We start from the raw sequence: 288358 nt of genomic DNA, 5'->3' as shown, positions 1-288358 counted from the left end.
AAAAATACTTAATATAACATCTTTAAACAGGCTGTAGGGCCAGGTATCTTACAGACCTTCAGCACTTGCGCTGTAACGCCTAATTTTAACAGTTAGCTGTATGTACCTCTTCTTTATGCTAGACAAGACATGGAGAGGAGAGCCCTAGCTTCAAATGTGGTGTACTACTCTATGAAATCACTTTTAGTGGTTGAAAAAGGTGTTTGTGGTTGAAAAAGGTGTTTGTGGTTGAAAAAATCTGTTTAAGGTGAATCCAGTAGTCCAGTCCTGTAATCCAGTCCAGTAGTCCAGTCCAATGAATGGATACATCCTGGTTTAAGTGCTGTATTGGTGTGTTTTGTATCAATATTTCCTTATTTGGCTCTTTGTTCCATTGGTAAACGATACCATTCGCGGTCATTATGATGTCATGGACGAGACTGAGTGGCTCTGCATCAGGGTGATAAGTTAGTTATCACTGGGTGATAACTAATATATCGTACAGTAGCAGCGCTGCTCTGTCTAGCTGTATGGTAGTTATGGCATATAACCCAGCGCAGCACTTTGATACTCCCACGCACTGGGATTTAATAATTATAATAGGTAAGCAATAGAATTGCACACTGCATGTTGAGACTGCTGAAAATCGAAGCTGTGTCCACTTTCGCTATTGTCATTTTCTTCTTGGCTGGTGGTTTGTGTAGCAAGTCTAGATTTCTTTTCAATGGCTCCGTCTGTTAGGCCTCTATGGAAGGGCCAGTCTTTACTAGCTGTTTAATATTGTATGTACCACTCTGCGTGGGCAGTTCAAAGGCACCGCCAGTACCATAATTTGTATATTGCACTGCTGCAGACCGCAGCGAGTGCATTATAACTTATAACGCACTGGTTGTGGTTTTGTAGACCACAACGAGTGCATTATAAGTTATAATGCACCGACCGCAGTGCAATATACAGATATTGCACTGGCTGCGGTTTTGTGCAGCATAGCACAAGTGCCGGTGGTGAAGACCACTACGACACCTCACCTAATAGGTGGAAGGACACTTCACAGATCACTCGAATTCTTTTATAGCCTGACATGTAAAGGTCGATTGTGGGCCATAACGTCACCAATACGTATAATGTTTACAAGCAGCCAATGGCGATCGAAAAAGCCAACACGAGTGGTCACAACTCTAGTCTACATATATATAAACGTACTTATACACCTTACTAGTCTGGTGCCATCTTAGCCCAGATTAAACTGTAGTCCACTTCGACAATGACTCAATAAAACAAATTATATTCTAAATAATACTAACCTTTACGCTCGATTGTGGTAACCAGTTTTGTCATGCCACCAGATTCGAGTTTAGCCAGTGTGAATAGTAAGAATTAGACTAGTATCGTTTAGTAGTTGGGTTTTGTTTACTTAAAACATCTATTTAGCTACTTTTTTTTGCTCGAGAGAATCACTATGGCGATTAGTCTGGCGCTTAGTCTATACGGCGATTGAGTGATCACGCTGGCATGTTGAGCACTACATAATGAGAGTCGAACAGTGAATGCAGGTTAGTGATATAACCCATAGCGTACTAGCTTTCAATATCTCAGGTGGCTGCAGTACTGCAGGGGGGACGTCATCGCAACGTCCGGCTTGGTTACCCACAATCGATATTAGAAACCTGGCCTTTATAAGTGTTACAGCTGTCTTGTGAGACTCTCCCCACCTATTAGGTGAGTGGTACATAACAGTTATATAACGTGCACTCGTGCTCTGCCTGTATAAACGCACTTGCCTTCGGGCCTAACGGCCCTCAGGCTCGTGCGTTTATATCAGGCAGAGCACTCGTGGCCGTTGTATAACTATATAACATGTCACGACTCTTATAAATGTAAGTAATTGCAATCCAACTTGTGAAATGGAGGATGAAAATTTATTCAATTCATATGCAGTAGCCATTACTGAGGAAGGCAGCAACGTGATTGGGCATAATATTCCATGCAAGATCTCTGCTGCATGCTCCCTATTTCTGGAAAGATGAATGGCCCTCGAAATTATCGACTCCATTTCGCCTGATTTTACAACAGCCAGTAGCCACATACACAGTTTTTCACCACGTGCAACTCCAGCTGGAATTCCATGTCGCTGAAAGGCTTGCTGACACCCACATTTACACTTAATACATTTTGCCTAATTAATTTTTTGCCAAATGCAATTTATCGAAATATTCAACTCGCCAAAATTTCTGCTTGTACGGTATGTATGTACATACCACTTTATCAGGGGCATTCAAAGGTGCCACTCAAGGTTTAATGTGCATATTTCCCCAGGTAATCATGGGAGTTTGGTTTGCCCATGGCAACCATATGATATGCTTTACTTGTTATATTGAGTGACATTAGCTTCAGAGCATCCTTTAAAATTAATTTGCATCTGAATGCATGCCCCAACAATTAATTAAATGAAAGGTGAAGTGGTGATTTCACTTTGTTTTCAGTAATGTTTCACCTGTTAACACAGTGTTACACATGAAGTACTATACAATACAAGAAGCATCTCTGCAATCAATGCAGTCGCTATGGAAAATATGGGCAATAAGCATGATAGGCAGCCACAGGAAAAGTTGTATCATCACACTACCGCAAATTAACATCTTTGTGTTGTCAGTGAAAAGAACTGGGACACAATGGGGGATAAAGGTAAGTCCATGATACATGCATTGTAGCTGTTGCAGTTGGGGAAAAGGCACGCCTGGGCCGAAATGATGTCAAATACCGTACGGAGGGAAACTTGGGAGGGGGGAAAATTTGGCGAATCAAGCAAAATATTACTGTTGGCGAAATAAAATTTGGCGAATTGTTAGCAAAGCACATGCCGTATTGAATTAATTAGATCACTAATCGCTGTGCCTGAAGCGAGAACTGGAGTGCCATGCCTCTCACGATTCGGCGCCTGGAGTCAGCTACCAACAAAAAGATAATACTATATAGACAGTAGATCTACACCCTCTGGAATAGTGAATATCGTACTTAACATGGTAGGACTCGCTATACTTGTCATGCCCATTTCGAGGTGAAGTTTGAGGATACCACGTGTACAGTAACTAGCTACCTAGTGAGGTAGTTGAGGCAGGCTTGGCTCTAGCGTAATGTCTGGCCCACTATCCCTTGGTTGAGTAGAAAATTGATTAGTTCGAGGCTTGGTTTACTATTTTCTTTGCCACCAAAGTATTTGGATGGGGAAAATTTGGCGAATTCATGGTCAATCGCCAAATTTTAACGGCGCCAAAGTTTCCCTCCATACGGTACCGTAGTGAAGAAATCATCATGCCTGTAGCCTTATCAAAAATTAAATTACAGTTGGCTAAAGGCATCAGTTAGTCAGCAGAAATTCTATTAAATAAAAACTTTTAACCCTTAAACCTGCAGCTGTTTTATAAAATGCAAGCACTGAAAATGCATAATCCGGTAAACTGAATCGCATGGATTCCTTGTAAAACAAAATTCCATAACACAAAATGGTATCTAAAAATGACAAACACCATCTTACTCGCCATTAAATTTTGGTTTGAAATGGTCCCATACTTTGTTGCATCCACCCAACCCAGAGCTTCCCACAGCAAAAGAACTATCCTTCCGTCTTCCTTCTTCACATAATGATGTACAAAAGACAATAACTCGGCTGTACTTCGTCATATTGACTTACTCTTGATGTCATGTTGCTCCTCACGCAATGGTGATTCAGTTGATATATAGATATCACGTGATTATGCAAATGTTGGATGAGCACAAATGCACAATGACATTATGAAGGCAAAATGACACAATAATTCAGCATGTTGTAGTGGGTGAGTTTCTTCAGATCAACCTGAAACACTTTCAACAAGTTGCCACGGAATTTAAAAAAACAAAAATTGTTAAACGGAATTTTCTACTGACTGCCTGATGCCTTCAAACAAGTGTAACTCAATAACGGCTAAGACTGTGGGGTTGATTTTTTCACTGTTCGATGTTGCTTCAGCCCAAGTGCTGCCTTTTGGCATACCACAGTACATGTACAATGCATTCTTCATGGACTTACAGTACCAGTGTCCTCTTTTGTGTCCCATTTATATTTTCATATTGCATTTTCCATAGTGCTTTAACTAGTATATCATGAATTTGTTTCATTATATGTTATTATGAATGTTTTCTGTAGCCTTCTGTGAAAGCAGAAAAATTATTATATGTACAAGCAATGGACTTGGTAAGGCTGCATAAGTGTGTACGATGTGCACACAGACCCACCATGTACAATGTAACACACACATCACATTTTTCATTATAATTAGCAGATGCTACAGTTTTGTGTCATGTTTTCTAGTGTCAAGCAGTTGCACTAGATGAAAGTTTTGGCTCTCAAGAACATTCCGAGGTAGTTAGTACATCATACACATGTCTTGTGTTTTAGTATTCTGAATTATTTAGTGTGTCAAGAGATACAAGATTGCAAACTGTATACTGAAGCATTTGGAAAATGTTGTGAAGTCACAAAGGGATAAAATCATTTTACAAAAATGTATCCTTGATAATCTGTGTATCCTACACTTTTCTTTAACCAAGTCTTCTTTAGATATTGAAATGCTGGAACAAAGAATTACTCATGTCAGCAGCCATTATATATAGTAATCTATTGCAATTGATATAAATTTTTAAACTATATATGAAAAAGCATATAATTATGTATAAATATATACGCCCTGTATTATCATTTAAATTTCTCATTGTATTGCATGTTGTGCTGTGTATATCTATGAACAAATACATTCTGATGTATAACTGACAATGTAAGTACAGTAGATCTACAGTTATTTTGTTCCACAAAAGTGTTCAAACAAGTGAAGTAGTTTGACTATATATTTACATACAGAATAAAATTAATAATGATGTCACTTGGTGTTTGTGACAATCATTTTGAATCAAAATGATTGGCATTTAGTGAAGGCAGCCACCTTGACTTTTGAGGTGGAGGTGCTTATAGTCATATAGCTGGATTATATTTTTTACTTCCAAAATAATTATGAAGAAAATAAAACCAATTTTTGAGGGTACTTCCTGGTTTGCTTGGGGCAATTTTCTTGGGTACCTGACTCACTTCAATTTTTGTTGACCACACCATCAATAAGTTGTCATATTCTATTCGTAGTCATAGAGTGAACTGGTAGGATTAGTTTCAGTGCCATACATGTGATCCATCTGTGTAGCTATAGGGTTGTTGCTTCAATTTTTGGGCGATCAGATTGTCAGCAAGTATTCGTGTAATCTATTAAATTTTATAGTTGTAGAGCAGACTAGTAGGATCAGTTTGACTAGTTTAGTGATTTACAATACCACACAGATGGTCAATCGTGAGTGGGGTTGCTTTTGTAACATAGGTTTTCTCCATACTGTACTGTACTTACTCAATTGCATTTGTCCAATGTACTGCATAACTGTACTGTATGTATAGTTCAGCACAGTTATGCAGCTAATTGATACTGTATGAAAAATACAGTATGTGGTGGCACTGTGATCCTCCCACAGTGTAAAATATTGATATATTGATTTTGGTAGACTGAGATGCACTTCAAGTGAGCAGGTGCTCACCATCAACCACTCTAAAGTGATTGACAAAGCTACAATAGTTATGTCAAACAGTTACTACAAGCAAATGCAATGTATACAATTAGTCTGGTCTGTTTCAATACTATCACTTGTGCGAACTGCAAGAATAGATGCAGTACCAATCAGATTGCAACATTTTTAAAATTGATGAGGTTTCTCTGTTGGCTATCAGTATCTGCTAGACAGTGTAGGCATGTTTTGAACATCAAGAAACAAACAGCACCCACTGGTTAACAACTACCAGATATAAGTGTTCCAAGTAAATATAAATCAAACCTTGATGTGAATTGCATACATAAGGCACAGTATGACTAATAAACATCAACTCTTGGTACATGTTGTGAACTTTGTCTAAACTTATAATCTTCAGTCACAGTGACAACAGCTTCATTTGGCTTATATGACTCCCCCCTCCCGAAAAAGGTTGCAAACAACCACTCAAAATTAAGGCCAGGCAAACTTGATTGTTTCTCATCCCCACCTGTGAAGGCTATCTATCATTCTATGGCACAGCAAGCCACTTGCACCTCAATACTAGTTCTTAAAAGGCTTTATTTAGTTAACCTTTATAGCAAGACAGCTTGATTTGGAGTCATTTTCTGCAATAATGACCTCCCACCTACATGGAAATCCAAACTTTTGTGGCTAAGAAACAAGCAATCAAGTTTGCCTGGCCTAATGTTAATTGATAGCTAAAACAAATCAGCACAAAAGAATAAAGTATTTTCAAGCATTTCTGCAATTGTGAAATGTTATAGAAAGCAGTCAAGTCTTCATATGATGCCAATCTACACAAACAGTGGAAATATATACAGTGCACTTTAAATAGAATAATACCTTATTTGCTACATCTAGTGCATCATAATCCGATGCCAACCTGACGTATGCCTTCTTCTGACCATCCGGCCTGCAACGAAACAACGTATTTATTGTATTCAAACAGTTTTGCTAACGCACCTAACCAATGTGTTAACCCGTGCCACGTCAATATCATACAGCCTCTTCACGGCAAGTTTTATCTTCGGCTTACTCGCTCTGATATCTGCTATGAACACAAGCGTGTTGTTGTCCTCTATTTTCTTCATGGCCGCTTCAGTAGTTAGAGGATGTTTAATAATCGCATACTGGTCCAGTTTGTTTTGCCTTGGTGCAGATCTTCTTGGGTATTTCGGATTTCTTTTCTTTTTAAGCGTTTTTGGCCGTCTGAATATTACCGAAGTGCGCACTTTTTTCTTCGTTGTTGTATGCGTCCCTTTTTGTACAGCTTTTTTGGCTTTAACTGCCGTGGCTTTCGCCTTGGTGCTCACCGCTATACACAACTTAGATCAGTTTCACATTTATGAACAACATAATAACTTACAAGTAGTTGTCTTCGACGTTTTATCTTTTGACGGCATGTCCTCGTGGCCACAATGAAAATTACGCAGGAGCAACACACGTGTTGACTAGCCGATAAATTTTTAACGGGCTACCCGGATATTATTATTCCGCCTACACAAAAACGTTTGTCACGCGAGACCAACGACTGTACATGTACGTGTAAAGTAGCTATGAAGCAGATACGGCAGAGACATTCACTTCCGTGGATTCGTTTCACTACATTGGCATGTTTCGCTGTCGCTTTGGATGCCATATCATGCGTATCACTTTGGATAGCTGGAGGAACTTCCAAATACCTTGAAAGGAGCGTGGAAGATTTCTCATTGATTACTTCAACATTTGACTTGGCTTGTTTGGCAGCTATTCGAGGAGTCATTCTAATTGCACTTTTTTTCTTACTGGAACGTGTTGTACTGAAGGAGGCATCAGCCATTGCTATCCGTGTTAATCGTGGCAAGGCAACTTACAGGGTCTTATTCCATGTATTAATAATGTTAACTGCGTTTGTTTGTCTGTGCTATGCAGCAGCTAAGGGAGGATTGGTGATTCACAGATGGACAAAAGCCAGGCATATGCATCCCACATACAAGACATTGTGCATAGTTGCAACTGTTTTTCCACTTTTGGAGCTGTTGATTGGCATAGGAAGCATTTACTTCATGAGGAAGCTGCATTCTTTGATGAGAGTTATTCTGATTGTCAATGAGATAGAAGATGGAAGAGTAACAGAAGAAAAAAAAGAGTCAACATTTCGTGCAGCCAACTTGAAAAGATTATTGCTAATGGCACAACCTGTAAGTGGTAACTGGAAACCTGTTTATCATACAGTATGGTAGTACAGCAGGGGTGGATCCAGACTCTTAAAAAGGGGGGTTCCCACTCTGGAATTGCAACTTCAGCCTAGCTGTAAGTTGAAGACTAAAAAAAAAAAAGGTCATCACCTGCTCACAATAGCTGCCCCTCACCATAGATTCAACTATATTTCCTTATTTATAACTAGATACATAGCTTGCTACACTGCTCCTCAAAAGACTACTATTAGAGTATCTTGAGTAAGAAAGGCTCTTTCAAAAGGGGGTTCTATGGATTCCTTTGAACCCCCCCCCCCAGATCCACCCCTGTACAGTGTATAGGGATGTCTGCATTTTCCTGTGAATTAGGCAATAAGATTTCAACCAGAAACCCAGCCTCACAATACCTTCAGGGCACTTTGGCATATTAGTTAGGATATAAAATGTGCCTTCAGAATTGTTCCAATAAGTTGCTGTCTTTTTTATCAGTAGAATTTCACATACTAGTATAGATACAGGTGTAGATGGCCTTGATTGTTTCATTATCTGCCTACATCAAAATGCTGCTATTTGGCAATTTTAGTATGATAATTGTATCAGTATCTGCCTAGTAAACTAGTGATTTGACTATCATGTGTGTCAATTTCCTTTTAGGAATATACCATTATGGCTGCAGGTATTGTGTTCTTGGTTATCTCCATTGCATCAACCTCAGCTGCACCATATCTCTTTGGGAAGGTGATAGACTATGCTATTCCAAAAACAAATTGGTGAGTTGTTTTGTCATTCTAAAGTGCACCCTTTTGTTTAAAGAGCATACAGAGTATGTACCATGAAGCCACATAATTTCAAAGGAAAATTTCAGGGACATACCTTATGACTGGTACATTTAAGTTAAACCATGGTACATTTAGTAGCGCCAGTTCTTCTATAAACTCAAGCTGGTTGTGGAAGTTGATTGTTGCTCATATGCTATAGCGTATTCACAAGTGGTTTGCTGCATTTTTGAATACGGACCACAACCACTTTTCGATTAATTAATACAAGATAACCACTCTACAGCAAAGCTTGTACTTCTAGAAATTCAGTAAATGTTGTGAATAATAGTATTTGAATGATCCAGCAGCTTTAAAATACATGTAAGATCACTTAATTGAACTTTTCTGTGATATCCATACAATTTACCTGTTCATGAAATCAAACATTGTGACAACATTAGTTGCTACTGACCCATAATCAAATTTTACAAGGTAGTCAGTCAGTAAATCCAGTGGTTGGTGTGCTACCTGCTGTGGGCTGTTATAGCCTGCAATTGCCATGGTACATATCAATTGTATGTATCACATGCCCTTGTGATATATACACCCAAGTCTGAGGGCACGGGTGTACAAGGCTAATCATGATGGCCCATGGTACAACTATTACATACCAATAAAGATAACTGTTCTTGTTTGTACTGTATTTAGCTCATCGGGCATACCTGTTAATTACACTGGACATTGTGTGAAGCGTGGCATGGGTAAGAGCACTAAATGCTTTATGTATTGTTTAATGTGTGTTTGTGTATAGTTTTGTGTTTATTGTTGACTCACATGTGTGACTAGGCCTTCAAAAACTGGGCTTGTGGACATACACCCTTCACAGTGTAGCTGTATATAACAGCGTAATAGAATACACTTTCTGCATTCAAATTTAATAGGAGTTGATAATTGCACAGCTATAGCCTAATTGCAGAAAAAGTTATGAGTTGAAAATTTTCTGTGCCTACCTGTCCGGTTTTTGGAGAACCATTCACATATTGATTTATGCATGCCTCTTTTGTCAAAATTTTAAGGGAGGATGAACCATGCCGTGCTATTGCTGGTTGGCCTCTTTGTTATTGGATCTATTACAACTCTGTTCAGATCATGGCTGTTCACATTGGCTGGAGAGCGATTTGTAGCTCGTCTAAGGAACATGGTAAGTTGAAAAGTACAGTAGGACTTCCATTATCCAAACACCTACTGTACATGCTGTGTACCAGTTCAATCTCAGATAAGTGAATTGGTTCAAATATATGAAGCCCATTCATTTATACATGTTCAAATACTCTAATAAAACATACACTACTCTAATAGAACATACACCTGTTGACAAAATACTCTAATAGAACAGCCACCACTACTGTTCAGATAATCAAGGGTTCAGATAATTGAAGTTCGGATCCTACTGTAACGAAACAGAATAATTGGGTTATGTAAGAAAATTCATTGCTGGCATGTGAATAATACAAGCAAACGGAACATGCTAGAAGTATCTATTAATAAACTCCTTGGTACCAGCTTGATGGTGATTAATATGCAGCAAATCCGAGTTCAATCGCTGCTACTGTTTGGGAGTTAGCTGGACCATGGACAGACAGACATACAGCATTTCAGCTTTACATAGTAGATATCACTATTAAACCAAATGCACACTTTGCAGAGTGTAACACTTGTAAAACCGAACTTTTGCAAGAAAGAAATTGAGCAGTATAACTTTTAACATGGCAAACATTATGTATCACACCAACGAATGCAAAATGTACAAAACAGAAAGTTGCCGAAGTACAGTAGATGAGTGTTGAATCAAAGGAACTGAACAAGAAACAACAATTATGGAGGATTGACCTGGAAATTTAATGTAAATAGCTAGTCCATGTGCACAAAAGTGTTGAATGGTCCATGTGCACAAAAAAATAATGGTGAGGTGATTAATTTAATTGCGTTAGGAGATTGACGGTTTTTTGAGAACCAGACTTCCAACTTGCCTCATAGCACCACAAGTTTGCCATCTTGACTTTATACATGTGCAAACCAAAAACCTAAATGCCCCCAAAATATCCTGAATAATTGTAGATAGATGTACAATTATTTAATAATATCTAATTCTCAACATCCTCCTTAATCTAGTTGTCCATTCTAACAGACGAGTTCTTTCCCTCTTTGCTGCTGCCTTCTGTGGACGATCCCTTCTGTGGACGATCCCTTCCCTGTACTTCTGGTTGTTATCTCTGTTGCATCTGACTGATCATCAGGTGCCTCCAGAGGATACAGTCTACTGATTGGCCTGGATGTATCACAATAGTTAGTTGTTAGTCCATACATTCATTGCTCGTAATTCCTTGGATGAGGCTATGTAATCTAGGTCCATCATTGTAAATTAGAACTATGTTTCCAACTGTCACAATCTGTAGATTCATGCCAGATGCCTTGTCTTATACTAGTAAGGTACTCTTATCTTCATCTCATCTGAAAGTGTTGCAGCAATCTAGCATGGTTAGTAAGTCACTTTCTTGTTTGTGAATCTTATAGGACATAATCTGGGTCCTCTGGGTTGTCATCATAGGAATGGGGTAGAGATATCAACCACTTGTCATACAGAAAGTGTTACAGAATGAACATCAGTAACATCGGAAGACAGGGATGATCATTAAGGGTGGCCTTGAGTTCCACAACAATGGTTTCAAGAACCTGCAGGGTAACACTTCTGCCTTCTAACATACTGTATTGATATACTGTATGTAGCTAATTTTATGAACTGATTATGATCCTGAACTAACTGTATCTTGTATCCCCTGATCTCTCTACAGGATGATTATGTAGCTGATCTCTCTACAGGATGACTTCAAATGTAACCTAATTTTAGAAAACCGTTGATATACGCACATTTAGTTTTATTGGTTCTTTGTTGTCTACAGAGGAATGTACTGGCCAAGTTTCAACTTCATAAGATAAGCAGTGTGGGAAATAGAGCAGTTGACACCCAGATGAGCGAATAAATCAATATGTACAGAAGACATCGAGAAAATAATCTACATAAACCATACTGATACAACAGCATATGGAGTTGAATCTTTGCTCATTGTATTTGTCATGAATTTGTGATTCCACCAAGGTATAGTTTTTTCCAAAGGTATTCTTCTGTGATCCGGAAGGAAGGCGAATTCATTGAAGAAAAATCATTGTAAATTCTTTCATCACCACAATGTAAACAATCGTCTGTAGCTCAGAAACCAACCTGTGTATGAAGATGAACCAAGGATTTTTGAACTCCCGATGAATAAGGGAACATGGTGATGCCAAGGATCTATCCACTGGAGTGTCAATTCACCGATCAGCAAGGCGATAAAAACTTGTGTAGATTTTTTCTCAAACGTGCATTTTTTACCCATTGTTTTTGAATGTGTTTTATTACAAAAGTACTATTATGCGTAGATTGACAGTTTTCTAAAATCAGTTCACAAATGTAGTTTAACACTTTGCAGTGTGACTTGTTTCTAGCTAATCTCTCTACAGGATGACTTTTTTGTAGTTGAGCTTTATACAGAGTGGCTTATAACAGAATTAAATTCTCTACAAGACATAGTTGAACATTTCAATAAAGTAATTTACTTTCTTAGCTTAGGGTGACTGCTCTATTAGAGTATCTCGATCTCGCACATGCTACACCAAGTTGGATTTTGTGTTATACAATGTACGGTACCGCTCAAACATAATATTGTGCTCGCTTGAACTGCTCGATTGCGAGTGAATAAAAAACTTTCTAATTAAAGGGCGTGGCACCTGTTTCCTTCGCAAGTATTCATCCCGTTTCGTATGGGATGAATACTCCTGGAAGAAACGGATGCCACACCCTTTAATTAACAAGTTTTTTAATCACTTGCCGCGAACAAGTGCAACGTTACGTTTGAGCGGTACCGTATCTCTGTGGCTTTAAGTCTGATTCCTCTAAACCATTGAAGGACCTTTCTAAGATGACTAATCCATCTGTACACCGATTTTCAAATCATTTCCCTGAGCGGTTTTTGTCGTATCTGTGTGGTCTTTAGTGTTTTTCTAGTACAGGTAAAATTTTCTAGTACAGTTCTAGTTCTAGTTCAGTTGCCAAAAATATTTTGAGTTAGTATTAGTTCTAGTATTCATTATTTAAAACAGTTTTAGTTAGTATTAGTTCTAGTATACCTTGTTAGAAACAATAATAGTTTGTATTAGTTCTAGTATCCATGGCTGAAACAATTTTAGTTAGTATAATAGTACCTACAATTTAGTAAGTATTAGTTATAGTACAGTACTGATGCTAAGATGTCATACTTATTCATTGCTTTCACAAAAATATTGATCACTAACTAGAATTATCCTCCTATACCACTTTGAGTAGTAGAACCTAATCAAAGATTTAAACAACATCCTACCTAAACAATAATATACTTCTTTCCACCTGAGCGGTGGTTGCTGAAATGTCACAAGCCACTTGAGATAGTAATAGAAAGTTGCCTTTGTTCTTACAAAGGTTATATTATCATCTTATAATTATGTTAATATGTACTTCAAAGTCAGGCTTTAATGTGCCAGATAGTCAGTTCACCATCAGGTTCCTGATAAATCCCAAACAACAGTTGCAGTAGTAGCTGTAGTACTAAAAGTTTTAGTTTAGTTCTAGTATTAGTACAATAAAGCTATTAATTTTAGTTTAGTTCTTGTTCAAAAACTTAAAAACAACACTTTTTTAGTATAGCTCCAGTTTTTTAAATAGATTGTGATGGAATTGTAGTTTAGTTCTAGTTCCTAGAACTAAAAAGAAAAGACTGTACTAAAACTAATTTTAGTTCTAGTTCTAGTATACTAGAAAAACACTAGTGGTCTTTAGCTTGATTTCTTTCAAATCACAAGTTTGAGGTTCAATAGTTAACCTATCCGCAAACTGATTTTCAGCTTCTTCCCATAAGCAGTTTACCCTGTAGGTATGGCAATATATTGGTGTTATTTTTTGTGAATAACCACTAGTAACTCATTGACTGTTTATTGTATTCCAGCCAAACTTGGTACCATTTATACCCCTCTTCTGTGTGCCAAATTTCAAGGCAATCAGATATTGTGTTCACGGTTTATAACAGCTTTTGTAAATGTACAATAAGAAGGAAAAAAAGAAAATTTCTGAAGTCTCATATCTTGGGAATGCTTGAAACGATATTTCTCAAATTTGGTATGTGGACTACTGACGTTGGAGGGTGTGTTCACAGTAAAAATTGTCTCATTTTATAAAGGCAACACAGAACTACGAATGCATGAAAATCATGTTTTCTTTCTTCCTGTCAATATACTCACCTTGTTACGTGTGTGCTGGCTTCTTGGGGTACATGTTGCTACCATGATACTTAATGATAAAAAATATATTTATTGAGCATAAGTCAGTGTCACTTAATTATAATACAGCTGTACTTAGTGATGCTAATTCTCTCAAAATTTCCATATTCCCAACCTACTTCAGTTACAGTGTTATTATCAGTAACACATTGGATTAGGTTTTTTTTATATTTAGCTTTTTGCTGCTGTAATTAAGCAAGACATTGGATTCTTTGATGCAACCAGGTGTGTATATGTTTGTAGTAAAGTGAAAGTGTAGTGTAATATATTGGACTATGCTAATATTTCCTTTAAATTGTTTTCCTCATTGTTAACTCATAGTTTGCTATTGTTTTTTTAGGACTGGAGAGCTGACAAATCGACTGTCTTCTGACACCCAAGTTATCCAGAATGCTGTCACTGTTAGTAGTATGTGTAGGTTAGAGACCTAGTGCAAGGATCTTTGTTAATTTTAAAAGCCAAGGTTAAAGATCCATGGTCTCTAGCCGACTTAGATATTGGGGGCATTTTGTAATAGCTATACCATGGCTAAGAGGGATTGTACTGCCTGAGGGCCATAGGCCTAAGGGCTAAGGGTGTACTGTATAATTATATCTGCAAAACCCAACAGAGTCATGCTTTAAGTGATATCACTTTAGGTGCACTCACTTTATTGGAGAAAAAATAATGAGCACTCATCCTGTTTGGTTTATACATCAGTATCTGATGGTTTTAATAGTACTCAATAGTCAAAGCGTTATTCACTAGTATATTAAAAATTATAAATTTAAAAATGAAGTAGGGATCCAAGCGGTAAAAAGTAATGAAACAAGAGGTGAACAATAGTAGCTATTACAGCATAGCTTGGTGGGAAATCCCTACTTTGGCAGGTATAGCAATTATTTTGTGTCCGATGCCAAAGTAAGGATTTCCCACCAAGCTATGCTGTAATAGCTACTATTGTTCACCTCTGTTTCACTACTTTTTACCGCTTGGATCTCTACTTCATTTTCAAATTTATAATTTTTAATATCCTAGTTTGTTTAATTTTTGTTAAAGCATACAGCTAGCTATAAACATGTGACTGTTCTATTAGGGTGACTGCTGTATTAGAGTATGAGTCAGTCTGCAAAGTTGTGTGCTTGTCCAAACGGGGCGTGGTCATCGTGATTTCGATCGATTATTAGAGTCAGCCTTCCAACTTTGAAGGTGTATGGTCACTGACTAGCTATTCCGTCACCTAGCGTAAAAGGGGTGTGTCATCATGGTTTCAATCGATAGATTGACAATGCGTAGAATAAAGAATGGGCGTGATTATTATTATTTGATCTTGTGACCTATCGTGAAGATACAGGTAGCTATCTAGTAACAGTACCTCCGTACAGTAGCATAGTCTAAGCACCTTAAATAATCTTGTGGCGTCTATTATGCTGCTTAAAGAAAGTGTTGATACGGAAAATTAACGCCTCGATATGGTTTCGTTGTATGAAGAAGAAGACAAGCAGCCTGATTGAAGATGAAAGAAGAGACAAGGAGCAGAGGACCTACACTCGTCAGAACCCCAAAAGGCACATCCCACTGGTGAGTTTGTTATTGTGACGAAAATGGTGGCCGTGTGCTGCTTCGTTTGGCCTCTAGCCTTGCGACTGTGGTGAGTGTGGTCAGTGAGGCAGTGAGTCTAAAATTCGAGTTTTGGCGATTTTTTAAAATTGTACATCCGGCCACCTGTAAGTGTTTTGTTGCATTTGATGCTGTTTTATGCATTATATGGACTAGTACTATTCCGTAAAGGTGATTTTGGTCACGTAAAATGTCTCTAGGGTGATTTTTAAGGGCAGAATTTTGAGCGGCGCGCGAAAGTTTCACTGCAATCCCTACTTAAATGGTTAAGTCTGTCAGCTAACCTAATATTGGCCACAAAATTAGCTAGGTGAAGGGGCCACAGAAAGACAGCAGACAAAAGTGCAGGCTGTCTTTTCACCCAAGCACGAAGGAATAACATTAAACTATAACATTATTAGGCATATGCAATGTGACTAGGTAAAGTATCATAACGTAATTCTGATGGTTCTTAATCAGCATGTGAAATGAGTTGCTTGGTCATGTTGGCCAATTGCTTTGGAGACAGTCTGATATATATCTCTGGTAGGCTTCACTTCGCCATCTACCCAATGTCTTGATCTGATGGGGTGACAAACTGGCTTGATTGGCTGAAGTAGTGGCTACAATGTGAATCATAGAATCGTGGGTTTATGTTGAGTTTGCACAGAATGTTGGCTAAGGCTGATGCAAAGAGAGGTCTGGTAAGTTTTGTACCATCTGGCCAGAGGAACAGAGACCTGTTTTGTTTACCTTGTACAATGAGGTGTTTCACAATAGCATAAACTGGGCATTTGCTCTTGTTGGTTTTGGAGAGAAGGCTTCTCTATAAAGGTCAGTTTTGGACTGTTTGATGCATAGCTGCACTACTGTTGGTGAGTATTAGTTGTTCAAAGTTAGGTCAGCAAGAGAGAAATGATAGGCTTGGTCATAGCTGAGTTGGGGTGGAAAAGTGAACTCGCTTACTCGAAGGAAGCCAAAGAGGGCTATACAACAGGCTGCCCATAGCATCTTGGACTTATAAGTTGCAGGCTGCTTGGTAAGGAGATGCTTGATTTTTTGGTATTATTTCCATGGTGATAGGAAGACGTTTTCTGGGTGATTTGGTTATGGCAGACTCCTTGCGAATACCTTTTAGGAATTGCTGGACCCTAGAGTAAATTGAGAATCAAAAATACTGCAGTATCCTTCTGTAACTTGTGCATGTCTAACAGCTGACAGGCATACTTTGATGGTACAGTAGCATAACTTAAACCATGTGTTTCCAGGTGAGTAGAGAACAATAGTAGTGTCTTTTCGAAAGTGAGAATACTGTGGAGGGAGGATTGCTGACAGAATTTGATGTACTGTCTGATACCAGTTTTGTAGAATCTTTGGGTAGCTGGGGATGTCCCTTGGGAGTAGTACCTCCTCATTGCTATGTACAATCTAGAGAGTCCTGAAGTGGTAATATCTATAACACCGGAAAGCAGAGTTCACGTGCACCATCTACAGTATATACCTATGTGTTGACATGATGAATGCAATAAAGGTTATTTGCTTTATTGGAATTACAGAATGGAAATGTTTGTGCAATTAATAACAATAACCAAACAGTTGTACATGTGCAGTTGGTAAACACTGAAATTTGTGCAAATGACTAAAGACTGTTTTGAACAATATTTAGCAAGGTGTCCTTGAAAGACTTTCTGAACTTTGGCGAAGTTCAGTCTGGTCCACGTGGGGAAACAATTTTTTGTAGTGATGCTGGGATGACTTTTGGTAGTGTGGCTGCTCTGGTGTTTGTTAGGTGAAATAGAGATAGTTGATTCCGTAAGAGTTGATCAGCTGCAATATTTGTGACTCCCAAAATATGTGTAGCTGTCAAGGCAGTGTCATAGTGGGCAGTAAAGAACTAAAGACTGTGGAGTAGGTGCATTACAAGAGGTGGCTTGGCTGTGCCTTTGTTAATGGAGGTCACAAGGCTGAGGTTATCACTTTGTACTGTTTGTAGCAGGACATTCTGTCTGGCTAGCAATGGACCCCACACAGCCATCATTAAAACAACAGGAACAAGCTCTTTTGCCATGATGTCTTGGCTTGCCCATTCATCTGGCCACCTTAGTTGAAGCCAACAGCAACCATGGACTGCACCACATCCCCGTGATCCTGAAGGGTCTGTCTGGATAGTAATTTGTGTGGATGGTGCAATGTTGGGGTCCCGTAGAATACTTAAGCCATTCCAATGGCACAAAGCAGTGTACCACCAGGCTAAGTCTGAGCAAAACTGTCTATTTAACCTGGTGTTGTAATGCAGTTTCTTGAGTTTTGCTGCAGTAGCGTACATTCTGGCTGTGAAGGTATGGCCACATCTTACCACTTTTGTGGCATGCTGAAGTTGACCAATTAGTGAGAGAATCCTACTGTACATTTAGTAACCTTCTTCTTGGTAAGCCACTGCCCTAGTGTTTCCTGTATTTTGGCAAGTTTTTCATCTGGAAGCCTAATTTCAATATGGCGTGTGTCAATGGTGATTCCCAAGGAGAGGGAAGTGGTAGGACCTTCAATTTTTTCAGAAGCTAGGCGGTTATCAAGATTGGAATATAACTGGATGAGGTTTCCAGATTCTGCTGGCAAACAGATGATTGTGGTGGGCCCAGAAGTAGGAAATCATCAAGGTAGTGAAGGATGCATAGCATCCCTTGCTGAATTGCAATCCAGGAGACTAAATCAGCTAAGATGTTGAATAATTTGGGGGCTGAGAGTAATCATGACAATGAGCAGTAGTGAGATTGACTATGTTTGATTGGTTAGAAGAATGGATGAGAGTTTAAGATGTCTGTAACCTTGTAACCTTTGTTACTGGTTAAAGGGAGAAAGTAAGACAAAATATACCTCATATTGAACCACATATGGCCAACTGTCAGTGTATATCTGCTTGTGCCATACCTGCTTGTGCCATACCTGCTTGCGCCATACCTGCTTGCGCCATACCTGCTTGTGCCATACCTGCTTGCGCCATACCTGCTTGCGCCATACCTGCTTGCGCCATACCTGCTTGCGCCATACCTGCTTGTGCCATACCTGCTTGCGCCATACCTGCTTGCGCCATACCTGCTTGCGCCATACCTGCTTGTGCCACAGCATGCCCAGCAAGTGTCTGTCAGCCGGATGCACCGAAATTAGCCTAAAGAAACTTTTGATGTTAACCTTGACCTAGTAGGTACATGTATGTGGCCCATACTTTGGATTGTATCATCCACTGTAATATATGAGAGACTGCAAAGTGACTTTGGGATATGATCATTGACGCTGCACCCAGGTGGGTGTGATACTTGGTGATGACTCTGAATCTAGTAATGTGTTGAGCAGAGGAGGGAAGTATATTGGGATTCCGGGGGTATCAACCACATGCTCCTTCCAGAGAGTGAGCCATTCGATGATAAGGGGGAGGATTCCCTCAATGTCCTTTGCAAGAGATCTACAGGAGGTGTAGAGAATTGTATAAAGCCAAATAACCAACACAGTTCTTGTATTATTAGTTGTAATGTAGCATACAGTAATAGGGTATTTGCAGACATTATCTACTAAATGCTACAAACATACTGTGTAAGTATAAATGGTATACAGTGAAAAGGAGAGTTCAGTATCTAAGCTAAGAATCAACATGTGTTCAAAGTTTTTTTTTTTTTTGTCTTGTGTATTCACATCAACTAATGCCGTTGTGAAGTGTTTCCTGGCTGTATCGTCCCTTGAGGTAATGTGGGGTGCTGTGAACAGTTGATGGCTTTGTGGGCAACATTGGAATTTGTTGGATCTGGAGGGCATATGTAACAGACATGTTCATATTTGTAGTTTGGAAAGGTACAAGTGGATTCATTCCAGCAAAAGCAGAACGTTTGGCTGTGGTTCTGAGCACTTGCTCCTGTCGTTTTGCCATCTGTGAATACCCATGTGTTTGGGTAACAGGTCTGACATTTCTGTGAAGGCTCCCGATTCAATCTTCTTTGCTAACCTCATCAGGACTGGCGGGAATCCTACACCAATGCTGATATCGGACAAAACATCCTTTCTTTTTTGGTTGTGGGAGGTGTGACTGCTTGCCATTATTCCAACATGGCTGAGCTGGTCTGCAATGTCCCCCTCCTTCTGCTGAATGAAACATAATGTAATTTTTTGTTCTAATAGTAAAATGCTCTGAGTATCATACACTACAATAGTAGTGTATAGTAGGGACCACAAAGGAGTAGGCAAGGCCCACGAAATAATATCATCCAAAGAACAGCCTCAATTTCCCCTAATGACGATGAGGCAGTATTGGTTAGGTGAAACTAAGCCCAAACAAGCTTTCAGATCGACCCGAAACGCTTTCAACAAGTTGCTACGGAATTTTAAAAATAATTTATTTAATGGAATTTTCTACTGACTGAGTAAGTAAGTAACTGACTGACTGACTGATGCCTTCAGACAAGCGTAACTCAATAACGGCTAAGGCTACGGGCTTGATTTTTTCACTGTTTGACGTTGCTTTGGCCCGACAGGTGCCTTTTGGCATACCGCAGTACATACAATGCATTCTTCATGGACTTACCAGTGTCCTCCTTTGTGTCCCATTCATCTTTGCTGACAGCGAAAAGTGTCGATTTGGCGATAGCACGTGATGGCTTCCTTTTGTAACGGAAATCGTCCGTATTTGTCATAGTGGCTATTTTGATATCAGAGGTACTTTTCAAACAGTTCTTGATTCATACTGCTGTGTAATGGGTTGAACATAGCCGACAACGAAGCGTAATGGATACTTCAGTTTTCAGACAATAATTAATATAACTGGGGCGCGGCACCATTTTTTGCTTTCAGTATGCGTGGATTGCAGAGGTGCCTTTCAAACAGTTCTTGATTCGAAATGCTGCGTAACAGGTTGAACATAGCTGACAACGAAACATAATGGATACTTCACTTTTCAGATGAAAATTGGGGCGCACGGTACCATTTCAGATGCGGTACACATGGGTTCACCAGTCATAATTATTATTTACAAAAAAAAGTTAACAAACAAGTACACAGAAAAATTTGGAATTTTCAACTAGAGTAGGGACCATAGCACATCGATGAAAAGTACTGAAACAAGCTGGAGTAGTGCACGATATTAATTCACAGTAAAACAATAAGAAGTGTTATATCCCTACTGTGCTCAAGATATCATAATGGAAATGCACAGTAGGGATATAACACTTCTTCATGTGTATAGACTTCTTCATTGGGTTCTGGGGTGGTCTGGTGGCACTGAACCTTAACAAAGACATTGACAAGACATGGTATGTCTGCTTCTGTCAAGTTGCATCCCTGTCCTTGCGTCTTCACTTGAATGAAGGTACATAAGGCGTTTCTTGCTGCCTGGTGGTGAGTTGGCTGCTGGTACTTTTTGTCATCTTGCTGTGGTGGCTTGCAATCAGCCGCTGGTCATTGGACTGGTGTTGTTCCTGCACTGCTCCGCTGGTTGGTCACACTTCTCCTCTACTCCACTTACGGCTGTTGACGGGAGGATGCTGTGTTTGGCAGGTGGTCACTTTATCGCTGCATGTTCCTTCGCTGTGGCTACGAGACTTCTCACATGTGCCCTTCTCATGCATGGCGATCTTGGCCTTCGTCTTTGGCATCTTGGAGACTTAATAACCTTTGTTTATCCAAGAAATGGGACCTCTATGGGCACGTCCACTTTAGTACTAGTGCATCTTGTTATGAAATGCATTTTGCAAGTTATAACGAGGCTACAGTGTGTGTATTCTATGAGTGAGTTACATGTATGATGCCATGCCATCACATGACGGCAGTGGCCAAATACATCTGGCAATGTGCAACTGCCTCTTTGGTTTGTTATCATCAGTATTTCTTCTTCGCTGCCTCTTTTCAGGCTTCTCTGCTTCTTTTGCAACCAACTTAGCATTCTTATGTACAGCACTTAAATGTTTCATGAAATTAGAAGTTGTGTGTTCTTTTAGATGAAAGTGTTTTTCTACCACAACAATGTGACCACATAAGACGCAACGCACTCTTACATTCTTTGAATCATTGCTAACAACATGAAAATATTGTTTGTACATCCACCCATGAAATGTATTTACTTCTGGTCTACTTCAGTGGAACTAGCATTGTCAGAATCTTGTAATACGTAGCTGCATGTGTAGAATTATCTTCCAATACTATCCCAGAGTTGCTAGAGTCTCTATCATCCTCCATCACTGCCACAAACTCTCACTCACATTAAAATTAACCAGCAAGTATACACCACAAGGTGGATCACGAGACAATAAGATGTGTGCTAATAAGAATTGTTTTTTGTTGTTTTTTTATAGCTGATGGCTCAGCAGGAAATCCACTTATTTTGTATAAATTGCTGAATTTTTTGCTACTAACTATCTTATACGGTATTGTAATGTGCTACAATAATGCATTCATTACTATCACTTGAAAGCTTTGTCTCTAGAGCATAAATCACTTGACACTTGTCTTTTTTTTTAGTGTTGAGTGCAAGTATCTGTAGGAAGGTATCTGTTTACTCAGTGTATGTGTGGCATTGTAATTATGTTTAGCCACTGTGTACATCACTAGTTGCACCTATAGACTGTTTTGTACCACACTTGTGTAATGCTTTAGGATTACCACTTATTTAATCTATGTCTGTAGTTAGCTCACTGATTATGCTCTCTCTATTTTTGTATAACATAACTCTTACACATACATGACTATAAATAGCTATAACTTTGTACCATTTGCATAATAAGTTGGTATAGTACGTAGTTGTTGAGTTGCATTAACTATTGAAGTCTACTTAATGGAGTGCTGACAAGTGGCCTTGGCTACATATCCAAGAGTTAAGTGGCAAGCAAGTGCAACGTGCATTTGAACAGTACTACAAACTGAATTTTTAAAGTGGAAAACTTTTTATTTGATATATCCTAACGTATCGTTGTAATCCTCATTGCATCACAAGTACAATAAATAATTAGACAACACTTTGAAAATTACAGCACCTAGTTATAATCATTTATGATGGCTGATTTATCACCCTATGCGGCTATACAGTATAGATTGGTAAGAAATCATATGGCTTCATGACTTTTTGCACTTTAAAAAACACCCTTGCAATACGTTTTACCCGAAAAAACACCTAGAATGCATTAGTACTGCTGTAATGATGCTGTACCTTGATTAAATGAAGCGAAAAGTCGAATGTTTCGGTGTATAGTGAGTTTTTAAAATTTTGAAATTCACCTTATCATGTGATGGCCATGCTAGTAGAGACAACACCATAACAAGGTTGCAAGTTATGTTTTACATTCAGCACAACATAAAGAACACTTAATATTTCACCATAATAGCTGCCTACTGACAAGTGGCGCAGCAATCATAATTTAGTAACTACTGTTTGACATGCAAGTCACTCTTCAACCAACAAAATTAGAATATTTTTTATGGTACTGACTCTCTACTTATTTTGACCCAAGAAAGTTAAAGTGGCCTTACTGGTAACATAATGCTAGTGTTTTAATTTTTTAAATATTAAATGATTTTTCTTCTTTCTGTTAGGTAAACATTTCGATGCTAGTCAGATATTTGCTGCAAATTATTCTTGCATTGATAATGATGTTTTGGCAGAGTCCCCGACTTACTGCTGTGTTGTTGTCAGTGGTGCCAATTATTGCAATTGGTGCTGTGCAGTATGGTGAGTGTGCATGGCCACAGTATATAAAATTTATCAAACAGTATGGTAGTACTGTTTAGTCTGGATCACCCCAATAATGAACGCTGTCCTCTAGCTTATCTAAACGACAGCAACAATAAATAAGAAATGTGTGTCAATATTGTAAAAAATGCCAAAACCATTTTTTGCCTGTACAGGGTGTATGTCTCCCTACCTGCCTGGCCTGCCTGCCTGCATGCCTGATGCACTCAGACAGGCGTAACTCAATAACAGTTAAGGCTACAGGCTTGATTTTTTCACTGTTCAATGTCAGTTCAGCCCAACGGCATACCGCAGTGCATACAATGCACACATCATGGACTTACCTTTGTCCGCCTTTATGTCCCATTTCTTTTTTTCTGACAGCCCAAGGTGTCGATTCCAATTAACAAGATAGTTACTCAGCTAAGTTTGTAACAGGAATCATCCATAGAGACTGGATTGATTGCAGAGGTACTTCTCCTATTGTTCTTCGCTTGCAATGCTGTGTGACAGGCTGAGCATAGCTGAAAGCAAAGCATAATGGCCACCTCACTTTCGATTCAATAATTGATAATTGGGCTGAGCATAGCTGAAAATGAACGGTATTGGCCACTTACAGTCAGTAATTGATAGTTGGGACGTGCGTTCAGACAAAAACATTAACTCAGGCACCGTTCTTTCTTATGATGCAGTATGCGTGGGTTCATCAGTCATAATAATGTCCACTAGTATATCTGCAGGTGTAGGAGAACTCCCTTGTTTCCCTACCTTTTTTCCTAATTGAACTTGAAATTCCTATTTTTCCTTGTACTTGTAGTATATAAAAAATATTAATTTAAAAATGAAGTAGGGATATAAATGATAAAACCTAGTGAGACAAGAGATGAATGATGCCATTACAATATAGCTCCGTGGAAAATTCCTACACAATGCCAATGTAGGGATTTTCCCACAGAGCTATGTTGTAAATCCATCATTCATCCCTTGTCTCACTAGATTTTATCATGCGGTACGATATTACTGTATAGCAGGGACCACAAAGGAGTAGGTGTAGCCACAAAATAACTTCACCCAAAAACCAGCCTCATTTTTCCCTGATGACAATGAAGCAGCATTGGTTAAGTAAAACTAAGCCCAAACAAGCTTTCAGATCGACCTGAATCACTTTCAACAAGTTGCTACGGAATTTTAAAATAGTTATTTAATGGAATCTTCTGCTGACTGACTGAGTAACTGGCTGACAAATATAACTCGATAACAGCTAAGGCTATAGGCTTGATTTTTTCACTGTTCAACGTCGCTTCTGCCCAAGAGGTGCCTTTTGGCATACCGCAGTATGTACAATGCATTCTTCATGGACTTACCAGTGTCCTCCTTTGTGTCCCATTCATCTTTGCTGACAGTGAAAAGTGTCGATTTGGCAGTAGCACATGATGGCTTCCCTTCGTAACAGAAATCGGCTGTATTTTTCATAGTGGCTATTTTGATTGCAGAGGTGCTTTTCAGACAGTACTTGATTCGTACTGCTGTGTAATGGGTTGAACATAGCTGACAACGAAGCGTAATGGATACTTTACTTTTCAGATGATAGTTGATATAACTGGGGCATGCGGCACCATTCCAGATGCAGTATGCATGGTTTCTCCAGTCATAATAATTATTTACAAAAATATTAATAAACAAGTACTAGGGCTGAGCAATACCGCCATTTTAGTATCACGATCAATACTAAAGCCACTATTCACAATAATGAATAGTTCACGATACTTACAAATAAGTCAATCATAGCTGGTGCTGCATAGTGTATTGCTCAGCATTCCTGCAGGAAGTCTTTAAAGGTAGCATCAAACTAGCCACTATCATCCTTGTTTGCAGTAACAGTTATTGTAAAACATTCTTTGAGGTTATGTTATGGTGTTCACACCTCTCTGCAGGGGTAACCAGGTTATTACTTACAAGGATTTTTTAATGACAATAATGTACAGACATGGTATCACGATAGTTAATAACAAAATATCTCGATATCGATACTTTCAAAATATCGCGATATATCGTTAAAATCGCTCAGCCCTAACAAGTACACAAAAAATTGGAATTTTCAACTAGAGTAGGGACCATAGCACATCAATAAGTACTGAAACAATTAGGAGTAGTCCATGATATTAAATCACAGTAAAACAGTAAGGAGTGTTACATCCCTACTGTGCATTTCCGTTATGAAATCTGAAATAAGTTGTTTTACTGAATCATGGACTAAAAAGTACTGAAACAAGTTGGAGTAGTGTACGATATTAAATCACAGTAAAACAATAAGAAGTGTCATATCCCTACTGTGCTCAAGATTCCATAATGGAGATGCACAGTAGGGATATAACACTCCTTATTGTTTTACTGTGATTTAATATCATGGACTACTCCGACTTGTTTCAATACTTTTTATCGATGTGCTATGGTCCCTACTCTAGTTGAAAATTTCAATTTTTTGGTGTATTTGTCATTTATGTCTCTACTTCATTTTAAATCAAAAATATACTAGTTTGTTAGTTTTATGCTATAGCTATACAGTTATGATATTCACACGTGACTGTTTTATTAGAATATTAAACATGGCTGTTGTATTAGGATGACTGCTTTATTACAGTATCTTGGGCTATACGCAATATATGTGACCGAATTTTGGAAAACCACCCTTATGGTCATGCCTGAACCAGTTAGGTCTGGGCGATAGTGCATACATATTGATATTGCTATGATAGTGATTCTTCAATCTTTCGCAATATTTTAAAGGCACACCTATCAATACTATAAATATCGATACTCAAACGATAGAAGTGATAGCGATATATGTCTGTCAAATGTGTAATGCTTTCTTTTGCTGATGCACAAGAGCAATATTATCACTTAAGCTAATGCTCTCCTGGTCATCGACAGCAGAGGTGTGATGCCACGAGAGGTGTGATGCCATGAGTTTCTATAAGCATGCAGATTATAAATAGAATATTGCAGATGAACATGGGAAACCAGATGATGCTGTTGAACTCAATTCTGACGATTTTAGTAGCTGACAAAAAGGAAATGGAGAGCAGTGACTTGTAAAACAACGTAGAAAGAAGTTGAAATACATTGGTGGCACTAGCAACTTACATTTTCATCTGAGAGAACATCGCAAAAGTGAATATGAAGGGAACAACGTAGAAAGAAGTTGAAATACACTGGTGGCACTAGCAACTTACATTTTCATCTGAGAGAATATCGCAAAAGTGAATATGAAGGTGTAGTACAGGCGAGTACAGAGGAAACGCCTCATTGTAGCACGAAGCAGGTTGTATCATCATCACAAAGTACTATCCAAGATAGCCTTGCTAAAGCGATTCCTTTACCACATAATTCAGAAAGGTGCAAAAAGCTTACAAAGGCTGTTCGTTATTTTACTTGCAAGGACCAACAACCTTTTTGACACCATTAATGACAGTGGATTTAGACACATACTGCGTGTATTTTGAGCCTTGTTATACTCCTCTGGACTGGAAGACTATTGCATTGAACCATATTCTTACCATGTATGATACTGTCAAAGCAGATATTACAAAACAAGTTGCTGATGATCTCCAGTACTTCAGACACAGCTACGTAGCTGTTATTTGACAGCATCATTTGAAAAGAGGTTACATTTGGTTGTTTGCAGCAGCCCATACTGGTGAATTGATATCTGAAGCATTGGAAGAAGTGCTGTCTGAATGGAATTTAAGGTGTGAAAAATTAGTGACTGCAACCACAGATAATGGGTCCAATGTTGTTTGTGCCATGGATTTGTTAGGTTGAACATGTATCAGTTGTTTCAGCCATACAATTCAGCTTGTTATTGAAAAGGTTATGGATATTCCATGAATAAGTAGAGCTGTTGCTTCAGTTAGTGGGACATTTCAGTCATTCTTCAAAGTCATCATACCTATGTATTAAAACAAAAACAGTATGACTTGAAACATTATCAACTTTGTTTGATTCAGTCTGTGGCCACCAGATGGAAATTCTTCTTGCTATATGATGGAGTGCATCTTTGCTCTCTCAGCCACCCTATCACAGCTGCGAAAAAGTGATCTTATGCCTACAGATTCAGAAATTAGCACAATGTACAATTTATGAAAGCCTTTGTAGAAATGACCAAGCCATTGGGAGTGAGAAATGTACCTCACTTATTCATCAAATAACAAACAAATATTTACTTCTCTGATGATGACAGTCCTTTGGTGAAACAAATGGTAACTAAGGTGAATGAGTATTATGGAGTGGCTGTGACTTGGAAGTTTTAAATAAATGTATGCTACTACACCTGTAGATCCTTGATTCAAAAATGTTTCATTTGCATTTAGTGACAATCTACTTGATGAACTAATAGAAGTAGCCAGAAATAGATTGAGACCCTGCTTCTAGCTCACATGTACCCTCCTCAAGTGTCACCACTTCTAGTACTCTTGTGTCAAGGCATAAAGAAGGAAAGCTAAAGAAATTATTACCTGACATCACATTATGGTGACTCATACACCACACCATCTTCCTTTAATTTCATACACAGTATAACCTTACCAACAAGTGTCATGTGGGATTAGAAATGTGGCATTGTTCATAGGCGGCTTAAACATTTACACACTGAATTTCCACAGGCACGCAACTGCACTTGAACATTCACAGACTTGTTACCAGTTTACAGCTGTCCAAAACATGTAAATCAGGCCTGTTACACATATTAAAGCAAGTTACAGGCCTGCTAACATACAAAACAGCTATTTCTGTGGACTAAATTTTTAAAAAGAAAGTCTGTGGCATTGGTATAATCTCAGATACAGGTCTGTGGCATTTATGAGAGTCACAAAATGCAACAGGATTGTGCAATTATTGTACGGGCTTGTAACATATTTGAGAGTGTTCAGGTTTATGACATATTTAGGTGGCCTGTAGCCATCTTTGAATAACAGGCCAGTAACCATCTTGCTGCTGCCTTCACAGGCCATAAAACAATACATGCATTCGTGTATTAGGCTTGTAACAAAATAAACCTTTTGTAAGGGTAGTATATAAAATGAAGTAGGGATCTACTGTAAATGATAAAAACGGGTGAGAAGATTGTATGAATGATGGTATTACAATGTAGCTATTTGTAAAAATCCTTATTTCGGCAGTGAACAAAGTAACTACGTATGACATGCCATTGTAGAGATTTCTCGCAGAGCTATAGTATTTTGTAATGCCCCACCATTCATAAAATCTTGTCTCACTAGTTTTTACTGCTTAGATCCCATTTGTAAATAATTTTAACTAGGCGTGTGCCCGGTTGTGAATGCATGCTTGGTTTACTGAAATTGTTTTCCAAAAAATGTTTGTATGCATATTTGTTTGTCTTTCCACGCCCACATGAGCAAAATGGTATATGCTAAAAGCAGCCTGTATGCAAGAATTGAAGAACCTGTATAAACCAGCTTTCACTTTGAAGCGGTATATGGGCGTAAAACAACCAAACGCAGTGTGTCTGGCTTCATATGCTACCAGAAATAATGAGGAGAAAGGGCTGTGTCCCATACTGATGAGAAAGAAAATGAAGGGCAGTCTAAACAGTTCGCATAAGAAAACCGATAGACACACTGTAAAACAGTTGAGAAGATAGTTCTGTACATAATTTGTAGTTTGTTGGAGTTATTCTTCCTTAGCAATGCATACAGTAGCACCATAATTACTAAATTACAAAATAATTCATGAATTACAAAATACACTAAGTTACAGTTTTTACTAATCTAATTATCTAGCTGAATTACAGTATTACAATAATAGCATAGCATTAATATTAACTAAATTGTATACACAGTTGATTAATTCCCTATTTAGCTAGAATGGGGTAGTACTATATAACTGCATGGACATCTGGTTTTTAAAAGTAGTATAACTTAAACGCTTAAACCCGCATATCCAGAAACTGGATTTAAACTTAATTAGTACGCATGCCTTGCACAAAGCACTGTAACTTTTGAAGATTTTGTCTTATGGTTACACAATTACTTTATTTTACTCTGGTAACAAGGATTAAAACTTTTCGGTAAGGAAACAACATGCAAATCCTTTAGTACCTTTACAAAACAATTCATAACTGAATGGTGGTTGCTACTATCACCTTGCAACAGGTTTCGTTCTATTCGCCGTTAAAGTTTCCATCAGGCCATATATGACGCACGTGAGTAAACCCAAAATTGAAATTCAACTCATCACTAGAATTCTGAAACACAGAGATGTAATTTGCTGTTGTTTGTCACTCATGACAAGTAAGCTGCTGTAGTTACAGTGTTCATTTAACCTTCTCCGAGTAGTCCAGTAAACAGACGTTTAATCAATGTGTAGGCTATAAGAATTAAGTTACCTCTAGTATCGTCATGCGTGCCCATATTGTGTAAACACGCATTTCCCAAAAGTTATTTGCAGGTTTAAGGGTTAATATACTATAGTGAGTATAGCCCCAACGGGTATCAGATTGTGAGGAATTGTGAAATGGCAACCAAGAAATGCTGTAATGATGTTAATGTCAATTAATTTTTATAGTGATAGCAGGGTCAGCACTCTTCTTTCACTGCTTGGCTGTTTTGGCATAGATGCCACAGGATCTGGTGTTTGTAGTGGAAAATGATAATATAGCATGTATGTACATGTGAGTGATGGCAGCCTTTTCTTCCTGGCAAAGAGCAGTTAAGCTTTACCTGGTAGGCCTGTAGAAAAAAAGAAATTTATAAAATTGTTTACCATTTACTAACCTGGTTTGTGAAGTCTTGTTAGTGTGACTTGCTTAGCATATCAATTGGAAGTGAGTAACAAAGGCTTATTATTGTCCTGTTGTCATGTAACACACAACAACTTGAAAATCATGATGATGATCATAGTCGTGATGGGTATATTAAACATGCCTTTGAGGACTTTGACGAAATTTGTACTGTTTATGTATTGAAGACCCATTATATCTGTTCTAGACTACTTCCTTAAGGTAACATCTAGCCAGTTGCCTAGTATTTATTATTTATCAAACCAGACTAACCTGTTAACTTGCTATAATTATTATAAATTAGAACTAAAACGGGTAGCAATTTTTACTATCTGGATATCCTGAACTATGATGTCACTATCCATAGGATTTCCAGAAAGGCTTATCAATAATAAGCCTTTCTGGAAATCCTATGGATAGTGACATCATCATTTGTGACCCAGTCTGGGAAAACCGGTCTTATTGTCTATTTAAAAGTATCAAGAAACACTGGTTTTAAGTATTTAGTGTGTTGTAGCTCACCAATAGTTGAAGCTATGTGTACCAAATTTCACATGTTTTACACCAATTCCTTACCTTCCAGAACATCCACTGTGCAAGTAGCCAACAACTAAGTTTCCCACCATTTTAGATAGTTTTTAAACCGAGGTTGACTGTATCAGGCGAGCTGCAAAAAAGGTGGGAGGCGGGAAGGCGGGCAAGATTGTGTTCAAAATTTGAAAAGGAAGGCGTAGGGATGAATTAGGCCAAGTTTTGAGCCATTCAGATCTCAAAATTGGCTAAAATGAAAGGAAACCGACAGCAGAGGTACTTATTCAACACCACAGAGCTGTACAGCCACATACAGTCATCCCCAGGCTGACCAGAGCTCCATTAAGGCCCCACACCACACATACAGGTTGCCACTTGCTTGGGAAAAGCAGCCAGCAAAACCAGACCACTCAAGTCTAGCTGATTTTGATTGTGAAATTAGATAGTTTATTCATGTAGCTTTGTGTCCTGGGTGAAAAATTGACTCTGCTGACATGGGTGATAAGACCGGTTTTCTCAGACTGGGTCACATTTACTGTATATAAAAACATGACATATGAACCCACTTGCTATACCCATAATTTACACCTGTAGATCAGAAGCAAACATTGCATTTGTGCAATGATTGGGCCAGGTTGTAGTCAAATTATTAGTGCAAAAGCTTTGTATTAAAAATGAAATTGTTAGCAACTATCCTGATAGCTTCAGGATATTAAATTATTATCTGGATATTGAATTAATATCTGGATATCCACTTATCTGTTTCATCCCTGTTATAAACAGCTCCATTTCACCTACTACTAAATGTTAATTTAGAATCTTTGTTGCAAGAAGGTGTCTAATAAAATATTCTGGTCCTTGTTTCCTAATTTACCTGCTGTTATTGTGCATGATGTCTCCTATAGGGCGTATGGTAAAATCACTACAGAAAAATTACCAGGACAAGTTGGCTCTTGCCAGCAGTGTTGCAGAGGAGTCAATCAGTAATATTCGTACCGTGCGTATATTCTCTAATGAGAATAAGATGGTATCTTCCTATGGTAAAGACATTAATCAGAGCTTTTTACTTGGAAGAAAACTTGCTGCTGTAATGGGTGTGTTAATTATTGTGTTGCTTATTTGTGTTTTTGTGATGTGATTATTTTGTGTATGTGTGCGCGTGTGTGTCCATGTGATCACAACTCATGGTAGTGTGTCGAGCAGCCAAGATAGCCGGTGCACCACACTATGAGTCTTTTAAAAGGAATAAAGAAAAAGAGATTTTGCACATACACAGCTTTACTTGAAAGAATATGATTTTTGCAATATTGTTGCCTTCTAGCAACCCACATACCACATGTAAGCAAAATCACTGTACAGTATGAGTTTGTGAAATATATAAACCTTCCTAGTCAGGCTTAATTTCTTTGTTTTTTTCTTTGTGTTTTGTGGGGGCCTTATTTTTCTTCCTCTTTTTGCACACTTACAGAAACCAGTATAATGCATATTTCAAATCATATTAAGTCTGGTGCGAATTTGATAAACATTGGACAATTATTTGCAAAAGATTTTTTGTCACACTTGTAGGGAATATTGGAGTAGTTTGAAAATGGTGTGTGTATAAGTTAATCATCATAGCTCTAATCTTTTTGTGATTTAAGTAGAGGTGTACCGATAATCGGATCGGCTATAATATCGGCCACCAATATGGTAATTTTTACCAATATCGGTATCGGTACAGAACAGCAGGAGGACCGATATCGCTACCGATATTTATACAGTAGCAATAGTTTGTACATAAACGGATTGTGCATTGGTTTTCTACGTTATTCATGTGGCTCTTTAGTGTCAGTGGCTTATTGTTCACTCTGAAACAAGCGCTACGCTACGAGAAGCCATATAAATACACGTGATTCTACTGTCTGTTGCTGGAAAGCTTATCACAGTCTTTATAAATGAAGCAGTTATAGAGTACCTTGTAATAAAAGAAGGGCCACAGGATAGCCAAGGAAACTTGCTGTACCAGCTTTCTCACAAAGCAGAGTAATGCAGAAATATCTGTATAAGGCTTCATGGGAGTATACATAAAAATGTTTGTGGGTGCCTAGTTGTCTGGATTGCACAATAGAAACCCAAGCTGTATACCACCACAGGCAGAGTATAGCAATTAATACATGCACTTGTTGTTGTAGGGTTGGTAAATGTGCACTTTTAACTATAATGCAAATATCGGATTGACTATCGGTTATCGGCTTCTTTTGGTGGCATCGATATCGGATATCGGTACATGCCAAAAACCCATATCGGTACACCTCTAGATTTAAGGTGGGAGCTACCTACATATTGGATCTTGTTTTCACTGGGTAGGAAATTGTTGTTTGCTTCACTGTACCATTGTAAGATAGTGTTATGGCAATTGAAGTTCACAGAGAAAATCCAGGTACGGCTGTGCCAGCTCCCATCCAATCCTGAGATACAAGAGTGTTTAATCAAAATCATTCTACTGCCAACTGCGCTAGTTAGGCCTTTGAAACTTTTACTAGGGCCTAGCTACATTGTTCTTACTAGCTGTATCAAACAGCATGGAAGTACTGTTTAAGCAGGGATCCTCCCAAAAATGATGCACGCCGCCTAAAAATTCTGCCTTTAAAGATCGTCCTAAAAACACCTTATATTATGCAAAAATGCATCTGAATGTTTTTAGCGAATACATGTGTACCTAAAGAAAATTACCTTTACGGAACAATATTAGTCCATCTATCATCAAATACAGCGTTAAAACAAGAAAACACTTATAGGCAACCAGATATAGAATTAAAAAAAAAAAAAAAAAAAAAACTCTTATTGTTGTCCTGCCTGCCTGCCTGCCTGCCTGCCTGCCTGCCTGCCTGCCTGCCTGCCTGCCTGCCTGCCTGCCTGCCTGCCTGCCTGCCTGCCTGCCTGCCTGCCTGCCTGCCTGCCTGCCTGCCTGCCTGCCTGCCTGCCTGCCTGCCTGCCTGCCTGCCTGCCTGCCTGCCTGCCTGCCTGCCTGCCTGCCTGCCTGCCTGCCTGCCTGCCTGCCTGCCTGCCTGCCTGCCTGCCTGCCTGCCTGCCTGCCTGCCTGCCTGCCTGCCTGCCTGCCTGCCTGCCTGCCTGCCTCTCTGCTGACCACAGTCACATAGCTGAAGGCCAAACAGAGCAGTGCATGGCCACTATTTTATGCCACAATAACAAACTCACCAGTGGCATGTGCCTTTTGGGGTTACATGCAGAAACAATGAAACCATTAATTTTCCATATCAACATTATCTTGAGCAGCATATTGAAGTGTTATGCTTGGTAAATACCTGTATCTTCATGATTTGATCGAGGCCACACCCATTATCGTGATCTAGTGTGGAAACTACTCATCTTAATCTATTAACGTAATCATGATGACCACACCCCTTTGTTGATGGTCTAGCTGTATTTATATAAGGCTAGCAAAGTGAAGATGTGAAATAGTGGCATGTCCCTCAGGGGCGGATTAGGGAAGGGGGCCAGGGGGGACTGCCCCCTGGCCCCTTTTAGAATTTTTTATTGTGTTGCTCATTGTTATTGCTATTGTTGTTATTGTTATTAGTGCTTTACAGTGACCAGCACTGAAGGTCTGACAGCAACATGTGCTGCAGCCTTAGGATTACCTAACCTAACTTCAAGGACTTAGAATTAGTGACTTATAGCTAGGCACCTTAGACATAATTCAAACGTTTTTGATGCAGTTTATGACTATGTATAATATAATAAAACTGTCTCTAGCAAATTGTTATCCATATAGGCAAAGCACAAGGGGAACTAGGTGGTTAGAGCCCCCCTACATTTAGAGATTGAGGTACTCTAGTAGAACAGTTATTTACTCTGATAAAACAGCCATTTACTTTGATAAAACAGTCAATAGTAGCATAAGTACAAAACACTGTTTGTCATTTTAAACAACTTAAACAGCTGTTATAAATTGAGTTACTGATTCTATAAACACCCTAGTAACTATAGAAATTCTCTGGAGATGAAAAATCATGCAGCTGCTACACACCATATTCCAGGATTATCTATATGTTTAAATATTTGTGCAGGGGACCTTATGCTAATTCTGTTTTGTAGCTTGGTTATTATGTATTTGAACATTCAATAAAATCTTTCAACTTAATTTAAACCGAAGTTAGCACCAAAATCATTCAATTTTCTTATAGACTCTATAGCTAGTACCAGCTCAGTAGCATGCATTCTTGCTTCTGGCATTGAATTTTCATAAACATTTGTGACCAGATCTGCAAGAACCCCATATGTTAGCGCATTTTTTGAATTCCAGTTTATTAATTTTTTCTTTATCTACGGTGTAGATAGCCAAAGGAATGGCCAACCGAAATTTCAGCTCTAGAAGCCAAGAACTTTAGAAGTTACAGTGCTAAAAAGTGACAACAGCAGAAAAATCAATTGTACAGTGACGATATGGAAAGTAAATTACAGGTGCTTGAATACACGGTCATAACTTTTGAATGCAATTATCTACCTTTCACCATCGGTTTCTGCATTAACAGGCAAATCCATTGCTGGGTAAGTTTTGTCTTTCAGGCCTTCTCTAAAAGCTGGGTGAAAGTGAAAACGTGAGAAAAATACAACGACAAACCGCTCGTCCAATGTAAGGCAAAGTAATGCTTGTATAACGAACTCCTCTTGCTTTAGGGATCACAATGCTATCATAGTTTTTGCTGTTATCACCTTCCTTCATAGTGAAACAAGCGTTAAAAAATTTAAGGAATTTTTTTTTTGATTTTGTAAATATTTCACCCATTACGTTTATCACATTCTACTGTAAAATTAGGATTGTGCTAACATGGGATTCTTGCAGATCCAGTCACATTTACATATTTTAGTGAAAATTGCCACCAAATTCAATATCAGAAGGTTGGTTTTTCAAAATTCCTTGAGGAACCTAACACTATATGTATACTAGTTAATTCTTTCAAGCTCAGTATCATACGGTGCGATAGTACTGTATAGTAGGGACCACAAAGGAGTAGGCGTGGCCCACGAAATAACACCAGCCTCAATTTTCCCTGATGATGATGAGGCAGTATTGGTTAGGTAAAACTAAACCCAAACAAGCTTTCAGATCGACCCGAAACGCTTTCAACAAGTTGCTACGGAATTTTAAAGAAAAATTATTAACGGAGTTTTCTACTATCTGACTGCCTGACTAACTGATGCCTTCAGACAAGCGTAACTTGATAACAGCTATAGTATGTTCGCGTTGAGCTGAATCCTCAAAAACATTTAATAACTCATGGATGCAATTACACACGATCTTGAAATTTGGCTCATTTGCAGTACTGCTTGATCCGCTAAAAATATTTCAAAATCTTGTTGTTCAAATGTTTGACATAATATTTACGGCCAATCACAATTTTCACAATACATTTCCTATGGAGAAGCCATATAAGTACAGTGTCCATTAGAGCCCTTTCCCGAACTTGTAATGGAGCCAAACTGTACATGTCTGTTGTTGACACCTTTGCTGTTACCAATAATCATCTGGTTGGCAGAAATGTTAACTCTGTTGAGAAAAAATCCACTTAATTTTTAGCTGTTTTTCAGGGTTCAGCTCAACATGAACATACTATAAGTCTACGCGGGCTTGATTTTTTCACTGTTTGACATCGCTTCAGTCCGATAGGTGCCTTTTGGCATAACGCAGTACATACAATGCATTCTTCATGGACTTACCAGTGTCCTCCTTTCTGTTCCATTCATCTTTGCTGACAGCGAAAGTGTTGATTTGGTGGTAGCACATGATGGCTTCCCTTCATAATGGAAATTGTCCGTATTTTTCATAGTGACTATTTTGATTGCAGAGGTACTTTTTGAACAGTTCTTGATTTGTACTGCTGTGTAATGGGTTGAACATAGCTGACAACAAAGCATAATGGAGACTTCAATTTTCAGATGATAATTGATATAACTGGGGTGCGTGGCACCATTTCTTTCTTTTGGTATGCAGAGATTGTAGAGGTGCTTTTCGAACAGCTCTTGATTTGAAATACTGTCTAACAGGTTGAACATAGCTGACAACGAACCGTAATGGATACTTCACTTTTCAGACGATAATTGATATAGCTGGGGCGTGCAGTGCCATTTCAGATGCAGTATACATGGGTTCACCAGTCATAATAATTATTTACAAAAAAGTTAACAAATAAGTACACAGAAAATTTTGGAATTTTCAACTAGAGTAGGGACCATAGCACATCGATAAAAAGTACAAATCATTGTTAAAACATGCCAATGTCCCGATTTTCCCACTGAGCTATGCCGTAATACTGTACATATCTTGTTTCACTACGTTTTATCATTTAGATCTAGGGCTCTCACGATTAACCCTATAAGGACCAAAGAAATTTATACAGTGCCTACCCTGAAAACCTGCAAGTTTAATTACGCATTTTATTATTTGACAAGTTTGTAGTGTTACCAAAACTCCAGGAAGTAGTAAACATTATAGTAGACAAATCGCCTATCAATAACAGCACTATCTAACTTAAAAGTGTGTAGAACATACCATTTTCAAATAACAAGTTGATCTGTCATGAACGGTGATGATCTTTCTTCTTTGTAATGCAGTTCTTTTAAAATTGCTCATCCATCTCTATATAAAGTGCCACATCACGTGATCTTGTATACCACAATTTTTCAACTCTAATTAAGGAACACTATGAAAGTTGAATTATTAAAATCGGTTCATCACAGAGGAAGATACAAGGCGATTTCTACAAGGTTAGTTTTGTTGTTGTGTAAATACAATAATTATTGTCTTTATTACAAGGCTGTTTCTAACCAGTTTAGTTTCACGTAACATTTTATAATTGTGTATATATCAACAGAATCGCCTACTAATGGCAAACAAAATAGGCCCGTAGCTTCTACTACTGCGAAGATATAGCTCTTTGTTTACTGCCTATTCACTTGGACGTACATGTACGACGGCAGGCTTTTGTGTGAGGCTATATTTGGATGTACGTGTACGATGCTGGTCCCTAAAGGGTAAATCGATTAAATCAACTAATCGATGAAAAAATATAATCTATTTGTAGTTTGTAGTCGATTAATCGGGTAGTATACACATGTCATCAATAAAAATTCTAGCCTTTTTTGCTCACTACAACAAATAGAAAACCTATTTTCCATAGAGCATTATGTTATGAGAAACCATGCAACTGCACATGTGAGTACTCTTATGGATATATCCACCCTTAAGGATATATCCAGAACTTTGAAGACTGACTCAGCTGCCTTGTAGACTTTTGAGCCCAGTCACAGCCTGTCAGTGAACAAATCGCTTATTAAGCTTTTGATAAATTGCTATGCCATGCAAATTATTTCATGTTTGTGTGTGTGTGTGTGTGTGTGTGTGTGTGTGTGTGTGTGTGTGTGTGTGTGTGTGTGTGTGTGTGTGTGTGTGTGTGTGTGTGTGTGTGTGTGTGTGTGTGTGTGTGTGTGTGTGTGTGGTGTGTGTGTTCTGTGCAGCTCCTCCTCGACATTTGATCACTCAGTAGACTTTCCTGGCTGGTCACCGTAGGCGACCCTTTTGATGACTCTAAATCATAGGAATGCAGATACAAAAAAATAGCTATACTGATTGCTAACCTTGATACATAGACTATCGTGCTGTTGAATCCTGTGTTTCATCCATTTATTACTTAGTGCGCAGCCTTTCTTCAATGCTCCATAAACTGGTAAACCTACAAAATGCACGGAAACTGGAACGCAGATGCAATGCAAACACACCGCTTAGAGAACACAACACAAATACAGAACAACCCAACACAAACACAACAGGAACTTTATTGATCGCTACTGTATAAGCTGGGCATGACTATGAATCACGTCAGCAACACAGTACCAGTGACAATTTGCTGGCCCTGACCCAAAAAATCTTTCCCACCAAAACAGATAGCCCAATAGGAATTTTTACTTTTATTTGTCCTCTGAAAAATTATATTATCATAAATGGCTTTGTACATTTACCAAACCCTATCCAATTGTGTGAGACTCTGGAAGAGAAGTCACAGCCATTATTAAACTTTATTAGCATTAACATCATTGCAGCCATTTGTTGGCTGCCACCTTTGATTTCACAACTTTTCGCCCAGGATTTCTAAGACCGCGCCTTTTTTCACAGCTTGGCTGTTTTTGTGCAGATATTGCTTCTTTTTGTAATTGCAAGTTCCAATGGTTGGCCTTGATAATTTCTTTTAACTTTTTCCCTTTACTATAGGAATTGTCAAAGACTGCGTAGCTACATATATGAAGAACTGAAATAAGACAAATTTTGAAGGCTTGTATTATATATATCCCAATGATAACTTGGCAGATTGAACTCAAATTAGGAATAGGAGAGGCCCTACCCTAAGGAAGCTTCCACAGCAGAAACAATTAATTATACTGTTCAAGCACTATGGAGCTATGGATACATGAAAACTTTAAAAAAAAATTTATTTTATTTTATTCTGGGGTTACCAGCACTCCTTGCCACCACCCCTAACACTAAAGATGTTAAAAGTGCTAGATAAACACTAAAAACAAATTTCAGTCAATGAGCTGGAGCCATCTGACTCTGAGCTAGTGCAAGGTCAAGTGCTCCTAGTTAAAGTGGACAGCCCTGATGTTATCTAGCTCCTCTCAAACACATAACAGCGGAGCGTGACAAAGAATAACTAATCCTGCAATGCAGCCATTACATCACAGAACTATATGATAACTCCTTCTGTAGAGAGACAAGGAAAGCAAGTCTTCTGTAAAATACAGCAGTAGCATGACCCATACCACCCCATAATGTTTAAAATACAAGTTGGGGTAAAAGCATCCATTTCAATTTCCCTAATATGTTGTTCATACTTCTCTTGTTTCTTGTGTTCAAAATGTTGATAAAGTGAGGATACTTGGGTACCACAGTATGAAGGTGCATTAACTGAATAGCATTAAATACTCTAACATCAAAAAATGCCTTCTGATATTTACCTCCCCAGAATCCTGAAGCAGAAACGTCTACACAAGTTCCATCTTTATTATTAGCTGTTGCATATCGAAGGGTCTCACCTGTAAGAAGTTGCAACAGATACATGAAAATGACATTTTCTGGTTCCGTAAAACAAACATGTCACCCACCCACACTGGCTGTACCTAGATGCATGTCACACTTGATATAGGCTATTTTCATAATTTTTGTAGTACTCTAATAGAACACACATTTTTTTCTGAGCACTTCGATACAATGCATATAGAATGTTCTAGAATTTCCACTGATAGATTTACGAGTTATCATTCTAGTGTACTAAACCAGAACTTTCATTTATAAGGTAGAAACTATGTGAGGTGAGCAAATGACAGTAGTAGAGTATTAACGGGCTTCAGTATATTGGTGTGGAGGTCCATGGCTCAAACCCAGGAGAAATTTTTTCCCAACTTTTTTGCACATGTTTTTTACTTTTCAGTGACTGTTCTATTAGAGTATCTCTATTGCAATTTTTTCACGTTTGGTTTTGCTTTATATCTCCTTAGCTACATGTAATACTCTCAGTACTTTCAAACCACAGAAAGTTTGCACTACGTAGTAGTTTCATGTACAGACCGATTTTCAAGTTATTCCATCAAGTGGATTACCCTGTAGGCATGACAACAAATTGCTTTTGTAATTTTCAAAATTGTGCATAACTCCATTTTTCTTAGTTGGATTTATATGAAAATTTGGCTGTAAATGTGCTGCAATATGTTTGAAGTCAATCATATAAAGCATGCACAAGTTTTTGCAATTTTTCTAAAGTGTACGTAAGAAGATTAAGAGAAGAAATACGAAGAAAATATGACGAACTTTAAAGTGATGGCTAGGCAGATTAAGCTCAAATTTGGAATAGGAGGTGCCCTATCCTGAGGGAGTTTCCACAGTGAAACTGGTTAATTTCCATTCATATTGAGCAAGTTTTTGCAATTTTTCTAAAGTGTACGTAAGAAGATTAAGAGAAGAAATACGAAGAAAATATGACGAACTTTAAAGTGATGGCTAGGCAGATTAAGCTCAAATTTGGAATAGGAAGTGCCCTATCCTGAGGGAGTTTCCACAGCGAAACTGGTTAATTTCCATTCATATTGAGCTACAAATACATGAACATTTTGTTGGTGTCTGTAAAATACACACTTGTCTGCCGCGCATCTGTACTAGCTGTACTTGGCAGCTGATACATTGTGCGTAGTGTATGCATGATTAATTATTATCCAATACTATGACTATAGTATTATGTATGTATCTCTCATGTCATGGTCACTTGATGGTTTTTGCAGGCATTTTTTCTGGTGTGGTGAGCCTTTTGATACAGGTGAGATTTGCAGCTTGTGTGTCATCAGTATATGATACAGACAACAATTATATATTGGTTTAACAAATACCTGGACTGTTTAGCATATGTAATACTACCATACACAATAGTGTTATAGACAACACAAATACACGATAAAGTACTTCAAATTTGCACTGTTTGAATTTTAAAGTTCAAATTTTAGCCCTATTACAAAAGTTCTGTATTGAAATTAATAAACAGGACGTTGTGTTAGATACTACAGGAATATGTGCAGGATTACAAAATACTGGAATAATCCTGACCTGCTATATATGTACTGGGGAGAAAACTGACTGTTCTATTAGGGTGACTACTGTATTACAGTATCTTGAGTCAGCCTCCTACATACAAGGGATGTGGTCACTATTCCTAATTTTCACCATGCTGTCATTATAAATACAGCTAGACCATGAGGTCATCATGTTTAAGTTTAAAAAATTATATTGTTTATTAAGGGGTGAGGTCTTTGTGCTCTAGTCAACCAAGATCATTAATGGGCGTGGTCTTGAATCAATCTACCAGGTGTCCACCATACCTTTTACAGCGGCATGGCATAAAATGGTGGCCGTGTGCTGCTTTGTTTGGCCTTCAACCTTGCAACTGTGGTCAGGCGGGCTGGCCGGCATACCAAAATTCAAGTTTTGGTTATTCTTTATTTTTGTTTCTGCTGTACGTATTTGGTGCTAGATAGACCTTTATCCCATAAGATGTTTCTAGGATAATTTTTAAAGGTGGCATTTTAGGTGGCTAACATCATTTTAGGGTAATCCGTACTGTTTAACAGCACACATTGTGTTTATTTGTATTGGTGAATTATTGTACTATGCAGGGTGCAGCTGCATTGGTGTTATGGTATGGAGGTTACTTGGTTTATCACTCTGAACTGACTGCTGGTGCCCTCACCTCTCTCATGTTGTATACACTCAACCTGGCTATGGCTTTTGGCTTCCTGTCCAGCCTGTATGGAGACTTCATGAAGGTACAAAATGAAAATTTATTTTGAGAATTCATCTTAGCTCCTAAAAAACATATTTTGCATTTTTTGGTTTTTAAAATCTAAAAATACCCAGATGGGTTACCTAAATACTTTAATTTCCAACAGGACAACTGGAGTAAGATTTACTATCTAGTAGGTACATAATGCCCTTCGAGGATGACTTCGGTTTGAAAAGAGAAAAGGGTAGATTGTTTTCCTTTCTGCCTCCTTATCTTTTGTGACCCTACATGTATAAGTAAAACTCATTACTGTACTTCATTCATGGTTGTTTTAAGCTGCAACTTGGGGATTAGAAATAATTGGCTGCTTTTATCTATTACATATTAATATCCTTATGTTTCTAAATATATTATTTGGCTGTAGAGATGCATAAGTTTACACCTAAATTTCTCATCTTACAGGCGGTTGGTGCTTCTGTCAGAGTGTTTGAATTATTAGATCGTCAGTCTTCTGTTTATGATGGTAATCTTCAGTTGGATTCGTTCAAAGGAGAAATAAAATTCGACAATGTATCTTTTAGTTATCCTTCACGACCCGACACTGTTGTACTAAAGGTATTGTTTAATTTATACAATTAGATGTGTCCTATTGTTGATACTAGTGTATTAAAAATTAAAGAATCCAAGCAATAAAAAGTAGTGAAACGAGATATTGTATGAATAATGGTATTGTGACATATACTTTGGCATGTTGTTTTCTTCAATGCCAAAGTAGGGATTTCCGACATACATTAGCTATATTGTTCATATAATTAATTTGCTTTGATCCTTATTTCTTTTATAAATAAACAATTTTTTGTGTGTTAATTTGTTTACTTATTTTGTTATAATACAAATTTACCTAGTGAATGTAAGTTAACAGATCAGGTACTTGGAGGTGTATGGTGCTACATACAAGAACAAACAAGCCCAGCCTAACTGGAATGTACTAATGGAGTATTGTACCATTGTCTGTGTGCCATGGGATAGCGGCCCCTACTAAGTGTCCAAGCTGCTGGCAAGTCAACTGCTTCAGTTTGTGACTGCTCTAGTACGCTTAGTCAAATTCTGTAATTTCCCAGTGATTCAACACTACTCACAATGCCAAAGACTTCCTGCTGATTGAGGTATCAACGTAGCGCAGTACTCAATCCAGCAACTAACAAGACTGTCAGCTCTGACTTACCTGTCTGCACTCATCCTTGTCACTACTGGCACCAAGGATATCATGGCTCACCGCGTTTATGACGCTATTCATATTGCTCCAGCAAATTCTTCCTCATTGTCAACTACTGTTATGCCAGAATCAGCCACCTTTACGTTAGCTACCCAGTCATCTGCTCCAGTACTAACTCAAGGCAGCATTCTAATGGTATCATAAGTTACTCCATCAACCTACAATCCAGCCACACCTGCTCCGTCATCATTGACTCTGACTCCCAAACTATAGGCCCAGCTATTGTTCCTAATGGCACTATTCCTCACAATGCCACTTCAGTAAGCAAAAATACTTCTCTACCAAGTGATAATCTATTGCCTGCCTCTGCCATCAATGTTACCATGCAGATGCCAAGTAACTCCCTGCAGCTGGTGACTACAATCGTCAATACTGCCAACCATGACAATGACCTGTTCAGGCATCACAATCAACTAATTAAAGCTACTGAAAACTCAACTACATGAAAATAATGATTACACAATTATTGAGAAGAGGCTCCTGTGGTCTGCTTTAACATTAGCATTCTATGGATTCCTCAGGACAAGCTAATTAACAATTTACAGTAGTCTGACATACAACTTACAACAGTATCAATCTGTACTTTCAAGACAATCCAAGACTGACCATTTCAATATAGACAGTCCATAACTCTTCAAGTAACATCAACATCCACCTGTCCACTGAGAGCAATGAACTTATTTGCTGAATGATGCACAGACTGGAGTGGCCTGTTGAACTGTGGTGGTCATTCAACCCTTTATCTTAAGGCCAACTAATTAACATGTGCATTATGCAGCAAAGCGCTGGTTAGGCTTCCACCGATATAGAAAAATACCTACTGATCCGATACCGATACCTAGAGGTAAATTTTCACCGATACTTGATACCAATACCGATAATTGCCATACAATAATACACATCTCCCAAGTTTACTATGTGTGACTGCTCCATTACATTTTTATTGTGCAGTGACTGTTCTATTAGAGTATTTCGATCTTATTCATGCAAACGTAGTAAGTAGCAGTTGTTCAATGTTTAACAAAACATTTCCTGCACCATTTCTATAATACTCAACACTATTTCCTGCACCATTTCTATAATACTCAACACTATTTCCTGCCTGTTATACCCCACGTTTTGCTAGCATAGCATTTATGATGATAGTTATGATGATGACGATTGGCGCGAGTGGCTATTAATCAGTATCAGAATACCTAAATAACCAATATCAATCGATACCAAAATGCCCAATATCAGCTCCGATTTGATACCAATCCGATTATCAGTGGAACACTAGCGTTGGTTATGAACCACATGTGTATGCCAGCTACAGTTTTAGAATTGGTGTTGCCACTACTGCTGCTGCAGCAGGTCTTTCTGCTTGGCTGATTAAAACAATGGGCAATGGAGTAGTGATGCATGCTAAACTTATATACACTGCCCAACCAACTTGCTTCAGTCAGTTCCTTCACTGCTTGGCTACACTGATGCAGCCCAGCATACACCATGGGACCCCCACAGCATTTAAGTATGCCACATGCTGCTCCCATCAACACAACAAGGTCAGTATGCTATTTCATGTATTGTATGCCATGCTACTTGTGGCACGGAATATATTTTGTTACTACTGCTGCTATTACTTGTATTTTGTTTACTGCTGTAATTGCTTGTGTTAGTTGTTGCTGCTGTCATACCCATGTGTATATATTGCTGCTTTAGTTTGGGTACATGTCACTTTTGTGTACTGTTGTCGTTGCTGCTGCTTGTACTGTAGTGCCACCGTGCATGCCAAACCATGCTGCCATTACTGTTTGTATGCTGCTGTTGTTTTGTGTTGCGTTGTGTACTGTTGCTGTTACCGCTGTTTGTATTGCAGTGCCATTGTGCACATTGTGCATGCCACAGTGTTGTCTCTGTGTATTGCTGCCACTACTGTTTGTATGCTGCTGTCATTTTGTGTTGCATTGTGTACCGTTGCCATTTCCGCTGTTTGTACTGCAGTGCCACTGTGTATGCCACACTGCCACAAGCGAAGCTGTGCATGCCACAGTCTTGTGTCTGTGTATTGCCATCACTACTATTTGTATGCTGCTGTCATTTTGTGTTGCATTGTGTACCGTTGCCATTGCCGCTTCTTGTACTGCAGTGCTACTGTGCATGCCACACCGCCACAAGGGATGCAATGCATGCCACACCGCCACAAGGGATGCAATGCATGCCACAGTGTTGTCTTTGTTGCTGTGTCACTGCCTATGTTCTGTTACTGCCATGTATCAAACAATTTAATCAAGAAATCAAGGCCAGCTTAACTTGGGGCAAATTGGGAGCAGTATAACTACTTTGTAACTGTTTGAAAATATCATAATGCTGAGAAAAAAAACCATTTCTCAGTTGCAACAGATCAGTAATTGATAGTAGAGCTGCAACAGGCTATGTTAACTTAGCAAGCCCAATTTTCACCCACAAGCATAACAGGTTGACTGGTTTGCCCGAGGTGGTTAAGTATAGTTATTACTGTATATACACGTGACTGACTGTTCTATTAAAGTATTGTAATGTATTGAGGTGATTGTTTTACTGTATTAAAGTATCTTGATTTAGCTGCTGATCTCAAGTGAGCCGTGCTGGTAGATTAAGGAGTGTGGTCACCATTCCTTGTTTGTGCAGCAACATGATAGTTATAAGCTGGATCATTAATGGGTGTGTTCACTCTACTCTGTTGTAACTGATCACTACGAGTACAGCTAGATAAGTAAGGAGCATAATTGCCTTGCTCTGTTTTCTGTAGCAACCCCTTTGTTAGAAAGTACAGCTATTGACTACCTCCTACAGTAGTGTAAGAACTTCAAATAATTTTATAGCATCTCCTGTCTCAGTGGTGCCTTGGTATGGTTTCATTGCATGAAGAAGATATGAATTGATGGTATAAGGACAGGCAAGGTACAGACGGAAGACATTTGTTGGAACCCAGGCATGCCACAGGAAACGTTATTATTCTGGCATGAAGTGGGAGTTGAGAACTGCATAGTTCAGCCTCTGGCCTTGCAACTATAGTCGAGCTGGCAGGCTGGCAGACTAAAACTTGGGTTTTGGCAATTTTAATATTTGTTTTTCTGAAAAGGCTTTTTTAAATGATAGGTTTGATTAGTGTTGCACCGATATCCAAATTAGCCGATTATTCCGATAACTGATATTAAGCAACAGAATTAGCCGATACCAATAACCTATCCGATATACACTAACACTCATCCTCATCATTATTAAATGTGACCAGATCTGCGAAAACAGGACATAATCGCACAAGCCTAAATAAGCATTGAATACATTGGGTGAAATACTTGCGTATTATTGAAAACATCTGTAAATTTTTTGAACACCTCTTTCTTAGTAAAGGAAGGCACTAACAATAAAAACCTGGATATCATCTTATTCGCCTGCTCAAGTGGAGTTGGAAAATTTTTGTTTCGTTGCAGCAGACCCAAGGATACGTGAGTTATGAGCGTTTGTTTACGTCATATCAAAGCGATCGTATGCGATCGATTTTTTATCACGAATTTTGCCTTTGTATGCAGTGAGGAAGGGTGAGTAAAGGGAAAACGTACCCAGTAATTGATCCCCCTATTCATGGCGAACTCAATGGTGAAAATGTCAGCTCCATACCTCAATCCGTTGGTAAGTTACAACTGTTTTTGTAAGCGCCTGTAATTTATTTTCCCTATAGTTGCTGTACAAATCGATCTTTCTGTTGTTGCTACTTTGTAGGGCTGTAACTCCCAAAGTTATTGGCGTATGAAGCTGAAGTGGGTACACTTGGATAAGTAGATCATAAACATTTATTAAACAGGAATTCAAAATAATATATGCGATTATGTCCTGTTTTTGCAGATCCGGTCACAAATTACTCATATTAGTGATATACAGCTTATTCTAAGCTAAAATGTAAAATTAGATGTTTACCGCAAGTAAAAGTTACTCATGGTAAACAGGTTTTAAGTACATTTTACTACTGCTATACAGCTGAGACAAGTAGTTGGTACTACATAGAAACCCACAACCTCAGTTTACTGTTGGGCATGGCCTAAAACCTGACAGTTTATTATGGGCATAGCTCAGAGGAAGTTGGATGCACTTTAAGCGCTACTTAAATAAATATATTGCTCTTAATTACATTCTTTTGTTTGGTATTTCACGTGACCCTCAATAGTCGTAATAACTGAAAAATGATGGGATTCACTGGGGTTCGTTAGATATTCAGATCGTCCTTCACATAAACTTCAAGGCAATGTACTTTGTTTTCTAAAAGCACTCTAGATATGGGATAAAATTAATAAATTGCGATTTGATGTATACAACTTCACCAGACTTGTCACATACATTTTCTATAATGAAACAACGACCCTTCACTGCGTTATACTGAGATAGCGGTATTACCCTCCTCAATAAAACAGATTTTGCGTAATTTATTTTATTGGTGCTTTAAACTCTGGCGTTTTTACCAACTTAATCAGCGGGATTGACTGGGGTTTATCATGCTGTTAGAATTAGAAATACATAAGCTTTCAATTGCACTATAGTTTTAATATAATTGTCTTGAAGTGAAGATTTTCCAATGAAAATGTACAGCTCACGTGACCTCCTCTGGGCATGGCTTGTAGTCACTACTAAACCATCAACGCATAACTTAATTAAAATGCCAAATAACATATGTCTAGCTTCCCCCACATCATTTATACTACACAGCGCAGTGGAAATTAACATCGGCTTTGATTTAATCAAAACCGATTAATCGGCTAGTAGCCAATATCAGCCTGATACCGATGATTGAACCAATTATCGGTGCAACACTAGGTTTGATTTTAAGATTTTTCCATAAAGGTACTTTCTTTTGCAAAAAAAAAAAAAAAAAAAAAAAAAAAAAAATTCGTTTCTATGATGGTTTCTAGCAGCAACTTTTGGTGGGTGCCCTTGATTTTAAGGGAATCCTTACTATCAAGGGTTTGAGAGTATGCTAGGGTATTCAAGCACGTATGTAGCAAACAGTTCTGATTTGCTACGTTGTTTTGTGTGTATATTTTACAGTCATCCAGGTGGAACATGACTGAAAACACAAAAATACATAGCCAATATTCATAGCTAAAATAATGGAATCATCTTTATGTTTGAGCTGTGGAGGAGATACAGTAGATACTGTGACTGAATTATTTCTGTTGCCAGATTCAGACAAGGTAGAAGAAGCAGACAATAAAGTGTATGACAAATTTGGTAAAGGGGATCCTTATACATAAACTACTAGACCAACAACGTTTTAACCAGCCATCGTGATTAATCAGGGAAAGGAAATGTTCATGAGGGTTCAATTTAGGTGACATTAGTTATGTAGTATACTTAAAAAGCATGACAGATCTTTCAAAAATGCCTGGAGTACTGTTGTCAACAGTGGGTATTGCTGTATGCTAAAATAATGTTACCCCATAATGTTCATGACTTTATCATACGGTACAGTAGTACTGTATATTAGGGATCATGAAGAACTGGGCTTTTCCAGACAAAAATATCATCCTAAAACCAGCCTCAATTTCCCTTCATGACAACTTGACAGTATTGGTTAGGCACAGCCAAGCCCAAAAATGTCTTTAGACCAAACCCTTCCAAAAAGTTTTTATGGAATTTAAAAAAATTCTATTTAACAGAAATTTGTTCTGACTAACTGACGCCTTCAGCCAAGCATACAACTCGACAGTGGATATGTTGCTACGGGCTTGATTTCTTCACTGTTTGACATCGCTTCATCCTGAGTTGTGCCTTTTTGCCAACCACAGTACATACAATACATACATCATGGACTTGCCTTTGTCCTCCTTTGTGTTCCAGTTCTTTTCGCTGACAATGCAAGGTGTCAATTTGTGGTAGCACTATGTGGCTTCCCTGTGGCTGTGTTAGTATCTCACCTGTATTTTCTGTAGCAACTGGATTGATTGCAAAGATGCTTTTCATACTGTTCTTCATTTGTAATGTTGTGTAATGGACTGAAATAGGAGAAAAAGCAAAGAGTAATAGCCACCATTCAATCTTGAGTATTGGAGCTCATGAATCGTCCATATTTTTGTGATGACTGGATTGATTGCAGAGGTACTTTTCCTACTGTTCTTCATTTATAGTGCTATATAACGGAGCTGATAGTGAAGCGTAATGGCTACTTCACTTTAGAGTCAGTAATTGATACCTGGGGCAGGTGTTCAGACGAAAACATTAACATTGGTGCTATCCTTTCTTTTGATGGGTTCACAGTGTTGGGCAAGTTACTTTATAAAAGTAACTAGTTACATATTACATATTACTTGCAACAGAACTATTTAATTACAGTTACATATTACCCATAAAATAAAGTAACTATAATAATATTACATATTATATTACTTTGTGTCCATAGCCTTAAGCTGTCACATGTGAAACTACCACCTTATCACGTGAGATGATTGCATTGTTGGACAATGTGCAAATCTTGGTTACAAGTAAGAAACTGGTAAATAAGCTTCATTCAGTAGGCCTCGTTACTTCGTTGTGGCTAGGTGTTACTCAGAGGATAACTAACGATATTAGTAACTTCGTTACTTGTAGTAATAATATTATGTAATATTAGACTCGTTACAGTAACTATATTACTTAGGTAACGCATTACATTTGTAAGTAAAGTAACTTGAGTTATATTACCTGTTTTTATGGCGTATTTCGTTATATTACTTTGTTACCACAAAAGTAATAATATTACGTAACGCGTTACTCCCAACACTGTGGGTTCATTAGTCATAATAACGTTACATAAAAAGTAAACAAACAAGTATAAGAAAAAATTAGAAACTTTAAGTTCGATTAGGGATCATAGAAATAAAAAGTATGGAACAAGGGAGGTTGTGTACACCTGCAGATATACTAGTAGACATTTTAATTCCTAATTCAGTTATGGGTATAGGCTGAAGTAGGGATTGATAATGTCCACTAGTATATCTGCAGGTGTAGGCGACCTCCTTTGTTTCCCTACTTTTTATTTTTATGATCCCTAATCAGACTTAAAATTCCTAATTTTTCCTTATACTTATTAGGATCGATAATAATAGGTAGTATTATATAGTAGAAGGTCGGTGCTTCGCATTCTTTATTAGTAGAGAATGTACAGTACTACCCTTGTCAGATAAAACAGCCACTGGCTCTCAGGTGTTAATACAAGCATATACTTGATCTCGATACAAGGAATAGAATTACCCCCTGCACAAGTTACATCTCAGATCAGATCTGTTTTTCAGCATTTTAGTTGTTTTACCCTTCCAGTTGTATTGGGTAATGACCTAGCTGGGAAATAAGTGTTACCCAATTTGCTTGTGATATATGATGTAAACTCCATGGAGAGTAAGAGTGAAGGTAAAAATAGCCCAGAAGTTTTCTCAGCTTGTGCTATTACTAGAACGATGACCAAGCGCTCCAGTGAATTTAAGTGACACATTTTGGGTTCATGATAACCCATCCTTTAACAGTGTAGAGCCAGTTACCAGTGATGATAATGACAATTCTTCCCAGAAAGAAGCAGGCTAATAATGGAGCAGAAGAGTGACCCTGAGCTGGTAAGGCTGGCTGTGAAGACTATGACTGAGGAAGAAATGAAATTACATCCTGAGGGATATTGTAAGCAATCAGGAGGCCTGATGAGGAAGTTAAGGCCTAGAGACACTTCTACCAATAACTACTGGAGAAATTTTTCAGTGTGTCAGCATTGGCATGCTTCAATAAAATGTGCCAAAGAGTATTGTCTTATTTTTCTGGCTAGAAAGAAGTTGTTAACCACTGTAGATCTTGTCATGTGTGTCAGATGGTTGGGAAATCAAATCAGCAGATACTGAAAGCTCCTTAGAGGAACCATTTTCCAGAGTAATTATTGATTGTGTGGTCACTTCCCTGAAACAAAGAGTGATGATAGTCAATACTTGTTGACACTAACGTGTATGTCAACTTGCTTCCCTGAGGCTATTCCACTATGGAATATCAAGGCCCATAATATAATGGAACATTTAGTCAAATTCTTTGCCTTAGTGGATTTGCTAACGTTACTACAGTCTGACCAAAGAATTATGTCAAGCTTTATGCAAGTCACATTTCAGTTATAGTATAGGTCAAAAGCATACCAACTCAAGTCCCAGGGTGTTCTAGAGCAGTTTCACCAGACACTGAGGAATATGCTGCATACGTATTGTGTGGAACACTGGAAAGACTAAGACAAGGGAGGCAAACTTGCCCCAAAAAAACCACATGAATTTGAGGAAGATAGTGATGGATGGCCATCGTTAAAAGGAGGAGGAAGTTGTGAGAAGCCATGTGATAGCTGTAAAGGCTCACGTTAGGATCCCTGGAGTCAGTCAGGCAGATAGTCTGCAGCTTGATTCAACCAAACTTTTTACCTGAACTGTCTACTTATAGGATCGTAGATAAGAACTCAAATGTGTTTGATTTATATTGCTGAATAATGAATCCAGTGTGTTTTCTGGCAGCTCAATGGGACCTAGGCTTTGGGAAGAAGTGCTACTGGGTACCTACATTTTGCCAGCTTATGGTAGCTCTCCATCAGTAAGATATTGTACTATTGCTTCTAGAAATCTTACTGTAGACTCACAATTTGTTCAAGTGCTGTCTTATCTTCCAAGCCTTTGCCTATATAGTGTCATGGGAAGTCTGAGAAACATTATCACCAGTGACCTTGGTAAAGCATCTGCATTAGAATTTACTCAACGTGGTCAATACTGGATGTCAATGCCAAATTCAACAACAACCATTTTCCAGATGAATGCTTTGCAGTAAACATAGCTTTTAGAGGAGAGTGATCACTGTTGGTCACACAGTGATGTCAAGGAGGTAAGGTTTGAAAAGTTTCAATGCTCATACTAAACCTGACATTTCCAAATCTGATATTCCATAATCATTTCTGCTTTTTACAGCGTGCAACTAGCTTAAGCCACTGAGTGAAGGCTCTAATCATCTCATTTTTGCTCCAGAACTGCTCCCAGTCCCTCCTTGCCCACTTGCATCAGTGTGCAACACTAAAAGCTTGTCAAACAAGGGATATAAAAGTACAGGAGGGGAGGTCAGCAGTTCTTAAGTTGGAGTCCATGTGAATTCAGCATTACGGCATACAAGGCTGCGGCTACTTTAGCTAACCTTGGCACGAAACTACAATAATAGCTGGTAAGACCCTAGGAATTTCTACTTTCATCTATGTATACACTTCTACCATGCTATAGTTTTCTGCATTACCCTATGAGGTGTAGTGGGGGCATTATGGAGCCCAAACAGCAACACTTAGAGTCAAACAGTCCATCCATTTGCAACAAATGTAGTCTTCTCACATGAGGGGCTTTGTACTTGAATCTGCTAATAGCTAGGTGAGCATCTTTAGTAGAAAATGCCTTCCTTCCATTTAACTGATCAAAGAGGCCCATCCAGGTAGCAGCTGTACTACTTTCAGGCTTATGAACCAATACTATTTTACTAGCTCAAGAGCTATTTGATTCTTCGATTGCTTCTATAGCCAACATTTCCTACTCCATCTTAGTAACTTCTGGTCTATTAGCAAAGTGATACTACAAGGACATTGTCTCTGCAGCTTTTCTATGAAACTGAATTGTTTCCTCTTTTGCTTCCTTTTCATAAGTTGAGTGGATAACAGTACTTCATTCTGAACTAGACTGGAGGCAATTGTTTCCTCAGAGACTCCACTTGTAAATGTGTTACGAGATTCTGAAGGAATGAGCTCAAAAGATTGTTCTGCAAATCCTACCAAATATAGCTTAAGCTGTAACAACTTCTGTCTATTAGTCCATGACTTCAGTTCCGCACATCTGGCTGACTTGAATCAATAGCATATCCATCTTGTTCATCACTACTAGAGAACTGCAAAAGAGAAAGCAATGTCAATTTCCTTGTCTTGTGCTCTGTACTGGTTCATCAGTATTGTCATCATTATCTTTGTCAGGAGCTGGTAATTGCGATTGAGTTTGGTCTTCTGTTTGCTGCTGTTCCAGATTTAGCTTTCCTCTCTTCCTTCTCCTCTAATAGTTTGATTATATGTGTTATCTCGAATAGCCATTCTACTTGTTGCATTTTCAAGTTGTCTCCATTGCTTGAGCCACTTCCTGCTCCATTTTGTCAATTGATATTCATATTTTATTTGCTTCCTGTAGTTGTTCAGCATTAGCGTTAATATCAGTTCACTATTGGCACTGCTTGAGGTACCACTAATACTATAGCCGTAGCAATCTAAGCCACTCACTTCACATCCTTGTGAGACATGGGGATGCTCTAGTTCAGCTAATAACTTACTGACAGAATTATCACCCTTCCTACAAGCTGTTTCTCTATCTATATTTTCAGCTCTACAGTCTGTTTAAGGAGGTCTGCTTTTGATAGCTCACAGAGCTTAGCTATTCAAAGACATCCTATACTCTTTTTGAGTGTTCCCTGATAGCTGTAATTAACTTCTTCAGAGAAAAGCACACCAACACTAACTCTATAATAAAGGTTAGCTGAATGACTTTTTCTGATGCTGATTCATACCTGGCACCAAGGAATATTGGTACTGTTGAAGTTTCAGCCAAATACTGCATGGCACTTCTCCAGTCACCACCTTCAGACTGTTGAACAAAGACCCAGACACTAACTGTACACCAAAGTCAGCCAAATAGCCTTTCTGGTGCTAATTATTATTTACGAATGAAAATTTCTGGTCAAAATTGAACCCTCTTTCAATCACCAGTCAATGCATTGGTGTGGACCTCCAAATATAACAACTATGCAGCCTGTTCATGTTGTCACCTTGAACAGCTATAAACTCATTGGTATAAACTATAGACTCCTATGACACTAATTATGTATATTCCATTATACTCGTTGGTATTAACTATGAGCTCATGTGACACTATGTATTGTTTACGTACAGTGTACTGGATACTAGGATACTATGCTGACCTATACTCACTATCTACATCATGGATTCAGGACAATTCAATATAGTGTCATGTGGCTTTCCACTAGGTCAGGAAATATAACAGCACCTCCAGTAGCAATTAAAAAAACACTTTTATCATACTCATCAACACACAAAGTGTTTGGAAGTGATGTGGCACCACATTGAACACTAACTCTCTACTCCCATGTTGCGAATGTCTGCAAGGGTATGGCATATTATTTGAACACCATCAATTATCACAGAAAGATTTTGTCATCACAGATATTAAAATGTCCTTTGTTTACTCTCAGCTCAGCTATACTCTACCAGGGGACCTACAGTGGAACCTCAGTTATCCAAGCCCCTTGGGACCAGGGGGTTTGGTCCATAAAAGTCTGAAAAGTCCTTATCTCTGAAACTGTGTTTTAATAACCTTATGTATATGTTAAAGCATAGCCGCGAGTGCTATACGAAAAATAAAGTACGAGGCAAAGCGCCGAGTACTTTATTTTTCATATAGCACGAGTAAGGCTATGCTTTAAATGATTTATGGAACTTTCTAGTCGTGTAGCTTCACCATACAGTAGGACTCGTAATTAACAAGCATTGCACGAACTATTAGCAGCCTGAACGCACACAACAAAGTAACTCACGCGTATTTCACCATAGTTTGGCATAGTAGACGTTCATCGCGTCTTTTGGTAGGTTTCGCTCGCAACCCACAATCGATTCTATTGTGAGTCACATGGTGAAGTATTTCTGTGATATCTCCAGGACTTGTCCGTTTACATTAACAAACGTAACAGCAACGTTACCTTCTCCCACCCATCATCGAAGCATTTAGGTATGTCTATAAAAGCAATCCAGTGGTGGAACTCATATTGGCTGGGGTGATTGATCACTCAGTGCGGCGAGGCTATCAGCCTTCACCGGCGTGGGTGATTAGTCGTACTGGCGCGAGCCCCGTAGGCTATTAGCCTACACTAAAGCACGTGGGTGACTGTGCTTTATTGCCCACAAAGAGTGCTTTATTGAACGAATAAAGCACTCTTTGCGGTGCAATAAAGCACTCTTTGTGGTCGATGAAGCAGTTGGCCGGCTGAGAGTGTACTTTATGAAATTTAAAGTACACTTTTTCCTTTGATCTCGCCCACGCAAAGTTCTATAAAATAACAAAGATTTTTAAAATATCAGTATTTTCAACTACCCTAATAGAACAGTCACTACTCTAATAGAGCAGTCACTTCCGTAGTTTGGTTAACCGAAAATCTGGATAAGTGGGGTACAGATATCTGAGGGTTGTACATAACATCATGATTTCCTGTATAGATTTATATGATTCTGATCAGATCACATATGGTTTCCGATCATATCTCTGGTCCTCCACAAACTGTTGGTTCGCTTTCTCATACACTGCTGGCTGATCCTTATGTGCAATGTTATACCAATATGGTAGTTAAGGTATTTTACTAGACCCTCCGATACTGTTTGGATGCTTATACTCCTATAGCACTAGATGTCCCTCTCATTTTGCCACATATCTCCACAGTAGAATATCCTGATTTTTTAATCAGAAAGCTGCTTCCTGGTGGAACTCCCTTCCACATAAACTCTTCCAAAACTTGCCCTCCTTCCATAATAATGTATATGATTATTTATTGTATGTGTGTAATTATGTTGTGCCTTGTGTAGTTATGTTGTGCTTTTGTTTATACATATATTGTTGTATATACATTGCATTGTTTTTGTATTTGTTTTATACTCGTATGTGTGTCTCGGTATGCAACTGTCTGTGTACTGTGAAATGGAATAATGAGCTTGGTCAAATTCCTGAGTTAAATCAATCAAATCTATTATTTGCTATTGTGTGTGTGTGTGTGTGTATGTACATGTATGTATGTTTCATTCCTGTGTATGTATGTTAATTATACGTTTCTCATCCTTTAGGATGTATCATTCGTAGTGCATCCTGGAGATGTGGTTGCCCTTGTTGGCCCATCTGGAGGAGGCAAGTCTACCATAGTAAATTTGATTGAACACTTCTATAACCTTCAGTCTGGGAATGTTTTCCTTAGTAAGTAATTGATTACTGTGTGTTGAACTTGTATCGTTTAGCCTACTGTGATTTATAATGTAATAACATACAAGCCATTACTGCACTGCCCATGAATCAACGCCTATGTGGTAGTGTAGAAAGAAATTGGACACAAAATAGAGGCCATGATGCATGTATTGTTGCTACAGAGGTAGGCAAAAAGGCACAGACACCAAACAGCGACAAAATCAAGCTTCTAGTGTTTACCATATTCTAAGCTAAAGTCAGTTGGTCAGGTTGAAAAGATTTTAAAATTCTGTAATTATTTGTCACAGGTGTATTATAGGTCACTCTAATGTTTGTACATGGAAAATGAGGTGTTGGGTGCAGACTTATGTATGGCATGTTGTGTTGTGTGCTGTGAATATGAGTATATGTAGCATCAACAAATGATGTTTTATCAAGTAGCACAGCAAAGTCAACATACTCATCCTTAAATATCTGATGTTGCAGCTGAATTGGTACTGGCCCGGGGGGCTATTGAATGACATACTGAGGCATCGGTTGTTGAAGAGGTGGCTGGATTGGCAGCTGGACTTGGTTCAATGACTGGACTTGCTGATATAGTAATAATTGTGCTGGTATAGGGTGGGGCTGTATTGGTGCTGTCTGCTGGGGCAACTGTTGGTTGTAGATAGGTGGAAGTGCTGTAGTAGACTGTTGTAGTAGTGCTGTAGTAGACTGTTGTAGTAGTGCTGTAGTGGACTGCTGAACTGTAGGCTGTACTGATACCGTCTGCTGGGGCAACTGCAGGTTGTGGGCAGGTGGCAGAGCAGTGGTGAGCTGAGTCTGCTGATTGCCATTAATTGAAGCAGGAGACAGGGCCTGAAGTGTTGATTGGCCAGTGGCCTGGTGCAGGAATTGATTGAATAACTGTGCAAGGTCTGTCAAATTGGCAGTTGTTGGCAGCGATGATTCCTGCTGTAACAATACAATCAGTTGTGTCAGCACAGACAAGACGTTCAATGGCAGCGATGATGTTACTGGCAGTGACACGGATGAAATCACCTGTAACAGTTAGTTGCAGCAGCAATGATGATGGCAGCGGAAATAGTGGCAGTTGCTGAGTAGCTGGTAGTGGCTGAGAGGTTGGAGTGTGCTCCTGCTGTGGCATTGCTGGATCGCTCTGTTGTTGCAAGACAGGTGTAGCATGGATGGTGTTGTGCAGCTGTTGAGCCATTATAGCCTTGATGCTAGTCATCACAAGGTGTCTGGAGGCCAGGTGTAGGCGTAGTCAACCACGTTAGCTGAGTGACACTGGCTTGAATCACGTCTGGAATAGCTGGAATGGCGAGATGTTTTTGGCATGCTCCCTGATGGTGAAGGATACTATACCTGTCTCTAACAATTTCACCAGCGCAACTTGTGGTATGCGCATGCATGCTGCTAATACTATTAAAGGATGTATGGTGCATGTGACCCATTGTCCCCCCACTATCCCTAGTCTTATAATATTCTATTAACTTTTATTTACTGAGTAAACAACGTTACTAATGGTAATTGTAAGCAGTGGTTTGCACAGAATATCCATATTGTGTTGGTATATTGTACATAAGTGTATATATAATAGTTATTTAATCCAAAACAGCCAAGCTGTAAAAAAGAGTGCGGCTCCAAAAAGGCTATGATGAAAAAAGATGTGAAATCCAAGGTGGCGACCAAAAAAATGGCTGTGATGGTAGGTTAATGTCAAAAATTTTAATAACGACAATTCAGGTGAATTTGTGTTGCCTCCTCCAAGTTTCACTAGGATTCGGCACCAAATTCACCTGAATTGTCATTATTAAAATTTTTGCCATTAACCTACCATCACAGCCATTTCTTGGCCTCCACCTTGGATTTCACATCTTTTTTCATCATAGCCTTTTTGGGGCCACACTCTTTTTTTACAGCTTGGCTGTTTTGGATTAGATATTACTTCGTTTTGTGTTTGTATACCCCAATCTCTCTACAGAGTGACCTGTTTCTAGCTGATCTCTCTACAAGGCAACTTGTTTCTAGCTGATCTATCTACAGGGTGATTTGTTTGTAGCTGAATATTCTGCAGGGTAATTTGTTTGTAGCTGAACTCTCTACAGGGTGACTTGTTTCTAGCTGACCTTTCTACAGGGTGAATTGTTTTTATCTGATAACACTAGGGTGATTTGTTTGTGGCTGAACTCTTTACAGGGTGACTTGTTTGTAGCTGATCTTTCTACAGGGTGAGTTTTTTCTAGCTGAACTCTCTGCAAGGTGACTTGTTTTTAGCTGAGCTCTCCATAGGGTGACTTAATTGCTTGTAGCTGAACTCTGATTTGTTTGTGGCTGAACTCTCTACAGGGTGAATTGGTTTCAAGCTGATCTCCCTACAGGGTGACTTGTAATGGTCTGAATCGCTAGAGCGATTTATCTGTAGCTGCATGGTGACTGTTTTATTAGAGTATCTTGACAGTTGAATGCTCTATTAGGGTGACTATTCTATTAGAGTATCTCAATCTCGCTTTTGCTACACGTAGTTCGCTTTCAAAAGTGGTTTGTAATCCGATTCTTCTGTACTACTGCAAGGACTTTCTATGAAGATTATTCCAGCTACATACCGATTTTCAGCTCATTGCTCTAAGCGGTTTGCCTGGTAGGCGTGAAAACTAATAGTTTTTTTATGCATATTTGTGACACTGGTTGGGTTTTGTGTCATATCTCCATGGTCTCTTTATCTTGATTCTTTTCAAACCACAAAAAGGCACTCCTATGATGGTTACTCCGTCTACATAGCAATTTTCAGCTCATTCCTTCAAGGGGTTTACCCTGTGAACATGACAGACCTTCAACCTTATTTTACACGAATAATCAGTCATATCTCCATGAATGTTAATTGGATTCCTACCAAAGTTGGTACTAAGATCCACCATAATGAGCCCTTTAAGTGTGCCAAATTTCAGCCCACATTCGTGGATTTTGCAAAATGTGTAAAATGAAGAAGAAAAATGAAGAAATTAAAATGAAATTTTGGTCGCTCATATCTTGGAACTGTCTGGAGTAATTTTCTTCAAATTTGATATGTAGACTCCCCTACCTGGCCGGCACTTCTGTAGCAAATTTGGTTCCAATCGGATAAGGGATCACAGAGCTACACAGGTGTGAAAATCACGTTTTCTTTCTTCCTGTCAATATACTTATGGTGTGGCGTTCCGGCTTCTTTGGCCGCACGAGACACTATCGTGTGTATTGGTACCAAGGCTGCAAGAGATTTTGCTGATATATACAGCTGAGGGGTAAGGTGCAGCAAAATCCTGACGCAGTCATGGTATAAGTGATATTGTATCACTCTGGGAATACTCACCTAAAGAACTACAGAGTGCTCATCCCATTTGCTTTATACACTAGCATCTGATGATCGATTGTGGTTTTAATAGCATGTGGTAACTAGCTGTCAGATCTGAGAACGTTATTCCTACGCCGTTATGTTCCAACACACACCAGGAACTTTTGATTGTGAGATTGTGTTTCAAGGGTGTAAAGGATCTATGGATTCATTAAACCTTCACCATTGTGACAGTAAATAAATGATATATTAATACATTGAGTACTTAAGACTACTATAATCTACTCACCTATTGTCATATTCTTCTTGTTTCATGGTCTGCCCAATGGTTGACATTCTCCCCCCCGTGCAAGTAGGTAGAACTGTGCATCCATGCATTGCACAAGCAATAGTTTTACATATCGTTCATCTTAGAATATAGTTTAGTTACTTTCAAATAATCTAAACTTAGCGACTACACTGAACCTTGCCTAATGTGTAAACCAAACCCACAATAAAATGCTCCATGTCGCTCAATAAAGTTAACCAAAACATTTCATATTGTTAAACTGGTTGGGCATCAAAGCCATGATCAAACTGCGTTCCCAAAATATTACCTGTTGAATATATATGAGTTAAACCCCAAGCGGTGCCGCTGAACACCCATTCTAAAGTGGTATATAACCGTTTACATATAAATAACACATAACCATGGTTAAAGTTGTGTATACATGTGATAATAGGTATTACACGAAGCACATCGCTGAAAGCTGTGAGTAGTAAATATGTTTTACGAGGTTGGCTGGTATATTACTGAAAATCCAAAATTTCAATAGAGTTAACAGTTGGGTTTATCCCGCATACACAATCAGTGAACTCTGATTGTATTTTAAACCAGGTGTGCATCAACAGCCAACTTTCAGCCAGCTGTAGGCACACACCTGTTTTCTTGATGTAATATTGGTTTAGCAAAAAACATGTGTCTGCGTTTCAGTATGAATGTCCAACACCCACAGGAGCAAGCAAGCTTTGAGCTACAGAAAATAAACCTTCATTCAATGGATAGATAAAGGCTATTATATACTGTAAAGCTTAACTTTCTGTTTTGTTGTGTTTACTTGAAGGTGTGTAGCCGGTAACTGGAGTCAGGTGAAACAGTTCAGTAGGGGCTACCGTAAGCATAGAAATTTTCGTGGTGTATAAATTTTCATGGATTTCGTTATTTGAAAATTAATCCACATAAGCTGATCCATGAAAATTAATCCATTTAGAAACTCACGTCTCAGCTCAAGCTAACCTGTTAGCTAACTGTTGCCACCAATACACTTTCTTTGTACTATGAACACGCATAATTCCATGTAATGCGCTATGTACAACGTGACGACAACACGTGTACCTGTTCACCACCTGAATAGATACTGATGGCCTTGTTCAAGTATCTAAGACCCGTTTCCTCTGATTCCAGCAGGCAAGATTCTTTTAAGGTGATCGAGTCAACCCCACAAAATGGTTTGCTTAGTCCCAGATAAGTATGCCAGTGCCCAAAGCTGTTAAGCTGTAAACCTTAAACACACGCAATCTTAAAGGGTATGAATTTTGCTCCCAGCGGCTCCTCAAGAAATAAACTGGCTCGTCGAAATTAGACCACGACACTTATTTATACCCATGAAATTTAATACACTTGCAAACTTGTCTTTTTGGCAAACCACAAAAATTTTACCCTCGAAATTTAATAAGCTTACGGTAGCCTACGTATTGTATTGTATTAATGCTTTACAGTGACCAGCACTGAAGGTCTACAGCAACATGTGCTGCAGCCTTAGGATTACCTAACCTAATTTCAAGGACTTAGACTTAGTGACTTATAGCTGAAAAGGTGTAACAGAAAAGGGGCCAAAGTAAGGAAAAAAATCCCTCCAGCCCCAGGAATCGAACTGCAGGTCACCCAATGTCTAGTCGGGGTCACACTCAGTCTCCTCCAGGAGGGATGGATTTTCTTCCTTAATCCTAAAGTATTTATTGTATTAATGCTTTACAGTGACCAGCACTGAAGGTCTACAGCAACATGTGCTGCAGCCTTAGGATTACCTAACCTAATTTCAAGGACTTAGACTTAGTGACTTAAAACGTGCTGTAACAGGAATATAACGACTCAAAAACAGAGTAACAGGCTTTGTAAGTTACCAGAATGGTGGATCTTCTCAAGTTGAAAGGAGGGATATCCCATTTGTACACGAACTAAAATTAAGAGCAGCCATGAGGCTTGATGTAGAGAATTTGAAAACATGATGGACAAACTATAAAATAGTTAAGAAGATGCTTCTGTGCGTAATTTGTGGTTTAAAGTTTTTTTTTGTTTAAAAAAAATTTAATTTATCTAGGCCCGGGGCAAATACAACCAAGTACAATCACCAACGGGACAACCACTGATGGGGCATGTACAAACAGTGCATGGCCAACACAGTATGTGCAGGTAGAAAAGATGCACAGTAATACAATTCTAGGGTAATTGACTGGCACATACAGTATATATAAGGGATGTATTAGTATGCAATTACAATCAGTGATTATCCGACCATGGAGATGTGAGGATATGAGATTGCACTTTAAATTGTGAGAATCATGGTATTGAATCTGATGCCTACAAGCAGTAAAGCTTAAACATCCAACAAATAGTTATTACATTAATTTTATGCAATTGTACACAATTTGTGTTACATGATATGTTTAAATGAGGATGGATTAGAGCACTGGATTAAGACATGGCTGGAGTTGCCAAGAGCAGACCACAGTAAGATTGGAATAAAAGCACAGTATTTCAACTGTCTGTCACCTACTATTTAACATGAGCTGGGTCATTTGTACTAAAATGATCACATGATGCCGTGGATATGCTGCAAGACCAAAAAAAAATTTAATGTGGCTGAAATGCAATACCAGAATTTCATGGATATGTCAGTGTACACAAGTATGTGGAGCATTGCTGATGGCGGCAGATTGTAGCTACTGTATATATATTATTAGCAGTTAATAGCAAGCACAACCATGCACACAACAATTATCAGCCTAAGGGCACATTTTGTGTATGTTGTGTTTGTTCTCTCCATCAGCGTTCAGTACGTGGGATGCAATTTGGCAGTGAATATTTATGTATTTTTCTCAGGGCCCACATCAGTGATCAGTCTGGGTACTCCTGGCACTAAAAGGCTTCAGATGGAGAGCCACGCATCATCACACAAACTTACCAGCTGGAAACTGCACCTTCTTCGCACAATGGCCTGCCAGGTGAGGCTTTCTCCCATCCCATACACGAGTGAAGTTAGCCTACTTACACGAGACTAAAGAAACAAGACTATCAAAGTGTTTAACCTAACCTCTAGTGATTAGTAGCAACTTCGAATCATGTTGTTTATTAAGCAGGCATAGCAGCCACTCGTCTTCCAATCGAAATAGTCACTGTTGCCCACTTTCAAACACAAATGAACAGTAGTTTGCTTTTCTAGTTGGCGTCACGTACCAATTGTTTTGATTGGCGTTAAATAGAATCGTTGTACGTTTCTATGACCTCCACGAAAACACCCATCCATTATATGATATGATTGTCTCTTCATACAACATGGATTCTATTCCCAGTGAGTGCGAAGCCTTAGTCCTTGTAGTTTTCTCAAACATTATTTATTTATTCATTCATTATTATTTATGACATAATTTTAACCGCATTTCATTAGTACTTAGTTGTATAATAAGGCTTTACAGCACAAGTACTGAAGGTCTGTAGGACACCTGCCTGTTTAAAGTTGTTACATAAAGTGTGTTTGAAAAGGTGGAGAAAGGAGAAAAATCCATGGGCAGCTTCAAACCTGCATATTTACTCGAGTTATGCTTCCTTAACAACGCATATCAATGTAATTGACAAATTACAAAACAATAATTGGGGAATTGCAAATTTCTTTTACTGCGTATATTTATAAAATGAAGCAAGAACCAAAGCTACAATAATTAATAACATGTGTGTTAATTTAATTTACTGAATTAAGTGTTGATTAATTCAAGGGATAGTATTTACTGGGCGCCTGGTTTTTAGAAGTGTAGCACAAAATCAACTTGTTTCTGTTTCCTGTATGCCCCACTCTTTGTATATACCATATGATATACTAACCCCTCCCTCCATCCTTTTAGCTATAGCCACAGTGGTATAATAATGGCAAATACAAAAAACAAAAATGCCCTCTTCCTTATTGTATTATTTATACCTCTCTTATGTGTTAGTAGGAAGGCACAAAGTGACAAAAATTGGTTGGTATGGACCCCTATTTGGTATAGTAGGATGTTTCTTTGGTACATTGTCCTCTATCCTCCTGTACATAGTAGTGGGAAGACATGAAGGTAACTAAATGTGATTTATGTGGAACCTCTACTTGGTATACTATAGTAGTAGGGTGTTTCTGCAGTGACCAGGGTATATTGTCTTGTCCTCTCCTACAGGGTAGTAGGAAGGCTCTACAGTCGGTATATTGTCCGTTCGTAGTACAGCATAAACAAGATACAGATCCCCAAAATAGCCTGTTTTGCACCTAGACATTACCTTTCCTGGTTAATAAGCAGCATGCGCTTACTCACCTGATTCCATAGGCCCCTGTGGCTGGAACCTCCTATGCACCTACATCCTCCAGAATCTACCCGGAGGGTAAAGGCAAGGAGTAATATTACTTATTTTAAGGTAATTCTATGAGGATAATACATTTACATGTACTGCAGATTTTTTTACATTCTAGATAATCAGCTATGAACTATAATCATTCTTTCACATTGAATAAATTATTTTTTTAAATTTCGAGTGAAGCATATAACTATATACGTGACATGACTGTTCTATAAAACCGCCACATGTCTGTTAAGGTATCCCAATCTCATGCAGTAGCTACTCAGAAAAATTGTTTTTACCTGTGTTTTGCAGTTGATTGCCTAGATGGTTACTATGCCTTACTGTGAGGCCTAGGTGATAAAGTGTCTAGAAGGTGAAAGGAGCCCAAGCTATGCCTTGTTACAAGCACAGATAACTTACCAATTATATTCTGGTGATATCTAGCCAGGACCAATATTGGTTGAATGGACCAAGTTTAGTTACTAAAATTGGTCCAGCCTAATCGATTTTTGTCCCAGTACAAATTTTTATTACAGATCCCTACTCAAATGAAAAATCTCTATTTGTCCTTCCACTTGTTTATCTAGTTATCTAAATGCCATTGTCTATATATGTGATATGATATTAATACAACTTACGTATAAGCTTCATTTATTTCTTAAGAATTTATCATATTTTCTCCTAGGTGGTCATAATTTGGCAGAACTAGACCCAGTTTGGTTCAGACAACATATTGGTGTAGTCAATCAGGAGCCAGTCTTGTTTGCCTGTTCCATATCAGATAATATCAGCTTTGGCAAGGAAGATGCCACTAGTGATGAGATCATTGAAGCTGCCAAACAAGCTAATGCTCATGATTTTATAACTTCATTTGAAGTGAGAAGTTATGCAGTAGTCTATTCTGAATGTATTATATGAATTACATGTACAGGGAGTGTGTATTAAAATTTTATTTTCACCAATGTTTGTGTTGCAGTTCTTCGATATCACGATGCATGGTGGTGTTTCATGTGGCCAAGAAATTTGGTATGCCACACCATGAGTGAATTGACAGGATGAAAGAAAATGTATTTTCCTACTCTGTGGTCCCCTTCTCAAAACACATGATTTTTGCATTATAGCTACCTGCTATACATTTAGCACTTCACATCCAAAATTTTAGCAAAAGTACTTTATGTGTTTGGGATATACAAGCCCTCAAACTTTTTTCTCCAATTTTTCCCAGGGCCTAATTATGTATGTATGCTTGTATATGTGTTAATCAAGTTGATCACCCCGTGGAGAATTCAGCACTAAACTAGTCACCCCTGAAAAGATTTCTGCTACAAAAAGTCATACTTTAGCGAGTTCAGCTACAAACCATCACCCGGTAGAGAGTTTGGCTACAAAAAATGTCAGGCTGTAGAGCATTCAGCTACCAACAAGTCACTCTGTAGAAAGTTCAGCAACAAACTGACCACCCTGTGGAGAATTCAGCATTAAACTAGTCACCCTGAAGAGATTTCAGCTACAAAATGTCATACTTTAGCAAGTTCAGCTACAAATAAGTCACCCAGTAGAGAGTTTGGCTACAAAAAAAGTCAGGCTGTAGAGTATTCAGTCACTCTGTAGAAAGTTCAACTACAAACCTGTGGAGAATTCAAGTCATCCTGAAGACAACTATGAACAAGTCACACTGAGAGAGTTCAGCTACAATGAAGTCACTCTGTAGAGAGTTCAGGTGACCCGGTAGAGAGTTCAACTACAATTAAGTCAGAGTTCAGCTATGAACAAGTCACCTGGTGAGAGTTCAGCTGCAATAAAGTCACTCTGTAGAGAGTTCAGCTACAAACAAGTCACCCAGTAGAGTTCAGCTACAATAAAGTCACTCTGTAGAGAATTCAGCTATACCCAAAGAGAGTTCAACTATAAACAAGTCACCCTGAGAGAGTTCAGCTATGAATAAGGTGCTTTATAGAGAGTTTAGCTGCAAACAAATCACCCTGTGGAGAGTTCAGCTAGAAACAAGTCATCATGTAGTTCAAACATATCACTCCATGGAGAATTCAGCTACAAACAAGTCACCTTGCAGATATTACAGTTACAACAAGTTATTCAAAAGAGAGTCCATCTGCATTGGAAGTTAGGGCTCAAACGAATAGTGGCTTACTGTATTCGAATATTCGCTCAGCTCTTGCGAAATAATCAGTGTTAGGTTTCATTGCTATGAATGCAATTCAATGATTAAGGCGGCCACTACCAAGAAGCCTACAAATAACCACAAACAGGTTTGTGGCTTCATATGAATAATTTACTGAGAAGAAACAGATACCATAGTACTCTTTCTGAAAGGATTACCCCAGCAATACTGTGATAGAAAGTGAGTAGAAATACCTGGAGTGAGCCACAAATCTGTACGAAGTTTTATGCTTACGGCGATTTACCATGGAAGTAGTACATCTTCTAGTCTCGCGTAGCCAGACCCTTTTCTTTTTTTTGTGTGGGGGTGGGGAAAGAAAAGGGTCTGGTGAACATAGTATAGCATCGTCGTTAGCCTATCCTGAGATTGTGGGGATTCTACTGTGCAGCTTCCTGATTGTTTGTGGGTGTGAATGACGTATTTTGCTAATCGTTGCATCATTTGCATCCTGTTGCCATAGATATAAAGCGTGATCTGCTGATCTTTGCGTCATTTCTATTACCATAGCTACTGCTTTTATATCTACTAGTTGTACCAGCGCAAAATGCACATTATACTAAGACAATTGTTATGTGCTATTGTGTGAATACACTTAATTTGAGCATTACTAATGATCAAGGAGTAATCACATCATTACATATTAACAAAGACATGATTTGGCATAGCTACTGATGTGCACGCATAAATTCTTCAATGGTGTGTAGCACATCTATAGTATGTTCACGTTGAGTTGAATCCTCAAAAACATTTAATAACTCATGGATGCAATTACACATGATCTTGAAATTTGGCTCATTTGTAGTACTGCTTGATCCGCTAAAAATATTTTGAAATCTTTTTGTTCAAATGTTTGACATAATATTTACGGCCAATCAAAATTTTCACAATACATTTCCTATGTGGAAGCTGTATAAGTACAGTGTCCATTACAGCCCTTTCCCGAACTTGCAATGGAGCCAAACCGTACATGTCTGTTGTTGACACCTTTGCTGTTACCAATAATCATCTGGTTGGCGGAAATGTTAACTCTGTTGAGAAAAAATCCACTTTTAATTTTTAGCTGTTTTTCAAGATTCAGCTCAACGTGAATATACTATAACTATAATGTTGTTGACCTTGCATCAACAAGTGATGTCATAGTTTTTATAATGTAGGTTGGCTTTGTACACTGGAATTTCTGTGCATCTGTGCAGTACTCATGCAGATGGTTTATCAAGATGCATGTGTCCAGTTACTGGCTCTACACATGCAGAGATCTAAACAGTTCTCATGAAGGTGGCGTATAAAGATGTGTCCATGCACATACACAAAAAGAGATTAGTTTTGACCATTGGGATGTACTCTACTTTAATTGGATGATGATGTAACATGAAGTGTCTGAGTGTGGTATGAGGATCAGTTTACCAATAGTTGGTGCATCACCACAATGAGCTAGTCTAATTCAACTTGCGTTTGTCATACAGTGGTATATATTTATGTTGTCATCCTAGTCATGGTATTGTTGTGTTGCTTACTTATTGCATTACAAAGTGTGTATGCAGTACAGTATTGAGTATGGGTATTCAAGTTAGTCGGCTGTACTGAGCAAGAAGGTCAACACCAGCACGTGTACTTGGATAGAGAAGAGTTGTTTTTTTAGAATTAAGGTATCAGCATAGCCCAGGTGAATCCTTCATACGAAGAGTAGTTGCTCTCAAGTAGAGGTGGTAATAGGGTAGACATTGCAATGTATGTTCTATTAGGGTAGTTAAACTAATACAGCTTCTGGAAGTTACAGCTGTCCCTATAGAGTTAACCAAGGAGTACAAATGTGCCTCCCTACACGTTAAAGACTGCAGTAGCAACTTCATCTTGTCCACGATTTGTCGCCTGGTAAGGTAGGTGCATGTTCTATTAGAGTAGTTGAACATAATAATCCGTTCTTCCTCGTTCACAATGGTGTCATCCTCCAGGGTGCAGAGTGTGTCTTTTAGGTGAGTCTTCCTTGTGTAGTCTGTTGGCAGCCTGATTGAAGTGATCATCACTCGTTAACTTGCCACACCCACAACAGTAATCCTCCGTTTTAGGTCTGTCTATAGTACCTGATGTGCTTGTCTTCATATTGCAGTAGCTATACTTCGTCTAGCGCACAGCGGTGTAGGCTTCAGGACATCTATCCTTGTAGTGGACAGCGCAGCAGAGTGTGTGTGTCTGATAGAAATGATCATCCCTCATTAACTTGCCACACTCACTACAAAACTCTTTTTTTGACTGTTTCCTTCTCCCTTGTAGTGGTGTGCTGGTAATCCTCTGTTTTTGGCTTCCCTGACCTGTTTATCTTTGTGTTGCAGTAGCTATACTTCATCTAGTGCACAGCGGTGTAGGCCTCAGGACGTCTATCCTTGTAGTGGACAGTGCAGCAGGGTGCACAGTGTGTATTCTTGGCAAGTCTTTCTTGTGTAGTCTCTGTCAAGTAGTCTGATAGGAATGATCATCGCTCGTAGACTTGCCACACCCACTACGAAACTCTTTTATACTGGTGGCTGTGTTTGCCAGATGATAGCGTACACACCAGATCACATGATCAAATTCGCTGATGTGATTGGTTAAATCATGAAAGTGATTGATCCTATTTCATTGTAAGCTTTTAGGTAGTTAAACCATGACGTAATCTGATTTCCATTGGCAACGCGTGTATACCGGAAAGCCATATATGCATATCGTAAACTTAAAATGGCCATTGACAGTGATAAGTATCTCACAACCAAAGTTAGCACGTAATGATAGACATGAAAACCACCTTATGACACATTGATTTGGACGGGTAGTTGGTGTAGCTAGTTTGAAGCTAATCGGGGGAAAAACCAGGGAGGAGTTTTTGTTAAAAATTTTATGGTCTTGATTTTCGCTTTCTCGTTCTGTCGTCCACAGGGGGAGAGAAACATCTAGTGTAAGCTGGGATGGGGAAAGCTGGTAACATGATAAGGGTCTCCAGAAAGTTTTGGACAGATTTGTGTCTTCCTCCGGTAGCTATGGTGGTTTAAAGGATATTTCCCGTAGCTTAACGAATCGCCACCAATCCCAGACCAAAGATTCGCCTCAAATTTTAGATTTGAATGGTACCGATCCGATTGGAATCCGACCAAGAACGAAGGTGCAGTGCCGGAAAAGAGTTAGAGAATTATTATATAGATGACAACAGAATGCAAATGACACAGTGATTATCAAAAATGCATCATTCACACCCACAAACAATCCGGAAACTGCTCAATAGTATCCCTACAATATTGGGATAGGCCAACGACGATGCTATACTATGTTCACCAGACCCTTTTCTTTCCCGCCCCCACACAAAATAAAGAAAAGGGTTTGGCTACACAAGACTATACATCTTCACCAATGCTACTACTTTTGGCTTTATGGTTGGCTTTATGGCTTTATGGTTTAGCTACTTTTGTATAAAGCATATGGCTTTATGGCTTTATGGTTTGGCTACTTTTGGCTTTATGGTTGGCTTTATGGCTTTATGGTTGCCTAATGCTACTACTTTTGGCTTTATCACCATAGTCTTTCCTTTTTGTTACTTTCATTAGCATCATCTTTCGCTTTGTTAATTGCTGGCAGCTAATCGTGTGTCACCGTATAAATGATCACGTGCGAATAATTATTTGTTAATTTTATTATTTGGCAACAATGCAAACAAATATTAATCCAAATATTCGGCTAATTGTTTGAGCCCTACTCTGTATACAAACACATTACCCTGTAGAGACTGCTACAAGCTAGTCTACCTGTACGATTTCCATTATCATCTTATTACATACAATATGTACCTGGTTTGCTAATAGTACCAGTCTTAGATTCAGGACATGAGTTATGAATTAGACTAATCTTATCACTCTACACACATACACATACGCACACACACACACACACATACACACACAACAACAACTACACACAGAGAAGAGGAAGGCCTTCAGCTGCTGTGGTTTGCTGTGGTTATCAGTGTTAGCACCACCCAGGTCAAACACATAGCCACCTCATACTTGTACTGCAGTGTTAAGGATCAGTATGGAGTATATATTCTCGGGGGGCACAGTTACAACCTCACAAGTGAAGGCGTGAGTACCCACCCAAAGTCCCACTTGGACATGAACAGTGGGAATTTCTTTTTGAGTCTCCAGCTGGATCTATTGGAGCAATGACACACAAATACTCATATAATTCAGGAGCAGATAAGTACTGAGCTTCCTGCTGCTCTGTTTTTTTTGTTGTTTTTTTAAATTTTTTTCAGTGATCTCTCTTTCCCATATTAAAATTTTTAAAATTTATTTTTACACTAGTTTGTTTACTATTTATAAATCCATTTATGGATAGCTAACATGATAAGAAGTACTGGTGGTGCTTTATATTATTACACAATAGTTAATATGTATATCAAGTCGGTCATCATGTAGTGTAGCTGTTACTGTAAGTGTTCAGCTAATATTATTAGAGTTAACAAACACCAATGTATTGCTCTGTGAGTCTACTTTGTACCTACATATATACAGCTCAACATTAGGCAGTGTATAGAATGCTGCGGTCAGCAAGTGTATTGCTCTCTGAGTCTACTTTGTACCTACGTATATATATAGCTCAACATTAGGCAGTGTATAGGATGCTGCGGTCAGCATTGTGGATTTGGTATGGTTTCTGATACATGTGAGCTCTGTGATCACAATAAATGTGACTGGATTTTGGGAAAACTATCCAAATCGCACATTAGAAGTTTTGAGATAAACGGTTTTAAAGAATTCAAGTCAGCATAACTTGCCAAGGATAGCAAGCATGCGTATGAAATTCACACGAAAGATGCATCAATCTATTACCTTTCAGGCTACTTCCAGTACTGGTAGCTGCTTGTAGATTTTCCTGCCAAATAAGAGAAAATCTGAGCAGTTGGACGAGCGAAGTAGTATCACGAGTGCTGGGGGTGGGGGTGGCAGGGTGGGCAAGAGATAGACTTCAAAATGGATGCAGACCACAATTGGAGTCCAGACACAAGATTACAGGGCTGTGCTGGCCCCTTAGTGGCTGATATGTAGCAAAATCAAACAAAAAATATCTGGCCAACATTACGAGACTGTCCACCAGTAAACCAGTGATTCTTGCCAAGCCAGGTCCTTCACAAGACCGGAAACCACCATTCGAGCTCCACACACCACCCAGAAAAGATGTCTGCTGAAACCAGCCTTGAGTAGTTTGAGTAGTAGTGAGGGTCAAAACTATTAGTACGATAGTGTAGCTATCCACTGGAGGTATTAGTTTGATATTTTGCCTGATGTGCAATTTGGATCGGTTTTGTAAAATCTGGTCACAAATTAAGGTTGGCTAAAGTTAACCAAAGTTAATTGAGGAGGGCCAGCTGCAGTGTGCGCCATAAATAGAAATAGGTAGCAAGCGCATGCACAAGAAACCATGTTATTGGCACTTTACCACATGTTGAGGTGCCAGCTCTGAAATGAAATTCAGCAACTCATCTAGCAACATGTTTAGCACATAAAGCAACTCTCATCTTTGCTGCTTATTTCTTGTTGGCTGCCTGTCCAAGAGGTCATCCATCGTTTACCATCTTTTTGCTATCAGGCACACATTCAAGCAGAGCAGAGTGAATCAGTGGATTCTAGGGCTAGGGATTTTCCTCATAGGTCAGGAGGCCAGCAACCATCTCGTGGACAACCACTAAACATTTTGCCACAAGAACATTTGCGAGTCATACCTAGCTCCGTGGGTATATCATCTTGAAACCCGCAGCCTAGTGCCAAGTGATGCCAAAAAGCCTGTACTTTTGGTCTAGAGAACTGTCCTAAATATAGCACACATTACGTCTTGTTGGCCCCATAAAATCAGGGCTTGCTGGCATCATGACACCCCTAGGCCACAGCTGACTAGCAAGAAGCCATGTACTTAAGCATTACTCAGTTGTATCTGCATTTTAAAAGTATAGTTGGATTATGTGAATGGCTTGAGTACTGTCTAGCTGCATTGAGTTTTAAAAGGTCACTGATGTTTAGTTCTAGTAGCCAAGGTCTGGCATGTACCCGTTATGCCGAGTCAACTTCAAATTAATTATGGTGCTCTTCACAGTGGCACCTATTTTACTCAAGGCATACTTTAAAGTCACAAATCAATTGGTTTTGATCAAACAGAAATATAGGATGGGATGGAATATAACAAGTACACAAAAATTCGGAATTTTCAACTGGAGTAGGGACCATAGCACAATGATAAAAAGTACTGAAACAAGCTGGAGTAGTGTGTAATATTAATCACAGTAAAACAATAAGAAGTCTTATGAGCATGGTAGGGATGTAACACTACTTATTGTTTTACTGTGATTTAATATCACGTACTACTCCAGTTTGTTTCAGTACTTTTTATTAATGAGCTATGGTCCCTACTCTAGTTGAAAGTTCCAAATATTTTGTGTACTTGTTTGTTAACTTTTTTTTGTAAATAATAATTAATATGACTGGTGAACCCACACATACCACATCAAAAGAAAGAAATGATGCCAAGTGCCCCAGTTATATTAATTTTTGTCTGAAAAGTGAAGCATCCGTTACACTGTGTTGTCAGCTATGTTCAAATAAGAACTTTTGGCTACACAGCAGTACGAATAAGAACTTTTGGAAAAGCACCTCTGCAATCAAAGTAGCCACTATGAAAAATACGGACGATTTCTGTTACGAAGGGAAGCAATCACGTGCTACCACCAAATCGGCACTTTTCACTCTCAACAAAGATGAATGGGACACAAAGGAGGGGGCACTGGTAAGTCCATGAAGAATGCATTGTACGTACTGCGGTATGGCTGAAACATCGTCCAACAATCATGAACCATAATAATCATGAACCATGATAATGGTTCATAACAGAGATCCTCTGACTAGTAAAGCTCATGCAATATTGTACAGCAGCTAGATCATACACTCTACTAGCTGAGCAAGTACGCATCCCAATTAAGTTTTTTGCTTGCTCAGGCAATTTAGACAAGTTTCTGACCATTTTTGTGTCTGATCATTGTGAGGGTACTGAACAAAAAGAATCCTAATCGTTAGCTTTGTAAGTACTACTATACGTGATGTTGACAAGTTTAGTGTGGTTATATACTGACAATATCTATTATGGCTTAATCCATCTTCATAACTTTGTGATATTTCATTCAAAAATTGTATTGTGCTTCTCCATAGGAAGGCTACAACACCATGGTAGGGGAGAGAGGTGTCCGCTTGTCAGGTGGTCAGAAGCAAAGAGTGGCAATAGCTCGTGCACTCCTGTTCAATCCATCAATGTTGTTATTGGATGAAGTGAGTATATTGTGAATACTGTAATAAACTGTAGGAATAGGGATTGTTATAGTATTAAAGAAATAGCAGTCAAACAATTAATTAATTATTTTTGGTACATAGATCTTGGTACATAGTACCAATGGTTAAGAAGCTGTGATATACACCAACTCTTAATATAAGCCTATTACAGAATGTCAAAATGAAACTGTTGCCAATGAAGTTTTTCTTAACATTGGGAGGCTGTACTACGTCTTTTGCGAGGCTGTTCCAATCATTAACCACTCTGAGAAAAGCTATATTTTCTGGTGTTCAAATAACTATACTGTAAATCCATTGTTTCTTGTAGATATACAGTTACTGATGGCAAAGAAATTCTCTAAGGGACACCCACTTATGCCTCTTATACACCATTATCATGTCCATTCTGTGTCTTCTATATAGTAGAGCGGCTAAGCAACAAATTTTGATGAAATCATTCACTTTGTGATAGAAGCACCAGCGACTGCACATGCTTGGGGTTAATTTTAGTAGCTTTAACTAGATACATTTCTTCTGTACATTGAAAATAATCAACACATGAAGTTATCCATTTACTATCTACTTATTGGTATTTAGCTCAGTACTCCTCTATTCAATCAATAGCTATTTTTCCTTTGTGTCACACTTAAGTGACATGAGCTATCTAGGTCACATGTTACTTCTTGGCTGTACTGTACAATGTTGTGGTTTATTAGGACAGAGACTAAGTAGGTTTACAGTGCACATGCAAGTACATAGCTAACTACAAAAGGCAAGGTGGTTCACATATTTGGTGGTGATTCATAAGTGTAGGGGTCTTGGGGAGGGGTCTTGGGGCATAGCCCCCACCATTGACGCCTTTTAAACATTAAAATACTTCATAATTACATTGATTCATGATTTCTTATTGTATGGTTAGTCCTTTATACAGCTATTTTAGCTTGAATTTTCAGAGGGGAGTTCCAGAACCCCATGCATGCCTGCCCATATTCACTCCTGCACATCAGTGAAAAAGCTAGGACTTTGCAAATATACTCATGCAGATAGTTTTTATTGTGAATTCCTTGCTATACAGTTAGCTGGCCAGCACTATCCCAATAACTAAACATTTAACTGAACATTACATGCACACAAGTATTTCTCAGGTATACTAAGCACTAACTACTATTTGTTTCCTAGCAGCTATATATATAAAACACAGACCTCTTCAGCTACATCAGTACAATTCATTAAGGAGCCACAAATTAATAATTTGGGTTGTCTACACTTTACTAATAATAGTAGCTAATCTGATGATTTTAGCCATGACTACATATCTGAAAAATATGTGTAGCACAGTGCTCAGATAAGCACATTATAGAAGAGGTTCAGCTTGGTCTTAATTGTTTGAAAGCTTTAACCATGAATGATTAGAGTATTTGAGTGACTGTTTTGTTAGAGCATTTGAGTGACTGTTGTATTAGAGTATTTTATTGACTGTTCTATTGGAGTATATCAATCTTTTTAGCGAATTTTCATCCCCACCCAGGTCTTAGCTGTGTAGAGGTGGGGCTTAGCTTCACTTTAGTTAACACCTCAGAGCAGCCTTCAGTGCCCTACATATAGCCCCTCTCTATCTTTTGGGCACCCATGTCTTGTACACCAGCTTAAAACATTATTTTTTAATTGGTAACCCTGGAGGGAGGAGGGTTCGTCCGAACCACTCAACCCCCCCTGGTTGCAGGCCTGGTCACTGGTCAATCCCTAAACAAGAATTAAAAAGCCTAGGTGATCTGATTGGCTCCCTACTCCTTGGAGAGCATACAACCTATGGCCGGCCTACCTTTGTTACAAATTGCAGCAGCCCAGTTAGTAAGGCTTAGCCATACTGCCCAAGCAGATGTCCTGTGGTGGTTCATATTTGTTGACTGAATGGTATCTCATTGTTATGGGACCTTAGCCTAGCATCACAGTCACATTTGGTTGCAAGTGTGGTGGTCACATAGTTCAAATAGTAGAATTCGTGGTGGACAATACGTGGCAGTGCTAAATGCCACCTTCAGTAGTGACCTCCATTTAATGCACCTCATCAGGCTCCTAGTGTTTTTCACTGCTAAATTCAACTTTTGGTTTGTGGTTTCACAGTCAAGAATGTGGTCACAGATGCAGCTGTCTAGGTCTTTGTTTCTCACTCAAGTACCTCAAGCAGACCTCCAAGCCACTCAAGTACCTCCTCTGCTAGTGCCTCAGCTATCACAGGACATCACCTGGACCTGCAAGAGCTGGATCAGACAGTTCAATGCTATTTTATTGCAAGTTTAGCTCCTTCCTCACACATAGCTAATCAAGCAGCTGAACGCCATTACTTAGAGTTCTACAGCAGCTTTGCCCTACTAATTTAAGAAGGGGTGCTTTGCTACTTTGCAGCCTATCTAGGTCAACAGGGCTTGGAACACACTTCCATAAGGACTTACCTGTCAGGAGTGAGACAACTTCAGATAGCACATGGGAGAAGAGATGCTAACGTCAATAAAATGCCCCGTCTGCACCAGATTTTGAGAGGGATTAAGACAGAGCATGGAAAAGAGGTGCTCTCGCCTGCCAATCACCCCAGAAATCTTGAGAAAGTTAAGGATGTCCTGGGTGGACAAGGACTCTTTATTCCAGTCTGTGATTCTATGGGCTGTCTCCCTGACAACATTTTTCTCACTTTGCCACTCTGGAGAAAGCACAGTGGAGTCAGAAGGGTAGTATGATCCTAACACTCACCTTTCCTTCAGCGATATGGCTACTGATAATGCCTCAGCTTCAATAGTGATATCGCTGAATATCAAACTCTTCAATACAGATCAGGGAAGAGTGGACTGTCAAATGGTGCTGGGAAAACTATTGTTCCCAGTTACCATGCTATTAGAATACTTGACAAGGCATGGTGGTCACCCAGGAGCTCTGTTTCAATGGCAAAATGGGACTCCCTTATCAAAATCCAAGTTTGTGGAAGCTGTCCGTTAAGCTTTATCAATAGCCAACCTCACAGCTCAGTAGTGTGCACTATGCAGGCCACAGCTTTAGAACAGAGCTGCGACAGCAGCTGCAATGATGGGATTGCAGGACTCTGCCATTCAGATGTTGCGATGGTTGAGAAGTGACTGCTATCAGTCCTACTCCTCAACACCTGGTTTTGCTCTCGTCGTCCCTGGATCTGACCTCAGTGTCATACATCACTTCTTGTACACACACTTCATGCAACTTTTGTTCATGTTATTCTTTACAGTTAACTTATTGTTATGAAATGCAATGTACTGGTATATGGGCATCAAGTACTGTCCTGAAATTGTTGCCCCATTGTAAATAACAATAAGGCAGCTTTAATGGGATGTAAAGCTATACTGTAAGGCTTAAATATTGTCTTTGCCAAAAATGTAGCGTGGTACAGATGGACATGCTGGAATAATTCTTGTACCAGTCTACAACTAGGCTACAGCACAACTGCTCATACACCCAACTTACTTTTATATCTCCACTATGGTCCCCATTATCCAGTTTATGACCAAACTCTTATGACCACAAGTTAAAGCAACTAAATTCATAACAATGAATATTCTCTGGTATCAGCACAGTCACTTAGCTACCTGAACTCTGTCTCCGTGAGAGAGTGCCTGTATGGTTGCTCATAGCAATCACTACAGGAAAGGACTCACTATGCAGAGACTCTATACATGATCTTCTAAGTGTAAGGAATGCAGCTTCCTCCTTGACAAACCTACAATACAACACCCAAAGAAGCTCACGTAACAGAATCCCGTAATTATATTGCTGCTATATGACATCTTTAGTATATGTAACTGTAGTAATAGCTAAGAGAACTTAGAAATCTATCGAGCCATAGGGTGATTGGCGACCTGTGGAATACAGGATTATTAATAGGTCATGAACACATGGAAGGTCTCAGCAAGCATGGCTGCATAGTTTTTATTGCAAAAAAGTGGATAATTTTTGCTGTATATGAGTGAAACAACACAATGTAGTATGAATATGAACAAGATGGCAAATTTCAGTTACTGTTTCCTTTTCACTTAGTGAACCTGTACTCATCGCAAAGAACCACCAATGGGTTGTTTTGAGTTAAAGAATGCTTTTAAAGGTGGTATTTGGGTGTGTGTTGTATTAGGTTAAAACATGGGCAATCCCTATTATGAACCCACTATGATAACATGTTTCTCATTAAAGGCTACCAGCGCTCTGGATGCAGAAAGTGAACATTTGGTACAAGAAGCCATTGATAGAGCTATGAAGGGCAGGACTGTATTAGTGATAGCACACAGACTCTCCACTGTCAGAACTGCATCACAGGTATGTAAGAACATTATTTGTGATATGTTGTATGCCCTTAACTTTTTAAATTACCTATCTCTTCTTCAAAATTACCAGCTAACTGAAATTTCACATCAGATAAAAACTAACATTCTGTGGTGACTATGCGCTACCCAACTATTGATTTTAGCTTCAAAATTCCGTTCCTCAAAATACACATGGGTGGTTTCTAAAGCTGACCTGTCTGGATGCTGTGATGAAAGTCAAATGGTAATTTTCAGACTTAGAAATAATTTAGTTTGATGGGAAAAAATGGCACATGTTAGGGTATTGTACTGATGACTTTACTGAATTTTACTCATAGCACTTCACTGGACCCTCCTATACTGTTTGGACCACAGCATTCTTACAGAACTCGCTGCCCTTCTCACTTTGCCAATGTACCGAGGTGTGCACTGTCTTTCACACAGAAGTTCTTTCGTTATAGCACATCAGTGTGGTGGAATAACTTACCACTCAACCTACCTTCTGGTCCTATTTCATGACCATCTCCTGAATGATATATAGTTTGTAATTAATGTTTATGTTTGTCCTTTGTAACTTTGTTTTTGTGAATGTGTATGTTTTTTACTGTTCATGTATGCTTATTTGGGTAAATGCCCCCTCCCCCTCCCTCTGTGGAAGAGCCATAATATATACTTCTTTTGATAGAAATACTGTACACCTTGTCAGACCAAAATCAATTTATATAACTCATGAAAACTGCATATTACCACCAATTATTACTGAAACTAAAGTTAAAACAGCTGTCAAACTCACTCAGCACATTTGTACGTACTAAGCACCTCTAAAAATAATTATCGTGTTGGTGTTTGAGACTTTCATAGCCATTTAAACAGCTTACAACCAAAAAGCCATAATGACAAAAAAATCTACCTATTAAGGAGTGATCATTGCTACTCAGCAACTAACGCAAGAATATGCTCTCCCCAACCACCTACCACTTAGCCTGTTTGCACCCCTCCCCTTGCCAGCTCCTGGATCCACTCCTGCTATCAATTTGTATTTTTCATTTATTGTTCCCACCATTTTGAAAATACCTACCCTCTCTCTCCTATTCTTCACCACTGTTTCAGCACTTGTGACTCCTGCACTTTTCCATCTATAAAACTTGATAAATAGCCAACTGTTATGGAATGCTGTAGAATGTGCTAAATGTATCTATACTCATATACATGCTCCTAGGTAGGTTATATCGTGAAATCTTTTACATCCTGCTACTGATGTAAAATTTGGAAGGGTTTTTGTTACAAAAACACGTATGTATATAATGTGTGCAAGTATAATATCCCTGCTAGTAGTGGTTTGGGTGCACAGTCCCAGATGCAGCACGTAGCCCAGTTAACATTAAGGTTACGGGATACTGTAAACCCCACATGTACACTGTCAATCATTTTTCATGATTAGGGGTTTGATTTTTCTTAATGCATTGTTATCATATATTTATGCATTCTTAACTTCTCATTAATCGGCATGAAATTCAAATGTTGTTATGGAAACATGAGTTGTCCCCATGCCAATTAGTGAAAGCTATGAACCAAAAATCAGACCAATGAAGAGCCATGAGAACTTACTAACAATTCTAAGATTTGAAGAAGATCACTTGTGAGGGACTGACTAGATGATTTGTGAATAATGCGTATAGTTGCTGAAATATGACTACAATATGACCTGAAGCAAGACACTGTGGTCACAAAATTAATTTTTAAATTGATATCACAAGCACTAGAAACATTATTTCTAACAATGGCTCCATCAGGAAGTTTGACAGTCCTGATTTTTGGTTCAGGAAAATATCGCCATTAGTCAGCAAAACTATGCATGCGCTTACAGGTGTGCCAGTTTTGCTAAGTGTGTTGTTTCTATGTTATCTTGTACTGTTACGTGTGTTTTCTTGTACCTTGTACCTGTCCAGTCAGCACCTATGATTCTCCCAACAATTTAAGCCTATTACCAGCTGATACACAACACAGCAACACCAAGCCCGCCTTAATTACGTAATAAAATTTTTGTTTGACAGTCGCTCAGTACCCATAACCTTTAGAAGTAATATTTTAATTGCAAAATGAAGCATTTTAATTTTAAACTTAGAATCAGTTCTGTAGCTAACTGCTATATATAATTTAGAATGATATTTCAACAGTAATTGATGTTTGTAAGGTTCAGTAGGTACTAGGGGTGCAACAATATACACTGTATCAATATATCGATATATTTTATCACAGTACAATACAATACAATACGTGTGATGAAACAATTTGATATATTGTGTATTGCATTCAAGTGTTAATCGGATGGCTGCAGGATCGAGGCTGCCCAGGTCCAGTCATGGATTTTTTTCTTCTTTCTCCACCTTTTCAAACATACTTTCTGCAACAACTTTAAACAGGCTGTAGGACCAGGTGTCCTACAGACCTTCAGCACTTGTGTTGTAAAGCCTTAATAAATAAAAATAATAAGAAGTATAGTGGAACATGGACATTTTGGGACCCAGAATTTTTGGCTGCTTTTTGCTGTAATATAGAGGTTTTCCTCCTTCAGAGGTAAAAAATGTATTAACCAGACCTGTTGGGACCAAAATTTTTGTCCTTATTATGGAGGTTTTTTCTATTGTGTCCTTAATTCGGGGAATTTGTTAAGAGAGGTTCCACTATATTGCAATATTATATTGCTGCATTACAATATATTGCATAATATTATTGCAGGGTTATAATTGGCTGTGACTTGTGGATAATTAGCCTATTCAGCTGCCACCCTCCTAGAGGGCAGGCATCAAAGCCACCAGAATGTAATTGTTGATTTTTTTAGTGGTGACTAGACTAGAATCCATATCCTAAACAAACAGTGCTGGTTGTAGTACTGCTTATATCCTTGTATTGTACAGGTTTTTGCAATTGAATTCGTCGCCTTTGCGATTGAATTCGTCCCGTTTGCAATTGAATTCGTCGGTATTGCAATTGAATTCGTCGGTTTTGCAATTGAATTCGTCGGTTTTGCAATTGAATTCGTCGGTTTTGCAGTTGAATTAGTCGGTTTTGCAATAGAATTCGTCGCGTTTGCATTACAATTCGTCATAAACAAAACGGCTCCAAGAAACCAACCCGTTCATTAAGAGATGAACTATTTATGCCTTGGAGAGTTACACTTGAGACACTAGAAAGTAATTGAAGCTGGTAGTACGCGAAGTTGATAGCTGTCTGACAAGTTAATTAACTTGCTCGCGAGTGACCACACCCATCGCGAATGGCGTAGTAGAGTTTGGAATGTTGCTGGATAGGCTGTAGAGGAAGAATTATTGCCTTATAAAGAGTTGTTTACTACTGTTGTACTTGAACAAGTTCTTGTAGCAGCTGCTACATCATGTTTTCGTGTTTCCTCCAGCTGCCATTCTTGTTACGGACGAATTTAACTGCAAAAGCGACGAATTCAATTGCAAAAGCGACGAATTCAATTGCAAACGGGACGAATTCAATTGCAAAACCGACGAATTCAATTGCAAACGGGACGAATTCAATTGCAAAACCAACAAATTCAATTGCAAACGGGACGAATTCAATTGCAAAAGCGACGAACTCAATTGCAAACAGGACGAATTCAATTGCAAAGTCGCTGAATTCAATTGCAAAAACCTGTAATACCTATTTAATAACTGTTGGCCATCAGCAGGTTTTGACTGATGTGTGTACACCACATGACACTAATGCTATCTGCTATATCTTACGTAGCTTATATCCAGCACTTTAATATGGCCAAAGGACCTATTACAATACAACAATATATTGCAATATTTTAAAAGGCATTATGCAATATGGTATTTACCCATATTGTTGCATCCCTAATAAGTACATACAGATATTACAAAATTTCAACAATTTATATGGTTGGATATTTGGCACTATCATGAGATAGCAGTGCACAGAAGAGAATTAGTTCAGCTTACACACTGCTCTTTTTTCTTTTGGTGTAAAAGAACATGGATGTTATTTTAGAGTTATTGATTGTTTCTTTTAAAGTATTTCAATTTTGGCAGCTTTGATTTAAACTTTTTCTTATAATCATACAGTATGATAGTGCTGTATAGTAGGGACCACAAAGGAGTAGGCATGGCCCACGAGATAATATCACCCAAAAACCAGCCTCAATTTTTCCCAGATGACGATGAGGCAGTATTGGTTACGTAAAACTAAGCCCAAACAAGCTTTCAGATCAACTTGAAACACTTTCAATAAGTTGCTACAGAATTTTAAAAAATATTTATTTAACAGAATTTTCCACTCTCTGACTGAGTAACTGACTGATTCCTTCAGACAAGCGTAACTTGATAACGGCTAAGGCTACGGGCTTGACTTTTTCACTGTTCGACGTTGCTCCAGCCCGAGAGGTGCCTTTTGGCATACCGCAGTACATACAATGTATTCTTCGTGGACTTACCAGTGTCCTCCTTTGTGTCCCATTCATCTTTGCTGACAGCGAAAAGTGTCGCCCTTCGAAATGGAAATAGTCCGTATTTTTCATAGTGGCTATTTTGATAGCTGAGGTGCTTTTTGAACAGTTCTTGATTTGTACTGCTGTGTAACGGGTTGAACATAGCCGACAATGAAGCATAATGGATACTTCACTTTTCAGATGATAATTGATATAACTGGGGCACGCGATACCAATTTCTTCCTTTCGGTATGCATGGATTGCATAGGTGCTTTTCGAACAGTTCTTAATCCGAAATACTGTGTAACGGGTTGAACATAGCTGACAACAAAGCGTAATGTATACTTCACTTTTCAGACAATAATTGGGGTGCGCGGCACCATTGTGCGTGGTTTCACCAAGTCATAATAATTATTTACAAAAAAAGTTAACAAATAAGTACACAGGAATTTTCAACTAGAGTAGGGACCATAGCACATCAATAAAAAGTATGGAAACAAGCTGGAGTAGTGCACGATATTAAATTACAGTAAAACAATAGGAAGTGTTATAACCCTACTGTGCATTTCCATTATAGTATCTTGAGCACAGTAGGGATATAACACTTCTTATTGTTTTACTGTGATTTAATATCGTGCACTACTCCAGCTTGTTTCAGTACTTTTTATTGATGTGCTATGGTCCCTACTCTAGTTGAAAATTCCAAAATTTTCTTTGTGCTTGTATAATTTTAATCGCCTTTCATTACTGAGTAGCCATATGCATTGTATATGAGTGGTTGCGGGTTTATATAGAACTTTAAAACATAGTTATACTACATAATTAGAGTTAAATTACAAAACTTGGTAAGACTACATAGCTATAGACTGCATAGCTAAACTACACATTTAGAGTTCTACATAGTTAGACTTCAAACACACATGATTTAGTAATCCAAAGGCCCTGTGTTGTGGCTACTACAACATAGGCGTAGCTAGCACCTTGTGGTTGGGGGGAGGGGGGGCTAGGCAAAGGTAAAGATAAAATGATGGTTGAATATGCAAAGCATGTGAGAAAGCCTGCTAAACTAGGGGGTCTGGAGGCATGCCCCCTAGAAGAAAAAATTTTAATTAATGCTCTGAAATTGAATTTCAGGCAGTAAAAATCATGCCAGTAATGACTCTGAACACGGAAATTAATTTTAGAGACGCTTATCACGATTGTCACTCTAAAGTGTTGCTGAGGAGTTGACTCTGCAGGTAGATAGTTTCATAACTACTTTATGGATTGCTGACTAGTTAGAAAGATGATTATATAGTAATCTGAATTGTTAGTGGTAGGTAGATCATTCAGTACTTATGAGATAACTTGAAATGGCTAGCCAAATTATTTGGGAGAGGGGGGGGGGCGGCTGTAGCCCCCACAGCCTCCCCTGCTTCCTACGCCTATGTACAAGGTCTGAGGGCAGTAGGTGAATCTAGAAATTTTCAGAGGGGGGGGGGGGGGGCAGATCTGGGATATTCTCACTCAACCAGCATACAAAGCATGCTCCAACCAGGGAAGGGGAGGGGGGGGGAGAGAATGTACCCACAAAAAAAATTAGCCTTCTGAGATTCAATTTGGTGGTTGAATAAACACTATATGGAATACTGCATGGTGTTATTTATTATCCAGCTCTAGCAGTGGCAATTCTAAAAGCTGACATACAGAACTAACTGAACTCAACCCCACAATTTTGGCTGAAATTGTTTAGTAAACGTTGTTACTGATTTCATGTTGAAGAAAGCTCTTTATTCAATGCTAGTCTCTAGAAGTAGTAGTTATGAATCTGCATGATACGCAATGCATGGGGTACAACATAATTAATGTAGTAGTATGATTTCATATGTAGTATGATTTCATGCATCCAATAATCTCCCAATTAGTGCCACATAAATCAAAAGAAACAAATACCAATGTTCAGTCCATATTTAGCCTCCTAGGCCTGTAAAATATTGCTCTTTCATAAATGTACATACAACCGCCTTCTTCTTTCAATCAGTTCCACAACCCCTCTCCAGAGCTGACACCAGCCAGCAGACCATTTGGAGCCCAGTTCACCATATAGTTTGAGAAACAATGGACGATATCCACAATGATGTTTTCTGATGTCACAAAACAAAATTGCCGTGCTAGTGTGGGGACTTTGTACAGGGAGGTATTGGGCGAGGCAGTGTTTCCCTATGATAGCATTTATAAATTCGAAAAATGGCGAAGGTGAGGCATATAGTATATAATGCAATACAGATAAGCCTAGTTGTGTCCGAATTTAAACTTTTCGGTCAGCTTTCCTTGTTGGAACGCATTTTGCATCGCCACGGTACATGTACTACTTCTTACCTTTATTATCTCGTGGTTCCAAGTGTAGGGAACTACAGACAACATTCATTTCGAATACTGCGTGCTAAAATCTCTGAAGCCCCCACACTAACATGGCCATTTAGTCAATTATGACATCAAATTTCATCATTGCGGATATCGTCCATTGTATCATAGTATGGTATGTTGTAGTTATGCATTACCATAAAGCAGAAAATTTTGGTGAATTTGCCGAGATTGCATGGAATCACCAAAACTATACTCACCATTTTTTAAATAAAAATACCTGTGGCACTGCTTCATTACTTTAAATTGCACAAAATAGCCTCTACCTAATCCAAACAGTCCATTAAGCTTGAGGGTACCATCTTCGGGGATTTTGTCCGCAAATACTTGCATTAGCAAACTGTTAGAAAGTAGCACTGCTTCAGACACTTGAGGCCCATACACAATACTAGACCCTGCACAGAGGTTTGAAATTGGCAAGAAAGCAGCAGAAAATGGTATAATTGCTGCTATATGTTACTATGCCGATCAATACCGGAATCTCCCCTCTCAAAGGAAACCACAGTTTGATGATGGAAAGAAGACAAAGTCAAAGACCAAGTTAAAGAAGAAGCACGCAGATCACATTCACCTGATAGCGATAGTGAAGAGTCAATAGTGTAGTTCAAGAATTGGTTGAAAGGTAGACCTTTACTGATTGGCAAGAACCTAGACCACCAAGTAAGAGAGTATATCAGGGAACTGAGAAGAGAAGGGGTTGTCATTAATATTGATGTGACCATTGCAGTTGGAACAGGCATTGTAATAAACAGTGATGCTAATCTACTAGTTGAAAATGGTGGCCACATTGACTTAACCAAGCATTGGGCAAAGAATTTGTTGACTCAGATGAATTGATTAAAAGAAGAGATAACACATAAGCAAAAGTTAGCATGGAACATTTTGATGAATTAAAGAAGCTGATTTTACTTGAATTCAGCAATGTTATGGAAATATACGAGGTGCCTGCACAATTAGTTATAAACTGGGACTAGATCAGCATAAATTATGTATTTGTATCTTAATGGACAATGGCAGAGGAAGGATCAAAAAGAGTTGATGTTGCTGGTAAAGATGATAAGTGTCAGGTCACTGCAGTGTTTGCCTATTCTATGTCAGGAGATTTTCTTCCCATTCAGCTAGTTTACCTAAATGTTTACCAAAACATAACTTTCCTCCTGACTGGGAGATAAGTTTTACTGGCAACCACTGGTGCAATAAATGGACAATGCGACAATATGTCAAAAATATAATTTTGCCTTACCTTGGTCAAAAAAGACAGGAGCTGGAGCTTCCCCTGGACAACCCACAGTACTGATCTTTGATAATTTCAAAGCTCAGTGCACTGAAGAGCTGTTAAATTCAAACAAGATAGATGTGGTTCTTGTTCCACCTAATTGTACTGATCACTTGCAGCCCTTGGATGTGAGCATCAGCAAAGCTGCAAAAAGAATTTCTCCACAAGAAGTTTCACGAGTGGTATGCAAAGCAAGTTTGTTCCCAATTGCAGCCAAAAGTCAAGACCCAGCCAGCAGATTTGCACTTGAGTATTGTTAAGCCTATGGATGCCAAATGGATGTGTTATTTGTATGATTATTTATAAAGAGCAAGCCAGACATCATACATACGTAATGGCTTTATAGCGACAGGATTGTAACAGGATTGTTAGAACTGTAACATCATGTATTTTACACTTTATTAAATAAAATAGCTAATTTTCATACATGATTATACCTAAACGAAATTCATAACATTACAGCTTTTTTATGCAAGAAAATGGGGTGAGTTTGTTGTTCTCTAGACACTTAACAAGGTGTGTCCTTATTGGTTGCTGCTGAATTTTTTGCTTGCTTGGATTCAGACCAAATGCAATACATGTAGCAGATACTACAGAAAACAACCCACAATATTTCCTTCCCTCCTGCTGTGATGAATTTATTACTTTGATTATTGTGGTACTAGTGGCTGAACTTCAGAAGATGGTTGTTTTTGTTTCATCATCTAGAGTCTTGAACAGAGTCATGTACATGCAGTTCGCCTTTGCTCACACTTCACAGTTGTTGCTGCAATCCAGTGGTGTCGATCACTGCAGTGAATTATTTGCAGTTTTATCTTCTGTGAATACCTACTCAAAATCTTTACTTTGCAGCTATAATCCTTTCAACTGGGGAAACTGTTCCTTTAACAAATTCTGTGCCCGATTAATATGAATATTAGGCAATTCATTGCCCATAATAATGTCTTCCACTTCATTATTAGGTTATTAGGTAATTTCAATCACTTGCCATGTATCTCCTGGCAACTTCCTGTTTGGCAACAAATGGGAGTTTTCTGGGATGCTGTCTCTTTCGCTGAGCATTACCAGTATCATGTGTTTTGGCTGGAGGCATTAGGGTGTCCTTTTGATTTTCTGCGGTACCTATTTCATCAATGATTATTTGGTGCTGGACTTTGATTATTCATCTGTGCTCCAGCTCCTGAACTCCTTGTTTTATTTGTTCTTTAGTGGAGGCGGCTTGACTGCTGTTTAAACTTTGTAGAGGGATTTCGGTATAGGCGAGTTCAATGTCGTATTCCTTGCTTAAAGCCCCCTTTATTACTCTTTCTGTTTTGTCTAATTCGGCTTTGCCTGATGTTCAGAAAGTCAAAACGCATGATATTTCCAGGCCCCCTTGCCACAAGTCATGGGAGTAGCATCGGCTACCATTCACTTAGCAGGTAATTGACCCTCCATATTGAATAAAACTCAAGCATATATGGAAGAAATCATGCATGGAGAATGGCAGAATGACCTCCAGTATTAAAATCTTGCTTTCGATCATATTATTTGCTATGCACTCCCAGGCATATTGCCTGCAGTGGGTGAAGTCAACACGAGTTTAACCACACCATTCATTTTATAAGCATGCCTAGGTACTGTTTTAATTTTTATTTTTTTATTTAATAATGCTTTACAGTACAAGTGCTGAAGGTCTGTAGGACACCTGGTCCTACAGCCTGCTCAAAGACTTTAGCTACTTAAGATGTGTTTGAAAAGTTGGAGAAAGGAGAAAAAATCCATGACTGGACCTAGGTAGCCTCGAACCTGCAGCCATCCGATTTACGCTCGAGCGCTTACAGGAGTCTACCAGGTGGTCAGGATGTTTTCTCCTTGTTATTTTCATGTAATTATATCCATAGGAATTCTAGAGAGTAACTCATTATCTCTAAGTACCCCAAGTAGAACCAAATGGTTGATGTTGTAGCTACGTTTTTAAGGACGGAGAAGCCACAGATAGTTTTGTTTTGCACCCATCCATTTTCTAGAGTGTTTTAAGCATGTTTCGTCCCCAGTAAACTGTAGGACTTTAGCAAAGACCTAGATGGGTAAATGTCTTTGTAGAATGGTTAATTTGCATTATTCATAATATGGGTTTGGTCCATGTGTGAAACAGTGCCTGGTCCAGTATTGGGGCAATTACTTTTTAAAAGTAACTCGTTATATGTGACCAAATTTTGGAAAACCATCGACATATGCACAATAGTACTTTTGTAATAAAACGCATTTAAAAATTATGGGTAAAATACGCAAGCTCCAGAAAAAAATTATGCAAGTTTTTATTGCCTCACTGGTGGGCGAATTAAGCCTCCAATGGATAAATCCTGGGCATCATCGTGTTCGCCTGTTCATAGGGAGTACAAACATCTTTGTTTCATCTCCATACATGAAAGGATTTCAAAGTTATAGACGTTTGTTTATGTTGCGGTGACAAAAGAATTTACCAACGATCGTTTTTCAGTGAATTTGCCTTCCTTCTCGAACACAGAAGCATGCCTGGGGAAAAAAGTATACCTTGGTGGACGCACAAATTCATGGCAAACACAATGAGCGAAGATTCAATTCCGTACACCGTTGTATCAGTAAGTTATGATGGTTTATGTAAGCACCTGTAGATTTTTTTCTCGATAGCTTCTGTACATATCAATTTATTTGCTCGTCCGGCTGTCTAGTGCTTTATTTCCAACACTGCTTAACTTATGAAGCTGAAACTTAGCTAGTCCATTCCTCTGTCCCTGTAGAAAACAAAACAAATAAAATGTGCTTTGAAAATTGTACGGATATCGACGGTTTTCTAAAATTAGGTCACATATATTACTTGTAACTGAACTATTTAGTTGCATATTACTCATAAAATAAAGTAACTATAATAATGTTACATAATATTACCTTGTGTGTACAGCCTTAAGCTGTCACATGTGCAACTACCTCCTTATGGACAATGTGTAAATTTTGGTTATAATTGTGAGAAGCTGGTGAATAAGCTTCATTCATTAATTTCGTTACTTCATTGTGGCAAGACGTTACTCAGTGGATTACTAACGAGATTATTAACTTTGTTACTTGTAGTAATAAAATTACTTAATATTAGACTTGTTACAGTAACTTCATTACATAGGTATTGCCAAGAGTATATAATGGGGAGGCCCATTATATACTCTTGGTATCGCTTGTTACATTTGTAAGTAAAGTAACTTTAGTTATATTTATAGCATATTTCATTATATTACTTGGTTACAACAAAAGTAATAATTATTACCTAACACGTTACCCCCAACGCTAGCCTGGTCTTTATACTGCTGTTACCATAAATACCTAATAAGCCAACAACTTGTGACAGCTTGTCATCATTGTAATTATTCAAGCCATGTCTTCAAACTTATATTAATGCCCTGTTCTTCACACTGCTGTGACACCATGGTAAAAGGAGTGGCAGAAACTGGAAATGACCACTAGCATCCAACTTCATGATGTGGCAATAAGCTGTGAGCTTTAATTTTTCTTCAGCTCTTTGATAAAAACATGTTACAGACTCATGTTAAAATTGCATAATGATTATGATGCAATGACATCTAATACAATCCCTTCGCCTATCTGTATCCATATAAAGCGTTTCTAATTTCTCCAAAATCCACGAAGATTCTTGTGCTAGGTCTCTAACCTACACTTAAAATTTCAAATTTTTCACGTGGCTCTTACATGTGTTTGGTATATAGCTTATTTTTATTTGATTACTAGGTGATACGCATGTGTATGAACCTTGTGTGTAATCATACAATATGATAGTAACTGTATAGTAGGGACCACAAAGGAGTAAGCATGGCCCATGAAATAATATCACCAAAAAACCAGTCTCAATTTTCCCTTACGACGATGAGGCAGTATTGGTGAGGTAAAACTAAGCCCAAACAAGCTTTCAGATCGACCCGAAACGCTTTCAACAAGTTGCTACAGAATTTTAAAATTTTTTTATTCGACGGAATTTTCTACTGACTGACTGAGTAAGTAAGTAACTGACTGATGCCTTTAGACAAGCGTAACTCGATAACGGCTAAGGCTACGGGCTTGATTTTTTCACTGTTCGACATCGCTTCGGCCCAACAGGTGCCTTTAGGCATACCGCAGTATGTACAATGCATTCTTCATGGACTTACCAGTGTCCTCCTTTGTGTCCCATTCATCTTTGCTGACAGGGAAAGGTGTTGATTTGACGCGAGCATGTGATGGCTTCCCTTCAAAACGGAAATCGTCTGTATTTTTCATAGTGGCTATTTTAATTGCAGAGGTGCTTTTCAAACAGTTCTTGATTCGCTTTGCTGTGTAACGGGTTGAGCATAGCCAACAGCAAAGCGTAATGGATACACTGTACTTCACTTTTCAGATGATAATTGGAGCGCGGCACCATTTCTTTTGGTATGCGTAGATTGTAGAGGTGCTTCTGGGAAAGTTCTTGATTCGAAATGCTGTGTAACAGGTTGAACATAGCTGACAGCGAAGCATAATGGATACTTCACTTTTCAGACGATAATTGATATAGCTCGGGTGAGCAGTGCCATTTCAGATGTGGTATGCGTGGGTTCACCAGCCATAATAAAATTATTTACAAAAAAGTTAACAAACAAGTACACGAAAAAATTTGGAATTTTCAACTAGAGTAGGGACCGGCACATCAATAAAAAGTACTGAAACAAGTTGGAGTAGCCCATGACAGTAAAACAAAAGTGTTATATCCCTACTGTGCATTTCTGTTATGGTATCTTGAGCATGGTAGGGATATAACACTCCTTATTGTTTTACTGTGATTTAATATTGTGCACTACTCCAGCTTGTTTCAGTACTTTGTATTGATGTGCTATGGTCCCTACTCTAGTAGAAAATTTTTTATGTACTTGTGTATTAACATTTTTTTGTGAAATAAAATTATTATGACTGGTGAACCCATGTATACCACATCAAAAGAAAGAAATGGCGCCATCCCCTTAGCTACCAATTATCATCTGAGTGAAGCACCCATTATGCTTTGTTGTCAACCCATTACACAGCATTACAAATCAAGAACTGTTCGAAAAGCACCTCTGCAATCAAAGTAGCCACTACAGACAATTTCCGTTACGAAGGGAAGCTGTCATGTGCTACCGCCAAATCATCACCTTTCACTGTCAGCAAAGATGAATGGGACACAAAGGAGGACACTGGTAAGTCCATGAAGAATGCATTGTATGTACTGTGGTATGCCAAAAGGCATGTCTCTGGCTGAAGCGATGTTCAACAATGAAAAAATCAAGCCCATAGACTTAGCCATAGCCTTTATCAAGTTACACTTGTCTGAAGGCATCAGTCAGTCAGTCAGTTACTAAGTCAGTCAAAATTCCCTTTTACTAAATTTATTCTGTAGCAACTTGTTGAACGTGTTTCAGGTTGATCTAGTTTTACCTAGCCAATACTGCCTCATCATCGTCAGGGAAATGTGAAATGGTTTTTTGGGTGATGTTTTTTTATGCACCACACCCAAACGTATGATATTAAAATTTGTTGAAATTAGCTTGCTGTCTCTTGAATGAACTGACCCATGGCACAGTCCAGTTCCTTTTGAATAGTATCTCCTTGTTTCTGAAAATAATTTTAATTGTACCGCACCTTCGAATGGTACCGCGCTATACTTTCATAATTACTCTTTACTAGTGCTCTCATATCTTTAGTATTAATCTCCATCTCGATTTAAGGAAGGAATTGTCCTGGTAAACTTAAACGGCTGTCACAGAATCGAAATTCCAGAAATTAGTTAGTAAACTGACCACATAGCATGAGGCATGACATGGTTGTGCAGCTTGTGCTACAAGGGCTTGAAAGAAAGGTCTTGAATAGAAGAAGTAAGTAGCAACGTGTTGTAATTGTTTTATAAAACTATAAATAGCTATAGTAGTGGCAGGTTTAAAATATTAGTAGCACACCCTCAAATAATACTGCAGTGCAGCACTATTCGAAGGGTTTTATCCTTATTTTTGGGCAAAAAAATAATAAGGTTCTCTGGGACACAAATCGAGTAAATACGGTAACTTATAATCAGCTCGTGGCAGCTGACACAGAATTAGTCAATAATAGTTACTCCATAAATTTTGCTAAACACATCTCCAGTCAACTCACTGTAATGCAAAACCATGTTCACATCATTATGCATTCAGATACTTTTTTACATTTTTAAAAATGTTTTAATTAACTGGCCCTAATGACACTTTATAACATTTTCACAATTGTGTAATCTTATATTCAACCACCTGACAAGAAATGTTTTCCAGTCTGACCCATACACCAAGGTAATGTGCCAAAAGTAGTGTAACAATGTAATGTATATTCAAGCAACAGTATGTGAAGCCTTGCAAGGCTAATGGAACAGCATGTTTGTGGTCATGCATGAAAAAAAACACAGAAAAGTGCAGAACATAGCAAAGAGATACGAACAGTATGAAATGTTGCAATCACTACAATAACAAAATTGTCAGTCTAGTATTGCTGATACAAGCAAGTAACACTATTCATGTTCTAACACCATTGCAAAACTCTGTTAATTCACAGACAACAACACCAGCTGTCATGGAGTGGTTACTTCCTTACGGAGTACGCTTTGGCCAGCTACACAATCTTCAGTTCTCTAAATAACTTAATTTCTGAACCGTCAGGATTTGGTAGAGGCACCAGGGAGGCACTACTATTAAAACTATGATGCTTTTTGCATCCTACAAATGAAAGTAACACTAGTAAATCATAAATACATTTTACATTTTCATAACTGACAAGCACAAGTAGGCTGGTATTGACACCTCAAAGCCTGAGGTTTACAGTGTTGTGGCACCACAAATCATAAACAAATAACACTGTGCTTGTAAGGCTGCTTTGAGTTATTCTGTCATGTATTCATGGCTCCAAATAGAGGTGTACCAATATGGAATATACCGATAACTGATATGTTGACTACAAAAATTACCAATTCTGATACTGATACCGATATATGAACATAAAAGGTTTTCCGCATGAACGCTACAGCAAATGTTTTTAAATTGTGGCAAAAAGCTTAAAAGGTGGCCACTAAAACCTACGTATGTAAAGAAAAAACAAGAATTGTGTAAAAGCGGTGATAAAAAGGTATGCAAAAAAAGAAAATAAGTGTGACTACCTGATGATTTGAACTCCGGCCATCATGAAACCCTTTGCAACTTGAGACTCACACTTTAACCATTATTGTACTACCAAGTCAACTACAGAATGTTTTAGACAATTATAGTACTTATGTGTAATATCTGCTCATATCTGCTAAAAAGTCATATTTTCACCGATACTGACACCGATATTGATACTGGTGCACCTCTAGCTCCAAAGACCCATCACGTATTTGATTGCACAACAACCTTTACCACGTGCATGCACATTACATCACAAATGCAGCTACAACTACTTCCGTTACAGGCAAACACAGCTACAAAATAAAATAAATAACAAATAAATAAATATACAGAAAGGATTTCTTGCCTTGTACTAAGTATGCACAGTACATCACAAATGCAGCTACACCCATCATCTACTTCCGTTGCAGACAAAACAGTTACTAATAAGAAATAAATATATAAGAAAAAATTTAAGAATTTTTAGGAAAGTAGGGAAACAAGGGAGGTCGCCTACACCTGCAGATACACTAGTGGACATTTGATCCCTAATTCAGTCCACCATATACTAGTGGACATTTGATCCTTATTCAGTCTACCATAACTGAATTAGGGATCAAATGTCCACTAGTATATCTACAGGTGGGCGACCTCCCTTATTTCCCTACCTTTTTTTTCTATGATCCCTAATCAAACTTAAAATTCTTAAATTTTCCTTATACTTGTTTGTTTACTTTTTTTTGTAACATTATTATGATTGGTGAACCTGGCGTGCATACCGCATCAAAAGAAAGGATGGTGCCAGAGGTAATGTTTTCAACTGAACACGCATCCCAAATATGAAATACTGACTCGAAAGTGAAGTGTCCATTACACTTCGCTTTCAGCTATGTTTAGCTCGTTACACAGCACTACGTACGAAGAACAGGTAGGAAATATGCCTCTGCAATCAATCCAGTCAACACGAAAATACGGATGATTCATGCGCCCCAATTACTGAAGGCTCAAAAGTGGAAGTAGCCATTATGCTTCACTTTCAGCTATGTTCAGCCCGTTTCACAGCACTACAAATGAAGAACACTAGGAGAAACGCCTCTGCAATCAATCCAGTGACAATTCCAGTAGGGAAGCCATCACGCTACCACGAATCAGCACCTTTAGCTGTCAGCAAAAAGAAATGGGAAGCAAAGGAGGACAAAGGTAAGTCCATGATGCATGCATTGTACATACTGCGGTATGCCAAAAGACACATCTCGGGCCGAAGCGACATCGAACAGTGAAAAAACCAAGCCACCGTTATCGAGTTACACTTTTCTGAAGGAATCAGGCAGGCAGTTAGTAGAAAATTCCATTGAATAAGTTTTTTTTAAATTTTGCAGCAATCTATTAGAAGCATTTATGAGCTTGGTTATACCAAGAGTTCATTATATATACTGAGGAGAGTATCCTACTCTCATATACCCCTGTAGAAGGGCGTATCGTGAAGACATGACGTAACGACAAGATGTTGTGGTTTGTGACGTACAAGCAGCCGTAAAAGTGCAAGAATCGTTAGCACCATTTCACACTCGCGACGCTCAGGATAGCCGTATGTGCGAATGGCCTAGCAAGAAACGCCTACGAAGCGGTCTTAACCCATGAAGGAACAATTGTAGTTCGGTGAGAAACGCTTAGAGCTGGAGTTAATTTGGTTGCTAGCGACGTTGTTAGGCACGCGTTCAATCGATACCATGTTCAACTAATGACATCATGTTGCTGTTAGACCTTCAGTGCTGGTCACTGTAAAGCACTAATAATAATAATAATAATTAATTATACAAAGAAAAACGGGCGAACTCAAAAGTATTACATCATAACTTCACAATATGCTCTTCTACAGGGGTATATGAGAGTAGGATACTCTCCTCAGTATATATATGATGAACTCTTGGTTATACCTAACCAATACTGCCAAGGCACCAGGATGGTAATGTTAAGCTGTTTTTTTGGGAGATATTTTTTGCCAGAAAAACCCTAACCTCCGTGATCCCTAATATACAGTACGATAACAGTACTATCGTACTGTATGTTATAATGGAAGATACATCAAGTATTGGTTTTTTAAAACGACATTATAAAATGTTATACAATTGTTCCATAATTGTATGAAAATGTGTGTGATTGACTACTAATCACATATTATATTGACAACCTTTCATGCTTTGTAGTGTACATCTATCCACAATTCTGTGTGACTATTAACCTCTAACTGTAATTGCATCCTGCTTTCAGTACGAGTCTTCTTAATCTGATTGGCTACTTATGATTTCATTAGTTGCTGCATGTACTTAAAAGACTTTATAATATGTCAGCAATTCTGATTACAGCTACTCAAAATTTCAATATTAGAAGGCTTTTGGTATCAGCCTATTTCATTGGCTGTCATTAACATATCACTGCACTTGATTAGTTTCTGTGGTTCTCCTAAATTTTCATTATGCAACTACAAAAACAAAATGTTAGTTTGGATTAATTATACTCCTACTATTGAAACAAACATATAGCAACTAAATCACCATGTGATTATGCATGGAATAACCCTAATGCTTTGTGTTCTATGTAGGTCTTGGTAATAAACAAGGGTAAGATTGTTGAAAAGGGATCACACGATGAATTACTAACTAGTGGAGGTGTGTACAAGAAGCTAGTACTACGGCAGCTGAATTTTGGTAGCACCAATGACCAAGATAGTATTTTGGAATGGACAGATACATATAGTTGAAACTATAGACCAGTGTTGATTGTATTGCTTTTACATATGTAAAGCATACAGTGTATTCTGTATGTTGATTTGTTTTGTCAGTGAATTTGCACAGAAAACCCAAATGAATCAATTCAATCTATTAGTCATAAGATGTGTATGTGGTTTAGATGATAGTGAAGTGTTTCATGTTATGTAAAATAGTGTTATATATATATATATATATATATATATATATATATATTTTGTGTATGATAATATGTTCCATACCTTTTTGTACCATTGTTATGCAGGTAGTTGTGTAGTTCTACAAGCAGCTCTAGACAATATAGTATTATGTCATGAGGTGAGGTTTGACTATAGTCATAGGAATGATGATCAAGTCAAGCTACCCATTCTGGGTGATCAGTCAAGGTAGCAGCGGTTCAGTGGTTAAGGGTGTGGGAGTTAGGTATGGAGGTTCTTGCTATTCTTGCTTTGGTAAGTTTTATTTTGACATCATTTTGTGCACCTATTTTTGCCCCACAGTGACTGCTCTAATAGAGTATCTTGATCCAGAGATTTTTGGTTGGGTATTGTAGATAGGTGCATTGGAATAAACAATGAACAGTTATGTCCCACGGTAGAACTTTGCAAAATTGCCAATTGATGGATTTCTCTGCAAATATATACATCACTTCTCATTCATAAAACAGTGGAACCTCTCTTAACAAACTCCCCAAATTAAGGACACAATAGAAAAAACCTCCATAATAAGGACAAAAATTTTGGTCCCAACAGGTCTGGTTAATACATCCTTTACCTCTGAAAGAGGAAAACCTCTATATTACAGCAAAAAGTGACCAAAAATTCTGGGTCCCAAAATGTCCGTAATAGAGAAGTTCCACTGTAACTTTTTATAGCTGAAACTCTTGTACAGACCAATTTTCAATTAATTTCTTCAAATGGTTTACGTATATATACCCTGTGGCTATGACAAAATATTGCTATCACATTTTTTGAAAATTGCATATAACTCCCTTGTCCTATATCCGATGTGTACAAAATTTGGACTGTAAACATGCTGAATAAATATTATGTTTTTACTGCCCTCCAAATTTGAAAAAAATCAAAAGCATGCATGAATCACAGGGGGAAAAAAGTGACATTTCCGGACCAAAAATCAGCATGGAAATGTACAGGACTTGTCACTATTGAATTTACTATATCAAACCTGGAGTAAACCTGTATATCGTAAATGTCACATGTGACATTTCCTAAAACATTGGAAATTTCATGTGTCTGGACATTTCCTCGGCCAAAAAGTTGATATGTTGTTAGATTTCCTACATGTGTTCAGAAATTTGACATTTACATGAGATTTCCTAAGTCACAGACACATGGCATGCAGTGACATTTCCCACACTATTCAGAAATTTGAAATTTACATGAGATATCCTTATTCAAGGACACATGGCATGCAGTGAGATTTCCTATATTATTCAGAAATTTGAAATTTACATGAGATTTCCTAAGTCAAGGACACATGACATGCAGTGAGATTTTCTATACTATTCAGAAATTTGAAATTTACATAAGCCAAGGACACATGGCATGCAGTGAGATTTCCTACACTATTCAGAATTTGAAATTACATGAGATTTCCTTATAGTCAAGGACACATGGCATGCAGTGAGATTTCCTACTAGGCCTGCGCCGATTATGCCAGCATAATTTTGGGCATAATAGGTAGCCAAAAGCATTGGCATAATAGGCACAATTTTTTTTGCATTGGTTATCAGATAGGCTGAAAATCTGCTTATTTTGCATGATTCAGAACGAGATAGTGTGCAAACATAGTAAAAATCAGATGTACAGCTACGTTGTGAAGAAAAGATTAGTTAAAGATCGATATACTCTAATAGAACAGTCACCGAATATTGAAATATCCTAATAGAACAATCACAGATGTATTAAATACTCTAATAGAGTAGTCAAGACACAATTTATGTGAGCATATTTGGAGCATAATGGGACACAACTGGGAATAATTGGAGCATAATAGGGGAAAATTTGGAGCAATGCTCAAAAGCATAATAGGCAATTTTAAAAGCATAATAGGCTCAGGCCTATTTCCTATACCATTCAGAAATTTTACATTTATGAGATTTCCTTATTCAAGGACACATGGCATGCAGTGAGATTTCCTATACTATTCAGAAATTTGAAATTTACATGAGATTTCATAAGTCAAGGACATATGGCATGTAGTGACATTTTAGTCCAAGATTGTCACTCCAACTGCTGTCATACCTGACTATACTGTAACACTTTACAGATTAGGGTAAGGTTTCTGTGTAACCTGTGTATTTGGAAATCCAATATGTGACCATAATATTTGGAAAACCATACATTTGGGCACATGCTAAATCTGTGGGAATCCTCAATTGAAAATTTCAGCGATTTTTTTTTAAATTAACTTTTTTGCATATTCTGATAAAGCAACTATTAAGCCGTCTTGCTGTGAAATTTCACACCCATAGCTTCTTTATTCTAGGAGATATACTAAAGTATATCAGGCCATGTAGTACTTCACAATGCGTGGGACAGCAATTATCTTACAAATTGGGTGATTTGTTCATTCCCAAAACCAAACATTTTCTTGTCTTCAGGCAATAATACAAGTGATTTAATTGAGGAAAAGCACAAAGAACACATAATTAAACTCTCAAGGATCTCTTCATCCATTTTAGATTGTGAGAAAGGAGATCTTTGTCAACAAATTAAAGTAATTTGTCATCAATTTTTGTTACACCTGATCACTATGCACTTCTATAAACTGATAATGAAAAGTTAGTTTGTTATGTATTAGATAGTAAATTAGCCATATCTTTGGAATGCTTCAATGTATCATCACAAAATTTTCTCACAAGATAGATAACCACTCAGTGCTTCATTGTAGCTATAAAAAAGAAAATTGGTCTATGTGCCCAAATGTATGGTTTTCCAAAATAGGGTCACATTATATGCGGTACATTGTAGAGGCCAAGGACACGTCATGTAAATTTCCATATTTACTGGACATTTCCTACATTAACAGGAAATGTGATATCCCAAACCCACAATGAAATAACACCTTGGTAATATAGGTTTCTTATATATTTTGCAAACTCTATTAAAGTAGGTAAGCTAGTTAGTTGTAATGTACTAATGCTGTCTGTTCCTTGCCATTAAGGAAATGTCATGTGTCCTGAACTGGTGGAAAGGATAATGCACACTGGCACCATACTTTTCCCCATCTATACTGTTTAGGAAATGTGTTGACACATGGAGTTAGACAGGAAATTTGCATTTTTGACACCATCTATCCTGAACGCAGGAAATGTCACAAAATTTATGAAAATTTGATCTTTTAATAATGTGTTTCAGAAATGTCAGTAAATTTCATCTATCCTGCATTAGGAAATATCAAGAAATACCATCAATCCTGCTATTAGGAAATGTCATGGAAATTGCACCCTAAGGAAATGTGCAAATTTCATGAACACCAGAAATATGGAATTTCTGTACATTTACTGGGGATTTCCGAATACCTTAAATGCAACTTTTCTTCCTGTGAATTATAGCAATTTTTCTAAGTAAAAATGATAAAGAAAAATGCAATGAATCAAAAGTAAGACAAAATTAATTTTTGAAGGCACAGATCTTAGTGATGGTCAGCTAAAATTTGAAATGGGAGGTGTTCCACAGCAAAAATGGTTAATTTCTTAATCTGGTCAGGCACTATCAAGCTATAGCTACATGACAATGGTGTTTTCTTGGTTCCTGTAAAAATTAATTCACACTTCTATTATACTGGTTGTATATACTTGGTCACAAAGATACACCATCGTGTCTTGATAATGGTTACCTGCAAATACTAGTGAACATTTTAAAACTCCACATAATTGAATTTGATGATCAAATGTATATCTGCAGGTGTAGGCAACCTTCCTTGCTTCATTATATTTTCCGTGATCACTAATATTGAGCTTACACTTTTTCTTTGTACTTGTTTGAAATTTTTTGTTCTTACCATGACCGGTAAACTTTCGAATCCACATAAAAAGAATTGGCTGTTTTCATCTGAACACATGGTCCAACTATCAATACTGAAAAAGTGAAGTCTGTACACGCCATTTTCAGCTATGAGGCGTGTTCACAGCATTCAAATTATGAAGTGGATCATGATCTCTGCAACCAGTCACTGGAAAAGGAAACCATACATGCTACATGAAGACCCTTGAAATGCAGCTAAAAGAAATGGGACACAATGGGAGAAAGGTAAGTCCATGATGCATGCATTGTATGTAGTGTGGTATGCCAAAAGGCACCAGGCAGGCTTCAGCAACATGCAACAGCGAACAGGATGGTCCAGGATTGCCATAGAATGTCTTTTCATCCAACTGTCCTCAACCATATGACAGAAGCTCATATCCTCCCTCAAATCCCAGTCCTAACAGTTTTGAGAGATCTTTAAGATATTCCCAAGTGTCTATTTGTCCCAAGACACTATGAGTAGATCCCAAATGTCTAAGATGTCCTACCTGCCTCCCCCCCAAATCCAGGTCCTAACAAACCTTATAGAATGCTAAGAGACTTTTGGGACATTCACAAGTGTCTATTTGTCCCAAGACACTTCAGGTATATCCCAAATGTCTAAGCTGTCCTACCTCCAGTCCTCCTCCTCCCCCAAATCCCAGTCCTAACAGTCCTTATAGAATGCTAAGAGACCTTTGGGATATTCACAAGTGTCTATTTGTCTCAAGACACTTCAGATATATCTCAAATGTCTAAGCTGTCTTACCTCCCCCCCCCCCCAAATCCCAGTCCTAACAGTCCTTATAGAATGCTAAGAGACCTTTGGGATATTCACAAGCGTCTATTTGTCCCAAGACACTTTGAATATATCCCAAATGTCTAAGCTGTCCTCCCTTACCCCCCTCCTCCTCCCCCAAATCCCAGTCCTAACAGTCCTTATAGAATGCTAAGAGACCTCTGGAACATTCACAAGTGTCTACCCCCCCCCCCCCCCCAAATCCCAGTCCTTATAGAAAGCTAAGAGACCTTTGGGACATTCACAAGTGTCTATTCGTCTCAAGACACTTCAGATATATCTCAAATGTCTAAGCTGTCCTACTTCCCCCCCCCCAAATCCCAGTCCTAACAGAATGTTAAGAGACCTTTGGGATATTCACAAGTGTCTATTTGTCTCAAGACACTTCAGATATATCCCAAATGTCTAAGCTGTCCTACCTCCCCCCCCTCAAATCCCAGTCCTTATAGAATGCTAAGAGACCTTTGGGATATTCACAAGTGTCTATTTGTCCCAAGGCACTTCAGATATATCCCAAATGTCTAAGCTGTCCTACCTCCAGTCCTCCTCCTCCCCCAAATCCCAGTCCTAGTCCTTATGGAATGCTAAGAGACCTTTGGGACATTCACAAGTGTCTATTTGTCCCAAGACACTTTGAATATGCCCCAAATGTCTAAGCTGTCCTCCCCCCCCCCCCCCCCCCCCAAATCCTAGTCCTAACAGTCTTTATAGAATGCTAAGAGACCTTTGGGATATTCACAAGTGTCTATTTGTCTCAAGACACTTCAGATATATCCCAAATGTCTAAGCTGTCCTACCTCCCCCCCCCCTCAAATCCCAGTCCTAACAGTCCTTATAGAATGCTAAGAGACCTTTGGGATATTCACAAGTGTCTATTTGTCCCAAGACACTTCAGACATATCCCAAACGTCTAAGATGTCTTCCCTTACCCCACCCCCCCAACCAAATCCCAGTCCTAATAGAATTCTAACTGACCATTGGGATATTCAAAAGTGTGTATTTGTCCCAAAACACTTCCAAGAATATTGGCACATTCCCAAGTGATGTCCAAGCTCCAGTACCCCTTCCTCATCTAACAGTCAATGCTGAATAGGTATTCTCAACTGCCTATTTGTCCCAACACACTTGGGATGATATTATACAAGTACACAAAAATTTTGGAATTTTCAACTAGAGTATAGGGACCATAGCACATCAAGTTGGAGTAGTTCATGGTATTAAATCACAGTAAAACAATAAGAAATGTTATATCCCTACTGTGCTCAAGATACCATAACGGAAATGCACAGTAAGGATATAACACTTCTTATTGTTTTACTGCGATTTAATGTCATGGACTAGTTTCAGTACTTTTTATTAATGTGCTATGATCCCTACTGTTTCCAAATTTTTTTGTGTACTTGTTTGTTGACTTTTTTTGTAAATAATTATTATGACTGGCAGGTGAACCCATGCATACTGCATCTGAAATGGTGCCACATGCCCCAGCTATGTAAATTATCATCTACAAAGTGAAGTATCCCTTACGCTTCATTGTCAGTTATGTTCAACCCATTACACAGCATTTTGAATCAAGAACTGTTCGAAAGGCACCTCTGTCCCCGCATACTGAAAGAATTTTTTTGTTTCATAAACATCAAGACTTAGCATAAAACAAATGAATTAAATGTACAAAAACAGTAACAGTTACTACATAAGTGAAGGCAGTCTGGTCTCTATCTGGATGAGATCAACCGGTGCTGTTTCTAAGGAGTGACTAAATCTGCCCTTACATCCCCTTAAACATTTTATTGCTGATCTTAGGAGTGAAAAAGACAAGCAGCATCATACCTATCCCATTACAGCTACGTAATTTGAGTCCCATTTATCAGATAGCAGGAAGGAAAAGCGCTTGTAAAGAACTGTTGCTTCATTAGCCATGCCCCCTGTGGCTGAGAAAATTAAAGGAGGAAAAGAACTCTGTTCAACTTCACGTATGCGAGCTTCATACTATCGCCTCTTACATAATTCATGTTTTCTGTAAATAATTTGTGGTACGATTACTTGGTGCATGTAGGTTAAAAACGTTTACATCAATGTAGGTCTTCTCACAAAAATTCATTAGCTGGTAAGTGCCATCTTCAGTGTTTGAAGAAGCAAGGATGAACTGCTAACCTGTGACTGTTTGTAAATGGGGTTCAACTGCAACCTCATGACAGACCTCAATCAGTAAACTAGCTGTCATATCACGGATCTCATTGTGACGAATTGATGGAAGCCACCCTTGGGACATGTAAAGGAATGTTCAACAGTGAACTTAGTTCCACAGACACAACATTGAGGGAGCCTGGCTGGATCCCATCCATATCTGAGAGCAACAGCATCATGCAAAGCAGTTTTGTGAAGGGAGAAATTGTGCTCCTGCAATGGAAAAACAAATTTGAAGCTCCTTTTTTAGAAGCCAACCCAATTGCCCAATTGATGTCTTCAAATTAGTAGTGGTTCCCTCTAATAAAGTGGCTCTGTTGGAAGAAATCATGGAACATTTCACGCATACCAAAAGAAATGATGCCGTGCGCCCCAGTTATATCAATTATCGTCTGGATGAAAAGTGAAGTATCCACTACGTTTTATTGTCGGCTATGTTCAACCCGTTACAGTATGAATCAAGAACCGTTCAAAAAGCACCTCTGCTAACAAAATAGTCACTATGAAAAATACGGATGATTTCCGTTATGAAGGGAAGCCATTGTGTGCTACCATTTTTTTTCCTGGGCTGGATGGATTGCCCTTGCCTACCACCCCCAGCACAAAGATAGCATGTGCTGGACAACTGAATTAGAACCAAATCGACACTTTTCGCTGTCAGCAAAGATGAATGGGACACAAAGGAGGACACTGGTAAGTCCATGAAGAATGCATTGTACCATAGATAATATACAGGATTAGTGACACGGTTAACAACCATTTGACAATCTTCGCTACGATCACATGAAAGTATTACGTAGTGCGCTAAAGTAAAAACATGATGTAACGATAGTAACCATATTAAGAGCTCGAGTACTATGAATGTAGAAGAGACATTGTGAGTACTGTAAGGGAGCTAACCGGTCAGGTACACAGTTCACTCGAGAAGGGTGAATTAGCTGTGGAGACAGCTAGGACTGGCAAAATTAAGGAATACGTCCTGGAGTTATTCACGTCTTAAAGAAAGAAGACATGCAGTCAGGAATGCTTTAAGTCTTTCTCCGAAGCCCTAATATCTACAATGCAGTCATTGCTACACGTAAGTAAGCCAACAACACTAGCACAACATAGAGAAATGATATGGATAGAATTTTCAGATGTAGCTACAGGCCAAAAAATTGCTAAAATATTTGGAAGGAATAGTGCAAGGCATTAAGCTGTCCTGATATCATGACAGAACCGTTAGTGATGCAACTAACGAACCAGCAAATTTTTGAAGAAACACTGACATCAGTGTTCAAGCATAGATCTATAGTTCGAGACACACGTGGAACAACCAGCTGAAACACCAACCGGGTTAACAGTGGGCGAAGAGAATGTATTGAGGTATGCTTGTGGATATGTGGCAAAAAAAAAACTGTACCAAAATTTTTGAAGCACCATGGGGAGGAGTACGCAATGTTTGTGTGTTGCTTGAATAGAATGAAACGAAACAACAAAGACTCTATGTATCCAGTGACATCTTTTATGGATCCCAGTGGGTTAAGATTATTAACAAAGTGGACTATATGAACTTTTTTGCTATTAATTTTAGAGATTAAGAACTCATCTTGAACAGAGAGTAAATGCCACTGTACAGTTATTCGGGAGAGAAATACTGGGAGTTGTAAAGAGTGATGTTAATGTTTTGTTTTACTGGGATGTTGTAAGTAATAGCATACAAAATGATGAGTAGAAGGCCTAGTTATTAACTGCCATCATAGGCATGTGGCTATCTATCCATGGATATACACAAATAGATGAAACAGTACAAACACTTGTCGTGTGTCAATAGTAAGAAGAAGGACTTCGTACAGAATTAAAGAAATTATGAAGCAATATCCTATGTTGTAATATACTTTGTGATATTATATATAATACAGTACGATTGTTATAGCAGTAATAATAATTATTGCTTCTATGGTTTACCACGCTTTCTTCATGGTAGCGGTGTTTCATCGATTTCAGCATCTTGAAGTAATGGTCTCTTTCTGTAGTTTCCATGTGGGTCTGTTGCCACAGTTGCCTGAATTCGTATTGACACCAGTATTCTTTGAAAAACTGATGGCTTGTTGGATTGTCTCCCTGAGCACGCTGTTTACCAAAGAATACCTCTATGAGATCCTGGCAAAACTTCGTCTTTGCATTAAAGCCTGTTGTTTCTTTTCCCGGTTCTTGTGTTGTCTTCCAATTAACACCTTCCTTTATCCCATCAGTGCAGATACTAATAGCTATGCCTATAATTACTGTACCTGCATGTACAGTACAGTAGCCATGCGTATTATCACTATAGTTACCAGGAATATGCCCTATGGCTACCTTTACCGGGTATCCTTAAAAACAACTTCATGAGTACAATTTTAATTAATCATTGTGTGATTTACACTCATTAAACAAAGTTATTCACATGTTCACAAGCATGTTTGATAAATTTCTACTATAGGGGGGAATGAAAACTATGAAACCCATTTTCATTTCAAGGTAGCATCAAACTAGCCACTATCATCCTTGTTTATAGTAACAATTATTGTAACACATGCTTTGAGGTTATGTTATGGTGTTCATACCTCTCTGCAGGGGTAACCAGATTATTACTTACAAGGATTCTTAGCCTAGTATATACTCCATAACAAATGGATTTTTAATGACAATAATGTACAGGCATGGTATCACGATAGTCAATAACAAAATATCGCGATATCAATACTTTCAAAATATTGCGATATATCGATAAAACGATAATATCGCTCAGCCCTACTTCTTGGAGTTATATGCTTGCACTGAAACAATTCTCTTTCTATAATCATCACTTGTTGCTTAGAAAAAAGTGCAAAAGTAATGCTTGTGGGTGGACTCCATGCATTATGTCACAGTTTACGTAATTCGTACAGCTTTCCATGTGAACATAAGTAAGAATACTTATGCGAGAATCTTTTAAGAGTAAGTAGTATATGATATTATGAATGATGAAGTAGCAGCTGCGATGAACGGACTGAACAACACTGTCCTTGCTATAGTAGCAGACAGTTAGCAACCAAAAAGGCGCTTAAATTTGTGGGCGGGTCCGTGTACACCCATAACGAGGATTCGCCATGACGTCAGTACGCGTTGCTAAGTTCATCACTAATCCCCGTTAGGGTATATTGTCTATGATGTAATCATACCATAAACATTATTTATATTTATGCTGCTTTTTTACAAGTACACCCCCCTAGCTGTACAGTACAGAATGCATGTGTTTTTTTTGGTGAGATTTCATACCATTAATGCATTTATACAGTAAAGCTGGAGTGAAGAGAAAGACTAATGAGATGTCATCCCCAACCAGGTGATCTCCTAGAAAACGAGCTCAACAAACTACAGACATATTGCAAAATAGAGTTGCAAAATTTAGAATTTATTAGCATATGTATAAATGAGACAAGTACACAGAAAAATTTGAAATTTCCATCTAGAGTAGGGACCATAGCATATTGATAAAAAGAACTGAAACAAGCTGGAGTAGTGCATGATACTAAATCACAGTAAAACTATATAAGAAGTGTTATATCCCTACTGTGCATATGCTATGGTCCCTACTCTAGTTGAAAATTCCTAATTTTTCTGTTTACTTGTTTGTTAACTAATTTTGTAAATAATTACGGTGAACCCACACATACCACATCTGAAGCCGCGCACCCCAGTTATATCAATTACTGTCTGAAAAGTGAAGTATCCATTACACTTTGTTGTCGGCTATGTTCTTCCCATTACACAGCAGTACGCATCAAGATCTGTTCGAAAAGCACCTCTGCTATCAAAATAGCCACTATGACAAATATGGATGATTTCCGTTACAAAGGGAAACCATCACATGCCATCGCCAAATCAACACTTTTCACTGTCAGCAAAGATGAATGGGACACAAAGGAGGACACTGGTAAGTCCATGAAGAATGCATTGTACATACTGCGGTATGCCAAAAGGCACCTGTCGGGCTGAAGCGACACAAAACAGTGAAAAAATCAAGCCCATTGTCTTAGCTGTTATCGAGTTACGCTTGTCTGAAGGCATCAGTCAGTCAGTCACTAGAAAATCCCGTTAAATAAAATTCTGTAGCAACTTGATGAAAGCGTTTTGGGTCAATCTGAAAGCTTGTGTGGGCTTAGTTTTACCTAACCAGTACTGTCTCATCGTCATCTGGGAAAATCGAGGCTGTTTTTTGGGTGATGTTATTTCGTGGGCCACACCTACTCCTTTGTGGTCCACACTACTATTGTAGTGTATGATTATATGATTAAACGAATTAGAAACTTTAATGATGTGAGAGCAATAGTTAATAGCTAGTGTACAAATAATAGTGTGGGGCAAATTAATATGACTTATACAGGGAGGACATTTATGGCTTAAAAAATAAGCAATGATAATAACTATATTCCATGTGTCTTGGGGAAAAAGATACTTGGGACAAGCTAGAATTAACTAGGACTCAAATGAACATTCTATTATTTGAATATTTGATGACTCTTTGAATATCATTTTGGGTATTTGAATATTCATTTCAAAGGGAATATATAACATCAGGTGTACGGTACATAAAAATTCTTGATCTCACATACAGCTCTCTGTAAGTATAAAGGTTCTGTATTGTATTAAGGAGGCATATTGTATAACAGGATTATTGATATCCCAATCACATGTACTGAAAAAGAATATCCGAATATTTGGTAGTTGTGAATAAAGAATTATAGTTTCTGTGGAAGCCGTTTCGTTGAAGAGTATCAGTCTTTTGTGCAGGTAGTGTTAAACTTGGAAACTTAATGAGACTGTAGTTCACTGCAAAATTCAGCCACAGTGTTTACCTGTACTTTCAGTACAATTATAACTAACATCACTACTGCTCCTTCATATAATTTGCACTTTTAAGCCAGAAGAGCTAGCTGTACTTTACATCATGATCATCTTTAGAATTGAAAACTATCCAATAAATTTCTAAAGCAGCCTCTTTGTAAGAAATAAAACATGTGAATATATGAGGAAAACTGAATTAAACTCGAGGTATAGCATGTTAGTAATATTCAGTGTTGTTAAAGAACAAGATCAAACGAAAAGGGTATATAAAATACAGATGAGGTGTGAATTGCACTTCATAGTCACCAACTATCCTTTATGAACTTCAAAGCATAATAAGGCACGATATTATCAATATAGGTAATTACACACATTTGAGTGCAATTAGGGAATAATTGTATGAGTCACAGTCAAAGAGGCAAAATTGCACAGTGCAATTTTGGCTGTTATGAGTATACAATTACTCCATAATTGTACAAAAATGTGTGTGATTGCCTACTGATCACATAGTATCACCATTCATGGTTTGTAGTACACATCTTTCCAGTTCTGTGCTTCTAGTAAAAACCACTATTCATTTGAGCCCTAGAACTAACCCTTAAGAGACAGCCAGGAGTGGGATTTGAGGGATGGGTGGTTATAGCTAAGAAACTTGAGACATTCTAGGATATTCCATGCGTCTCGGGACAAAAGACAGCAGGGACAATCCTAGATTAACCCTTAAAAGACAGTCAGGACTGGGATTTGAGGGATGGGTGGTTGTAGTTAAGAAATTTGAGACATTCCAAGATATTCCATGTGTCTCGGGACAAAAGACACTTGGGACTATCCTAGAATTAATCCTTAAAAGACAGTCAGGACTGGGATTTGAGGGATGGGTAGTTGTAGTTAAGAAACTTGAGACATTCTAAGATATCCCAAGTGTCTTAGGACAAAAGACACTAGGGACAATCCTAGAATTGACTCTTAAAAGACAGTCAGGACTGGGATTTGAGGGATGGGTGGTTGTAGCTAAGAAACTTGAGACATTCTAAGATATCCCATGTGTCTCGGGACAAAAGGCACTAGGGACAATCCTAGAATTAACCCTTAAAAGACATTCAGGACTGGGATTTGAGGGATGGGTGGTTGTAGCTAAGAAACTTGAGACATTCTAAGATATCCCATGTGTCTCGGGACAAAAGACACTAGGGACAATCATAGAATTAACCCTTAAAAGACATTCAGGACTGGGACTTGAGGGATGGGTGGTTGTAGCTAAGAAACTTGAGACATTCTAAGATATCCCATGTGTCTCGGGACAAAAGATACTAGGGACAATCATAGAATTGACCCTTAAAAGACATTCAGGACTGGGACTTGAGGGATGGGTGGTTGCAGCTAAGAAACTTAAGACATTCTAAGATATCCCATGTGTCTAGAGACAATCCTAGAATTATAGCCATCCAGATCTGTGAGCTAGGACACTTGAGACATTCTACTGTATTCCAAGTGTCTCAAAACAAGACATGCAGTATATGCCAGGTGTCTTTTAGGCCATTTATTAGACACTAAGACATCAAACTGATTCTCTAATACATAAAAAGGATTAAGGAAAGCAAGAAATTCTATGGCAATCCTAGACATTTATGCAGGCAGGCTCCACTTAACAAAAAAGTAAAATTTTGTAGCAACCTAATGGAATCGTTTTGGGCCACATTGAAGGTAGTTTGGACTTGATTATATTACAATGACTCCATGAAGGTATTGTGAGGCTGGTTAATACGGTGATATTTTAGTCAGAAAAGTCCATTCCAATGATATCATACAGTATGATAACTTGAAATCTAATATATATTGTAGCTTCTATACTACCTTTCTAGCTATAGTAAAATTTTGGAGAGGGTGCATCATGTGCCCCACCCTTGTTACAAGGGTGGATTTACGGTACCCCTAAAATTTTCATATAAAATAAAATTATAGTATAGCATGCTCATTCTATACATACTTTTGGTGCAGTTTAATGCATGCAGGCAGGCAGGCAGTCCACTATAAGATCCAAGTCATTTCACAACTGGCATAAAAGCTTGTATCATTGATAGCACATACTAATAACACATGAACAGACACCTTTGCAAGATCATTTTACTGAGCTGGCATAGTATGAAACCAAATGTGCATGGACATTGAACAGGAAACAAAATTTAATGGAGTGGCTTTAGATAACTAAACTTTTGGTACAATTTTATACTGCATGAGCAGTGATGATAAACTGTGCCTGATCCATGTAAGAAATAGTAATTTCATTTTTTTTGTGCCAAAACAACAATAATATTTTAATTATTTACATACAAAGCAGTTAGCGCATTTAAAAAAGTTCCTCTTTCTTCAACTTTCAAAGTCACAACTATAATAGAAGATCATAATACATGCGAAACACAATGAAATACTAACTTGCTGCATTGAAAAAATCAAAACTAGGTTCAGTGTTAAGTCGTAATGCAGCCTGTTGAAATGCTCTGCCAAATTCACTACAGAACAATGATGAACACCATAACAGAAGCTAGCATCTTAAATCACATACTTTTTACATGAGTCATCTGCATAAGGTGGTAGTGCAATAAGGATACAGGTACCTATTGTTTTTGAAGTCATACAATTACGTAATGCCTACAAGTGTATGTTACCATCTTTGCTGCTAAGAGGAGCTGATAGTAGAAATGGTAGTGATCTAGCCTTTTTATTCTGTGTGTTAAAGAACAAGAATGGTTAATGCAAACATGTACATTGATCTAGAAGCACGTATAAAGCAGTTTTTTTTTGTTGTTGTGATGCATTCCAAAACAGATTAATATCATGGTACACACACGCGCGCGCGCACACACACACACCAAAAATCCACCTTGGAGGCATCTTTGACTTAAACATTCTTGCAAGAGTATAGGTCCACTAATGAGTATCAGGTAGAGAGGAAACCTTTGTTCTCCTTTTGGTGTCTCACTGACAGTGCAAGCTGTGATTTGTGGTAGCGTGTAATGGCTTCCGTAACAGGAATCATTCATGTTTTCCATAGTGACTAGATTAATTGCAGAGGTGCTTCTCATACTGATATTTGCTTGTAACATTGTGTAACAAGCTGAACATAGCTGAGATTAAAGTGTAATGGCCACCTCACTTTTCAGTAATTGATAGTTAGGGCAAACATTCAGGTGCAAAATCAAATTTATGATATGTCTGGTGTCATTTTTTTTGATGCGGTCAGCAGTCATTGCATTATGTTATTTAGTTAAACAAACAAGTAGAAGTAAAAATTTAGGAATCTCAAGTTCGACTATTAAATGTCTCCACTAGAGTATCTGCAAATTGATATTAAAATTTATAATTTTCCTTGTACTAGTCTACATGCAATTCTTACTACTTTACATTTACATTGATCACTTATTGGGGAACATTAATACAGTATGAAATGCTCAAAGTTACATATATCAGCAAGTTACATATGTCATTACACAATACAGTATCTCCCTTCTACTAATCGTTTCAGTAAAAGCACACCTGAAAGTATCACAGTACTTTGCCTCATCAAAATGATTGAACCAATAAAATACCCAAAACATTCTTCTCACAAAGATGAAATCTTTTAGCAGTGAAAGATGATACCACACATGTGAGACTATTATGAACTATTCTATACCCCTGCCTACCATTCTATTATTACCAAGTTGATTGCTTACTGTTATTACTGATGTTTCCATGAAGAATCTTGCTAGCTTGGCAAGTGCGATAGGTCTTGAAAACAGCTCTGAATGCAACGTGCCCTAACATAACAGAATATAGGTAAAACACAAATATAGTTCTGAAGAACTTTACCTGCTCCACACAAGCAAATACAAATGGCCCATAACAAACAAATTGTTTCATTTCTGTAAAACTCCTTGCTTGGCTAACTATCGCTGTTTGCTTTTAAGAGATAAAAGGTCATCGTGAATTATAAAGTATATACGTACATGTTGAGCTGAACTATCACAAACATTTAATAACTCATGAATGGAACATTCATGAAAATTGACTCATTAGTACTGTTTGACCCACTACAAAAACATTTCATTCAAACGTCTGACTTGTGACTAATTTAAGTTTTCACTACACATTTCCTATGGGAAAGCAGACTTGTAATGGATCTAACCAACCACACATCTGCTCTTGGCACCTTGCCCTCAACATTAATCATCTGGTTGGCTGAAATGCTATTTCTCTTTATTTAAAAATCCACTTTTCTTTTTGGGTGCTTTTTCAGGACTCAGCTCAACATATAGTGGATACACTTCATTCATTGCATAGAATAGTATCATACATACATACTAACAATTATTTAAAACAACTACCTGTTGCTTTGCTATTTCCAATCCAGAAATTAGCTGCTGGACATTACCCCTGTATGAGCAAACAGTACTAACATGTATTTCCACAAAACAATAGGTGCTGAGTACTACTATTGACCAAAGATGCATGATCCTGAGTAATGACACTACCAACACTTGGTAAACACACTACTAATATTTTTGTTAAGCGAAAATCAGTAAGAAAAACAAATGAAAAGTCTGGACACTACTCTATGTACTAGTACCTTACCAGACGAAGTACTAAGAAATGTTACCACACATACATACCTAGACAAAGCATCAAGTGCCTTCAGAAAATTCAATGAGCATTCCTGGCTCTGCAATGAGGAACACTGAGTATGCATCATAATATTTGTGGCTCACATTTTGTTCCATTAGAGCAGCAACACCAGACACAACATCAACTGCACAAAACTGCAGAAATTATTACAAAATTAATGGCTTCAGAAGCACATGCAATAATGTGTGTGAAATTACCTGTGTATGTGTATACATGTATACAGTGTGTATCAACACACCTTATTTTTGAACCCAAACTGAGCAGTGAAGGAACCGTAGCAGATATCATCCAGACTATACAATCAAAATGTGATATAATTGTTGTTAGTGATCACAAAACTGACCTATATTTTCTGGCATGCTCAATGATCCAATCTCTCAAGTTCTCTTTGAACTGTTTGTCCATTGCACAGAACTTTTGCTTGCATTGCACCAGAGGTAGCCTGTGTATGGTTTACATATTTAATATTGTAGGTAGCCTACAGATGTATGCAGTGATATTTTCAGTCATCCAAAGCAAACACAATGGGCATGCATTCAATAAAACCGTACCATTTCACATTAACTCACAAATCAATATAATAGGTGCACCAACATAATTATTAGAGTTGTACCGATAAGAAAAAAGCCGATGTTCCAATAGTTGATATATCGGCTATTTAAATATAACTAATATCAATAGTTTTAATTTATAGCACTTGTTGAAAAATTTAAATGAACTTAACAGACGATGAGTATGCAGTAAGTTTACTGAAATAAGAGACTAATTACTTTTGTACTTGTAACAAGCTCATGTTGTTTTTTTAAAAAATGAATAACAACATCTCAGCATGTTCTACTGTTAATTTGTTTCTTTGTTCTTCATATAGAATACCAGCCCCGGAGAACAATCTTTCTGATGGAAATCTAGTTGGTGGAGAACATAGATATCACTTTGCTAATTTAGCCAAAAGTATCGATCAATTACAGCCCCCTTTCCTCCATCCATCAGTATCTGTGGTGGCTCCACTGTCCTGCAAAATTCTGTAAAACATTCCCAAACTTTACTTGATGATGTATTGGAATTAATAAAAGACTCAGTGCGGAGTCTCTTACTCTGTGTCTCAACTTCAACATCTGTGTCCACAACATTTTCAATCACACATTTCCTAGCCAACCTGTTAGCTTCCCTAGAAAAAAAATGTCCTTAAATCTAGGGTCCAAACAAGTGGAAATAAATAGTAACTCAGACTTTTCAATATTACCAAACCTGGTTTCTAAAGACTTTAACATTTCTCCTTTCATAGATTGAATGCCAGAGTAATCCTCGTGCTTATTAAAAGTTTTTTCTAAAATTGTAACCATTGGAATTAAGGCATTGGTATAGCACTAACCCACGCATATAATGAAAATTTGTAGGCCTTCAGTTGCATAGCTGCGTGAATCGCTACAACTTTCCTAAAAGCTATGCTTAGTACTAATCTTGGCTACAGTTATCAGTGATTTTCAAGCCACTATGTTACGCGATGGCAGAGGAATGGTAGGTTATCGCCGCTTACTTCTAATCGATGTTTACAATGCGCTACGCATCCCACACCAACAAGACTTCACACACCAGGTCAGTAAAAGGGTAGTAACAATTCTATGGATTTCTTTTCCCTACAGGCCTGACAGATACAGCTGAACCACTCTTCGTCAGGAAGAAAAAACTGCCATCACTTGCTACGATGAAGATAACAAAATGGGAAATACATAGATTTGTAATGCTAGTATTTATCTGTATTGCTATAGAATTTCGCTGTATTTCATCCAACAGGTCAATAAAACATCGATTTGAAGAATTACTTGTTTATCAAAACTGCACAGCGCAACTTGTGCGTGAATGATGTAGCAATATATGGCAGACTACAGTTAGCACTAAAGTTCATTCTACATGAAACTATTATGAGCAAGGTGTGTAATATGATACATAAAGCTGCAGCATGAAGAGACGTGCGAGACTTCTTTCTCGATGGTGCTCAATGTTGTTCAGTAAATCCTCTAATAATATGCTCTTCTTTCCAAGCTTTCTCAACTCAGGCAAAAACTAAAGGATGGGAAGTGCTGACTACTATATGAGGAGGCAGTGCAGACGCTAAGGCTTTAGTTGTTTTCGTATCTGTGACAATGTACATGGCGGAATTGTACCACAACCTAAGCTTCCATTTATGGTCTTCAGTTCAGCTGTAATACACCCTCCTTGCGCTTAAAAAGAGGTAGAGCTTGTCTAGTGTATATATAAAGTATATCATTGATTATTAATAAACTTGACTGCCCTGTTACTATGTGCTGAACTAAAATTCATATTGACAAGAACCAGGAACGTCATTGTAGGGATGGGTTTAATACCAGCCAATCTGGTGATGTCCCTTGCCAGTTATTTCCTGTAAAGATAAACATATAGCTGTTATACAGTACTCAGCCTTGTATATTAGAGACCATCTTATACCGGCTCCCCTAACTTTGTGGTACAAATTAATACTTACACAATTTTGGAAGTGTTTATAATTTATGTATAATAATTTAGGTATACAGTCATCTGTAATGGTACACTTTCCATACAATGGGTTGATCATGACTGTACTTTATGGCAGATGACTAGTACTGTATCATATGTTGGATATGTGGAGTTATGGGAGTTTCTTCAACAGTGATGTATATGAACTTAGCCTCTTCATGAACGAAATAGAGTTGGATGCAACCATACGTACCTGAAGCAGGACAACCCATTCTTCTCAGCCTGGTCAATAGTTATGGTGTTTTCGTTGGCAGTCTCCACAACATTTATCTGCTTTCTTTGCAGGTGTTCACTGCATTCAACCTGGGTGGATGATGCCTGGCTACACAGACAAACTGCTATTAACTCTTCATGTGCACACTTGTCCCAAGATGCCTCAGTGGAAGTATCGTTCATTACTCAGCAGTGTAACATCAATATTCTTGTTGTTATTTCTGAATATATGAGCAATGTTGTTATACCTTGACCTGTAGTACACAAATGGCAAATCTAAATGTGTGACAACTTTTGATTTTTCAACTGTACTTTAGAGATTGTGTCATGCAGTTATGATGTAACCAGCCGCATATGACATGACCAATAATGAGATAAAGCAATTATAAGTAAATCTTTGGTAAGGTTTCTAACTACTATAAAGGTTTCCAGTGTACTTACCGAATCCTTACAGCCTGTTCACATTTAGCATGATAGCACGGTTCAGTTCGACTCAGTTTGGTACAGCCTATAGTATGTTCACGTTGAGCTGAATCCTGAAAAACAGCTAAAAATTAAATGTGGATTTTTTCTCAACAGAGTTAACATTTCAGCCAACCAGATGATTATTGGTAACAGCAAAGGTGTCAACAACAGACACGTACAGTTTGGCTCCATTACAAGTTCGGGAAAGGGCTGTAATGGACACTGTATTTGTATGGCTTCATCATAGGAAATGTATTGCGAAAATTTTGATTGGCCGTAAATATTATGTCAAACATTTGAACATAAAGATTTTGAAATATTTTTAGCGGGTCAAGCAGTACTACAAATGAACCAAATTTCAAGATCGTGAGTAATTGCATCCATGAGTTATTAAACTTTTTTGAGGATTCAGCTCAACGTGAACATACTATAGTATTGCCTCTGTTCACACTATGCAGTCTCGCTCGCTAAGTCATCCGGTTTCCATAAGCGCACAATAAAATATTAATTAATTTGCTTACTAAAATTGGATGCAGTTCTTGCCCTTCAAGTCTCTTGTACTGGAAGTCTTTCATTTCAACAAGACAGCAATAGATAGGCGGCTGTGTAGAGCTGCAGAAATCGCACCACGAATCAAAGTGAGTAAAACAGTAACTGTCACGACGACAAGTAGTTCATAACTGTCATTAGGCTTTCTTTCATGCTGAACCTCACGTCGACCAGTGTTTCTGAGCCCTTCTTCATTGCATATTGAGTTTATAAAATTATTTTGTGCGCCTGGTGAGTAATTATCATACTGTACCACGGTGGCCTGGTTCAATTGGGTGGGCTGGCTTGGTTTGGTTGGGCCCGGTACGGACAGTGTTCACATTGCACTTTTTATCGAGCTGTACCGTTCCGAACCGTGCTACTGGGCTAGTGTGAATGGGATGTTAGAGATCATTTTGGTTCAAGAGCAGCAATTATTTTCTAGTCAAATCAGTTTGATTTGGAGTAAGCATTGTTATGCCACAATGTTCAGTAGTATAAGCTGGCAATGCCACCTTCTGCTCGTAAACTGTTTGCAACATACATAAAGTGGAGTTCCATCGTTGGTTTGTCCTGCTGTAATTTGTGTTTTTTGATATCTAGTCTTTCTCATATTTGACCTAACTTGTGGTAAGCCATAGTAGAGTGTTTAAAATTCCCAACAATGCTACAATAGACTGCAAGGAGATCACATTCTGACAGTACACCATCATTTACCACTAATTGTAATGTGTGTGCAAAACAACCCTGTGCTTCATTCATAGCTCTCTGCATGTTGCTAGCATTATCTGCTACAACCAAATGTACTTTGTCTTTAGAAATTTTCCAGTTTTCATGGACTCTACAGCTCAACCTATTGCCACTCAAGTGTGTGATCGTTCCGTCTTTAGTGCATGGAGAACAGCTGAGGTATGCTTAAATTCATTCTCCAGGTGTCAGTAGTCATACCAAAAACTCCTTTTTAGCAACTCAAATAATTTCGTGTCAATGTTTATCAGTAAAATACTTCCTGCTAGGAATCTTGTACCTAGGCTCAATGGTAGGTAAGACGAGTGAATCCTACATCAGAAACAACTGATAATGGGTGGTAATCTAAAGCCATCATCTCAGTGATCTTGATATGATACTCTGCTGTGGGATCATTTATATCCCACAGCTTTATGCGTGTCTGCGTTTCAGCCAAAGTAAGTTGGTCTGTCACTCTTTTTACTTTACTTCCTTCTTCGCTTCGTAATCACTGTACTTTGTAGGATGTTTCTTTGTAGATGGTCTCTCATGTTTGTCATATTAAAGTTCTTGGGTGTCTTGGAAATTCGGTCGCCACACATCTCACGATGAGCAAATCGCTTGTTACTATCTAAGACTATTACTTTTTCTCACGGCATATTAACACTTCAACCACTTTCACACTTTAGACAATAAACACCATTGCGCATGCATTTAAAAAATCATTAGCCTACCCGATTATTTTATTACCAATAGCCGATATAGCTATATCGGTGTAAAAACCAGTAGTAATATCGGTATCAGTGCAACTCTAATAAATATCGGTATCAGTACCGATTTCACAATACGATATATACATATATAAAATTGCTTGTTAGCAGATATCTTAATTCACTTAAGTACTATAACCGCTCAACTGTTGGTTTGGCTGATCTTGTACCAATTGTGGTTAAAGCGTAAAGAATTCATAGTGGCCAAGGTTTTGATTCCCAAGTTAGGCTGTTTTATTTCTTTGTTCAGACCTTTTCACAAGTCTTTGTTTTCTTTTTACAAAAATGTTTTGGAAACCAGATTTTTGCATTTTTGTCATAATGTTTTAACATTTATTGTATGATTCATACTAAAAACTTTTGTTCAGATGCAACCCAACAATAAAAATATTGGTATCAGGTAATTTTGATTAGTTATCAGTTCATTGCCTAATTTAGCACCTTTGATAGGAACCAAACGTTAAACATCAGTACCATTCATGTCCTACAGCATGCATGGTGATATGCCAAGAGCATTATGCCATCCTGCAAGTATAGGGGAGTATGTAGGTACTACAGTAGTATTTCATATAGTATTGTGCACATCAAACAGTGCAGTAGTAGGGATTCTTTCCCTAGAATGACCGGCATCAGCCAAAACGCTGTTGATAAAAACCATTGTAGAAATATCATATGTACACAAGCCAACCTAAAGCACATTTAAGGAAGTAAAACCTGGAGAGCAATTTTTTTTTAAATTGCCAAAATACATTTTGGTTTGCCTGCCTGCCTGTCAGCCAGTCTAACCAGTCACAAGCAAATGAAGCAGTGCATGACCACCATTTCATACCACAATAACGAATTCATGGGTGGCATGTGCCTTCAACAAGTGTCTGCCTTCTGCACTTTGTCTTTCCTTTTATCTTCAATTACATGGTTGTTGTCTTCATAAAAGGAGTCATAACAAGGAATGAATATTTCATATCAAGACACTCAAATATGTTGGAGTCCCCCAAATAGAGCATTGATTTGCAATCCATGACGTCATGTGGATATTGTGAGGATGGTTTCTGATCAATGTTGCTTTTGTAAGAAAGTGCAAGCCTCCATACTGTATGATATAGATAGAAAACAGTCTGTCATTATAGCCTAATACTTAAAAAGCATTGAGCATGTAAATACCATATTTACCAGTGATGTAACGAGATAGCCTGTTGTTTTAACAGATTATTATACATATCGTAACCATCACAGTGGATGCTACTGACAATATATATACACACACACCCCATTTCTGCTAAAAATTCTTGTAGTTTCTTTTGTCCTTTTGTAGTCCACACTCTAAACCTATACACACAAAATGCAGAACATGAGATATAATCAGTAGCATATACTTTACCTGCATGCTGTGTAGGCTGAATGGCACAAGCTATCATATAATGTCCAGTGTCTGTATAAAAGCAGACGTAGTCTAAGGTATCAATGTTAAGAAATTGCATTTCCAATGCCATGTAAATACAGTACACACAAAAGCTAAGATACTCATTATCAAATGTAATCTTCAATGAGTTGACAGATAAACTTGCAGCATCATCATCACCACTATTACCACCAAGTCAATATAACAATATGTGTAACAGTAATACAACTCACGTCCGATTGTGCCTCAACACTTGTTGTTGTAGCTCACCAATATCATTAATGTACCTCTCCCTGTAAAAATACATGTAAAAATACATGTCTTACTACTCAGTACAACAGGTAACCTCATTTCTTTGATCCCTATCAAACTTAAAATCACAACGGAAAACTTGGACGATTCACATCAAATGTGTATGGAAGCCTCACGCAGCACTAGCGTGAATTGACACCTTGCATTGTCAGCAAAGATAAATGGGACACAAAGGAGGACACAGGTAAGTCCATGATGCATGTACTATGGTAAGCCAAAAGGCACTTGTTGGGATGAAGCAATATCGAACAGTGAAAAATCAAGTGCGTAGCCTTAGCCATTACTAAGTTATCTTGTCTAAGGTATCAGTCAGGCAGGCAGTCAGTAGAAAATTCTAAATAAAATTTCGTAGCAACTTTTTTGAAGTGCTTTGGAGGCACCTTTGGGCTTGAAACCAATACAGTTGACCCTCAGTTGGAAATGACTGTTCTATTAGAGTATTTTTAGTACAAGTTCTATTATAGCATTTCAACAGAGCCCTATGTATAATAAATGTACAGGCTTTATTATCTGAACAATTCTAAAGCCTTGTTGTAGGCTACTAGGACAGAATGCAAAGGCAGTTACCATTATAAGAATGTTTCATTGTGTTCTATTACATCAAAAATCAACACACTATGTGCATAGCTTACTGGTCAATCTTGTGGTGAACATACTGATCTGTAAGGCCAAGAATTGCCCACCTAGTAAAAGGATAAGACCACATAATACAACACAATTAGGGTGACTGCTTTATTAGAGTATCTCAAGACCACTGACTTATGTAATATTTTTTAATGGGTGTGGTCTTTCCATGCCTCCTTTTCAGCATGCTACTAGCTAGTATGAAGCTTGGTCAATATGATCGATCACAATATAAAGATTTTTGCATAAGCATAATAGCCAACACAGCCACAGGGAAGCCGCATCATGCTATCACGAATCAACACCTTGCATTGTCAGTGAAAAGAACTGGTACACAAAGGGGGACAAAGTCAAGTCCACGATACATGTATTGTATGTACTGTGGTTGGCAAAAAGGCACATCTCGGGATGAAGCAACATCGAACAGTGAAGAAATCAAACCCATAGCCTTATCTATTGTCAAGTTATGCTTGGATGGAGGCATCAGTCAGTTAGTCAGTCAACATAACATTCTGGTAAATAGAAATATTTTAAAATTCCACAGAAACTTTGTTTGGGATTGGTCTGAAGACATTTTGGGGCTTGGCTGTGCCTAACCAATGCTGCTAAGCCGTCACGAAAAAAAATTGAGGCTGGTTTTAGGGTGATATTTTTGGCTGAAATTAAGCCCAATTCTTGATGATCCCTAGTATATAGTACAGTAAGGTACCATACTGTACAAGTACACAGAAAAATTGGAATTTTCAACTAGAGTAGGGACCATAGCACATCAATAAAAAGTACTGAAACAAGTTGGAGTAGCACACGATATTAAATCACAGTAAAACAATAAGAAGTGTTATATCCCTACTGTGCTCAAGATACCGAGTAGGGATATAACACTTCTTATTGTTTTACTGTGATTTAATATCGTGCACAACTCCAGCTTATTTCATTACTTTTTATTGATGTGCTATGGTCCCTACTCTAGTTGAAAATTCCAAATTTTTCTGTGTACTTGTTTGTTAACTTTTTTTTGTAAATAATTATTATGACTGTTGAACCCACGCGTTCGCATCTGAAATGGCACCATGTACCCCAATTATCATCTAAAAAGTGAAGTATCTATTGCGCTTCGTTGTCAGCTTTGTTCAACCTGTTACGCAGCATTTCGAATCAAGAACTGTTCGAAAAGCATCTCTGCAATCCACGCATGCCGAAAGAAATGGGGTCACGCGTGCCCCTGTTATATCAATTATCGTCTGAAAAGTGAAGTATCCGATTACGCTTCGTTATTGGCTATGTTCAACCCGTTACACAGTAGTACAAATCAAGAACTGTTATGATGATACATCAGATATATATGTATATATGAATGGGTGGATTGAAGAGTCCTGCTGAGATCACTATGTTGCTATTGGTAGATGAGAAACTAATATGTGACCTTTGGCTTTGCTACCGGATCACACCACTTAACAATTCATTATCTGGGATCACTTCACCAGCGATTTTGCCAAACAGCAAAATCAAGATACATACCTTAATAAAATAGTCACCATGATACAAAAATAGGTAAAATGTTGGTCATATTAAAGCAGACTAAAAAGCAATTTAAGGGACATATAGCTATGTAGGAAAAACATGGTATACCATAGTATATCGTTGTTATCCTTGCTCATCTTCCATGCTAAGTCGTAAACAACCAATGATGCCTGGATAGGTTTATAAATAGACATAACCTCTATACATCAACACTGTATACTTACTGCTGTCTCATGGTAATGAAACTCGTTGTACTTGTACATTACTTCTTGTCTACACAATCACACATATATACAAATATATCATTGGCTTTGAATACAAACATACTTTCGTTTCTTCCATAGCTGTTTTCGCTTTCTTTCTTCAAAAGATCCCTGCATGAATATACAAAAGTAGCTTGTACATAGCTCTAGTTTAAAACTGATTACCGTTTTTCTTCTCTTATGTTGAGGACCAGAATCTTCATCACTAAAGTATTCATCATCATCACTGTCACTCTCATCCTGTGTACAAGGCACCATCATTAAACAACAGAGATGAGTGTTTTAACTTACCAAGTAAGCAAACACTTCCTCAAATTCTGGTATACTGAGTTGAGTGGCATCAGCTGCTCTGATCAATATATTTACCTAACACAATGTATTTCTACATGACTATTTATTGCTTGGACCCCTACTTCATTTTTAAAAAAAAATCATATACTAGTAAAGTGGGAAATTACACAACGTTGATTATTGACAATATAATAATCATCACAGTTAAGGTTACGGGATACTGTAAACCCCACATGTACACTATCAATCATTTTTCATGATTAGGGGTTGATTTTTTTCTTAATGCATTGTTATCAAATATTTATGCATTCTTGACTTCTCATTAATTGACATGGAATTCAAATGTTGTTATGGAAACATGAGTTGTCCCCATGCCAATCAGTGAAAACTATGAACCAAAAATCAGACCAATGAAGAAACATGAGAACTTACTAACAATTCTAAGATTTGAAGAACATCACTTGTGAGGGACTGACAAGAGGATTTGTGAATAATGTGTATAGTTGCTGAAATATGACTACAATATGGCCTAAAGCAAGACACTGTGGTCACAAAATTATTTTTTTAATTGATATCACAAGCACTAGAAACATTATTTCTAACAAATGGCTCCGTCAGGACCTAGACAAGAAGCCAAACTAGTAGTCTGTTTATACAAAATGTTAACAACTAGTTTGACAGTCCTGATTTTTGGTTCAGGAAAATATCGCCATTAGTCAGCAAAACTACGCATGCGCTTACAGGTGCGCCAGTTGCTCAGTGTGTTGTTTCTATGTTATCTTGTACTGTACGTGTGTTTTCTTGTACCTTGTACCTGTCCAGTCAGCACGCTATGATTCTCCCAACAATTTAAGCCTGTTACCAGCTGATACGCAACACAACAACACCAAGCCCGCCTTAATTACGTAATAAAATTTTTGTTTGAAGTTGCTCAGTATCCCGTAACCTTAAGGATAACTAAATAATTGCTCATCCTTCCTTAATCAACTATGTACATGTATTACTAATTTGATATTATCGCTACCCAGTTTATTACACAACATACAAGTGAAACAAGAGATGAATGATGGTTACAGCATAGCTCAGTGGGAAAATCCCTACTTTGGCAAGTTATAACAGTTCATTGCCAAAGAAGGGATTTTCCCATCAAGCTACACTGTAACACTATTATTTATCTCTTGTTTTACTACTTTTAATTCCTACTTCATCGTAGTCTTGAACCTATCGTGAAGTTACAGGTATCTATCGAGCATAAGTGCTTTAAATAAGTTTGTGGCATCTAAATATACTGATCAAGGAAAGTGTTGATGGGGAAAATTAACGCCTCAACATAGTTTCATTCAATGAAGAATATGACAACCAGCCTGACTGAAGATAAAAGAAAAAGGCGAGGCGCAGAAGGCATACACTCATCAAGAACCCCCCAAAAGGCACACGCCACTGGTGAGTTTGGTATCGTGGCATAAAATGGTGGCCATGCACTGCTTCGTTTGGCATTCAGCCTTGCAACTGTGGTCAGGCAGGCAGGCTGGCAGACAAAAATTCAAGTTTTGATGAATATACATTTGTTAAGTTTCTATATCCAGCCACCTATAAGTGTTTTCTTGTTTTTAATGTTGTATTTGATGTTAATACTATTCAGTAAAGTGATTTTCGTTTCAAAAGATGTCTTTAGAACGATTTTTAAAGGCAGAATTTTAGGCGGCACGTATCACTTTTGGGGTTAAACAGTATTACTGTAGACAATTCAAATCAACAATTAACATGTGATAATAGGGTCATTCCATACTAAGTCAACAAAAAAAAATCCGGACCCCTTTCGATTTTCGTGAAATTTGGCACAAACGTGGCCCCTTTCAAGAAACTTTCTCACACCAAAATTTGGCTCATTTCATAAGTCTCCCTTTAAGTTATGACCACTCAAAGTTTCTGCTGAAAATTTTATTTTGCTTACATGTCTTCAATAAAATGGCCATAACTTTGCTTGTGATTGACGTAGAAACATTTGGTTTAGATTTTTGAAATGCGTGTTAAATTTTCTTTCAGGTGATATATGATGTTTTATAATTGCTCAAAGGAAAAGGTCAAACCACAAAAATGTAGCTTTTCCCTTTGATCTTAATTTTCAAAAATATATATTCTTTGATTAAATTTATTTTTGGTTTACATGTTACTCTAATACCCATCATTCATCACTGTGAGTTTAAAGTTGGGACCAATAGTAGATCATGAGTTATAAGTGTTAATGTGTAGCCTTGTAATCACTGCTGTTTGTATGGTATTTTCCAGTGTAATTTCCAATACCAATTGCAAGTTACCTTATATTAGTATGTCAAAAATCATTTTATGCATTAAAATAGTTAGGGTTGTATTGACAAGGGCTCAGTACACTGAAACCATACTAACAGAGCCACTTTTAAAGCTAAGAAAGTTGGAGCAATAATAAGGCTGCCTAATAAAAGAATCACTGATTATGTTTTTGCCGTAAGTTCAGTGTCCTATAATCTTATTATAGAGGTAGCTATATTTATAAGGAATTAACTGTACAACTAATGATATTCCAATGTATTCTTTCAATTTTACTTACTGTACAATAATATTCGGCCACAGATTATGATGATAGTTTCCAATCTTATACGCGTGTATAATGGATGCAAACGACATGCACAGTTATTCATACATATGTACATGTAAAGTGGAATTGAAATGCCATGTCTTAGTGATATCCAAAGCTTCTTGGTCTTAATACCTAGATAGCTGCTTCATATAGTTGCATTAGAGTAGAAATATTCTATTTTAAGTTGGCCCTTATAAAAAGGTGGCCTTTAAGGTAGCTGCTAAGATATGTTACACTGTATATCACTCTGAATCATACTCTGAAAGGGAATGCCTACTACTGCATGGCCACTTAAAGGCCACCTTTATATGTTTGAACCTATAAATAATGCCTTTGCTGGAAAAATGTACACTTCTAAAACCACTATGTATTGTCTTACTCGTCAAATTAAAAATTTGATGGAATAGAGTGGAAAGTGGCCACCTGTATAGAAAGGCCACCACTCCAATAAGGCCAATTTTAAATTGTTGCTGTACACTTATGCAAATGTATTAAGCAGCTACCTACACATTACGGCCCATAAATTTTGGCCCTAAGTTAACTGGCTTAAACCCCATACATCAGCTGTATCATGATAAAAATAGCAATGTAGCTCATAATTTGATTCTATAATTAGAATCATAGAAATTTTCCATAGAAATTACATTGTAGAAAGGTTCACTACAGCAATTGCACACTGATCCATATCTATAGCTTTAAGTGAAAAACATCAACAATCTATTAAAGAAAGGGTCAACGCAACTAACTTCAAAGTTAAATCAGAGCATTATGGTAAAACTTGAGACTGAAACTGGTGCATATTGCATGACAGTCTCTACAATCATTCACATCGAAACTTGATACACTGATATCAGTACACAATTGAATTTTTGAAGGTATAAGTTGAAAAGAATGTTAATACTACATCAGTTGTTCATTACTACTTGTTAGAAAAGCTCTAGTAGATTACAATATTGAAACATTCATGCCTGTGTGAATGCAGCTACATAACATTGTTTTATTTGTAAGTGTTTCAAATTACAGTGGAACTTGTCTTAGCAGCCACCTGTAATGAAAGGCCACCTTTCTATTAAGGGCCAACTTTAAATTGTTCAAGTAAAAGATTTGTACACATCAAACTATATAAATAGCCACCTACATTATTAAGGCCAACAAAAATTGGCCTTACTGGCTTAGACAGTTTCCACTATAGCTACATTTGTGTATCAAAATACGTACTTGCATATCAACAATCAGCATTAAAAGCTAACAGTAGCAGTTACTGTAGCTAGTGAAAATCTCATCAAGTTCAATATTTCACTACTATATGATGAAATATTGAACTTGAATATTCGACTTGGTGTCATAATCAGAAACAATATATACAAGCTTGATAAGGGGTAAATTACTTGAGTATATGTATTTAATTACAAGCTTTTACAGGGTTTTCTTACAAAACATAAACAAATTAACTTTACTTACAAACCAACAATGTATAAAATAATTGTGACGTACTATTATATAAAGTTACTTGCAATTGGTATTGCATCTTAGCGTATTTGAACCATACAAACAACAGTGATTACAAGGCTACACATTAACACTTATAACTCATGATCTACTATTGGTCCCAACTTTAAACTCACAGTGATGAATGGTAGTTATTAGAGCATCATGTAAACCAAAAATATAGTTAATTAAAGAATATATATTTTTGAAAATTAAGATCAAAGGAAAAAGCTACATTTTTGTGGTTTGACCTTTTCCTTTGAACGATTATAAAACATTATATATCACCTGAAAGAGAATTTAATAAGCATTTCAAAAATCTAAACCAGATGTTTCTACGTCAATCACAAGCAAAGTTATGGCCATTTTATTGAAGACATGTAAGCAAAATAAAATTTTCAGCAGAAACTTTGAGTGGTCATAACTTAAAGGGAGACCTATGAAATGAGCCAAATTTTGGTGCGAGAAAGTTTCTTGAAAGGGGCCATGTTTGTACCAAATTTCACGAAAATCGAAAGGGGTCCGGATTTTTTTTTGTTGATTTGGTATGGAATGACCCAATAATCACTTGAATTGTTTCAAATAAAAGTTAGCAGTGAAAAATAATTGTATCAGTATCCTTCGCTTCAACCCTAATCTAGCACATTAAAGATAAATTTCAACCCAAATCATTATTATGAACATTTTACATTTGAGTTCACATTTGAGTAGGGAACATAGAAATAAAAAGCAAACAAGAGAGGCCATCTACACCTGCAGCTATGTATACTAGTGGACTTTAAACTGTAATTCTTACTTCAGTCACACACACAGCCTGTCAACAGTATAGCCGATTAAAATTTAATGTCCACTAGTATAGCTGCAGGTGTAGATGCCCTCCTTTGTTTCATTGCTTTTTATTGCTATAATCCCTGTAAAATTTCTTATTTTTCGTTACACTTATTTTCTACTTTCTTGTCATAATTGACCCAATGCATACTGCATCAAAGGAAAGAATGATGGAAATTAATTGCATAACTGAACATGCACCCCAACTACCAATTACTGAAATGCAAAGTGGCACCATTTTAGTTATTTTCCACCTGTTATAACAGCATTAAACACAAAGAACAGTATGAGAAGCATGTCTGCAATCAATCTAGTCACTACAAAAGTATGACTGAATGCACATCCCGGCTATCAATTACTGAAATAAGAAGAGGTCATTCCGCTTCAGTTTCAGCTATGTTCCACCCATTATAATGAAGAACAGTGTGAGAAGTGCCTCTCATACCAATTATGTGTATTTTCTGTCGGTTGAATGCAATGAATTAGACAGAAAATAAGCTCCCGTACGAATACTATGGGTCACGTGAGCCTTCTCACGAGATAGTATGGTTTATAAGTGAGGTCTGTGGTTTAGTGTTCACTCTACGCCACGTGTTAGTACAAGTGGGCTACCTGTTACTTGCTGCGACTATGGACGACGATCAATTTAAGAAGCTGCTGGACCGCATCGAATCATCGAACGCCAATCTGGAAGCGAAATTCTCGTCCCAGCTTAATCAGCTCCAAGAGGAAGTCGCCGCCAATCAAGCCAGTTGCTCCCAGGAGGTGATGACGAAGCTGGGCAAAAGGCCGTACCAGTTTAAGAAGAAGGGAAACGAGGCCCAGTTCACTTTTAATGAAACGGTAGACGACCGAATCGACGCCGCCAAGCAACACTTGGATCGCATCCCTACTCCGGACGAAGCGACCAAGACAACTGTGAAACGCGCCGTTGCAGAGTTGGACCAGGGTAAGGAGGCCATTCGTGTGAGGCAGAAGCACATCAGGATCGCTGACCGCTCTGATTGGGACGTCGTCGAAGAGTACATTGCTGATGAGCTTGCTTCTGACTCGGACGACGAGAAGAAGTTATACAAAGCTCGCAAGGAGCGAGATGCTAAGAAGAAGAAGGCAGCAACAGCCTTTAAGAGGAAGCCCAGACAAGAAGGGGCCATGGCAGGGCAGACCAGCAGTGGAGGAGCAGGGACGAAGTTGTCTGGCAACAGGACAAGGCCGATTGGACCCTGCTATAATTGTGCAGGATGGGGACACCTGGCGGCCTCTTGCCCTAAGGGTAAACAGCACCTGTATCCTTTGAGCCAGCCTGTAGTAAGTGGGTTAGATCTGGCTGGTTGTAATGTGTATGGTGATGTAAGTGTGCCAGCTGATGGCAGCGTACCAAGGCCAGTACTGTGTACCAACAGTAGTGCATCCAAATGTGTTGATGACCCAGATAAGCAAATTGCTGAGGTAAACCTTTTAACTGAGGGTCACAAGATAGGGTGTGGAGGTCAAAAGTCTCCTCAAAAAGAATATTCTGATAAGCCACCAAACCTGATTGGTGATGTTTCTGACAAAGCTGGCGAAAACAGGCCCTTGTCAGTAAATGACCTTGTTAAGGTAACAACAGATTGTGTAGTGGGGAATAACGTAGATCCAGATACCCTACTCAATCAGGTCGCACTTGAGCTCGGCAAATCTTGGGAACATGAAGAGTATAGTACCCCTGCCCAAATTGTAGATGTCCAGGGTAGGCTAAAAAGAAATCTGGAATTTTGGAGTGGGGTAATTCATGCCCCTAGCCCAGTCATCGACTGGATACAAAGCGGGTATAGGTTACCACTAAAATATATGCCATCCCCTCTGAACAAGTGTAACCACAAATCGGCAATAGATAACCAAACTTTGTTGATGATAGCATCCGAGAGCTGTTAAAATACAGATGCATACGAGAAACTGACCAAAGACCCATAGTGTGTAGTCCCCTGTCTGTGGTGGCCAACCGTGAGGGCAAGCTAAGGCTAGTGCTTAATCTTAGGCACCTAAATCAGTTCTTGCGGAAAGACCACTTTAAATATGAGGACCTACGTATTGCTACGCTTATGTTTGAGAAGGATGATTACTTAATCAAATTCGATCTGAAATCTGGGTACCATCACCTGGACATATTTGAGGCTCATCAGACCTACTTAGGTTTTTCATGGCCGGTTAACCGGATCCCCAGGTATTTCGTTTTTACTGTCCTGCCTTTCGGGTTGGCTACTGCTTGCTATGCCTTCACAAAATTGTTAAGGCCACTGGTCCGGTTTTGGAGGGGGCAAGGTCTGAGGGTGGTCCTGTACCTGGATGATGGAATACTAGCAGTAAATGGTTTAGAGTTGGCCGCCCAAGCAAGCAGGCAAGTACAACAGGACCTGGCTAAAGCTGGCCTTATCGTAAATGAATCCAAATCCCAATGGCAACCAGTTAGAAAGCTTACCTGGCTAGGCTTCGAGATCGACCTTGAGCTAGGACAGCTAACAGTCCCAGATGGTAAATTGGCATGCTTGTGTGAACTACTACAGTCCCTCTTAGGGAAAACGTTTGTCTCAGCTAAAGTACTAGCAGGAGTGGTGGGCAGGATTATCTCAATGTCACTGGCCCTGGGACCAGTTACCCGATTGATAACATGTAGCCTTTACACAATTCTGAACTCTAGAGGTTCATGGTGTATGCAATTACAGCTGTCTGATGAGGCTAAACAGGAGTTAGAATTTTGGCTTGCTCAAGTCAAGCAGCTCAATGGGCAGAATCTTTGGCCTAAGCCATCAGCAGTGAGAGTAGTTTATTCAGATGCCAGTGACACAGGTTATGGTGGGTATGCTGTTGAGCATGGGGGTCAAATTGCCACTGGCCAGTGGGATCTGGAAGAATCTCGTCAGAGCTCTACGTGGCGAGAGCTCAGGGCTGTTAGAATGGTTCTAATGTCCTTCGAGTCACAACTTCAAAATGAAAGAGTTCGCTGGTTCACTGATAACCAAAATGTGGTAAGAATCATCTTGCATGGAAGTAAAAAGCCAATATTACAGAGAGAAGCCCTGGAAATCTTTAATATTTCGGTAAGGAGCAGGGCCCGGATTGAACCAGAATGGATCCCTAGGGAAAGTAACCAAATAGCTGACTACCTCAGTAGGTTGATGGACTTTGATGACTGGATGTTGAACCCGGTAGTTTTCAAGGAATTAGACGCCCTGTGCGGTCCTCATACAATAGATCGATTTGCTGACTGGTGTAATACCCAACTGCCACGTTTTGATCCCCGTTATTGGTCCCCAGGGGTAGAGGCCGTAGATACCTTTACGTCTGATTGGAGCTCTGAAAACAATTGGTGGTGCTCCCCTCTGTACCTGGTCCCCCGATTGCTGCAGCATGCCAGGGCAACTAAGGCACAAGGTACTCTAGTTGTCCCCCAGTGGAAGTCAGCCCCCTTTTGGCCCCTGCTCTTCCCGGACGGTTTACACCCTGCCAAGTTTATAATAGGATTACGCCTGCTCCCCCAATTAGAGACATTGTTTTTGTCGGGCCGCTCTGGGGGCAATTTGTTCAAGGGAACCCCTAATACTCCAGTACTGGCATTGAGAATTATTTTTCACTAAGGGAGCTGTTCCTGGTAAGAGAACCCCTATGCAAGGATACTAAATTAAAATTTAAAAATTAAATTAAATTAAAAAAAAAAAGGTATTAAAAATATATAAAATAACAATAAACGAATAAATAATTAAGCCAGTAGTCACAGTTTGGGGGTCTGGGAGTTCTCACCCAGAATTCTGGTCCCAGTCTTGTGGACTAGTAAAGGAGAGTAAAGGAGTGGTGTAGCCTAAAGGGCTGGTACTTATGACCAGGAGGTTGGTCACAGCTTAAAGGTCTGGTACTTATGACCAGGAGGTTGGTCACAGCCTAAAGGGCTGGTTTTTGTACAACTGGAGGTTGGTCGCAGCCTAAAGGGCTGGTATGTACGACCAGAGGTTGATCACGGCCTAAAGGGCTGGTATGTGCGACCATAGGCTGGTCTTGGCCTAAAGGGCTGGTATGACGACCAGAGATTGGTCATGGCCAAAGGGCTGGTATGTATGACCTGGAGGTTGGTCACAGCCCAGGACTGGTATGTATGACCCAAGTGAGTGGTCACAGTCTACATTGAGGGCTGGTACATATGACCAATGGGAAGCTTTAGTCTAGAGGACGGATGTGTTTGATCCTAAGGTGTATATTCAGGTGGGTATAGCCCCAGGTTGGTCACAGTTGTGGGAGCTGGTATTGTATGGCCTATAGTCACCACAGCTGAGAGCCCAAAAAGGGGCTACTTGTAATGACCTGCTAGGTGTGGTATGGTCTCAGCCAATGAGTAGAGATGAAAAGTCCTGGCCAGTGGGATGGGGCTGCTGTCAACAGCTTAGTAAGTGGTAGCAAGGCATCCAATGGGCTATACTCCAGGGACATTCCCCCTGGGTTGTGAGGTGTTCAGTATTGTCTAGTTAAATTTAATTGGTGCATACTAATTTTCACCGATTCTAGAGGTCCTCACACATGGGTCATGGACAGTACTCAAGGAGATCCAGGATCCCGAGCTGCAAGACCTGGCCAGTAGGCTCCCACAAACAATCTTAGGAAGCCGGGCAGAATCTACGGTGAAAAAATACTTGTCTGCCTTTAGAAGATGGAAGAGCTGGGCGCTGCAGCATAAGATCTCAGTAATCCCAGCAAAAGATCATCATGTCGCTCTCTACTTGCAGCACCTGGCAGACGGGGTGGGTTCCAAATCAGCTGTGGAGGAAGCCTGCAATTCTCTGGCGTGGGTGCATTCGACTGCTGGTTTAGTCTCACCAACAGTTTCCTCGTTTGTAAAAGCGACACTAGAGGGCCTGCAGAGGTCATTGCCGAAGCCAGTTAACAAGAAGGAGCCACTGACAGTAGAGATCCTTGCGAAAATGGTAGAAGACGCACAACAGAGTGGAACTTTATCTGACCTCCGTTTGGCTACAGCATGTTTATTATCATTCGCAGGTTTTCTCCGATTCAGTGAGCTGGTCAACATCAGACCTTGTGACATGGTTTTTGAAGAGGATTATCTGGTGGTTAGAATACCTCATAGCAAGACAGACCAATTGAGGAAGGGCGACGAGATTCTTATCACCAGAACCGGGAGATCTATCTGTCCAGTTGCTAAATTAGAGGAGTATATGGAGAGGACTGGTACTGCGAAGCAAGACAAAAGGTTCTTATTCCGCCCAATCTGCAAGGCTAAGTCTGGTGATAGACTGAGGGAGTCAGGGTGTATTAGTTATTCGTGTTTAAGAGATCTCTTTTAAGGCGAAGCTTAGGCAGTTGGGATACGACCCGGCTAAATTTGGTTTACATAGCTTAAGGGCTGGCGGTGCTACTAGAGCAGCCAATGCAGGTGTGCCAGACAGGCTATTTAAAAGGCATGGCCGATGGAGATCTGAGAATGCCAAGGATGGCTATGTGGAAGATTCCATTGATAAGAGGCTATCTGTCACCAACCAGCTTGGTTTATAAAGAGAAAGTTTTTCTTGCTTCAAAAAATTTGTGAGTTTACTATGCTTTCTTTGTAACCCTAGTGTTGGTTTAAGTTTTCATTAACAGTAGCCCACGCTTGGTGTGGCACAACCCAAGTTGTAGTTGTAAGTGTAATAGTATGGTGAGGGAGGTGTATTTTCTGTCAGTTGAATGCAATGAATTAGACAGAAAATAAGCTCCCGCATGAATACTATGGGTCACGTGAGCCTTCTCACGTGATAGTATGGTTTATAAGTGAGGTCTGTGGTTTAGTGTTCACTCTACGCCACGTGTTAGTACAAGTGGGCTCCCCCCCCCACCCTCTCAGTACTAAGATGTATGTGTTCATGCATTGTTTTTCTCTTTAACTATTTTTGCAGATGAAGTGGCCACCACGAGAAGCTGGAGCATTACATATTTATGTAGTAGTTAATGTAGTTGTTTTGTGCGCACACACGAGAGTGGAGCTCTTTCAAGGTTTTTCCTGGTAGGCAAAAAAAAAAAAAAAAAGCCTATCAGGTTTTTCCCCGAGGTCGTCCTGGGCTGGACGGTCTCAAATTTTTTATTTCTGTTTATTATTACTTGTGGCTAAGCCCCCACTCTCCAGTATGTATCCACATTGGTAATGAAAAGTTCTCTGTATGTACTGTAGTTGTAAGTGTTGGTTTAAGTTTTCATTAACAGTAGCCCACGCTTGGTGTGGCACAACCCAAGTTGTAGTTGTAAGTGTAATAGTATGGTGAGGGAGTGGCTCTGCTGTTCGGGGCCGCTTATATTGGCTTCATTGTCACGGCTGACAGCGTCGGAATTTGTATTAACATGAATCACGTAACCGACCACGTTGCCATTCTCGCTGGCTACTCCGTTGGCTTCCTCGTCTTGAGACATTCTAATCTGTCTTGCAAGAGTCAGCAGTAGTGCTTCTGAAAGTTTCTGTAATGCTTGTAGGCAACTAGCCAGTGTTTCCAACAACTGGTGCGAACCGTCATCTGCCATCTTGAGAGCTGTTGAAAGGACTGTCTAGGTATTCGATTGTGGGTTCATACACATGCGTAGAATTCAATAGCTGGTGGAGAGCATTGAAAGGGCAATGCAAAGAAACATGTTGACTGAACCAGAACTCCTGAAGTACAATCAATCCAGTCACAGGACAGAACTTAAAGCACTGAAGCCATTGACATGTTAACTAGTATTTTTTAAATTGTTAATTTAAAAATGAAGTAGGGATTTATGCAATAAAAAGTAATGAAACAAGAGATGAATGATGGTATTACAGCATAGCTCGGTGGGAAGTCCCTGCTTTGGCATTGAGCAAAATAATTGTTATATATAGCTAATGTGCCAAAGTAGGGACTTTCCCACCAAGCTATGCTGCAATATCATTATTCATCTCTTGTTTCACTGTTGTATTAAGAGTATTGCGAGTCAGCCAAGCTAGACCAATAAGGGTGAGGTCATATTGTTTACTGTTAAGTAAAATAGTAAATTGTTAAGAGGTGTGATCTCCATACTCTATCGCTATTAGTCCACCTAGATTTTTATTTGATGAGTGTGGTCGAGAACCTATCGTGAACAGGATCACAATCACATAGTTGCAGATATCTAGTTAGTATACCTCTTATAGTAGCACCAGGGCTGAAGCGCTTCTGAAATCCAGCTCTGAAATAATCCTGTGGAAAATTAACCCCTCGATTTGGTTTTGTTGGATGAAGAAGACAAGCAGCCTGATTGAAGACAAAAGAAAAGACAAGGAGCAGAGGGCCTACACTCATCGGAACCCCAAAGACACATCCCACTGGTGAGTTTGTTATTGTGGCGTAAAATGGTGACCGTGCGCTGCTTCGTTTGGCCTCTAGTCTTGTGACTGTGGTCAGTCAGTCAGGCTTTATTTGAAGTTTGATTTTTTTTAAATTCTATATCCTGCCACCTGTGTGTTACAATTAATGTTGTATTATATATGTGACCGTCTCAGCGAAAAACCCGTCTAGTTCGCACAATTAAAAAAAAAATTATTCACTCACCATTATTTGCAGTGTCCAAGGAATGGATCACCAAAGTTTCAGCCTTTAGTGGTGTGGAGTTTTGAAATTACAGCGCTAGAAAGTAGGAAGAACAAGGAAATCGATTTGTACAGTGACTATACTAAAAATAAACTACAGGAGCTTGCATTCGCAGCCATAACTTCCATTTGGATTAGTCTACAAAGTTGGAATTTGGCTTACAATGTTCACCATGGATTGGCAGATCAACCAAGGTATAGTTTTAGCCTTGCAGTCACTCGCGCATAGGCGTATGAAGGCAGTTGTAAGAAACGATGACGATCTTGTCTACGTTTACTGCATCATAAACAAACGCACGTGACACCCATACCGTTGAACCTACAAAAACGAAACAAAGATTTTCGAACTCTCCATGAGCAGGTGAATAAGATGGTATATAGTTTTAATCGATTTGAGTCTTCCTTCTTCGAGTACTGGCCCGATAAAAACTTGCATATTTTTTTCTTGTAGCATGTGTAATTTTACTAATTATTTTTAAATTACAATTTTCTCAATACGCATGCTTGTGTGAACTAGACGGTTTTCGCTGAGACAGTCACATATTATATGGACTAGTACAATTTCGTAAAGGTGATTTTTGTCTAGTAAGATGTCTTTAGGATGATTTTCAAAGGTGGAATTTTGGGCAGCACGCTAAAAATTTTCAGGGGATCCCTACTTAAACAGTACGGTATTTGATACTGCAAATCGACACCTACACAGCAGTGGAGAAAGAAAGCCGCACAAAGGAAAAATGCATGCATTGTAGCTGCTGTATTGGGAAAAAGGCACATCTCGGGCTGAAGGAGCAAAGAAAGCAATCCACAGCCTTATCTACAGGCAAGTTATGCTTGGCTGGAGGCATCAGTTAGTCAGTTAGTAGAAAATTCGGTTAAATAATTTATTCTTTAATTTCACAGAAACTTTGTTGAAGGGTCTGGGGTTGCTCTGAAGAATCTATAGGTTTGGCTATTCTCAGCTTATACTGTCAAGCTATTATGAAGGCTGGTGATTGAGCAAGAAAGCCCAAACCCTACTATACAATAGTACCCTTTATAATTATAATAAAATAATCATTCATCTGAGCCCCAAAAGCAAAATGCCATGTGTGAGCTTGGTATTGCAGCATAAAATGGTGGCTATACAATGTGTCGTTTAGCCTCAGTGGAGGTTGGACACACTTTAAGAATTAAAATAAATTATACGAAAGTCTCTTTTTATGGAGCGGAAAAAACAGTTGAGACATTCGTCATTTCTGTGAAATACCAAATAAATAATTTTAGGTGGTGCTTAAAGCGTGTCCAACCCACTCTGGCCTCTAGTGTGACCAGACAAGCAGACCAAAAACTATATGGTACTTTTGTATGGATTTCCATAGGTAGGTGTGGCATTAAGCGATTCTTCTGTGTAGGTATGTATGTTTTGTTGTCCAAAATTTTTGTGTTGATTTTCAACAGCGGTGTTTTGGGGGTACCATAGGATAACCCTACTATTCAGTACCATATGAGTGCATCTCAGTGGTATACATATTGTGTCAGGCAAATTGGTAGCTATGATATAAACTTCATTGGCAATAATTTATTACTCACTTGTCCATGATTATAGATATTTTCAAGCAACAGTGGTCGATAGCTAATACAATAAAAAAATTGTGATAGCTAATATATAATTTGTTTTGTAAAATTATTGACAGGTTACCATACATCATATTTACTAGATTTGTGCCACCATAGGAGTACTATTTTGATAAAATCCTTTGAATAGTGCCACACTGCAGTATTAATTGAGGATGCGCAACTACTGCTTTTAACCCTATCATTACAAGCTATTCCATAACATTATGTAGTTTTATAAACAATCACATGTTGCTACTTACTGTATTTTTTGTATACAAGACCTTTCTTTCATTCAAGTCATTGTAGCAACATCACGCGGTCAGTTTACTAACTAATATCCAGAATTTTGATTATTTGAGACAGCCGTTCAAGCTTACTAGGACAATGCCTTACTTAAATCAATATGGAGATGAATATTATAGGTATGAAAACACTAGCAATGAGCATATATAGTGTGGTAACATTTGAAGGCGTAGCACAAATTGAGTAAACATGGTATGTACAATGAAATTACATATAATTATACTATTACCTGTCAATAATGTAGAATTTCACATCACTTGTTGGTTGTAGTAGCTCCAAAATGTTGAAACACCCACCACAGTTTACCATCACGACGCACTTACTCTAAGTACAATCCGCCCTATGTAATCAGGACGGTTAAGATTTCCGTACCTCTTCAACATGAGCTGCGTAAGCCTCTCGCAATTCTGTTTTTCCAGACACTGGAACCAATGTATACCGGATATCATCGTTCTTAAAGAGCAGTTGCAATATCTTTGCACAGCACAGTGAGTCCACTTCAAGCGATACGAGGAGTAGAACTCTCTAAAGAGTTGCCATGGTGGACGTTAATTGAAAAACACGCTTCTTCATATACTATTTATGAAGCCACAGGTTTAATACAAAGAGAAATTTTTTACCTCATGTTTTATCTTAACGTAAAAATCTTCCTTTAGTCTTTCAATGATCATATCTTACTTGTGTCTTACTCCAAAAAGCCTAACCCGCCAAATATTACTTCACACGTGCGTATGTAGCGCCCGCCCTCAATATCAGTCTCAAGAGCCATGCGCTCCTTTTATTCTTGGATACGTTAGTAAAGAGTTCATCGGAAATGGAAGAAAACAACTTTCTAGATAGCGAAGCAGATGAGTCAGAGGAGGATGGAGGAGGTGATGCTGCCAGTGAATCAGAGGAAGAGGAAGAAGAAGGAGAGCAACAAGCGGAAGGATTGATCAATAACCAAAGTGAGGAGTCGGCGAAAGGTTCTGACGGAGAGAGCGGCGTGGAGGAAAGACGAAAAAGAAAGAGACATGGTAAAGATTTTCATCTTCCTCTCTCCAAGTTTTCTTAAGTGGAAAATCTTTACTATTTATGGTATATAATGTATAATGTAGTTTCTACGTTTATATCTAGAGTACGAAGATTTGTTAGACGATGACTATGACCTGCTTGAAGAAAATCTGGGTCTTAAAATGGACCGAGTAAGCAGATTTTTAAAAATTTTGTATTCTAATAATTTCGTTCATGTAGAAAAAATTTCGTCGTGTACACGTGGAGAGCGATGACGAGGAAACTGAAGTTCGTTCAGTAGACACTTTACAAAGTAGTACTACCAGCAGTGTTAGGAGGGGAAAGAGACTAGATATCCACAGACAACCAATTGAGCAACAAATTAATGATGAAGACTTGTACAGTGATAGTGATCAGGAAGCTGATAACCAGTCTAGAGTTTCAGCTAGTCAGGTAATACGCTGACCTATCAACATAGGACTAACATAAATCTTTAATTTGGCCATTTTAGCTTGTTTAAATCCTTTATAAAAACAGTAATTTTAAGTTTACATCTTTTTACATGCACACAACACTCAATTATGAGGTATGTGCATTAAACAAATTAAATTAAATCAGCCTTGTGTACATTCTTCTTGACAGTATTGGTGAGATATAATCTAACCCCCAAGAAGTTTCCATGTATTAGTATTAATTTAGTGTTGTTCTGGTTCTAAGGTACTAGAACAAGTTTTTTAGTACAGTATTTTTAGTGCTAAACTAAGAGTTCATATTGTACAAAAGCAGCATTGCTGCAAGTTCACTTTTGATCATACGTACACCTTTAGCCTGATTCTACTAATGACAGTAAATTGTTGATAGGTGAAGATTAGCATTTATAAGGTCAAGCATTTCTTCTAAGAGAAGCCTGAGGTGCTACTTGCAGCAGTGCCTTTGCTGAATGTACTCCAGTTAGAGACTCTCCCCCATACAAATATTATGAACTTTTACCAGGAGTTCATAATATTTGTATGGGGACCTAAAACAAAATCAAAAGTATGAGGTGTTTTACTAAACTAAAGCCAACGGAATTTTTGGTTCAAAAACTAAAAGGCACTGCCAATTACCATTAAAGCTGTTGATTCGTGGTAACACATGGTGGCTTCAGTGCAGCTGGCTATCATGAGAATACTTAGTGGATTGATTACAGAGGTGCTTCTCTTACTGTTTGTGTGTAATGCTACATAACAGCAAAAACGATGCAGAATGAGCACGTTGTTTTCCAATAATAGATAGTCAGGGCACATGTAAAGTCACCCAATTAATTTACCTGGCCAGTGCCATTTTTTTCCTTTTGTATAGGTTCACCAGGAACGAATTATGTTTATTACAAAAAAAGTTAACAAAGAAGTGTAAGAAATTTTATATTTGAGTAGGGATCATAGAAATAATTCTATTAAGAAAGACCTATAGCTATACTTAATTGTTAATCCCTACTCCAGTCATTGCTATACTTTGTATGAGAAATAAATGTTCACTAGTATAGTTGCAGGTGTACCTTGTTTCCTTCCTTTTATTTCTCTGATCCCTCTATATACTCTATAAAATTTCTTATTTTTCTTCACACTTCTACTGTATATATGCTTAAGCTTGTTCAGTTCGAAATATTTGCATTTCATGGTCAGTTAAAATGGTCAGTTAAAATATACACTCAAAAACATCTGATGGGTATCTAAACTCCATCAAGGGATACTGCAATCTCCTAGCCAAGAAAAACCTTCAAGCTACTGATGTACACTGTATGCAGCTGACATCTACACAAAGTTTTGGTTGTGTAATTATTTCGTAAGACATGAAAGAGATTACTTGCTTGAACAACATTGACACTTTTAGTAAGTGTTTTGGGGGTGTCATATTGTTTTAGGGGATATATACTGCTTACTCAATGATACAAAAGCCAATTAACTTATCAGTAGCAAACAAAAGCAGGTACTTTGATATTGCAAAGTTGTGTGTGCGGGTAAATAAGTGGTACAGCTTTTAGAACAGTACATTTAAAGCAAACTGGGTTTATCTAGGATCAGGGAACTGCAAATGAGTTGTTTGGTGGAGCCATGTCAGAATCTGAGGAAGAAGGTTTGTACTAATTTAATATGTCATCTATGTGTGGGCTTGTTTTCTGGCAGATGATTTCATTGTAGATGAAATGGGTCGTCCTATTAATCGCAAGAAAGGTGGAGACCAGAACACCGATATGTATGTTGTGCTTAATTGTGATATAGTATCATTGCATTTATTAAGTAGAGCAGAATTATTTGATGTAGCAGAAATTCCGGACTGCATTTTTGTTTGTTGTATGGCTGGGTAGTCTGGGCACACAAGACTAAATGTAGTAGTATGCATGTACATAGGTTGTACCAATAGTAGAGTTATGAGATTAATCACTACCTGCCCTGTTGGTCAAAAAGAAGTCATGTCTTTGTGATTAATTGTTCAGGCCCTCAAAAGAGCCACCACAGGTTTTGTTACTTTGGTAAATGTCCAAGGGGTTTGATACTGTTGCTACAAGTACACGAAAGATTTGGAATTTTCAACTAAAGTAGGGACCATAACATATCGATAAAAAGTACTGAAACAAGCTGGAGTAGTACACAATATTTAATCACAGTAAAATAATAAGAAGTGTTATTGTTATAATCCCTACTGTGCACTTCCATTGTGTTATCTTGAGCACAGTAGGGATATACAGGGCCTGAAATTATGTTTTGGAAATGATCTGACAAATCCTGCTATTTGGTCAGACATACTCAATAGTACTGTACTAAAACTTTCTAAAAGTGTTCAGACATTAGCCAAAAGTGGTCAGAAAATGGCAGATGTCTGACCATAATTCCAGGCTCTGATATAACACTTATTATTTTACTGTGATTTATTATTGTGCACTACTCCAGCTTGTTTCAGTACTTTTTATCAATATGTTATGGTCCCTACTCTAGTTGAAAATTTCAACATTTTTGTGTACTTGTTTGTTAACTTTTGTAAGATAAAACTGGTGAACCCACACATACCATTGTTATGTGACCCATATCAACGACGGCGTGGCACAGCAATCACCAACAATAACCGGTTTCTAATTAAAGCCTACCTACACGTATGTGCAAACACATCTCTTAACACTTCCCCCTATAAAAATGCATTCCCATATGCATACAACTATAGGTGGGGTGTGCTTACAACAACAAATGAGATGAAGTTACAAATAGATAAAGTATGAAAGGACAGTACAATCACTAAAGTATGCCATAATACCTACTACATGACTACACGGTCAATCAGAGCCAGAGGTAAGTTCACATTGCTTGAGACAACGCGTCAGCTGTAACATTGTCCTTTCCTCGGATGTGGCATATCTTCAGGTTATATTCTTGTAGAGCAAGACTCCATCTCAATAGTCGCTGATTCTTGTCCTTCATCCGGTTAATACATACCAGGGGATTGTGATCTGTGTACACCAATATATCCTCCACAGCACCTTCTCAAAGCAAGCAACAACGCTAGAGTCTGTTTTCACATGTCAAATAGTTTTCTTTGGTGGCAATCGGATTTGTGTGAAAAGTAGCAAACAGGGTGATCTATTCTACCCTCTCCTTGTAATAACACAGCACCACCACCCACGTCACTGGCGTCAACCATGAGTTTAAATGGTTGCCAAAATTTGGTTCCATAAGTACCAGTACTGATACAAGAAAGGACTTAATCTTACTAAAGGCCTTCTGACCATCTAAAGTGCTCCCGCTTCTTTAACGGTCTGGTCAATGGTTCAGCAATGACTGAAAAGTTGCGACAAAACTTCCGGTAGTATCTGGACATACCAAGGAACCTCACCAATTCATGTTTGTTGGTTGGGGCTGTGAAGGTAGCAATGGCTTCTACCTTTGCTCTAACAGGTTTGATTTCACCCTGGCCTAAAAATGTCACTCGTGCTTGACAAAACTCACTTTTTACCAGATCGATAGCTTCTTGTAATCTGGCGAGACATGCCTTAAGTTGCTTGATATGCTGGTCCCATGTGTTACTGTATACAACCAAATCATTGATATATGCATCACACCCCTCCAGTCCAGCTACCACACCATTAATCATTCTCTGAAAAGTAACTGGTGTGTTCTTCATTCTGAACGGCATCACAAGGTAATGGTAAAGACCATCAGGCATTACGAAGGCTGACACTTCCTTGGCCCTCTCTGTCAGTGGCACCTGCCAATATCCTTTTAGTATTTTGTGTGCCCTATGTGGTCAATGCAGTCATCTATCCTAGGAATAGGATGGGAGTCTATCTTCGTCATTGCATTCACTCTTCTGAAGTCAGTACAAAACCTATAGCTCCCATCTGGCTTAGGCACCAAAACACATGGTGAGCTCCACTGACTATTACTTGGCTCAATTATACCATTTCTCAACATATATTCAACCTCCTTATGAATAACCTGCAACTTAAGTGGGTTCACCCTGTAGGAGTGTTGTTTGATTAGTTGTGCCTGCCCCACCTCCACATCATGGTAAACAACCTGTGTCCTTCCAGGGATATCAAGAAATAATGAACTGAACTCTCTAATCAAGGATTTGAATTGCTCCTGTGTGGGTGTGCTAACTTCTGGTCTAAATTAGATAGAATATCTGAATTCTGTAGCTTAGGACCTTTGTCCGCTATCTCCACCGAACTCATCCCTCCTGCACAACTATCAAGCCTCTCTGTTGTACCCTGAGTAGCAACAGTGGTTGCCACCACAGCCACTGGTTCCCTTTCATGATATGCCTCCAACATGTTAACATGGAAGAGTCTGTTTGTCTTCCGACGTCCAGGTGTCTTAATCACATAATCTACATCATTCACCTTCCTCTCTATCAAAAAGGGACCAGAATAATGAGCTTGAAGTGGATGACCATGGACAGTCAACAATGCCAACGCCTTATCACCTGGCTTAAAGGTCCTCTGACGGACTTTCTTGTCATATCATGTCTTCATGTGATCTTGGGCTGTCTGCAAATTCCTTTGAGCAAACTCTGTGGCCTTCAGTAATCTGTGACGCACATCAATAACATCCTGTGTTGTTTCTGCAGTCAACCAAGCCTCCTTCAACAACTTGAGAGGTCCACGAGGCACATGTCCAAAAACCAACTCAAAAGGACTAAAACCCAGTCCCTCATGAACAGACTCCCATACAGCAAACAACAAAAGGTATACCCCCTCATCCCAGTCCTTGTTTTGTTCCAAACAATTCATCCTCATCATGTCCTTTAGCATCTGATGGAACCTTTCTAACGTTCCTTGTGTCTGAGGGTGGTACGCTGTTGATTTAAACTGTTGAATACCTAACTGACACATAACCTGCTAAAAAATACCGGACATAAAGTTAGACCCTTAGTCCGATTGTATACTCCGTGGCAGTCCAACCAATGTAAAAAAACTTAAGCAGAGCCTTTACAATATTCGGAGCCTTAGGAGTACTGCTTCCAGAAAACGAGTTGACAAGCACATTATTGTAAGCAAATATTGGTTCCCTGCCTGAGTCTTAGGGAAGGGACCAACCAACACAATCAATTACAACTTGGCTAAACGGCTCTTGTGTTGCAGGAATAGGCTTCAAAGGGGCTGCAGGGGGTTTACGATTTGGTTTTCCCACCATCTGACAGGTACTGCAGGTTCTACAAAAGGATTTGACATTTTTTGTAATGCCAGGCCAATAAAAATGATTTTAACATTTTTCTGTAGGTCTTGTTGACTCCCAAGTAGCCAGCCAGTGGAGTTTCGTGTGCTAAACTCAATATGTCAGGCGATACAGAGGTGGGATAACCACTTGGTGCACTACCCTCCATTCATTAGAGGCTGATACCTTCCTAGGTCTCCACTTCCGCATCAATACATCATTCTTCAAATAATAACAACCAGGTACCTTACTTGCTTCCACTTCACTAATAGCCTGTTCTCTCAACTTCTGTAACCCAGGGTCATTCTGCTGTTCCCTCACCAGAATATGTGCAGATAGTACTGAGTTCTTCGTGGCTTCTAGCCCATTTGTTTGTTGTGTTGGTTCACAGCAGATCTCAGGTTCAGATTCTAGTGAGACACTTGGTGGTACTGATAAAGGGACCTCTATGGGCTGTACTGTGGCGTCCACTACTGACTGTTCATCACTGACTTGATCCAGTGCCCTCCTAGCCATAGCACGTGTGACTGCACAGACTGGAAATAGTCCAGGTATAACTTCCACAAAATCAGAAGCATGGGAGTTTGGAGTGTCGGAAACACAAGGATTAGCTTCCACCTTACCACCTGCTAGATCATTTCCCAGCACAAGATCAATTCCTTTAACAGGTAATGAAGATCTTAGACCAACAATGACAGGACCAGACACTACCTCTGATGACAGCTCAATTTGGTGGAGGGGCACTCGTACAGTTCCCAACTCTATGCCCTGAAGCAATACACTGCTACCACTGAATGACTTGCTCAAAAAGGGAAGGACACTCCAAAATAAGCGACTGAGTTGCACCAGTGTTACGAAGAATCTTGATTGGAGTTCTAATTGACTGGCCAACAAGATACACTGACCCTTCCGATACAAATTGTGCGTAAGATCTCTCCACATCATCTTCCACATTTCGATCACACTGTATAGAGTTATCCAGGGATGATACTGCCTGTCTAAACAACATATCTGGCTTGGATGTCCTGTGATTCTTCCTATCCAGTGCCCTGCACTCTGCCATTACATGCCCCTTCTTCTTGCAATAGAAGCAGGTAGGGCCAGAAGGAAATGTGGCAGTTCTTCTATCACTACCTTGATCAGGGTTAAGGTCAACTGGTTTCTTTGCCTTATCGTCAGATTGTGAAGCTCTCCCAGATGATGACCTATGTCTGAGAGAGTAATCGTCAGAGCGCACTGCTGCTTGATGTAGGGTGGTCATCTTCTGCTCCTCTAAATATGTCTTAATCTCATTAGGCAAACAGTTCTTGAACTCTTCCAAGAACACTAATTCTCTGAACTTCTTGAAGTCATCAACACCCATCGAAGCACACAACCTGTCAAAAAGCCTTTCCTTATCTCTGGCAAATTCTACGTACGTCTGATTACTGCCCTTCCTGCTCTCCCTAAACCTTTGTTGATATGCTTCAGGAACCAGTTCATATGCATTCATTATCGCGGCTTTCACAATTTCATATTCTGAGCTCTGATCCAGAGACAGGGCTGCATATATCTCCTGTGCCTTTCCTACCAGCATACTCTGTAATAGGAAGGTCCAGACCTCTTTCGACCACTCCAAACTAGTAGCAACCTTCTCGAAATGTAAGAAATATTTGTCAACCTCCAGTTCTTGAAAAGCTGAGACAAACCATACATGTCTACTGATATCAAAAGCTGGTTTACTACCAGTCTTCCACCGCTCAGGGGTTGGGTTGGCCTTAGCTTCTAATTCCTTCAGTAGAGGTGTACCGATAATCGGATCGGCTCAATATCGGCCACCGATATGGTATTTTTTACCAATATCGGTATCGGTACACAACAACAGGAGGACCGATATCACTACCGATATTTATACAGTAGCAATAGTTTGTACATAAACGGATTATGCATTAGTTTTCTACGTTATCCATGTGGCTCTGGCTTATTGTTCACTGCATGTGCAGCAAGCGCTACACTACGAGAAGCCATATAAATACATGCGTTCCTAGTGTGGCTACACTACGAGAAGCCATATAAATACATGCGATCCTAGTGTTTGTTCAAAGCTTATCACGGTCTTTACAAATGAAGCAGTTATAGAGTACCGTTGTAATAAAAGAAGGATCACAGGATAACGGAAACTTGCTGTACCAGCTTTCTCACAAGCCATTAGAATGCGAAGTAATGCAGAAATATTTGTTTAAGGCTTCATGGGCGTATGCATAAAAATGTTTGTGGGTGCCTAATTGTCTGGATTTCACAATAGAAACCCAAGCTGTATCCACCACAGGCAGAGTATAGCAATGAATACATGCACATGTTGTAGGGTAGGTAAATTTACACTTTTGTTTGCTTAAAATATTAATGCAAATATCGGATTGACTATCAGTTATCGACTTCTTTTGGTTGCATCAATATCGGATATCGGTACATGCCTAAAACCCATATCGGTACACCTCTATCCTTCAGTCTCACTTGTATTGCTAACTACTTCTCTTTTACTTCTAGCTCCTTCATACGTAATGTATTTTCCCTAACTTTCTCATTCTCTTGAAATTCTAACGTCTTTAGCTCTAGTGTAGTACCATTGGTTTCTAGTTCATTCTCTTCTTCGTCTGAAATAAGTCCTCTTCATGCAAATGCTCTAAAATTACTTGACGAATTTCATCTTTCTTCATAGAACTCTGACAAGTTAATTTGTAGTGACCAGCCACTTCTATTAATTCCGAACGTTTTAGTTTCCTTAAACCACTAACCAATGGTTCGGAAATAAAGGAATCCTTCACCGTAGACATAATTGTGAGTATCACCAGCAATAATAAATATTTCCAATTAGTGCCTGCTACACGTTTCACCAATCTAAAGTACTCTAGAAGAACAAAAAGAGCACGGAGAACACCAAAATCGTCGTAAAGCAAAAGAGTCACCTTAACAGGTACCATTAACCCGGTACCAAGGAATTCAGGTTTAACGGTCTGGGTTACCCAACAACCGTGACGGAAGAATCAGCTGACGAGACAACAGTTCACCAACATACAAAGTTGCCATTCTTCTCCTGGACAAGCCCCCAAGTTTGTTATGTGACCTGTTTCGACGACAGCGTGGCACAGCAATCACCAACAATAACCAGTTTCTAATCTTCTAATTAAAGCCTACACGCATGCGCAAACATCTCATAACAACCATATCAAAGGAAAGAAATGACACCACATGCCCCAGCAACCAATTGTCGTCCAAAAGTGAAGTATCCATTATGCTTTGTTGCCAGCTATGTTCAACCCATTACAAATCAAGAAAGCACCTCTGCAATCAAAGTAGCTACTATGAAAAACATGATGATTTCTGTTACAAAGGGAAGCCATCACGTGCTACCACCAAATTGACAGTTTTCACTGTCAGCAAAGATGAATGGGACACAAAGGAGGACACTGGTAAGTCCATGAAAAATGCATTGTATGTGCTGCGGTATGTCAAAAGGAACCTCTTGGGCCAAAGCGACATCTGAACAGTGAACAAGCCCGTAGCCTTAGACGTTATCGAGTCATGCTTGTCTGAAGGCATCAGTCAGGCAGTCAGTCAGTCAGTCACTAGAAACTTCTGTTTAATATATTTTTTAAATTTCATAGCAACTGCGTATCGGGTCGATCTGAAGGCTTGTTTGGGCTTAGTTTTACGGTTTTACCTAACCATTGTATCTGCTTCATCATCGTTAGGGCTGGTTTTTGGGTGATGTTTTTTCATGGGCCATGCCCACACCTTTGTGGTCCCTACTATACAGTATGATATGATCAGGATGGTGAAGTAGGCGTCTTTCACAATTTAGTCCCTAGCTCACAGGAGGTCTTGTAGGATCAAGATGCCCTCCATCTTGAAATAAGTGGTTTCAACCCATTGGTTGAGTTTGCTTCAGATTGATGACATGCAAGTTTCATCTGCCCATTCTTGCCTCTGAAGGTCTTTTAGCCTGCACTGGCACCTCTTATTCGATAAGGTATTCAGTGCCTAAAAATACCCTGTTAATGTACCTTCCAGACATCTACAAAGGAAGCCAGCCTCCCTATCAGTATCAAAGATTCCATTCACTGACTTTTTGAACTTTCAATACTACGATTCTTATTAAAATGTGGCACAATTAAAATTTCTTTTACAAGCCTTCTGGCTTCTGTCCCTTCTTGGTGTGCTTTCCTCCTCCTTTGGCTAACTGGGAGTATAATTGCTGTCTTGATCACTGGTGACTGATGGAGTGATAGAAAGGGATTCCAATAACTTGACAAGCTACCAGTATTACTGCTTGAAGCCTTCACCTTCCCGTTGGTCCAGAGTTCAGTGGCATGAGTGGCTCAAACAATTCAGGGACAGTTTTGAGAAAATTCATTTCTCTCCCTTGAACTACTGTCAGTAGCTCCTTACTCTTCAAGTAATTCTAGAAATATAAAATTGACTTTGGACAAATGCATTGACCAGAAGGGTAATTGTAGACTCCACTTAGTCATTGGTGATTTCCTCATCTTCACTGTTCAGTGTCTTTAACATTTCTGTCAGGGGCCAGAGGGAATTGGAATTCAGTGGATCCTAGCAAGAGCTTGGTTGTTCCTCTGGTGATCTTCAAGCACTGCTGCCATAATCTGGTCCAGGTATGGAATCTGTCACTGCTACCTTTGGTAGGACAAAGGAATCAGTTAATACCAATCTTCATTTTCCACACAGGAAAGCTACTGTATGTACGTACGTACCAGGTGCCACTCTGAAAGCTGACTTGTGTCAATTTTCATTTCAATTTTCATTTTCATCAACTTTTATTCACATACATTCGTTTCTTCTACCCATATCATTCCAACAATCCTTGAGAGGGCTCCAGGCAGGCTGTTCCCAGGAAGATGAATCCAGTTTGGGAGTTGTTAGTGATCTGGTTGAGGCATAGCACATCGAGGTGTTGTAGCTGTTAACTATGCCACTTTCTTGCTGTGAGGCTTTCCATCAAGATTAACTTAAACCTATACTACCAGCACTGGTATTAAAGCTAAAGAAAATGTCAAAAGGTGTAAAGCAATAGCTCAGTGGGTATTTTACAACAATTTTCCATGCACATACACCAAGCAGCACATGTAGCACACTTAAATATAACAGCAAAAACAGCATAACATTATAAGTATTACATACTGTCTAATGCCTATAATGTCTATGTTTTGTGGTCAGGTTAGCTGCCAAACTGTGAAACACTTGCACATTGTACATTAATTAGGACATTATACTTTTAGAGCTCTGTTGGAGGCACAAAAAGTGTTTGGGTTGGATTTTGACTTGGATGAGTTTGCTGCATTTGGAGATGATAAGACTAACTACCTTGATGAGGAAGATGATGATGATGAAGATGAAGTGAGCTACGTATATTATAATGTTGCATGTTTTTAATGTGGGCAGCTAATCACACTTGTCGAGATGTGGCGCATTTATGTACCATACACCAACACTGCCTGTTAGTGTGTGTGTGCTAGTGATTGACAATGTAATAACAAATAAAAACAGCAGTAACCACGTAGCAATTAACAGCTATGCATGTCACTTGTATCCACTCTGCATGCTAGCTATTGCCTGCATGTACTGTAAGCATTCTTGTTAAATGGAACATGGATGTTAAAATTGTTGCACTGGGTGTGTTTTACTGTAAATGTAGTGAAGTACATGTAAATCACATTTACTACTGTACTTGTACTCTACTAGTTGGGAGGTGATGCAGACCTTGAGTATCGGAGCAAGAAACCTAAAAGGAAGAAACAGAAAGGCTCAATATTTGATGTAAGCCTATGTCTATTTATACACTTTATTTGTAGTGGTGTACTGTATTTATGTCATTTTTGATCTTGCAAACGTGTGATTATTTATCATAGTTTTGTACATGTAACTAAAAATAAATACATTATTTTATTTTTTATTAGGTATATGAGCCTAGTGAGCTAGAGCAAGGTCACTTCACTGATAAAGACCAGGAGATACGTATCACTGATTTGCCTGAGCAGTTCCTCCAGCGTAGTTACCCGGTGGAGGAACGTGATGTCAGTGAACTTGAAAAGGAGGCAAGGTGGATCTACCAACAGGCCTTTGTCACCAGGACAATTTCTAAACAAGTGAGTCAATTTGCTGTTGGCTGGGAACCAATTCAAGCAAGCTAGTTTATGAAAAATTAACTGTAGGAGCATGGATGCAACATATTTTTACAGTGTTATTGTTGTATTTGTGTGTAGCCGAATTATTCTAATACTGATCGATATAGACCTGATTCTACTATCAATAAAATCAAGGATACATTGGATTTTATTTGTAACCAGAAGTTTGTGGTAAGCAGTATGTATGCCTACAATGTGTACGTGTGTGCATGTGTGAGAAGTTTATACTGTACTTGTAGGTAGTATAACATAACAATGGTAGAGAAGTACATAGTTTATGTAGAATGAAATTATAATTTCTTGCCTCCTCTTGCTATTTTAGATTCCTTATATTGCTAATTACAAAAAAGAATATGTAGAGCCAGAACTAGACATGTATGATCTGTGGCGTGTTTGGCAATGGGATGAGAAATGGTGCCAATTGTGTACCCGCAAGAGGAGCCTTAAGAAGTTGTTCATCAAAGTACAGGAACTGCAGTTTGAACAACTCAGGAACCAACCTGATGAGGCCATTAAAGAGGGTACTCGTCCTTTGGAAGAGAAAGACCTTGAACGGTATCAGTTATTTTGTGTCCCAAGTTTTCAAGAGTTCACAATACTATTGTCATATTTTATGATTAACCACATATTCTTTTTCTAGTTTGGAAGCTGTCCAGACAATAGAAGAGCTGAATGATGTGTATAGTCATTTTCTTCTTTACTATGGCAATGACTTGGTGACAATGAGAAACAAACATGTAGGAGGAGGGCTGGATGGTGAAATGGCTCGTCGGAAGCATGCACAACGTAGAGACTTTTATACCATTTGTAAAGAGAGCAAACTTGGAGGACTAGTGGCCAAGTTTGGATTAAAGCCAGAACAGTTTGGTGACAACCTCCGTGATGGATATCAGAAACATGAGACGGAGCAACATCCTGTAGAACCCGAAGAATGTGCAACAGAGTTTATAAAGTCTGCAGGGTAAGCATATAAATACTTTTTTGTGGATCTAATCCCTCGTACTACAGTGGTCATACTATATTCTCATCATACTATTTCTTACCACAGTCTGCAGGAACTGACATGCCCTATGAATCACTGTAGCAAGTAATTTTTAATCAGGCATACACCTATAGCCAGCATTGGTTTTCTGAAATTATTTTCTGAAAAACATGTGAATATATATGTAATACATGACAGTGTCACATAGTTTATAACTGATCATGTATTGTTATTTTTTCCAGACATTTCTGTACAGTAGATGCAGTTCTTCATGGTGCCCGCCACATGGTTGCACTGGAACTAGCAAGTGACCCTACAGTCCGTCAAGTGATCAGGCGAGCCTTTAGGGAGCGAGCAATCTTGTCGGTGAGGCCAACAAAGAAAGGGAAAAAGGTTTGTGTTCTTGTTATATGTGACTGTGAGCAAGTGAAGTCCAATTTTTGCAAGTCAATATTTGCTAGCTTAACAATTGCTGCATGCTATTACAAATTACTAATTTAAAAATGAAGTAGGGATCCAAGCAATAAAAGTATTGAAACAATAGATGAATGATGGTATTACAGCATAGCTCAGTGGGAAAATCCCTACTCTGGCATTAAACAAAATCATTGTTATAACTTTCCAAAGTAGGGATTTTCCCACTGAGCAATGCTATATATAATGCCATCATTTATTTCTTGTTTCACTAGTTTTTATTGCTTGGATTCTTGCTTCATTTTTAAATTAATAATTTTCAATATACTAGTATTAGTACAGATCATGAGGGTTTGTGTTTTCCTGCCAAAAATAAGTCCAGTAGTATATCTTCAGGTGTACTGTAGGTGATCTCTTTTGTTGTTTCACTACTTTCTTTCAAGAGTATCTCTCAGCTTTCCAGAGCTATACACAAGTGGCTGTTTTATTAGGGTGACTGCTCTATTAGAGTATCTCGAGTCAGCCTTTCACTATGTCACTATTTCATTGTACTAGCATAACAATAACGTCATTGTGATAGATTGTTAAGAGGTATGGTCTCAGTGCTCCATGATTATTGATCAATCAAGATCGCATTAATTAATAGGTGTGACTATGAATCTACATTATCCAAATATGCTGCTCAAGGAAAATGTTGATAGGAAAAATTAACACCTCGATATGGTTTCATTGCATGGAGAAGGAAGAAGACTAGTCTCAAGAGTTAATAATAGGGGAGGGCATTATTAACTCTTGCTAGCCTGATTGAGGATAAAAGTAAAGACAAGGCGCAGAGGGCACACACTTGTCAAAACCCCAAAAGGCACATCCCACTGGTGAGTTTGTTATTGTAGCATAAAATGGTGGCAATGCACTGCTTCGTTTGGCCTCCAGCCTTACGACTGTGGTCAGGCTGGCAGTGAAACTAAAATCCGAGTTTTATAAAATTGTACATCCAGCCACCTATTAGTGTTTTCTTGTTTTTAATGCTGTTAGATGGGCTAATAGTAAAGGTGATTTTCATAGTGTAAGATGTCTCTAGGATGATTTTTGAAGGCAGCATTTTAGGTAGTGCGTGTCATTTTTAGGGAAATCCCTACTTAAACAGTACTACTGTACCATTGATGTGTGAGACTGAGCCTTATAAACAAGTACACAATTTTTTTTAGAATTTTCAACTAGAGTAGGGACCATAGCACATCAACTGAAACAAGCTGGAGTAGTGCACGATATTCAATCACAGTAAAACAATAATAAGTGTTGTATCCCTACTGTGCTCAAGATACCATAACCGAAATGCACAGTAGGGATATAACACTTCTTATTGTTTTACTGTGATTTAATATCACGCACTATAGCTTGCTTCAGTATTGTTTATTGATGTGCTATGGTCCCTACTCTAGTTGAAAATTCCAATTTTTTTGTGTACTTGTTTGTTAACTTTTTTTTGTAAATAATGTTTATTATGACTGGTGAACCCACGCATACCGCATCAAAAGAATATCAATTATCGTCTGAAAAGTGAAGTATCCATTACTATTCATTGTCAGCTATGTTCAACTCGTTACACAGCAGTACGAATCAAGAGCTGTTCGAAAAGCACCTCTGCAATCAAAGTAGAAATACGGACAATTTCCATTACAAAGGGAAGCCATCACGTGCTACCACCAAATCGACACTTTTCGCTGTCAGCAAAGATGAATGGGACACAAAGAAGGACACTGGTAAGACCATGAATAATGCATTGTACATACTGTGGTATGCCAAAAGGCACCTCTCGGGCTGAAGCGACATCGAATAGTGAAAAAATCAAGCCCATAGCCTTAGCTGTTATCGAGTTATACTTGTCTGAAGGCATCAGGCAGTCAGTTACTCAGTCAGTCAGTAGAAAATTCCGTTTAATAATTTAAAAAAAAAATTCTGTAGCAACTTGTTAAAAGCATTTCAGGTCGATCTGAAAGCTTGTTTGGGCTTAGTTATACCTAACCAATACTGCCTCATCGTCGCCAGGGAAAATTAAGGCTGGTTTTTGGATGTTTTTTCGTGGGTCACGCCTACACCTTTATGGTCCCTACTATACAGTACTATTGTACTGTAGGATAAAGTTTGTGCATAGTTGTAACTTATGTGTGTTAATTTAATAGGAGATTGATGAAAACAGTGTGTGTTATGGGTTCAAATACCTCAAGAATAAACCTGTTAGGGATCTTAAGGGGGATCAGTTCCTACGGGTAGTACAAGCAGAACAAGATGGCCTCTTGATCACAGCCATCAGGATTGACCTTGATACAAGCAGTGACGGGCGTTCATTCAGTACTTACTTTGATGAAATCAAACAATACTTTTATCGAGTATGTTATTACTTGGCACTGTCAAATAATTGTAAAGTATGTGTAGGTATATGTAGTTGTCATATAAATTGTAGCACATTGGTTATGGAAGTACGTAATTTTGTCACTTTATTTATTAGTTGATTTCCTAATTTCAGGATGAGTTCAGTTTGCTGGTAGAAAAATGGAATGTACAGAGAGCACAAGCATTAGCTCATGCTTTGCTCCGTGTACTGTATCCATTAATGGAACGAGAACTACGCACTAAGCTACTGCAGGAGGCTAAAGAGTTTGTCACTCAGGTAGTGTGTGTATTGTTATAAGAGTAGGTCTAGTTAGCATTCACACATGTTGTGTACATACACAGTAGAGTACTATAGTGTATTTTTCATGTTCTTGTTTTAGTTTTGTGTGGACAAGATGCACCATTGGTTAAATGTTGCCCCATATCGACCTGAGCGAGAACTAGAGGAGGGAGATTACTCTAGAATTATGGGCTGTTCTTTCACTGATGACAAGTAAGCATCTTTAACTACATTGCTATAATGAACAAACTGTTTGACGTCTGCAAAACATTACAAAATTTAACTTCCAAAACTCTCAATATTAGAGTGCAAGAATCAGATGTTTCCCCCATACCCATATCGTTAGGTGCCTGGTTTGTGATCAATCCATTCATTATATATAGAACAGTTCTTATTTGTATAGGGGATCTCCCCATGTTTTTTGTTGTTGCAATAATCCTAATAGAATGCACACCTAAAAACCACCTTGATTCAGCTCAAAACAGCCCTCTGGTGGTTCTTTGCAATGAGTATACAGTAGGTCCACTAGTAAGTATCAAGTGAAAAAGTATATTTTAGACAAAACTGAAATTCGTCATTTTGTTCATATTATCAAAGACTTACTATTGTCATTATTCACAATTTATTAAAAGTTAACAAGGAAAATTCTGGGATAAAAAGTGGCAAGACTTACTTTATGGTCCATGACTGATTTTTAGTGCTGTGAACCTGCAGAGTTTACTAAAACCAGTTATTGGATGGATATTGACCAGTTATTGTCTGATTGTAAATTAGCAGACATTATGGCACTAAACATGCCTTTTGGAAGCCTTAGGGTGGTACCAAAGTGACCATCAACATCCTGCCTTACAATAACAGCTATTACAAGGACATTTTTACACATGTTTTGAGGTTATGTTGTGATGTTAATACTTGTCAGCAGGGGTAATTTATGGTTTACCAAGTGGGTGGACAAAACCAGTAGTGGTGTGCGATATCAGGATTTTTATTTCGATATTATATCGATACGATATTGGGGTAAATATCGAAATTTCGATACGATTTTCGATAATTTTTTATTGTGTGGGTGGTGTAATTGCGTGGGCGGCCGATATTTATAAATATGCTTGAAATACAATTTGCACACAAACCATTGCATAAAACTATTAATAAGCCTAGAAAACTGGTTTTAAAGTGGCTAGATAGTACAGAACCAACCTTCATTTCTAGCGTGATTGCGCAATCACACACTAAATGCTGTAGATTTATCGAAATATTCTCCGCTATTTCGATAATTATCGCAAATTATTACCTTTTCGATAAATATCGAAATCTGCTAAGCAGTATCGAAAATCGATACGATAACGATATCGACAAAATTATCGCAAAATCGATATTTTTTCGATATATCGCACATCACTAGTTAAAAGGCTTCTTAGCCAATAATTGGCTTGACCTAGACAATACCAGACAATACTGGTTAATAACTGGTTTTTCCATACTGGTTCACAACACTACTGATTTTTTATTTCGTTTCCAACCGGGCTGTTTCTTGGCAAGACGTCGTTACGTATCTGAAACCATTCTATATCACACTCAGAGTTGAGTTTGTTGGTGCATGCTGCTTGTTGCTAATAAATCTATATTTGGACTCAGTATAACCAGGAAGCTTAGAAGAGGCAGATTTTGCTCCATGATTATTGTACATGGGCAGGTTATCAAGATACTCTAATAGAGCAGTCACGTAAATGCTCTAACAATGCAGTCAAGTGAATCTTAAAGCTTGCACTGAACTTGGCAGCCATTAAAGGCACTACCAATTCAACTGATATTAGGAGACTCTGTATGCACATTACAATTGCCGTTTCATGTGTGTACTGAAACATTGACTGTGTATGTATATAAGTGCTCTATATACAACAATCTTCAGAATCAATAAAACAAATCCAATACTAGATTAATAAACTAGATAAACAAAAAAAATTGAAAGGGGAATAGGAATTGCTGGAAAATGCAATGAAGCAATAAGGGATCACTGGGGTAGTAGTGTAAACCACAAATTTCTGTTTTGACTTAATCCCAAAATGACGGAGCAAATATGTAACTAAAACTTTGACAGTCAAAATTTTGGGGTTTACAGTGATCCTTCTTTATTCATTACATTTTTAAGTGATCCGGTTCTTTTTAAATTTTTTCCATCTAGTACTGATAATGTGTTTCACTGTCATACAGGAACATGCCAGTGTTTTTTGTGGTGTTGGATGCATGTGGGGAAGTCATAGATTTTTTGAAACTCAACCATTTCCTGAAGAGGAAGAACAGCTACTGGGAGTCAGAAAAAGAGGACAAGGTGTGTACATGTACAGTATCTTCAGGATGGCACTTTGTCACAAAACAATATTTCTAATGGGCTGCTCTACCATTTGTGTATCTACATATTGTTTGTCCCTTTGTTAACTAATGTGATTGATATATGTGTTTTAGGAGGTGGACATTGAGAAGTTGAATTCATTCATGTTAAAGCATCATCCCGATGTTGTGGCTGTACCTGCTTCATGCAGGTGTGTGTGTGTTTTTGCATGTGTGTGTGTAGTATATACAGTATAATATGGGTACAGTTTGAGTCTCTTAGTTGCTGTAAGCTTTTGTACATGTACTTCATTCCATGTAGGGATGCACTGATGGTAGTGACTGACATCAAACAATGTCTTAATGACTTGGAAGTGGAGAATGAGGACATGGCTGGTGTCTTAGTTGAATTGGTCGATCCATCAATGGCTGCAATATATGCAAAGTCCAAGAGAGGAAAGGTGATTTAATAAAATCTATATATAAAGCTGTCTGTCTGTCTATCCGTCTGCTTTCCTTCTTCATCATGTCACTAACTCAGCAGCCAAGACACTTATCGATACGGGACTTTAACAAAACAAGTACATGAAAAATTTGGAATTTTCAACTAGAGTAGGGACCATAGCACATCGATAAAAAGTACTGAAACAAGTTGGAGTAGTCCATGATATTAAATCTAAGTAAAACAATAAGAAGTGTTATATCTCTACCGTGCATTTCTGTTATGGTATCTTAAACACAGTATAACACTTCTTATTGTTTTACTGTGATTTAATATCATGGACTACTCCAACTTGTTTTAGTACTTTTTATCGATGTACTATGGTCCCTATTCTAGTTGAAAATTCCAAATTTTTTCATGTACTTGTTTGTTAACTTTTTTGTAAATAATTTTATTGTGACTGGTGAACCCATGCATACCGCATTTGAAACGGTGCCGCGCGCACCAGCTATATCAATTATCGTCTGAAGAATGAACTATTCATTACGCTTCGTTGTTAGCTACGTATGTTCAACCCGTTACACAGCATTTCAAATCAAGAACTGTTTGAAAAGCACCTCTGCAATCCACGTATACCGAAAGAAATGGTGACGCGCGCCCCAAATTATATTAATTACCATCTGAAAGTGAAGTATCCAATGTGCTTCGCTGTCGGCTATGTTCAACCCGTTACACAGCAATGCGAATCAAGAACTGTTCGAAAAACACCTCTGCAATCAAAATAGCCACTATGAAAAATACAGACGATTTCCATTTTGAAGGGAAGCCATCACGTGCTACCGCCAAATTGACACCTTTCGTTGTCAGCAAAGTTGAATGGGACACACTGGTAAGTCCATGAAGAATCCATTGTATGTACTGCGGTATGCCAAAAGGCACCTGTCAGGCCGAAGCGATGTCAAACTGTGAAAAAATGAAACCTGTAGCCTTAGCTGTTATCGAGTTATGCTTGTCTGAAGGCATCAGTCAGTTACTCAGTCGGTAGAAAATTCCATTGAATATATATATATTTTAAATTCTGTAGCAACTTGTTGAAAGTGTTTCGGGTCGATCTGAAAGCTTGTTTTGGCTTAGTTATTACCTAACCAATACTGCCTTGTCATTGTCTGGGAAAAGTGAGACTGGTTTTTGGGTGATGTTAATTCGTGGGCCACACCTACTCCTGTGTGGTCTCTACTATACAGTAACTATCGTACTGTATGATTAAGAGCTCATCATTTGGCAACTCCCAAGTTTATTTTTAAAAATCGCTATGTGCTTTCGTTCGCTCCCTACAGTGTTGAAGGCGTTGGTGTAGAGGAAAACTTGAGCTACATTCCTGCCAAAACCACCAACGAACAGCCAAAGTGTTAGCACATAAAACTGTTAACCCATAGGTCCAAGGTTTGATTCCTGCCCATGACAACTTTTTTTCCTTCTCAGTGCCACCTTTTCGTGACACACTTTTTCATATGTCAGCTATTGACGACGCTTACTCGGCAATCTGTGCATGTATTTACATGATTCACATGCAAAATGAAATGCTCACCATCTGGCTACATTGCAAAGTTTATTGCAAGCTTCTACATGCATTCCTTCTTCCACTACAGCATGTTGAAAGCCATGATGTAGAGAAAATTTCAGCTGCATTCCATTGCTAACCACACGATAAACAGCTCAGCTGGTAAAGCACCTCCCTGAAGTTGTTGCGGTTACTGCTGTGTAGAGTGACGGTGCGAATCCTGCCTGTGACAACTTTTTTCTTCGTTTTGTATATCTTTTTGTGCATACTCAAACTTTTTTTCTCATAGCAAGTGCTTCCTGGTATTGCTCCACAGCATATAGACTGTTGGAAAAATATATAGTAGCACATTTGATAGACATGGGCAGCCAATTGGGTGTAAGTTTGTTTGTGTGTTTGTCCTGTGTGTTCTATTGCCAAATGGCTCAGATCATACAATGATTGCATGCTATTTGGGATTAGGATTATATGAAGAAGGCGAAGTCAAGCATATCAATGGTGTTCGGCCTAATTCTTAATATTACCTGCTGTTGGTAGTCTCCATTTCATGGGCATGCGCTCCACATGCTGCTCAGTGCATGCACATGGAAGAAAATCTTATAAATACCCACCACACTTCACATCTTCGACCTGTGAATTAGTTAACCCATTTGGTATGGGGAAGGGTGGGTGGGACCATTATTATGCTCGACTTCACCTTCTTCATATAATCCTAAATAGCATGCAATAATTACATGATCTGAGCCATTTGGCAATTATATTTCAGTAGGCTCAGTTTCACATATCAATGGTGTTGTTTGTAGCTATTATGTGTGAAGTCAAGCCATTTCATTGTGGTCACACAAAGCAGGTCAAAAAGAAAATACAAATGGCCAGGTCTCACCAGTAATTGAGGATGATAACACTGTCCTACCATATGATACATCACGAGAGGGTCGGTAGTAGAACCTTTGAAACACTGACTCTGTACTTCAATCTGCAGCCTGCATGGTATCGCTCATGGTAATACTAGCTGCAGCTGAAATTGATGCACCTCTAACTGAGTGACCTGAAAAAATAGACACATCAATACCTGCTAACTTCAACATCTCCTTTAACCAATGTGCAATAGTGCATGAAGCCACTGGCTTATGAGGCTTCTTGATGGCCACAAACAGCTTGCAAGTGTCAACCCGCAAGGTGGCAGTGGCTGCCTCGTATTGTCGTAAAGTCTCCACCGGACATAAGTTGGTGTTGGGTGGAAATGATGGAAAGAAGAACTCCCTGAGAGCTCTTCCTTGTGAGGACCAATGCTGTTGGCAAAAAGGCAACTCCATCTGGCTTGTATCGATGTCTGTCCAGTTGGAGTGCTGCCAGATCAGCTGAGCGAGATGGCCTTGTCAATGAAAACAGCATTACTAGTTTAAATGTAAGCAACTTCAAAGATAATGAGGAGGAAGCTCCCAGCTGATCAATGTATTGTAACAGCACTTGTACATCCCAGGTAGAGCTATACCTTGGTAGCGGGGGTCTAGCATGGTAAAGCTCCTTTCAACAGCCTAGTTATCAAAAGATGTTTTCCTACCTCCACCCCATCCACCGTGTCATGAACTGAGGAAATTGCTGACCTGTAAGCATTTAGTGACCTTGACTGATAACCTTAAATTAGCCACATCTGCTACAGGTCCTGAAATGGGATTGTGACTTCTCAGAACACCAGCTACAGGTAGCCCATCTTCTAAATAGGGAGTCATATGTTTGTGAGGACTTCGTCCTCCAGGAGGCCACCAGGAGCTCTGAAGCTTCTGTTGAAAGGTTATCACCTCGGTACTTTTCCCTGAGACATGCCAGACAGCTAGCTGAGGTGTTATGTCCATCCCCCTGTTATCCTGACCCTTCTACAACAAGGAGGAATGAGGCGAGGGTAGTCTATCAACATCTCCAGGACTACTGGGTACCACGCCTGGTTCTTCCAAACTAGGATCACCTGAGCTTGTTTTGCCTTGATCTTGTTGAGGACATGACCTATCAGACACCATGGGGGATTGGCATTAGAGATTTACCGATTCAACTTTTCTGAGCTTTACCAATACCGATCCGATCTAGGAAGTTTATTACCGATCCTAACGATATTGTACCGATCTGACATCAGTTATCTAATATAATGACTGATCTTGTACAGGTAGTTCTTATAGCATTTTATAATCTCAGACTAAGTCAATGGTTGGGGCGAGCCTGAGCGAGCCCCAGTATTGTCAAGGGGCCATGGTACGTACGTTGCGTGCACAAAATTCCCTAAAGAAACCGGAAAGCCCCACAGTTGGTAGTTGAAATGGTATGTACGTCGTGTACACGAAAATTCTCAAAAGAAACCGGAAAGCCCCACACTTGGTAGTTGAATTGGTACGTACGTCGTGTGCACGAAAATTCTCAAAAGAAACCGGAAAGCCCCACACTTGGTAGTTGAAATGGTACGTACGTCGCGTGCACGAAAATTCCCTAAAGAAACCTAAAGGCCCCACAGTTGGTAGTTGAAATGGTACATACGTCACATGCACAAAAATTCCCTATACAAATTGGAAAGTACCCACACTTGGCAGTGGTCCCAGAGCTACCTCACGTGCACAGTAGCACCCTCACGCACATGGAAAGAGATGAGAGATTAAGGAGAAGAAGAGAACATGATAGAGAAAGAAGAGCCCGAGATGAAAGAGATGCAAGGTTTATCATTAAGGTCATGACAAATTAATCTTATGTTTCACGGATGCGGTGGATCAGTGCTTTGCCAAACTTGGCATAGTAGCTGGTAACGATGAAGAGTTTAAAGAATAAAAGTGAGGAAAACGGAAGTCGGAGACGGAAGTCCCTCTTTGCATTTTTAGCACTGTCATCCGTAAGATCGATATACTCTAATAGAGCAGTCACATTTACTCTAATAAAACAGTCAGTTACAGCATATTATTTATGGTCGCATGTACAATTTTTGTTATTTTTCTGACCTGCCAGGTCAATAACAATCTGTGAAACTTACAATTAATTTGGTATGGCCTAATAAACAATAATGATGTTTGATATAATATCGCCACTGTATGTATATAGATTGGCTAGATGCAGAGAATATGACAGAACTAGGCAAGCAACAATGACTCCAGAACAACGAGAAACCGTACTGCAACAAAGAAGAGACAGACGCGCCATGATGAGAGAAGAGCAAACTGATCGCCAAACAGTACAACCGCACTCCAGACCACAATCCAAGCCACAGTCTAGGAACGTTTCAACACTTAAAATTGATGATCCAAATGTAATACAAAGAATTCAGCATTTTCACAGAACTCTTTCTGACTTACACAATGTATTCTGTGATGTGTGTAAGGAGCGTTTCCCTACAATTAACTCTAATGAATTAGGGATATGTCATCGTTGTCATGCTGATTCACTACTGCCAAAGCTGTTTTCTCACGAACACAACATGGACCCTGATTCAGTCCCTATTGAACTCTGTGTAAGTTGTATATTTGTGATTATTTCATAAATTTATTATTTTAGCATCTCAGACTTATTGCACATTATGATTTTCAGACATGGACTGGCGATATCCTTCATTAACCATCAGTAAGTGCGATATTGCAGGAAATGATGATTTGTGAACTCGTAGTCTGGCGGTGCCCGCCCTTTGCATATTCGAAGGGGCACCGCTGCCAGACTAGAATTTCTGATAGGGCAGTACGCCACTGCTTGACAAAAAATGGATTTTTTATTTGCATCCAGACCAAACGCCACTGTACATGCAGAGTCATAGCATTAGCTACCTACAAACAGTGAGGTGAAGAGGGAACATAGTATATATCACTGAGCTCATCATCTGCATTCACTTACGTGGTAGCTAACTCATAGCTAAAAACATTGTTTTCTTGATGCATACGTGTGTGACAAAAATAGTGAACATGCACTAGCTACATTTAAGTATTGACCACTGCATGCTTAATGGTTGTTTTCTTTCATTTGTATTCAATAATTCCAACACTGAATAAAAAGTGCACTTTGAATGTTGCGAATCCTCTACTATCACAAGTTGATATAGCTACATAGCTACTTGTCTGGCATTGCTTCAGTGACCTTGACATCCTGCAGTTAACTTAAATCAATAAGCATATAATTAAGTACCCGATTTCCAAGTCTTCTCTCTCTCCAGTCTTATCTTGCCCTACAGATAAAAAAGCTTCAGGTAACTAAATTAAATTTAATGTTTCTGTTTGTTTCTACAGGGATGACAGCATCACCCAATCAAGCTGCTTTCACCCATGCCCTGATTACATAGATACATTCATTCAATATGTTCCCAGTTTAACAGCTGAGTGGCTGTGAGCAATGGAAATAAAGTTTCTTGCTCAAGGAAACAACAGTACAAAACCCAGCCTGAGCATCGAACCTTCAACCTTTTGATTAGCACATTCTTAATTTCATATAGCTACATATTAAGCATGCACGCAAAACGCACGGTTTACCTTCGGTTGATAGCTGATATTTTAGGCATATTTGATATATTAACAAAATCACTAATTTCTGTATACCCATTAGCTATTTTCACCAATGTAATTATGAGATCACTAACATGTTGCTAAATTTACTCAACTTAAGCTATATCCAATCAAACATCAAATAAAACATAGTTCAAGCTTGCCCCCACATGCTTTAGCATCTGTCTAGTTAGCTGAATGATGATTACGGCATGGTTAACTGCTGGACTCATGGTGGTGTGGCCTCAATTACACCACCCAGACAATCAGCAGTGACAGCCCCACAATTATTTTAATGCATGCTCCTCCCAAGACTTGCTGGAATGGTTTTGTAGGCTGTTGTAGCAAAGATTCTAATAGTTTAGTTTTTTTATATGGTGTAGCACTATTCATTGCTGACCTCTGGTAAGATCAAGGGTAAGTTTCAGTGATTAAAACAGCCAACTCGCATGTAATTGTATGGTTTCTCGTAGTATTAGTGGGCTATCTAGGCAAAGAAATGTACTTTAGCTTATTTTGTAAATGGGGCAGAGAAATGATAGAGGAAGTCTAGTATGTTTGAAGAAATGGTGATTAGAAAGATCGGTATCATGAATCGGTGGCTTCAACAGAAAATTGGTTCTGCCGATTTTGCTCAAATTGTCAAGATAAATACCAATCCAATACTAGATCGGTAGATTGGTACATCTCTAATTGGCATAACCCCTCACCTCGCTCCAGTCCTGTTGGAACGCATCTACTGCCTCTGCAAGTGGATCTGGTCTCCAGCTGAAGAAGCGTAACAGCTGGTGATCATGAGTCAGCCTGGAGGCAAATAAGGTCACTTCCAATGGACCCAGTAGTTGGTTGATCTTCTAGAATACGCTGTGGGATAGCATCCAGTCGGATCTGTCCCTTTCCAACCTGGACTCGCTGTCTACTATCATGTTGGATACCCCCTGGATGTGTTGGGCTACAATCATTATGTCTCTCTCTAGAGCCCACAGCCACATAGACTTCGCCAGGGCTGTCAGGGATGGTGAGACAGTTTTCCCCAGGTTGTTGATGTATGCTACTGCTGTAGAGTTGTCCAGCTGGAGTAGCACCCTGCTGTGACTTGACTAAGGTCTTCAGTGCCAACTGAGCTGCCAGGAGCTCCAGACAATTTATATGTAACTGACACTCCTGGGGGCTCCATGATCCTCCAGTGCTTGCCTCGTTGCGCCCCATCCTAGCAGAGAGGCATCCGACTGAATCACTGTCTGAGGTTGTCTCCGAATCACTGTCCTCCCATTCCACTGGGATAGGTGGTTCTGCCACCAAGTCAGGGTTTCTGTGGACAATACCAGGACTTGATCATAACTCTGGTCTCCTAGGAGCAGTGCTCTCTGTAGATATCCTTGTAGGTTCCTGTAGAACAGAGGAGCTACCAGTATAGCTTGAGAAGCTGCATTCAATTTTCCAAGGAACTGGGAAAACTGTCGTGCTGACATTGATTCTTTCCATTGAAGCTACTTGCGGATCTGCTTCATTTTCTCGATGAGTAACTTGAGCTGGAGGCTCTGTGAATCCACTAACAACCCTAGGAACTCCAGCTCCTGGGATGGGCACAGAATAGACTTCTCCTTGTTGACTATGAAGCCTAGGGAATCTAGGAGGAATATCAACACTTTCAAGTGTTGTACTGCTGTCTCCCTGGACTCTGACAGTAGCAGCATGTCGTCTATGTAGATCACTATTCTGATGCCCCATGCCCTCAAGAGACCCATCAGAGGCTTCATTACCTTGGTAAATGTCCATGGGGTACAGGACAGGCTGAATTGGAGGCATGAGAATTGGTAATTGACTGCTGGAGTACATTATGCCAACCAAAATACCACAACCTCAATAGGCTCCTATACATTTTAACCCTTTTTAAAAATTCTGTGGTTGTGTAACCATACCATATATCCTAATAAACACTGTACTAGTAAATAGACCAAAGCCTGCTCTACATGCTGGTGGTGGTATTATTATGTCAAGGCAATCCTTAGTAGTGAAGCGATAATGCTGACATGGTTTTGTGGTCAAAAAGCGCTATTGATATTCGTGATTGGTGAAAAGAGATAGGTTTACCAGTACAAGGACTCTTCTTTGTAATGAAAATAAACACTTTAGGTAGTAGCAAACTTACTAATCATGGCTTTTAACAATATCACTAGCATTATTAGCCCAAAAAACCAATTAACTTTATCACTTCACTACACAAGATTGCCTTGACAGATTAATCCCAGACCACCACCAGTGTGTAGGGCAGGCTTTGGTCTATTTAACAGTACACTGTTTATTGGAATATACAGTATGGTTACACAACCACAGAATTTTAAAAAGGTCAAAAATGTATTGAGCCTATTGAGGCTTGAAGTATTGTCACGGAAGAATGTACTCCAGCGCTTACATCATCAGCAATTAGTACCTTAGGCCCAAAAATGAAATGGCTTATTGCCGTCCACTGTGAACCTCAGGTACTGTTGATGTTGAGGATGAACTGGGATCGTGAAGTAAGTGTCTTTCAGATCTACCTTCACCATCCGGTCCCCAGCTCTCAGGAGATCTCATAAGGTTGAGATACCCTCCATCTTGAAGTGAGGCGTCTCCACCCACTGATTGAGCCCCTTTAGGTTGATGACAGGTCTCATCTGACCATTCTTCTTGGGGACTAGAAACAAGCTGGAGTAGAAGCCGTCTGGCTTGTGTACCTGAGGTGAGATTGCACCCTGAAGGGATTCTATCTCTGTTCTCAACAGAGCTTCTTGTTCTTTTGAGAACCTGGCCTCTGGAGGTTTCTGAGCCTGCACTGGCACCCCCTTGAAGGGTATCTGGTAGCCTACTATGGTATCCAGTACCCAAAGATCCCCTGTCAACACCTTCCAGGCGTCTACAAAGGAAGCCAGCCTCTTTGTCACCATCAAAGACTCCATTACCTTTGGTGGACTTTTGACCCCCATGCTTTGTGCTTTTTCAGCAACATAGGATTTACAGGGTAGTTGGAAAAGGCGGGTACGGTCGGACGCGGACATGGACACAGACATTTTCAAAAAGGACTTTTACATTTATATAACAGTTATTTTTCATACCTAATGCTCTGTTTACAGCAGTCTTCGCCTCCAGACCCAGGCGTCGATCTTTTCATAGCGCTTATCCATTTATAAGCGCACGTGCGAAGGATAGACTAGCACTCTAAAGACCATTACAGTGTTGTATACGTGCTCTAGAAATCTAATTCAGAGTCACAGAGATTAATCTAGCACGTCCCAACTTAATCTCGTAGGCCAGGTCCTTGAAATCCTCAACACTCGGTATACGCGCCTGCGCCTTATACTAAAAGGCGTAAGATTGTGGATTTGGCCTGCTAAGCTAGGTTGCATGGGGGATACAAGCTAATCTCTACAACTATATAACTCTGTATTAGACTTTAGAACATGTGTACAACACCATTATGGTCTTTGGCATGCTGTGGAGTGCTGGTCTAGTCCTTCGCACGTGCGCTTATAAATGGATAAGCGCTATGAAAGGATCGACGCCTGGGTCTCGAAGCGAAGACTGCTGTAAAAACAGCATTAGGTATGAAAAATAACTGTTACATAAATGTAAAAGTGCTTTTTGAAAATGTCCGCGTCCGACCGTATCCGCCTTTTCCAACTACCCGGATTTACAGATGTTAAATTGTGATGACAAACAATACAATTGTCTATTGTCATTTGGGCCCCTTTGGCACCTTCTTGATCTGCCCCCCTCCTCTCCTTTACCCTGCCAGGAGTAAGGATGTGGTCATTGCTTTGGACCGTAGTATTATTGGTGGTAACTGGAGTGGTAGGAGGGGGGCTTCCAAAAAACCGACAAGTTGCTGCTGCTGCTGGAAGCCTTTGCCTTCCGCAGTGCCGCCAGTTGTTCCAGGTGTTCAGTGGTATCACATGGAAACTTTGACCCAGGAGCAGCCTTGAACAACTCCACTTCTCTTCCTTGGGAAAATGTCAGCAGCTCTTTATTGTACTCTTCGAACACTCTCTGGTGGCGTAACACGGACATCTGTGCAAAGGCATTGCCCAGGAGGGTGATTGCAGACTCCACTGCGTACCCCACTCGTTCCTGCAGGTCAGGAATGTCTTCCTCATGTTTGTTCAGCATCTCCAACAGTTCTGTCAGAGGGCCCAGGGCATCAGAATTCAGTGCTTGGATCCTGGCGAGAGCCTGGTCGTTACTCCCGCCATAATCTTGTCCAGCTCTGGTGTATTCGGTAGCACGAAGGAGTCGGCCAGACAACAACAGTCATCGTTCCCTAAGCACTCAAAACTACGCACCAGATGCTGTTCTGTGCGCTCACTGACTTCTGCCACTTTCCTCGGGGCACGGGATGTTGTATCCGCGGAGCTGGAAGAGTCTTCTTCTCCAGGAGGGCCGCAACGGTCCATTTTGTCTGCCCACGATGATCCAACAGTTCTCAAAGCGTCGCTGGGATGGCTGTTTCTTGGGGTAGCATCACTGTCATGTGGTGAATTGACGATGACGGGCTGGCTGGAACGAAACGCATCCTGGATCTGTTTCATCTGCCGCTGTAGTTGCTGGAACTGCTAGATAAGCCGCCAGCTTCAGATAACGCCAAGAGATTATTCTCTATAAAAGACACTTTAATGAAACTACCAACAATGGTGAACTAAAAAAAAAGGTCAAAGGTGTGAAGCGTGGTGGGTATTTATAAGGTTTTTCCATGCACATGTGCTGAGCAGCACGTAGAGCACATGCCCATGAAATGGAGACTACTAACAGCTGGTAATATTAAGAATTAAGCCAAACACCATTGATATGAGACTGAGCCTTATGAAATATATTAGAATAAGTGCTTTTTCTTTGTAACTCCAATTCTTTGTGATATTAACTGCTTGCCTAAATTATAAAAACAATTAGCCAGAAAGTGTGCACATGTGCGTTAAGTTAGTTTTGCTCAAACCTTTGCTTGCAGTATAGCTACAACTGCTTTAAATACTCTTTGTTTACCATGTTATTACAGTGCCTACATGATAATTACTCTGTTGACCATGTTATTACAGTGCCTGCATGATAGGACAGCACCACATAATTTACACATGTCTTGATAATTATTGGTTTAGCTTACATGCAATTCTGCTCTTTAGTTAACCCCATGTTCAGATTATTAGGCTTGCATGATGGTGGAATAAGGTTCATGAAAAAGATATCACCATGCATGCTACATGCTACTTTAGGACCTGATTTTTGATGCTTGATTCCTATTGCATAATTGATTCATGTTATTGTGGTTAATGTGAAAATGTTAAATGGTCCTGCATGTAGGGTAGATACCAGACGTGGGGCCAAGTACATGAGTACTTATACTTAAGTACACTTAAGTACAGTTTTGAAAGTACTTGTACTTTACTTAAATACTTTCTTAAATTCCCCAATGTACTTGTACTTATACTCAAGTACTTTGCTAAGTACTTGAGTACTTAAAGTACTTGTAAGTACTTGTAAGTACTGCAAACATTGTACATAGTTTGTACACAGTGGGTGTACAATGAGAATATCAAAATTGTATGAAGGTGCAGTTTACAACTTCTTGCGATTCATCTACTGCCTTCCCCAACCTTACTGTGTATCATGTTGCCACGATTAACGATGTCGCCAATGCTGTTGTTCAAGTCAGTGCATTTTAAGAGTTTAAGAGAGAGAATAGTTGACAAAAACCAACCCCCCTAGGCACACTTACATACTACAATACACTGAATACAGCATATATTTTACTACAGCAAAATGTACTTGTACTTTACTTAAGTACTTCCAGCATGTACTTGTACTTTACTTAAGCACTCTCTTGATTGCTGCTGGAGTACTTGTACTTGTACTTGGAAAATTCAAAAGTACTTGTACTTTACTTAAGTACTTTTAAATGTACTTGGCCCCATGTCTGGTAGATACCAATGCTAGTCATGGAGAAAATATGTTCTTTGGTGCAAGCCATCTTGTAGTAAAGTCTTTCTGATATCTAAATACATTTGACTACGTATTCCGCCTTAGTTTCTTTGTTGTGCTATTCTATCACCTATACTGAATACTTCAAGAGTGTACACATTGCTAGTTTCCACCAACTATCTTGGTGTTTTTGTTTAGTCGCTCAGTGTGTATTTCAATCTGAGATTTTTTGCTTTGTACAGGTTGAGTTTCCTGAGTATCCTGAGTTATTATTGGAAGCTATTTCAATTAGCCGACGTCTACAGGATCCCTTAATGGAGTTTTGTGCTTTGTTTGCCTCCCCAGAAGAAGAGATCTATTCACTAAAAATGCACATTTTACAGGTATGTATACTGTTTTGTGTAGCTAGTATACTGTAACATTGTTACTATAATGTTCTGGGGTGTGACATGATGATCATATTATCCATTCTCAGAATTGGTGTTCTGTTATGTACCACTCATAACAGTTGGTGGACTGGAGTTTGATAAGCTACTTTGTGGATCAGATGCTCTGTTCTACAATGTTAGGCCAAGTTTTTTGACCTATTTAGCTTAGAGCACTCCATTGTCCCTTGTGTCCAATTGTTCATGTTGTGGTACGTACAAGTACTGACACTGTTGACCCAATTCACTGATCACTTACCCCTTCATAGTTTAACAAAGCACCAACACTACACACACACACACACACACACACACACATACACGCTACACACAGTAGACATGTATATACACACATCTTAACAGAGACAATTCCTAATGAAAATTAACACATTATTTATAGTAGCAATGCTAATTGTTTAGAATGCAGTACCAAAGGAGAACCTGTATGTTGCTCTCCAAGCTGAATTCATCACACGTGTTAATGAAGTTGGAGTGGACCTCAACTTGGCCATTGATCATCCTCACCTGCTACCCTGTGTGCAGTTCTTGGCTGGGCTAGGGCCCAGGAAGGCCGCTGGGCTTATAAAGGTCAGACATTGGCTGTTGTGAGTATTTTAACTACACAATGTCAGTAGTCAGCACCATAGTTAGGCCCTAGTGTAAACTTTTTAAACCAGGTGCATGCCAGCTGGCTACAAAGATAGAAAGAGCAGAGTTCGAGTCTGCTCTTTTTATCTTTGTAACCATCTGGCAGTAGATTCAATGCTATCCAAGTTCAACTTTCTGTTTTCATATTTACTTGAAGGATGTAGCCAGTAACTTAAACCAGGTGAAGCGGCTAGCCTACATACTGTAACAGGTGTATAACGACTGAAAATCAACATAACAGGCCTTGTAAGCTATCAGGAATGACATATTTCTCGAGTTAAAAGGGGTGTATCCCCTTTGTACGTAAACAAAAATTAAGACCATCTATAAGGCTTCTTGTAGAGAATTTGTGTATGAAAACATGATAGACAAACTGTATGTAATTTGTGATTTAAGCGGTTTGCTCAAGTTGCACTTTCCTTAGTGATGCATGGCAATATAAATAATTTAATGAATTGTGAAATACATTTATTTTTAATGTACTGCATGTACTGTATAGTTACAAAACTATGCGAGGCAAAAAAAGAAGAGCTATAGCATGCTGTGTGGTTAGTTTAATTTATAAAGAGTTGAGGGGATAGTGTTTACTGAGTGCCTGGTTTTTATAAGTAGCATAGCATCAACTTTGTTTGAGTTACACTTTCTTAGCAACAAAAGATTGGTAATTACGATGAATTGCAATGGAGCAAAATATGATTGATGGTGGCTATACCTACTTGCATTGAACAAGTGGTGCATATACCAATGTAGGGATTTTCCCACATAGATTTTCATTCACTACTTTTTATTGCTGGAACCCTATACTACAGTACTTCATTTTTAAAAATTAGTTTTTAGTTGTACTAGCAAACTTAACTGGGTGCCTGGTTCTAAAAGCATTGTTATGCAATAGCTGGGGAAATGTTCCAACTTCTATTACTAATGATATTGGGGGATAGCATAGTTATATAGTAATGGAATGCAATACAGTACACAGTGTTTAATTAATTTTTCATAATCTTCATGTACAGATATTGAAGCAGGAGACATCTCGTTTGGAGAGTCGGTCTCAACTGGTTACTGTCTGTTCCCTTGGCCCCAAAGTGTTCATGAACTGTGCAGGGTTCATTAAGATCACTAATGCTACTTTAAATGATAGGTAATGTGCATATGTTATGCATCTTTCCTACTTTTTTCTTTGAGCTCCAAGGACAAGGGTGCGTATTAGTGCTGAGCGATAGTAAAAATTTTACTATCACGATAGTTACTCTTTAAATATCGCGATAGTGAATACTATCCCAATAGTTTATGAAACACTTTGCTCTTAACAAAGTCTTAGTTGTATAGCTATGATTTGCAATCATATAGAAAGTTATTTTGCATGCACAGGATATTTGTTAATTAACTGCGTCGGCAGCCAATGAATATGGACTTTTGTTATAGCTTTTACAGGCCACTCCTTTGTAAGAAAGCTGGTAGTACCAACTGTTAAACAGCACAGAAGGGTTGTTAATACCATTTTAATACAGATCTGAGCTTATCATAGCTATCACGATAGTGATATCCCTACTATCGCGATAACGATAGTGATTTACTATCGCGATATATCGCACTATCGATACTATTACTCAGCCCTAGTGTGTATCTTATGATTTGCTCAAATTTTAAATGTGTGCTTCACAACATATACACACAGATCCTTACGCACACACACTCACATACTTTACGTTTTCAATACTACCAATAAAATCACTTTTGTGCTCTACTTTCTGATTGGCTCCAATCACAAAGTGATAACATGCTATTTGGGATTATATTCAGTAGGCTCAGTCTCAGATATCAATGGTGTTTGACCTAGTTTCCTGCATAGAAGGTACTAATACATGGTTGGGATACTGTAGTGTAGGGTGGGTGGGACCATTATTGTGCTCAACTTCACCTTCTTCACATAATCTCAAATACTTTGTGATCTGACCCATTTGAAAATTCTCCATTGCACATATCGATGGCATTATTTGAAGCTTAATACAGACAGCTCATTATTCCAAAATAATTGTCTAGGTTTCACAGAGAGATAAAGTTGAAGACAGTACTGCTGTAGTAGAAGTTACTGAACCTTGACTCTTGAGTTCCAACCTGCATGATATCATTCATAGTAACACCTAATCCAGCTGCTGTGGATGTTGTTACTCCCATTACTGAATGGCCTGCAAGGATATCTATCCTTGCAGGCCATTCAGTAATAGATACAATTATTACTAGCTATCTTAAATGTCTCCTGCAGCCAGTGGGCTATAGCAACCAGCTTATGTGGCTTCACAATGGCCATAAACGGCCTTGTAGTGTCTGTCTCAAATCAGCTGTTGTGGATTCATACTTCTGGAGTGTTTCTGCTGGACACAAGGTGGTATTGTGCAGGAAGAACAGGAAAAAGAGCTCCCTAAGGACCCTACCTTGAGAACAGTACTTAGGATGCTGAATACAGCAGCAGAGTGGGGAGGGACAGGTCAGGTTCATTGCTATCCCCTGTAGTTTTCCAGAAGATTAATGAGGCTGTGGGCTCCTGGTTTGTTTCATTCACCAGCTACTGTATCACGGTTTTTCAACTGGAGACCAAATACTCAGGCAGAAGCAGTAGATGCCTCCCATCCTTGAGGAATGGTTTCATTGCCAGCTCCATGGTGGGAATTGATGTGCATCTTCTACTCCCGTAGAATCCATGAACCTTCAGTTGTCACTCTATGGTGACTGGAGGCATCTGGTTGAATTGGTTTCCACTGAGGCACTGACTCTCCAGGTAGTAGTGATCCATCCATTCTATTGTGTTAGATGAATCTGCCACTACCTCAGCTCCTCCTTGGCTTGTGGAGAGAGGAGTAGTAATCTTGACTCACTTGGCTATTCCTAGCCCTACATAGCTATGGGTCTCCTTAATTACAGAGTCTAATAAAAGACGGAAGCTACCAAAATATTCTGAGAAGCTGCTTTGGAAGAAGTGACAGGCTATCACCCTCTCCTTGTAGTGGAATTTGAATGCCTCCTTGTTAATCTGCCGCAAATTTCTCCCCAGGGAGCTCAAGTTGAGCACTCTGGGAGTCCACTTATAGCTCTAGAAATTCTATTTCTCGGACATAACTGAGGTGTGACTTCTCTGGGTTGATCATGAACCAGCACAGCAGCACTTTCATGGTGCTGTGTTACCTCCTCCTTGAAATTCACCAGGTGTCGTCTATGTATGGCATGCATGCCCATGTATTAGTATCTACTAACAGCTGGTAGTAATAGGAAATGAGGTCACACACCATTGACTGAGCCTTCTGATATAGTAATAATACAATTATATCTGGTAATAGTGTAGGTCATTAGCTTCTATCGTGTATTTTAGTTCATATAATGCATAGTAATAGTAGCTATAACTATGTGCTTTTCTGTAAAATACTACACTGTGTCAGCAGAATTTCTGTTGTATGCAGTGACAGTGCTGGTAGGGACTTGCTGGATTGTACCAGGATACACCCAGAGACCTATGAATGGGCTAGGAAAATGGCTGTGGATGCTCTTGAGTATGATGAGGTATACTTTTATTTACCTTTTGTCAGGCAATATGTAGCTTGTGCGGTGCATGTACGTATTCTCATAAGATTAAGAGTATACAAAATGGACAGTCAACATTCATCTTTTTATCACTATTATTGTTAATTTTATGTACACAGATTGGAGATGACACTAATCCTAACAGTGTTATTGAAGAGATTATGGAGAGCCCTGAGAAGTTGCGAGACCTTGACCTAGATGCATTTGCTGAGGAGCTTGAGCGACAGGTGTGTTTTCCTTTAAATTATATTTTACATTCATTTGGAAATCAATTTACACCATACTGTATATACCTCATAGGGTCTTGGCAAGAAGCGAGCTACCCTTTATGACATAAGGGATGAACTATTTGATCCCTACAAAGATAAGCGTCCACCGTTTGCAAGTATAGAACTTGAGGAGCAGTTTAGTCTACTAACTGGCGAGACTCCAGGTAATTAAACCATTACGCAGTAATCGTAATGAAGTATAAAAATAAAGTGTATGTAAGTTTAAATTTGGATTTGTGGATGCACACAATGTCACATGCACACACACTTTTGTGCGTATTTCCAAGTTAAACAGGAGCTAAATTAATCAACAAATTTTGTAGGAATATCACCACATGTGTTTCTGTATCATAATAGTAGGGACCACAAAGGAATAGGCGTGGCCCACAAAATAACATCACCCAAAATCAGCCTCAATTTTCCTGACCACAATGAGGCAGTATTCATTAGATCAAGCCTTCAGATTGACCCGAAATGCTTTCAACAAGTTGCTACGGAATTTTTTTTTAAAATTATTTAATGTAATTTTCTAGCGACGGTCTAAGTAAATAACTAACTGAGACAAGCGTAACTCAATAACGGCGAAGGCTACAGGCTCGATTTTTTCACTGTTCGATGTTGCTTCTGCCCAAAAGGTGCCTTTTGGCATACCACAGTACGTACAATGCATTCTTCATGAACTTAACACTGTCCTCCTTTGTGTCCCATTCATCTTTGCTGACAGCGAAAAGTGTCGATTTGGTGGTAGCACGTGATGGCTTCCCTTTGTAATGGAAATCATCCATATTTTTCATAGTGGCTATTCTGACTGCAGAGGTGCTTTTCGAACAGTTCTTGGTTCATACTGCTGTGTAACGGGTTGAACATAGATGACAACGAAGCGTAATGGATACTTCACTATTCAGATGATAATTGATATAACTGGGGTGCACAGCACCATTTCTTTCTTTCATTATGCATGGGTTGCAGAGGTGCTTTTCGAACAGTTCTTGGTTCGAAATGCTGTGTAACGAGTTGAACACAGGATACTTCACTTTTCAGACGATAATTGATATAGCTGGGGTGCGCACTGCCATTTCAGATGCGGTATGCTTGGGTTTACCAGTCATAATGATTATTTACAAAAAAGTTAGCAAACAAACACGCAAAAAAATTTGGAATTTTCAATAGAGTAGGGACCATAGCACATCGATAAAAGTACTGAAACAAGTATGTTATTTGTTAGTGAATTGGCTAGACTACCTGTAGCACAGTAAATGATTTTTCCAGCCCATTCATCAAGTTGTGATTGCTCTAAAATAATAGATCTGATCTGTTGTATGATTGCTTTTATTGTCTCTTGCTGTATTTGTTATGTAGAGAGTTTATATGAGGGCAAGCTGATCACGTGTTCAGTAGTGGCTATTGTAAGACGTAAACCAAGCAGAGAACTACTGGACAGAGCACAACCTATTAAAAATGAAATGACCGGTTTCTGGCAGTGTCCATTCTGCCTTCAAGATGACTTCCATGATATTGGTTTGGTTAGTTAATAATATAAACTTAAATAGGGAATTGTAATACACCTGGGCACATGGTCCTTTACATTTTTAAAACACTTTTTCTACTGTGACAACTTTTAGCCTGCCAAAAACCTTTATTCAGTATATTTTTTAAATAATACCTTGGTATTACTAAGTAATAGTTAGAGACCTACCATGAGGATCTTCGTGATTTTAAAAGGAAGCTCACAGATCAGTGATCAATTATGAGATCTGCAATGCTACTTAGCACATCAGTGATCATTAGTGAGGTGTGCTGTGTGTTGACTCCCTCAACTGGAGATAGGAGATTTCATTTTAGATAACCTCTCCAGAGGTCTCTAACCATTTTAGAGAATAGGTATATTACAGAGCCCTACTATCAAGAGTTCATAGTAGTATGAACTCTTGCTACTATTTATTACTACAATATATGTGACCGGATTTGTGAAAAGGTACCTTTTTCACACACAAAATTTGACCCATTTTTTGAACTTTAAAGCCTCATAACATTTTGATCATGGCATATAATTGCATGAAAATTTCAATGAATGTACCTACAGGATCTCGCTACAGATTGATACTAAAAGCAAGTTAATCAGTATAAGGAGTCAAGTGATACATCATTTTGTTTGCTGGTATGTCAAATGTGTGGAAAAGGTACCTTTTCGCAAATCCGGTCACATATAGAACTTTGCATGGGCAAGATCAAAGGGAAAAGTGTACTTTAAATTTCAGAAAGTACACTTTAGAGCAAATAGTGCTTTATTGCACCACAAAAAGTGCTTTATGCAATAGTTGTAACACGGGCATGAGAGCTTTGCCTGATATATATGTCCAACTGCCCGAGGGCATGCATATCAGGCAAAGCCCGATTGCCCCGTGTTATAGCTAATATGTAACTATTATCAGGCTTTATAGCCTGTACAGGGTGATCAATCACCCAAGCCAATATCACTACAGCCACTGGATATATTATTATATATGCATACCTAAAATTTTCAATTATGGGTCAGCAGCTAGTACGTTCTGGTTGCATTCGGTTACAATGAACGGACATATCCTAGAGATATCATGGAGAATTTCGATTACGCGAGTTTAATGTTTTAATCAATGCTGTTGGATCGTTTTATGGAAAAAGTACGGAGTTCACTAAAGGCCTAGATAGGTAAGCTTGCTTGTAGAGTGGTTATTCCATGCAAAGTGGTAGCTTCATGATGGGGGCGTGTCCATATGTGGAAACAATTGGTGAATAAGCTATAGCACTAGTTCTCACCTTAGCCCAACGTTTTTCAACTGGTAGGATGGCGAGGATAACTAAACGCTTTCCATCTGAGTGGTTTTCATGGCAAAATTCCAAGTCATGCATCCTAATCACGTGAGTATTAATTGATCCCCACAATCGATTTTGGCTTCAATGTCTATATAATCACTTCGAATGTAAGCAGACAAGTCCTGGAGGTACCACGGAAATACTTCACCATGTGTCACAATAGAATCGATTGTGGGTTGTAATAAAAACCTGCCAAAATATGCAATGAACGTGTACTATGCCAAGCTATGGTGAACTATGTGTGAGTTACTTTAGTTTGTGTGCATCAGGCTACTAATAATTTGTGCAACGCGTGTTAATTACAAGTCCTAGTGTATGGTGAAGCTACACGACTAGAAAGTTCCATAAATCATTTAAAGCATTGCCTTGCTCGTGCTATATGAAAAATAAAACACTCAGCACTTGGCCTCGATGCTAATAAAGCATTTGGCTTCACCTCGTGCTGTATTAGCATCTCAGCCGTGCGCCTCGTACTTTATTTTTCATGTAGTACTCGCGGCAATGCTTTTAACATATATGTAAAGTACATGTATATATTACTTTAGCTACTGCTTATGACATATATACACAGGTATGGAACCACATTGATGAAGGTAGTTGTCCAGGGCAAGGCATTGGGGTGAGAACAAGACTGGAAAATGGATTGTCTGGCTTTATCCTCACAAAGAACCTCAGTGACAATCCTGTAAACACACCAGAAGAGAGAGTGAATGTGAGTTACTTGTATGAATGTATTTATAGTACCACTAGCATTGGTACCTGCCCTACATGCAGGACCATTTCACATTTTCACATTAACCATAATAACATGAATCAATGCTTTAAGAATGAAGCATTAAAGATCGTGTCCTAAAGTAGCATGCATGGTGATATCATTTGCATGAACCTAATTCCAACATCATGCAAACCTAATAGTTTAAGTGATGTGAACATGGAGTTAACTAAAGAGCAGAATTGCATGTAAGCTAAACCAATAATTACCAAGACATGTGCAAATTATGTGGTGCTATCCTATCATGCAGGAACTGTAATAACAGGGTCAACAGTATTTAAAGCAGTTGTAGCTATACTGCAAGCAAAAGTTTGAACAAAATTAACTTTATACACAGGTACACACTTCCTGGCAAGTAGTTAACATCACATCACAAAGAATTGGAGTTACAAAGAGAAGGCACTTACTCTAATAGAACACACCGGGCAAACACACAGAAAAATAAACATGCACCCTGTTGGCCTGCCCTATACCTATCAAATGTGCTACTGTATACTTTTCCAACAGTTCCATATGCTGTGAAGCAATACCAGGATGCTATGAACTTACTATGAGAAAAAAAGTTGTGTTAGAAAAAGTATGCACCAAAAAGGTGTATAAAACGAAGAAAAAAGTTTTTGTCACTAGCAGGATTCAAACCCACACCCTACACAACAGTAACCACAACAAGGTGCTTTAGCAGCTGAGTTGTTTATCGTGTGGTTAGCAATGGAATACAGCTGAAATTTTCTCTACTTCATGGCCTTCAACGTGTTGTAGTGGACGAAGGAATGCACGTATAAAACTTGCAATAAACTTTGTGACGTAGCCAAATAGTGAGCATTTCATTTTGCGCGTGAATCATGTCGATACGTGCACAGATTGCCGAGTAATTGTCATCAATAGTTGACATAAGAAAAAGTGTGTCACGAAAAGGTGGTACTGAGAAGAAGAAAAAGTTGTCATGGGCAGGAATCAAATCCTGGACCTTTGGGTTAACAGTTCTATGCGCTAACGCTTTGGCTGTTTGTTCGTGGTTTTAACAGGAATGTAGCTCAAGTTTTCCTCTACACCAACGCCTTCAGTAAGCAAACGAAAGCACATAGCGATTTGTAATAACAAACAGTTGCCAGCTGATGAGCGCTTAATTTCGTTAAAGTCCCATGTCAATGCATGCTTTGGTTATCAAGTTAGCAACATCACAAAGCAGAAGGACAGATAGACAGACAGACAGCTTTTCAGCCTTTTATATTATAGATATACTAGTATTTTAAAATTTGTTAATTTAAAAATGAAGTAGGGATCTGTGCATGAATGATGGTTAGCTCGGTGGGAAGTCCCTACTTTGGCATTGAACGAAATAATTGTTATAACTAATGTGCCGGACTTTTCCACTGAGCTAACCATCATTCATCTCTTATTTCACTACTTTTTATTGCATAAATCCCTACTTCATTTTTAAATTAATAAATTTTAAAATACTAGTTTTAGGTTTTTGTTGTAGCACAGCTATATAGCTACGAGTATCATGAGTCAGCCAAGGGGTATGCAGCTAGCTAGACCAATAAGGGGTGAGGTCTTCTTGTTTACTGTTAAGCAAATAGCTGGATTGTTAAGAGGTGTGCATGATCTCCATACTCAATCGCTATTAGTCCACCTAGATCTTTATTATTTGATGGTTGTGGTCGCAAACCTATTGCGAACGGGTTCCCAATCACGAAGTTGCAGATATCTAGCTGGTATACCTCTTATAGTAGCACCAGGACTGAAGCGCTTCTGAAATCCAGCTCTGAAATATTTCTGTGGCATCTAAATATGCTGCTGAAAGAGCATGTTGATATGGAAAATTAACAAATCGATATGGTTTTGTTGGATGAAGAAGACAAGCAGCCTGATTGAAGGTAAAGAAAAGACAATGTGCAGAGGGCCTACACTCATCAGAACCCCAAAAGGCATATCCCACCGGTCAGTTTGTTATTGTGGCATAAAATGGTGGTCATTTGCTGCTTCGTTTGGCCTCTTGGCTTGCGAAAGTGGTGAGGCAGTGAGGCAGACTAAATTTCAAGTTAAAAAAAAATCTTTATCCGGTCACCAGTAAGTGTTTTCAATGCTGTATTTCATCATAGACCACAAAGGAGTAGGCATGGCCCACAAAATAACATCACCCAAAAAACAGCCTCAATTTCCCCTGCCGACAGTGAAGCAGTATTGGTTAGGTAAAACTAAGCCCAAACAAGCTTTCAGATTGACCCGAAACACTTTCAAACGAGTTGCTATGGAATTTTTTTTTATTATTATTTAACGGAAATTTTTTTTATTATTATTATTTAACGGAATTTTCTACTGACTGAGTAACTGACTGACTGAGTAAGTAACTGACTGATGCCTTCAGACAAGCGTAACTCGATAACGGCTAAGGCTACGGGCTTGATTTTTTTACAGTTCGACGTCGCTTCAGCTCGAGAGGTGCCTTTTGGTATACCACAGTACATACAATGCATTCTTCATGGACTTACCAGTGTCCTCCTTTGCGTCCCATTCATCTTTGTTGACAGCGAAAAGTGTCGATTTGGCAATAGCATGTGATGGCTTCCCTTCGTAACGGAAATTGTCCATATTTTTCATAGTAGTAGGGTAGCTTAACAAAAATTTTGTTACGGAGTGGATAAAAGCATCATTTTTGGTATACAAGTTCTTTATGGTGTACTTTCAATATTAGAAGGGTGCCCACCAAACCTAATTATGTGTGGGCTGAAAATAAAGTGGCCATCAGCAGCCCTAATATAGCTAGTACATTCACGATATATATATATATATAGTGAAATACACTTACGTACTTTCCTATTTTATATTTTGCATTCAATATAATTTATACAGACTTGTCAAATGAATTAGCAATTGGCACTGTAATTTTGTATGTGTGCAATTTGAGTAGCCTGTTACAGTTTTCTCTTTTCTTCAAAGTAGTTTTATAGTTATAATCTTGATCATTATTCTAACGATTGATCATTGATTGGCAGCACAACTTAGAAGATCAATGTTATATATTACACTGGTGTAGTTTATGTTGTAGATGTGTTTGTTGTATTGTTAGATTGGGCGTACTATCCACTGTCGGATATTGAGAGTCAACCTTGAGAAGTTTTCAGTTGACCTCACTTGTCGGTCATCTGATCTTGCTGATCGTGACAACAGATTCAGGTGCAGTACACTCATAATATTTACTGATAAACCTCATTTCTTCAACTAGTCTACCAAAAGACACATACTTTGATCATCAACAGGAGGAACATGATAGTAAAACTGATCACAGCTCTAAACAAAAACCCAAACAACGTAAGACATTCATTTTCCATGCTATAATGAGCCTGCCAGAGTCAATCCGTTGTCATATTTAAAATGGGATTCAGGGTCTGACATCTCACTGTAGTCATGCTGTTTGTGCCTCTTATAACATGCACTGTATATTGTAATAGTAGTACAGTTTCATATACCTATGTCATTGTCACACAGAATATATGAAGAGGGTTATAGTTCATCCATCATTCATGAATATCTCCTTCAAAGAGGCTGAGGAATCATTAGCCTCGATGGATCAAGGTGAAGCCATTTTCAGACCTAGTAGTAAGGTGGGTATTTATTGGAGTTAACTATTCAGTGTAACAATTGTTGTTCACAGGGTACTGATCACTTGACAGTCACATGGAAGGTTGACACTAGTATACACCAACACATTGATATCACTGAGAAAGACAAGCCTAATGTGTTCAGCCTTGGAAAGGCACTCTGGATTGGAGATGAGGTATTAATTTCATGCTAGCATACATAGACAAAATGGCTATTACGCTTGCCACTATAGTTAGTATTTATAGGGTGGTGTTTTGTGTCCCATTTACCTTTGCTGACAGCACAACGTGTCAATTCACAGTAGCATCATGTGATGTCTTCCCAACTCCATTGTGACTGAATTGATTGCATTAGTCCAGTGCAATTCTTTCTTGCAATGTGGTATGTGCAGGTTAACCAGTTGTGTATATGTTAAACCATTGCCACGAGTGCTATATGAAAAACAAAGCACGATGCAAAGCCGAGTGCTTAATTACATCGAGGCCGAGTGCTTTATTTTTCATATAGCACAAGTAAGGCAATGCTTTAAATGATTTATGAAACTTTCTAGTCATGTAGCTTCTCCATACACTAGGACTCGTATTTAGCACACGTTTCATGAATTATTAGCGGCCTGAATGCACACAAACTGGTTTAATAAAGTAACTCATGCATAGTTCACCATAGTTTGGCATGGTAGATGTTCATCACGTATTTTGGCAGGTTTTTGTCACAACCCACAATTGATTCTATTGTGACATATGGTGAAATATTTTCATGATATCTCCAGGACTTGTCCATTTACGTTAACAAACGTAACTGCAACGTTACCTTCTCTCACCCATCATCAAAGCATTTAGGTATGTCTATAAAAGCAATCCAGTTGTACCACTCGTATTTGCTGGGGTAATTGACCACTCAGCGCGGCGCAGGCTATCAGCCTTCACTGGCTTGGGTGATTAGTCGTACTGGCATGAGCACCGCGGGCTATTAGCCTGCACTATAACACGTGGGCAACTATGCTTTATTGCCCACAAAGAGTGCTTTGATCGTACAATAAAGCACTGTTTGCCCTAATGTGTACTTTTATGAAATTTAAAGTACACTTTTTCCTTAGATCTCACCCACGCAAAGTTCTATAATGTTACAAAAACAAGTACAAGGAATTTTAAGTTTGATTAGGGATTATAGAAAATAGTGAAAAAATAGGAAGCTTGCCTACACAGTAACTATAATCGCCTACATAGTAACTATAATTGTGTTAGAGTTAATCTGCTTCTACTTACAAATATGCTTAAAATTGCTTTCTTGAAGTTTCTAGTTAATGCCCACCACATAGCATGTGTTCTTAGCAAACCATCAAAATTTGTTTACTCCTGATGTAGAATGACTTCGTTATCATTCTAAAAAAGATAAACTACTGTAGTATTTTCATGTTACAGTTGTGTCTTTTTTAAGTCTGCCAGCATTTGCAATGATTTACAAGAGTTAACGCAGTATATGTTAGTGGCTATGAATTGTATGTTTACAATGCTTACAAAATAATAGTAAATGATCATTTTTCAACATAGGTGATTGTAAAATGACATTCTTGTGATGTGCATTAAATAGAAACTTCGAGCGAGTGATTTCTAGTATGCTTATAAGCAGAAAAAATCTCTAGTTACTGTGTGACAGTTGGAAACGGTGCACAGTCTGCTAAAACGATTTTTCAACTTGACACGTTCCCAGTTCCATTTTGTTCCAGCTTTTATCACTACCCTCCCTATACTTGTAACTTAATATTCCACTTGGGACCAGCAAGAAAGCTGAATCCTGTAAATGCAGGAAATCAGAATCCTGACACTAAAACTACTAATTTACTATAAACATGTGTTTTAATAGGAATTTGAAGATCTGGATGAGATACTGGCACGATTTATCCATCCAATGGCACTATTGTCACGCGAACTTCTTGCTCATAAGTCTTACCACAGTGCTGAAGGTGGTAATGTGAACAAGCTGATTGCTTTGTTAGCTGAAGAGAAGAAACAACACCCTAATAAGATACCTTACTTCTTCAGTGCTTCAAAACAGCTACCTGGAAAATATGTATTAGCATATCAACCAGCTAACAAGCCCAAGATAGAATATTTCACTGTAACCCCTGAGGGATACAGATATAGAGGATTGGTACATAGTGACATTCACTCATTGTTGAAATACTTTAAAGAACACTATCGGGAGCCCCCACCAAGGCCAATGGTACCAGGCTCTGCTCAGCCCACCCCATCAGCATCTATGATAATGACTCCAGGTAGTATGGTAGGCTTGTCTCAGCCATACACTCCCAGCCAGTCAGTACATCATTGGAGTACCACCCCTCAATATGGCTACCAGCAACAGATGTATCGAGGATCTGCTCAAGTAATTATGTAATCTTGTGTACGTAATTTTGTATGTAATAAAGCCCTATGGTTTGCTGGTTTGTGAGAAATTCCTTCAGAAGGTGTATGCGTGCATACATGTGGTTATATACTTAGTGAATAGTTGTTTGTGTTGGTGAATGTTGATACTGAGAATCCAGTGTGTATTGGTTGCCATAATGATTGAATGTGTGACTGGAACTGACTTGTTTGTAAGATTGCTCCATAGCTTGGTAGCCACTTTCATATCCAAGAGTTGTTAAATTTCCCATGTTCCATTTTAGTTATGCCTGCTTTCCAGCATAGCTACAAGTGATCTCAAATGTATCCGGTAACATTTGTCCTGTTACCACCTGAATTCATCACACTGACTGTGCTACGTGATAATAATATGCCTGACAACTTTGTGTCTAACCTGTATACTTCAAAATTGTTTGTGTGTGCATTACTGGCTATGGCAGTATAGTGATTATTTTGTAAACTGATTAGTTTAATCTAGTGACCAGTACCAGCAAATTCATACTGTTGCCCAGGTGTGCAGTTCATTTGTACATAGAATCTCTAAGTAACCTTCATTGTCATACATTTGGCATATATAAAGTGTTATCTGTTTACATGTGTATACTACATAGTAAGGAAATGGCTTTTGTATTCACATATGTATCCCATAATGTTTTAATATTAGTGGTCATTCAAGTCATCTATACTTTTAATATTACATGTTGTTTATTCTCTGCAGGCTAGCTGGCAAACACCTGCATACACACCCACACAACCAGTTGGCACACCCATCCAAACACCAAGTCGCACCCCACACTATATAACAACACCACAAGGACCCCCCCAGGGGTCGTTTGGCAGGGGACGTGGAGGTGGAGGCAAAGGAGGACGAGGGGGAGGTGCTCCATGGAAACAATCCAGCAGACGTAATAGACAGAGACAACAATAGTAGTTTTATAAATGAGGGAGGGACATCATTATTGTAAGTGATGCATTTTACATGAGGTACTACTGGACTGTAGACATATCAATTATTATCATGAAAAATATATAAAATTGTTATTAAAATAACAAAATACAATTAAAATGTGATAAAATAATAAATTCCAGTTGTATATTTATAAGTCTTCATTGGCCAAAAAAGTTTCATAAGATTCTGATGGTATTTTGCTACTCTGTCTGTGGCGTTGTGAGTAACGCTGTGACAATCTTCTAATAATTCGTGGCATCACAGGAGGCTTGGTGCGTGTCTCAGCAAGATTTTGTTCTTGGATATCACGTTTATAGCGTGGTAGTGGTTTGGGGGGTTTAGGTTGACACACAGATGGGCTTCCAGACTCACTGGGTCGTGGTGGTATTGGAGGTGGCTTAGACCTTACAGGTGGTGATCGTGATGGCAGCTCAGGCAAGTCTGATCTTGGTGGAGGAGGTGGTGGAGTATCTGGTAACATAAACTTTTCAAACATTGGTGTGTTGTCTTCAGTCAGGCTAAACCCATCAGCATTGTCATTTTGTGGCATACACACATACACATCAGAGCTTGGTACAACTTTTTTGTTACTATTAACTCTGTTGATCCCAATTAAGGATAACTGTGAGTTACCTCCTGGGCGAGCCAGTTTCTGTTGCATGCGATACTTTCTCTTTTTCCCCTTCCTTCTCACACAGTAGATAGCACATATTGCAACTAAAACTTAAGTGGAGATGATTCAATACAATGTTCATTATAATTGCTTACTAGTGAAGATTACAAATGAGCTGACTCCAGCTGCTACTGGTGTAATACCCATCACAAATGATGACTACACAAAATAATAGGCATAAGTGACTCAACCTACCACACCACTAACCTCATCTGATTCTGTAGAGCAGTAAGGTTCAGGTATATCATTATTACATTCCAGACACTCCCTAGCTCCACTGTTAGGTTGGTATGTTCCTGATGTGCACTCTGTACATGGCTGATGGCCTGTACTAGAGAAGGTTCCAGGGCTACATTGAACTAAATGGGTATAGGTACAATATAAAACTAAATAGTTACGTGTTAGCACTACAGCTTGTATTACAGCTAACATACTTAGACACTGGCCAGATACAAAGTTTTCTGCTGGGCAGGGTAGACATGACGTTTGTCCTTGGTCAGGTTGATGTTGATTGGCACTGCAAGCAGCACACACTGGTATTACTTCTGTAACATTCTCTCCATCAATTAGAGTGACTTGCTCTCCATCAGTCTGGAAGTGTCCAGGAGGACAATTCACTTTTGTAAAGAAAACAGCAGTGAGTAAAACTATATATTGTAGTACAAACTTACCACAAAGAAGATTGTTGGTTGTGTCTAATGCCTGACCCTGTGGACATAAAATAGCTGACTGTTCAATGGCAACAGATGACAGGACTGCAGAGAATACTCCATTAGTTATTTGTGATTCATTTGCTACCAAATTTGTAAGTTGTTCTTCAACAGATAATAAATCTGACCGACTCTGTACTGTCCTACTGGCTAGCTCTTCAAGTGATAGAGAAATGGTGTCTCTAGATGTAGTGTTCCTGGTGACCAGTGAAAATGACACTGTAGTAGTATGGTTTTGATCAGTGCCTTCTGCTGTAAATTGCTGTATTTCCACTTCTCCAAAGGCAATGCTGTCTTGTAGAGCATTCAATAGTCTACCAGTGTTACCATTACTAATTTGTACCCCCAGACTGACTGTGACAGCAAGTTGTGAAACTGATGTATGCAGTACAGTAAGAACTGCTCCTCTTGATATTGTGCTACCTTCTTCATTAAATGCTTCACAGTAGTACATGCCTTCATTAGTACTTTGTGGAGAGAACACTGTGTACTCATTACTGTCTGCACCTTCTAATTTTGTTAGCTGATTGGTGGTTGTAGACCTGAAGTACCAGCGATACCCTGGAGTTGGTGTGCCACTTGCGTTACAAGCAAACACTACACCGTTCTCATTTCCAGCATAACTGGTTGTATCACCTGGTTGGAGGTATATACTGGGTAGTGTTCTTATGATAACACTTGAATTAGCTGATTCAGAAACACCAACATGATTCCTGGCATCACAGGAATAATTCCCACTATGCCTGGTCTGTACATTTACAATACTTAGCACAGCATTTACAGCACCTGGTACAAAAGCACCATTGTGTCTCCACTGGTAGTCTATTCTGAATTCTGAAGTTGCTTGACATGTTAGGTGCAGTGTGGAATTCTGTCCAAGAGATATGTTACTAACTGGATGGACTGTGATATTGGGGGGCTGTGCACACCAATAGTTTATTTCCCTTGTAGCATTTAGTATTGACCTGAATTTGTCTGTTTTCTGTAGTGCACTAAATATACTGAGATTAGAAGATAATGCAAGTTGTAGCAAATCATCAGCTGCTGCTGGAAGTTGTTCAAGAAGCTGTCTTGACTCAGGAATTGGCGATAACTGAAGTAGTTCCCTTGTAATAGAAACTGCAGTTGTAAGGCAGTCAGCAAAACCAAAGCAGAAATACCCACCAGAGCTACCTGTTTGGTTGTGCAACATTTCTATTGTAGCCTGCCAGTCTAAAAAGACACTGTTCTCATTCGCATTAGCCAAATCTTCATCCAGCATTCCAAATGACATAATCATTTCAGTCAGAGCTTTTGATTCATTTCCTTCCTTGAGAGTATTAAATAAAGAAGATTGTGCGGGTAAGTTGAACTGTGTCTGAAGGACACTGAAGTTAACAGAGCGAAACACTTCCTCATCGATAGTAGAAATTTCATAGATTTGTAGTCTGGCCTCAGTAGCATTCAACTTTGAGCTGATAATTTGCTCAACAATTGTCTCAAGTGTATCCTGTAGTTCTTCAATATAATCGTGGGTATTTAGTAGATCAGTACATCGCTGGTTTACTAGTGCAGTGGTGGATTCAGGGTCTTCCATAATCACTGTTTGCCTCTTGCTTCTGCTTCCACCACCAATGTCACCAAATGCCATTCCAGCAAGCACTTCTGATGTTCGTTGCAAGTGTAGACCAATGTTAGTAAAATCAAAGACAACTGTGGTCTCAAATGACTCCATTATTCCTGGAATGCTAAATCTTATCTTGAGGGGAATTATAAATGGAGTTTTATCCACAATTGTGATCTCAAAAGAAACAGAGTCTACTGTAAATAGATTCTCTATGGTTGTGTTCCGAAGTAGCTGGTAAAGGACTGCACCATCTTTAATCTTGTCAACAAGTTCCATTTGTTGTGCAATAGTCAAATTTAAAGCTGCTCTGGTGCTTTCAAGAACAGCTTGAGTTTGACGTACTGCTTCTCTTGTTACTTCCACTCTGACCCTTAGTCTGATTTCCTCACTTATGGAAATTGCTAATCTCATCTGTGCATTAGTCAGCTCCCTCAAAGGTTCTGATAAGTTCTGTTCAGCACTTCTTAAAGTATCAAGTGCCCTTTGTCTAGCTACTCGACAAGCAGCATTTTCCATTAAGCAAGTAGGAGAAGGTACTTGGTCAGCACAAGGATGTGTTTCACAACATTGTTGAGCAATTCGGTCTGTCAGAGTACGTACTGGGCATGGCTTCTCACAGAATCTTGGTTCCTTCTTTATTTCATGATTAAACACAGGCTTGTGACATTTTTCAGGAACATTTCTTAGTACAAATGTGAAGAACACTTGGTATGTACAAAAGTAGCGATGGCATACACATCGACGGACACGAATTCGGACCTGTTTTCTAACCCAACAAGTTGACTCTTCACTGAATGGTGGGACCCTTACTAGTCTCTGATCGTAACAAACATCTGGACACCGGCCAAGAATAGTGCTGTATACATCAGTATAGCATGTCTTGCACTGTAAACCTGAGATGCATTCACTGGGACACACTTGTAGTCGACAGATATTTTCTACGGCATCTCTTAGCTGTTGAATTTGTTGATTAGCATCTGCTAATCTTTCAAAAATTTCAAGAACAGTACCATTTGCTATTGCAATATTTAAAATGGCTTGATTGTGTAATCTGTTAGCAGTTTGGAAGTCTTCTTCTCTCACTTGAAGCAATGTTTCAATATTTCTTACTTGTTCGCTTGCCCTTTCAACAGAATTTTCTGCATTTTGTACTCTTGTGATAGAGTCATTGGCTACTGTAATCAAATAGTTGTGAACTGTTTGTTCCAGGATCGCAGGAAAACTACTACCAGTATGAACAAATGTTCCAAACAACTGAAGTGGAAAATCATCAAACATTTTTCCTTGCTGTACACTTCCAATATAGTCAATTGGGAACACATTGAACAATGGCACATTGTCTGCAGTAAAGAACAGCTGGTCTTGGTTGATGTTGACAACAGTGTTGATGGTAGCATCAAACAGTGTGATGTTAACTGAGTACAACTGGGCCACAAATTCACTGCTGTTTCTACTGAAGGTGGCTGTTAGTGCCAGTGACCCACTAGTGGGCTGCAACAGCAGTAGTGATCCTAGTGGTATAAATTCATTGCTTACAAATCTTGACTGTACCAACACAGAAGTAGAGGCAATGTCAAATTGAGGGACCTCTGCACAGAGCTCTTCAAAGTTGTCATTTCCGCTGAAGTAGATAGTATGTTCTAGGTCATGAAACACAAAGGTTCCCAGCCTGATTCCAAGACACTGAAAATTCACAGCAAACCCATTTGGTCTAAAGTCCTGAGTGAGGAATAGGAAGCCATCAAGGTCACAGAAATCAACAAGGGGCACATAAAGTAGTTGAGTAAAAAAATCTTTAGATCCTGGTTGTGGAGTGAATGTAACTTTAAGAGAAATTCCAGCTGGAGTAGCATCATCATTACACACTGGTGTAGTTTGATTGCCTGTAAATGTTGTCGTGATTACAGTAGATGTGCAATACCAGGAGCCCATAAGTGCTGCAAGGCCTTGCGGCACTTATGGGCTCCTGACAGTACATACATGTATATTCAAGCATAATATTATTGCTTTATTAGAAATCTTTGGTGTACACAGTGATGAGCTCAAGCACCAAAGATTAGATAACTGCATGAATGTATTATGTAATAATGTGTTTTCATGTAGAAAACTGAAAGTTAATAATAACAAGGAAAGGCACAGATGGACAATGTTCACAATAGAATGTTGTATAGATGAATGGGATAATAGTTGTAACATACCACCAAATGAGATCACTCCATAAGTAGATGTTGGTATCAATGACACATTGATAGTTTCACCATATACAGTACTTCTGATGTCTAGCATGTAGCCTCCACTGAAAATACCATACCAATTCTGCTGTAGTCCGATACTGGTCAACTGCAAAAAAAGACAGCAAGTGTAGCGAAAACTGTCACGAATACAGAATCTGTGTGTGTCTGTGTGTGTCTGTGTGTGTGTGTGTCTGTGTGTGTGTGTGTGTGTGTGTGTGTGTGTGTGTGTGTGTGTGTGTGTGTGTGTGTGTGTGTGTGTGTGTGTGTGTGTGTGTGTGTGTGTGTGTGTGTGTGTGTGTGTGTGTGTGTACCTCATCAAAGTTATTTATACTAAATCCAACAATTCCACTGAAGTCCAGGTCAACTGATAGGTCACCTATACTGGAGGGAAAATTAAATCTCCCTGCCAAAGCAATGTCAATGTCAGGTACTTCTGGGGTAAAATAATTTCTGCCATTCCAGTACTGTTGATTGAATACTACTATTTCTGGTGGGAAGAGTGAAAGTGGTCTATGCCGTGACAAAGAGACCCCAGCCAAATTAAAATTTAAACCCATCATATTTAATTTTGAGCTAAGAAATTGTCTAGCAGCTTGTGGCAGTCCAATGTGAAATGCTGACACAGCACCATCACATAAGTTGACTGCAAAACAGAGTGGTGAATTGCTAGTAGTAGGAGTAAACGTGTCAGAGAATACATTACTAATGGTCACATCCAGCAAACCACTGTAGTGGAGCAGAGAATGTAATCCACTTGTAACTGCTGGTATGTTTGAACATGTTTCGATGTTATTAATTGCTGCAGGTTGCCGAAGATCCACTTGGTATGCATTTAATCCAAAGCCTCTTGCTGGATATTCCACTGCAACTATGTCCAACCACTCTGGGACCAGAGAACGTGATTCCAGCAAATATGTGAAAGCAAGTGCTTCAGAAGACAAAAAGTCTTTAATATCACTAACTGAAGGTGCAAATGAATAGCATTGGCTTGGTTGCAACTCTCTAACATCACCTAAATTACCAGCTAAACTGTCACATGTGCTACAGTCAAGTGCATTGCTTCTTTCATTACTAGTTAATTGATCAACAATTATGTTGTTACCAAGAAATCTCACTCTAGCTCCTGCAATGGCCAATGGTAAGTGTAATCCATTTCCAGTAGAAAACAATATTCCTTCTGTTACTAAAGTACCAGTGATATTATTGATGAAGCAACTGGATAAAATAGAAACACTATCACCAGTTGGGCATGTTGTAAAGATTGATGAAGGTGGGCTACAGCAACTTGGAAGTATACGGCCAATCATTGTCCCTCTCTCAATGAAATATGAATAAGCTGGTGGAGGCACCTCAGGACCAATAGCAAGATAAGAATCTAGTGGTATATCAAAGTCAAACCTGTTAGTGCCTAACACTAGGTAAGCCACACGATAGAGTCCAGGTAACAAGGGTGTGATACTAATACTGGCATAAACATTGGGATTCTCAATGGTAGCTGGATTAGGGGAGAACGTCACTGCACTGATGTTGTCTTGTACAAGACCAACTTGTATGTCATCATCTGGTTTAGCGGTGATGTTGAGGATGAATGGTGGTTGTCCAACTTGCAATAACGGAAATGGTGGTACCTCAATAACACCAAACTGACATTGTTGTCCAGTGTAGCCAGTGCCCTCACAGTTACACAGGGATACAACTGGTGTAATAGCAATACACTGTCCACCATGTAAACATGGATTAGGATCACAAGCTACAACAGCTGTGCAATAAAAGACATTATTGATTATTTAGTCATGTAATGATAATACAACCTAATTGATCTGAAATCAATCTATAGCATATTACCATATATAGCTTCTCAAAACTCACTCTGAAACTTATCTTTACCTACTATGATTTCAGTTCAATTACTTCTCTGTACCAATCAGTATCATGCCATGTACACAACCATCCAATAGTTATTGGACTTCAACATTACAAGAAAAAAATCATCACTTACGAAGGCAAATAGGTGGTGGGGACCACTCAACAGTTCCATTTCCTCCTAACACACACTGTTGCCTAGGTGACGACTCGATAGGAAGGAAGTAGCCCTCATTACACTGAATAGTACAGGAAGAAAGGAAAGTATGGAAGCAAGGTAATATTATGACAGCATCGTTGGGTGGTACTAATTCATCACATTCCATTGGTGGACATGATACATCTGTCCCTGACCACGTCCCATTTGGTAAGCATGTTTGAGCTAGAAATATGTGTATAAGTTTTAGTACATAAGGTCAGATTTATCAAATACCTTGAGATCCTTGTAGAGAATATCCTGGCTGACAGGTGAAGGTACATGATTCACCTGTGACCTGTTCTCCAGTACAAGTGATGTTTCCATTGGCTGGTCTATCCAATTTAGCACAGGGATTAGCTGTATTGATTAAAATTTATTGCATGGGTTGGTGTGAACACAAACATATTTCATATAAACTGAACCTATGGCCTGATGGTATGTATAGTACTAAAACAGACAGCCAACACACATTTCCAGAAATGTACATACAACTTAGGAGCATAGACTTAAATGGGTACTGGTACAGATGTGACTGTAAAATCCTATGTAGTAAAACTTTTCAATTCTGTGTGAATAATGCATCATCAAGGTTGTCCAAAAGTAGGTAAAAATGTGCCATATACGTGTTTACAATGCATGCACAGTACCAAAAAATAAGCAATTTGTTTCACTCTTCAATAGATATAACAGCAAAATCATACAAAATGTGTATTGTATTTTTTCATAATTCCTTATGCTTCCAAGTAATACAATGCTTCTACAGAATCCATTTGGGTAATCACTGCTTCAATGTAGGCTCACCTTCACAACTAATGCCATTACTGGTAAGTGAGAAACCCTCCTGACATGCACAGTGAAAATTACCAAGACTGTTGACACATACGTCATCACAATTGCCGTTATCAGTAGCACACTCATTATTGTCTAAATAAAAATACAATGTAACACTGGTGTGTTGTGTGCTCGTGCGTTCACACATATATGCGCGCACATGCACATGTACACATATAGTATGTGTAGCTATGTATAAGTATGCATGTACATGTACATAATTATGTGTATGTATTATGTGAGTAGGATTATATGTATACATGTGTGTACTTAATCAAACACCTTCACAAATCCTTTCATCTGATCCTAGACTGTATCCCTCCATGCAAGAGCATTCAAAGCTTCCATCAATGTTTAAACACACTTGACTACACCCAGAAACACCATCAACACATTCATCAATGTCTAAGGTGGAATATAAAGAACACAACAATGTGATATACACAATGACTCCATATCTAAGAATTGTTTTATCTGATAAGACAGTCACCCACCAACACAAGTTGAATTGTCATCAGTTAATTGATATCCATCAAAACAAGCACACAGAAAACCTGACTGAAAGTTGATACAACGTTGACTGCAGTTGTGACCATTACTAGAACATTCATCATGATCTAGTGATATTATATATCACACTATTACACAACTAACACTTTACACTTACCAGAGCAAGTTCTCCCATTGTCATCTAATATGAACCCTAATGGGCAACTGCATGCAAATGAACCAATCAAATTCAAGCATGTCCATTCACAACCTCCACTGTTCAAGCCACACTCGTCGACATCTTCAACATAGTAATACAATATAAATTCCAGATGTGTAGAAACCAGGTATCACTATGTAATGGGTACCAAAACTCTAACTAAAAGGTCATATGTCATATTTGTTTAACTCCTGCATTTGAGAGCAAACATTGTTACCTTTGAGATAATAATTATTTCCTAAAAACCAGCAATGAGGCAATTTTGATGACACAGTACAAGCAGAGAGTAATACTATTAATCAACAAAAGATGGTCACTAAAATTAATGATCATGAGGATTCACAGTGTTGCAAATCCAATTTAAATGGAGATCTCCATACACAAATGGAGGGTACAATCATGTTATGTAACTATAGCCCTAATGTAACACAGGATAAAATGTGTAGCCATGCTTTGTTGTAACCCAACATGTTCCATTTAAGAGCACAAGAAGCCCTGTATGTTGATGTTACAGAAATCATTTAAACCACATGATGTAAAACATTGTCACATGGAAATCTAATACAGGATAAAATCAATCCCTTTTACCGGGTGTAAGTCTCTTGTGTACTCTTTCTTAGTTTCTTTAGATAAATTAAGACTATGCAACTATACCTATTAATTTGCAATACCAAAGAAGCAGTGCCATCAGACATGCAAGACCATGCGGTTCTATCAACTATGGAATCAAACCATGTAAACATGATACGTATATGTAAACATGATAAAAACAAATTTACTGTACAAACATGTAACCAACCCGTGCACATCCGGAAATCAGAGTCCAGAATGTAACCTGGTTCACATTCACACTGATGTGTCCCATTCTGGTTAACACAGACGTGTTCACATCCTCCATTGTTATTGCTACACTCATTAATGTCTGGGGATTACAAGATGAAAGTTATGAAACCACAGGAGTATAATTATAAAGGCAGGGCTAAAATTAGCCCATTAATGGGCAATACATAACTTTCCATTATTCTGTTAAATTTCATTAAGTTTACATTATGGTGATTTCATCTCCTGTTTTAGTACAACAGAAAACCTCAGTGAAAATGTGATTTATGCTTAACAGGAATTGCTATGCAGAAGATAAGTTTGTTGTCATGCAACCATTGTGTAGTGATGGTGCTACCCAGACAGTCAAAACTTCAACACGCCAATACACAGGAATAAAATCTGATACTCTAGCTGACAGCTGCATAGCCAGGTTTTGTATTACTGATGAATGCATTATTTCAGTACATATATGTGATAGGTATTGCAGAATAAAATGTACCTATGCAGGTCCTCTCATCTTCAGCAAGCCTGTAGCCTCCATCACAGACACACTTGGCCCCTTCATGTACGTTGTCTATACACCGTTGGGAGCATCCTCCATTGTTTACTGAACAAACCATAGTAGCTACAACAACATTTGGTACATAAACACATACCAGAGGTCAGTCTAACTATCTTGCACAGGTAATATCTCTTAATATCAATTTTTGTATAAAAGACAAGCATACAAGTTACAGTACATGGTGTGTAGCTACACATACACAATCACAGAATTTATACAATCCATATATAATACATAGTAGCCAATAAAAAATAATGGTATTACAATTTTAGAGTGACATATTACTTACACTGTGAACATGTTGGACCAGACCATCCTGGTGGACAACTGCAGCTATCTGGTGCAATGCATACACCACCATTCCGACAAGTAGGATCGCACACAGCTACAATGTAAAGTAATATTACCTATGCACTAAAGTACTCAACATTACTAACTCTTACAAAGTGCCTCCCCCAACCTCATTAATAAGATCATCTTTTTATAGTAGCTATATAGCCACATGTTAAGTACGTATGTATAATTAAAGTACCCAATAAAGTCTTCTTTTTTTGAAAATACCTACTAGCAGTTGTTGGTGGACTTACGAACACAGGTGAGTTGTCCAGGTGTAGAACCATTATCTTCAGTCAAGCTCTCCTCTGTGTAGCCAGGACAACAGAATACATAGCGATAGTAGGTGGTGGTAGCCACAGGTATCAACACTTTAGTATAGGTGGTCCTGTAAGAGTGATATATGTTGACATATTGTGTACCCCAAGATGGTACATATTTGGCATGGTCATCAACAGAAAACTGATTAGAAACCTTTAAGTGCTTTTTATTTACGCTACTCCTATTTCTTTACATCAACAATTAAATACTTACCAATACTTGGTGCATGTTGTAGGCCAATTCCAGATGGTTCTACATGAGTAGGTATTTGCATTTTGCCGTTGTGCAGTTCCCCAGTACAGTCTGTAGGATACTCTGGACCGGGCTTGGTAACATACCCTATAATATGTAGGATAAATATAATTATTTGCAACCTTGAGTAGTGGGACTAAAGAGTATATATCTTTCATTACATAACTAGCCTTTAGTGCAAGTACCATGTTGTATAGGATTGTGTATAGTTTGTGTCTTTTGTAACAAAGTTCTTAATAAAAATGTAGACCAGATTAGTAGTGGTTACATATACGTGGAGAGTTTCATGTATGCTACATATTTTGGCACACAAAATCACTGTCATCCCAAATTCCCAATATACTTACTATTTCAAAGCATTTGGATAGATGCATAGCTACTACATGCTAGAATATGCATTTGTACACTAATATCTACTATGCATTATTATATTCACATACCCTATATTATCTTGATCAAAATTCACCTCTTCCCCTTGTACATATGAGCAACAATATAGTAAAGTAACCACCACACTTAACACTACTAACTTAGCATACATATTACCACACTACTGTATGCTTATAAATGACAAGCTGTATGGCCTACACCTTAACTATATACTGTATACATGCATGGCTTCATGGCTTAAAGGAAGCTACATAAAGTATGTAGGCAATCCCATACAAGTTTAGTCTATGGTTCATGCAATTATTGATTGAGCTAGTGCACCTTAATGGAAGGTAATTTGAAATGGAATTATGTATTGACTGTGGGAATACCTTAATGTGTACAGATTAAGGGAGCATGTATACCTAACTGATGCCATGCAGGTAATTACAGCTGCAATGTTGACAGGAGAATAATATGAAATCAGTAACATTATGAGTAGTCAGACTGATACCAGACCTGCTACCTGTGGCAGCACCATTTCCCTGTAGTATGCTCTACTGGTGATGATATAACATGATTAATCACATCACTACTTGATTGTCACCGGTTATTTTGCACATCTGAATTGTTTCGATTGTGTTGTCATTATTATTATTGCTGTTGTTATTGTTGCACTATAATAGTGCATGCCATGATTCATTGGTTATTAGTAAGAGCACAAATTAAAGCATTCTTCAGTTCCCATATAAATCTAGTCAGTTTTAGTTACACAAGAAGTAGTACCAAACATGTTGTGCACATAGACCCCTACGAATATATGCATTTGTATACCATAAAGACAAGCACTAGGTGTCTGTTGAGCAAATTACCAGGCAGGTTTTACTACATTATCATTGCTTTATGCACTGGAGGGTTCACACAAAGGCAACATCATAATGGTCTTACCAAACAGCACACAAGCTCAAGTGATTATTGTGTAAGATCTCAGTGATTAATGGATCATCAGATCCTGAAGCACAAACACTGTCTGAGGAGCTTACACAAAGAAGTGGTCCCACAGATGTTGCAAATGAGTGTTTATAAATCATGACTGTGGTGTCAGTTCAGGATATACGTGTAATTTGGTGGTGGTTAAGGTATAAACATGGTGACAGTGATTAGTAGTACACAAATGACTAACCACATATTATTTAGTATAACTTCAACTTGTTTACCGCAATGATTTTTCAAACTGCACAAACTTTCTACACTCTTCAGCAATCACAGTAGTTAAGCATAGCTGGTATACAATTTGGTTTGGTACCTCAGACCATAGGAACCAAACACGTAGTTGTACTTGTATACTGAATACTTGACAAAGTTAGCTATATGATTCCAATAGAGTAAAAAAAAATGTTTACAACCAATTGCTAATAAATGTTGTTACTGTTGTTATTCTTCTTCATTCATTTATATGTTTAATTTGATTGGTCTTTACTAACCCTCCTAGCTACCTTCACATCTGCTTTCAGTGGTTGTATTTCACAAAGTTCATCACTGTTAACTGATCCATGATCAGAGTCATGGTCTGAATTGTCAGCACCATTGGTTGCTGCTGCTTGTGGCAGGCCATCGTTATCATTAATATTGTCACTGTATTCTTTGAGGTCCAGAAAGCTAAACCTGTTACAATTTATGTATTAGAGGAACTAAACCACAGTTGAAATTGAAACCTTTCATCCATCAGTTGATCAGTGTTTTCAAACAATGGGTTTTCCCATGGGCATTGCATATCTTCAACGTCTTCATCACTAAACTGTAGAATATATAGAGATGTACACAGTATCACATAGAGCTTTTCTTTCAATGCAAAATAATATTTGTATGCAGAAAATTTTTATTCAAAAAAATTTTACACAGCTATACTATGGCTACTAGTCAAATTAAGATTCCAAACAATAACTATGAGATCAAATTTCAGCACATCATGCATCAAACAACATGGCTGACATTAACTGCTGCTAAAATCAATACTCTAATAGAACAGTCATGTAAAATATATTTCATGCTGTATTACATGAGGAGGTTTATCATGATTTTTGTATGGAATTATAGCACAAGGAAACTGGCATGTGTTTGGTAGTTCCATTAGTTACATCATTCGAGTGTAAAAATAACGAGTGATAAGTATTTACTTACCAAGGGGTTGATGGTCTTGTTTGCTCTAAATATATCATCATATGTAAATCTACTTAGAGCACAGCTAAAACAAAAGGGTACATGTTAAAATGTGTATATTAACAAACTTATACCAACCGTTCTCTGTCCCTGGCAAACTGAGCAGCAAAATTATAATTTGATGCTCCAACGTTATGTGCTGGCTGAAAAAGACAAATTAGCCAGTCAATATTAAGTTTTTTAAATAATTTTGGAAACCTGATCAAAGTGGAATGACTGTGTGTGCCAAAAGGCTTCAGGAACAATGCTCTGAAGATCTTTATGTCCATCTATGCAGTCAACCAAAACACCAGAATACTCAGGAAGATAAAGACGCAGGATCAAATCTCCTTTAAAATAGAGTGAAGTAGTGTCCTCCAAAGCATTCTGATGTGTTTGTATAACATTTATCACATGAATGAATCCACCATACTTGTTTGCAGTCAATCACATCATCAAATTCCCATGTTTCTGCTTTGGTAGATTTTTGATCACTTAAAAACAATACCTGTTAATAAAAACCAATATTGGGTATTGCATAGAATAATGTGACTTACTTTGTCTTTTGATATTCCAATTAGCCCCTTTTGATTTGTACTTGCTTCTGTGCAAGATAAAAACTCAAACCCAAACAATTCAAGTGAAGACCACAGTTTGATAAAGCAGCACTTTCCTTCTGCAGCTATAGAGCAATAATATATGTGTAATAATTATATCACATACATGGGTGCTTTACTTGATATATACGCATGGCCACAGGCCTGAGGGCAAGTATGTATATATCAGGCTAAGCATGAGTGTGAAAATGGAACAAGCACGGGGAAAAATTAGGAAGATTAGAGATCACAGAATAAAAAGCAGTGAAACAAGGGAGGTCATCTACAATTGCAGATATACTTTTTGTTCTAACATGATTATTATGACAGGTGAAACCACACATACTACATTAAAAAAAAGAATGGTCTAAACATGTACCTCAACCATCATTGCTGAGAAGTGAAGTGGTCATTATGCTTTAATTTCAGCTATGGTCAGCCAATTACACAGCATTTTAAACAAAGAATGGTATGAGAAATCAATCCAGTTACTGCAAAAATATGGATGATATATGTGATAGCTAGTCAGCACAGCTGTAGGAAAGCCATAATGATCTATCGCAAATCAATACTTCAGAAAAAAGAAACAGGAAACAGAGGAGGGAAAAGGTATGTATGCATTGGTATACCAAAAGACATCTATTGGGCTGAAGAAACTGTGAATAATCAAGCCTGTAGCCTCAAGATACATTTCTAGTCATTTCTAGTAAGTAAGCAGGTTGATTCAGATTCCATTCTAGAACTACCTGATATGGAACTGAGGTAACATAAGCCATTCTATAGCAAATACAGAACTGTATTTTTTATTTGTTCTCTCTCTACGTGTGTGTGTTTATGTATTGTATTGTATTGTATGTATGTATGTATGTATGTATGTATGTATGTATGCATGCATGTATGTATGTATGTATGTATGTATGTATGTATGTATGTATGTATGTATGTATGTATGTATGTATGTATGTATGTATGTATGTATGTATGTATGTATGTATGTATGTATGTATGTATGTATGTATGTATAGTATGTATATAAAAAAATCAAATGGCATTGACTACAGTGATGCTCTTACTGGTCATTCCTTTCAGAGCAGCATAATCTGCTATAATTGTCTTGTAATAGTTCTATAAATGAAGCAACAGATGTATATATAATAAACACATGTTTGCAAATTATATACTTTTATTTTCCATTTTGGGGGTGCTACCAAATGTTGAATTTTCATCAGAGTTTCCAAACAAAACCTTTTCAAGAGAAGCAAGAATAAAATACTGGCTTTGCTGACAACACATGGACCTACTTGTCATCCATGTCTCCCTTACAAATATGACATAGGACTGCTGTGAACTGGATCATGTCTTTCATTGAACACAACAACTCTCCTGCTAGATAAGTTGCCCTAAGAATTTAGAAAATTATGTATACTGTCTACTGTTTTAGTGCAGAATACATGCATTATACCTGGCCTGTTTGAAAAGCATGTCAGTGTTAGTAGATCCACTGTAGATAAGACACACTCATTATTAGCATGCAATTGTTTTAAATACCTCTGTAGTTCCATGTGATAAAAGAATCTGTACATTAAAATCAGTTCATCATTCTCTGTCACTTCCTGCATAACATTTTATACAAATGGCAAGGTATCAGTAACACTGTACCTGTTCTGCCAATGTTTTCCTAGGATCAAGCCAAGGTGTATCAATCCTGATCTGATGTCTTTTGGATAGCTGCCTGTCATGTGGAGCAGATAAATAAAACCAGATAATCTGTGAGTTTACTTTTTCAGAGGTGACACAGTACGACGCCAGCTGCCCAGAGAACCCTTACGCTGGTGCTTGCGGTTTGGCTATATTGCAGTGAAATCAAGGATACATTATACAGATTAAAGAAAAAAAACAAACAATTTTTTAAACCTTAGGACTGCCATCAACAGCTTTTCTTCTTTGCCCAGGAGACATCGGTGGGCTTGGCTTAGCAATTGCCTCTGGCGATAATGTTTCTGGGCTGCTAGGCTATGTTATGCATTTACAAGTACTGAAATGCAGTTATAACTATCACTACTGTCTCTTACTATTAGAGTTTTTCTGCGCAAGCTTGGAGACTGGCCAGAACCTTTAGGGGAGCCAGCAGGATGTAGATGATAACCCCATGATTCAGAACGTGGCCTGAGTGTTAGCTTTCTGAGGGTTTTTGGTGCTATACACATGCATGCACACGCACATATATATATAAAATGGAAAGAATAAAAGTATCCCATTTGGTACTTACAGTGTACTGCTTGTGGCAGATCCAGCATAGCTGGGTGACTAAATATTATGCATATGTACGTTTGCATTACTAATCAATAGTAGAAGGCTTACTGTTGCGATACAGCATAATCTCCAGCTACAACAAGGGACATTTCATCCTTTAGGCAAAAAAGTTATAGAATTTCATATGTGTAGTGGTTCATTACAACACTACATAAGTATACATGATTTTAAATTTACTTACGGAGTTATCAATCTTCAACTGTTCACAGATATCTCTGATTAACTCCCTCACCTGTGCATAGTATCCATAATCAACTATTTGTATTATGTAGTCAGATTAAACTTACACATTTTGTTTCATCAATGTCAATCACCTTGCTAGTACCATCAAGAAACCTTTATGTAAGGAGGTATTTCTGTTAATTGACACAATGGCAATATACGTACCTTATTCTAATCTTCCGCTTCTTTATCCTATACAGTAAGTCTGACCCACTTGGCATTTTTGCTTTCCCAACAAATGTTCTACTTTCCAACCATGTCTGTACACAAATAATGTATTCATTGTATTGCATTTATCATGTATTAAATATCAGTACTCTTTCTGCAACATGGGTTAAAGCAAGTGTGTATTTGTGGCCATGCACACATGTACGCCTGATATTGTAGTGGAAAATCATGCATCTAAAACAAGCCTTCACTCCTGCCATTATAAAGGTAAGTGTCAGATTAACTAAGGCCACACCAGGTGTGGTTTCTGGAACCAGTAAGCTTTTTGAAAATCTAATTACGAGTTTATTGAGTTATTAAGAAGGTCAATATAATCAAATAGGGCAGTCAGAATCATATGATAATATGCACAATCTATGGAGTAATACAGTGAAAATTGCACTTATTGTACAATGAAAGAATCTCTAGTGGCCATATTACTTACTTTAACCACAAAATCATCCAAAATTGCCCCTCAAGCATCTTTAAGTGTGTTAAACACTTCTAAAAATAATTTATCTTAGACAAAATGTTGCAAGGAGAACCAGCCATTTCTTGCAGGAATTTGCAGGAACTCTGCAAGAGGTTTCCATGATCTTGCAAGAATTTCCTGTTGCAAAACTCTGGTTATTTCTTGCAGGACTCCTGCAGGATCTTGAAGGATCATTTTTGCTTTAGAGATTTTAAGTACTATAACTGCAATAACAGCCTTGTTAAGGATTCTAAACTTTCTGTAAGACCTGAGATTCAACTGTGAAACAATGTTGCTGGATGACTTAATTTTACCCATCAAGATCTTCCATTGTGTCAAAGGAATTGACTGACCTTGCATGCTAATTTTAAATGCATGGCATTGCAATAATAAGCGCTGAAACTAATTATCATATAGACACATCATTAGCTTCAGAATCAAGACAAATGGTAGTGCATCTGTCATTCAACCAAGCAAACCAACATGTTACACCATGAACATATTTATGGAAAGTTCACATATGCATAGCTGCATAATTCTTGTGTTTTGCAGTGGAGCTGACTGCCAAATAGGGAAGGCCACACACGAAACAATTGCTTAGCCATTCCTTACTAATTTTATTTATTTATTGAGGCTTTATACAGCACAAGTGCAGAAGGCCTGTAGGACACCTGGTCCACAAGTGCTTTATTCAAAAGTTATGGCCATATTTGCTTTTTGTCTTGGCCTTCCTCACTTCTTGATAAACTCTTGATGTACAAAAGTGATAGCAATAAATTGTTTTTAACCTTAGTAGTGTACTACATCTAGCGATACTCCACTGATTTAGACAAGGGAATGACAACTTGACAAAACCAGGGATGAGATTTCAAAATCTTAAAGATTTCAAGTGAGATTTCAAGATTTCCATAAGATCTTAGTTATCTAGATTTTACCAGCAATCTACAACATTTCAGGCCAGGCTTCTTGTGGGTTCCTCGGATTTAAACTAGAAGCTTTTCGGGTCTTTAAATTAACAAGCCTTCATGCATCGCATGGTTGGTAACCCTATAATAGTGAAAATAGAGTGAGACTCAGTGAGTTGTAAAGGCTAATGCCTAATGGGACCAATGTCACATGTTGTCTGAGGTGTTGTCACACAAAGACTAAGTTACTGCTGCTGCTTGTTTTGTCAGCAGCAAATTGGAGCCAAAGCTACTGTAAGTTGTTCACTAGGTACAGATTGCATTTTTTTATACCTGTATGGCCCGGTTTGTATGCTAATCAAGGTGATATGATTGTAATCCTGCGGGACAAAGCAGCAAAGCCAATTCACATGCTGTCCCTGACACTACATATCTGGAGGTAATACATCCATGTTTGTTTAATTTCCCCAAGGGTTTTGCACAATAGTGCTATATGTTTGAAAATCTGCAGGTGTAGACGACTTCCTTTGTTTCACTACTTCTTATAGCTATGATCCCTAATCGAACTTAAAACTCCTAATTTTCCTTCTACTTGTTTGTTTGCAACATAATGATGACTGGTGAACCAGTGCATTCTGCATCAAAAAAAAGATCAGAATGGCACCATACTTAACATTTTTGTCTGAATGTACACCCTAACTACTGAAAAGTGAAGTAGCCATTATGCTCTATTTTCAGCTCTGTTCAAGCATTACAAATGAAGAACATTATGAGAGGTGTCTCTGCAATCAATCCAGTCACATACAGAAAGTACGGATATTTTCCATTAGAAGCCATCACTCTTTAGCTGCTGCAAATTGACACCTTGTGCTGTCAGCAAGAAGAAGTGGAGGACAAAGTTATCTAAGCAACACTGGTATGCTCAGGAAAAAAAGAAAAGGAAAATCATACATTTACATTGGTAGGGTATAATTTGAAATGTTAATAGAAAACGAGTCAAAGTTGTTAAGATCAATTAGGAATTGTGGTAATGAGTTCCATTATTATACTGGTCTGGAAGCTTTTTTTGGTTGCTGGAAGTATGAAATGATGCCCTATGATGTTGCTAGTCATTGGAAGATAATTGATAGGGATAGATATAGGAATTCTTTGTAAAAATTTTTGTAGTCTAGGCATCTTATGTTGAGTTTGAAGCTCTGGCCTAGGAGAGATGTTGGAGCATTGAAGTGACTAAGTTTCATGCCATGATGATGTGTACACTATATGTACTGTGGTATGCCAAAAGGCACTTGTTGGGATGAAGCGAGATCTAACAGAGCTGTTATTGAGTTACACTTGTCTGAAGCATCAGTTAGTTAGTTAGTTAGTCAGTAGAAAATAATTACAATTCTATAGCAACTTGTTGGAAGCATTTTTGGCCACTCTGAAAACACGTTTTGAGTTTTACTCTAGCTTACTAATACTGCCAAGGCCAGGGCTGGAGGAAGCGGTTCAGCCCACTTTTTCAACATTAATTTTACATATATATCCGAGTCGCTGATAGGCACTGGTGGATTACGCTGGCATGTTTTTGTGAATGATTGATACCTAAAACATCATGCAAGCATTGTGATATAATGCCAGTTAGTATATTTCACTGTATTTACATCTAAATCCTTCCCTGTAACAATCAGTCATGGAAAAGATCGAAACACTCTAATAGAACAGTCACCCTAATAGAGCACTCAGGCACTTTATGCTGATTTATTAGTCAAACGCTTTATGAAGCTAGAAAATACGAAATTTAGATAGCTTTGCATGGAAGTGTACATAATTGGATGAATATTTGAGCACTGCAGCATAGCACGATAGGGTAAGATTAAGCATATAGTTTAGCGCCTAGCTAGCTATTCACTGAGTTGTGACTTCATGACATTAAAATTAGTGATAAGGTATATAGCTACCAGTTTTAAATGTTAGACTCATGCATGCGTATAGCTATAACAAAAGGGAACAATACTGTATTTACATGTGTTACAACTCTATAATGTAAGAAATTAATGTGAACACATGATGTAGCTATATGCAGTGAGTTTAACACGTGTTAGTCAAGCTGAAAATAGTCTCAGATTTATATAATCTCAGAGCATGCAATTTGCTGGGGGAGCATGCCCCCAGGCCCCCTAGCATTCACACAACAAGTGCTCAGTATTTCATAGTGCCTGGCTACCCCTTGGCCTGACCACTTCAGAATTGTTTCCTCTGGCCCTGAACGCATCATGAATATTTTGTGATACTGGTTTCTAATTAATATTGTTTTGTGAGGAAGTGCAAACCTCCATATATACAATTACTACCATACTGTGTGATACCCAACTTCCAGTTGTTTGTATGCTCATCGTGCAGCATGTGTGGCTAACTAATTTTTAGCACGAGTGCTTGTAATTTCTATAGATGATATAGGTTCCATGACAGAGAAAAAGTGGTCTGGCTATGCAAAACCATGACTTGCATAGATAATAGATATATAGTACAAGAGAACGAATAAAGATTGTAGAGTGCATAAAATTCTTCTCACATTGCCATACTGCTTTTTATTTTCTTTGTGTGTGTGTGTGTGTGTGTGTGTGTGTGTGTGTGTGGGGGGGGGGGGGGGGTTGGGTGGGTAGGGAACTTTTAGTACCTGAACCCTCTATTTATATCTATCCTGTAGTCCAAATGCAAGAAAAATAACCAATTTTCAATACTGAATGACTTGACACTGTCATTGTGAACTAACATTGACACTATTGTGGCCAAAACTCAACCCTATTTAAACCTAGGCTTTTCCAAGACACTGTTTTTCAGTTTGGCTGTATTAGCATATGGTTTCATTTATACAAACCCAGATGTTCGAATGGTTTATCTAATAATGAAAACTTAAGTTCTATATAAATTCAATGTTAGAAAACATAAGTAAAATGTAATAAGAAAATGTAGTTAAGTAGTGTTAACAAAAACATTATTAACTACCTTTACTGTATGTTTATCACAATATACTTACCAATGTTTCAAACACAATGATGTGACACGTCTGGCACTATACTATGGCCACTATTTGTTGAATTGATGATTTCATCAGCCACCCACATATAAATATCTTCTGCAAACTAGTGTTAAAATCACTTAAGCCACTAGCTACATACATACACTGGATACTATAACTAACTCCAGAAAGTATTATTGTTATAACTGATCAGTATAGCTAATCAAACTTTTAAAGTAATAGTGAACATGTCTATTTTACAATGAATTCTATACTCACACTATGTTTTGCAATAATCAATGTGGCCATAAGCTATGCCATATCAAAACTTTGCAAAATTAACTGTACATTAATTTTTGCAAATTAAATTTATGAAAAGATAGCACCGTCTTCAAGCAAAGCACCATAACTTTCGCATACTTCAATTTACAGAAATGGCTGGGTTTAGTTTACTAGAATCCTTGACAAAATGCAAGTCACGTGATATACAACTTTTCATGTAGCAACCAAGGGAGAAGAGAGGAAAGACCCTTGTACGGCAAATTTATGTATGCATTCAGGTATGAAACATTAAACCAGCTAGTTAAGCCCTAATAATTATTAGTTCAGGTGGATTCTCAATCAGTACACCCCAACTCATAGTATGAGACCAAGTTCAGCAAATTTGGGTAGGGCAATCCAGCGTATTTTTGAGGTTTGTGTACTAAGGTAACTAATTTCTCCAATACAAAATTGTATGGAGCATGCATCATGGCAAAGTCAACTGTGAATAACTGCCACTATAAAAGCGTACAACAAAAGTTTGGATGCCACTATATAGAGAAATTCAAGGGCTTTGTTTTGTGTATGGTTTGTTGGATTCTAATGAACACACTTGCATATGACTCATTGGACAAGAAACAATGGTTGTTGACAAGATTCTTTTTACTTAAACTGGTTGGTGGGACCAAGCTTAAACTACAAAAAGGACATGAAGTAGTTTTTAATGAATACCGCTTCATAAGAATTGAAGAATTCAGACAATTCAGCTTTGTAATATGGGTATAGCTATGTAGCTAGCTAGTTATAATAGATATAGCCACCATTCAGTCATCAGATACAAATTATGTAGCTATTCACATATATTTCATACAGAATTGTAGAAGCTGGTCATGTACCTTTGAAGAAGGTTGATACAATCCGTACATAGATGATTCTTCTTTTAGCTTGTGACCTATTTTCCCATGAATCTCCTGGCATAGCTCATCTGGGAGTTCCAATCGTGAAGCCTACACAATTTCATAATTTTCATAATAGTAGCAACTTCTCTAGTGTTAGTATTTACATCACGCAAGTAATAAGGTAATATTGTGGAGACTAGATAAAGTGCATGCTATAAAGGTTGTAACCAGCTCTGAATACAAGTCTATAAGAGTTCCCTAACCAACCATAACCAACCATAACCAACCCTAACCAACCATAACTGACATGCAAGCAATTACAACTTAAAATTTGCTACTATCACAACAAAATTGCCCCGCCCTAAACAACACTCACTTGCAGTGTGATGGTTTCTTCTTGTTTTGCTCCATCCAAACTAGGATGGTATCGAACATTGAGCTTGATGCTCATGTTATTTCAACACTGGCGAGTATTCTTTCTACGTAAACAAGTGTTTCTCTGTCACCGACCCCACCCACAGATTACTGCGGAAGCACGTGACTTTCCCCGTGAGCGCCGGTATATGTCACGTGCTTTTCATAGGTTCTCGACGGACTCGCTAACTGCCGTGATAGGAGTGTGAATGACAACAATTTTTCTGTAGTACTAACACTTCACGCGGTATCAATGATACAGTATCCTTCTGATAGAGAACTGGCTCTGATGGGACAGTAAGTACTATAGCTAGGCGGGCTTTTAGCTATACAATGCGCCTACCGCTGTCGTAGCGGTATAGATATTATTGGGTACGTAGTAGCTTAGCGGTAAGAGCTATCATCAGAAAGTTCTTAGTCTTTTTGTAATCTATGATAACTGCCACATTTATTCGATGTGTTGTTAATATAACTACAGTTATTTATATACTGGTAGAATTAACACTGGATGGTCAACACTGGGGTTTAAATTATCAGCCAGACTGAGGGATCAACAGTTCATGCAACCAAGAGTAATTCCGAGACATGAAGCTAGCATGCAGCCTCTTAGTGAAGATGAACAAAGTCATATTGCTGGTGTAGTAAGAAGAGCTGAAGTTGACGAAAAGCTAGATTTCCTTCGGATAAAGTATGCATATCTAACCCTAACAATCCAATAATGTACATGCATGCATGTATCACATTGGATTATTCTTTTAGGGATCTTTACAAACAGCACAACATGTTATGCTCAAATCACATAGAGGATGATGAGATACAGTTGTGCAGTAAATGTGGAAACAAACCTCGCAATGCAGTTACCTGTGCAGTCTGCCAAAAGGTATAGTCATATAGCTAGTGAAAGTACATATTAGGCATTATTATTTTGTTAGTGGTATTGTCGGAAATGCAACACAGGTTATCCGGTTGATGCTTGTCACATCTGTTGTAACAGAAGAAAGGTGATGCTATAGTGTAAAATGTCATATTATGTAATATCAATATGATATTTATGAGTAAAGTACCATGTACATGCTATTCTGCCTGGCCTGATTAATGTGTTCTTTTTTCTTTCTCGGAAGCCACATTTTCACTATAACTCATCATGTTACAGTATAACACGTACCATAGCTGTTTTGGTACTAATATATGATTTTAAACCCCAGTGCGTGGGAGTATCAAAGCACCGCGCTGGATTATAACTACCATACAGCTAGACAGAGTGGCACTGCTACTGTACAATATTTTAGTTATCACCCAGTGATAACTAATTTACCGCCCTGTTGCAGAGCTACTCAGTCTCGTTTGTGACATCATAATAACCGCGAATGGTATTGTTTACCAATGGAACAAGGAGCCAAATAAAGAAATATTGATACAAAACACACCAATACAGCACTTAAACCAGCTACATCTTACAAGAAAACTGTTAATCCTTTACACAGTAACACTACAAGTTACCAATACGATAGTTTAACAAATGTCAAGAACAGTCTGTGACGATTTTCACTCCAGCAATCACTCCCAATGGTCACTGAACTAACTTCCTCTAGCTTCATCTTTCTATCTCAGACTACGGTAGCCACTTGTTGGTCTTTATTTTCTCTTGCACACCACGCGACACCACCTTACCAACTTCTGATGAAGGTGAATCATACCTGGAACCGCTGCTTCGTAACACCACCCTTCGCTACAGTTTGTAGGCAGTATGCAAGGTTCTCTTGTAGCTACGAAGTAGAATCTCCACACAATTCGGATGAAATCTTGAGCACAGTGACAGGAACTCAAACCTGAACTTAATTTGCTATCCGTAAACTTCTGCACACTCCCATGCACTGAGATATCTATAATAGTTATATTCCGTTATGAGGGTGATATCATTGTTATTACACAAGTCCAAGGCAGAGCCGAGGACAAGTGTAATAACAATGATATCATCCGAGTATACGGGATATAACTATAATTTAGAGTCCTTAAACCAATCATTTACTATTTACACTGAAAGTTAGACAGCAACTTGTGTTGCAGCCTTTGAATTACCTATACAAGTACACAAAAAAAATGGAATTTTCGGCTAGAGTAGGGACCATAGCACATCGATAAAAAGTACTGAAACAAGCTGGAGTAGTGAACCATAGTAAAACAGTAAGAAGTGTTATATCCTTACTGTGTTCAAGAAAAATGCACAGAAGGGATTTTATTTTTATTTATTTATTTAAAGCTTTATGGTGTAAACACACCAAGGGTCTGAAAGTAACAGGTGCCAACAGCCACTGTCTACATTACGCTCTATACACTACATATTTACATGCATATACGTACAGTTGAGAATACTTACTACTTAGTTATGTACATTATAAGTGTTTCAAGTTGAGGTGGTAGGTACTGGTGTTGCTGGGGTCATCACATGGGAAGAGCCACTAGATCTGTTGATTCTGCCAAATAGCTTACTATTGATGTAAATGTTGTTTCCTTTCAGTTTGACACATTTCTTATTGGTTCCTTTCTGAGCTAATTCCCATCTAGTTTGTAAATACACTGATTCAATTTCTTTTTCCTCTCTGGACAGGTAGGGTTTGATTATGATGTCTTTAGGTTCCAAGGATCTGTTAGACAAAATTGATGTTATATCAAAGGTATGTAGGAATTTAACTAGTTATGGTCTAGGCTTAGGATCGGTGGCATTAAACTTTCCCAGATGGTGGAGATCTTGGATGGATGATCTAGACAGAGTAGAATCAACATTAGAAAGAACAGTTGACAGGTCATGCTTCTGTCTGGTGACCCTGGGAGTTTTGGGCTGAGATTAATTGATTCCGTAAATAACAATACTTAACATTTTATAAGACATTTCCTGAGAATGCTTGGAAAGACAATGATAATTAGTTTCCTTAGATCTTGGAGTTACAGGAATAGGTAACTAATAAGGTGGAACACAAAATGGACCAAACAAAAGTTATTGGCTCACTTCTTTGTGTTTTGGTGATTTACTAAGATGGCTTGGCACTCTATTGCCATCTTATTGTGTAGCCTGCATGATGATTACCATTTACTCCAATAATATGCATTTGACTATGTAAAGGATGACTGGTAAATGCTGGTGAGATTTGGCTGCATTTACTCATCTATGGGGTTAACAAAACATATTATTTAGTTTTGCCCTTTCAGTGCTTTCACCAGATATGTAGTTCACTGCATGCATGGTGCATCATGCAATTGTGGATTAGACACTGTTGTTGCAGTGTGAAAGGTTCTGCCTTTGATTATGCTGGCCACATGTTATTATTATTATTATTAAAACTTTACAGTGGCCTGCACTGAAGGTCTGACAGCAACATGTGCTGCAGCCTTTGGATTACCTAACCTAACACACTGGAACTGGAGACTTAAAGATTACATGACCTAGCTAACAATAAGGTGAAACAGAAAAGGGTCAAAGAAAGGAAAAAAATCCCTCCTACCCCAGGATTCAAACTGCAGGCCACCCAATGTCTAGTCGAGCGCCACATTCAGTCTCCTCCAGGAGGGATGGATTTTCTTCCTTTCAACCTAAGTATTTATTATTATTAAATGTAAATAACTCCAGATCATTAACTCCATACAGATGGACATTCAGGGAGAGAGTACACTTTATAATCACATATACCAATTTGAAACCTTAGATCAAAGGAAATCACAAGGCTATATTCATGTATTGCCCTAACTTTGATGCTGAGGCAGTTACAAAGCATCGGTCCCTTTGATTATTTATATAAAGTTTGGCATTGTGGGTTTGAATAGAGTATTGCATTGTGTGTTTGAATAGAGCTACTTAAAATTTTGCATTGTGGGTTTGAGTTTAACATGTTGGTTTAGTTAGGCTTGAAGGAAACAGAATTGAGTGAATCAGCATTGCATAGTTCAGTTACTAGGCATCACTAAATAATCATTTTGCAATGTGGGGATTGTTTTTCTACACAGTATGTTTCAACTGCATGAAAAAGATGCCTCAGACATTCTCAACCTATATGCCCAAGTATTTATTTTGCTTTAGGTTACTATAGGCATCCACAAAGTGGTTAAGTGGTTAAAAATGGTATCACTACAACCAGTGAAACCCACAATCATTTCTTTTTGTGCCCACAATCTAAACCCGCAATTGATGTTTACAAACCTCTGTATAAAAATGGTGTGGTGAATGTAGAGGTTTGTCTTCCTTCACATATTAGGTGAGCATACCAGAGTGGTATATATTACTTATACCATGGCCACTTGGGGTTTGCCTGATATATATGCCCACGCCCTTGGGCTTGGGTATATATATACATCAGGCAAATCCCCAGTGGCCATGGTATAACTACCCAGGCAAAATGATCCTGCAAGAACTTTAAGCAAGATCTTGCAAGAGAATCTGGTTTTTGCAGAATTCCTACAAGACTGTTCCAGGATCTTGTAAGAGAATCCGGTCATTTCTTGCAGGAACTTGCAGGATCTTTTTTGCTGGGTATTAAATGCCTGGAGTCACCAGGAAGAATAATAATATTGAAGTTGACCAGTTCACGTAGATCCTCAACCCATGCATGGCTCCAAGTCACTGTATAAATGTAATAACATAGACTCCTTGTTATTAATTTTGAGCTAGTACATCAGCAACAAAACACAACAACAATAATAATCCTCAATACAATCCTTTCAAATAGACGACAGTGACTACATCAATGACATTTCGGGAAATCATATAGCAACAGCTGCCGATCAAATTCTCTATACACTGCTTTTTGTGTGCAGCATTCTATTATAGTGAAGTAGAACTTCACAGCATTATAATTATATAATTCTTTCATACCTGCTGTATACATTATGTTTGACCAGTTGAATAGACTATTAACTTTACTTTGTTGTAATCTCAGGACTTAGCATTCTTATTAAACACAAGTACTATTGTACATACATTCAAAAATGTGCCTGAAAAGCTCATATCTTGCAGTTTATTGCAATGTAGTATTATATACCTATTTCATGGTTACTTTAGAACAATTGCAATGGCTTGTTATTAAACTATAAATTTTACTTATAGCTGTGGATGGCAACTGGAGCTTGGTTTATTCAGCGTTTTGATGTACCAATTGATGTACGCATCAAAGACACTTTAATGGTAAGCATACATTGAACATAGAATTACACTAACAATAATGACCATTAAATTTTCTTACTGAATACATGGATATAATCATGTCTTTATTCACAGCACAAGTTGATGATAAACAAGACCACCCTTTCTCAAGGTACAGTTGTGCTTCTAAATGCAATTAACATTATGCATAAAAACAGCAAAATGTAATGCTAGAAGAAGACAACTTCACAAGATTGTAGCAACAAGCATGGAGGAACGGTCCAAACGACTACAACACTTGTTGAAAAGAAGTGAAGGGTTTGACATGACGGTAATGAAAAAACATTCATTACCTACAGGCTTTGGAAGTACTCAAGAATTAAGTGAATTATTAAGCAGCAATGATCAGGATCAAGCAGATACATTTAAATTAAGCGGATTGAGCTTATACCGTAGAAGATCTTCATCAACAGGAAGATTAATCCATCCACCATCAACAACTGTTACACACTCTGTAATACGTCGATATAGCAGTGCATCAGCTGCAGACTGTGGCAACATACGAGCACACAATCGTTTTCTTTCCACTGAGCTACCAATGAGCAGTTGTAACAGTCTTGCAGTGCACAGATTGTCTCGAAACAGCAGTGATGCTGATATAGAAAGCCTGGGAAGCTTCACAGATGCAAGGCACCTTCAAAGGCTCAATACTGTCAGCATGGAAAGCATTTACACTGACAGTTTTAGAGCTCAGTCAGCAAGCCCTACCAACCAACTGCACCTTCCATTGTCAGATAATGATAAGTACTTGTCAGATGATGGAGCCACACCAAATGCCAAAGAAACACATCAAAAAAGAAGATATAGTTTATCATCATTACGTTACTACAGTGTTACTGAACCAGGTATTCAAACACTTTACAAAACAGGAATTAACAATAGCTTTGCATGTAGATGAAGGACCCACTTTGGAATTTCATATAAAATACATGCCGAATGAGGCAGAGTTACGTGTTCATATTCTGCGATGTACTGTAAGTATTTTAATTGTAGTCTAAATGGCATAACAATTATTACACAGGGTTTACATGAGGTATCTAATGTATATGTAAAGATGTACATCATGTCTGGTCCAGGGAAGGTAAGTAAGTAATCAAATCAATTGAGTCAATGCAATTTTTAGTGCAAGAAGTTAAAAACTTCAATTGTACACAAAAGCTCAAAACCTGAATTTGATGAGTTACACACATTTACAGGACTTTCTCCAGTGGTAATAAACAAGAGAACTTTATTGTAAGATGTTTAGATGTTCTGATAGAGGTGGTTCTGGTGGTTATCAGTAGTTCTTTATTTAGTCTGGTAGTTGTAAACCATAGTCGCCTTGGAGTTAACAAGCAGGTTGGAGCTACTAAAGTTCCACTACGAAAGAGTAGACCCAATGAAGAAATATTCTTTAGGAAGCTATTAGAGTCAAGCTTACCAACTGTAAGTGGTACTCGTTCATAGGGCAACCATTTGGTTAACTGTTGTACATGTAGCCAAAATGGATGTGGTCATCAGAATTAGCCAACAGAGGTAGGATTTACCTAGGGATGGAATACTGCAGCACCAGGAAAGCTCTTGTTGTGGAGATCATTGAAGTTGCTGGATTGCTATCATACAAGTCAGACTCTCCAAATCCATATGTAAAATGGTACACTAATACTTACCTGTGTATATGTATACATGTTCATCACTGTGTGTCAAGCTACCTCATTACTGGTCAACGATCAACAGGCGGACAGTTAAAAAGGAAGACGAGAGTAGTGTACAAGACCACAGACCCTATCTTTAATGAAGTAGGAAATACCTGAGTACAAAGTACATGATTTGATTATATATATAATTATATTGCAAGGAAATTGAACTGCCAGTAAGACACAATGAGCTACATATGAAGAATCTTCATATATCTGTCTGGGACTGGAACCAGACGACAAGAAACATCAATATGGGTATGATTAGGGTCAAGTTTGATATATTGATGTGATCCTTCATATTTATAGGTGAGGTGTGGATCAATGATTGTGATCAAAGCTGGGAACAAATAATAGATACAGCTGATCTTCGAATCAGAACCTGGTACAACCTGACAAGTCCAAGTTCTTAATGCATTAGTGTGCATAGATAATAGGAAAATTATGACTCTTTAGCTAGTTTATTGAATATCATGACAATTACTGAGAAAATCATAACAAGGGTGATATCACAAGAGCCGAGGATGAGTGTATAACAATGATATCATCAAAGCACACGGAATATAAATCCCATTGTGTAGGAGTTTATGGATATTATAGTATAAAGTTTCTGTCGGTGTGCTCAAGATTTTGTCATTGTGTACTATCATAACTACTAGAGAAACACTGTGATACAGGCTATAACACTGCAAAAATGTGTTTCTTGAGATTTTGTGCATAACGAATTGTGAAATTTCCTTGAGTCAGAAATACCCAAACATGCATAATTCCTGTAGTAATGTAGATGTAATTAGGTAAGGAATTGTCAAAATTAATTTATTATTTGTAATTTATGTAAAGGAATGTGCAAAATTCCTTTCAGGAAAGTAGTAATGGACAATTTTACAAAGTAGGTATGATTCGGGGTTGGTGGAGTGGTGTCATGTGGCATGTAAGGGATAAAAAAGACTTGCAAGTGGTGAGTATTAGTCTCAGATGGAGACAGACGTTATCAAAAAAGTTGATTCTTTACCAGTGACTGCTGGGACTGATTGCCAGAGCAAAAATCAACAGACTGTTTCTTGACTTTAAAATTTAAACTATTGTATTGATATAATTATTGTCACTGTGTAAAGGATTAACCATTTTACTGTTAGGTGTTGAGTACTGTACTGGTGTGTTGATTGCAATGACATTTCCATGTTTGGCTATGGCCTTACTGGGCAATTGGAAACAGTGGAAATGGATACCAGAAATGGAAAACCGAAAGTCAAATTAGCATCTAAATGTACCCTAGCTATCCTTGTTTAGTAGCCACCTCTAAGACCACCTTCTTACAAAGACCACATTGTAATTACATCCCAAAGATGGTGTACTCATTGACCCTATAAATAAGACCACTTCATGGTCACCTTTTATAAGATCACCCTCTTTACAAAGTCCACCTCTTCACATTGTAGTTACAAACATCTGTTTCATGACTTCATCAAAACAGCTAGGTCATCTAAAAAGGCTAGACTCTTAAGCTCATCATCTCCTTATGAGACCCCATTTTCTTTTTACAGTGTACTAGCTACACTTCACTTATTTTTGTATGACACATTAATTCTGGTACAAAATTAACTAAGCGATACAGATATAGTAATGACATTGATCCCTTTCTATGAGTCATAAAATACTTGTTTGGAGCTCATCAAATATTACCATGTAAAGAGGTGGTCTTAATGAAAGGTGACCATGACATGGTCTAATCAGATCATTAAGTACACCTTAACTATCTTTAGAACCTAATGTAATTATGGTCTTTGTACAGTGGTGATCTTTCAGGGGTGAACACAAAGTAAGGGTATACAGTATATATTACTAAGACTTTACAGCACAAATGCTGTAGGACTCCTGGTCCTACAGCCTGTTCAAAGTCATTACAGAAAGTATGTTTTGAAAGGGTGGAGAAAACTCCATGATTGGACCTAGGCACCCTTGAACCTGCAGCAATCTGATTAACGCTCGAACGCTTACAGGAGTCTGCTTGTTAATTTCAAGTGTATGTATCCATAGGAACCTTAGAGAGTGACTATTATCCCAAAGTACCCCAAGTTGTTTATTTATCCATTTTCGTTTTCCGTTCCAGTTTCCATTTCCACTGTTTCCAATTGCCTCTATTTACTCCTTTGGTAAACAACACCATTCGTGGTTGTTATGATGTCATGAACTAGTGTGAGTGGCTCTGTCACAGGGTGATAACTTATTGCACGGTAGCAGTCACTCTGTCTAGCTGTATTGCAGTTATCACCCAGCATAGCACTTTGACACTCCCACACACTGCGATTTAATTTTGGTCAGTACCAAGGTCTACAATACAAGTCACAGTGCATCTAGTTAATGAAACCTTCTACCATATTATTTATGGTGAACCTAGCATGTAAACTATGTGCACCTTAAAAGTTGTAGTACAGTTTTGATTACAAGTGTGATAGGAGTACAAATATTATAGAATAGTAAACCAGTTAGGAAATAAAATAACAAAAATTGGTTGGGTAATTGGTTTATCCAGTAACTAGTAAATAGGACATCACTTTATAGGTACAGATGAAGGATTCAGTGTGTGACTAGTGCTAATGACAACTAGTTCTATAATGATGTATAAAAACTTTTCCACATGATTACTGTAAACAAAATGGTTTTGAAGCAGAGAAAACTGTAGGTGAGCAGTATAGGAAAATTAGGAGGAAAAATTTGTTACTATAGGAAATTTCCTGGGCTGCATTTATTTGTGTGATGGCTAGTTTGTTTGGAGGTAAAAATTTGTAGGCACTTTTCGGCTTCAAAACATTATACAGTTTGACATGATACAGAACTATGTAACTACCTGTATAACATTTGATAGACATGCATTTTCAAGTTTGACAAGTTTTCAAAATGAACAATATAAGAATCAAGTTAACACCATAAGTCAGGAAATTAGTAGGATACCAGCTTTACCTATATTCTCATCATGCATCTTTAGAACATCATCCTTTCATCAGCTCAACACACCTTTCTGTGTACAATACTTTGGTGCACAGTTCTACTGGGACATACATAACTTTTGTTAGTATATCTTGACATACACAAGGGGTACAGTAGTATTAGCTATGTTGTGGATATTCATTCTGCCAATATCAAAATTCACAGCAGTGTGATTCAGCATGATGGATCAATAACTGCACTCAGAAAGTAGACAGTTCACCTGCTACTGTACTCGTACACGTATTTGATAAAAACTGTTATATAAAGGTTTACTATATACTATATGACATGCCATTATTTGGGTATAGCAAATAAATATAATATATGCAGCTTCTTTAATAGAACGTACAAAATAAACAGGCTATATATCACAAGCATGTTCACAAGCTAATAGTCATGACTGGCATAGTACCAAATGCCATCACCACAGGTGGAAGATCAGCTAGACAAAAAAATACTACTAGTAAGCGTAGTCAGACATGCACACATGCACGCACGCACGCACACACACACACACCAAAGGGGTTGATCTAATGACCTCGTAAACTCTAATACATGATAGAGGTTAATCATGCATTGCTACCACTGTCTAACAGGTAATAATTCCATTAGCCTAGATGCTAATAATATATATGATTGTGCACAATGCAAACACTGTTGTTCACAACTCAAAATTCTAAGGTTCTAATATAAACATTTTCCACTGTTAAAGCTATGTAGTAATCATCACTAATTTTTGTGGCAAATACCAGTGAACGTCACTGATCAGTCAGTGATCTATATTGGAATTTGTCACAAAAAGTATTGAGTTGTTGTCATAGTAAATGCATGACACACCCTCTAATATGTACCTGTAAACTGATCGAGACACTGCAGATAATCCAAGTAGCTAGACTGATCATCAGGAGCAGGTGGTAGTGAGGTGAAGATGACACCTGCCGCACATAACAGATAACACAACACACCTAACACTTCAAAATCACACATACACTATGACAATTGAAAGTAATAGTTACTGCACAAGGAATTTGCCTGATATATATATATATATATGCACAAGCCCAGGGCCACAGGTCTAAGTCGTGTGCATAGATATCAGGTGAATCCCGAGTGGCCATGGTTAAAAGTAATATATCAATGTGTTCACCTAATAGGTGAAAAGATAGACCTACAATCAACCCACTAGTTTTATACAAAGGTATCTAAACATTGATCGTGGGATTAAAGCATGGGCTATGGTACTTGTGAAAAGTTATCATACACTATACATGGTTTGCGTAGAATACATGTCTTACTGTTACATAGTTTGAGTAAAGCAGTGAGTTAGCAATGGTACACTCCTTTGGATTGAATAGTATACTATCTCTTAGCAACCTAGTGACTTACTATTGATAGATAAACAGGCTTGCCAGCTCAGCTTTTGCTTTGATTGAATACAATAACTAAATAAATTGCACTATGGTCCATCATCCATTCAATTTTGTCCATTGGAATATTTTACATTTGCAAGAAAAGTTTAAAATGTAATTAGGCATCACAGCAGAGTTTATGATAATGTATGGTCACCATACTACATATCAATCACAGAACAACACTTACTGGCATTAGATGAATACTGTTTCATAAAATCATGAATCCCTATATAGAAGGGTAAGCTGCCTTGAGGCTGCAAGAAAAGTATACACAATGTACAATAACCTTCCATATTAGGAGACAAACAAGTGATCCACCCATTAATCATCCTACAAAACAATGTGCCCTTCCAGGGAGAACAGATCACATAGGACACTTCTAGACATCCACCAAATATGCTGGTAAGTATAGGAATGAATGCTTACAAAAACTCAACCACAAACCAGCCTCAAATTTCCATCACAACGGTTTGGCAGTATTGGTTGCAGTCAAGTAGTGATGTGCGATACATATCAATATATCACAATACTCTGGCTGTATCGTGATACCGATATCATGCTCGTGTATCGATAATTTAATTGCACAATCATGGAAATGTGAAGGCCTAATTTGTGCATTTAAACAGTGTAGCTTAGTTGTTTACCAGTTTCAATGACTCTTTAAGCTAGTTATATAACAGTGCAGTGGAGTAATAGCTGGTACTAAACCATGAAAAATTATCAGCCACTCATGCATTTTATATGAAAGTAAGTTTTACACTACAACAGTGTAGTAGGGTTGCATATCACTTTCCGGAACTCATTTAAACCACAGTGCTATGGGTATGAATTGAGTAATAGCTGGTACTTAGCTATGAAAATTTATTAGCAGCCCACACATTTAATAGCACTTAAGGAACTTTTAGAACGACATACCATATCACATATCACATTGCTTGGTACTACACAGCTGTTAGAAACAGATGCGCTCTTACAGCCATCTTGCACATCACTACCAAAAGTATTTTCAAAATACTTTGGATTACATATAGAAATAAAAAGTAATGAAACAAGAGAACGTGCCTACACCTGCAGCAATACTATTGCACGTTTAATTCCTACTCCAGTCACATAGCTTGTTAGTAGTATTAGCTACAACCAAGTAGGGATTAAATGTCCACTAGCATAGCTGGTGAGTTCTCCCGCTTCATTACTTTTTATGATCTCTACTCTATTTTAACTTCATAACATAAATAATGACTAGTGAGCCAGCGTATCAAAGGAAATAACAGTGCAAGACACTGCAAAAGTGTTTGTATACAACACTGATACAATGATAGCCTATTAAAATGTGCAAAAACAATACCTACATGCGTTCCTGTTTCCTATACTACCCAACAACTGTACCTATTTCATTGATCACCTCCCTTAAAAGATGTAGTAAAGCTACTACTCAGTTTAAGTACAAATGTTGGTGCTTTGAAACAGGTAGGGAGATACACGGTAAGAGAATACAGTTATAAAACCATCCGTCTGTCTGCATTCCATTTGAGTTCACGCACTTTCTTGCCAGCTGCTGCATGTATCGAAGCAGTTTTTTTGTGCCAAACAAAGCACTCATAATCTCAGAGTAAAATCTCTTTTAAATGAAGCTTCTACCTGCTGTTGTTTACAGTGCGTTGAATGCAAGGGTGCAGAGCATAGCAGTTAAAGCGAGCAATTTACCGGAATGAGATAATGGGTTCAATTCTCTGGTATGAGATAATGGGTTCAATTCTCCCTTTGTGCAGTTTTCTTCTTTTTTTTTTGCTTTAGTAACCTTTTGATGGCAGCTTTATCTGGTGTATTGCAAAGTTCTCTAATATTCTAAACCTCTTTTTTGGTGCTCCTTAACAGCTATGTAGACTTTTTCATGTAAAATTGTTAGCACTAGCTGTGTATCTTCAACCACCTGTTTCAAAACACTGCTCCATCGCTGAATCTCATGTTGAATGCATCAGCTTTAATCAAACGTCGCTTGGTGATTGACTCAGCTGGAACTTCAGCACGATATCATCAAAAGTAGTAAGGCTAAATCTATCTAATCCAAAACAGCCAAGCTGTAAAAAAAGAGTGCGGCCCTGAGAAAGGCTATGGTGAAAAAAGATGTGAAATCCAAGGTGGCGGCCAAGAAATGGCTGTGATGGTAGGTTAATGGTAAAAATTTTAATAACAACAATTCAAGTGAATTTTGTGCCAAGACCAAGCGGCACCAAATTCACTGAATTGTTGTTATTAAAATTTTTACCATTAACCTACCATCACAGCCATTTCTTGGCCGCCACCTTGGATTTCACATCTTTTTTCACCATAGCCTTTCTCAGGGCCGCACTCTTTTTTTACAGCTTGGCTGTTTTGGATTAGATTTCACTTCTTTTTGTATTTGTATACCCCAAAGCCGGCCTATGGCCTATGGCCGGCTTTAGGGCTTTTTAAACTGTCATTTTTTTCTTTACTACAGGAAGAAGAAAAGATGAAGCAGGGTGATTTCTTTGTAGCTGACCTCTCTGCAAGGTGATCCTTCTAGCTGATCCCTCTACCGGATGACTTGTTTGTAGCTGAACTCTCTACAGGGTGATTTGTTTGTAGCTGAACTCTCTACAAGGTAACTTCTTCTAGCTGATCTTTCTACAGGGTGATTTGTTTGTAGCTGAATTCTCTACAGGGCGATTTGTTTGCAGCTAAACTGCTGAACTCTCTACAGTGTAACTTCTTCTAGCTGAACTCTCTACGGGTGGCTTGTTTCTAGCTGATCTCTCTACAGGGTGACTTGCTTGTAGCTGAACTCTCTACAGGGTGATTTGTTTGTAGCTGAACTCTCTACAAGTTAACTTCTTTTAGCTGATCTTTCTACAGGGTGATTTGTTTGTAGCTGAATTCTCTACAGGGTGATTTGTTTGCAGCTAAACTGCTGAACTCTCTACAATGTAACTTATTCTAGCTGAACTCTCTACGGGTGGCTTGTTTCTAGCTGATCTCTCTACAGGGTAACTTGTTTGTAGCTGAACTCTTTACAGGGTGATTTGTTTGTAGCTGAACTCTCTACAAGTTAACTTCTTCTAGCTGATCTTTCTACAGGGTGATTTGTTTGTAGCTGAATTCTCTACAGGGCAATTTGTTTGCAGCTGAACTCTCTACATGGTAGTTTCTTTGTAGCTGAACTCTCTACAATGTAACTTCTTCTAGCTGAACTCTCTACATGGTGACTTGTTTGTAGCTGAATTCTGTACAGGGTGATTTGTTTGTAGCTGAACTCTCTACAAGGTAACTTCTTCTAGCTGACCTTTCTACAGGGTGATTTGTTTGTAGCTGAATCCTCTACAGGGCGATTTGTTTGCAGCTGAACTCTCTACATGGTAACTTCTTTGTAGCTGAACTCTCTACAATGTAACTTCTTCTAGCTGAACTCTCTATGGGTGGCTTGTTTCTAGCTGATCTCTCTACAGGGTGATTTGTTTGTAGCTGAACTCTCTACAAGGTAACTTCTTCTAGCTGAACTCTCTACGGGTGGCTTGTTTCTAGCTGATCTCTCTACAGGGTGATTTGTTTGTAGCTGAACTCTCTACAAGGTAACTTCTTCTAGCTGATCTTTCTACAGGGTGATTTGTTTGTAGCTGAATTCTCTACAGGGCGATTTGTTTGCAGCTGAACTCTCTACATGGTAGTTTCTTTGTAGCCGAACTCTCTACAGTGTAACTTCTTCTAGCTGAACTCTCTACGGGTGGCTTGTTTCTAGCTGATCTCTCTACAGGGTGACCTGTTTCTAGCTGAACTCTCTACGGGTGATTTGTTTGTAGCTGAACTCTCTACAAGGTAACTTCTTCTAGCTGATCTTTTTACAGGGTAATTTGTTTGTAGCTGAATTCTCTACAGGGCAATTTGTTTGCAGCTGAACTCTCTACATGGTAGTTTCTTTGTAACTGAACTCTCTAAAATGTAACTTCTTCTAGCTGAACTCTCTACAGGATTACTTGTTTCTAGCTTATCTCTCTACAGGGTGACTTGTTTCTAGCTGAACTCTCTACAGGGTGATTTGTTTGTAGCTGAACTCTCTACAAGGTAACTTCTTCTAGCTGATCTTTCTACAGGGTGATTTGTTTGTAGCTGAATTCTCTACAGGTGATTTGTTTGCAGCTGAACTCTTTTACATGGTGGTTTCTTTGTAGCTGAACTCTCTACAAAGTGACTTCTTCTAGCTGATCTATCTACAGGATGACTTGTTTCTAACTGAACTCTCTACAGTGTGATCTGTTCATAGCAGAACTTTCTACTGGGTGATTTGTTTGCAGCTAAACTCTTTGCATGACTGTTTCTTTGCAACTGAACTCTCTACAAGGTAACTTCTTCTAGCTGATCTCTCTACAGGATGACCTTTTTCTAACTGAACTCTCTACAGTGTGATCTGTTCATAGCGGAACTTTCTACTGGGTGATTTGTTTGCAGCTAAACTCTTTGCATGATTGTTTCTTTGTAACTGAACTCTCTACAAGGTGACTTCTTCTAGCTGATCTCTCTACAGGACGACTTGTTTCTAACTGAACTCTCTACAGTGTGATCTGTTCATAGCGGAACTTTTTACTGGGTGATTTGTTTGCAGCTAAACTCTTTGCATGATTGTTTCTTTGTAACTGAACTCTCTACAAGGTAACTTCTTCTAGCTGATCTCTCTACAGGGCAATTTGTTTGTAGCTGAATTCTCTACAGGGTGATTTATTTGAGCTGAACTCTCTACATGATGGCTTATTTGTAGCTGAACTCTCTATTAGGTACCTTCTTCTAGCTGATCTGACTACAGGGTGACTTGTTTGTAGCTGAATTCCCTACAGAATAACTTACAATGTAATATAACTGAGTAAATTATAAATGCAGCTGAATGCTTTATTAGGGTGACTGTTCTATTAGAGTATCTCTATCTCGCATTTGCTGCACCTAGTTGCCTTTCGAATCATAACTCAGTGATTTGTAATCCGATTCTTCTGTACTACTGCAAGGACTTTCTATGATGATTATTCCAGCTACATACTGATTTTCAGCTCGTTGCTCTAAGCAGTTTGCCTGGTAGATAAGAAAACTAATAGTTTTTTTATTCATAAAAATCGATCGCGTAATTTTGACACAGGTTGGGTTTCGTGTCATATCTCCATGGTCTTTATCCCGATTCCTTTCAAACCACAAAAAGGCACTCCTACGATGGTTGCTCCATCTACATATCAATTTTCGACTGATTCCTCCAAGGTGTTTACCCTGTAGGCGTGACAGACCTTCGACCTTATTTTACGCAAATAATCGGTCATAACTCCGTGAATTCCTACCAAAGTTGGTACGGAGATCCGCCTTAATGAGCCCTTTAAGTGTGCCAAATTTCAGCCCAATCCGAGCACGCATTCGTGTTTTATGGTGAAATTTGCGAAGTGTGCGAAATGAAGATGAAGAAAAAAACGAAGAAATTAAAACAAAATTTTGTTCGCTCGTATCTCGGAAATGGCTGGAGCGATTTTCTTCAAATTTGGTATGTAGACTATCCTAACTGGGCGGCACGTCTCCAGCAAATTTGGTTCCAATCGGATAAGGGATCACAGAGCTACATAGGTGTGAAAATTGCATTTTCTTTCTTCCTGTTAATATACTCACGGTGTGGCGCGCCGGCTTCTTGGGCCGATAGTGTGTCTTGATCTTCATTCCCATATTTTCAATTTTTTTTCTGTTATATTTGCTTTTTTCATGCTATCTTTTTCTCTAACTATACATGTGCAACTTTTCATGCAAGGCAATACTTTACTGTTTCAGTCAAAGCACCTACATTGTATTTTTCTATAATTACAGTGTAAGCGCTTTTGTAAGTAACATAAGTTGGCTGTAAGTAGCAAAAGGAGCAGGGTTGTGGTATTGTTTTAGTACATAAAAAGTTAATTGTTTTAGCACATAAAAGGTTCACATTGAAATGCTAATACCTAACTTTTTGCTTACAGAAATAGTGTTACTAAAGGATGATAAATTTTTGCACATAAGGAATGCACAGGTATCAGTCACAATTTTTACCATCTTACTTGAATGTGTATTATACTCAATTGAGAAACTCCTGCACTGTAGGGCAGGTACCAGTGCTGTAGAGTGCAGGTATTCCGATGCTACAGTAGAATTATTCCTTTGCATTGCCCAGTAAACTAATACATATATGGCCTGCATACTGCACTGTATGGCAGATACCAATGCTATGGTCATTTCTTTTGATGCCAGTAAGTTATGTATAGCCTAATACTATAGGACAGCACCATGTGTTTGCACCTGTATGTAGGTACAAACATTACTGCAGTTGGTATAGCTTAGCTTCGTGACAAGTAGTACTGCTGGAGTACCTGCATAATCAGTACAGCCGTATAGCTCATGTACTTTAAAAGTGATGCATGCTATGGGTCATACCTGGGCTGATGCTTAATACTTATGACTTTCAGTTAGTGTGAAAATGGTCCTGCACGTAGGTCCTGAAAATGGCCCTGCACGTAGGTCATATATATATATGTGACCGGATCTGCAAAAATCCAATGCAATCGCACATTTTTCGAATTCCTGTTTATCAAGTAGTTATAATCTACTTAGCCAAATGTACCCTCTGGCAAAGTTTCAGCCTCATATGCCAATAACTTTCGGAGTTACAGCCCTACAAAATAGAAACAACAGAAAGATCAGGAAAATATATTACAGGCGCTTACTAAACTGTTGTAACTTATGAACAGAGTGACGTACGGAGTTGCACTTTGCACTATCGTTTTTGCTATGAATAGGGGAATTGATTACTGGGTAAGTTTGTCCTTCTATCATCTTTCTTCACTGCATACAAAGGCAAAATTTGTGAAGAAAGATCGATCGTGTACGATTGCTTTGAAATGACGTAAACAAATGCCTAATAACTTCCATACCCTTGTAACGAAACAAAGATAATCGAGCCCCTCTTAAGTATGCAAACAAGATGATATCTAGGTTTTTATTGTTAGTCACTTCCTTCACTAAGACATGGGCATTGAAAAATCTATGGATTTTTTTCAAATATTTCACCCATTGTATTCAATGCTTTATACTGGAAATTTAGGCTTGCGTGATTGTATCAGGTTTTTGTAGATCCAGTCACATATATATGTACCACTTTCACACCTCAGATCAAAGGAAAGCCATTGCATATATATCACATATCGCACTGACTCAAAATGTTAATATACGCACTGCTACCAGTGCGTATATTTCGTTAAGGCAGTGTGTAACTTGAGACATTGCACACCTAATAGGAGTGCACACTATATCCAGAAATCATCAGATTTCTTTGATGTTATACTGTTTTTCTCTTCTCTTATACTGTAATAAGGAATCAAGCAAGCTGTGATTGTGGGATTGAATTCTGCCAAACAACCTGTGATTGTGGGATTCAATTTTAATACATCAACAGGGATAGTTTGTTTTTACTTTTGTAAATGTAGCAATTGAAGTAACATAATTAACACTAGTCTCTTAAAATTGCTATATTAGCAAAAATAAAATCAAACTACTGTTTGATGTATTAAAATTGAATCCCACAATCACAGTTTGTTTGACAAAATTGAATCCCACAATCACAGCTTACTTGGTTCCCTATATAAGAGAAGGATATAGCAACTAGAGAATCTGCCAATTAGGTGGGTCTACATGCTAAAGAAGAACATATTAGTTATACCATAGGTACTCGTGCTTTGCCTGTATATACGCACTCATACTCTAGTCAGGTTCACTATGTATTTTTGTTCGAATTTTATGGGGATTAGCAAACTTATACATTTTTGGAAAACTTAAAACATGTGAAATCTAAAATAAATGTTTACATTTGCACAGATTTCTGCAAGGTCAGCATTTTAAAATTTCAATGCGGTAGTCAATAAAGTAAGAAATTCCTGGTATATCAATTTTAATTTAGCATAAAAGTTCATTAATGGACTCAACGGATTCTCTGGTGACATTTTTCACATCCCTATTCATTAGAGGTGATAGTTAATCATGAATAATTAGAAATTTTTACAAAGAGAATAGAAGAGCATTCACTATGCTGCAATAACTCAGGAATAATTTTTAGCAAAAACAATTGAGGAATATTCCAGATTAATTGGATGAAATCTATATACAACTGGTGCAAAGTTTAAGTTTGGATTCCACTGAAACAGTTCAGGCCTAAAAACAGCACATAAGATTGAGTTACTCTAATAGAGCAGCAACATATTCCAATAAAGTAGTCAACTTTGAGTCCATATTTCTAATGTACAGTCACTTTTGTGAAATCCTAGCTAGTGTGCTTATGTTAGGCATAAATTTCAGGAGAATAGCTAATACTAGGTTTGAAAGAATAATTTTAATTTATATAAAATATTCTCCTTTAAAAGGTAACTTTGAAAATTAGCAATTTAGCAACTATGATTTCACCCTGACTAGATCCAAGAGCACTTTTGCACTAGTTGGTGGCATGCATTGACACAGTTAATTATGTCAAAGGTAACTTCGCTCAAAATTTATGGGCCTACATAATTATTATTAGAAAGTGAGAGCATGGAGATCAGTGAAAATCAATGCCTATACATTTATACAGATACCTACATGTTAGTCAATTAGCAGTTTGAAAATAACAGTCCATATGGTGCAAATTTCTCCATATGTCTGCGACCAGACATATATTTTGTTCTTCCTTTTGATGCAGTATATGCATGGGTTCACCAGTCATAATTATGTTACAAAAACAGTCCTACATTTAATCCCTATACTTCAGTCTAATACAGTAGTGAAAAAAGAGAGTATATGCTGCAGTGGACATTTAATCCCTAATTCAGTCATGGTTATAGACTGAATGAAGTATAGGGATTAAACGTCCACTAGGTGTATATGCAGATGTATAGGCAACCTCTCTTCTTTCACTAGTACTCTTCTTTCACTACCTCTTATATAGCAATTCCCTACTTTTTGATCCCTAATCCAACTTCAAAACTTTCACTTTTCCTTCTACAATCTTCATCTGTACCACACAAACACAGTTCTATGCAAGGTAAATTGTTGCAATAGCATTAGCATTTTAGCATGGAGCAGTTACTTGTAAGCCTGTCATTAAAAACATGTTGGCTAGATATTTTATTACTGTGCCAAATGCCCTTTTTCATTTTTGTCATCTTCTGGATAAGAATCATGTACTCCATCAACAATGGCTTATTTAAAGATGTGTGATATGCAATCATTCTGTCACTGGAAAGCAAATTTTCATTGGATTAACAGTTAGGTAACAGTGGATCCTATAATTTTCAAAGATTGTGTATCAATTTTAACTTGTCGGTGCATGTCTCTGGTGCATAAAATTGCTCTTGGTGAACAGGATAAATTCGCTGTTGCCAATTGTTTATGTGAAAAGGAAATTTCCCTTTTATGGGAGAGCTAATTCCAATTACTGTATTTTTAATATGAAAATTCTTTCAAGATTCATCTAGTAAGCACATTAGCAAAAAAAAAGGGCTAAAAAGTTGACTGCTTACAAGTGACTGCTTTATTAGAGTATCTAAATTTTCAGCTTTTTTTTAGGTTTGAACTTTTTTAGTAGAAGTCAAATTATACTTTGCACCAGTTATACCCAAATAATCCAGAATATTTGTTCACTCATTCATGATTCCTGCATTATTGCAGTATATCTTCTATTCCCTTCGTAAAAATTTTCAATTATTCATGATTAACTGTCTCACCTCTAATGAATAGAGGTGTAAAAATGTCACTATAGAGAACTAGAGAATTTGGTGAGTTCATTTATTAAATTTTACGTCAAAGTAAACTTGATATGTTAGAACTTTCTTATTTCATTAACTGTCACTTAGAAATTAAAAAAATGCTGATCTTGCAGGGATCTGTGCAAATGTAAACATTGATTTTCAGATTCCTCATGCTCTAAGCTTTCCAAAAGTGTATAGGTTTACTAATCCCCCATAAACTTTGAACGAAAGTGTTCTTTTTGACATAGTGAACCTGACTACTCGGGCCTACGGCCCTCGTGCTTGTGCGTATATATCAGGCAAAGCACTTGTACATGTGGCATAACTATTACATATACATAATATGTACCAAGACACACGGTAGTGTGTCATGCGGCCCAAGAAGCCAGCACGCCACACTACAGTATAGGAAGAAAAAAACATTTTCATGCATATGTAGCTCAGTGATCTCTTATCTGATCAGAACTAAATTTGCTACAGAAGTGCCTGCCAGGTAGGGGAGTCTACATACCATATTTGAAGGATATCATCCCAGCCATTTCCGAAATATCAGTAGCCAAAGTTTGGAGTTTTTTCTTCTTCAACTACTACTTCTTTTCGTACACTTTGCAAAATCTGCCATAAAATACAAACGCATACTCCGTTCAAGCTGAAATTTGGTACACTTAAAGGGCTCATTAAAGCAAATCTCCATACCACGTTTGGTGGGAATCCAATAAAAATCACAGAGTTATGACCAATTATTTGCATAAAATAAGATTGAGCTTCTGTGGACCGTGCTGTGATATATAACTGATATACTACAGCAAACTGTAGTATATAAGCAAGAGTTAAGAATAAGAGAGGAGAGCATCTAACGCTGTATAGTCCTGTAATAGATGATTGTGCAGAAGTTAAACGGCTTCCTTTCCATGTAATGTACAGACTGGCTAGTATATTTTTGCATTTAACCACAAAAACTATTCCAGACACAAGGGCGTGCATTCAATGTTGAAGAGCATTGCTCTGTTGTGTAAAGAAGCATGGCTGTTAACCTCGAACATAACTCTGGGGGAGCGCGTCTGAGAAACCGATAACACTGAACTGAAACTAGACGGAGTATCGCTTCAGATTTTCATTGCGTCGCCATGTTACCCTACCTCTGAGCATTCTTCAATTGAAGGAGCACTGTTCCCTGTACGTACCTGCTCAGTCTTTGGTTCAGTCTTCGAATATTCTCGAGGATTCATCACAGTGCGGCTAAACTAATTGCGGTAACGAAACGAACAAATACTAGAAGCTTATACGTTACACGGAAAAGAAGCCGTTTAACTTCTGCGCAATCATCTATTACAGGACTATACAGCGTTAGACACTCTCCTCTCTTATTATTAACTCTTGATATAAGTGATATACCAAGCTTTGTGGCTATGCTTACCATATATGGTGCAACTTCACAAATTCGAAATCCTTATATAAATGGTAAACAAATCTTTAATAACAAGCACCTAAATCAACCAAGAATTATTCACCTGAGCCCGTAGAAGGATTTTCGATGAACTCTTGTCTCTTTACTAATTGCGAGTAGATTGGCATGGCACCACTGAAGAGTCTAAAATGTCTGATCCATGGATTTCTACTGATTTCAATCTTCAACAGGTGCTGTTTCACAATCATTTCATCTACTGGGATGTAGAGTATAACAGTTATAACACAATACTCGGGATGTGACAAAAATATATGCAGTCGGGCCCTTGTGCATATTTTTGCTATATCCCTTGTAACCATGTTATACTTTGTATGTAATAGTTATACCACAGGCACGAGTGCTTTGCCTGATATATACGCACAAGCACAAGGGCCACAGGCCCAAGTGCAAGTGCCCGTGGTATAACTAATATGTAACCATCTCAGCAAAAACCCGACTTGTTCGCACAATTAAAAAAAATTTTTTTATCCACTCAGCAATATCAGCAGTGTCCAAGGAATGGACCACCACAGTTTCAGCCTTCTGTAGTGTGTAGTTTTGGAATTATAGCGATAGACAGTATGAAGAGCAAGATAATCAATTTGTACAGCTACTATACTGAAAATAAACTGCAGGCGCTTACATTCGCAGCCATAACTTCCATTTGGATTAGCCTACAATGTTGCAATCTGGCTTAAAACATTCACCATGGATCAGCACATCAGCCAAGGTATAGTATTATTCCTGTAGATACTTGCGCATATGGATATGAAGGAGGTTTGGTAGAAGAAACGATGACAATCTTGTTTACGTTTACCGCATCGTAAACAAACGCACGTGACACGCATACCGTTGGAGCTAGAGAAATGAAACAAAGATTTTCGAACTCTCCATGAACAGGCGAATAAGATGGTATATAGTTTTAATCGATTTGACTCTTCCTTCTTTGAGTACTGGCCCGATAAAAACTTGCATAATTTTTTTTGTAGCATGCGTAATTTTACGAATTATTTTTAAATTTTGTTTTTCTCAATACTCATCCTTGTGCGAACAAGTCGGGTTTTTGCTGAGACGGTCACATATGTTCTACTTTAAGCATGTAGATCCACCTAATTGGCAGAATCTCTAGTTTCTATACCCTTCTCTTATATAGGGAACCAAGTAAGCTGTGATTGTGGGATTCAATTTTGTCAAACAAACTGTGATTGTGGGATTCAATTTTAATACATCAAACAGTAGTTTGATTTTATTTTTTGCTAATATAGCAATTTTAAGAGACTAGTATTAATTATGTTACTTCAATTGCTACATTTACAAAAGTAAAAAACAATGTTGATGTATTAAAATTGAATCCCACAATCACAGGTTGTTTGGCAGAATTCAATCCCACAATCACAGCTTGCTTGATTCCTTATTACAGTATAAGAGAAGAGGAAAACAGTATAACATCAAAGAAATCTGATGATTTCTGGCAGTGTTGGGAGTAACGCATTACTTATGTAACGCATTACGTAATATTATTACTTTTGTGGTAACAAAGTAATATAACGAAATACGCTATAAAAACAGGTAATATAATGCAAGTTACTTTACTTACAAATGTAAAGCATTACCTAAGTAATATAGTTACTGTAACGAGTCTAATATTACATAATATTATTACTACAAGTAACGAAGTTACTGATCTCGTTAGTTATCCTCTGAGTAACGCCTAGCCACAACGAAGTAACGAGGCCTACTGAATGAAGCTTATTCACCAGCTTCTTACTTATAACCAAGATTTGCATATTGTCCAACAACGCAATCATGTCACGTGATAAGGTGGTAGTTTCACACGTGACAGCTTAAGGCTGTGGACACAAAGTAATATAATATGTAATATTATTACAGTTACTTTATTTTATGGGTAATATGTAACTGTAACTAAATAGTTCAGTTGCAAGTAATATGTAATATGTAACTAGTTACTTTTACAAAGTAACTTGCCCAACACTGATTTCTGGATATAGTGTGCACTCCTATTAGGTGTGCAATGTCTCAAGTTAAAGTGCATATATCTCGTTAAGGCAGTGTGTATATGCACTGCCTTAACGAGATATACAGTAGCAGTGTATATCTCGTTAACATTTTGAGTCAGTGTGATATGTGATATATATGCTGCGCACTCGAGTGAGAGTGCGTATATTTAGTCATATCCCTCGTAAGCGTGTTATAACTATAAAATGTACCACTTTCACACCTCAGATCAAAGGAAAACCAGTGCATATATATCACATATCTCACTGACTCAAAATGTTAATGAGATATACACTGCTACTGTATATCTCGAGAGCGCGCAGCGCTTGAGTGAGAGTGCGTATATTATATAGTTATACAACGGCCACGAGTGCTCTGCCTGATATAAACGCACGAGCCTGAGGGCCGTCAGGCCCGAAGGCAAGTGCGTTTATACAGGCAGAGCACGAGTGCACGTTGTATAACTGTTATGTACCATTCACCTAATAGGTGGGGAGAGTCTCACAAGACAGCTGTAACACTTATAAAGGCCAGGTTTCTAACATCGATTGTGGGTAACCAAGCCTGACGTTGCGATGACGTTCCCCCTGCAGTACTGCAGCCACCTGAGATATTGAAAGCTATACGCTATGGGTTATATCACTAACCTGCATTCGCTGTTCCACTCTCATCATGTAGTGCTCAGCATGCCAGCGTGCCATATAGACTAAGCACCAGACTAATCGCCATAGTGATTCTCTCGAGCAAAAAAAAAGCAGCTAAATAGACGGTTTAAGTAAACAAAACCTAACTACTAAATGATATTAGTCTAATTCTTACTATTCACACTGGCTAAACTCGAATCTGGTGGCATGACAAAACTGGTTACCACAATCGAACGTAAAGGTTAGTATTATTTAGAATATATTTGTTTTATTGAGTCATTGTCGAAGTGGACTATAGTTTAATCTGGGCTAAGATGGCACCAGACTAGTAAGGTGTATAAGTACGTTTATATATATGTAGACTAGAGTTGTGGCCACCCGCGTTGGCTTTTTCGATTGCCATTGGCTGCTTGTAAACATTATACGTATTGGTGACGTTATGGCCCACAATCGACCTTTACATGTCAGGCTATAAAAGAATTCGAGTGATCTGTGTAGTGTCTTTCCACCTATTAGGTGAGGTGTCGTAGTGGTCTTCGCCACCGACACTTGTGCTATGCTGCAGAAAACCGCAGCCGGTGCAATATCTGTATATTGCACTGCGGTCGGTGCATTATAACTTATAATGCACTCGTTGTGGTCTACAAAACCGCAACCAGTGCGTTATAAGTTATAATGCACTCGCTGCGGTCTGCAGCAGTGCAATATACAAATTATAGCACTGGCGGTGCCTTTGAACTGCCCACGCAGAGTGGTACATTTAGTCATATCCCGAGTAATCGTGTTATAACTGTTATATTCTACACCCCAGTAGATGAAAACGATTTTAGATAGTAAGTTATAGTGAAACAGCACCTCCTGGAGATGGAAATCAATAGAAATTCTTGATGGATCAGATGTTTTACACTTTTAACGGTGCCACGCCCACATAGTCGCGATTAGTGAGTTATCCACGAAGGAGACAAGAGTTCATTGAAACTTGTTCCAGCTCCTGAGGTGAATAATTGTTGGTTGATTTAGGTGCTTGTTATTAGAGACTTGTTTACCGTTTAGATAAGGATTTCCCGGAATGTGTGAAGTTATACCATATATGGTAAGCGTAGGTGTATCAGCTATATACCACAGTTTGCCGTGGTATATCAGTTATATACCACAGCGCGGCGCTTTTGATCTCAACCACAGATGTGGTATATATATACATCAGTGGCAGATACAAGGGGGTCAAGGGGGCTCTTGACTCCCTCCCACCTCCAAAAATTTTAGTATACCAATATCGAGATACCCTAATAAAACAGTCACAGTATTAGAGCAGTGTGAAGCAAACTATGTAAGGATTTTTGTGTACTTTATCGGTCATAAATGCATAGGTGGTGGGGTGGGCAGCTATTGTTAGCAGGCTGTAACATTTTTTTTGGTCTCACCTTACCAAACTAGACAATGTAGTGCTATTTCATTTTGACCCTCCTTTTTCAAAAGTCTGGATACGCCCCTGATATATATATATATATATATATATATATATATACGTAATAGTTATACCATGGCTGTGGGTGTATATGTCAGCAAAATCCCAAGCAGCCATGGTATAAGTGATATATATCACTTGGGGCGCACTCACCTAATAGGTGAAAGAACTAACGAGAACTCATCCCGTTTATTTTATACAATAGCATCTGAAGATCGATCATGGTTTTAATAGCGTAGGCTAATAGCCATCAAAACGTTCTCCATACATTAAAACGTCATTAATACGTTACTATGCTTCAACACACAATGTTAGAAAACTTGCAATTGTGGGGATGGAGTTTATATTGTTATCATTTTTGTACTAAGTTAAGCCAACTAACTTCGCTATTGGGACAGTAAGTAAGTTATTATATTAAGTTAAGTACTTAGGACTGTAAGTGACTAACCTACTTCAACGTAGCAGTAGTAGCTTTGCTGTTCCGTGGTCTGTTAAAAGGCTGATACGCGGTGGGTAGAAATACGCATCCACAATCGCCCAAACAATTAGTTTATGCCTTCATTAACCTTTAGTAACAACCAACTACCCTATCTTAACAAATGTGCTAAGCTTAGCAACTACTACAAAAACGAGTCCCACAATACAAAGCTCTATGTCGCTCAATATAATGAGTCAAAGCGCATCGATTCTTTGAACTGGCTGGGTATCAAAGTCATTGGCAAACTGCTTTCCCATGATATTGCCTGGGAAATATGCGAGTTAAACACTGAGCAGTGCCTTTGAACGCCCATGCTAAAGTGGTATATATATATATATGCACAACATAAAAATGGATAAAGGACCAGGATATAAGAAAAAAAAGTACATGAAATAGTTAACAAAATAAAGTTGTACCATTGAGGAATCAAACTTGTTAGAAAGTGAATGACCTAACCACCACTATACATACAGCATGGGTTAGAGTAAACCTGTCTATAAAGGCATGCATTTAAGTTACATGACAGAGCAAGGAGTGAAAAGTTTCATACAATAAGTGAGTTTGACTAATAGGAGGTTTGTAATGTGTGATGTGCTTTGACTATGTACAGAATAGCAGGTCAACAAAAATTGCTTTTTATGTAAAATTCGATATTAGCATTTCCACAAAGTATTTTTTTTACTTAGACTTTTACTTTTATTGAAGGTAATTTTTTCCACATAAAATGTCTCTGATTACTTCACCTCCAGTTAAAGTGCTTTTGGTGACATAATTTTGTTATGAAGGGATTCTTACTATTAACTTCTACCACAATAATGTGCAAAGTGGCATGCATACATGCACATTTGCTCAAACAGACTTGGAGATGACCACTATCAATGTTTATCACATTATTATTAGTCTATTAAGTTGCAAGATTTTGTGTTTTTACTTTGGCTGGTTTTTGCACTTTAAAGTTATTATAACGCTGCTTTTACCATTGCGTAAATTTCCTTGCTCTATAGCAACTGATGTTATACAGATTATATTGTAATGTTTGTACATTGTAGTGGTTTAGAAGCAGTAGATAGGTGCCTCCACAAATTTGGCGGTGAGGAGTCCTTAATGATAAACGTCACACACTATGATACTAACTAAAGACATGTATTATACCGGACTTTCAGGTTGACTACCAACAGTTCCATAGCCAGTTAAACTGTCGCCTCCAAGTGGTGACACCATCTGTACATAGCAATACAAACCACAATTATTGGCTAGTCCATAATTACACAAACACACCACACAATAGGCCCATACTCAGATATAGATTCCTTCTGTTCAGTACCTTTTCGTGAAATGACTTTTCTACTAGGATGAACAACAGAATTATAGTCATCATAAAATAGAGGGCACATCCCAGATATATAGTGTTTAGAATGCGTAAGCAACAATTTAAAGGCACCAATAAGTAATAAAATAAAGAAAATAATTTGTATGACCTATATATTGGTTAATAACATAGTACATACAAGGTGAATACATATATAGCATTGGAGGGGTAAGTCTACTTCATAGCAATCTAGTCTTATTGCATGTTTACTTGCAAGGATAGTGATGACTTATTCAGCACTGACAGTTTATAGATATTCTACAAAGTACATATTCTCAACTGCAAACAGTTTGCAATCATATTAAAGCCAAATAACTATTACACTTAGGTAGATTATTGGCTGTAATGTTTGGTCTACATGTTCATAGCCTTTATCTCTTATAAGGGAGATGAACGTACAGTACATTCAAGCAAGCAAGCAAGCAATGTGAATTCATCACAGCTATTTTCATACGATGGGGCTTGCTAAGGCTCCCCACCCCAAAAAAAAACAAAAACAACAACAACAACAACAACAACAACAACAACAACACATTTACTACTAAATAGTGTGATTCCATTTGAGAATGCATAACTACTCATTTGTTACTTTGAACTCTCATTAACATACACAGAAATGCCGCACAACTACATGCCTCAAAATTTGCTTGTATTCTCAGCTCCTTGAGCATATCATCAAAATATTTTCTCTCTTTATCAGCATTAGCTATCAATGACAGTATGGTAATAGACAAGCACATTACAAAAAATTGATACAAGATATGTACTAAATGCATGGCTACTGTGTTATTTTACTTCCAGTCCACAAAAGTGCAAAGGTGTATAGGAATCATAAACAAAAACAATCTTTAATTGTGACTGAATTTGACAAAACCCGGCTTCGACGCACAAAGCTTCGTTAGGAGATATGGCGATTTTAAGTAATCATTGTGTAATAGCTTCCCAGTGCCTACAGCTGTGCAAACACAATTTACACCAAGTATGCATCTATTTACTAGCTATCACTGAGTGGGTGTATACATTTCTGATACCCAAAATTAGCCCTGTTTTGGGCAGCTTTTCTCGAGTGGGTAATAATATCACAGGTGGTAGTAATAGGGTGGGAGGGTGGGGGCGGTGGGTGGGCTTAATATAGGGGTATAAAATGAAGCAAGAAGACAATTGGAATCCAGAGGCCAAGTTTGGGCTCTCCATGGCCCTCAAATCACTCCAAATTGACTGAGAACACTATTGGCGAGCTCTCTGTGAAGTCCCAGCTCACTACACACCATTATCACAAAGCCATGGCCATTCAATGGCACCAATCTTCCACTCGTGGCTTTGACAGGGTCGGAAGAAAGCTGCCACAGAAACCAGACTTGCCAGTCCTGAAGGAAGTACAGTGTGGAATATGATAGTGTATTAGGCCAGCAATCCATTTCTGGTAAAAAAGGAAGTTTGATTTTGTGTGTGTGGAAGCCTTGTTATGTGAAATCCGGTCACAATTACTGTTTTATCTCATAAAATTAGCGCATGACTAAAGTAGGGATTAAATTTGCACTTTTGGTGATCTTGTCTAAGCAATTATATTGTAGTGATTTACTGTAGTTTGTAAGATCCCTAATAGTTCCTTGGTAACTTTTTGTAACATTAGTGAACTTCTAAAACACCATACCACATCATAAGAAAGAAAGAACAGCACCAGACATATGAGGCTATCAGCAATCGTACGACAAAATGCAAACTCCTATACTAATTACGAATAAGCAAAGCAATCATTTTGATCAATTTTTGACTATGTATTGCCTTTTACACAGTTCTACATGGAAGAGAAGCTAGCCAAGATGTCTGTTTGAGGTATGGTATGGGAATTATCAATGACTTTCAATTTATTCTTACATGATAAACAACACACAAAGCCATGAATGTGCTACACAAGTTGGCACCTTGCATTATCAGCAAAAAAAGAGATACAAATGGCAGACAAAAGCAAAAAAAAAACACACACACACATTGGGTGGAAGTGATGTCTAATAGTGAAAAAAATCAAGCCCATCATAGCCTTACTGCCTTAGCCATTATTGAGTTACACTTGTCTGAATCAGTCATTCAACAGAAAATTACATTCTTTAAAAATTTCATAGCAACTCAATGGAATAGTTTTGGGTTACACTGAAGGAAATTATGCCTAACTAATACTGTCAAGACACAAAGGTATTGTAAGACTGGTTTCTGGTCAATAATTCTATGTGAAATGTATAGACCTTCATCATTCCTACTACACAGTACTAAATTATGTGTCTGTCTTTCAGATGTCACAGTTATCCCACTTCTTCATGCAAACCTTAATTTGCAGCTTTGTAGGCTAAATTTTGTAAGGCAACAACAATTAATCAATAGCTACATGTAAGCATGCAGTGTTACTCTGCTTCAACTATAAATATCAACCATAGATGTAAGTACAATCTGTATGTATGCATGTATGTATGCATGTATATACAGGGTGTGTATAGCGTGCATATGTATTAAAGTCACATATCCAAAGTCATGTCACCTTCCGAGTCCAAAGCACATTGTCTACCAATCATTTTGCCATTATGGAGTTAGCTACTAACAAGAATTATAGTAAATGCCACCTATCTAACACTGGGGTGCACCATTAAATGGTCAGTAATGAAAAAAGGGTCAATAAAGCTAATGTAGCTGAATTCCCAGTGTCACAAACTGGAGGAATGCAGAAATCCCTTCCGTGACTGTTCATAGCATCTTCAATGGAACTACTCCAACTTTACAAGTATATTGCTACATACTCCATCATGTGACTTCTTTGCTGCAGGTACAGCTTCCCAGACCTAAACACAAGCTCTCAGTTAACTAGAATATGGCTTCAAGGAATTAGCTTTCAGTATTGACAAATTAGCTGTGTTGTCTAGTCGATCAATTCCTTGACTATTCTATTGGAGCATAGTGACTGCTTTATTACGATGTTATCGTCACAGAGTGACTGCTCTATTAGAGTAGTTAGTCAGAGTGACTGCTCTGTTAGAGTATTTCAATTGATGCAGTGGAGAGTGATAACATGATGACCCGACCCAGTTCCTACTCTCCATTCCTGTTTCCCTAGCATTCTACTTACTCCATAAAGTAAGCTAGAATACAGTGACGATTGATTCAATATCATACCATACAGAATAACAACTAATATAACTTACTTTCTACGATGGTGAATATACGAAGTTTGGTATGTGATTTCCACTCTGGTACCATATGTAGAATAGTAGCCAACTGAAGTACTAACATGAATGTATTGTCACGAACTAGAACAACAACACACAAAAATAAAAATAAGAACAAATGGATACTCTGTAGATGCAGCACATCGTTTAACTTTAAATACTAGGCATACCAGAGTCACCAGGCTTGCTTTTAATTGGCCACACATCTGTGTAATAGGGGAACACTTTAGGGTAGTACAATTTAACTGATGGAGTGCATACCAATGTAAGGGTGATCCTGTAGTGAAGCTGCTTTGTCAAAGTTCTCAAAACTACACAAGTACAATAGTGACACAGTACACACTTCTTACACTTACTGTCTCATAATGCAAACATTTTTGCCCATCACCATGGCATCCTATTGAGAAGAATAAACAAGTTTTACAGATTAAATTAATTACACAAATCATTAATTATAACGCTTAAATGGAAGAAGTAACTCATTGGCAGTAGTTGGAAGTGTTGCTTAGTCACTAAGTTGGCTTAACGATATTTGTCCTCCTAATCCATGTTATATTTCTGGTAGTTTGGATAAGGGAAAGGTTCCACCTCTGGTTACCATAGTATGTATATACTTGTTCCTGAGAAAACAGCTAAAAAAGAAAGCAGGTTTTTACTCAATTTCAGCTAACTAGATCAATAGTGATGATGGTAAAGGTTCCAAGAGCAGATGTGTGGTCTAGATCCATCACAAATTCAGGAAAGCGGCACAGTACACTTTTAATGCATATGGTAAAGTGACATACATTTGAATGAAAAAATTCTTAGTGGGTCGAGCAGCACTACAAATGAGCCAAATTCCAAGTACTTGTGTAATTGCATCCATGACTCAGGTCAACATGTACATACACTATACCTCCAATCTCAGCTAAAAACAGGCTGGAAGGTGTGATAGGGTCCACACACCCAAATTTTAAAGGTTTCATGAAGTTGAAAAAAAATCTACTCTTCATTTTTGCTTGCATACATAGGGGACACATCCCCTTTCAACTTGAAGGGATAGGCTATTCCTGGTAGTCTACAAAGTGTTGCTTTTAGTTCTTAAATCCCTGTAGAACCTGAAGAGAAGGTGATGCACAAAGTTTGAACACACCTGTATTTCAGACCACCGGAAAAACCACAAAGTTCACCTGTTTGGAAGTTTAATACAGATTTCCTTTTGCTTTTTACATGCAAGCTGCTTTTACCATTAACAATTTTGCTCACATGGGTGCATACAGACAAACATAGATACTGTATTTCAGTAAATCAGGCGCACACTCATAGCTAGCCTTTGCTCCTGGCAAAGGAGTTGAGTTACCCTTCAGGTTATGCTATTGAGTAGGGTTATTACTAGTGACCAACACCACAGTTCTATGTATACCACTGTAATAGCTAAAAATACCTTGATGATATGTACATATTCTTCTGGCCTTAGAGGTTGACTATCCGCCTGCAGTGTAGCAACATTCTATTCATAAGTACACAACAGAATCAGTAACTTACAGAATTTCTTAACTCTGGAAGCCCATTAGATACCAACTGAAATTTCTCTACTGTAGAAAATAGCAAAACAATTAAACCTAACAATTTGCTACAAGACACTACAGAGAATGTATGTATGAAAATAAGCCAATAACTACAAGGATTACAAATAAAGCATGTGCAGCTTACAGTCACCAGTTCTGAAGATGTATCTCCACATCTTAGGTGTTTTCATCATGGACGCATAACATCTATCTAAGTTGGACACTGGTAGTGTGTTACAGTAGAATCCTGCATACATGAATATGGCATGATGGCAAAAATGGAACACGACACACAAAAGTACATCTAAAAATTTTCATTATAAAACTCAAGTTAAACAAAACCATGAAAAAAGAGCTGACAGACGAAAACAAAAGTACACCAGTGTAGAAGTTTAGATTTACATCATGCCTCTAGTACTTGTACTGACACTAGGTATTGCTACCCATTATCTTTAAGAATGAAGCAGGAACTGTACACATAATTTTTGGACTAGGTAGGCTTACCTGTGAAGTCAAATAGTTACACTGATGCGCTTCCATAATGTTTTCCATAGATTTACAGTACAGTGGACCCTCGGTTATCCAAACCCCTTTGTTCTCAGGCAATGATAAAAGTGTTTAGATAAGTGAATTGTTTGGATAACTGAAGCCCATACATTCATTTACAGAGCTCCATTGAAATACTCTAATAGAACATACACCTAAACTCAAAATATTCTAATAGAACAGTCATTTCCAATTTTGGATAAATGAGGGTACGGATAAATGAGGGTCGGATAACCAAGGGTATACTATACAACACAATACTTACCCATTGCTAGGGTGTTTGGCTTCATTCCGCCAAGTCCAGTGGTCTATAGTATAACAATACAAGTACATTCTATGTCAAGTAAATCATACAAGACTATCTAACCTACAAGCACATATATATGACATGTAAATATGAACGTGTACTCAATATACTTACAGTTAGTAAACTCTGAGCACCCTGTCTTACAGTGGAGGCAATTGTCAGCTCCACAAAAGCCTTCACTTTAGCAACATCAACCAAGTTCAGCCAAATTGGCAGTTGACGATGATGCATCTCTGTGGCCTCTAGGTCAAATGGTTTTACTATGACATGGCCCAATATATATAGGCCTCCCTGTGGAGTTCAAATAATATGTGTACATGTTAATCAATGTTGTATGTTGTGTTAACATACAGTACTCAAAGCTATTTTACAACAACTAATCATGCATATCATTAAACTTAGGAATACTAGGAAACATAGAAATAACATATTTAAAAATTAAAATGAAGCAAGGATCCAAGCGATAAAAAGCAGTGAAACAAGAGATGAATGGTGGTATTACAGCATAGCTCTGTGTGAAAATCCCTACATTGGCATGTTATAACAACTATTTTGTCCAATGCCAAAGTAGGGATTTTCTTATTATTATTTTATTATTATTAGCACTTTACAGTGACCAGCACTGAAGGTCTGACAGCAACATGTGCTGCAGCCTTAGGATTACCTAACCTAATTTCTTACAGAGCTATATGCTGTAATACCATCATTTATATCTCTTGCTTCACTACTTTTTATTGCTTGGATCCTACTTCATTTTAATATACCAGCTTGTTTGGCTTTTTGCCATAGCATACAACTACACACATGTGACTGTTCTATTAGGGTGACTGCTGTATTAGAGTATCTCGAGTCACCCTTTCACCTACCAGAGGGTGTGTCACTATTTCATATTTTCACTGTGTTAGCATTTCAAATACAGCCAGACAAATAATGAGGGTGTGTGGTCATTGTGATTGAGTAAATAGATAGTTAAGAGGAGGCTCAATTGTTATTGGGAGTTTGTAAAATGCGGAGTACGGAATAACGGAATAAGCAAAACTTATCTTTTGCAGATTGTACAAATAGTTATATGCTCTATAATAATCATACTTTATTTTCCTTGTAACAGCTTTGCATGGTACGCCACGTCGATGGATAAACAGCACCTGGGCGAACATTAAATGGGATGAGCACACAACCAATCATCCTAGAATGATCTATCTTCGCTAAACTATACTCCTTAGTTGATATAGCTACAAAATGCTAAGACCTAGTTGTATTCTTAGGTCAAACTAACTGCCCTTCATGTGCATATGACCGAATTTATTAGAGTATCACTATCGAGTTAGTGGAGTTCAGTAGGTAAGTCCAGTGGTTGTGTTGTCTTTAAATGGATTTCAAAACTCTTCAGGATCGATCAAGAATGTAGGTAAGTAAGTTTAGCTAAGGTAGATCATTCTAAGGTGATTGTTTGTGTGCTCGTCCCATTTTAATGCTCGCCCAGCTGCTGTTTATCCATTGCCGTGGTGTGTCATACAGAGCTGTTACAAGGTAAATAAAGTATAATTACTATAGAGAATCTAACTATTTGTACAATCTGCAAAAGATAAGTTTTGCTTATTCCGTTATTCCGCAATTCCGTAATCTGCATTTTACAAACTCCCACTGTTATTACTCAACCAAGATCATTAATATTAATAGGTGTGATCTCAAACCTATTGTGAAGTTACAGGTATCTACCAAGTGTATAGCTCTCTTAAATAATTTTGTGGTATCTAGATATGCTGCACAAGGAAAGTGTAGATATGAAGAATTAATGCATTGATATGGTTTCATTGTATGAAGAAGATGATGACCAGCCTGATTTAAGATGAAAGACAAGGGGCAAAGGGTATACACTCACCAGAACCCCAAAACGCACATCCCACTAGGGCAGGCAGGATGGATGGCAGATAAAATTTAAGTTTTGATGATTTTTATAAAATTCTACAATATACCCCAGCTTTTTCTGTATTTAATGCTGTATATATTTGATGTTAGATGGACTACTACTATTCTGTAAAGGTGATTTTTGTCACATAATGTCTCCATAGTATGTATGCGTTGAGCTGGATCCTCAAAAACATTTAATAACTCTCGGATGGAATTTCATACGATCTTGAAATTTGGCATATTTGTAGCACTGCTTGACCCACTAAAGATATTTCAAAATCATTTCGTTCAAATCCCTGACACAATATTTACGGCCAATAAAAATTTCCGCCATACAATTCCTATGGGGAAGCCATGAAAGCGCAGTGTCAATTACAACACTTTCCCAAACTTGTATTGCAGCCAAACCACACATGTCTGTTGTTGACATTTTGTCATCACCACTAATCACCTGGTTGGCTGAAATGTTAATTTCCTTGAGAAAAACCCACTTTTTTTATTTTTAGCTGTTTTTCAGGATCCAGCTCAACTTGTACATACTATAGGATGATTTTAAAGGTAGCATTTTTTAGGCAGTGCACGTCACTTTTGGGGTGAGTAAACTACCCTACTGTTTAATAAAACGTAGGAGGTCACCTACACCTGCAGATATACTTTTAACCCTTCCTTGGATTAAAAGTCTTTCAGGTGTAGGTGACCACCACTTTTTATTGACTAAATTAGTCAGAGTAAAGATATTTTCGTCTAAACAGCAAGTAAATGCATGCCCCAACCTCAGTTACTGAAAAGTGTAGTGGCAATTATGCTTTGTTTTCAGCTATGTTCAGCCCATTACACAGTGTAAATAACAGTGAAGAACAGTACGAAAAACACCTCTGCAATCAATCCAGTTACTATGGAAAATACAAAGAATTTTTATTCAAATGTAGGGAACACTATACTGTAAATCGACACCTTGATCTGTTAGCAAAGAGAAATAGAGGATAGATAGCCTTAGCCGTTGAGTTGTACTTGTCTGAAGGGATCAGGCAGGCAGTTTATTATTAGTCAGTAGAAAATTTCACTAAATAAATCTATTGGAAGGTCGTACTGAAGGCAATTTGGGGTTTGCTTATACCTAACCAATACTGCTAAGGTGCCATAAACGTATTGTGAAGCTGATTTATATATATATATATATATATATATAATTACATTTTTTTTTGTGTGAGGAAGTGCAAACCCCCATGATCCCTAATATATTACTTCACATACAAGTTCATACTTACTGTACCTTCTTCAAATCATTAGTGAAATCAATAAGAGGGTAGGAGCTCTTGGGATTTGCAACCAGTAAAAGAATCTGGGATGACATAACTACAATGACACTTGTACACATTAATAAGGAAGATATAGTTTACATAGCCACAATTATTGGATGTATAAACTCATTGAGTCATTGAGCATTCTACTAGAATATTCAGTGCAAATGACAATGAATAGATAAGTGGTTTATAGTCAGACATGGGACCAAGTACATTTGAAAGTACTTAAGTAAAGTACAAGTACTTTTGAATTTTCCAAGTATAAGTACAAGTACTCTGGCGACAATCAAGAGAGTACTTAAGTAAAGTACAAGTACATTTTGCTGTAGCAAAATGTACACTTATTCAGTGTATTGTAGTATGTAAGTGTACCTAGTGGGGTTGGTACTTTCAGGTTTTTGTCAACTATTCACTCTCTTAAACACTTAAAATGCACTAACTTTAGCAGCAACATTGTTCTTATTTGCCAGACTGTGTACAAACTACGTACAATGTTTGCAGTACTTACAAGTACTTAAGTACTCAAGTACATACAAGTACTTAGCAAAGTACTTGAGTATAAGTACAAGTACACTGGGGAAATCAAGGAAGTATTTAAGTAAAGTACAAGTACTTTCAAATCTGTACTTAAGTGTACTTAAGTATAAGTACTCATGTACTTGGCCCCATGTCTGTTTATAGTACAGGGGTGTATATCAGGAGCCTTGTATTTACATTACTGTTTGCAGACAAAATTAAGCATTCAACTTAACTCTTGAAACTAACACATCCTACTTATTAATTTTCAAAAAAACCATATTATAGATGATAAGGTACTTTATTTACACTAGCTACAACTCAGAATATTCTTAAAATAATAATAATCATTTCCGACATATTTTATGCATCCAAAACGACTCAAATGTCACTAATATTGTTTGCACGGATATTTCACTTTCCTATATGTAACACATACTTGAGGACGCCAAAATTTAACATGATCCTTCCTCACATCAAGTCGCAACAGAAACTTGCGGACCTAATCACCAGGTAAAAACAAATTCTAGCATTAGTATTACCACAAGTACAATACAAATTATATACAGAAACTTTCAATAAAAATGAATAATTATGTATCACTTATTTATTTTTGTACGCCTTACAATAAAATTGCGTACATCTAAATATTGATGCCTATTGCACCATATTTTAAATACAGCCTGTAGATTATTGACACATTGGTTGCTTTAAGAGTCAATTTATTATAATACTTGAGGAACTTTGAAAACAAAGGGAACAAAAACAGCTCCTTATCATTAGTTACACCTTTAGCTAGGGATGTAACCGTTTCAATGTTATACACAATGTAATTTTTACACAACCAGCCTTTTATAAAACCAGCGTTGCAACCATTTACATAGCCAGCCTCATGTTTCCCTTAATTTGATCATCATAATAAGTACATGCAGTTTCTTGAGTTATAGTATAAGGCATACAGTAGTGTCCCTACAGTCAACAATCGCATGACTGGTTCCTTAAAACTGTTTTACAAACAGATCACAAATAAACACGAGATTTATGTACAAATATTAACAATACTTTATATGAAATTTAATACAGAGCTTGCAATAGGTCAAAAGCAGTAACACGAATCTCTATCTCTCTGACTGTAACAGTGTATGAATCACCACAGCAGTAACAGTTTGACCTAAGTGTACGTAACGAACTCTTGTGTGTCATAGTGCAATGCAATATGTAGAAAAACATTGTTAAAAATTTGTAATAAAAAGCAACTGATAAATACAGTACTCTTAATGTGTGTATATACGTACATATTCTATAAATCTGTAAAATATGGCTGGTTGATTATTATAAAATTATTAGTGTAAGTGTAAAGGTACACATAGTGGAGAAAGAACAGTGTAGTTGCCTGGACATATAGTACATCAAGGTACACAACAAACACACACACATATGTACCTGTACATACCTGGTAATATATCAGACCCTGAGACACATCACCCCATGGTGTAGCAGGACCCCGAAAAAGCAAATATACAAAGATGACAACCATCAGAGCTAGCATGAATAAAATTGATTATAATGTCACGTGTCATATATACAAGCATGGTAATTTACATGTTGTATGAATGGAAGTTAACTACATCAAAATTTTCTGCAAAACTACTACCATGGAATTCCAGTGTACAGTACATAACTCACAAATTGCAATTGCTGCATAAAGAGGATCAATAAAGAACATTAGTACAACACACCCAAGGGTTCCAACAGCAGCTACATGTATTAGATAGATAATAAATAGATTACTGCAGTATGCACTCACCAGTGGTACGAGAATACATATGAAACGTGGGTCTAAAATTGGGAGCGGATGCTAGTTTAAGAGCAAAGCAGGCAAGATTGACAACTCCATAAGATAGGAGAAAGAACATTGTTACTAGTGGAGCAATTGTATTGAGACTGCCAATCAACAATATGCACTAGAGTACAAAATATAGAGGGATAAAAACATACACAGCAACTACTCAAAGTAAACAATTATTTTATTATTTTTTATTATTAACACTTTACAGTGACCAGCACTGAAGGTCTACAACAACATGTGCTGCAGCCTTAGGATTACCTAACCTAGTTTCAAGGACTTAGACTTAATGACTTATACAGTAGCTGGATTACAAACTAGATAATGTCACAGTTTATCATACAGTACTGTACATTAGGGATCACAGAGGTTTGAGTGTTTCTGGCCAAAAATATCACCCAAAAACCAGCTTCATACCATCCTGGTGCCTTGACAGTATTGGTTAGGTATAACCAAGTCCAAAAGTGCCTTCAGTACAACAAAATAAATTGCTACGAAATTAAACAATTTTCTAATAACTAACTGCCTGATGCCTTCAGGCAAGCATTATTTGATAATGACTAAGGCTATGGGCTTGTTGTGTTTTTCACCATTTGACGTTGTTTTGTCCCAAGACATGCTTTTTGGCTTACCGCAGTACATACAAAGCACACATCATGGACTTACCTTTGTCCCCCTTTGTGTCCCACTTCTTTTTAAGGTGTCGATTCATGTAGTACAATGGCTTTTTCTATGTTTGTAAATGAGAATAGTCCATATTTTCTGTGGTGACTGGATTGATTGCAGAGGCACTTCTCCTACTGTTCTTTGTTTGTAAAACTGTCAAACAGGCTGAACATAGCTGAAAGTGAAGCGTAATGGCCACATCATAGGCCACTTCAATAATTGATAGTTGGAGCACGTGAATTGTCTGTACTATTTCGTGGTGACTGGACTGATTGCAGATCGAGGCACTTCTCCTACTGTTCTTCATTTGTAGTGCTGTATAATGGGCTGAACACAAAGTAAAATGGCCACTTCATTTTCAAGTCACAATAATTGATAGCTGGGGCACACATTCAGATAATTCTAGCTCAATCCTTTCTTTTGATGCGGTATGCAAGGGTTCACCAGTCATAATAATGTTACAAAATAAGTAAAAATTAAGAATATTAAGTTTGATTAGGGATCACAGAAAAGTAGGGAAACAAGGGAGGTCGCCCACACCTGCAGATATATTAGCAGACATTTAATCCCTAATTCAGTCATGCAGTCAAAGGGACAAAATGTCCGCTGGTATATTTGCAGGTATAGGCGACCTCCCTTAAGCTTGTTTCCCTACTTTTTTCTATGATACTTAATTGAACTTAAAAAATCTTAATTTTTCTTTGCACTTGTCATTAATAAGGACAACACCATTCATAATACCCAGACAGTCAGAGCAAATGTGAGAATTCAAAATAACAGTGAGCAGGTAGCACTGAAAACTGCTGAAGGCTGGTTAAACGAGAATAATGCCAAAAGCATTTAATGTTTATATAAGAGATATAAATAAATCAAGTGCTTTTCCTAGCTATCAATAGTCATTAAGGAACAAAGTTCAACAAACACATAAAATACACTATATCATCCTTGGTTTCTGGTCCTTAGTTATCTGATAATCCAAACTAAGTATTTTGTCACTAGTATGTGTTCTATTACAGTATGTGTATACTCTAATGAACATAAGTCTGCATATAAATCAATGAACCTTATCTGAACAAATTCACTTATTTGAATACTATTGTCTAATTTTAGGAATAATGGTGTTGAGAATCCACCTGTGTCGAGAATCCACCTGTTCGTATATGTGACCAGATTTGCGAAAAGGGTTTCCACACACATCTACTTTACCAACTTTGTGATTGAAAAAAGCTCTTGCCTTGAAAGTTGGTCAGTAGTGAGCACCAACACAGCTTGCTTAAAAATTGCTGGCTAATATGTTTCTTGAACACATAAGTTGTGGTCTTCTGAGTTCATAGAATTGGATGTGTGTGGAAGATCCCTTTTCACACATCCGGTTGCATATTTGAATGAAAATATTTTGTTAGCTGAATTCTTGTCTCACTGACCCTTGAAAAATAAGTACCAGACACACATGAAATCGGTGGATGTACTGCAAACTCTTTAAGTGATTTAATTAGTCCAGGTTGGGTTACAGATTAAGTAATTGTACCGTAGCTGTAAGGGATTTGCTGATATATACCTAAAACATGAGGGCCTGTAGCCCTCAGCTTTTGGGAGAATCTCGTATCAGTGATATACATATAGTGTATATATCATCACTTGGGTGTGCTCACTAAATAGATGAAAGAACTAGCAAACACTTACCCTGTTTGTTTTATAGACTAGCATGCAATGATAACTTGTGGTTTTCAAAAGTGCAGGCTAATGACCTTTTCTTCTGTATTTGTGTGTTTGTTTTTCTGGGGAGCACCTAGTGCACGTATTTAGCTAATCCTTTTGTGCAACCTAATAAAAAATATCCCACAGAATGTTATTGATACATTTTTACATTGTGATACATCATGCTACGTATTATATTAACATTTGTGGGATTGAAATTTAAAAGTGTAATAATTTTTGTAAGCCTGCTAACTTTGTTACTAGGGCAGAAATCCCTCAATTCAAAAGGACGAATGGAGTATTACATAATTACAATTTTGTAAAAGAGAGGGATTTTGTGATTACGTTTTCACCCAATGATCCCTTCTTGTTTCATAGCTTTTTTTTCAACAATCCCTATTCATGTAATTTTCATAATAGTTTTGTTTCACAAATGTACAACAACTTTTCATGATAAAAATTATACAGCCATGCTCTCTTGAGCCCTTCAGCAGTGTCCATAAACCTGTACTTTACAGTAAATGTCTTCCCATGTGTGGATAAACATGTCACCCACAAACACATCAGAAATCTCCAGACAGTTGGTCAGAGGTTTTAACAGTCTAATTTGTTCAGCCACTGCATTTGGTAAATCCTACAACTTACGTACACCACACCTATTGTACTTCATTAACAAAATTATTTACATCCCATTTAAATCATGTCATTAATTTATTGCACAAAACCGTATTTCAATTCATTCACCAATCCATACAGTACGACTTGCCTGTACAAAGAGCCATGAGAGCAATACGGAAAATAAAGGCTCTTTGTTCTTCCCAACTGTCTTGGTAAAGATATGCAGGATACCTCCTGCGAACATGTAACAGTTAAGTTTAGTTCCAGATGATCAGTAGCTCACCAAACAGTCTGTCTTTTGCTAACGCCTGCAATATCCTTGATGCACCTAAGGAAACAGTTTGTAGCATCCGAAGTTTTACAATACCTGCATTATGGCTATTATTATGAGTTACAAAAACAACTTAGGAGGTAACCATGATATGTACTAGCAGAAACCTGTGATTGTACTAGCAGGAGCCCGTGAGCACCTTAAGGGCTCTCAGTACTTGATTGTTATAATCCATTGCATATATCACTTTACCAATGAGAGTACTCAGTGCAGCAGAAAGTGTAGCAGCAAAAACTCCAATAGTAATAAACTCCTTCCTCAGATTGATCAACTGCAAGAAGTTGTAGTTGTTGACAAGTAATGACCGTGAACAGGTGCTGGCTGCAAATGAGACTGTGAAAGACAAAATTTACTATAATAAAAATGTTCAATTATTCACGCAAGTGTATATAGTCAAATATATTTATTTAGTTATTTATTCTTTATGTTTTAAACAGTGCTGTGCATGTGTATGCATAAGGGAGATGTGTCGAATGCAGCATGAGCTAAAGTTGAGGGCTGTATTAGTCTGGATATAAAGAGAATTTTTTGATTTACCATGTCAAGCACATGATCAGCAGTGTTATCCATGAAGTTGTTATGATGCTTGTGTACACAAAAAATGTAGCAGTCTTGCTACTCAGCTATGCAGTAGATTAAATAAGGGGTATGTTTGCTTTCTAGGGAGCTAGATTGCTTGGCCCGTTGCAATTATTTAATAGTCCAGTTTAGGTGGTACCTGATATATACTACCAGGGATGTGCCTAAATATGAAAAGTGTTGATACAGAAAATTTACACCTTGGTATCGTTTCCTAGCATGAAGTGATGACCATCTAACTGAAAATAAATGGAATGGCGAAGCGCAGAAGGCAGACATTCATCAGAACCACAAAAGGCATATTTCACCCATGAATTTGTTGTCGTGTTATATAGTGGTGGCTGTGCACTGTTTGTTTGGCCTCTACCCTTGTGACTATGGTCAAGCAGGCAGGCAAGCTGGCAAACCAAAAGTCAAGTTTTAGCAATTCTTTTAAAATTCAATACTCGGCTACTTGTAAGTGTTTCCTTGTTTATTGGATGTTGAGTGGAGTAAAACTAGTGATTTTCATTGTGTATGCTATTTCTATGATGGTTTTTGATGTGGCAGTTTGAGTAGTGCCTGTCACTTTAGGGGGAAACCCTACTAAACAGTACTACCATACTACTTGACCAGTTAGACCAACGCATTAAGTCTCCACAGGCTGATTACCGCCAGAATAGCAGTTGGATATTGCTGTAAACTACACGGGTTTGGCTGAGTATTTACACAACTACACAACACAACAATCTGCACACAAAGTATGCATAGCATAGCATACACAACACAGACTATTAACACACTAAACTAACACAGTAGCACGTAAATGACAAATGTAATGGCACAAGCCAGTAATGTTCCAGTAGGGATGGCTACACTAGGGTTCTTCAGATCACCTGAAATGTTTGCTCCAGCTACAGAAGAAAATTATAAACACAATGCAATAGAACAAAAGGAAGTTAAAGTAAAACTGCCTCAACTAGTGAATTTAAAATCGAAGTAGAATTTCAACGATAAAAAGTAGTGAAACAAGAGGTATGAATGATGGTATATAACAAAGCTGTGTGGGCTACATTGTCAACCTACCATCATCTGTTCAAATCTATGCCAAAATGGGGGTACCACTGTATGCTGTATGTAAAAACTACCATCAATTGTTTCACTAGTTATCAGTGGAACCCCACTTCATTTTTAACTTGATGACTAGTCAGATACTCATTAGACCCAGACAAAGGCACATCCATGATGGTTTTTAACAGCAGCATTTTGGTGGGCATCATTCATGAGGAGCACTGTTTAGTGGTACAAAGCCATACTTGAGCAACAACCAGGATATATTACAGGTAATGTTCTTTAGAATTACATAAATACATGCTAACAGAGAATTCATGCACTTGATACTAGTACAAGTTACAAAGTATTACAGTGGCAAATGTACATCATTTACAACAAGAATATGGCATACATATCCCACTAACCAGTTATGCCAGTGCAGCCATTGAACAGAATGGCAAAAACTGTGGCAAATGACATCTTATCATTGCAGTTATTGGTATAATCCACTGTATAGTGTCCCTATGTATTAAGTAGATAGAATACATTTATTATTAGGACACACGATAGTGTGTCATGTGGCCAAGTACAGCTAGTGTGGACACACAACAGACAAGACTTAGTGTGTATTTTACAGGAACCAAGAAAACACTGTTTCCACACATTCGTAGTATAGTGCTTGAACGGAAATTAACCAGTTTTGCTGTGGAAACTCCATCAGGATAGGGCACCGCATATTCCAGATTTGAATCTACCCAGCCATCATTGAGATATGGAATCTACCCAGCCATCATTGAGATATGTGCCTTCAAAATTCATCTTATTTTCTTCATATTTTTCTCCATCTTCTCCATCTTTTTCTTCTTTTCACTCCACTCACTATAACTCATGCATGCTATAGTCAATTGACTTCAAATTTGGAGGACAGTAAGAGCATAGTGCAGCACATTTACAGTCCAATTTTCATATGTGAACGGACCTGCAAAACCCCAACATAATGATGCATTTTTCAAATTCTTTATTATAATCTACTTAGCCAAGTGCATGCTCTGGCCACATTTCAGCCTTGTAAGCCAACAACTTTTGGAGTTACAGCCCTACAAAGTAGCAGCAACAGAAAGATCGATTTGTACAGCAAGTATTGGGAAAATAAATTACAGTTGCTTACAAAAACGACTGTAACTTACAAACGCAATGCAACACACAGTTGCAATTTGCACCATCGCGTTCACCATGAATAGGGGAGTCCATTACATGGTGAGTTTTTTCTCCTACTACCTTTCTTCACTACATACAGAGACTAAATCAGTGAAGGAAAATCAATCACGTATGACCGCTTTGACATGACGTAAACAAACGCCCATAACTCACGTATCCTTTAGGCTACTGCTACAAAACAAAGATTTTCGAACTCCTCTTGAGTAGGCGAATAAGATGGTACCCATGTTTTTATCATTGCACTCTTTCTTCATAAAGAAAAAAGCGTTTTTAAAAAATTACGATTTTTTTTTCATTTACGCAAATATTTTATGCAATGCAATCAATGGCCTATATTGAAAATTTAGGCTTGTGCCATTATGTTGGGTTTTCGCAGATCTGGTCACATATACATCAAACTAAGAACAACGGAATTATGCACGATTTTGAAAATTGTAAAAGTAATTTGTTGTCATGCCTACAGACTACAGGGCAATCAGCTTGACGGAACATCTTGAAAATCGGTCTGTACATGAAGTTACTATTGTAGTGCAAACCTTTTGTGGTTTGAAAGTACTGAGAGTATTAGCTAAGGAGATATAAAGCAAAACCAAATATGTGAAAAAAAAGTACGATTGAGATACTCTAATAGAACAGTCACTGAGAAGTTAAAAAAAAAAAAAAAACATGCACAAGAAATGTCGAAAAAATATTCTACAGGTTTCGAACCAGGAATCTCCACACCTAAGCCCTTTACCACTCTGCCACTGTTGTCAGTTGCTCATCTCACCTTATAAATGCTATTTCAGTAATTGGTAGTTGGGGCATGTATTTAGACAAAAACAATAAGCTTGGTGCTATTCTTTCTGTTCTAATGTGGTATGTGTGCGTTCACCAGTCATAGCAATGTTTCAAAATAAGTTAAAAATTTAAGTTCAATTAGATTACAACAAGTTTGATACTGAAATTTGATTGGCTGAAAACATGGTCTCTAAATCTCGTAGAGCCACGCTCATGTCCAATAGAGACCACGCTCTGAGACGATACGAAACATGGATAATTATGCACCTGTAACATTGGCAACACACAGGCAGGCATTTAAATGGCTAGTAACAGCGTACCAAATTTGAGGGATGTGTAGTGGGCTTGTTTGTACTAATCAACACTACATTACTTGATTAAAAGCAGCTGTCAAGGCACAACAGCAACAATGAGTTGTAGTCCAGTCGCTCGAGTCCAGTACTTCGAAACTTGCACACGCCTGTAACATTGGCAATGTATGGGCGTTTAAACAGGTAGCAACAGCCACATACCGCAATGTAGGGAGGTGTAGAGGGCTTGTTTCCAGTCATTAGCCATACATTTCTCGTTTACAAGCAGCTGTCAACACAAGGTACAATAACGAGTTGTAGTCTAAATAAGTTAGAGGTCAAGAACCACTGGGTTCTTGACGTCCAACTATTATTTAGGGATTATAGAAACAAAAAATTATTATCTTTAGTGTAGGTGACCTCCTTTGTTTCACTACTTTTTTATTTTCCCTAACTGAACTTAAAATTCTTAATTTTTCTTTATACTTGTACAGTATCACCCACACAACACTCAAATTGTTCAAACTATAGGTGCCCAATTGAATATCTTTATCTAAGAAACAGTTGATATTTGTTATAGTTTAGATACAGTTGATATTTGTTATAGCTTATTTCATTCCAAAGTTATGCTGAACTAAAAATTCATATAAATTTGACCACCCACACAATTACTTAGATTGCATTCATATTGGTTTGTAGTTCAATATAGGATATCGATCTAGGCATGCTTGGGACATAGAGTGGAAAGAAATTTCATACCCTCCAATCTTGAAGTACATCATTCGACAAAGGTCATAACTCTTCTATTGTCAATTCAAACCTAAATCTTGGGTTATAATTTGTTTCTAAAATATTATAGTTTCTTAAACTCTGTAATTGTGAAGCATATACATGCCATTAGTTACGTTAATTGCTGTAAGGATCTGCAAAATATTTTAGGCTCTCTGAAGGCCCTTAGCTAGTTATACAACCAATAAATTTAACCATAGCATGTGTAAAAGCCAAAAACTTGTAGCCCAGTCGAGTAAATAGTAACACCAGGAGACTTACTATACAACATAGAATCAGTAATCATTGCTTACCCACAAGTTTTCTTGTAGTGTTTGAAAACTCCATGCTGTGTAAGTAATGTTGACAGTGCTACTATCTGACTTGTTCAACTAAAATATAATATGGCAATGGCAACAAAATTTGCATACAGTGTAAGTATATGCATTACACCCTGCATGGTATGATGTCAGTTACAACATGACTACCAGGGATTTATTTATGAAAGTTGATGACTACTCTGCTATGTCTAGGTTTAGGTAAAGGCACAAAGGTGGACATGGAAACAGACACAGACTTGGACATTTTCAAATACACTTTACATTTATATAACAGTTAATTTCATTTTTAACATTGTTCTGTGCAGCACTCTTCACTTCTAAACCTAGTCGTCATCTTCACATAGCACTTGTTCATTTCATCAGTGCATATGTGGAGGATAGGCTAGCACGCTAAACAGTACTACAGACCATAATACTGTTATACATGCCCTAGAAATCTAATGCGGAGTCATAGATTCAGCTGGCATGCCTCAACGTAATCTTGCAGGCCAGGCCTTTAGAGTATCATATCACTTGGATATAAGCACCTGCCCCTTACACTGAAAGCCATGAGTTCCTGGATCTGGCCTGCAAGACTAAGTTAGGGTATACTAGTGTATTTTCTGTCAGTTGAATGCTATGAATTAGATAGAAAATAAACTCTCGCATGAATACTATTGGTAGTTACGTGAGCCTCTCTCATGTGACGAGAGGTTTATAAGGTTTAGTAAGGTGTGATATTTCATTCTACACCATGTGTTTAGACAGTGGGTACTGTTCTTTTCAATTGTCCTACTTGCCGTAACGATGTCGTTAGGAGATGAGCAGTTTACACAGCTGATGAATGCCCTCACGGCTACCAAGGAGGGCACTGAAGCACTTTTTTCAGCTAGGCTGGACAAGCTCCAGTGGGAGGTTGAAGCAAGCCAAGCCACCAGTTGTCAGGAGGTGTAGCAAAGATGCAAGAAGGCTTACCAATTTAAGAAGGGAAATGAGGCCCAATTTACCTTCAATACAACTGTGGAGGACCACATCGATGCAGCAAAGAAGCCTCTGGCGAAGACAACCCCTAGCAAGGAGGCCGACAAGAACACCCTGGAAAAGGCTACTGCTGAGCTGGACCAGGATAAGGAAGTTATCTGAGTCCGACAAAGCACATCCGCATTGTGGATTGTTCAGACTGGGTGGGAGGTGGTAACGAAATATGAAACCGATGAACTGGTCGACAACTCGGAGGATGAGAGGAAGCTGTATAGGACCAAGAAAGAAAGATACAGCAAAAAGAGAAAGGTCATAGCAGACAACGCTTTACAAAAACATGGTAGGGCAGAGGTGGTCAGTAGAGCTGTGGTGCCAGTGGACATGCAACCCAGAGCACCACCCCCCAAGGCAAGGCTACTAGGCTCCTGTTACTCTTGTGGTGTGGTGAGTATGGCTATTTGGCAAAGACAAACCTCAACGTCCATATCCTTTTAGTAGTGTAGTTTATAAATAATTCATGTGATGTGTGCTACAAAGGGTTAGATCAGTCTGGTAAAATAGAATGGCCAAGAGAGCCTAGGGTTGAAAAGGGAGTTACACAGGTGTACAGCACTGGGTAGAGCTAAAAGCTGGAATGGAATGGAACAGAACCAATTGGGACACACATGTAGTAGAAAAACCGTTTTAAACAGATTTTGCACCGTTTTCAACTGCCACACAGAGACTAGAATTGTGCTAGAGTTAGTTTCCTTCTACTTATAGACATGCTAGAAATCACACTCTCAAAGTTTCTATTTAATGCCTGCTACGTGGCATATTGTGTCCTTACCAATCCATCAAATTCTGTTTAATCCTGATGTAGAATTACTTCCTTAACTACTGTAGTATTTCATGTTCTAGTTGTGTTCAAGGCTTTAGTAACAGTGCCAACATTGGCAATGATTTACGAGAGTTAACCAGTATATGATAGTGGCTGTGAATTATATGTTTACAATACAATAGTTTAGCAAGTTAAATGATTGTTTTTCAGCATAGGTGATTGCAAAATGCATTCTTGCAGTGGGCATTAAATAGAAACTTCGAGTGAGCGATTTCTAGTATGCCTACAAGTAGAAGAAAACTAACTTTAGCACAATTCTTTTCTAGTTGCTATGTGACAGTTGGAAACGGTGTACAATCTGCAAAAACGATTTTTCAACATTGCGCGTGCCCATTCGCGTGCCCATTCCGTTTCATATTCCATTCTGGCTTTCAGCACTACCCTACAGCACTGACCACACTAAGCTGGCAAAGGGTCAGCTATAGGGTGTTGATGGTACAATCAAAAGTGTTGACAGGGCTACTGAGCATGCCAGTGATCAGGGAATCCTAGGTGTTGATAACACAAAGGTACTAGGGTCCTCTGGTGGCCAAGAGGTCATGCCAGCTAAGGGGTAATTTAAAAATGGCAACCCACATGAAACTCCTAACCAAGAGGAGGCATGCAACTCTGTTGAGCTCAGCAGATCCAACTATTCCTGACCCTAGCTTGTATGAAGTAAATGAATTAGAATTTATGGGAGGCAGAAGAACCATGTGACAATCAGCAGCAGGTAGTAAATGTCCAAAGACGGCTTAGAAAATGTGTTAGGTAAGCCACCAAAAATTTGTCACAGACAATATTAAGGAGCTCCTAGCTAATAGGTGTGTGTGCGAGAAGTCAAGGAATAGCCCTTTGTTTGTACCCTCTATCAGTAGTGATCAACTAGGAAAGCAAAAATGTAGGCCAGTACTTAACCTTCGATTTTTAAACCAATACTTGCATAAAAACTAATTCAAATATGAGGACCTAAGAATTGCCATGCTGATGCTCAACAGGGAAGATTTCCTGTTCAAGTTTGATCTAAAATCTGGGTACCATTACCTGGATATACGTATTTGAACCTCGCCAGCTATCTAGGGTTTGCTTGGGAGTTTAGATGGTAAACAGTTCTATCATGTATTTACTGCCCTGCCCTTTGGTCTGTCCTCTGCTTGCTATGCACTAACAAAGTTGCTGAGGCCATTAGTAGGATACTGGTGAGGCAAAGGTCTAAGAGTGGTGTTGTACATAGATGACGGCATAGTGGCTGCCAAAGGACTAAGTAAAGCCAAGAGTTCATAATATATATACTAAGGAGAGTATCCTACTCTCATATACCCCTATAGAAAGGCGTATTGTGAAGTTATGATGTAACACTTCTGAGTTCGCCCGTTTTTCTTTGTATAATTAATGATGTCATTAGTTGAACATGGTATCGATTGAACGCGTGCCTACCAACGTCGCTAGCAACCAAATTAACTCCAGCTCTAAGCGTTTTCTCACCCAACTACAATCGTTCCTTCATGGGTTAAGACCACTTCGTAGGCATTTCTTACTAGGCCATTCGCGAATATGGCTATCCCGAGCATCGCAAGTGTGAAACGGCGCTAACGATTCTTGCACTTTTACGGCTTCATGTACGTCACAAACCACAACATCTTGTCGTTACGTCATAACTTCACGATACGCCTTCTACAGGGGTATATGAGAGTAGGATACTCTCCTTAGTATATATATTATGAACTCTTGGTAAAGCTAAGCAGGCTAGCGAAATGGTGAAGCAAGACCTGGCCAATGCAGGCCTCATAGTTAACGAGCAAAAGTCTCAGTAGACAGCAGTGCAGAAGCTGATATGGCTTAGCTTTGAGATCAACCTGCCTAAGGGACAGCTCTTTATCCCTGAGACAAAATTGACAAATTTTTGTGAGTTGTTAGAATTGTTAAGTCACATAGAAGTTGTCCAAGCCGAACTTTTCGCTAGTCTGATAGGCAAAATAGTCTCAATGTCTCTGGCTTTGGGGCCAGTAACCCGCCTTATGACACAAAGCATGTATGCTGTCTTGAACTCTAGAGGGTCATGATCCCAAAAGTTGGCCTTTTTACCAGAGGCAAAGTCTGAAATGCAATTCTGGAAAAACAAAATCAGGCTGTTTAACTATGGCCAAAACCTTCAACAGTCAGGGTAGTGTGCACTCAGATACCAGTGGCAATGGCTATGGTGGCTACACAGTAGAGCATGATGGCCAAGTGGCAAATGGGCAGTGGTCCAAAGAAGAGGCCACACAAAGTTCAACATGGAGAGAGCTGAGGGCAGTCAGGTTGGTATTGAAATCCTTTGAGACAAAACTACAAAATGAAAGAGTCTGTTGGTTTATGGACAACCAAAATGTGGTGAAAATTGGGTTACATGGGAGCAGAAAGCCTACCCTCCAACAAGAGGTCATAGCAACCTTTGACACTCGGTAAAGAGAAGGATACGCCTGGAGCCAGAGTGGATCCCCAGAGAATAGAATCAAATAGCTGACTACATCAGTAGGATAACGGCCCTACAACAAGAGGCCCTAGCAATATTTGATACTTGGTAAGGGGAAGGATACACCTGGAGCCAGAGTGAATCCTCAGGGAAGAGAATCAAATAGCTGACTACATCAGTAGGATAGTGGACCATGATGACTGGATGCTTAGCCCACTGGTGTTTGGGGAATTAGATACCTTATGGGGGCCAAGGATGATCACAGCCTAAAGACCTGCTGTATGGGAGGAGGTACTACTCAAACTTGAGAGCAACCAAAACCTCCACAATAGACAGCCAAGTGAGAACACCATGTGGGTCTATATCTACAACATCAGGCAGATACAGTTGGCTCTAAATCATCAGTGGAGGAGGCATGTAATTCCTTGGCATGGGTGCACTCTACAGCAGGCTTTGTTTCCCCTACATCCCCCCCCTTTGTAAAGGCCATTCTAGAAAGCCTTCAAAAAATTTGGAGAAACCTGTTAACAAGAAAGCCCTGATGAAAGCTGCCATTCTGCAGAAGATGATCAAGGATGCTGAGCTGAGTGGCACCTTAACCGACCTACGGTTTATCACTGCATGTTTATTGTGGATTTTTAAGATTTGATGAGCTGGTGAACGTCCGACCTTGTGACATCAGTTCAGGAGGAGTTCATGGTACTGCATTTACAACGAAGTAAGGAGACAAGGTCATCATTGCCAGATGCAAAACTGCTACTTGCCCAGTTGGCAAACTAGAAGAATATATGAGGAGAACTCAAATGTTGTGGGAAGACCAAAGGTTTTTATTCTGTCCAATCTGTAAAACTAAGTCAGGGGACAGGTTGCGGGAGTCAGGTAGCATCAGTTATACTTGTCTTTATGAGCTTTTCAAGAAGAAATTAGTGGAACTGGGCTGCAACCCAAGTGATTTTGGGCTGCATAGTATGAGAGTAGGGGGTGCTACCCAAGCAGCCAATGCTGGAGTTTCTGACATGTTGTTCAAACGTCATGGTAGATGGAAATCTGAGAATGCCAAGGACAGATACGTGGAGGATTCCTTGGAGCAGAGATATCTGTCACCACGCTATCTTTGTCACCCTAGAGTAGTTAGTAGTTGATAAGCAGTAGCCCACGCTTGGTGGCCCACAATCCAATGTTAATGTGTTGTGGGTGGTAAGGGTAATAGTATGATGTATTATCTGTCACTTAAATGTAATGAATTAGACAGAAAATAAGCTCCTGCATGAATACTATTGATGGTTACTTGAGCCTCTCTCACGTGACAAGGGGTTTATAAGGTTTAGTAAGATGTGATAATCATTCTACACCACATGTTTAGACAAGTGGGGTACCAACCCTCCCCCCTGTGATTGTGCTAAATGCATTTTTGATTTTCTTTACTATCCCTGTAGATAGATTCTCTGATGACACCAGGACAACTGTGCATATGCATACATGAGAGTGGAGCTACTTTGGATTTTTCCTGATATTCAAAAACAACAACAAAAAAAAAACTGGGGTTGGGCAGTCTCAATTTTTTTATTTCCTGTTATTATTACTGTACTTGTAGCTTAGCCCCCACTCTCCAGTTGTACATGCATAGTTAGTTGTTGGTATGTAGTTTAAGTATTTGAGTTAGTAGTTGAAGCCCACAATTAGGGTGGTGAGGGAAGGAGGCTGAATCTCTACAGTTATATAACTCTGGATTTTAATTTCTAGTGCATATATGGACTATAGCACTTACAGTTTATAGCGTGCTACCATAACTCTCACATGTGCTTATAAACGGATAAGCCCTATGCAAAGATCATACACCCTTCCACAGTGAACCAGCACTGAGACACCTGCATGCTACTTAGGTACTAAGAGTCAACACAGGCAATGCTCCAGCAAGACTAGTAACCTGCAGGAGGCTGCACCGTGTCTCATAGGTGAAGGTGTGGGCACCCTGAAACTTCACCTGGTATGTAAGACAAGGAGAGTCAGCATTTGCTTTCACGCCCATGGCCATACACATACACACAAAGCAAACAGAGTGGTGTGGGTACCTCAAGTCCCATTGGACCTTCACTCACTGTGTACACACATGTACGCACACAGGTACACGCACACACAAAGTACACAAATGTAGTAGAACAACTCACACAATCATTATCAGCTGGCAGCTGTACATTAAAAGGACCTTCCTTAGCACCAAAACTGACCTGCACAATTACATTCATACTAGTAATTTAGGCTATGCTTATTAAACAAACACAAACCATTGATAAATACATGCATACAATAATGGTGAACATACATAAACAGATGCTAGAGCAACCATGACGCAAACAAAAATCAGAAAGGTAGTACGGGCAAATAGACCTAGAAACAATATAACAAATTACACACACGCACATACACTCAACATATACATACTTGCTCCAATCAAACAAACTAAGAGGCATAGTAACAAGACAATACTGCCATAGAGGAATTGCCACCATCGCTCACCATAAATGACTGGAATAAAGAAAACATGTTGACTTTTACACTAAAATATGAATGCACAACCAAGAATTATATGTGACCATCTGCAAAAACCCGACACAATCGCGCATTTTCAAATTCTTGTTTATTAAATGTTTATAATCTACTTAGCCAAGTGTACCCTCTGGCAAAGTTTCAGCCTCATATGCTATAGCTTTAGGAGTTACAGCCCTACAAAGTAGCAACAACAGAAAAATCGATTTGTACAGCAAGTATAGGGAAAATAAATTACAGGTGCCTACAAAAACGGTTGTAACTTACCAACAAAATCAAGGTAAGGAGCTACAATTTTCACCATCGTGTTCGCCATGAACAGGGGAATCAATTACTGGGTAGGTTTTTCGTTTACTCACCCTTCTTAACTGTATACAAAGGCAGAATTTGTGAAGAAAAATCAATCGTGTACAATCGCTTCGACATGCCGTAAACAAATGTTCATAACTTCCGTATCCTTGGGTCTACTGTAACGACGCAGGCGAATAAGATGATATCCAGGGTTTTATTGTTAGCCCCCTCCTTCACTAAGAAAGAGGCGTTCAAAAACATTACGGAATTTTTCAATAATACGCAAGTATTTCACCCATTGTATTCAATGCTTTATACTGAAAATTTAGGCTTGCGCGATTGTGTCGGGTTTTCGCAGATCCGATCACATATTATGAATACTTGATATAACACATGTGAACCATACCTATATGTGTTAACAACCAAACCAAATACACCCCCAAAAATGACACGTGCCACCAAATATATCTGCCTTTAAAAACCATCTTGGAGACATCTTATGCAACAAAAATCACCCTTTACGGAATAATATTAGTCCATCTAACATCAAATACAGCATTAAAAACAAGAAAGCACTTACAAGCAGCCAGATATAGATTTTTTTACAATAAATCACCAAAACTCATCCTACCTGCCTGACCACAGTCGCAAGGCTGGAGGCTAAATGAAGCGGCATACGGCCACCATTTTACAACACAACAAAACTCACCAGTGGTATGTGACTTTTGGGGTTCTGATGAGTGTGTGCTCTCTGTGCCTTGTCTTTTGTTTTGTTTTCAATCAGGCTGTCATCCTCTTCTTCATGCATTGAAACAATATTGAGGTTTTAATATACCGCATCAACCTTTCCTTGAGCATCTTATTTAGATGCCAAAAATTATTTAAAGCACTTTGGATACCTGTACTTTCATGATTGGATTGAGCTGTAATGCTAGCACAGTGAAAATATGAAATAGTGACATGCCCCTGGTATGTGAAAGGCTGACTCGAGATACTCTAATACAGCAGTCACCCTAATAGAACCGTCACACGTGAGTAGCTATAGGCTATGACAAAAAAACCAAACAAACTAGTACATTAATTTTAAAAATGAAGTAGGGATCCAAGTGATAAAAAGTAGTGAAACAAGAGATGAATGATGGTATTACAGCATAGCTTGGTGGGAAAACCCCTACTTTGGCATTGCAAAATAATTGTTATAACATGCCAGCGTAGGGATTTTCCCACCAAACTGTGCTGTAATACCATCATTCATCTCTAGCTTCACTACCTTTTTATCATTTGAATTCCCACTTCATTTCTAAATTAATAATTTTTAATATACTAGTTATTATTATGTTACTGAATACATACACGTATAGAAAATCCAACTTTTGGACACATTTAAACAAGTTTCAAATTTAGACAGATGTAAACTGTGGACAGTTATATGCATTCCTTTTCTCCAGAAACCACCAAAGCATGCAATAAGTTAGTCGATGAGCTTATTTTTATCCAATGGAGAACAATTTATATTATTTTAGACACTAACTGGACAGATTGGCATAAATTTTACATGTACAATAATACTCTGTTGAGTTCTTTACATTTTTATTAAATAAAATACACCAAAAGGAGATGGCCGCACTATCTGGCTAACAATTTTCACACTAACTTTGCTTTAATCTTGCCAGGTCTGCTTCTGTAGACAGACCTCTGTAGGCATGTCAAAGCCCAAACTTTGTGATTGTGAAATTCTCCGTAATGTACGCATCTCTTTGGATACTATGGCAATGTTTCAAAAACTTAAGGCTTAGACAAATCTTGAAAACTAGTCTATATACTAGCAGAAACTTTTGTAAGTTAAGCTTTAATTAGCAAATTTCAAACTTAAACTCAAACCCTGCTGCATGGCACTTGCAATTTAAATATATATATATATATATATATACATTGAGGTGATTCATATTCTCCCATGTGGCACTAATATGGGGAAAAATGCTATGCATTAGCATATGACAATGGTCTCTGCCACTGCTGCAAGCTACAACACCAGCTGGCTTCATCACACTTAGCAGAGTACAATATAACGGTCGGCCCTCGGCCATTTTCCGACCAAGTGATGCTGTTGACCGATTAATGAAGCCGTTGGTCGGCCATTTGTGCCGATCAAATTTTTTTACAAGTGTAATTCTTTATTATTAGTCTTTATAACATCTATTATTATAGTTATTATTATTGTCGTATCGTTAACTTTCCTTACCGAAGCTATTTAATCACTACGTGAAGTCTCGATCCCATCGAAGCATCGACTCGATGCGCATGCGTGAGCTAGAGCACTGCACCTCGTATTTACCCAAATTATCGATTGTGGGTTACTGTTGATGTTGCGAAGAATCGATCACTACACTGACTACACGAGTGGCGCCTTCCAAGAGAAGAAAAGAAAGTGATGTTTGCGAAGTGGAGGTACGATATTAAGTATAAGATGGCCATTTCGTGGTTATAATATGTAGAGATACAGTGGCTGGAGAAAGTGAAATGAAAGTCACGTGATAAAAGTGTTCTGCACACGGAAAGTTCGAGAGTAAGTTTTGATCTATTGCTATTCACAAGAGAAACTTTAGCAATAGCTAGTTGATAATTCAATCTGTACTGGCTCAACACCACTTGTAACAAAGCATTTAGCCTAGCTAAGTCTACAAACTGGCTGTACAATACATTGATTCATAGTTTTTTTTTTGTAAAATATGTATGCAGCAACACAAATTTTGTACATGTATTACTAATAAACAATTAATTCTCTGTAAAATGCATGTGCATAAAGTTCAGTGATAAGTAGCTGAAAGTGGTCTCAGATTCAATCTCAGAGTGATCCTTTTTCAAAAGTTTCCTGGGGGGGGCATGCCCCCAGACCCCCCTAGAAGGCTTGTGCTTTGCACTGCGGGGTGTGCTTCGCACACTAGGATAGTACACCTCTATCTTATGGCCATGCAATTTCAGAAATGGCCAATCAAATTTACTTTTGATTGGCCATTCTGTCCAAGCAATAATTTTCCCTTATATTGTACACTGCTTAGTAACTGCCACTTTGTCATACAGGTAGTAAAGAAAAAATCCAATAAATATAATCTCTCACTTTTTATAAATACAATAACAGAAACATGCGCACCACATCACCAAACATTCAATTTCATCATCAAATCAGATGTACTATACAAGCAGTCATATAACACACTTACTAGAATCGTGATGTATCAGTGTGCCAGTACTATCACCAAAGTTGTTCACTAGAGCCTCTGTAAAACCTGTAACATTATCATTCACATTATATCTACAACCAAGAGTACATAATTTCTATATGGAGGAGGGGGAAATAGATATTATGTACTCTTGCTATAACAAATGACACATTTTTTACTGATGTGCGTACAGGTAGGGCGTCATCTTCAGAGGACTATTATGACTTATTACTTAGAAGAATAGTTCAATTGCATACTACTTTAAAGCAACTTCTTAATGCTACTGTACAATCTGTATAGCTAATCTACGTGCAATGCTTGGTCTGCCTAGCACAGTTAGCCAAGGAGTGTGGATATGGTATGTCTGTTAGGTAGGATACTTTGTTGGTACAGTGCTGTTCACATTGCCTGGGAATATACTGTACATACGTATGTATGAGAATTGAGATTAATGTACAGGACCCTTCCAATCAATAAAGTAAGCAGTTTCTCAGTGTGCACATCATGAACCACGGTAATGAATGGTTCATGATAGAGATTGCTCTCACATTTGTACACTGTTATTATGCTAGAGTGCATGATGTAGTAACATTACAAGTGTTGAAAGCTGTTGTGTTGTATGAACATATGCATGTACATGTGTAATTACAGTAATTGATGCCAAATGATTTTACTTCAAAAACAACAGCAACAAAAAAGACAGCCTAAACAGGGACCATTTTTCTCACTCTAATGTTATTGCACACAAGAAAGAGGATTTGCAATAAATATTGATACAGCAATATATACATACAGTAAATGAGTATTACATGTGCACAATGACATAAGCTGCAGCTTGTGAATGTCAATACTCTAATACAGTAGTCAAAGTACAAACAAAAAGAAATTTTGATGGAAAAGTTACCAAATCCATACTTTATCAGCTTTGACAAATTAAAAAGAACTTCCCAGGGAGAAATGACTTGTAAAATTCTTGCAAGTGGCTTGCAAGAAAATGGGCATCTTCCATGCAAGAATCCTGATTGTAAGACTTGCAAGTCTTGCATAATGCATATCATTTCTCTCTGGGTTGTACAGCTCTAAATAATCACTTTAAAGATACCTATTGACTTTATTTTACAGTTACAAATTTTAAATGATTTGTCCAACCTTTTCTTCAAAATTACCTGACATACAGTAGTCAAAAAAATTTCCTGCCAGCCAATTCTAAAGTTTAATGTCAAAATTATTAAGTGGCAATGGTTGATACAATTACTTAGGTTAGTGTATTAGTGCTATTAGTCATGCATGATCAGTACTGAGCAGTTAACTCATGCTAATACATTATACGCAACACCAGACTGTACGAGAGATCCCTAGAATAAGAAGCTTATAACTGGATTTGTCCACATCATAAATGATATACCCTCATGGATTGGAAACAAGTTTCATTGTAGTTACACAGCATTAGTTGAAGGTTTCGTGGTATGAATTGTGTAGTGCTACTAAGCTACATGGTAAATGTGGTTCCAGTTTTAAGCTCACAACTAAAGAAAAACATGTAAATTAACCTGTGGGGAGGCATATTCTCAAATCCAGTAACTCTATATAACTTAACTAGCTTTGTGATCTCTATAGACAACATCAGGATTGATTTTAAATGCTCTTTTTTACATCACATCGTGCTGCCATTATCTGGTTGTGCCAGCATATAAGCACCAAAGGTGTGAAGGAGCGTGATGCTAGTGGTTTCAGCCAGAGGAGATTGGTCACATGTCATCAAACATCTTGTGATCTCAAAGAAAAGTTCAACCCATTCAACCCCGACACCTCAGTATATTGATTGATATAAAGTATTCTAATGTGCAAATTGATACTGATAAAGTATGGTCCCCAGAACCCTTCTTTTAGCTGCACAACACTTTTATAACCAAGAAACAAACGTTACAATACTTGCACACTTCTCGTAAAAGTGACAAAGCAGGGGCAGATCCAGAGTTTGGAAAGGATGGGTGCACTTTCCTGAAAAGCTGAAGAGATAAAGTCACAGCAATAGTAGCTGTCCTTTACCAAATGTAGAAGATCCTTATTCAGATCCTTATTCATAGCTTCACAGTTAAGCTGCACTGCCTCATGAACACTGTGACTGCTTTATTAGAGTGATTGACTGCTCTATTAGAGTATCTCAATCTTCTATACAATTTTTTTTGAAAGGGATGAAGGAAGGGGGGAGGGAAATTCCCTGTCCCCCCCCCCCCCCCCCCCCCCCGGCTTCATAATAATGATGCAATTTCAGGCACCATCTTTTATTGTGTAATCACAGTAGTAGTAGTAGAACATCACAGGGTTATGATGTATATATGACTGTATATATGACTGGGTTTCAGCATTTGTCCAATAACTTTAAACCTCAAGTTATGGGTCACTTATCCTATATTCACACCTGTGATTTGTTGCATCGTCACCTTAAAAGAAGCCACAAAGAGTCAAAGTACTTGTGTGCTATTTGTAAGATGTCTGAGCAGCTCTTTAATGTTGTAACATGCAATGAACTCAGTAACCACTTTGTAATGTAGAGGACACAAAACAGAACTTTACTGCAGTGTTTATGAGTTCCTGGTTAAACAAAGTGGTCCAATGTGTTGTCAAACTTACTGAATAAATATCGCAACCCTTCACAAGTCCAAAAACAAAGTTAAATGCCACCATTGGCAGTAGGTAACTTTAGTTCCAAAACCAGGATATGATGTTTGATTCCTGGAGAAAGTCTATGGGTTGTAGTACAGTTTATTACATAGGGATGTATACATTGTTTACAGAAATTTGTTGTGTACAAAACTCATAATAGGCTAAAAAACTTAATGTGCTTTGTTTCAAGGTGGTTTTTCCAAGTAAAATACTCTAATGGATAATCATAAAAAAGCAAAGTGCATGTGATTTTCTAAGAATACAATTTGAACCTTGTTTTATCATCTTTAGATGGATTACACGTATATAGACTGGAAAAATCTATTACAGTAAGGTGTTGGGCTGGATCAGGGCATGGCTGTCATTCGAGCTGCGCACCTTTGTTTGAGAGGATCGCGGGTGAGTTGGAGATCTGGCATAGGCATTGATGGTGGAGCTAGTCTTCCAGCTGTTATGCCTGTAGATCACTAAGTGATGATATAAGTTAAATAAGAGATTATTTTAAATGATTATTCCACAAGTGATGACCTTATTTCGATTTACTGTTTAGTGTGATTGGTCTGATGTGATCAACAAAAATTTTAATACATATGTATGTACGTAGCAAATAGAATTACACCAACATCATTGTCAATGATCCATATACGTTTGATACAAAGTGTTGTGAGTATACAGACTAACCAATAATATATGTGGCAGAGGCAAAAACATTTGCAGTGAAGAAGATGACACCAATTGAACCACCAAACTCTGGTCCCAGTGCTCTACTGATCATGACTGAGAAATGGTCAAGGTAGATACATGTAGCTACATTTATTAACACCTAGTTTACCTTCAGCAATTTATCATGTACTAAATTTATTACACTTCAGCTACACCAAAACAGCCAAACTGTGAAAAAGATTGTTTCCTTAGGTAATCTGTAATCAATATAGACTGTATTTTGTTTTCACAACTTTAGTTTTCACAGCCAAACTGTGTATTTTATTCATTGCTCCTTTTTTAAAAAGCCATACCGGGGTATTTCTTACTCATTGCTCTTTTCTTCTACAAGGATAACAGAGATCAAGACAATACACATTCCTTCATTATTTCTGTATTGAAACATGTCCAATATTACATTATTCTGCTTTACTGTATGCAGTATTCTATTAGAGAATGATTGTCTATTAGGGTGTCTTGATCACTTGATATGTTTAACACTGGACCCCTTGCGGCAAAATGTATTCAGATTAAAACTTTGATCAAAGTGATACAGCTCTTCCTAAAAGTGGAGTTCCATGGAACTCTGACACATTCAGCCTAACACCGTGAAACATGATTAAAGCAGTAGTGTAGCTCACAAAAACACAAATGTTGTATGTTATCTACATACAGTAACAAAATTGCATATATAATATAAATATGCTAGTGTATAATATGAGTTGTGAAATCAAAGGTGGCGGCCAAGAAATGGCTGCAATGATGTTAATGCAAAGTACTTGATAATATCATTATTAAATTCTACTGTATTAGCATAATATCCATTGCAGCTATTTACTTTGATTCACACCAAGTATTTTTAAAGACTGCACCACCATTTTCATAACTTGGCTGTTTAGCATTACAGGTAATGTGTTGCTCTTTGCATCAAAGGATACAGTAAACTCCACCGGTTTCCACATTAGCACTGGTTGCTATGGCAGAGATGGACAGGACCGTCAACACAACTACACAATAGCCCATCACCAACATTACAATGGAAACAATGTAGCCAGCCTGAAATACAAGCACCATGCACATAAAATCATCATTATTCATGCACATACATACAGCATGCATCAAAATAAGCCCATACACTTTGTAGATGAAGAACACTTTATTTGCTCACATATGCATGCACACATGCACGCACACACACATTGTGATTACATAAGTACAATATATGACTGCAAAAGTATTCAACTTGAAATTGAGTACTGCATTGAGATGCAGTGTTGTGTGGCCAAGGAAAACCTGTGTGAGTGCAGGACAGGCACTTAAGCAGGAACTGAAATGATGCTATTATAATGCACCAGTACAGTACCTTAGTCATGGGCAACAAAAAGTTTAGTAAAATTATAGTATGTATTAATTAGCCATGCAGCTATTTCATTGACTGTTTGCCCTTCCCACTGTCTATATCATTGTACACTGTAACTCCCAAGAGTGCTCACTAGATAAGGTTGAAATTTTAACAGCCCATTGATTATTCCCTCTAGATAACAAGAAGTCGTAAAAGTCCAACAAAATCGTAGGTTTTCACTCACTAGAGTAGCATACAGTACAGTAATCCCCCAAAATGCTGCCAATAAAATCACCTTTAAAGAATAGCCTAAGTGCTACCATTAAAACCGTTACAGAAGAATGAATACTGAATCTTTCAATAGTAAACTCACCAATGGCAGGTGCCTTTTGGATTTCGATGAGTGTCTGCCCTCTGCACCTTGCTTTTCCTTTTGTCTTCAATAACGTTGGTAGTCATCTTCATTTGGGCAACAAAACCATTTCAAGGTGTTAATCTCCGCATCAACACTATATATATACCTCACAAAATTATTTAGAAAATGGTATGCATAAAATACTTTGATCTTTGAGAGATAATGAAGTGTTTATAACATCCACTAAAAGACTTGCCGGTAGGTTCTTAAAATGTTCTCAAAAACCTGCTAGCAGAAAGACCTGACATTACAAATCTCACTTTTGAATATTGATTTGCTATGCTCTCCCAGGCATATTGCAGGCTAATAGCCTGAAGTAATCCAAGCTAACACAAGTTCAACCACTCCATTCATTTTATAAGCATGCTTATCAATTATGGGAGGTACAATTTAACATTGTAGCAGGATGAACAAAGAAGTCCAGAAATATCACGGAAAATTCTGTTTAGCGTCCATCTGCTTCTAAAGTTTTAAGCATTCAACTAAAGTGTAAATGGACTTTACCAAACAGTAAGTTTCTTGTAGAATGGTTATTGTCTATAATGTAGGTGTGGTCTGTATGCAAACCCTAGCCTGGTCTTTATTTATATTGCTGTTGTGCCATAAATACACCTAATAAGCCAACAACTTGTCACCATTGTAATCACTCAGCTATGACTTCAAACTATTTTATTAATGCAACTGTTCTTCATACTGCTGTGATGCTATAGCACATGCAATGGCACATGCAATGGCACATGCAATGGCACATGCAATGGCACATGCAATGGCACATGCAATGGCAGCAACTGGTTACTTTCCTTGTTGACATGATTATCTTCACTAGCATCTGACTTCAGGAAGTAGTGATAAGGTGCGAGCTTTAGCTCTAGGAAGAAAACATGTTCAGTCTTCCACACTCATGGTTAAGATGGTGTGACGATTTTAAAACAACAGCTAATTCAAACCCACAATGACTCCACTTATATAAAATGCCATTATTTTCTAAGTTGTTAGAGACCACACCCTCAGACTGTTTTAATAACCTCAGCTTTGCCTCAGTTTTTAAAATCCACAAATATCCTTGGTTGTGCAAGGTCTCTAACTTACACATAAACTCAAATGGTAAGGTTTAATAGTTAAACAGTATTGCAGTGGTGCTTTTGCTCAGTGTCCAGTTTTATCCCTTAACATAGAACACTTGTTAGGTAGCAGCTAGCACCTTGCACACAGTATTACAACCCAAAATTGCCTCCAAATAGCATTACCACTTTTCCTTTTACTCTGACACCCCTGAAAAAACTAGTGTACCGTATAGCAGGAAAGTAGGATTATGGCAGAAAAGATTGTTAATTGTTAATACACAAATGTTGTATTGCCACTCAGTACTTTTGCACAATGATATGCTCAATTACTGCTGTAAACTTACAAATCCAAACATCAAAGGGGTGCCTGACAGCCTGTTTACACTAGCCATCTAGTTTGAACTATCTCACATCAGAACGATTGCCAAGTTATTGTAAACGTGTACTGTTTGAACTGCTCTGAAATGGATCTGCTAGGGATGTGGGTCTGGTTCGATTTAGTTTGCTCCACTTACCCAGTATAAACAGTTGTGACCCTGCAGTTTGATTTGGTTTTAATAAACGGAATAAAGATACAGAGAATTACAGCTAAAAAGGTGGCTGTAATGATGAAATGAAGCAATAGCAAAGTACTTAGGTGACAATAAGAACTCAAGAACAAACAGGTACATGTGAGTGAATAGTCAACCAACTCCATGGAATTGACAGGTTGTTGTCAACACTTACAACTTTGTCATGCCTACTAGCCTGATAGAGAGCAGAAATCTTTTAACTCCATAAACAATCTCTGCTTTGATGAAAATTATGATTGTGGGTTTAAGTTTTTGTTGATTGGATTGGGCACACCTTCATAATAATAATAAACACCGCTCAACAATCAATCTGGATTGCACTAAAACAATCTCATCCAGAGTGATCTGTAGTATAAACAGGTTGTGAGATCTTTCGAAAAACTTCCACCCTGCACCCCCTACTGGCCCTACCTCCACTATGCTGGAAAAATTGTGTGTTTCATTTCCTGCTATTGTAGAGTGACTAAAAACCAAACTACATTGGTAGTGAGAGCATAGCCGGTGTTTTAACACAATGGTAAACGTGAATAGGCATCTGGCTTTGTGAACGCTTCAGCTAAAAGTATCATAAAACCTCAAAAGAAAGTCTCTTGTCCTTCTACTACATATTATCTAATCCAAGGCAGCCAAGCTGTAAAAAGAGTGCGGCCCTCAAAAAGGCTATGGTGAAAAAAGATGTGAAATCCAAGGTGGCAGCCAAGAAATGGCTGTGATGGTAGGTTAATGGCAAAAATTTTAATAACGAAAATTCAGGTGAATTTTGTGCCGCTTGGCTGTTTTGGATTAGATTTCACTTCTTTTTGTATTTGTATACCCCAAAGCCAGCCATAGGCCGGCTTTGGGGTTTTTTAAACCTATCTTTTTTCTTTACCACAGGAAGAAGAAAAAGATGAAGCAGATTTTAAATACTTTAACTATTTCTGATTTTATCAGTAAATGTACAAATTATATATATATAATGCATATATTTATTACATGTTAATTATTCCCTACGAATAACATGTTTGCAGCTGAACTCACTACTGGGTGACTTGAAATGTAGCTGAAGTCTCTACAGGGTGATTTGCTTGTAGATTAACTCTCTACAGGATTCTCTTTATAGGGTGACTTGTTTCTAGCTGAACTCTCTGTAGGGTTATCTGTTTGTAGTTGAACTCTCTACAGGGTGATTGCAACTGAACTCTCTGTAGGGAGATTTTGTTAGTAGCTAAACTCCCTACAAGGTGATTTGTTTCTAGCTGATCTCTCTACAGGGTGACTTGTTTCTAGCTGATCTCTCCTTTTTTCTAGCCGATCTCTCTACAGGGTAACTTGTTTACACGGTAGCTGAACTCTCTACAGGGGGGTTTCTTTGTGGCTGAACTCCCCACAGGGTGATTTGTTTCTATCTGATCTCTCTACAGGGTTACTTTGTCTGGCTTATCTCTCTAAAGGGTGATTTGTTTTTGTAGCTGAACTCTCTACAGGTCACTGGTTTCTAGTTGATCTCTCTACAGTGTGACTTGTTCATAGCTGAAATATCTGCAGGGTGATTTGTTCGTAGCTGAACTCTCTACAGGGTGATCCTTCTAGCTGATCTCTCTACAGGATGACTTGTTTGTAGCTGAATACTCTACATGGTGATTTGTTTGTGGCTGAACTCTCTACAGGGTGATTTGTTTGTAGCTGAACTCTCTACATGGTGCTTTCTTTGTAGCTGAACTCTCTACAAGGTAACTTCTTCTAGCTGATCTCTCTACAGGGTGACTTGTTTGTAGCTGAACTCTCTACATGGTGATTTCTTTGTAGCTGAACTCTCTACAAGGTGACTTCTTCTAGCTGAACTCTCTACAGGGTGATCTTTTCGTAGCTGAACTCTCTACAGGGTGATTTGTTTGCAGCTAAACTCTCTACATGATGGTTTCTTTGTAACTGAACTCTCTACAAGGTAACTTCTTCTAGCTAATCTCTCTACAGGGTGACTTGTTTGTAGCTGAGCTCTCTACACGATGGTTTCTTTGTAGCTGAACTATCTACCGGGTGATTTGTTTGTAGCTGAATTCTCTACAGGGTGATCTGTTCGTAGCTGAACTCTCTACAGGGTGATTTGTTTGCAACTCTCTACATGACGGTTTCTTTGTAGCTGAACTCTCTACAAGGTGACTTCTTCTAGCAGATCTCTCTACAGAGTGATTTGTTTACAGCTGAACTCTCTACAGGATGACTTGTTTCTAGCTGAACTCTCTACAGGGTGATCTATTCGTAGCTGAACTCTCTGCTGAGTGATTTGTTTGCAGCTGAACTCTCTACATGATGGTTTCTTTGTAGTTGAACTCTGTACAAGGTGACTTCTTCTAGCTGATCTCTCTACAGGGTGAATTGTTTTTAGGTGAACTCTCTACAGGATGACTTTCCTGTAGCTGAATTGTCTATCAGATTAACTGTTTGTAGCTGAATTCCTTACAGAATAACTTGCAATGTAATATAATTCTATATGGAGTAAGCTATAAACGCAGTTCAGTGGTGTGACTCCTGTTATGAATACATGTATTTGTGGATTGGGCAATATTTATGCAAAGCCCATTAGTAAAATATTCCGTATTACGTATCATGTAACACTTTTTCTGTGGTTCTGCTATTTGAATCAGGGTACGGTGTTGTTAAGACTTTTCACCTTTAAATGGCTGGTGCAAGCAACTACAAATTATACTTGGTAAAATATTGTCGCAGTTCAACAAGACCCATAAATGTATGCATTTCCCTGTATACATTAGAGGCAGATCTACCAGAAATCTGTGTGCTAGTATGCTGGCAGACTATTTATATAATAGCGGTACATCTTCAAAATCACGCACCTGACCAATTATTAATCCAAGCCTCAGGAACAGTATAACGCTGAATATGGATAATATGCACGGAAGAGTGACACCAAATAGCATGGACAGCTTGTTCTTGTCTTGATCACCACCTGCGTTGGGGAAGTAAATTAATCGCACGCACATTTCAAATTGATTACTTCCTTTCTGTAGATTCGGCAGCTGTACTAGCGGCATTTCTTCTGTGGACGCCACTTCATTCAACATGTTCACTTTCCTTTTCGATGTCGCCATTAATTACTTTAAATAGGCGCTTGCGAAGGAATTTTTAATTAAAGCACACCAACTTACATGATTACACGCACCCTCGCAGTGGTTGTTTATGAGCGACTCCATAGTTACGGTCATTCTGCCATAGGCGATCGCCATGAGCCTAACACGGGATGAAGAAGAAGACATAATACAATACCCAGCAGTGAGTATTTTGTTCTAATTTGCAGGCTTACAAATTGGCCTAGTCCGGCGGTTACCCAGCTGAGACGTCACTGGCAAACATGTTACGTACCTTTCGAATTGACCTACGCAATTACATCTGATTCTTTGATCTGTTAGTTTCTTGTCGTTAAGTTCCCTAGCATCGCTATAATAACTAGAGGTGAACCTATTTATATAATCATTTGGATGGGTGTGTCAGATCATAGATAATAGACACCCCTACCTATGGGGTGTCTATTATCTATGGTAAGATATAGTTAAAATTGTATGTCACATTATGGTCACCACTGGATGGACATGTCTCTAGGCATTCTGTGAGTCCTTGTCACTGTTCCCTGGAAGAATTGACTACTCATTGTCCACTAAGAAGGGGTGTGCAGCTGGAATAGGCTAGTAAGTGAAGTGGCATAACACATACTGAGTATATGACCCTTATATGCAAATGATGAATTTACACATCATTGTTTTTAACACTAAACATATAAGACTAGTTTCTATTCTGTGCTCAACATGTAGCTACAATGTACATAGTTATGTATAGTAGTCATGCATGTAAAGATAAATACACTGAAATAGTTTTCATACAACAGATGGTGGATATATTGACAACCCACATGATTTTATAGGTATAATTGTACAACCAAGAGTTTATAATGGTGTATAAACTCTACACATAGTTTTGTTAATAGTCATTACATGGCCACTGACCACTGGCATAGTGTATGTGTGTGTTCTAGTCTGTGGTATGTATATTATTCTGGCTTCCAGTTTATCAATACGGACAGCCAAGATCATCATTCTAGGTGAAGCAGCAGTTGGGAAGACTTCACTAGTAAACAGGTACTAAGTTAATTTTATAATTAATATAATTGTGATGTCCATACATGTACTGTAAATCATATCATTTTTCTAAGACTTTGGGATGGTGATGTGTACAGTTAAAACTATCTATCATGTAGTTTGGAGCTCTAAGATACAAATATAATTCATTCTTAAAGTTCAAAATATGATTATAGTTTGTAATTACTTGTGTGCCACAGTTGAAAGGTTTGAGGTTGCACAAAATGACACTCATATGCACTTCACTGATACTCATATATAGTTTAACCCTCGATGCTAAATTCGAAATTTTGTGGAGATACTGTAGTGTTTCAGAGATGGATTTTACAAATTCTTATTATGTAGTATGCTGTAAATTGTCATGACATGATATTTTGTTCTGTAGATATTTTCACAACATGTTTGAGACAGGGTACAAAGCAACAATTGGTGTTGATTTCATGTGCCAGCAGTACAAAATTCTTGGAATACCTATCAAAGTGCAAGTGTAAGCAATTTACCTGATTTAAAGTACTGTGTATTGTGATTGTATTATGAATGACAGTATACATAGATTTCCTACCTAACAAATAATGATCTGAGTTCTTAGTTTGAAATATTTGCAGTGTATAATGGTAACTTTCTACAATTTGGTTGCATATTTAAATATATTTAAACTGATCTGTATTTTATGGACACTCGTATAGTGTATACTGTAACACTACTGTATGTACATTGTGTATGGACACCTGTAGTTTTCCAAAATGCAGAGTGAGATATAGGTTATTCCTCAGGCTTACGTGCAGGCAAACTGTTGAGGAATAAAATGAATGTCAAATGTATAATTATTATATTAACTAATAATTCAATGAGAGAATAATTCACTTGCTCATGTGATTAGTTTTCCCTTGTATAATGACTTTCAACCACACACACACACACACGCACGCACGCACGCACGCACACACACACACACACACAAAGCCTACGGCAGCCATGCAAAACACAGCTATTGCTACCCAGCAAACTATCACTGAGAAGCCTGTGCACCACTCAGGCACTTGAGCCTTGTGCAGACAAATCCTGGCCGGAGGACTCTCCAGGTTTCATGGAGAGAGGTTGTGGAACCTGAAGTTCCACAACAACTCCAATACCACTAAATGAGACAAGGACAGTTGAGCCAGTAAACACCAAGCAAGTACCCATTGATGTTACAGCTGCTTCCTCAGTTGACACCAGGTCACCAATATACAGCTGGGTAGACTGGAGCATTATGAGTAAAGTTTCTTGCTCAAGGAAACAACAGCAAATTGGCATAGCCAGGTATCAAACCTGGAACCTTTCAATTAACAGGTCGATTAGCCACTTGGCTATTCTACAAGTGATGGCTATGTGATGTCTGATCAAGGTTTCAGGCAGAAACTTAAGCACTAACTTTAAGTTCATTTTACTCTATATATATTCAACAACGTGAAGACAGTTATGCTATTTCTATTAGAGCATATCAATCTACTCTATACTACGGCCACTGCAGTAGTGGCCCTACTCACTCACACATGCATGCATGCACACACACAGACACGCACGCACATGCCAAATTCATCCTCAATCCCTCTATACATTCAACATGCCTTAGTTAGTACAGGTATAATGAAAGCAAAAACAATGGGACCATTACCGTGCAGGTTATGAGGATGACTTTACATATTTTCAAAGTGTCCATATTGTATAAAGACGTATTTACCTGTAAAAATATACAGGCTGTATATATAGAGAAATTATTCAGCCATTTAAAATCAAAAATTTCTGCTGAGCAACAAATTTACCAACTTGACTGACCAATTCCTTCAAGGAGAAATGTAAGTGAAGTAAAACATTATACAATAAATAAATCCCACTTTATCAGAGGAGCTATATACTAAACTACATATTAATCCACATATAGTCCTGATCTAATGTGATCTTCTTTTGTGAGACATTTTCTCATGCAGAGATCAACAACTAACTGTTGGTCATGTACTGTACTTACACCCTATATAGCATCTACCTGCATGGCATAAAATTAATTTGCTAAGCTAAACCACAGCTTTTCCAGTAGGGCAGCCACATCACTGAAGTTGTTGGCAATAGCAAACATGAGCTAACATGAGTGTGTGTCTGTGTGTGTCTGTGTCTGTGTGTGTGTCTCTGTGTGTGTCTGTGTCTGTGTTGAAAGGCAGCATGTAACATACAAATCATGGAAGTTTTTCACAGATTAAATCTCCAATGTTTGTTTACTGTAAGTATAATTACTATTGTATGTTACTTCATTCAGATGGGATACAGCAGGTGCAGAAAGATTTCGGTCACTTACTTACACATACTTTAGAAAAGCCCATGGTATGTAGTTTATATTTACCAGAACCTATACAATTTGCTCTTTCACTAAACAGCAATTCTACTGGTGTTTGATATGCATGATACTAGTTCCCTACAAAAACTCAGGTGAGAATTATAGCACCTGAATGGTATATACAGTAAGAATCAGGTATACAATTTAAAAAATGTAAATGTAAATGTAAATCATTTTGTATGCAATTTACCAAGCCATATCCAGTTATTCTAATGTCCAGTGGGAATCACAAGAATGCTAAGATGGCTGTAGGCTAAGTGAATTACCTCCAGAGGAGGTTTATCCTTTATAAAATAATGTAACAGATAATCACTTGTCCTGCAAGGTCACTATGAAACATATTGATTTGGTGGGGGACAGGAAATGTTGTAACTATCTATTTGCTGATAGATATTTCAGAATTAATGTATCTGTGCACCTCTTGCAAATCCTGATATGCTCTAGGCACATGTCTATGGTTATTTAAATAATGATGCACCATATGATAATACATCTGTTGCTACTGATTGAAGTACCTTACATACGAGCAAAAATAAATAATGTGTTACATACGTAAATACCATTCACTATGTACGTAGGGATTGGCATCAAGATGCCCTGAAACATTGTGGCAGACCATTTGAGACATTTGTGATAGGATCAAAGCTGGACTTGTGTGTGAGTGTTCTTATGCTTGTGCAAGCAAGTACACAGACATAATACATGGCATAACACGCTTGTAGCAATCAGAGTATGACAGAAGACCAGCACATACAGTGTCCTCATCACTAGGAGCTGAATACTGGGAGACATCATCAAAAACAGGTAACAGCCAGTATGCCATTACTCTAGTCTCTAAACATTGAAATAGTGTAATTCACTACCTATACCAACAGGTAAGCTGTGAAAAGGGATATGGGCCAAGGTGGCGGTTCACTGTATTCATGTCAATCAATAGTACAATGACAGCATTGGCTTGCATGGCAGCGGTGGCTTAGTGGTTCTGTTGGTTTTCAGTTGTAAATTCATAGACAGTGATTACTCTGAACTACAAAATGTTTGAGCTGCTGTACAATGATCAACCTGTTTACAGACAGATATGCAACATAATTTCTAGAATATGGTTCTATAGTTACTCTAACCTTATATAAGAAACACAAAAACATTTGACCAGGTGTCCCAGACCTTTAGCACTTGTGCTATAAAGTCTTAATAAATTTGTAAATAATTTTCCAGAACTTCATGAATGTTTATCAGATTCACTACTCTAAACTATTTTATGTATCTCCTTTATGTGTACCAAAATTCATGCAGTGTATGACATTTTACATAGGAATGGTTGGGATGATTTTACTCAATTTAGCGTGTAGAATATTCAACCTAGCAGGGAGTTCCCCTGTAAAATAGCCCTGTTTGAAGAAGAGAACCTGTATTTATATCAAGACACACAGTAGTGTGTTGTGCAGTCAAGTACAGCCAGTGTGGGCTGTGTGTTTTACCAGAATTAGCTCTGTAGCTCAGTAGCACCTAAACTGAAACTAACAATCTCCTGCAAACTCCCTCAGGTTGGGGTACCTCCTACCAGGTGTTGCAAGAAGAAAATGAAAAATATGGAATTTTGAAAGTACTTAGTAGTAGTGATGGCTGAGCGGATTAAGCTGGACTCTTCCTCATTGCTGTAGTAAAGAAAAAATACTGGTAAAAGGGAAGCCCCAAAGCTATAGCATTGAGGGTTGCAGCAACAAAATGAAGTGTTATCTATAACCAAAATAGCCAATTGCAAGCTGTGAAAAGGGGGCCCGGCCCCAAGTTATGAAATCAAAGGTGACAGCCAAGAACTGGTTGCAGTAGTGTTAAAAAATTACATGACTAAAATGATTGGCAAACAGGTAAAAAATTAGACTTACTATACACTGCATAAACAACTTAAGAGAAGCCAAAGAAAGCATTGCTTTTCTTAACATGCAGCAAGCCAGAGAGTGGGGGATAGAAATGAAATTACACAGTGAAGTTTGAATAATACAGCAGATTTGAATTCCATTCTGGGGTCACACTCCCATTACATTATAGAAGGTGTATTATAGCATTTTAGACTATTCTTAGTGTGTTTTTATAATTATTAGCTACAGCTTATTAAAGGAGATAGTTATAATAATCTGTTAGTGGTTGACTGCTCTATTTAGATTTTTGCTACAAGCAGGGACCAATAATAATGGGGGCATGGCACCCCTTCTAAAAATGCTTCAACAAACCTTTAGGAAAAAATTGGTGTGCTTCCCTCAAAATTCAATACTAAACTACCCTACTAGTTGTTTTTTTTTGCTAGAATTTTAAATATTTTGGGCAGGTGAAAATGTTGATGATCTGTTTACTCGAGTTGCAGCAGTGGTGTTTGAAAGAATTATGGAAGCTGAAAGTAGTGAGCAGGAAGAGAAACAAGCAACTATTGGTCCATCTAACACTCTTATAAGTGAGTTAGCATATCAAATACAAATGTTAAGGAGTAGCCTAAGCTGGACATAGCTAACATGAGGTCAGACTAGCTACTGTATGCATGTTTTAACTATATGAAGTGTAACAAAAATAATAAGGATTTTAAAACCCTGCTACCACCCAGCTCGAAATATTGTGTATGTTACATGTATGAGCCATGCAACCTCCATGCATGTTTACTGTAACATGATGGGGGCATGACAGGGGAAGATCTAGGGGCTATGGTGGTTGAAGCCCCCCCTCCCCCCGGCCAAGCACATATCATTTACACCTCGTATATAAAACATAGGCACTAGTTCTTTAGCTAACCTTTATAGTAACAGACAGTATTTTCTTTCATAATGATTAATGAAAAATGACTTCCCACCCACATGGAAATTGCGGATGAGAAACAAGTATCAAGTTTGCCTAGCCTTATCACTGGATTTGTGCTAAAGGTTCCAACAAGGGCCAGGATCAGCATTGGAGGTTCACAAGATCGAGATACTCTAATAGACCAGTCACCTAACTACTCTAACAGAACATTCAGCAGATACATAATAGTTGGTTCTGCAATAGAATTTATCCATATCTGTCTGCACCTAAAGACATGTCTATACATACAATGAAGTATATTGGTCTATTTAAAAGGCCTTCATTAATAACTGATTCATCTACTTGTACAGTCATTATGTATGGCAATACTTAATTCAAGTATACACATGCCACTCCCGTGACTGAAATGCTCTCAGATTCAATCTTGTATCATTCAAATTTCAAAATTTTCCAGTTTCAATACATTTATTATTCTAACATGCACCTGTTATTGTGCAATCGTGAGACAGTGTTGGCTGTCTGCCAAACCTTCTCATTAACAAATGCTGCAGAGCTTGAGGGGTCAGAGCAAAAATGGCGTCCAAGATTTCAGGATCTCTAGATTTCTCTGGGATTTAAGCATTTCATAGGGATCTCAATATCTCATATAGATTTTAAAGATTTCAAGATCTTAATAAGATTATAAAGGATCTCGTTAAGATTTCACAAGAAAAATTCACTCAGACTTCTAAAGATTTACAGTGCATTTAGCACTGTATGCAATAGTTGATAGTTGAGAAGTTGTAACTAAAATGTGTACTGAAGTTTTAACTTGTACGAGTCTTCCTCTGAGTGTTCCTGCCCTCCGCTGGCTGAACTCTCATCTTGGTTGCTACAAGTTGCCTGCTTCCTTCCCCAAGTCCTCCCGGCTCCCGGGCTTCCTTTAGGCATACCCACTCGCATGCTTGTAATGGGCTATCAGCATTGTTACACTCAGGCAGTTTATCCATTACTGCAGGGGCGGATCCAGAGTTTCAAAAGAGGGGGGGCACCTTTCTGAAAAACAGTTGAAGACCAAAAAAAAAAAAAGAAAGGTCACAGCAATAATAGCTAGTTATCCTTACCAACTATATCACGTCTGTTATGTAAAATAAAATCCTATTTGTAGCTTCATAGGTAAGCTACACTGCCTCATGAACATTGTGACTGCTTTATTAGAGTAATTGACTGCTCTATTAGAGTATCTCGATCTTGTATGCAATTTCTTGAAGGGGGGGAGGGGGGGGGGGCATTTGCCCCAAATGCCCCATCCTGGATCCGCCACTGTACTGTGCCTTGTAACAAATGCTTTTAATAACTCATATTAGTCATAGCATGAGATTGCACATTGCAAAATAATATGTGGCTGTAATTTCTGTAAATTTACAAACATAATTGGAAAATATTTATTAGTTGGGATATTTAGTTGGACCCCTTGGCAGAGCTATACATAATCTAAAGGGCAGTATATAAAATGTTTATAGGCAATAAACATTTGTATGTGGAAATGTCTCTCTCCAATTGCAGTATCTTAGCATCTATAATTTCCTGGTGGCATTTCCAGACCAGCATTATTTATTATTATTATTATTATTACTAGGACCGTGTCACATACAACCAAGTACATACACCAACATTGCAACCTACCCATTGGGCAAGTATAAACAGTGCCATAGGAAACACTCAGAGCAGTGTGCGTGTACCTGTGGAAATGATACATATGCATATGTACACAGGCAAGGGAGTTTAACTGGCATCAGAAAACCACAATACTAAAACACAACCTACACAAAAAAACCAAGTTAAGTTAGCTATATTGAAATAACTATATATTGTAGGTATGACGTGTCTTTGAAGATGACTCAGCAGTGAAGTGAGGCTATGCAGAATAAGGGATATGGTGAAGGCACAATTAGCAATTGATCCCAATCAAGCCAATATGGCACAACAGACTCTGTTGTAACTAGAGGCCACTGGTGATGTACCTGTATATCAGCGGTGTGGCATTGGCACAGTGATCACAGTCTATAATATTATGCATACAGCCATGCACAACATACAGGAGATAGTTACACATTGTTGTATATGCAGCACTGCATCGGCTTCTTGTTTAGCTATTACAGACTCACAGTAGACTAGTAGTTAAGCCGAGTGGAAAATAATTCCAGCCACCAACAAGCCAGATGAAGGTGCCGGTATAATGAAAATAATTCCAGCCGCTAGCAAGCCATATGAAGGATGAAGATGTAGACCAATAATACAACTACCGGTACAAGTATTACATTACTCATTACCTTGCTGTTCCAGCTGGTTGTTTATGAGCGCATCAGCTGGTATCCCAACTGGTCATCAGTTGGTCGTTCACTGCTTAGATTACATTAGATTATCAATTTTTGTCAAAGACATGGGTACACAAAAGGCACAGCCTGCAAACGTGCTCCCCATACAGAACATACAAGTACAAAAAACAAACACATAACAGTAACACAAAAACAAAACAATAACATTAGAATACACGGATTGAAAAACAAAACAGTTACAAGATTATACAAAAAGAAAACGACGAAGTGCAGTCCGGAACGCAAGTGGATTAGTCAATTTTAGAATACGATGGGGAATGCTTGACGCCTGGAGCGCATATCCTGCACACAAAATACAGTTACAAACATTTAAACATACTTGTAATGTTGTTGCTTACCAGTAAAGTGGCGCCTGGCCTCTCCACGGACGTTTACTAATCTTCTCGTTCAAGCAATCCGTAATTAAACAAGTGCCGGGCTTTATATAGAATTACACGTACGGTAAAATCATCAGCACGAACAGGCGTACTTATTATACGGTTGTGCCTTCATTCACAGGCGAATCTATCCCCACTTAGTTCATGTCTCTAGGCCTCGTAGTTTTCTCAAACATTATTTATTATTTATTTATTTATGGCTGTTGTATGAATAGCCCACGTGCTATTAGTACGGTCACGTACGAATAGCTCACGTGCTATTTGTACGGTCACGTACGAATAGCTATTGTTATTGTTATTATCTACTTTTACCAGTTAGGCACTGGAGGGTGTACACAGAAGGCAGAGCCTGTTCGAGGTGTTTACCCATAGCCTAGGAGCCTAAGCGAAAATCTATGAAATCACCTTGCGGCAGTCCGTATGAAATAGCAAAAAAGCTATTCATACGATGGTACGTACAAATAGCTTACCTGCTACTCGTACGGTCACGTAACAGAGTAGCTAGGGTGTAACTACCACTTGCCAATTGCCAAATGCTATTCGTTGGCAACGGTCAGCTGCCTCCTCAGTGACAGAGATTGACGTATTTAGGGGTGGGCCTATGCCCTATACCAATGAGTTTCGGTATATGAGATGGAGATATTGGAATAAAGTAATCAATCACTCGAATAAAGCAGTCACATTATTTTAGAGTACTATGATCAAATTATGCAGTGCAGTGTGTTATATTTGGTGGAGGACTGGCATTGTCAGCAGGCTGTGACCTTTTTTTGCTCCAATCCAGAGCCTGGATCCACCACTGTTGACATAGCTCATTCAAACTCAGTTGGCTTATTGAATTTCCATGCATGGTAGTGACACTGCATGCTCACTTGTACTAGATATGCATTGTAGTCTCAGTAAGAGCATGCATAATTTTTATAATACAACAATGATCACAAATCAGATAGTTGTACTCATCTGATACAGGAATATCAATCAGTTACTGTTAGCTAGCTAGAGCTAACATACAAAAAATACGAGCATGTACATTATAGCTATGTCATAGCTAGAATAAGATGACCATGTATTACTTTGTCATAATGGCATGATGCTAGATTTCTACCAAAACAATGATCATTACAGCAATATACACTCCAGTAATCAATTTGCATTTGCACTTTCCAAGATGGACCTGAAGAATTTATGCTGATAAAGAATTAGCAAAGGTAGCAATTTATTTAAAACATCAGTTGTGTGACATACAACTTCAGAATCTGACATGGGATTGATTGCTACCTATGCAGTGGTCGTAGTCGGTGTACAACAATTGACAGTATGCATGCAGCTCCTAGGAATAAAGCAATTTAGCACAGCATTCAATAAAACTTGAAATACAGTCTTGAGGAATTCATAGATTGTGCCCTGTAAGTCATGAGATTGGTCACGTAACAGCTGATGAGCAGCATTAATCTTGTCATACTAGTGTAGCTGGGAGTGAGACACCTAATGTGATCAATCCATTAAGTACGCAGCAGTAGTTGTACTGTTGCTTATCTTGCAGTCAGGGTGACTGTTCAATGAATTGCTGCAAAGTAGAAATTTGACAATGTGGTTTGCTCATCTTGAAGTGGTTAGTACAATGGATGGCTGTTAATCTAGAAATGCATGGTTGCTAACTGTACAGTCACACTAATTCGGTAATGCTCACTCGTTCTGCAACTATACGATCCCGGCCTTTCTGAGTACTTCTTTGGTGCACGTGTTGCCGACGCTGATTCAAATGATCCTCCTCGCCGCACTCAAAGTCGTCAGTGTCTGCCGTACAGGTTTGCACAAATTCGGTCGAGAATTCAGCTTGCTGAAACGTTGATATTGCATCACAAAGATCCTCTGCGATACTTTAAAATCCACCAAAGCATTCAAGAATTAACTCTAGTCAAAGATGTATCAGCGTAGAGCAGACGTTCACACCACCAAACTTACGCGCCAAAAACCACGTGTAGTTTCCGGAGTGCAAAAATCGTTGAACTGGCTCGTTCATTATGAATCACGTGACTGCCGTACAAATAGCCCAAAAGCTATTCATACGTGACTGCCGTACGAATAGCCACTCCGTTTATTTATTTATTTATTCATTCATTATTAATGACGTAATTTTAACCGTATTCTTACTACTTGGTTGTATAATTATTATGTATTATTCTTAGTACTTGGTTGTATAATTAAAGCTTTACAGTGGCCAACACTGAAGCATGCTTTGCAAGCTGGAAGAAGCACCTTCACATGAGAGATTAGTACCTTAAGTGTTCCGTGTATGTGAGGTGCATGTATCAGTGAAGGGGACATGCATGTACTACGCATGAAGTGACCATGTTCCAGTGCCATGTACCACGCATAGTCAATGCATGTTGGTGTGGTGCATGTAGAATCTCACACTGAAAACCAACACTTGAGTGCTAGGAAACATACATACACTGTACATTCATGCTAAAATCGATAATCTATCATAAATATTTGGACCAAAAATCTATTAAAACAGTTTATGTTTTTTCAGTAGTTAAATGAAATTTACTGCTTACCAATAGCTTTTTAAAATGGATCCATGATGTTTAGTGCATTTATTTAAATCTGTGTTAATTGAAATCCTTCATGAAATAATGATTGTTCATGTAGTTTTTATCAGCATATAGATATATAATTAAACATGTTGTATTACAGCATGTACCCAGTACCCACACACCATTATATACTAATAAGTATGGGCTTTAAATCATTACATCATAATAATAGTCAATGCCATTTAAATTACTTGAGTTCATCACTATGGAAACAATACTTTTTGATTTTTCACATAGCTGACACACACTCTGTTTAGTGATATTTTTCATTTCAGAAGTTGAAGAAAAAGTATCTACAAAGAAAACTAAGCGGAAAGGTTTCAGTTTCTGCTAGTAGCAACTGGTGGCTAGTTCTGCAATATGCGTAAACCCAATGTATAGCAATAAAATCTTGTCTGGCTAATTTATAATCTTTGAACTAAACTGGACATTTCTAATTCATGTATATATAATACCTGTATGTCACTGATGTATTGTAATCTATTTTTTGCACTAATTTTATATTATTCATTATTCAAGTACAGCGCTCACACAATGTCAGTTTATAGGCTCCTGGTAATGCCACCAAAATGCTCTAATAGAACAGTCAACTGTCAATGAGCATATCAAGATTTCCTACAAACATCAGTTCTTGTCCAGAAAGGTGAAGGAAGTCCATTACAGATCTATGGTAAGGCCAGTGCTAGTACTATGTAGGTCCATATGCAAAGACAAACAATAATTTAATTGAAGGTGTGCGATGAAATGCTGCATGATTTGTGACCTAAGACTTTATCCTGTCATTTAGTGTTACAGATATGTTTTTTTGGTTGGATTTCCTCAGAACATCATTCATGTATTACCAGGCTATATAAGGTTCTACATAATTTAGTCTGTTATTCCTAACTATCACCTTCATATAATGGTTACCAGAAATACAAGGTCATACACCAGGGGCGGTGGAGCAGGCCAGAGTGAGGGGGCCAGTAAGCTGAAGACAAAAAAAAGGTAATTACCTGCTGACAGTATCTAGATATTGACTGTTCTATTAGAGTATCTCAAATTCTCAATCATTTCTGACTCTGTCCCATAAAAGTGGGGGCCATGGCCCCCCCTGCTTATGTCATACCAAACACAAGCTCACCTTGATGTTTATTTGCATTCCCTTTCCCCTTCAATGTGGAATATCTCAACATTTTAGAGTTCAAGGATATTGAACTGTTTTTGTATATGACCCAGCTAATGTATGTACTGTATAGACTGTTTGTATGTGTGCAAAAATACTCCATGCTGGAGGTTCACACAGTATTTGTAATAAAATATTCCATTGAAGTGCAGCCTTCTCATTGACAGGTGTGAAGAGAATTAAACTTTTTAAATGACTTCTACATTGCTAAAGGAAGTGCATTTCACCAGAGATATTATCTCTGATTTCACTATTGTGTGCAAAACAGTCATGGCCTTTATAGTGTATAGTGGAGCTGTGCCCCCTGCCTTCAAAGATATACTTTAATCATACAAACACACACACACCTAAATGTTACTAGCTACACAATCAGTTATCCATTTTTGTGTGTAAAAGGAATTATTCCATCTTCATTTAGCACCCTTGAGAAATCTACTCCTTGTCAGTTTGATTTCACAGCATCTGGAAGAGCTAGAGAACTTGACAGCACTTAACTACACTGAAGTTGTAAATAGTGTATGTGTAGGGGGTGCTTTTAACACCATTCACCTCCTTGTGTAGTCTCATGCCCACAAGACTACTCCTCGTGGTGACCCCTGAGTAATGGATATTAGTCAGCTAAGCTGATGAGTAGTAGTGCCAAGTCCA

General features: G+C 38.3%; 11 protein-coding genes and 2 long non-coding RNA genes across 21 annotated transcripts in view; 7 read left to right on the top strand and 6 right to left on the bottom strand.

The window, feature by feature from the left end:
* The window catches only part of LOC136243577 (serine/threonine-protein kinase unc-51-like), a 17526-nt gene extending 12829 nt beyond the window's left edge, over positions 1-4697 (top strand). For 4 of the 5 annotated variants that reach the window (XM_066035102.1, XM_066035103.1, XM_066035106.1 and 1 more), the window contains 4 exons: positions 4163-4210; positions 4328-4381; positions 4432-4522; positions 4577-4697. In XM_066035102.1, the coding sequence (XP_065891174.1) occupies positions 4163-4210; positions 4328-4381; positions 4432-4522; positions 4577-4629 (246 nt within the window). In that variant the 3' untranslated portion in view covers positions 4630-4697. The remainder of the gene's footprint in view (positions 1-4162; positions 4211-4327; positions 4382-4431; positions 4523-4576) is intronic. The other variant, XM_066035104.1, reaches the window with a different exon arrangement.
* Positions 4698-6309: 1612 nt separating this feature from the next.
* On the bottom strand, positions 6310-7119 carry LOC136242401 (large ribosomal subunit protein uL23-like). Its single transcript, XM_066033823.1, has 4 exons — positions 6968-7119; positions 6565-6916; positions 6445-6514; positions 6310-6395 (listed from the first exon to the last, which is right to left on the bottom strand). Exons 1-4 carry the CDS (start codon positions 7002-7004, stop codon positions 6381-6383), a joined length of 474 nt encoding a protein of 157 aa, XP_065889895.1. The 5' UTR covers positions 7005-7119; the 3' UTR covers positions 6310-6380.
* LOC136242400 (uncharacterized) lies at positions 7091-96192 on the top strand. The gene is made up of 16 exons (XM_066033822.1): positions 7091-7781; positions 8433-8548; positions 9245-9297; positions 9613-9737; positions 14118-14167; positions 14283-14343; positions 23087-23222; positions 31455-31643; positions 40879-40913; positions 41764-41913; positions 42333-42485; positions 56063-56189; positions 64821-65011; positions 73532-73648; positions 77858-77980; positions 95886-96192. The coding sequence occupies exons 1-16, from the start codon at positions 7158-7160 to the stop codon at positions 96042-96044; spliced, it is 2409 nt and encodes an 802-aa protein (XP_065889894.1). The 5' UTR covers positions 7091-7157; the 3' UTR covers positions 96045-96192.
* Positions 96193-110174: 13982 nt separating this feature from the next.
* LOC136243496 (cell division control protein 45 homolog) lies at positions 110175-137410 on the bottom strand. Of its 2 annotated transcripts, XM_066035003.1 has the most exons (25): positions 137269-137410; positions 137021-137173; positions 136878-136972; positions 136319-136361; positions 122223-122297; positions 122097-122171; positions 121996-122042; positions 121893-121941; positions 121777-121838; positions 120156-120206; positions 119445-119504; positions 119334-119393; positions 119191-119262; positions 119079-119138; positions 112919-113017; positions 112814-112868; positions 112659-112709; positions 112563-112612; positions 112278-112326; positions 111763-111852; positions 111627-111710; positions 110580-110637; positions 110477-110528; positions 110347-110423; positions 110175-110299 (listed from the first exon to the last, which is right to left on the bottom strand). In XM_066035003.1, exons 1-25 carry the CDS (start codon positions 137317-137319, stop codon positions 110229-110231), a joined length of 1689 nt encoding a protein of 562 aa, XP_065891075.1. In that variant the 5' UTR covers positions 137320-137410; the 3' UTR covers positions 110175-110228. The 2 variants fall into 2 exon arrangements, with proteins under 2 accessions (XP_065891075.1, XP_065891076.1); XM_066035004.1 differs by lacking the exons at positions 119191-119262; positions 119334-119393.
* Positions 111832-114397, top strand: LOC136243497 (uncharacterized). The gene is made up of 2 exons (XR_010694880.1): positions 111832-114171; positions 114219-114397. It is a non-coding gene; the product is annotated as an uncharacterized lncRNA (long non-coding RNA).
* LOC136243498 (uncharacterized) lies at positions 113370-116333 on the bottom strand. Its single transcript, XR_010694881.1, has 2 exons — positions 113670-116333; positions 113370-113597 (listed from the first exon to the last, which is right to left on the bottom strand). It is a non-coding gene; the product is annotated as an uncharacterized lncRNA (long non-coding RNA).
* LOC136243342 (uncharacterized) lies at positions 127786-133394 on the top strand. Its single transcript, XM_066034864.1, has 2 exons — positions 127786-128441; positions 133071-133394. The coding sequence occupies exons 1-2, from the start codon at positions 127786-127788 to the stop codon at positions 133072-133074; spliced, it is 660 nt and encodes a 219-aa protein (XP_065890936.1). The 3' UTR covers positions 133075-133394.
* Positions 137377-183979, top strand: LOC136243495 (transcription elongation factor SPT6-like). Its single transcript, XM_066035002.1, has 32 exons — positions 137377-137664; positions 137765-137832; positions 137882-138094; positions 139699-139756; positions 139807-139876; positions 148605-148722; positions 149068-149142; positions 149283-149471; positions 149589-149681; positions 149833-150065; positions 150151-150471; positions 150735-150885; positions 153090-153296; positions 153434-153577; positions 153681-153793; positions 155792-155909; positions 156044-156120; positions 156231-156369; positions 168599-168739; positions 169202-169369; positions 170440-170567; positions 172882-172981; positions 173122-173229; positions 173303-173435; positions 174631-174794; positions 176696-176836; positions 179970-180076; positions 180126-180211; positions 180389-180504; positions 180555-180677; positions 182366-182887; positions 183626-183979. Exons 1-32 carry the CDS (start codon positions 137463-137465, stop codon positions 183833-183835), a joined length of 4836 nt encoding a protein of 1611 aa, XP_065891074.1. The 5' UTR covers positions 137377-137462; the 3' UTR covers positions 183836-183979.
* Positions 183918-195533, bottom strand: LOC136243494 (uncharacterized). 2 transcript variants are annotated; one of them, XM_066035000.1, is made up of 19 exons: positions 195412-195533; positions 194933-195058; positions 194653-194786; positions 194355-194450; positions 194003-194128; positions 193481-193603; positions 192640-192762; positions 192467-192589; positions 192255-192377; positions 191943-192065; positions 191376-191498; positions 191079-191324; positions 189391-190838; positions 189044-189185; positions 185201-188728; positions 184964-185146; positions 184737-184888; positions 184625-184688; positions 183918-184579 (listed from the first exon to the last, which is right to left on the bottom strand). In XM_066035000.1, exons 1-19 carry the CDS (start codon positions 195510-195512, stop codon positions 184005-184007), a joined length of 7659 nt encoding a protein of 2552 aa, XP_065891072.1. In that variant the 5' UTR covers positions 195513-195533; the 3' UTR covers positions 183918-184004. The 2 variants fall into 2 exon arrangements, with proteins under 2 accessions (XP_065891072.1, XP_065891073.1); XM_066035001.1 differs by lacking the exons at positions 191943-192065; positions 192255-192377; positions 192467-192589; ... (5 more) ...; positions 194933-195058; positions 195412-195533 and adding an exon at positions 191789-191916.
* A 1158-nt stretch (positions 195534-196691) lies between these two features.
* Positions 196692-206976, bottom strand: LOC136242689 (talin-1-like). Its single transcript, XM_066034132.1, has 23 exons — positions 206795-206976; positions 206416-206526; positions 200836-200930; positions 200736-200784; positions 200630-200680; positions 200497-200543; positions 200405-200442; positions 200208-200332; positions 200050-200148; positions 199915-199982; positions 199795-199867; positions 199684-199748; positions 199598-199636; positions 199437-199535; positions 199317-199380; positions 199209-199260; positions 198097-198221; positions 197973-198047; positions 197759-197926; positions 197639-197703; positions 197522-197585; positions 197056-197138; positions 196692-197005 (listed from the first exon to the last, which is right to left on the bottom strand). Exons 1-23 carry the CDS (start codon positions 206867-206869, stop codon positions 196801-196803), a joined length of 1935 nt encoding a protein of 644 aa, XP_065890204.1. The 5' UTR covers positions 206870-206976; the 3' UTR covers positions 196692-196800.
* Positions 206977-206990: 14 nt separating this feature from the next.
* LOC136242688 (rabphilin-3A-like) lies at positions 206991-214364 on the top strand. The gene is made up of 15 exons (XM_066034131.1): positions 206991-207129; positions 207329-207520; positions 207592-207712; positions 207765-207833; positions 211928-212005; positions 212099-212135; positions 212182-212868; positions 212918-212997; positions 213045-213104; positions 213147-213256; positions 213319-213448; positions 213502-213656; positions 213711-213801; positions 213861-213957; positions 214009-214364. The coding sequence occupies exons 1-15, from the start codon at positions 207086-207088 to the stop codon at positions 214110-214112; spliced, it is 2055 nt and encodes a 684-aa protein (XP_065890203.1). The 5' UTR covers positions 206991-207085; the 3' UTR covers positions 214113-214364.
* Positions 214365-217003: 2639 nt separating this feature from the next.
* LOC136242115 (solute carrier family 12 member 9-like) lies at positions 217004-275050 on the bottom strand. 2 transcript variants are annotated; one of them, XM_066033520.1, is made up of 33 exons: positions 274898-275050; positions 274737-274849; positions 269448-269565; positions 268489-268584; positions 265141-265206; positions 261524-261607; positions 261405-261469; positions 261250-261309; positions 254781-254858; positions 251836-251932; positions 251170-251271; positions 249992-250132; positions 249752-249796; positions 249617-249702; positions 246448-246604; positions 246327-246398; positions 246094-246182; positions 245080-245142; positions 244094-244162; positions 241024-241200; positions 240868-240910; positions 240202-240303; positions 240034-240083; positions 239933-239980; positions 238866-238906; positions 238771-238820; positions 238680-238715; positions 238486-238590; positions 235930-236000; positions 235078-235146; positions 218287-218353; positions 217539-217622; positions 217004-217129 (listed from the first exon to the last, which is right to left on the bottom strand). In XM_066033520.1, exons 1-33 carry the CDS (start codon positions 274989-274991, stop codon positions 217068-217070), a joined length of 2700 nt encoding a protein of 899 aa, XP_065889592.1. In that variant the 5' UTR covers positions 274992-275050; the 3' UTR covers positions 217004-217067. The 2 variants fall into 2 exon arrangements, with proteins under 2 accessions (XP_065889592.1, XP_065889593.1); XM_066033521.1 differs by lacking the exons at positions 269448-269565; positions 274737-274849; positions 274898-275050 and adding an exon at positions 268640-269392.
* Positions 275019-287068, top strand: LOC136242116 (ras-related protein Rab-34-like). Of its 2 annotated transcripts, none has more exons than XM_066033523.1 (10): positions 275019-275172; positions 275500-275585; positions 275961-276032; positions 276418-276519; positions 278326-278390; positions 278444-278495; positions 278982-279060; positions 279126-279207; positions 280730-280852; positions 286824-287068. In XM_066033523.1, exons 1-10 carry the CDS (start codon positions 275125-275127, stop codon positions 286877-286879), a joined length of 765 nt encoding a protein of 254 aa, XP_065889595.1. In that variant the 5' UTR covers positions 275019-275124; the 3' UTR covers positions 286880-287068. The 2 variants fall into 2 exon arrangements, with proteins under 2 accessions (XP_065889595.1, XP_065889594.1); XM_066033522.1 differs by having other exon boundaries at positions 286821-287068.
* Positions 287069-288358: the final 1290 nt, after the last annotated feature.

Source organism: Dysidea avara, chromosome 13 (genome assembly GCF_963678975.1).
Source record: "Dysidea avara chromosome 13, odDysAvar1.4, whole genome shotgun sequence".
In the NCBI taxonomy this organism is placed as follows: Eukaryota; Metazoa; Porifera; class Demospongiae; order Dictyoceratida; family Dysideidae; genus Dysidea; species Dysidea avara.
The sequence above is the reverse complement of the archived record's forward strand: the minus strand, read 5'-3'. Positions and strand labels throughout refer to the sequence as shown.

What these genes read in the sequence shown, in the direction of transcription:
- LOC136243342 (XM_066034864.1), top strand. Translation starts at nt 127,786, where the DNA reads ATGGACGACGATCAATTTAAGAAGCTGCTGGACCGCATCGAATCATCG.
- LOC136242689 (XM_066034132.1), bottom strand. Translation starts at nt 206,869, where the DNA reads ATGAGCATCAAGCTCAATGTTCGATACCATCCTAGTTTGGATGGAGCA. An exon ending in AAGAAACCATCACACTGCAA is followed by an intron (nt 206,527 to 206,794) that starts GTGAGTGTTGTT and finishes GAAATTGTGTAG; the next exon opens with GCTTCACGATTGGAACTCCC. An exon ending in TCTGCCACAAGCAGTACACT is followed by an intron (nt 200,333 to 200,404) that starts GTAAGTACCAAA and finishes GCATGTGTATAG; the next exon opens with CACCAAAAACCCTCAGAAAG.
- LOC136243495 (XM_066035002.1), top strand. Translation starts at nt 137,463, where the DNA reads ATGGAAGAAAACAACTTTCTAGATAGCGAAGCAGATGAGTCAGAGGAG. An exon ending in GAGTTTATAAAGTCTGCAGG is followed by an intron (nt 150,472 to 150,734) that starts GTAAGCATATAA and finishes TATTTTTTCCAG; the next exon opens with ACATTTCTGTACAGTAGATG. An exon ending in TAAAAATGCACATTTTACAG is followed by an intron (nt 168,740 to 169,201) that starts GTATGTATACTG and finishes CTAATTGTTTAG; the next exon opens with AATGCAGTACCAAAGGAGAA.
- LOC136242688 (XM_066034131.1), top strand. Translation starts at nt 207,086, where the DNA reads ATGATACAGTATCCTTCTGATAGAGAACTGGCTCTGATGGGACA. An exon ending in GCATCAAAGACACTTTAATG is followed by an intron (nt 212,006 to 212,098) that starts GTAAGCATACAT and finishes CTTTATTCACAG; the next exon opens with CACAAGTTGATGATAAACAA. An exon ending in TAGAGTCAAGCTTACCAACT is followed by an intron (nt 213,449 to 213,501) that starts GTAAGTGGTACT and finishes TTGTACATGTAG; the next exon opens with CCAAAATGGATGTGGTCATC.
- LOC136242116 (XM_066033522.1), top strand. Translation starts at nt 275,125, where the DNA reads ATGAGCCTAACACGGGATGAAGAAGAAGACATAATACAATACCCAGCA. An exon ending in AGTTCCCTACAAAAACTCAG is followed by an intron (nt 278,496 to 278,981) that starts GTGAGAATTATA and finishes CTATGTACGTAG; the next exon opens with GGATTGGCATCAAGATGCCC. An exon ending in GGAGACATCATCAAAAACAG is followed by an intron (nt 279,208 to 280,729) that starts GTAACAGCCAGT and finishes TATTTTGGGCAG; the next exon opens with GTGAAAATGTTGATGATCTG.
- LOC136243494 (XM_066035000.1), bottom strand. Translation starts at nt 195,512, where the DNA reads ATGTATGCTAAGTTAGTAGTGTTAAGTGTGGTGGTTACTTTACTATAT. An exon ending in GTATAAATAACTTTGATGAG is followed by an intron (nt 189,186 to 189,390) that starts GTACACACACAC and finishes CTTTTTTTGCAG; the next exon opens with TTGACCAGTATCGGACTACA. An exon ending in GCTCTACAGAATCAGATGAG is followed by an intron (nt 184,689 to 184,736) that starts GTTAGTGGTGTG and finishes TATTTTGTGTAG; the next exon opens with TCATCATTTGTGATGGGTAT.
- LOC136243496 (XM_066035003.1), bottom strand. Translation starts at nt 137,319, where the DNA reads ATGATCATTGAAAGACTAAAGGAAGATTTTTACGTTAAGATAAAACAT. An exon ending in GTTCACCACAAGATTGACCA is followed by an intron (nt 119,505 to 120,155) that starts GTAAGCTATGCA and finishes GTATTTTTACAG; the next exon opens with GGAGAGGTACATTAATGATA. An exon ending in TCAGCCTACACAGCATGCAG is followed by an intron (nt 119,139 to 119,190) that starts GTAAAGTATATG and finishes TTGTGTGTATAG; the next exon opens with GTTTAGAGTGTGGACTACAA.
- LOC136242400 (XM_066033822.1), top strand. Translation starts at nt 7,158, where the DNA reads ATGAAGCAGATACGGCAGAGACATTCACTTCCGTGGATTCGTTTCACT. An exon ending in CCGACACTGTTGTACTAAAG is followed by an intron (nt 42,486 to 56,062) that starts GTATTGTTTAAT and finishes CTCATCCTTTAG; the next exon opens with GATGTATCATTCGTAGTGCA. An exon ending in CTGTCAGAACTGCATCACAG is followed by an intron (nt 77,981 to 95,885) that starts GTATGTAAGAAC and finishes TGTTCTATGTAG; the next exon opens with GTCTTGGTAATAAACAAGGG.
- LOC136242115 (XM_066033520.1), bottom strand. Translation starts at nt 274,991, where the DNA reads ATGGCGACATCGAAAAGGAAAGTGAACATGTTGAATGAAGTGGCGTCC. An exon ending in TGGCTGCACTGGCATAACTG is followed by an intron (nt 251,272 to 251,835) that starts GTTAGTGGGATA and finishes TTTCTTCTGTAG; the next exon opens with CTGGAGCAAACATTTCAGGT. An exon ending in AATGTTTGCATTATGAGACA is followed by an intron (nt 238,821 to 238,865) that starts GTAAGTGTAAGA and finishes GTACTTGTGTAG; the next exon opens with TTTTGAGAACTTTGACAAAG.
- LOC136242401 (XM_066033823.1), bottom strand. Translation starts at nt 7,004, where the DNA reads ATGCCGTCAAAAGATAAAACGTCGAAGACAACTACTT. An exon ending in AACGTCGAAGACAACTACTT is followed by an intron (nt 6,917 to 6,967) that starts GTAAGTTATTAT and finishes AGTTGTGTATAG; the next exon opens with CGGTGAGCACCAAGGCGAAA. An exon ending in CGGGTTAACACATTGGTTAG is followed by an intron (nt 6,515 to 6,564) that starts GTGCGTTAGCAA and finishes GTTTCGTTGCAG; the next exon opens with GCCGGATGGTCAGAAGAAGG.